The 281,581-nt window shown below is 42.9% G+C and overlaps 21 protein-coding genes and 5 non-coding genes across 54 annotated transcripts; 9 read left to right on the top strand and 17 right to left on the bottom strand.

Annotated features, from left to right (window-relative positions):
• Nucleotides 1–19,056: 19,056 nt before the first annotated feature.
• Nucleotides 19,057–23,007, top strand: LOC143329045 (glutamine synthetase). Its single transcript, XM_076744681.1, has 7 exons — nt 19,057–19,287; nt 19,954–20,142; nt 20,234–20,395; nt 21,227–21,373; nt 21,465–21,592; nt 21,677–21,876; nt 21,980–23,007. Exons 2-7 carry the CDS (start codon nt 19,977–19,979, stop codon nt 22,290–22,292), a joined length of 1,116 nt encoding a protein of 371 aa, XP_076600796.1. The 5' UTR covers nt 19,057–19,287; nt 19,954–19,976; the 3' UTR covers nt 22,293–23,007.
• Nucleotides 23,008–52,189: 29,182 nt separating this feature from the next.
• Nucleotides 52,190–56,418, bottom strand: tmem275a (transmembrane protein 275a). The gene is made up of 2 exons (XM_076744023.1): nt 55,891–56,418; nt 52,190–54,927 (listed from the first exon to the last, which is right to left on the bottom strand). Exon 2 carries the CDS (start codon nt 54,811–54,813, stop codon nt 54,193–54,195), a length of 621 nt encoding a protein of 206 aa, XP_076600138.1. The 5' UTR covers nt 54,814–54,927; nt 55,891–56,418; the 3' UTR covers nt 52,190–54,192.
• A 1,682-nt stretch (nt 56,419–58,100) lies between these two features.
• Nucleotides 58,101–62,903, bottom strand: kncn (kinocilin). Its single transcript, XM_076745068.1, has 5 exons — nt 62,756–62,903; nt 60,933–61,001; nt 60,756–60,827; nt 60,049–60,142; nt 58,101–58,192 (listed from the first exon to the last, which is right to left on the bottom strand). Exons 1-5 carry the CDS (start codon nt 62,901–62,903, stop codon nt 58,117–58,119), a joined length of 459 nt encoding a protein of 152 aa, XP_076601183.1. The 3' UTR covers nt 58,101–58,116.
• Nucleotides 62,904–64,547: 1,644 nt separating this feature from the next.
• Nucleotides 64,548–64,619, bottom strand: trnag-ucc (transfer RNA glycine (anticodon UCC)). Its single transcript has one exon. It is a non-coding gene; the product is annotated as a tRNA-Gly (tRNA).
• A 258-nt stretch (nt 64,620–64,877) lies between these two features.
• Nucleotides 64,878–64,951, bottom strand: trnai-aau (transfer RNA isoleucine (anticodon AAU)). The gene has a single exon. It is a non-coding gene; the product is annotated as a tRNA-Ile (tRNA).
• Nucleotides 64,952–65,161: 210 nt separating this feature from the next.
• On the top strand, nt 65,162–65,233 carry trnaw-cca (transfer RNA tryptophan (anticodon CCA)). The gene has a single exon. It is a non-coding gene; the product is annotated as a tRNA-Trp (tRNA).
• A 567-nt stretch (nt 65,234–65,800) lies between these two features.
• Nucleotides 65,801–65,872, bottom strand: trnap-agg (transfer RNA proline (anticodon AGG)). The gene has a single exon. It is a non-coding gene; the product is annotated as a tRNA-Pro (tRNA).
• Nucleotides 65,873–67,154: 1,282 nt separating this feature from the next.
• On the top strand, nt 67,155–82,837 carry gigyf2 (GRB10 interacting GYF protein 2). 8 transcript variants are annotated; one of them, XM_076745012.1, is made up of 29 exons: nt 67,155–67,255; nt 69,368–69,419; nt 69,609–69,765; nt 69,946–70,041; nt 70,295–70,403; nt 71,620–71,725; nt 71,868–71,908; nt 72,006–72,041; nt 72,209–72,385; nt 72,712–72,923; nt 73,053–73,200; nt 74,108–74,359; nt 74,461–74,633; nt 74,841–74,997; nt 75,117–75,283; nt 76,352–76,446; nt 76,756–76,884; nt 77,030–77,160; nt 77,247–77,350; nt 77,954–78,094; nt 78,208–78,366; nt 78,456–78,704; nt 78,797–78,919; nt 79,097–79,333; nt 79,728–79,930; nt 80,064–80,215; nt 80,322–80,530; nt 81,711–81,852; nt 81,950–82,837. In XM_076745012.1, the coding sequence occupies exons 2-29, from the start codon at nt 69,382–69,384 to the stop codon at nt 82,015–82,017; spliced, it is 4,011 nt and encodes a 1,336-aa protein (XP_076601127.1). In that variant the 5' UTR covers nt 67,155–67,255; nt 69,368–69,381; the 3' UTR covers nt 82,018–82,837. The 8 variants fall into 8 exon arrangements, with proteins under 8 accessions (XP_076601127.1, XP_076601122.1, XP_076601125.1 ...); XM_076745007.1 differs by having other exon boundaries at nt 80,322–80,545; XM_076745010.1 differs by having other exon boundaries at nt 78,453–78,704.
• Nucleotides 82,838–83,353: 516 nt separating this feature from the next.
• On the top strand, nt 83,354–90,257 carry snorc (secondary ossification center associated regulator of chondrocyte maturation). The gene is made up of 5 exons (XM_076745534.1): nt 83,354–83,418; nt 84,098–84,177; nt 84,602–85,032; nt 88,914–89,081; nt 89,219–90,257. Exons 3-5 carry the CDS (start codon nt 84,957–84,959, stop codon nt 89,326–89,328), a joined length of 354 nt encoding a protein of 117 aa, XP_076601649.1. The 5' UTR covers nt 83,354–83,418; nt 84,098–84,177; nt 84,602–84,956; the 3' UTR covers nt 89,329–90,257.
• A 2,377-nt stretch (nt 90,258–92,634) lies between these two features.
• On the top strand, nt 92,635–95,517 carry LOC143329210 (G-protein coupled receptor 55). The gene is made up of 3 exons (XM_076745015.1): nt 92,635–92,669; nt 93,584–94,349; nt 95,186–95,517. The coding sequence occupies exons 2-3, from the start codon at nt 93,621–93,623 to the stop codon at nt 95,390–95,392; spliced, it is 936 nt and encodes a 311-aa protein (XP_076601130.1). The 5' UTR covers nt 92,635–92,669; nt 93,584–93,620; the 3' UTR covers nt 95,393–95,517.
• A 2,037-nt stretch (nt 95,518–97,554) lies between these two features.
• itm2cb (integral membrane protein 2Cb) lies at nt 97,555–102,456 on the bottom strand. Of its 2 annotated transcripts, none has more exons than XM_076745835.1 (6): nt 102,249–102,456; nt 100,275–100,412; nt 99,957–100,148; nt 99,748–99,858; nt 99,433–99,583; nt 97,555–98,765 (listed from the first exon to the last, which is right to left on the bottom strand). In XM_076745835.1, the coding sequence occupies exons 1-6, from the start codon at nt 102,333–102,335 to the stop codon at nt 98,674–98,676; spliced, it is 771 nt and encodes a 256-aa protein (XP_076601950.1). In that variant the 5' UTR covers nt 102,336–102,456; the 3' UTR covers nt 97,555–98,673. The 2 variants fall into 2 exon arrangements, with proteins under 2 accessions (XP_076601950.1, XP_076601951.1); XM_076745836.1 differs by having other exon boundaries at nt 99,957–100,145; nt 102,249–102,452.
• A 1,685-nt stretch (nt 102,457–104,141) lies between these two features.
• hes6 (hes family bHLH transcription factor 6) lies at nt 104,142–106,140 on the top strand. Its single transcript, XM_076745834.1, has 4 exons — nt 104,142–104,473; nt 104,572–104,658; nt 104,800–104,881; nt 105,224–106,140. Exons 1-4 carry the CDS (start codon nt 104,399–104,401, stop codon nt 105,634–105,636), a joined length of 657 nt encoding a protein of 218 aa, XP_076601949.1. The 5' UTR covers nt 104,142–104,398; the 3' UTR covers nt 105,637–106,140.
• A 1,959-nt stretch (nt 106,141–108,099) lies between these two features.
• per2 (period circadian clock 2) lies at nt 108,100–133,611 on the bottom strand. Of its 5 annotated transcripts, none has more exons than XM_076745828.1 (24): nt 133,434–133,611; nt 126,410–126,942; nt 121,604–121,696; nt 121,297–121,451; nt 120,700–120,821; nt 120,365–120,566; nt 119,674–119,725; nt 119,000–119,142; nt 118,680–118,758; nt 118,464–118,570; nt 118,216–118,369; nt 117,966–118,080; nt 117,458–117,607; nt 117,138–117,228; nt 116,878–117,058; nt 116,467–116,591; nt 116,097–116,303; nt 115,159–115,425; nt 113,659–114,557; nt 113,139–113,255; nt 112,173–112,410; nt 111,612–111,819; nt 110,419–110,569; nt 108,100–110,102 (listed from the first exon to the last, which is right to left on the bottom strand). In XM_076745828.1, the coding sequence occupies exons 2-24, from the start codon at nt 126,823–126,825 to the stop codon at nt 109,890–109,892; spliced, it is 4,485 nt and encodes a 1,494-aa protein (XP_076601943.1). In that variant the 5' UTR covers nt 126,826–126,942; nt 133,434–133,611; the 3' UTR covers nt 108,100–109,889. The 5 variants fall into 5 exon arrangements, with proteins under 5 accessions (XP_076601943.1, XP_076601944.1, XP_076601947.1 ...); XM_076745829.1 differs by having other exon boundaries at nt 116,878–117,055; nt 133,434–133,573; XM_076745831.1 differs by having other exon boundaries at nt 108,110–110,102; nt 111,693–111,819.
• Nucleotides 133,612–142,655: 9,044 nt separating this feature from the next.
• Nucleotides 142,656–150,625, bottom strand: LOC143329520 (solute carrier family 12 member 9-like). Its single transcript, XM_076745441.1, has 14 exons — nt 150,427–150,625; nt 149,706–149,840; nt 149,293–149,430; nt 149,102–149,196; nt 148,368–148,563; nt 147,806–147,913; nt 147,403–147,514; nt 147,011–147,168; nt 146,369–146,451; nt 144,867–144,991; nt 144,574–144,766; nt 144,287–144,461; nt 143,731–143,877; nt 142,656–143,599 (listed from the first exon to the last, which is right to left on the bottom strand). Exons 1-14 carry the CDS (start codon nt 150,623–150,625, stop codon nt 142,656–142,658), a joined length of 2,808 nt encoding a protein of 935 aa, XP_076601556.1.
• A 1,147-nt stretch (nt 150,626–151,772) lies between these two features.
• On the bottom strand, nt 151,773–155,758 carry thpo (thrombopoietin). The gene is given in 6 exon segments (XM_076745067.1): nt 151,773–152,191; nt 153,135–153,299; nt 153,437–153,523; nt 153,687–153,811; nt 153,927–154,067; nt 155,410–155,758. Coding segments are annotated over 6 exon segments (1,014 nt in total). The 3' UTR covers nt 151,773–152,044.
• clcn2a (chloride channel, voltage-sensitive 2a) lies at nt 155,174–198,260 on the top strand. 9 transcript variants are annotated; one of them, XM_076745359.1, is made up of 25 exons: nt 155,811–155,933; nt 172,822–172,990; nt 178,453–178,584; nt 180,187–180,315; nt 180,709–180,842; nt 181,204–181,293; nt 182,703–182,726; nt 183,343–183,421; nt 185,032–185,157; nt 185,281–185,365; nt 185,811–185,912; nt 187,873–187,975; nt 188,986–189,141; nt 189,240–189,309; nt 189,407–189,517; nt 190,035–190,248; nt 190,382–190,515; nt 190,876–191,120; nt 191,560–191,671; nt 191,815–191,861; nt 193,145–193,213; nt 193,765–193,803; nt 193,896–194,000; nt 194,993–195,079; nt 195,233–198,260. In XM_076745359.1, the coding sequence occupies exons 2-25, from the start codon at nt 172,822–172,824 to the stop codon at nt 195,749–195,751; spliced, it is 3,081 nt and encodes a 1,026-aa protein (XP_076601474.1). In that variant the 5' UTR covers nt 155,811–155,933; the 3' UTR covers nt 195,752–198,260. The 9 variants fall into 9 exon arrangements, with proteins under 9 accessions (XP_076601476.1, XP_076601474.1, XP_076601473.1 ...); XM_076745358.1 differs by lacking the exon at nt 155,811–155,933 and adding an exon at nt 160,983–161,170 and having other exon boundaries at nt 181,204–181,284; nt 187,891–187,975; XM_076745355.1 differs by lacking the exon at nt 155,811–155,933 and adding an exon at nt 160,983–161,170 and having other exon boundaries at nt 181,204–181,284.
• On the bottom strand, nt 170,093–172,364 carry LOC143329220 (zona pellucida sperm-binding protein 4-like). The gene is made up of 8 exons (XM_076745027.1): nt 172,079–172,364; nt 171,780–171,967; nt 171,455–171,552; nt 171,211–171,368; nt 170,956–171,127; nt 170,713–170,860; nt 170,557–170,629; nt 170,093–170,214 (listed from the first exon to the last, which is right to left on the bottom strand). The coding sequence occupies exons 1-8, from the start codon at nt 172,362–172,364 to the stop codon at nt 170,093–170,095; spliced, it is 1,245 nt and encodes a 414-aa protein (XP_076601142.1).
• A 61-nt stretch (nt 198,261–198,321) lies between the features above and the next one.
• Nucleotides 198,322–204,479, bottom strand: fam131aa (family with sequence similarity 131 member Aa). 2 transcript variants are annotated; one of them, XM_076745364.1, is made up of 5 exons: nt 203,998–204,479; nt 200,806–200,917; nt 200,516–200,698; nt 199,460–199,597; nt 198,322–199,304 (listed from the first exon to the last, which is right to left on the bottom strand). In XM_076745364.1, the coding sequence occupies exons 2-5, from the start codon at nt 200,894–200,896 to the stop codon at nt 198,757–198,759; spliced, it is 960 nt and encodes a 319-aa protein (XP_076601479.1). In that variant the 5' UTR covers nt 200,897–200,917; nt 203,998–204,479; the 3' UTR covers nt 198,322–198,756. The 2 variants fall into 2 exon arrangements, with proteins under 2 accessions (XP_076601479.1, XP_076601478.1); XM_076745363.1 differs by lacking the exon at nt 203,998–204,479 and adding an exon at nt 201,239–201,409.
• A 1,101-nt stretch (nt 204,480–205,580) lies between these two features.
• On the bottom strand, nt 205,581–226,253 carry eif4g1a (eukaryotic translation initiation factor 4 gamma, 1a). Of its 6 annotated transcripts, none has more exons than XM_076745348.1 (33): nt 225,819–226,253; nt 223,822–223,948; nt 223,646–223,732; nt 223,308–223,340; nt 222,543–222,563; nt 222,015–222,194; nt 221,215–221,314; nt 220,151–220,261; nt 219,035–219,186; nt 218,697–218,789; nt 217,684–217,759; nt 216,677–217,585; nt 216,501–216,589; nt 216,139–216,328; nt 215,434–215,567; nt 215,070–215,189; nt 214,503–214,892; nt 214,107–214,253; nt 213,754–213,990; nt 212,798–212,902; nt 212,299–212,577; nt 211,915–212,032; nt 211,731–211,830; nt 211,288–211,625; nt 211,048–211,169; nt 210,009–210,181; nt 209,715–209,840; nt 209,263–209,344; nt 209,048–209,146; nt 208,594–208,737; nt 208,394–208,475; nt 207,978–208,118; nt 205,581–207,070 (listed from the first exon to the last, which is right to left on the bottom strand). In XM_076745348.1, exons 2-33 carry the CDS (start codon nt 223,894–223,896, stop codon nt 206,889–206,891), a joined length of 5,235 nt encoding a protein of 1,744 aa, XP_076601463.1. In that variant the 5' UTR covers nt 223,897–223,948; nt 225,819–226,253; the 3' UTR covers nt 205,581–206,888. The 6 variants fall into 6 exon arrangements, with proteins under 6 accessions (XP_076601463.1, XP_076601464.1, XP_076601467.1 ...); XM_076745349.1 differs by having other exon boundaries at nt 223,822–223,944; nt 225,819–225,952; XM_076745352.1 differs by lacking the exon at nt 220,151–220,261 and having other exon boundaries at nt 225,819–225,958.
• On the bottom strand, nt 214,382–214,458 carry LOC143329922 (small nucleolar RNA SNORD66). The gene has a single exon (XR_013077910.1). It is a non-coding gene; the product is annotated as a small nucleolar RNA SNORD66 (small nucleolar RNA).
• A 1,363-nt stretch (nt 226,254–227,616) lies between the features above and the next one.
• tfa (transferrin-a) lies at nt 227,617–234,083 on the bottom strand. The gene is made up of 17 exons (XM_076745336.1): nt 233,992–234,083; nt 233,767–233,915; nt 232,957–233,059; nt 232,660–232,851; nt 232,259–232,388; nt 232,106–232,161; nt 231,508–231,671; nt 231,196–231,349; nt 230,935–231,098; nt 230,740–230,836; nt 230,630–230,650; nt 229,952–230,116; nt 229,362–229,512; nt 228,768–228,835; nt 228,489–228,670; nt 228,138–228,327; nt 227,617–227,985 (listed from the first exon to the last, which is right to left on the bottom strand). Exons 1-17 carry the CDS (start codon nt 234,029–234,031, stop codon nt 227,939–227,941), a joined length of 2,073 nt encoding a protein of 690 aa, XP_076601451.1. The 5' UTR covers nt 234,032–234,083; the 3' UTR covers nt 227,617–227,938.
• Nucleotides 234,084–241,263: 7,180 nt separating this feature from the next.
• On the bottom strand, nt 241,264–249,895 carry ubxn7 (UBX domain protein 7). The gene is made up of 11 exons (XM_076745787.1): nt 249,781–249,895; nt 247,340–247,493; nt 247,032–247,096; nt 246,855–246,920; nt 246,453–246,565; nt 245,987–246,133; nt 245,514–245,604; nt 244,936–245,066; nt 244,114–244,618; nt 243,220–243,299; nt 241,264–242,330 (listed from the first exon to the last, which is right to left on the bottom strand). The coding sequence occupies exons 1-11, from the start codon at nt 249,884–249,886 to the stop codon at nt 242,169–242,171; spliced, it is 1,620 nt and encodes a 539-aa protein (XP_076601902.1). The 5' UTR covers nt 249,887–249,895; the 3' UTR covers nt 241,264–242,168.
• A 938-nt stretch (nt 249,896–250,833) lies between these two features.
• On the bottom strand, nt 250,834–258,824 carry ppp1r7 (protein phosphatase 1, regulatory (inhibitor) subunit 7). Its single transcript, XM_076745118.1, has 10 exons — nt 258,749–258,824; nt 257,918–258,013; nt 257,685–257,740; nt 257,215–257,280; nt 256,860–256,990; nt 256,530–256,692; nt 256,243–256,359; nt 256,036–256,140; nt 255,811–255,897; nt 250,834–254,976 (listed from the first exon to the last, which is right to left on the bottom strand). The coding sequence occupies exons 1-10, from the start codon at nt 258,786–258,788 to the stop codon at nt 254,800–254,802; spliced, it is 1,038 nt and encodes a 345-aa protein (XP_076601233.1). The 5' UTR covers nt 258,789–258,824; the 3' UTR covers nt 250,834–254,799.
• Nucleotides 258,825–262,234: 3,410 nt separating this feature from the next.
• Nucleotides 262,235–267,001, top strand: LOC143329486 (uncharacterized). Of its 2 annotated transcripts, XM_076745396.1 has the most exons (6): nt 262,247–262,545; nt 263,660–263,842; nt 263,926–264,183; nt 265,017–265,115; nt 265,345–265,362; nt 266,184–267,001. In XM_076745396.1, exons 1-6 carry the CDS (start codon nt 262,479–262,481, stop codon nt 266,267–266,269), a joined length of 711 nt encoding a protein of 236 aa, XP_076601511.1. In that variant the 5' UTR covers nt 262,247–262,478; the 3' UTR covers nt 266,270–267,001. The 2 variants fall into 2 exon arrangements, with proteins under 2 accessions (XP_076601512.1, XP_076601511.1); XM_076745397.1 differs by lacking the exon at nt 265,345–265,362 and having other exon boundaries at nt 262,235–262,545; nt 265,017–265,119.
• A 1,563-nt stretch (nt 267,002–268,564) lies between these two features.
• On the top strand, nt 268,565–272,180 carry cdc20 (cell division cycle 20 homolog). Of its 2 annotated transcripts, XM_076745493.1 has the most exons (11): nt 268,565–268,629; nt 269,069–269,271; nt 269,369–269,511; nt 269,604–269,700; nt 269,797–269,922; nt 270,104–270,300; nt 270,420–270,514; nt 270,611–270,848; nt 271,039–271,164; nt 271,455–271,572; nt 271,665–272,180. In XM_076745493.1, exons 2-11 carry the CDS (start codon nt 269,091–269,093, stop codon nt 271,841–271,843), a joined length of 1,500 nt encoding a protein of 499 aa, XP_076601608.1. In that variant the 5' UTR covers nt 268,565–268,629; nt 269,069–269,090; the 3' UTR covers nt 271,844–272,180. The 2 variants fall into 2 exon arrangements, with proteins under 2 accessions (XP_076601608.1, XP_076601607.1); XM_076745492.1 differs by having other exon boundaries at nt 270,420–270,848; nt 271,665–271,963.
• Nucleotides 272,181–273,586: 1,406 nt separating this feature from the next.
• Nucleotides 273,587–276,957, bottom strand: elovl1a (ELOVL fatty acid elongase 1a). Its single transcript, XM_076745184.1, has 8 exons — nt 276,652–276,957; nt 275,874–275,966; nt 275,456–275,646; nt 275,281–275,361; nt 275,082–275,138; nt 274,888–274,993; nt 274,525–274,664; nt 273,587–274,437 (listed from the first exon to the last, which is right to left on the bottom strand). Exons 2-8 carry the CDS (start codon nt 275,932–275,934, stop codon nt 274,129–274,131), a joined length of 945 nt encoding a protein of 314 aa, XP_076601299.1. The 5' UTR covers nt 275,935–275,966; nt 276,652–276,957; the 3' UTR covers nt 273,587–274,128.
• Between the last annotated feature and the right edge of the window lie 4,624 nt (nt 276,958–281,581).

The following is a 281,581-nucleotide window of genomic DNA, read 5'->3' as shown; positions in this document are numbered from 1 at the left end:
GGGTCACTCTGGGTCCACAGTCTGAGGAGTGGGGTATTTACTGCCTCGGCCAGCTCGCCGCGATGAAAAATAACTGCCACGCGGCAGAGAGAGAGGGATGGCTGGGGTGAGAAAGATGGCGAGAGAGACAGATAAGACAGACAGAAAGGAGGAGAGTGAGGCAGAGAGGTTGGAGGCGCATATACGAGCAGCTGAAGTCTTGTGAGAGTTTGCTGTGATTTGTGTGCGCTCCCTTCATGGGCTATGCGCAGTACAGGTATGATGTCAAGCAGAAGACTAATGCTTTTTTTTCCCCTTCACTCTCCCAAATGGGAAATGATTCATTAGCGTTTGGTTATTTAGAACGTGGCAGTGCTGGCCGATCAATATGCATGGGCCCATCTGTCAATACGTGATTTCTGCTGGTAATTAGCTGATGTGGGCCAGTGGTTGTGAATATTGCCTGGCAACTGACAGCCTGGTTGTTTCTGTCATCACTGGGGGGTGCACAGCTGGTAGTAGCTCACTGCCGATCGATAAAATACTGTGCTTCAAGGCCCAAACCAGGTTCATAAAGACATCCTGCATGATAAAATATGGAGTAAAGAGGCATGTCTAAATTTTCATTCATTTCGGTGCGAAGGAGGGTTTGGATTTATGCTCAAAAACCAAAGTCATTCGATCATAATATCATAAATTCTAACCATGGAAGTCAAAGTTTTACATAAACTTTGAACAGCCGCTTCTGTAAACATACATTTGCTCCAGAGGTGGAGGCTGCATCTCAGGCGCTGTTGAGAGAATGTGCCAGATCACTCAATTATAACAACTGGAGACAGCTGGCAGCGAGACAATTAGGAGTGTGAAAATGATAATGATAATTATGATGAACAAAATTTATAATTGCTTTGTTTTCAAAGCGAGCAGATATTTACAGGCTAGTGTGCAACTTGTCTGTCTGTGGCTAACGTGAATTTCGCTGTGGGTTCAGTTGTCGACCATCGACTGGAGTAACTTAATCAATGATCCAATCATCGCTGTCCAATGAAAAATTGTGTTTGATAGTTTTCATTTTTCAGATAAACTGAAAGATTAAGTGTTCCCTCACGAGTCGAAAAAAAATCCTCCACTCCCTAAGCAAACAAACCATCTAAAAGCCCATTGATGTCTCTGAAAAGTGTATTGTCACCATGGATGGATTACTAAGTGGGCTTACCGGAAATTGGTCCAGCTGTCCAAGGGGACAGGGGGCCTCTGGGCCAGAGCCTCTGTTTGAAATGACAATTAACATTTCTGGTTAAAAAGTCAATCAAACGAATACAAAGAGACCCAAAAAGACCACAGAGAGACACAGAATGACCCCATAAAGATACAAACGACCATGAAACGATCATTAGGAGATGCCAAACGACCACAAAGACACAAAGCGACGGTGTGACCAAAAGCAAATCAAAGACCACCAAAAAACCCCACATGTTTTTATTTCCGTGCAGAGACACCATCACTGTTATCCAGTCATTCCAGCAACCTTTTGAGCTCTTTGCATTTAATCAATTAAACCCAGATTGTACATTAGACGTATTGACTTTCTTTGGCTTCTATTTGCTTTCTTGTAGCAGCACTATAAATACTTGATTGAACTGCACAATCCTCCGTCAATAAAAACGATGCCATCCATCGAACTAAACGCTAAAGCTGCTGAAATTCGCCTCTCTCTTCAGCGCCACACCTGAGCTGCTACATGTGTCATATTCCTCAATTTTATCCTCACAATACGTGTCTAAGTTCATAAGAGAAAAGCCAACAAGCAGAGGTGCTGTAAGCCCCTGCAGAAGGATGCCTCTCTGTCTCTCATTGGCATTTGCATATTAGAGTGTTTTCTGGGGAAAATGAGCTGTAGAAATTAATTCAGGATTAATTGGTGCCTTTATCTCGTTAGGACAATCTAATTTAGGGGATGATGGAATTGTTTAGACTCCCTTTTGCATAATTGGATTGCAGTGAATGGCTGTCATTACCGTCTTTTTAGCATCGTCTGTGGGCCCCCTCTCTCTCTTGCAGGCCCCAGCCTCATAAAGAGTGATGATGTGTTACGCCAGTGTTTTGCTAACCCCTCAAACACACCAACCATGCTGCAAGAGCCAAGCATGTGGCTAACCACGCAGCAGTGATTAACTCTCTTTTCAGAGCCATTAGCATTACAGCGAGCAGCACGCTGTTGTGGAGATTTCTTATGAACACATAAGCATGTGGCTAACAACACGGCGATCATCGACTGTTAGAGACAGCGATTAGTTTTTCGTCTCAGCCGCTGTCACGCTTTGCGGTTTGTGGTTCTGACAGCATTACCTGACCCCGGAGGAGCTGGACATGACATCTCACAATCTCTCAATGCTGCTTGAGAGGCTTTTATTTTCTTTTCTCTTCTTGTCCAGCACATTTCCGACACATTTCGCCCTTTCATTACTTCCACAATATCTCCAAGACAGTTTGCAGTGGGTTGGGTTTTTTTTTTTTTTTCAACGTGGGATGAAAATCAATAGGAGAGAAGCAAAGCTCATGTAAAGGATCACTCACTGGAATACCTGATCTTCTCACTTCAACAACATTGATGTAACTATGGAAACAAGTTCCCAAGATGAGCAGGGATATGCCTATCTCCTGACAAAAAGCTTTCTTATATCTCTCCCAGCCAGTTACGCTATACTACGATACAGGAGAAGCTTATATCTGCCGCTCCCCGCTGTGATACCATCATCATTTTTCTGTATGCACAAATTGTATAGATATTATTCTGCGGGCTCTCTGGTAAACAACGCAGAGTGAAATCTAATCTATGGTGCTGATACTCAGGGTGTGCCAGGCTAATTGAGTTGATGCAGTCTGTCCCTGGAGGAGCTGGACGTACAGTAAAGACGAGTCATATAGCTCATGTACTGTATTTACTGGAAGTGACTTGCGTTCATATTGTCACAGTTGTCAATGGTCGGCGTGCACACAAAACTGCAGGTTTCTGCTGAAGTACGATCTGATCACTTGCATGCCGTTACAAGGAATAAACTGCAGAAAAGATGCAACACACTACTGTGTCTTTTCATACGTCTGCCGTCGTTATCCGTGCTCTCCCTCCCCGCGTTCATGATGCATACTGTGTCATGCTCTTGATGCATTTTGGCCCCCCTCTCCTCGTCTAGTGCCATTTCCATTCTTTGCATAAATGCAGTCTAACAGTATTAAGTATTCATGCGTGTTGGGGAAGGTGGTGCCTGTCCTTCAGGGTAAGTGTCAGGCCTGCGTGCGGCACAAGAAAAGCCCCGGGGAGAGGAGAACATTAGGATCCATCAGCCTGACAGACAAATCATTCTCTCATGTAAACATAAATATGAGGGTATGTTTCCACCGCCATCCCACTATCTGTTGCTAGGCTACCTTGCATTAAGCAGTGTAGCTGTCCCTGTTCATTTTGCTCCAGGGATTCCAGCAATACCATCATATAACCTGCTGAGTCTTAATGAGAAGGCCTGCTCATATGAGTGGATATGAACATGGTGAGATGTGAAATTTATTCAAAACACAGGAATTCAGCTGTCTGTCAGCGCAGAGTAGCGGCATGGAAATGTTTATGAATCTGAAGTGTTTTGGAAAAGAAGCTTTGAGGGAAATATTTCTCTGCCTCTGCACAAACACACCTGACACAAGAAAAGGTCACAATGGATCAACACACGCACACACACACACACACACACACACACACACACACACATGCATGCATGCATGCACTGATGCAACACACACAGGCTTGGACACACACACACACACACACACACACACACACACACACACACACACAATAAACAATATGTGACGCTGAGCTCCATAAAGGTCATTTGTTGTTGAGAAATCACTGATCCCCAAATGCATTAACAAAGTCAATTAACTATTCTCCGACAAAGAAGAAAGAAACCCATCTCCAATAAAAATAGAGCGCAGAGCGTCATCCAAGCACCCTCACAATTACAACAACTGTGCGTCCCCAGATAATTATGTGAGGCATAAATGGGGAGAGAAAGACAGTAGAAGGCAATGGTCACTGAGAAGAAAGAGCGGGGAGATGAGGGAAAGGAGCGCCAACAGCTGGTTTGAATAGATTGTGTGTGGGATGAATTAAAAAGTTGAACCTTTCCCTGGCCGTATTCAGATGTCTGCCTCCGGGTGATTAATCATGGCCGTCAGGACCTGTAATCCTTTTCAGTTGGAAACAAATGCAGCCACTGTCCTCTCTTCTCCAAAGCGCCCAGGGCCCAGGGCCACCAGTCCGCCTGCCTGGTCACAATACCTGAAGCACAGAGAAGGCACCCTGGGGAGCGGGGATGTGTGGACACACTGTAATCTGCTCCAAACATGATGGGACGAACAAAAACGCCAGATTTCAACAAAATTGTATGGCACCTTTTATTGGTTTTGTACATCCTTTTTGTATCTTGCAGTCAATAGTTGAGGCAGGTGGCACAACTGCAGGTCCAACTGGTGAAACGTAAATGAGAGCAGCTATAAAGAAAAAAAAAAAAAAGAAAAACACCTTTTGAGTGCAGGATCTTTTGGAGAAGAAGCGATTTAAAGGAGCCCGTGGATGGATGTCAGATGACAGAGGAGCTTTCTCTCCGCCTGATATCAGACCTTTTCTGCTTGCAGCTGTTGTAGTCAGTGAACTCCATGTCACGTTCCTACATGGTGGTAAACAGCTGATCTAGTTCAGAAAAGACAGCGAGAAAGTCAAGAGCCAGCAACACTGAGAGCCCGGGAGAAGAAAGTGTGTCATCAGCATAAAAATAGAAGCCCGCTAACGAATTCCTAATCATATCCCCCATTTCCTCGAGGGGCTATGCTAAAGCGGTTAAAACACCAGCCGGTGGATGAGAATATGTGGCACATTAGCTCTAGAGATTATTCCTTGGCATTCCAAAGGTTTTCACTGTTATTGATGGCTAAATTCACCATTATCTCCCCGAGAACTACAAAACACGACTATTCTCTGTGCAGCCATGTATCCTTTCTGCAAATGTTAAAAGCCCAATAATGGGGAGTAATTTTTCCTCAGCTTCTAACACTGGTGAGGATATCAGGGCTGCTTTGCGCCTACTTTGTCAATCAATCAAGTGAAAATAATATCTTAAAAGCAGAATGCACCACTTACACATCAAAGGCAGTGGAAAAGCATCAATCTTGACTTAAGCTCGAGTGAATCAAGTAATGCCTGTGTGGCTTTTACGAGTGAATAAATTGAATGCCCTTCAAAAGAGTGCCCCCATACTGATTCTAATGGTGTATATGGCCTCAGAGTAATCACCTAAAGAAAAAACTTAGTATTAAAAAATCCTTTGTATCCAACAAAAAGCAAATGTCAGTGTTCCCACTGGGTGAAAGAGTGCTTTTATATGTGTGAAAGGTTGTGAGGGTAGTAATTCAGCGCGGCTGCAGAAGGTGGTGCATGTTGGCAGCATGGCAGACTGTGGAGAATGGGCCACGGCCAGCCGTTTCCAGAGCCTTTGTGTGTCTCTGTTTGACCAGGCGTCTCCAGGTCCACAGGAGCACAGCTTCAACACATCTAGCAAAGGAACAAAGCAGCCATTATCAGCCCTATCTCATCCCCACCCTGCCTCGACTCACTGACACCCAGGGACAAACAGTGGCAGGGCTCAGCCGCTCGGCTTTGCTGGGGGACTCCGAAGCGGACACTGAAGCGGACTGGGAGGTCCATTAAACACACAGGCGACACCTTAGCTGTGGACAAACATCAACACAATAGCATGCGGAGCTGGTTGCCACGGAGATGGGAGAAAACAGAGTACAGCGCCAGCGGTGACAAAGAAAGGGAGGGGTCAGGCATCATGGGCCACTGGCAACTGAAAAGCCTCTGCAAACTGCCCTGTGAAACACAACACCCTTTTTATTCTGTGTCACACACACCGAATACTCAAAGCATTTAGTTACATGTAAAGAATGTCACTACCAACAAGCCGGCCGCACACAGGACCTCCGCTAAGAAATCATTCTGCAATAACGCAAACTGTTTGCTAATAGGAGTAGTAAAGAAGGCTGAGGCAACTCCACTCTTCAAACATTTATATTACATTTGAATCACATTGTTAGTACGTTTTCAGGAATATTGAAGGATTAAAAATGCTCTTATGGGTTTACAAAAGTACCAAATACCACCACCTATTTAGTTTCAAAACACTGTTTCGTGCTTGATACCATAAAATTTACAACTAACCAGTATTAGTTTAGTTCTTGCATTGTTTGTAGATTTCTTGCTCATTAAATTATTAGATTTTCTTGCTAGGGTGCTGCATTCAAGTGCTCTCTACCTAGAAATCATGATTTCCATAAAACACAAAGTATTTACAAATGAATGGAGTTGAGATTTTGCCTTGAGTGATGACTCCAAGTGTAAATCCAATTCAAAAGCTGTGCGGTTCAAATGAAACTGGAACTTGTCAGCTGAAGGGGCAAATATGCTGGAATTTCTGTGAAAGTTGGCCACGTATTCAACAATGTTTGCTGTCGTGATTCAGTTTTCATCCAGAACAAACTGCATGTGGTGATTTATGGTGCTTTTCCACATCACAAGCTTTTGCTGTTCGAGCCTGCTTTCCTTCTCTTTTTCACTTGTGACCTGCGAATAAAACCCGTCGATACAATCATCCCCTCTGACCTCTGAATCTGACAGCACGTCTGCTAAACACTTCAAGTGTACGACTCTGAGAGGCAAATCTCTCTCTATTTCTTTGCCTCTCCTCTCCTCCTGTACTGCTTGCAGACACGTCTCTTCCTTCTCTCCACCTGCCTGAGCTGCTGTGGCCTTGTCTGAATCCTCTGAATTCCCAGTCCACTGCAGTGTATCCGCCTGGAAACACCACAGATGCCAGCACTTGGTTAAGTTGCAGAAAAACAAGGAAAGCAATGGGATGAAGATGTCAGTTATGGCAAATAGAACTCTGTCACACTCCTATAACATCTCTGTCACTGATTATCAGACCGGAGACACGAACACACACACTCATACACACACAAACAATGTCGGCGCTGATAAACAGAAGCAGGAGAGGAGTGCTAATAACACTGAAGGAGCTGGATGACACGGATTTGGAAATTAAATAGGCTGTTTTGGTGCAGAGATGAACACAATAAAGAGCACTATAAGAGCATAGACGCTGAGAAAACTAAAAGAATAAAGCAGCCAGCTGCAAAATCTAGGGCCAGCTAGTTGTGTTAGGACACAGTCGGACTCACGATAGACTGCAACGCAACTCTTGACTGTTCCAGAGATTCAGGTGTGCCATGCTAGCTGCAGCTAATGTAGCCTCAAGCTGCTAGCCTCAATCAGAGACAATGAGTGGGGCAGAGGTTTGGTAAGCTCACTTCTCAAAGAGTTTCCCTTTAGGTTTTCCTGTTATGCTTCTATGCTGCAACAGACTGGACTAGCACCTCACAGTCAAAGCTTCACACGGTAATGACTGTATGTTGAGAGAAGAGAGCTGAAATATGCTGAGACTTTCTTAAATTACTCTTATAACCAAAACAACTTACTTGTTGATTCAGTTATTTGCACAGATATAATGGATAGATTAATAGGTGAAGGGCTGAGGCTGCATTTACAGGGCCCAGACTTTGTGAGGAGCAGAGTGCTCTGAAAAAACAACAACCTGAGGACCCAGCATTGATTTCATATCTAATTTATTTCAGTCCAGACAGGGGTTTGAGTGAAGGGAGGGTCTTAAGCACTTGGGTTGTTTTTCTTGAGTCCTTTGGGGTGGGAGGGAAGGATCATGGGGTGAGGAGTCAAGGGGAGGACAAGGTGACTGATTGAGCTGAGGCATTAGGTCAGCGTCAGGCAGCTGAATCAAACCCAACCAAGACCCTCCTCACAACTAACTATGATCAAATACATCATGCGGCTCTGTCAACACATGTGTCCAGCTGGACGCTATATCATTTCCACATGTGGGCTGAGCTACACGGCAACACACATTAGCAGGCTTATCAGCATGCAGCTCAAAGCAGAGCACTGACAAAGGCAGCGTTTCTGCGGAATAATGGATGCATGAAATCAATCTATGAGTTTCAAAAGGTCATCATGTGCAAAGAAACCACATCATCTCTAAAAGGGTCCACAAAAAGAAATCCAACAAGAGGACATTAATTGGAAACGGGTGAACACGAGTTGTTTTAAAATTCAAAACGTGTGTGCTTTATACATTAGGCAGATAATTAATGTGCTGCAATCATCACTACTCGCTATTGGGATGAGAATTAATCTACACCAATAGCTCCATTTCAAAGAAAATGTATCACAAAGTGCGTGATTCTTTTCAGCATTCGTCCAACATTCATCCACAGTATTTTCAATACAGAATTCAATTATGCGGAACACCTGAGCAAACAATATCTCACAGCCAATTATTCAGCGCCTTGGAAACCATTGGCAAACAAATTAGCAATGTTAATGTGAGAGAGTGTCTTGATATTTTTGGCTGTGTGTGTTTACAAAGGCAGCAGCAGCCCCCCCCCCCCCCCCCCACACACACACACACACACAATCACACACTCCCTAGCTTTTTGGGCTATTGTTGACTGATGAATTAAACAGATTGGACTTGATTTGAGAATAAAAAAAGGAGATTTCAGGTGTCAGTCTGCCCCCTCTTCCTCAGATGAGAGTCATCTTCCGACTGCAATCGCCGATTTCTGCGTTCATTATTGTCAGGAGCTTGTAGATCATAAAAAATGATGTTTTTGACTACAGACAGCCATATTTCAGCTTCAGTTTGAGCAGCGCTATTGTGGTTGACATTTCAGCTTCCAGACAGAACAATGAAAAGCTACCATGAGATATCTTGGCAAGGCTATTGCCCTGTGTATTGATTGGGCAGAGGCCCAACATCCTCTCACTAAAAAGAGATTAAAATATCAGACTTGTCTAAGACATTTATGGAGTCTGTGACCTCAGCCAATGCTAAAGTGGAGTACATACATCATAGTCCATCTCTGTGAGCTACACTTGAGTCTTGAGTAGCAGTGACAGAGAGAGGAAAGAGGCTGAACATTCAACTGCACCTTCATGGGCTGATGCAGAAGGGACTTAGCGTCAAGTCGTGGGTGTAAATCAACTTAGCTGCTGTTTCATTAAAAATTCACACCACGTCGTTGCATGTAAATGTTTGACACTGTGAGCTGTTCTCTGGGATGCTTCTCTTACACCTTCTTTTTTAGGATGAAATGGATGAGATAGATTCTGTGGGAAAGGCAGGGAGACAAAAGCGTGAAAGATGTGTGTATCCATTCACAGCTCCAGAGGACCTTCATTACAGAGCAAGCAGGTCCTGTCAACGTCTTTTCATTACATGGTCCCATATATCCACCCCTGGTGTCCAAACGGTCCGCTCTGTCGCCTGTCAAGAAAAGGCACTCTCGGGGAAAGTCCTCCTATCTCCCCGATCCCCCTCACCACGCCTGATTCCAGACTGCGAGGCGGGAGAGGCCAGGCAGAAAGGGAGGAATCGTGTTTGCCATCAACAGCTCAAGAGAGTAGCATGGCAGCAAGATTGATGACACCCTCCCTGAAAGTAACAAAAGAACTCCTGTGCACGAGGGCCCGCTTATGGGGCTTGATAGAGTTGTCATCCTCTTAATAAACAGCTCTGATATGTCAGCGGCAGTGGCAGCAGGGACTACACCATGCTCACCCACCAAGCCATGGGCAGGACCACCTACTGGCATCACAGCGCACACATCCGTGGGCAATCTCTCCATATGGAAGCCCCTGTGGGCGTTAGCAGAGCTATTACCAGAAGAGAATAAATAAATGACAGAGACATTCCTGACTCTTCGATGTTGCACAAGAGATACTGAGGGGAAATTATGCACTAATAAATGATAAGTATTCAGATCTGTTACTTGTGTAAAAGTACAAGTATGGTAATGTAAAAATACTCCATTACAAATGAAAGTCCCGCATGAAAAATCTTGCTTAAGTAAAGGTATATTCATATTAGCAGCAAAATGTAGTTGAAATAAAAGTCCTGGTCAACTGAACATTTATTGAAACCATGTGAGAAGCTGACAGGGAAAAAAATTACTATTTGGAGGAGCTCCTTACGCTTCATACTGACATCAGAAATGTGACCCCAATTACCCACTGCTTTCTGCAAGATGTAAGAAGCCAAAAAGTTTAGAAACCACTAGTTTAGTCTGTAATAATCTGTTGTATTTTAAAAGCTTTTATATTATCCATTGTGTAAAATTTTCATCTTAAAGGTAACAAATGACTAAAGCTGTCAAATAAATGTGGTGGAGAAAAAAGTCCAATACTTTCACCCTGAAAAGTAGTGAAGTGAAAGCATAAAGTAGCACAAAATGAAAAAAGTAGTACAGTACAAGTACCTCAAAATTGTACTAAAGTACAGTACTTTAGTAAATGTAATTAGTTACTTTCCACCACCTGCAATAGCAAAATATTAGAATTCATCTGGTTTTGTTGTGGTTGAGTTTATCTGTGTGACATGAACAGAATCAGCTCCAGAACAAATTAAACAGGCAGACAATGAACAGGCTTTCATTGAGGGGCTGATGTGTGCTCATAATATAAATAAAATCCACGATATTCTCAGTTTACAGCAGCCACACACAAGTGTACTGTTACTTTAAACATGACAAGAACAAACTGGACATCAGCCAACACAATACACATAACGTTCTATTGTGACACGCAGGTGAAAAGTCCAGAAAACCAATGACAAAAATTTGCAGAAGAAATTGACATTTTAGGAATTACACTTACTTGCTGCCTTGCAAAGGGTGAGATGAGAAGATTGACACCACTCTCATAGCTCTTCCTGTAATCTGGGAAATAACATGGCCAAACCACATAGAATCCTCTTAGCTTACAGGTATGGCTAATGTTAGCTAGCAATATTTTTCAGCTACGATACACTCTTTAAATGAAATATCAAAATAAAAGGCATACTTGTGGAGCTGTTTCTGCATTACTATACTAACACTGCTGGGTCACTCACAATTTATTCATAATACATTAAAGTTACGGCTTGAAATCTTATCGTTAAAGAAGTTTTATTGGCTAGCTAACAGTTAGCATTAACCTGCAATTAACTGACATCTGCTGTAACTGACTCTTCAGAGCATGATGCAAATCACACGTAGCCTATGTTTTTTTTTAAATGCCCATTTATAAAAAGAACTTTTTCGTTTTCTTGCCTTATGTAAAACTAAAGAGTTAAGCCACTCTCGTGCCTTTGTTTGCAGTACACAGTTAGTCTAGCTTAGCATAAAGGACACAGTACACAGTTAGCTTAGCTTAGTATAAGACTGCAAACAATAGGTAAAAAATATCCTAGAAGTCACAGCTTTACAGATGAAACAAGCAAGATGTACTGTAACATGGTGAGCTTTGCTGGTGCTGCTAGGCAGAGCCAGGCTTGCTCTTTCCACCTGTTTAAATCAAATAATAAAACTAACCATATTAACGCATTATATCATCCATTATAATAAAGCATAATACTGCCATTTCCATTCATAACTGTGGTTCACAGGAGCATGAATTCTGTGTTCACTTTCGTCTTTTTTTATACTAATCTTAATTTAAAAACCAAAACCAAAATAAGGGCAGCAAATTTTATCAGCTGTAAATATCCAATGTGAATTTGAGAGGCCGACATGACAAACACACAAATTCATGCCAAGAAAATGGAGCAAAAAAATCATTTTATATAGTCTGCCACTTACAATATTCACTTATTTTTCACCAGAAACGCTGTTGTCTCTGTCACGATTCAATCTGCAGCACACTCCCCACACGCTGTATAATACCTAGTTAAAGCCAGCAGGGTGTGAAATGGTATTTGGAAGTAAATGAAACTGACTATGAAACAGTGGAGTTGGGAGATATTGCCATGTCAAGATGACAGACAAGTCCTGGAATGGAGCAAAAAAGTTATTATCCCAAAGAAGAGCGAGGCTGGATTAAATATAACCCATGATGCCTCACGCTGCTCTGCCTTCATCCTCGCTGATACCGGAGAGAGAATACAGACAAAAATCACGCAAAGGCAACAATCCGAACAGCGGCTGTAATGCTCCTGCTGATTTTCATTTGAGCAATCGATAGTATTTCATGCTGCCGTGCCAATAATTGTTATTGCAAAGTGTTTGGTTATTGATGTTCCATATAAAGTGTTTTGAAGGAGCTTTAGAGGAACACAATCCCTCGAGGCTCCTCCTGGCCTGATTTACAGCTGAACCGATGAGTCACAGAGGACATGCTGGGCATTGAAATAGTGACAAGTATGTTGTCAGCCTTATTAATTTTTAAGGTAGAGTGTTGTCCTGCGGTTTGTAGAGGACATGGTGATATATGAAGGCCGAGACATCGCAGGGGTTAGTGCCTAATTGTTAAAGGGCTGAATGGGGTGAAGGTGTAAAATGTGTGCAGGGTTATTCATCAACCTCTGTGCTGCAAACCAGGAGGTGAGATCGAATGTCTGGAGAGAAAGTTTGTGGTGTACTTTACTCAAAATCCCTCTCTGAGAATATGCAATCATAAAATACGGCTTCACTGGAAGGGTCACATGGTCAAAAACATCCTTCATTTGTATCTCTGACTTCAAAAATCTCCCCTCAACACATTAAAATTGATATCATCACTAAAAATAGCACCACTGTGCCCTGGTCTGTCACTTGAGTTTCCTCTATAGAGGCCTTCAATTATGTTTTGACAAGTGAATAATAAATAACTGTAATCTTTAAAATCACAGAATTACTATAGATTGGATTTGTATGAGGTTTTTTATCTTTAACATTTCTGTGTTAAATGTACGTTGAGTGTAATAAACAAAAATCCTCATATGTTAAAGGAGAAAATGTCACTTTAGTTGCCGCACAGTTCAAAATAGAAAGCACAGGCCTTATTCTGCCGGATGAAATCCTGTGATTAGTAGCTGCTGCCCTCTGCTGGAATATCAAGTGATTCTCCAAAACAAGGAAATCTGTGTTGTATCCTATCACCCAGCATTCCTGTGCAGATACATACTCCAATCTTTGTCACGAGTTTGTCAGATTAATTATGAGACAGAAGCTAAAGAACTCTGAAGCTGTACGTTGCACTTTTTGCAGCAGGGGAGGGAAACTCAAAGAAGATGCTTGCTTGAGGAGGGAAGGAAGTTAGTGACCTAGCTAGCTTGCCACTCTGTTGTTTTCTATTGTTTGCATTGCCTACTTGTGATGAAGTATGATTATTCATTCTCATGGGCAATGATGGCTGTTCAACACTGAAGGCAACATCTCTTATGATCCCACGCTACTTCACGACATCATCAAACTGCATCTTTTGCTGCACACAGTTTAGTGATTAGCACACCGGCCAACAAATGCACCTGCTAAAACCGCTGTAACAATAAGCTACTACTCAGATTGAAGACACAAATTTGTATTTTTACTTTAGCTTTTACTTTATCTACAACTACTCTCTCAATACAGATTTGGGTTTCTGCCAATCTAATTCTCTTTATTCCCCAATGTAAAAACTGTACGGCTCACTACATGAGAGTGAATGAAGATCCCACCCACAGCGATGTAGCAGGAGCTTTTCCCTGTCCAGTCCTCCTTATAAAGATCCCTTCCAATGAAAATCAAGTTTTTAACCTTGTTAACGTGTCTATGTGGTGTCTTTTATATACTACAGACACATCATGGCCAAAACAAGCAGTTAACACTGTGACTGAGTCATTTTCACCTTGGAACTGCCAGGATCTCCTACGTCACACACCCAAGGAACCAATCCCGTCAACTTTCAGGGTGGAGCCACAGTGAAATGAGAGGTTTCAGAGAGGAGGCCACGTGGAGGCATGTATCAGTATTTTGCAAGCTACAGTTTCCCCATTTTCATAACAATGATGTTCGCAGTTGCAAAGTGAAGGAGAAATGGTGAGCCGACATGTATTACCAAAGGATTTGAAAATCCAAGAGCCAAACTTCCAGAAGGAAACTTTTGAGTTTTCTCTGGAAAAACTTCAAAGCCCGACGCTGTTCCATCCATTTATCCTGAGGACACAGTGAGGACGAGCCAGCATGTTGGTAAGCTTAGTTTTCTGGTGTTTTATCTGTTGAAACCAATCTGCAGTGTGCTGGATAACGTTAGCCGACGTCAGCCTGCCGTGTCACATGATGACTCATGTCAGATGCTGACAGGACATTTTATAGGACTTGTGGATGTTGACGAAGACAGTTACGGTAACCGTTCCTCAGAATGGTTTGTGACATAGCTAAGGATTAGATGACGGCTTTATTCAATATGATAATTCTGACACAAAACTTCACAGAGATAAGTTTTTAGGGTTTAATCAATGCCAGGAGAGGGACTACCAGTGCTGATGAAACTGACAAATACTGCATCGTCCTTGGCATCAAAGAGTCCACTGCGCTCTTCAGATAATCACTATGATAAGGTGAGACCGGGACAAATAGACATAAGATGTAAACTCCTTCAAGTCACTTCAGTTGTATTATGGAATGAGTGTCATCCTGATAAGACTTGTGCCGACAGTCGCATCAGATTCCCACAGTATCAGCAGCTCTCACACAGCACATTACCCTGAGCCTGAGAGGTCCATCATAACATCAGACTGAAAATATCTCAGCTTCATGATGAAGAATGGCCCACTTACATGCACAACAAATTAACTTGTTGTTGTCATTCTCATGCCAATAGCCACTCACACCACTTAGACATCAAATTGAGAAACAATGAGTTAAATTAGTCACAAGAAACAATACATTATAATACAATACCCCCCTCCTTTTCTCGCTACCCTCCCCTCATACTTATTTTCAAACAGCCCCTTTGTTTTCGATGCTTTTGTCTGCCAGGGACAATGATGGATATAAATCCAGGAATTTACCTTTTCTCAACTCTCACATCTTGTATTTTTTTTATCAAGTCTTATATATTTATTCCTTATTCAGATCCACATTAACTACCAGGGGTCCGTGCAGCGTATGCTACCTTATCACTAAAACAAGTGTGGTGTACCATTCCACATGCCAGCCTGCTGCATGAACAACAGAAGATAAATTTAGCTCCCACAGTTAGCCAAGGCAGTCTCTGGTGCATATCGCACACGTTAATAAAGGAAGAACAATGAAGGGCTGATGTGTTTGGTGCAATTTGAAGTACTTGAGATATTTTTCAGCAGCACTTGACCAGATGACTCGGCAAGACTCCAGGTGTGACGGAACAAGTGGCCTAACAAGTCAGTCAGAACAGAAGATGGCACATACGCAGAAGAACACACATGCATGTTTTTGTATGTAAGATGGAGAGCTACGTCCCTTTGGTGACTTCCTCTGTGTTAGTCCACAATTCACAAAAAAAAACTCATGACAGACTGGTGGAGCAGCTTGCGTGGTGCCTTCAGGCAAATGTGACAAAGATTAAGCTGTGAAAACTCAACATGTTTTGACTGAGAACGACAAGTCGCTTAACATGAGCTGTGATTTCATCATCCGTCGGGAACACGGCTTGCGACTTTAGACTTGTTTGTATGCATTTGACTCTGTGTGCTTTAGTTTCAAATAGAAGGTTAAACGAAGTTAAAACAATATTACGATGAGCTGGAGCCAGCTATAATGTCAGAATGATAATGTGCAATAATGTGAATTTTTCAACTTTTTCTGAAATCGTAAGGTGATGGTATGATTGTGTTTTTGCAAAAATGAATGTTTTTGAAGAGACTGTATCCAAAAAATATGTAAAATTTTTACTTTTGTGTCATATGTGTGAACAGGTTTGTCTGATGTAATGCAATCCAGTGTAAGACAATTTACCACATTAAATATTGACTTGATTTTAACATTATAATCTTGACTCAAAGTGTAGCTGCTGCTCTGTAGTACTGAAAGTACTATTTCCGAAGTTGAGAATAAACGCTCATCTTAATTAAATTTGTTTATTTTATATGTGTCGTTGCATTAATTTGCTCCGCTGTGATATTTACAGATATTGGAAAAACATTCTTATCATTATAATGATGTTGATTTCAAATATTTTGACCAGCTTTATGAAAAATAATTATCTTTAAAAAGGGAATATGAATACAACTGAAACTTTCCAATCAACTGTGCTTTGTCTTTTGGGCTTACTTGTATTTGTAAAGAGCAGGTAGGGGGAACTCTCCTTTCCAGAGGTAATAAACGTTGGGTCTCCAGTGTTAGCGCTGCCTCAGAAAGCCTGAAACAAAGCCTCCCTCCTCATCTTCATCTGCCATCTGGTGCTCTGGAGTTCTGAGTCCATCAGGTGGTGCTGAACATCCACTGAACTGCAAAACAAAACGATAACAGAAGGTTGCTCAGGAGGATCCTTTTACAATGTGCTGTAATGTTTTCAGTGGATCACAGACGCAGGTTTAATTACAGTTGGAGTACAGAGTTCATATATATATATATATATATATATATATATATATATATATACACACACACACACATACATACACACATACATAAAAACTGTACTTTCTATATATATAAAGGGGGAGCCAGAACCAACCAAAATCAAAGTTTTTTCACATGTGGGAGACTCTGTTAATATTAATATTTGTTCAACTGAATTCAGTCAGATGGCATATTCTGCTCACCACTGAATCCGGGGCCCAACATTGCCTGAGGGCTTCATGCTGATAAGATACATGTTTACTGTTGTGGATCATATCTGCCTCTAATGATTCACAACAACACCAAGATGCACTGCAACAACAGTCTAGGTCAGAGCCTGCTGCAGAGCTTTGGTGGGGACATCTTCTGTCTTTAGAGACAAGTTCAAAGACGTGTCTAGCTCCTGCCACCATCCCAGTAGGTGCAGCATGGTATTTTAGCCCGGAGCCCTGAAAAGGTTGTTGTAAGAACCCCAGCCTGTGAATCAGCAGACGATCCTGAGGACAAAGTCTGATATGGGAAGAAAAGGAAAAAGGGGAGTGGTAGTGATGGAGAGAGGATGGCACAACAGTGTCTGCATGTAAACATGAGAAGGATTTTTGGGTATAAAAGTGTGTGGGAGGGATGCTCCCAGGTGACATTCAACACCTCTGTAAGAGAAGTATGTTTTCATTAGTGTGCTGCATTGATTTCCTAACATCACTGACAAATATCTGTATTTTCCCTGAACCAATCTACTCCTGGTGTGCACTTTGTCTCCAGACCTCCTCCCATCCTAGTCTAGGGTAACCACAACAACAGACCTGTTCATTCATGCCTCCCTGCATCACCACCCTTACTTAAAGTTACCTAAAAGTTCAAAGCAAGCTTAAAGCCACAAGGCTGGTGGGTCTCTCAAGGAGGATAGCCTGAGGTGACGTCTTCATGGTTTTTGTTTTTTTGTTTTTTTTTGGCAGTGAGGTATTTTCAGGTTGCTTTGCAGCTCCAGTCTTGGAGCTTCAGACATCATCTGTCTCCTTACCAGATGATACCATCAAACTCATGGAAAGATGATCGATGCATACTGGCACAGTTATAAAATGATCCAGTACCAGAATATTTTCTGTGCATGTTGCACACAAGTCAAGTCTTTCAGTGACACTGAAATACTGATACATATCAAAATATTGTGTATTATATTAAGGCCTATATTAAGGCCTCCACAGTCACCAGATCTCAACCCACCTGAACACCTAAGAAGACTAGGAACCCTCGTGTTAGCCAAAACTCTCAAAGCACCCAATGAAGGTCTGTCGTGTGGAAAAGTGCTGTTCTTCCTTCCAGCTGAGTTCATAGACTTGGAGGATCCTTGCCAAGGAGCGTTGAAGCTGTTATGGAGGCCTGTGATGTCCCAACACCTCATTTAGACACTTTTCCTTTTGACACCTTGATGTACTTCTCTACAAAGCTAAACGGCAGTAGTGTTATGTACATATTCAGTCAAAATTAAGAAAAGAAAAAGCTGCAACAAACAAACAAACAAAGCTAAAACCAGTTAAAGATAAGCTAACTGGCTAGCTAATAGTTTGTTTTCCCGTAGGCCTAAACAGAAAAATCTATTGTTTGTCCAACATTTTCATAATTCAATTTTGTGATCCTGTATGAATGAGGTAGTGGCTAAATCCAACCATGACAAAAAGTAACAACAGCTAATCGACTGGTAGTCAGAGTAAAAGATTACTGGCCTATCTTTGCCCCTCAAGGTTTGAAGGTTTTTACCAACATCCTAAGGATTGTCTAGAGGCTCAAGGCTTTAACTTTATAATTTATCTACACATTTTTGGCTGTTTCACATCTTTGGCTAACAAGCTTTAAAATTCTAATTTGTTTTTCTCATCTTCATCCTTTCCTTTGTTACAGTGCTGCCCTCAGTCTCTCTAGGGCAGTGTAAGCACACACTGGACACACTAAGCAATTATATCAGACCATAAAGTGTGATGATTATGCTATTAATAAACCAAAACATATTTAACTTTCATGTACCAAACTTATCAATCAATAAATCACTCTAACTAATGGCAGAGAAGTCAAAGAGATAGAACATCTCTGCATTGTTACTAATTGTTTAAATGATAATTACTATGGACGCATGTTACGCATAATTTGCTCACATGGCCATTCAGGGCAACACCAACACCAGAAGATGTTCTTAGTGGGATTGCATAATCTCTCCCACTAAAACCAGTTTACTCTTGCAATGACGAATTTACACCACATGGTGGCGTCTTGGAATCTTGAACTACCTGGTGATTTTAAGTCGAGTCTGTCTCCTCCAACAATGCAGCGTGTTTTGGAATAGAAGTAGCCATCACCGCAGCCGCGATGACACTTTGTTTAGATTGAACTGTAATTCCTCAGGTCGCGTTTACATGAGAAGATGAGGATGCACACACGCACACGCACACACGCGCACATGCACACACACGCACGCACGCACACACACACACACACACACACACACACACACACGCACAAGTCGCGGGTCACGCACAGTAACACGCTGCCGAGCTGCTGTGGCGCTTGAAACTCCCTTTTACAGACCGTCCAATGATCGACCTGCGTGTGCCGTCAATCAACGTGGAGTAAACACGCAGCCGTCTTTTCAACCAATCAACGACTCGACACCCCAGTTCCTGCTCTTATAAATGTGCCCTGATCCGGACTATCGGTACCGGAGAATGAGAAAGACACTAGCGAGGCAACTAACGACAAGACACTGGACCTGTCCGTCCTTTAGTTTTTATTTCGATTTCCTCGTCTCTCCGGGTAATTATTTTGTCTTTTTCTCCGCTTTTGTTCCATGTGTTTAACTTGGCAGAGCAGGCGCTCAGTTTGTACTCAGTGTACCAGACTTTTCATTGTTTCAGACTTTAGGCAGTGACATTTGACTTCACGCGGGTTTTAATCTCGCTTCACTGGCTTCAGCTCGTGACGTTCGGCGCGTGTTTGAGTGAGTGTCGCGTTTAAAGAAGCCGTCTAGTTGTTGGTAGTAGGTGATGGATTGCAGAGAGGGAAGCCTATGATGTAACATTGCCACACTCTGGTAGTGTAACCATGACTACAACAGCAGGCGGAACGGTAACAGGATGTACAGAAGTGACGCGTCTTCTCGGCGCTGTTTGTAGGATTGCGGTTTTCCACGAGGCAATCTGCTGTGGGTGTCATATTTAATCTTGGTAGTCACGCACAGGCGGTGGCAAGTTTTCCCCTTTGTTTCCAATGTGGAGAGAGGGAAAAGACTGGAAATGTGCCTTCTTTTACATTCCTCCACGCGTTTTTTCTCCCCTTCTCCTTTCTGGAAGAAGAGACAATGGTGCTGTTTTTGTGTTGGTGTTTTTTTGCGCCCCCAACTCTCTGTTACGCAACATGTGATCCACAGCGCACGGTGGTCTCATACCTGCATCTCCTCTCCTCTCTTCTTCTTATCCTCAGGTGTGTTGTAGTAGGAAATAAAGATGGCGACGTCTGCCAGTGCCACGCTGAGTAAAACTATCAAGCAGCAGTACATGGATCTCCCTCAGGGGGATAAAGTCCAAGCCATGTACATTTGGATTGATGGAACCGGAGAGGGGCTCCGGTGCAAAACCAGGACACTGGATTTTGAGCCCAAAAGCATCGAAGGTAAGCAGCCTGCTGAATCTTCCCTGAAACGTTTCCTAATGATGCCCCAAGTCCTGCAGTGTTACATATATATGCCCCCCTTTTCTTAAAGATCTACCTGAGTGGAACTTTGATGGCTCCAGTACCTACCAGTCTGAGGGCTCCAACAGTGACATGTACCTGATTCCCGCTGCCATGTTCCGCGATCCATTCCGCAAAGACCCCAACAAACTGGTCCTGTGTGAAGTGCTGAAGTACAACGGCAAACCTGCAGGTGAGAGAGCAGCTCAGACTCAGTAGTTTTTAGGTGTAATGAATGGAACAGTCTGCAAGAATGGCAGAGAAATGGTTGTCATAGTAAACTCTGTTGCCCTCCTATAAAATGAAGTAATATGACAGCAAAACAGACTAATTTTAGAGACTGTAACTGTAGTAATGGAGTAGGACTAAATGTGAAGCAGACTTGATTGACCTGACTGTGCTATGTGGGTGGGCCATTACTTTATTGAGAGAGTGGTGAGGGGGGGGGGAAAAAGCCTTGGATCTAGAAATGTGTCATGCTCAAGAAGCATACATGATTTTCGAGTATCTTTAGTGCCTATATTTTGTTTATCTGAACGTCTGACCTGAAATGAACCACCCTCAAACGATGCAGATATTGAAAGATGGCTGTGTTTCTGTTGCATGCACACACACACTCGCAGGTGTGCACACATACACTTGCTCTGACAGAAATGCACTCATTCGCACATGCATGCACTCATTCATGCTCATGTGCTTGCACATTCATGCAGGCATTTAGCTGTAGAGGCACGTACATGAAGAAGTGGATGCATCGGAAAAGCCTTCACTCTAGCAAATTTATTGCAGATTACAACTGAATAATTCTTTTAGCTTCACTGGCCCATCTTGCATGATTTGTCTTTAGGGGACATCTCAGACTTGCATAGCTGAAGTAATTCTTAAGTTGTTGCATAACCTTCATGATGAAAAACAAAGTGAAATATTGGGAAGTTTTGCATAATTTGCCTTCCATAAACTGTCCCAGATAACTGGATTTGACTGTCCTGGTGTAAATCTTCTAATCCGAGTTTTATTTCTGCAGAAACCAACCTTCGCATCACGTGTAAAAAGGTGATGGAGATGGTGGAAGACCAGCATCCCTGGTTTGGCATGGAGCAGGAGTACACTATCCTGGGTACAGACGGACACCCTTTTGGCTGGCCATCTAATGGGTTTCCTGGACCACAAGGCAAGCAGCCAGGATAATTTGTAAATGTGTTTTCCTGCATGGAATCATGGCTCGATGTCTGGATGGTTTAACAGTTAAGATATTCATACAGGTCCGTACTACTGTGGCGTGGGAGCTGACAAGGCCTACGGCAGAGATATCGTGGAGGCCCACTACAGAGCTTGTCTGTATGCGGGAGTCCAGATTTGTGGCACAAATGCAGAAGTGATGCCTGCTCAGGTATGAACACTAAAAACCTTATCTGTGTTTGGATTTTTTTAGTTTTAACAGCCAGTTAAAGATGTTGAATTTTTGTGTTTTCAGTGGGAGTTTCAGGTTGGACCTAGTGAAGGGATCAACATGGGTGATCATCTCTGGGTGGCACGCTTCCTCCTGCACCGCGTGTGTGAAGATTTTGGCGTTGTTGCCTCATTTGACCCCAAACCCATCCCTGGTAACTGGAACGGTGCTGGCTGCCATACAAACTTTAGCACAAAGGAGATGAGGGAAGATGGTGGATTAAAGTGAGTGTCCAAAGCATCGCAGGGTTGACTTGACAGCCCTGCTAATGTCGTGTTTTGCGTGAACGATTTTCTGTTTCTGATGGGGGAATCTTTCTGTTTTCAGAGCCATTGAAGATTCCATCGAGAAGCTTGGGAAGAGGCACCGCTATCACATCCGTGCCTATGATCCCAAAGGGGGGCTCGACAACGCCCGCCGCCTCACCGGCCACCACGAAACCTCCAACATCAACGAATTCTCCGCCGGTGTGGCCAACCGTGGCGCCAGCATCCGCATTCCTCGCAGCGTTGGCCAGGAGAAGAAGGGATACTTCGAGGATCGCCGCCCGTCTGCCAACTGCGACCCGTACGCTGTGACCGAGGCCCTGATCCGCACCTGTTTGCTGAACGAGGAGGGGGATGAACCTGCGGATTACTAAATCCACAACTCATAGACTGACATTCACTGCCCTCCTGACTTTATCTTTTCTTTAAACTAGTACTGTATTTTTTTTTTTTTTCCCTCTCCCACTCAGATGATTTTAACCTGCATTTTATTAAAGTTGGCTGGTCAACTTAAAACATGACAAGGTAATGAAGCGATATCTTTGATAGTTATGAACTGGTAATGGCAGGGTACGTCTTTCCCCTCGTGTTTAGAAGGGATCGGCTTTTGTAACACTGTTTTGTAGCCCATGTCATATCTTTCCCTCTGTCTGTTGGTGACTAAAATGAACTAAAGCACAAGGACACTGAAGAGTAGAGCTGCTAAGGCTGGGCAGCATGTGTAACTTAATAAATCTGACTAGTTCATGTACTGTTAATATATGTTGACCCGCCTTTTCAACTATCCAGTCTTCAATGTTACTAATTCTTTGATCTTATGAAGTGTCTATTTTTTAAATGGCAATGTTTGATGTCTTCAGATTTTGACACACAGGGTCAACTTGTATGGTACACTTCGTAGATGTCTGTACCCAGACGTTTGTTGTTCAAATGTGGTTGATCTGTCCATAATGCCATTTGTAGATTTCCTCAAGGAGTTTTATCCTTTTGTTAACTGCGCTATTGTAATGCACCTGATTTGGTAAAACATGACGTTTACTGAACCTGGTGGTTTTTATTGAGACATTTAAAACTTTTATTTTTATCACATCATGGCTGTTTGACTCTTGACTTTTAAGACTTATAAAGAATAGTTTGACATGTTGGGAAATATGTTTGCTCTCTTTATTGCAGAGGGTTAGAGGAGGAGATCGATACCAGTCTGTCTGGAAAATATAAGGCTGCTGTTCATAGCATAGCTTAGCATGAAGACTGCAAACAGCTAGTCTGGCCCTGTCCACTGGTATCTCTAAGCTTACTGATTAACACGTTGGTATACAAATTGGTCCCTTCAGACTGAGCCAGACAAGCTTTTTCCACTTTTAATGCCAAGCTGACCAGCTGCTGGCTGTAGCTTTATATTTGCAGGACAGATGACACTGGTAATGCCCTTAGCTAACTCTGCAAGAAGGCAAATAGGTGGATTTCTGAAAAATGTCTCACTATTGCTTTAACATGGTAATAGAACGGGACAGCACTTTGCTTTTCCAGCTGCTGAGTGAAAGCATCATCTTGTCGTTGGTTTAGCCATGAGGAGACTGGATGATTCATAAGACTTGAGATCAGTGCTCAGGGGTCTGGAGCTCAGAGCCTTTTTGACACACGATTTGATAATGATGGAGCAGAAACCCCATAAAACTGGTGCTAATTCCTCACATCTTCGTCCGAATACTCGGTCATCTTGTGAACTACATAATTAATTCATAAACAGAAATTAGCAGTTTGTAGTTGGCTGCAGGGGTTGCGGCTGGTCTCCAGTCTGAAACAAAAACGCTCATATTTGTAAAAGCTGTTCAAACAGCTGGTGAAACAGCAGTTCGCTGTAAGCAGTAAACACTAAAAAAATTCACGCAGTAAATTGAAGTGCACTAAGAGGTAACTCTAGTAAAAGCTCTGTAGCTGTGCTTTCTCGTGCCAAATGTTCTGATGTTTCAGACATTTTGGCACAAGCTCAACGGCAGCTTTGTTCTGGCTGGTCTTTGGGACGCTGTGGGAAGTAACTGGAAACTGGTGTACTCACGAGATAGTTATTATGCTCCTTCACTGCAGTGGCCTGAGGCTAACCGTCTCAGAAGTGCTGTGTCATAAACGACACAGCACCTGTGATTGGTGTGGCTGAGAACCAGACGGACCTTGTCTCAATCCTGTTATTAACTGAAAACAGAGCAGACAAGCAGGTGACACATCAGAAAACATTATTTTTTGGGGTGCAGTTAAGTTACACCTGCATGGACGTTCTGGATTTACAGTCACTTTATCCCAAAACGAGCATATTCAGACAGAACATAATTTTTAGTTGTGTTTCTGACCTTTATCATCCAAAGACAGGCAAAGTGTAACTATAAAATGCTAATGTAAATATTTCCTAAATACCTCTGTCCTTTTTTGCGCCCACACATGATGACGTTGTGACCAAACTTTGCAGTTTGTTCAGAGCACATGTGTCAATTCAGCAGTATTTAATTCAAAGCTGACGTTAGGAAAGAGATGTGAGTCAGAACTTCACCAGTATAAATACCTTGAAAGAACTGGTTTATCCACTGACAGAACAGGGAGACATTTCATTCTCACTTCACAAGAAGCACAAAACATCCCCATTACAGGGGACACAAACATTTACTGGTGCACTCTCCCCACACAGGGGGGAAGGGCAAGAAAGCTTTCTTTGAGACCTTTCCCCTACATCCCAACCTCCCTCACAACAGAATATTAGCCAGCTCACTGATTGGCTTTGACAGGAACAAGTTAACCAATCAAAAAGTTGAGGGCAGGTTCAGTTCTGTTTCAGAAGAAGTTGACTGGCCTAAAGCCAACAGATGTACTCTAACGTTGTTTTGGTCATTTCCTCTGTCTAAATCTGCAACTCTCTGCCCTTTAAACTTTGCTTTGTGCACGTTTTTGCCACGTTCCTAGAGCGTGTGTTAGATTATCCAGTTGAAATCTGTTGTGCACAATGCCAAGTTTGAAAAACAACTTAAACTAGCATCATGAAAACAACAATGGGGCTTATCTAGCACAAAACATATTTGTATCCATACTAAAAAATGCTTCCCTCAGAACCAAAACTGAGATCTTAACAGGAAACTCCATCCACTAACTGCTACACACAATTACATGGGAATTAAACTGGCCCACATGCACTGCATTACAGCCCATTATTCCCAGTAAGACCTCCTACATTCCCAGAGGAAAACAGGGACATGCTGTTCCTTTCCCCAACCCACTCACTCATTCCACCTGTGCCAGTATTTTGTGATATTCCTTTTAACATGTGGATAGTCAAAACATTTCCAGAAGGCAAGCTTTTAATGGAAGTTCATGCCATTTACCACAGTTACTCCCTCTAACTGTGTTCCAGTTTATATGTTTCACAGAAAATGTAAAGATCCGTTGTATGCAACTCTTGATATGGCGTTCTTTTCCTCTTACTTAACAGAGTGTTTTGATGTCACAGCGAGATACGGGGAGTTAACCACCTCCCTACGAGCTGTGAAAAGCACCTAATGACATTCAGTCACCATTTCAAATCCCTTCCACTTCCTCGCTTCGAGGCTCAATTAGGGGGTTTCGATTTGCATGCAGAATCCAAACCACCTTCCGCCTGGGAAGCTCAAACGAAGGGGAGACACTGGACAAAGGATGGAGAGGGATGCTGCCCTGTTGCTATGACAACCACCGGAATGTACAGGCTGGATCATGGTGGTTCTTGTGTGGAGTGTGAGAAAAAAAAAAAAACACATGTTATGTAAGGAGGGGAAAAAAAAAAAACATCAAATAGGGTCTCATAAATGGAACTGCACAATAACCCCCCAGCCAAACACAACGTTAAGATGCTAGGCAGTTAGCATGCACTCACACTGTAGCATCAGGCAGCTCAAATGCCCTCCACCTCTGTGCAGTTTTTACATATTATTAAACTTAATGACAGACAGACATTTTGGTAACCCAACATAAAACAGTATGTGGAGCTGCAAGAAAAACAACACATGCGCCGAGCATCGATCATCTTAAAGGTTATGACTTTGCTGTCAGTGATCGTACAGCATGATCCCCCTCACTTGTGCTGTGTTGTTGTGTAACACATCATACTAGTTCAAACCAGTGCTGCCTCCTCTTTCTACAATGCGCAACATAACAAGGCAACTCTGCATTAAAGCCACGTCTTAGGAAGAATGAGGGAATGATGAAATGTGCATAACAGCTTATAAAGGAAGCTGTAGCTTGGTCTTTTATGCAGAATGCTGCTTAAAACAGCTGCAAGAGATGGATTGGAAATGTCACTTGAGGACAATGTTGTCTCATGTCTCATTTCTAGGGCAAGAAGCATGTATAATCCTATTAAAGAGAAAAAGAGACAATAGGATGAGTTTGTGCCTACCTGAAGCGGTTTTGAATTTCCTGTACATTACTAGAGACAAATATGTTTCTGTTTGTGCAAATGTGGTTTTATCACTAACCAAACCTTGTTCTCTGAGATCAACTTCTTGCAGCTCTCTCTCCCCACACATGTACAAAATGTGGAGTCTCACATGCATGTACCCACGTGCTCGGGTTAGCGCTCGAGTACACGTGCTAACACAGCCCTGTCTGCAGGGGCTGAGAATAACAAGCCGCTGCATGTTTACATCCACGCTCTCACATTCAGACAGTTTGGTATTTTCACACAGACAGATGTGGTGCCCTGAGCAGACACATCTTGATTGGCTGAGCGCTCTGGTATGATTGGACTAATGCTCAACCCCCCTGCAGTCACTCATGCTTACCTGCGCTGTGATTGGTCATGCCATTACACATGACACAGTGACACAGTTTTTTGACTGCGCTGCTGCAGTGCACAAAGAATGATCTGCCTGTGTTTTCGACAGCAGATATATTGTCAGAATAGGTGAAAGTGTGTTGTTTTTTTTCAGCGCAGCAGGGTGTCTAATGGTGAAATGAACAAAAAAGGACTAAAGGAGAAGGGAAGTTTCATAGAAAACAAGGATTCAGCATGTGAAGTGTGTTTACAGGCTGCTTGTGCAAAGAACACCTCTGTCAATATGGATTAAAGCACAGACATCTGCTCTGCTCAGATACTTGTAAACCAGAGTAATTTCCACATTACGGCATTAAGGATCATAACCACCAGGCAGAAAAAGGTAGAACCTCACATGTTCTTCTGCAGTCATACTTGACCTACTTGGATTTCTGGGCAGAATCTGTAGTAAAGTTCTCTGTGCTTCAATGAATATTTCTCTTTTTTTTAGCAACGCCAAGCAGTTTCTTTGAGGTAAGTCGTCACTCAAAGGATTGTTCGTCCTGTCTTGTACGAAACAAGTGGTGAATTTACAATTAACTAAGTGTAGCTTCTTCGCCTGCGTCACAGAGTGTTCCGGCCACAAACAGTCCTCCTCAGTTTCACCAAAGTTCAAACAGTCCACACTTCTATGAGTTGAATAGTTGGCAGGGTGGATGGCCAGATGCCAGTTCTCTTTCAACTCCAAATTCACAAGAAGTGCTTCCCTCCCCCGAAAGCATCCTGCTGATTTATCTGCAGGGGTTGCCCCTTCTTTAACACACAGAACAATGGCTGACCCACACACCCCCCATGTCTGCTTTCTGTGTAATTTTCCATAAGAAGTGCAAAGAAAAAAAAACACCCATGGAACAGAACTTTTAGCATGGTGACAAGAGCTTTTGCTTTCCTACTTTGTCCTCATGTTTGTGACGTGAAGCTGTGGCTGGTCAAATTAAAAAACTGGATCACTACAGCAGCACAAAGTATGAAAGAATGGGAAGTGGGACGCTTAGAATACTAAAACGCGCAAAATATGAAAATGCATTGAACGATTTATCAATTACATAAAGACAATTGCAAATATATCACTTATTCCTTTAGATATAGATGCACGGCAGATTCATTAGTGTTAATTTAACTCGCAGAGCGTCAAAATTAACTTTCACTGGCTCTGTGTTACAGTTACGCTTCTGACTCTTTAATAGTGTTACACTAACAGTGTTACTTTATGACACATTAAAGTGCACTTTTAACTGTGTTATTCCTTTATACCAGGAGAGTTACTACCAAACAATTAAGTTGTCATTTTACGACACATTTAAGTGTATTTTTAACTCCAAATTAACACTCACACAGCATCTAAAAGTGTATTTTTTTTATACTACATTGAGCAATCCTCTTCCAATAGTGTCATTTAAGACTTACTGTAAAATTTCAACACATTTGTAGTGTTTACTATTATTTTAATGCATCAGCATGAATGTTTTCGTCAAATCTGAAAATGCCTCTAAACTTATTAAGGCTACAGAAAACTAACATCACTATAAAACAAACTATAGTTTAGTTTAATAGATATTTTGAATGAAGTTACTGACTGATTGACAGAGGATCTGAGAGAAACCTGGTCACGTGATCAAAAAGGTGTAATTTCTAATAATATAAAACAAATTCAAAATCATCTTGCTAAACTTTGTAAAATCAAACTTCCTTGAATTTGTTTCTTAGTAAAAAGAAAAGGTGTATGTATGAATAAAGCAGGCTGTATAGATAATGCTAGAGCGTTCATATGTGAGCATGAAATGATGCATGTTGGTGTTTTCACGAGGCTGAAGAAGTCATGTTTATGCTGCGTGATGACAGCAGCTGCCTCTCACATGGTGGCCATTATACGGTCCCGGTTATATAAAAGATTGACCCACTAACAGGTCAACATTTTGGGTCAGCTTTAGCAATGAATGGACACTTCTGCCAAAGAACAACACAGCTGTCATATGAATCAGCCATAAATTCCTTTATATAAGAAGCACCTTCCCTCACACCCATGCTCAGCATTACTCACCGCTGCACACACCTCTTTCTTAATCAAAAGATGAATGACGTCCACCGCGACAGTTACGGATCACTTCTTGAAAAGTACTCGGCACTTCGTGAGTCATGTCTTCTAACCCTCACACCCACCAACAACCAGCGAACAGGACTAACTGGAGAATAACGGGGAATCTGATTCTGATCAGGGAAGGGCAGAGGTGGAGGAGGTGCTCATCTGCGGTTTACTGGAGTAGAAATACCATTACATTAATGTAGAAATATGACACATAAAAATCATAACAAGTAAAGCATTCAGAAGCCTACTTAAGTAAAAGAACTGAAGCATTGTCATCTAAATGCACCGTAAGTATGAAGAGCTGAAGTACTTCTTTCAGCCCTGACTGACTGATTTACTATAATATCCTAATTAATTGTTAATGCATAAGTGGAATTTTACAGCTGTAACTGGATGGAATGAATTACCTACTAAAACTACTGCACTGCATAGGAGGTTCCCTTCTTGTATGTACAGTTAGGTAGTTCAGTCCATTGGTTCCCATCTCAGAAGTAAAGATCAATCCATGCCTGGGTGGGAGGACACTTAAACAAAAGCAAACGTTAAGTTAGCTGGTCCTGGTGCCTGCGCAGAGAGCAGCTGCGCACATGGCCGTTGAATCAGGTTGTAACTTGTCGGGCTGCGATGACAGATGGGTTGAAATTGTATGAAGTTTGTCGATTGTGTTTCATACACAGCCTGGCATCTTGGGTGATGTCGGACAAACATACAAATCTTATGGATCCTTGTATGGAGATTATTCATAATAAAGTTTGAGGGCTGTGCAAATGATGGGAATGTCATGGGAGAAACGGAAAAACAGGAGGGTGCTGGGAAATGGCCTTGAAATACGGGAGAAACCTGGGAAAAACAGAGTGTTGGCAGGAGTGTAAATCTGAGGGGTTGTGATGAGGTCGGAAAGAAGAAAAAATAAAGTTCTGTAAGACAAATTTGTCCTTTTTTTTTAACTTTTCTCAAATGGTTATTTAAAGGGGAAACATCTCTTTGGTGTAACAACTCATTCACATCTGAACTGTGAGAAGGAGCACAACCACACGCAGCTAAAAATGTTGAGAACGACTAGTTTAATCTTCAACCATGTGCTGTAATTCAAGCTTGTTATATTTTTCATTTCAAGTCTTTATCTGAAAATTAAGCAGCAAGTGTAGCTGTCAGATAAATGTAGTGGAGTAAAAAGTACAATACTTCCCTCTGAAATGTAGCATAGAATGGTACTGAAGTAAGCAACTAAGAAATACAACAAAACTGTACTTAAATATAGTGATTGAGTAAATGTACCTAGTTACTTTACACAACTAACCACTGGTGGTGAGGAAATGTACTTGCACTATGGTATGACTTATACTGGCTGGGTGAGACAGTGAGAGAGATGAGGTGACTTTAGATGGAAAATGGAGTAAAACTAAAAGAAATGCAACGTCTTTATTTGTCATGAGACAGATTTCCACACTCTGGACCGTGTCGAGCAGCCTCTGGATTTTGTTAAACGGAATTGGATTCTGTTTTGACCTCTTTACACACAGCTGTCTGTTAACCGCTGTCAGTCGACATGGGAGTTATATCTCGTTTTAGTACAGAGTTCCTTTGTTACACAAATGTTAATTATCTGCATGCACTTTTTATGTGACCCTGCCATTTGTTTTGGCTGTCTTGTTTGGTCTTTGCTGGCTAGCACATCCTGGCTGTCAGTATGTGCAAATATCAAGTGATAGCAATTAGGTCCTGACTATATACTGAAAAAGAACATGCACCGTATGTCTCTAAACAGAGCGGGGGATCTGAGGGCTAGCTGTTAATCGTTGATTACACAGGAACGGCACATTTGAGCAAACAAAAGGTACTGTAAGTGGTGACAAATTTGACAGAAAAAACCATGGTTTGTATTTTAAGCCCTGTCCAGAAAAGTGTAAACTGGTTGTGTATGTCGCTAAAAATCAATGACAACTGACAACTTCCACCCCAAACATGTGGCTGCTCAGCCAGAGGTCCTTCCTGTCTTCTCCCACGTCATGTTTGAAGCTTGGCCTTGCTTCTATACAAGTGAGGTCCTGCTTTCTAATAGCTCAAATTTATCATCAGCTGTTCTACATGCACATGTTTATGGAGGTGATGTGTAATAATCTACTCATGGTCTTCTCATTTAGCGGAGTGAACATCTTAAAAAATATGTTAAAAGCTCCACAGTCACTCCCTCGTTAACTAGCTTCACCCTACATGTGAAACAGTTAATAGTTCACTCTGTAGGGAGTGGTGCTCTGCATTTGTTCGCAGGAAGTAGTACATGCCATGGGCGCTCCTTTTTTCCATTTCATTGTGGAAATTTGGAGGGCACTGTGCAGTTGTTAGAGTGGATAACTTTCACACGCACTGACATGAAACAACACAGTAAATATAGAGCATTACGTGGGAAAAAGGGAGGAATATGGTGTTTGTGATCACTGTAAAAGTGAGACATATGGTACAACTTTGGCTACAAAAAAGCTGGATTCCAAAAAACAAACTGTGTTTACTGAAAACAAAGTGTTCCTGAGCCCATGTAGTAACATCCTTTATATAATCATGTGTTCACAAAGTGGTGAACCTTGCTCCATCCTCGCCTGTGAACCTCTGAGCCTTTCCAGGATGCCCCTTTCAATCATGATACTATCACCTGTTACCAATCAACCTGTTTACCTGTTCCCAGACTTTTGCTGCTCCTGTCCCAACTTGTTTGAAATGTGTTCAAATTCAGAATAAGCATATATTTATAAAAAATTAATGAAGCCGATCAGGTAACACAATAAATATGTCATCTTTGTGCTGTTTCAACTGAGTATATGTCAGAAAGAATTAGCAAATTATCACATTCTGTTTTAATGATGTTTTATACAAAGTTCCAACTTTTTTGGAATCGGGTTGTATGATTGGCTCATACTTGTGTTACTTCATCAGTACTTCTGTATTTCTTCAAAGCCTTATGAGGAAATAAAACGAGTGAAAGCTGTCACTGAAGCAACAAGGAAACCAGGGAACCAACAATACGATATTTATGCCTAAAAAAACTTTTTAAGAAATTCGTGTTTCCACCAACGGTCAAAATTAATGACCCAGTCAATGAATTCAAAATCGCTGACTCTGGCACTGCGCCACACAAACAACACGCTGCACGTCCTGAGGATATTAAGGCAGGGCAGCCAAAGGCAAACAGCCTGGGTAAAGTCCATTGGTGGTTATGGTGAACAGGTACAGAGAATGGCAATGGGACACAGAGTTAAAACACAACTGCTTTGTCTTTCTTTGTTCATCCATCCATGTGCTTCTAGTCCTGACCAGCTAAGACAGGAGAAGCCCGGCTGTCGTTTTCCTATTGAACACCTCTCACTATTGTTTATGGGTCCGACAAAGGGAATGCTTATTCTTCCAGGATTCGTGTTGACTGCATTTTCACCTCCCTTTAAGCACACACACATAGGCACACACGGATGCGACAATGCACGCACATCTCTGGCAACTTGAAGCCATTTGGGGAGCGTTTATAAAAAAAAAAGCTCAAAACTGAAGGGACAACCCGCAAAGTCAAAGTGTTTCGTCATCATTAAACGACATCATAGAGTGTACCCAACCTCAGACCCTGATAAGATATGTGACAGATGGAAAGCAAGAGCAATTATTATATTAATTTAATCTTGACTCTGTTTGTTTTAGCACGAAGGCGCAGATATGGCATGTCAATGTTACATAAGATGACTGGGTGACTGGGTGAGGAAGGGAGGTAGATGGCCAGACTTTGTATGTAAATGGATTAAATGTTCAGCAAAGTAGCTGCCCCTTTGTGAAAAGGAGCCAATGAATACATGCATCTAGCTTTTCACAATGAATTCTTTTTTTGCAATTAAATTTTTTATTTACAGCGCAGAAACATAAACAGCACATCATGAAAGCTGCATATTAATGCTGCAGCTGATCAAACTGGAGTCTGGAGTTTGATATTTGTCTGTCCACCATTTTGGCCCAGATTGAAACAACCACCGGAAGGGTTATCATGAAATTTAGTACACACATTTACTGTCCCCAGAAGATGAAGCTGAATGAAATTTGTCACCCCCTGACTTTTTATCTAAAGCCACTAGTCAATTTCATCCAAGTCAGGTTTTTTATACATAGTCTGTACAGCACACATCATCTTCAGCCCTCCATTTAGATGAGCAAACAACCTCCATCCAAAAGACTACCTGCAAAACTAATGACACTCCCATCAGCTGATTTTGTGTTTGTGCTTAGTAGATGTTAACACGCTAACACGCTAGAGGGTGAACATGTTGACACTACACCTTCATAGGCATGCTGACATGAGCATGTAGCACACAGCACTGATGTGCAGCCTCATAGAGCTGCTGGCATTGCTAACTCTTGATTTAAAGTGATAAATGTTCTGTATAAGATATGAGAGTCTTAGAAAAATGTATTTGAGTGAATGTACTTGTGTTCCACCACTGGTTATTCACATGTAAGACAAGGCTTGTTCTGTGTGACAGAACAGCTAATATGGAGACAAATTTCTTTTAAGTTCCTCATTTTTTCTTTCATAATCATAGACCGCAGCAGTGAAGCAGTGGAGAAATAAAAGCCTTGACAGAGGACTTACAGGGCGCCTCCTAAGCTAGTCATACTGGCCTGAGGGCGGATGTTTCAGACCAAGACGCCAATCCTGGATGTCAAACAGCTCAACACAGCTGACAAACACGGCCGAACAGCCCACAGCGTGAACAGCTGAATGGCTGAGTGTCTAAACCTCAGATAACCCTGTGGTGTAAACAGGTGATAAGATGAAATCTGCAATGGTTTGATTAGTAATGATTACGAAAATAAACATATTGAATCATGTTCTGCATCTAGTCATGGCCTTCCACAGGTGATGCTGACCTACACCGGGGTTATGTAACGTCCAGGATGTATGGCCTCTGTGTGTCTGTGTGCTACAACATATGAGCAGATTTTGCACATGAGCCATGTAAAACACACTGAAACTCTGTGCAAAGTTGCTGGATTTTGTACCCATTCACATAATTAGCATGTCCCCCGCCATTCATGTTTACATAAGGCAAAGAACTCAACTGTTCTGTAATTACTCATGTGTAAGGCGGCATGAAAAGGCAAAGCTCACACGGCGGTTATAATTTGATGATTACATAATGATTACATTGTGAAGCGGGCATATTGTAGCAATTAGTTCCTCATTTACTGTCAGTGCATAGGTCTCATCCTGTCTGTGCTGTGGCGTCTGTCTACATATGTTGTCTATAAGTTAAATTCAACCCAGTGTTTTTCTATGTGCATCTTCAAATTTAAAGGGCCATCAATTTTACACATGAAAGGTCAGTTTACTTGTCATGGAGGAGGGTTACACAGCCTATGAAAACAGTTGTGTCATATTCTCTGTGGCTTGAGAAGGAAAGTCTGAGAAAAGAACTTCTAGGCTCCGAGACGGCACATTTTCAGCCACGCTACCTCTTGGAACGGCGATGCCAGTCAATCTGGTGATCATTTTGTCAGACCGCCGCTTTGGTCCAGACTTGTCTCATCAGCTATTGGATTTTCCCTGAAATTTTGCCATTCATAGTTCCAGAAAAAGAAGGCTAATGACTCTGGAGATCCTCTGATTATCAATGCAGCTCCATCATCAGGCCAACATGTTAATTTGTCCAATACTTTGGTTTATGACCAAGTTCCTGTAAAACCAACATTCCCATCAGCCTCAGCGGTAGTTTCTATTTAGTGCTTATTAACAAATGTTAGCATGCTAGCACACTAAACATTTCGTCAAACATAGTAAATGTTATTTCCTGTCACTGTGTCATTGTGAGTCAAAGCATGGCCATGCCTAGCGATGGAAAGCTGTTAGCATGACTGAGTCTGTCTCTTGTGAGTACACCAACATCATGGTGTACTGCTGGAACAACCTCTGAACAAATCTAAACAAGAGGCCTTCATTTTAATCAGACTTTAAATGATAGTTGCATCAAACTTCATTGTGAAAGTTGTGTAAGTGCATGTAAGGAATTGCAGCATGGTGGCTACAGGTGTCTTCTGCTCTGTGCATTTGCATACAGAGCCAAATTTGAGTATTTTTATGTGTATTTGCTGCTAACATGGTTTTCACTTCTCGTTTTTATTCTAACAGAAGGATAATTTGCATTGTCTTGAAAATAAACCAGGCTCAGTCTCTAATCTTTGTTCCCATCAAGTGCTGATTCAGATCACAGAAACAGACGGGTTGCCGTCGTTGCATAATTGCCAACAGTGTGTTCGGGTAAGCACACCATCTCAGACACACAAAAGCTGAGTCCATACACACACACACACACACACACACACACACACACACACACGTTGGCATGCCAATGCAGTCATACAACTTACTCCATCTTTTGTGAGATTCTTGCAATCTGCCTGCACAACAACAGTGGATAAATTGCTTGCTGAACACTTGAGGCCTCCGTCTAACCCAGAGATTTAAAAATGATTACACGAAAGCAGTGGCCTTTCCAACCCCCCACACCCCCTTGAGCTCCTGTAAGATTAAGGGCTGATCATGTATCTGATGGTGCCACAGCAAGTTTCCTTCTGCCTTTAGTCTGTTGCAAGGACCTAATCCCAGCAAATCCTTTATTTGCCTCAGTATATCCAACACACACACACACACACACTGCTGCCAGCCTTAACCGAGGCACAACAAGTAGGGTAAATGAGCGAAGTAGTAGCATAGAATGAAAACTGCTGTGTCGCTACTCAAAGGATTGTCATCTTGGTGAATCAGTTTTCTTCTAATCCACGGCCAGTAATCAAAATACAATGATGCACAGCAGACGGGAATGACGCATTTTCCCATAAGGCTGTGTTCTTGATGTCCGTCTGCAACCTGTTCAGTGTAATAGGATCACTGCAGTGAAGGGCAGAGGTTTTAGGGAGGTCAGGAAGCAGTGGGGGTGCAGCAGGCTGCTGAGAGACCAGTGATTGGACAGATGCATGTCTAGTCCTCTTTGAAGCTGAAAAACATGCATCAAAACGTGCGGAGAGTAGAAGCAATCATAATGTATACTTCACTTATGTAAGTGTTGTTGACAGCATCACAAATTACTTTAGGGTAAAATACAATTAACACAAATAGTACACAAATAACATAAGCACAGACACCACATGCAATGAATACAACAGATAAGGGAATAAAGAAACTTGTTCACTCTTTTGTCAAAATATATGCAGCATTCAGAAAGAAAATGCAGCAAATATTTAAAATAAAAGCAAATTTGACATCACATATGCGGCCTAAGAAAGCATATTTGCACACTTGCAGTGTGTTGAGATCTTTTGACTTTTGTACAATTGGGTAAAACAATTTGACACAAGTTTTCATCTGGAAAATATTTTATAATATCTGTTGTATCTGTGTGGCTAAATGTTATACAAACAACAGGAAGAATCATCTTTGTCATCTTTCCTGTCCTAATCCTCCTCTTCCTCATCATTATCACATAAAAGGAGGCTCCAGCTTTTTAAAAACAATGGCCTGCCTTCACACCACTCACTGTGTGTTGAGTAAAGCACTAACCTTGAGGGCTTCACTGAACGTACTGTACTGATTCAGGGTTAGACTTTCCAAAGTAAATAAAGCACATATCACATTGATAATCATTCTTGAAACCCAGGCAGAGCACCTGTCTCTGCAAGACAAACTACGTCAGCGGCAAGGTGAAAATACTGAGATTACAGAGTGGATAGACGGACCATAATCGTTCCCACATGTTTGACTTTTAGAAGCTCAAACAGTGCGCGAAAAAGACGGGGACATGCAACTCTACCCTACAGATAAAGACGTGTTATCAGATTCTTAATGCAAACGCTATGTTTCCACGTCTGATACCATTTGTAGTTTTTACTACATCTGATTCACAATAACATGTTCACACATACCGAACTTGTTCACATTTTTTCACTGGACCAAAAACCTCCCTCACTCTGAGATCAGAGGCTCTGCGCTGATCAGGAGGAAGAGCCAGGGCCTTGTTGACTCTTGTATTTCCTCCTCAGAGGCGCTTGTGTTTTTGCACCTGATAGTTGTTGATCTGTCACCAGGACATCTCAAAAAATTTCCATAACATTTGCTGGAGGTGATTTGCATTTTTGGCATCCTTTTTATCTCCACCATGCGTACGTGTGGAGGGGATCATTTGGTCATGTGTGTGCGTGTTTCTGTGTGTGTGTGTCTGTCCGCAGATAATCTCAGGCTCTACTGGACCCATCAGCCTGATATTATTTGTGCACATTTATGACTGTATGCTCTGGGACCTCTTGTGGTCGCAGTGATTCACACTTGAAAAAACTATTTTATTGACAATTGACTGCTGATTCGTCACTCCTCTCAAAGGGCAGCAAGCGATCAACAACTGCTTCAGTTTGCCTCCAGACCTGACGGAGATCTGCACTCTACTGTCTCTCTTCTACTTTTGATTTTCTTTTCAATGAATTACACTGCAGTGGGTGAAATTACACAAATAAAACGACAACAAATTAGTGCTGGCAAAGGATTTTACCTTACGATATCAGATCAGAATGTATAGATATTTTCAGTCAATACTAAAAAACTAAAAGGTGATACCACAGACAAACCAGCATGGCTGCAGTTGGGGTTTGTGTCTCAGATTGGTCCTTGAGGGTTTTGTGTGATCAGTATGGCTGGCTGTGCTCAGTCACCCCTGATGGTGGAAGATTTTGACGCCACGCCGCTCCATTTGCTGGAGAAGCCAGTACTCCATGAGGTCCGCCTGGCTCATGCTCACAACATCTACCTTGGACTGCAATTGTGATTACCAATGGAAATGAGATTCAGCTCTCCAGTGCTTTTAGTTGTCGACTCAGTGTTGAAGAAAGAGTCCATTACAGCGCAGGAGTGGTGAATTCTGACACACTTGCGAGCAGGGTACTGTAAATGGGAATCAGTCGCTTATCCTTGTACAAGTAGAACATCTGTGCAGGTTTCACCAGGGATCAGTGTACTGGGACATTTCTGAGCATTATCGTAACATAGTGGCCTGTCTCTGAGATGCCCGATATTACATCATCGTTCGATAAAGGCTGAGGAGAAATGGTTACTAATGTTTACAATCCACCAGCAGCCATCTGACAACCATGCCAGCCAAAGCAGAGGAGCAGCCAATTATGTACTCATGCTCGAGCCTCTGTAAATTTGTGCATTAAAGTCGTTCTTGTAAATATTAGAAAGCTAGGTTGAAGCACTAGTGTAACCCCTAAAATCCAGCGGGCGTGTAACATCTGCATTCCCTCTGCGTCTGATGGAGTTAATCACTGCCATCCTAGACAATGTGTGTAACTCCACCGGGTGCATTCAATCTCTATTTCAAAAGAGTCCCAAAAGTGACTCTCTGCTCCGCCGAGAATACCCATCAACTATATTTTGGATGAATGACACATTAATCTCAGAGCAGACACAGGAAGAGTTCCAAGAATGCAGTAAATTTTCAAAATAAAAGTCTCTGTACAGACACCCAATTGTACATCAACAATAAATGCAAGTACAAAAAAAACAATCACCTCCAGCAACAAACAAATTAAGTTTGACATTTCAAGCTTCCCAAGAAGGACAGGTAGCAGAGCATCCCTCTCTCCAGGCCTTAAACTGTTCATCCTGCTCGACTCCTTCCTCTGAGGTGCACAATCTGAAATCTCAAGACACAAAACCCTGTGAAACCGCTGAGAACTCTGAAGCTAGGGATTGCCCTCCAGTGGTCAGACGAGAGGGGGGTTTGCAGAGAGAGGAGATAACCTCAAGGAAGCCTTTCTCAGTAATATTACACATGTGTAACATTCCTGAGTAGTACTGTATAATGAGCCCAACAGCATTTGATGGAACATCAGAGCAGAAGCCATTATATCAAGGTTGCAAAGGTTTAGACACACCAAAATCTGGTTAAATTATGGTCACGGTTTATTTATCTATCAGTTTTCTTGATGAACTATTTAACATGTTCATCACTGCATTTAAACACCAGACATGCACAGTAGCTGAACTTTAATAAAAATCCACATTTATGTCAAGGCTGAAAAGCTTCAACAGCAAACATCCACTTGAATTGAAAACACCTGCTGCGTGGTACACCTGTACACATCTGGATCTTTTCTGTGGGACATTTTTATGTTTCATATGAAACAAAATGCCTCTTCAGCTTTCATGTAACTCCAATGGAAACTGACATGTGTGAATGCAGGTGAATGACCACGGCCTGCTGAGGCAAAATTCGTGTCAAAGTTCCCCAAAGTTGAGCCAAAGATCAGTTTCCTCACGTGTCCCTTTGATTTCACCCATGTGACGGTAACCTCAATCAAATTTCATGCATTCACAATTTTCTCAACTCTTGACAGAGTGAAATCTGTTCATGTTTGGTCTCACATAAACTTGAAGGGAGTGAATACCTCAAAGGATTTATGAATCCTGCCAATGGAAAGTTGCCTCAAGGGGAACTGTCCAAAACCCAAACAGCCTTGAAGCATATGTGTGGAAAAACACACACCTTGACCTAGATGCACTTTTTCTCTCTTTTTCCATGTCTGAGCCGACTTCCTCTGCTGCATTTTCACATCTTCTTTGTCATTTCGGGTTCCCAAAGAAGGTTTTCACAACAGCACGCCAAAGGGTCATTCATGTCTACGGATAAAAGCTTCACCCGCCCTTTGAACTCTGACAGTGGCATTTTTAAAAAGATGTTATTGTCTGCTTTTCATAAAGTTTCCTCATCCCTGTTCTCTGACCGTGATTTAATCGGTCCCCTTGCATGCTAGGCTGCTGAACAGACACAGGTAAGAACACACTGGTGCTCTCTTACACCATTAACCACACAGTGTGTCCCAGGTTGCCCACCGTACCGTGGGAAATGCATCTGTGAAGAGAAGTGCATTGTGGCACAGGAGCTGTCAAGAGGGACAGTGGGATAAAACAGGAATTGTCCTTCAGCATGGACCCAATTCATTTAGCTGGCACACAGCAGCCTGTTCGTGTAACATCACCCGACTCGACCTGAACCGAGTCAGTCTGGAGGCATCTGATTGTTCCTCTCTGGGGTGCAACATTGAGTGCACACTGAAGGCACTATTATTCCACTTTTCCCTGCTACAGTGCAGCACATGCACACACTGACAGAGACATTTAGCCGAGCCATCTTAATTAAAACTCAAACACAAAGACAACAAATGGCCTCTTTCTTTTTCCAGAGCCGTGAGTGGAAATCTGTTGAACAGGAGCCACCATCATGTCAAAGTATTCTGTGGCCTTTGCCAGTGTTTTAAATACAGATTAAATATTTTCTACAGAATAAAAGATTTTGTCACCAGAGTTGAAAACCAGCCTTCTTTCAATTTCTCTGTCATCATCACATCACCATTCTGAGCACGTTGTGATGATGATGATTAACTTTATGGAATTTAAACTGTGCAGTGAGTTACAAAATGTTGCATTGTAGACTCTTTATAGGGGAGGTATGTTTGTATTAGTGATTACAGGTCATATGGAGCGATAACAGCACTGGTCATAACATACAAATAGAGTTGAATCAAGCAGTCAAGTAATGGATTCATTAATGAATTAAGTTTGATAACTGATTTATTGCTCCAGTTGTTTAATCAGGCAAACGCTCTCTTGTTCAAGCTTCTCAAATGTGAGTGTTTGCTGCTTTCCTTGGTTTTTATTTCATTTTCAATTAACTATTTTTGGCTTTTGCGCTGTTGGTTGAACGAAATGAAACATACGAAGATTTCACCGCGGGCATTTTTCATGATCTCTTTTCAAAATTGTTGCAGATTAATTTTCAGTCAAGTCTATCAATCATTTCAGACCTAATTGCGCTTGAATGTTTTTGAAGAAAAATCAGTTTGTTTTCGATGAGCGAGCTTTTAAACTACTGGGTTAAATTTTTGTGTGAAGTAACACAGTCTTTTGCTGTAATCTCATTGTGGAGTTACTTTTGTTTTCAGCTGACTGCGTGCACCCTTGTTGACTTGTCAAGAGGTCAAGGAGAGGTGAACAGCATGAAAAAAGAGGCGATAGCTGTATAGGAAACCTAATCAATAACTCTGCTCTTGGACTTAGTATTACCTACAAGATGAATGACAACCACGTGGTGGTTTTACTCTACAAAGCATGCAGAGAGGTTCATGTATGTGCCTCAAAATCCCTTGAAATCGGAAATGCTTTGAAATCAGATTAAGACTTTTTAATCACATTGTTGCTTTTTAACGACAGTAAAGCATAAATATTTCCTTGCAGAGACGTATAATTTGCAGCAGTCACGCTGCGTTCAAAGGCAGGGTGATGTCACTAAATGTCCAAACCCATCATAAGGGGAAGTCTAAACCAATTCTGACAGCATAAAATTCAACTCGGAAACCCATTGTTAGTGGCTGTATGATAATTAGAGTTGGCCTTGCGAGCTGTTTATGTAAGAGGGGCTTGTTTATTCATAGTGAGTTCAGTTTGTGCGAAAGCCCCATCGGACCTCAATGGCTCCATTATTAAGCGTGTGGTTAAAGCCTCTTTCAAACTTCAAACATAAGAAGCCTCCTACTCAGGCACACTGGCCCGGTGATCTGCAACAACTGAAATGTAATCACTCTGCATATGCAGCAATGTGCAACAGAACGAGAAAATCTGAATACGCGGCGCCTGTTCTCTGCTATTGTGTCCCCAAATGTTACGCATGTTCTTTACCTTTGATGAACAGTCTGGGCAACACCTGAGTCCGCTGTGTTCCTGATGCAGTCTGCGCAATAAATAACATGCGGCCGTGTTTCATCTGCGGCCATTACACCACAGGAATACACAGACGAGCAGCCGAGGGGTGTTAGATTTCCACTGACCTGCTAACAGAGCTTTCCATATGTTCTATGATACCAGAGAGAAAAGGGCCACACACAGCTGGGTCATTGTTCTTGACGGGGGTCCTGGAGTGTGCAAAGCCTCATTAAGAGCGGATGGCTATAAGCCTCTTTGACTGTGCTCTCTGCACCGGCAGACACTGAACCAGGTAGAGCACAGTAAAACCTGAAAGTTGCGTGTTCAAATCCTGGTTTAAGGAAGAAATAGAAACGGATATAACCGAAATCTTTTGCACTAAACATTCCAACACCAGATCAATATATTAGCTTTAGGGGAGGGCAATACCTGCCCCCATTCATCATAGTGAAAGCTGGTAGAGGATTAGCTCATTGAGGAAACTTGAAAATAGAACAAGTCTTCTAGCAAACTCCCTGTGCACACTTCTTATCACTGGTTCCCACTGGTGGCCACTGGTCAACTAAAAACAGTGATCTGCTCAAGAAATTGTACGTCACAACAGCCTGATTTCCTTTCCACTGAGAGAGAGGATAAAGCTCTGATATAACAAATGTGTGAATCTCTTTCTCATCATTGCTGGTACATTGTATCAAATCAGATTTTATTATGTCATCCAGCTGTTTGACTTGTAATGTGGTATTAGTTGCCAGAGGAGCCCCAGATCTGAAGATGAAGTGACAGGAGCCATTCATCGCCCGGTTGTGTGAAACCAGTGTCTCTTTATGGCCTCTTGATTACGCTGATCTCACCATCAGGCTGGCTGTGTCACATGGCTTGCCATATGTCAGTCACTGGGTAAGCGACATTGACACCGGGTACACATCTCCTGGCATATCTCACAAAGCCTTTGGACTCAGCTGACAGGGAAATTGCTCTAAACTAAAAGAAACACTGCACAATCAGGCTTGCACAAGTTTTTGTTTTTTTGTGTGCATTTTCAATTTGCACATTAAAAAACCTGGGTGGAAACACCTCAAAGTAGGGAAAAAAAGCTGAAAATACTGCAAAAATGTGTTTACACATGGCTGAAGTGGGAAAGTTGGTGCATCAATACAAAATGTGAAAGTGCAATGTAAACAGACTCAGTGGAATAAACGTGATGTATGTGAAGAATCTCATGTAAACACTTCAATGATGAGCTCCATAAATTATCTTGCACTCTCTTCTTCTACAATGATTTAATGGCACAGGACTGGAGAATTACCTCCACCAGCTGTTTATCTAACATTTTTCGACCAGTTTTCTTGCAATTGCTTTAATTCTGCACTACATTCGCTCATCAAAACTTAACTAAAAGCTGGACCTTTATATGCAAACCAGGCAGCTGGGAGTGAGTTTGAAGCCTTGAAATGTTCATGTTTAGCCAGATTTCCAGACCTAAATATAGTTTTATACATTTGTCCCCAGGTCCCAAACTGTAAGCAGCACGCATCCAAGAGGAATCTGCAAAAATGGCGTTGACGAAAAGCAAATACAATGAGGTGAAACGGCAGGAGGACAAAGCTTGTCTCAAAATGAGAGAGTGTCTGGGGTTGACTTTCACAATTTTCCCTTTACAATTTCTGTGAAAGCATAAAATCTTTCAACACACAAGTGTCACAATCCTCCCTTCCCCTTTCTGAAGTCTACTCCTGTACAGTAATGACATCTACAAGCACATAAAAGAGACAACCACCACCTCCGATGTCTTCACACTGTCAGACTCCTAAGTATGCAGTATGTGAGCATGATGCAAGGGAGGTGACTTTGCTCTTCATGAGTCAGCTGTGTCAATGCCATGAGTCAGGGAAAGTCAAGGAAACACCTGCTTCCTTGCGTCGTCTGACTTTTATTTCCACTGTGAACCAGTATCCCTGTCAGGCTTTTAGAGGGGTTGTAAAGCTATATATTTGTAAATGCTCAAAGTCTTTCCAACACTTAGGAACATGGCCACCGACTCAGTTCAAATGCATCTAACTGTGTCTTTTTCGAGGCGAACAAATGCCCCAAAAAGAAAAAAGTATTTGGTTTGACCCCTGTTTAACACTCTCCAGGTGTGACGACAATAGTCTATCTAGATTTTCTATCTGAACTTTGACTTGTTTTCTTTTGCCATCTCGGTTACACATCCTAATGTACGGTTTCCAGTTTCATGCAGTTCTTTCTTTCCTTCTTTCTCTCAGTCTTTCTTCCGCTTGGACACCAATAGGTGAATACGTGTAATCAGATCAGAAAGAGAGGAGGAGCTGAGTTTTGTTCAGCCTATTCAAGACAGATTTGATCAGGAACAGCACAGTGACTGGTCCGGACGGGGCCTTGATTTTGCAGCCTGTTGTTCAGATATGAACTTATCACCTCTCTTGCTTTTTTCGGCTTTTGTTCTCCAGTGCTTGTGCTCCAGCCGATGAGAACTAGATAGCTGCGACTCTCTTATTAAAAACAACTTTGACCAAACTTCCGGCTATTAATGAAATCCAAATACGTGTGCTTTGAACACATCGCGCTCGGGACTCTGCGAGGCTGTACTGAGGCACAGCAGTGCTTCCAGCTAAATGCTGACATCAGCATGCTAATATGCTCACAATGACAATGCAAACAAGCAGATGTTTAGCCGGTATAATGTTTACCATATTCACTCTTTTAGTGTTAGCATGCTAAGATTTGCTGATTACAGCTAAACACAACCTACAGAAAAGTTGGAGATTAAATTGACATTTTGACTCGCTGATGTTGCCGGAGGAAGGGTTCGAGGGTTAGTTCAGATTCTTTGAAGTGGGTTTGTATGGGGTACTTATCCATAGTATTACCTGCAGTAGATGACAGTCAGCATGCCCCCAATTTGGAGAAGCAGACAGGAGTGCCAGCACTGAAGCCGAGCAATATGCCACTGTGGACGGGGGGCAACAGCAAAATGCATTTCAGCCACCAAAAAAAAGAATAGGTTTATATGGATGCTACATTTATAGTGTTTTCACCACGTCACCTTGCTGTCAGACAGCCCTTTCCAACAAGGAACTGAAGCTGTTGATATCACAAAGTCACCAGACTTTGAAGAGACAGAAACAGTAATTTCATCTTGCAGAGCACAGGAAATGCAGCAGGAAACCCAGTAAACTCTCATGTTCTGTGAGGTAAAATTATATGTCATTCCTCCTTCTTTGGGGTGAAAACAGACAGGAGTACAAGCACAGACACTAAGCAAAATGCTGCCGTGGACGGGGACTGCAGCAAAACTTTATTATTTTAGCCAAATAAAATAAGGCCCACCTAAAAAAAAACAATTTGACTTTAAATATTGTCATTCATTCTTATTTCCATTGCTTCTTAATCAGAGCATTTCCCAGCATGCATTAGGCAAATAACAGGACAATGTCCTGGACAGGTCACATGTCCGTCACACAGGTTTTTAGATAACAGATTTAGAACAACATCAAAGATTAAATGACCCACTTACTACACCAGCCGACATGAGGTTTATTTGTAAGTATTAAGTCAATATTACTGTACAGTACTGCATTTTGTACGACAGCAGTGTTCTTATGGAAAGGTTAGAAAGAATACATGCCTATCCTCATGACTGGTCATCATATACACAGACACACACTCACACTCAGTGAGGATTTACAAGCAGCAGAGATTATATTTTACTGCACGTCACCGCTGACTGGCTGTAATCCACTTTAACAGCATTTTGTTTGCTGACATCTTGCAGAAAGAACCTGCAAATGAAAGTGAGAATTATTCACCCAGACATGTCTGAAATTAGCATTGTTAACTTATGAAACTTTGACCCCCTCGTCGCTTATGACGACACATCGATGAGCATGTGGATTTTGATGCTGACTCACCACCTGTGCAGCTGTCATGTGTCAAACCAGGAGTCGATCAAGCCCGTCTCGCTCCTGAACTGTGGTGGAACTGCTTTTTGATTTGTTTTTTCTATTCAGAAGTTATTGCCTCAAATAACAATTCAGAATAAGGAAACATTTTTACACTTATGAATCAGTCAATTAATAATATTAAACATGAAAGTAGTTCTGGCTCTTGCTAACCCAGTGCTACATAGTGCTTTGCATAGTTTAGAGAAAATGTGAAATATATTGCTCTAAGAGCAAATACAGGCCCCAGAATCTAAAAATACCTACTCATGGAAACAACGTGGTAATCTATTTTCATTAAGTTCCAGAAGATTAAAGTTGGAGACAGAAACCATCTCTACTTCATACATAGCAGTGGTTACATAACTGGTTTTGAAATCAGCATCTATCTTGTTCAGCTGAGTTGTGTATACTGTGTTTAATGTTAGGTTTGGACTAACTCTTGTTAACATTGCTCTCCTGTTTCCATTTAGCAGAAATGTGTATATAAGTCCATGTGCACCGTTACACAGGCAGTCTCACACTTTAGGAATCATCCGTTTGTTCTTTTTGTCAACAGTCAACTCCAACAAAACAGATAATCCTTTGCAAAAGATTTTTTGGAAGGAGACAGTGGCCATGTGATCATCGTAAGCCACTTAAGTCACAGCTCTGCAGATCTGCTTTTATAAACCTGCCAACAGGAATTCTAAACAAGAACAAGTATCTGGAAAAAGGTTGTTGTTAAATGACATGCGAGACAGCACATGGCCTCAGCTGTTTGCTTTAAACTGGATGTCTACTGGCTGATGGGTCAGGGTTTGTTGGGGGAAGTGGATGCACAAACCCTGGTTTGGGATGTGGAGGTTTCGCAACGTGACCATGTGTTGGATCCAGAGGAACAATCAGACCAGGGTAAGGGAGGGTGCTGTGTGGACAATACCGAGGCTGTCCCCTGTAGGCCCCATGCCACATAAAGACCTGATTATTCCCCCCCTGTTGGCTGGCCTTGCAGAGTGGACAGACAGTGGACTCAGTATTTCCCCTCCTCTGTTGAGCGGTGGGGACTCTCCTCTCGTCTCAGCCAGGGCACAGCAATTTAAGGGGTGCTGTTGTTTTGGAGAGCCGCTGTGGGAAAGTCATTAAAGTGTAAAGCATCTCTCTTTTATTTATTTCTAAAGGACTCCTGGAAGAGGCAACCACTAAGGCGGTGGATGGTAATGAGCGCTGACACAGACCGGCCACCCCCACAGTGCCGGGTGTGCCGATAGTCGCTGCCATGGCAAACCGATTCTCTGCTATAAAACCGGCATGACGCACGGCAAGAAGGGTTTCCTCTCTTCCACAGGTGGCCAGTGTCTACCAGCAAACTACTAAATCAGACCTTTTCTTCCAAAACGCAAAAGGACTTCTAGGCCGTTGGTAGAGTTGTGTGGTGGGTATTCTGTCATGTGCCCCAAAGATCAGCCTGTGATTATTCATTTAAAGAAGACTTAGTGAATACCTGACACGCAACATGCGGCTCTCGAGGATACTGAGATGAGGCCTTTACTTTAATTAAAGGTCACTCCCCGACCGTCTCCTCCTACTGATCATATCATTATTATTCCGTGCAATATATATTTAAGTGGTGAACTGGACACTGCACAGGTAAGTACAAAACTACCTACCACCCTTTCACCCGTGAAATGACCCACATGGTAGGCTATTATCAAAGCATTATGAAACCACAAAAGGAGATGTAAGAGCATGTTGGGACAAAGGTACAATACGTAGCTATTAGCACGCCGATGTAATGACAGAATATTGCCTTTGCAGCAAAAGCACACGATGGGAGTTCCCTTCACGCATGTTCAAGGGTTGCATATAAAGCGATAAGACGTGATTCATTGACGTGATTTAACTGATAGATAATCAGTCAATGCAATAAAACAGTGGCACAGAATCCTGACAGCTGAGCCTATTGTTGAATTTCAGAGTATGACATCTTCTCTTAAATGTGGAGCACAGAAACCGGTCTGAAGCAGTCTGCTGTGGAGAAGTGTTATTCATTCACTGACCCTGTATTTCTATGAAAAACGGGGGCCTCTGCTGGAACTGAACGGTATCACATGTTGTTTACCAGCCCTTTCGCACCGCAGGACATCCTTATACAGTATTCAGTTGGCTCGTTTGCTCTGTGACCACGCAGCTGTCTCATCATACGTAAATGAATAAGTCGTAAAAACACTGTTCAGTGCATACAATCCTGACCGAACACCAGGGATGTAATACTCACAATGCTCTAGAAATCATGTGCAGCTCCTCTCAGTCAGGTCTGCTGCACAGCCTACTCAAAACAAAATGTTATTTTGGCTTGTTGGACTCACGAGTTGATTATTTGTCCAGTCGTCATTCTTAAATATTGACATACTAGTTTTCTATTTTCGGAGTGTCTATTGATTTGCTTGCTTAAACAGAGGGCCACATGCAAAAGGTTAGCATTCACAGAACAGGTCAAAGATACCCAGACGAGGTGAAGAGAAACAGGCCTAACTGTCCACACAGTGCGCACGGCGGCCGACCATTACTGAAGCAGCATTGACCGGCTTTGTTAATGGCTGCATATAGGAAACAGTGATTGATTTTACTGTCCTTGTATTAGTTCTATTCACATCAAGCCATGTCCTGGTGGTCACACTGTTGTTTTTTTTACTTGTGCTTTTATATTTTCCCAGAACTGCACTGGGATCCTCTGTCTGTACACTACTGTGTATGTTTCCTCCTCCCAGGGCCCACATATAGACTTGTGAAAAGGGAGGTTATGCAACAGCCAAGCCACTTGAATAAACTGCCGTTTACTGAGGGTGAATGGAGGAGTTAAGAATGGCGAGGGACCCATTGTCAGATGTCATTAGCATGCAGAGCACTGCAGCAATACTATTAGGACCCTCAATGGTTCTGATCAAAATCAGCTGCATCTTTACCCCCGAACTATGGGGAGCTTTCTTCTCCATGTCGCCTTTGAACTGATCCTGTCATGGAGATCAACAGAACAGCCCAGTCACAAGGCCTGAGGCCCGCCCATGCATGGCACATGGAGGACCAAAACATCCGCACCAACACCTAAAATCAAGCCAACTGGGATATGTTTTCTGATCAAGTCATGAGATCAAAGGTACTAAGAGACCAGTCTTGAGCAAACACTTGCAGGGCTGCCAGGAGAAATATGTTGTTGTACTCAGCAGTGCAATGAAGCAATAACCAAAGGTGGACACAAAGTCAATAACAACAAAATCATTAGCATTTTCCTGCACTAAGTACATCAATGTTTTTCTCCTGACAAAGCAATATGTAACCTCCTTTTTGACCCAGAGAAACAGAGTAAGAATTTGACACCCATTGTCACCTGAATTGATAAAGCGTGCAGATAACCAAGTGTCCTGGTTCATTTCAGTCTCAACATAAGGATTCACCCCAGTTCAGTACACCCTCCTTGTCGTCCCTCCCAGCCTGTCTTTGGAAGCGGAGTGAACTGGGTTAGGGTTATATAACCAGTGTCTGCTCTCATAGATCCTCAGCAGCTCGTCTTCCCCTAATCTTTTCAGCTTGATTACACCCTCCATCCCCCTCCTCTGCCGACTCATTCAACTGGGAATGTTCTCACACACAAGCACATCCACACAGGAGCGCATGAACAGAGCATCGGGATCCGCCACGCTCCGGTTTAGAGCGGATGGGATGCTTGAGTTTGCAGGTGTGTGTGTGGCTGCAGCAGTATTGTATCCGTGTGCAGCATCCCGTCATGACAAACCGAGAAGACACACGTCTGCTGCAGTGAAGACTCTCAGTCATCCTCAAGTCATGGTTATCCGAGGATGGTTTAATCTAGGGAAACTGGACTTGGTTGGAGATGCTTGAAAATGTGAGCTGAAATGTTTTCAAGTATTTACAACCAACCAACCAACCAGCTGCCCCAGATTCAAACGTCCTTGGTTTGCTTTGCATGTTGGACACCCTTAGTCCTCTAATTTCCAGACCTTTCCCGTTGTTTACACTGTATCTTAGCATCACGAACAATCTGCCTCAGTCATTAAAGCAGCTTGATATGAGTCTGGGCGATGTTACAATCAAAGATGTCAACAAGGAGAGACTTTACACTGATAATATTTGATGCACCAACAGCCGTGTCAGCGGTTTTGTAACACAGTGATGCTGAAAGAAGAGGGCTGATGATACAGAATGTGTTCCTACGGTTAATGTGGATGCAACATGCAAATATAGCAGAGACAAACATAGTGTCAGCAGTTACTACTGCTTGTTTTCAGCATGTTTTTGCTTCGATTTTCTCAGAAATTAAACATATTGCTGTGCTCTCTTTATTTACTGAACAGCAAAAGTCAACATTTGGCGGTCGACGGGTACATTTGTTAGCCGCTGTGATAAGATGGAAATCCAGGTCAAATGCTTTGATATGTCGACTTTCATCATCGTCATAACATTTGGCATGAATCAGTTGCGCCAAATAAGTTGCCCAAGAGCTATGACTTAATTTTAGCAATAAGGAAGTCTGCATTCTTGCACTATGGAACTGTAAAACAGCCACAACTGTGGAGGATGGAAAGGCTGAGGGAAAGTGATCTTTTGACAGTGGAAGTGCTTGTAAAATGGATTTTAAAAGAAGTCTGAGGACAAAGGGAGATATGGAGGTTCAAAGGGCAAAAGTGGCTTCCATTCTGTCCCTTTTTTTGTGACAAGTAAGCAAAGCTGCAGCGGGAAACCATGACCTGACCTTTGCTCACCAAGAGCGTGCACATGTAAATATTCTCCTCAGGCCACAGCTCACCGACTAACCTGTGCACCTCCAGAAGGCAGTAAATCTTCTAGCCTCCAGCTGGCTAAACATTTAATATGTTTTATGAGCCCTTCAGTGAAGGCCAACAAGCAGAAGATGCAGGAAGTAGGCATGCTTGACACTGGCCCCATGGGAAATGTTTTGTGTAATGCAACAGAAACCTGGAAGGTGGAGGGGTTTGAGTGGAAAAGTGGCTCAGTAGTTTTCATGTTTTCCCAAAATATAAAGTGTTCTGGTGCAGGCTTAATCACAGAAAACCCCATTATATGCTACCGATATGTGACAGCCTCAGTGTCTTGGCTGAGTTCCCCACCTGGCTCTTACACTACCCAGTCTCAGCTCACCATCTGCTGCTTCAAACTCTTACTGACAGCATTTTTACCTCATCGTTACTGTAAACTTATGTAAAAATGCATCAGGCAGCATTAGCAGCACAGGAAATAAATGGGTCACACACAGTCTTAATTTCATGTGCATGATAAAACCAAAGTAAACCAGATTTCTATATCATCACAACACCCTCTTATAAATCAGCGCCCTGCATCAAATCCCTGCAGCCTTTCATTTTTGTGCTGCCGACCAAGATTCAACTCACACACTGCAACTGTAAAATTTAACTTTCATCAAAAATTCAGCTGTGAAATTTAGCATCAGTATTTGGAGCCTCTCTGCTAGAAAAAAAATCCTGATTCCATTTTGTCATTTGTGAGCTGCCTTGGAAAGTAGGGCAGCCCAGATCTGTGCCTTCACCGTCTCATGAGCACAAGGGAGCTCGATCAGCACTGTGCATATTCAAAATGCTACTCTGGTTACTTTGATGTGCTTAATGCTATCAGCTGCAATTTCCAAACACGACCGACTCTCACTTTTTTCACACACATATAAGAAATCTTACAAGAAATATGATCTGGACGACCGGCCCGTTTGGCAGGTTTATCTTGCAAGCTTGAAAATGCAATGCCGTGTGAAAACAGCAAACAGTTTCTAGTGATTTTGCACGAAAATATTCAATGTGCACCTTACATTTTCACCAAATTCACTGAAATATAACTGCTACACCATCAGTTCTCTGATGGTTTTAACAATAGCCAACAGGGGCTTGTTATGATCTACTGACATCTATTGGCTTAATATAAAACGCCACATTTTATGTAACGTCTCTAGAACATATAGATGGAGCTCTGACGCCCTCCTGTGGCAGCTTTAAACACTCATGAGCATATTGAGTTCTTGACTCAAGGCCATCTTAGTGCGATGTGTTAAGGGATGGGAGAGCATTTCATGTGTGCTTCTTTAGACCAGATTTACAACCAGCCAGTCTTAGATCTTAGACCATTTTCAGAAATGATTGTTTAATTTGTTGGTCAAGCTAAAATACTAAAGATTCACTGGTTCTGGTTCACATGAGAGGATATCCTGCTTTTTCTAGTTTATTTTGCTGTCAGTCAATACTTAGTTGTATTAATAGATGCAGCCCTGGAAGGAACCTTGCCTCAGGAGTACAGGAGGCTGGTTTGGCTGTTCTTAGGTTAACACCTTCTTCCTGACACATCTGTGGGCAAAGATTTATGCTTCATTGCTGCAAAAGAGTCTCTGCAGACGCCCTCCAGGAATAAACAATGCTTGTTAAGATGATCACGTCCCAAGAAACAACTGTTATCCTACAAGATCACACAACTTATTTGACATTTTAATATGTGTCAAATCCAGCTGGCCATATTTATTCATTTCACTTCACAAAATGCAATCTAGCAAGAAGATGGTGTCACACCACACATACATAATGAACGAACTCAGCATCTACTGAAAGAGCCTTTTTATTTATATCTTTTGAAGGATTCACATTTGGATCAGTTACTTTTCAAATAAACAAATAATAATCTTCACAAAAATATTCTATCTTCTTCCTGTTTCAGATTTTCAAGTGCTACACAAATTAAAATACACAGATAACACCAACACTTCACAACAGGGTGTTTGCATTTCCATGAGTCACTTCTCTGAACATGCAAAAAGATTAGCTCAGCACTCTGATTTGGCACAAGAAAGAGAGAGAGAGCTTTGACAGAAAAACTGGTCCCTTTGAGGAGCTGTATCACAAATAATGAAGGTTAATACTGTATAAGGGAAATTCCTGCTCACTGGACTGTACCTGTGTGCAGGAGTTCACTCTCCTGCTGCAACTTAGAAACTTCTGAGATGAAACATTTAATCCATTTGCATGCATTTGTTACATCCACAAATAAACAAGGTCACACTTTGTATCGAGGTACAAATATTCACCATTAACTAGTAGCTTATATGCATGCATAATGGATCTTTATTAGTCATTACAATAAAGAGCCAATATGCTACTAATGTGCATGCAAATAAGCAACTAGTTGTGGTGAACATGTGCACTTTAATAAAGTGTTACAAAAAACTCGGTGAAGCTTTCCTAACAATATGGACCAGAAATCCAGAGCCAAACAAAGGCTTTCTGAAGAAAAATGCTATTGTGCAATTCTGTTATAGCCCTCATTAGTTTGATCCTGATATCTCAGTCTAAGGCAACTTTCCTTTCAAAGGAAATCGGGGTTTGAATGTCTCGTTTGACCAGTCAAGTTCGCAACTGACACGAAGACATCACAGTGATGGGGAACAGGTACCTTTTATGCAATCTGAATATCTAAACTCTGTCAGGCTTCTTGACTTGTCCTTGTTGTGTATGCTGGGTCCAGCGCGGGTTACGCTTTGTCATATCAGACGTTAAAAAACGAGAATTCAATACTGTGAAATTCACATGTTCACATTTGTAAAACGTTAACTCAAATTCAATAAATTCAGTTTCACGATGACAAAATCATCATTAGGACACATTTTTATGCCTTATAGTGAGGTAAGGCCTTACTCCACCTGGATCATGACCCAAACTGCATTACACTGTTTATAAATCACTGAAAACATCCACGTGACCTCAAAACTGTGACTTGAGTTGCAACTATTTTCAACAAATACGGTGGGAAACAGTATTCACAGTGTTAATGTTGGTGTGATGACAAAGGTTTGGCAAACTACACTGATAATGCTTGCACAATCAAACGTTGTACACAGGTGCATGTAAACGTCCTGTAACACACTGTTCTATGTGCACCATAGTTCATTACAAATGTATTGGCTGTAACTGTAATCACTTACCTGTGAAAAGAACTATAAATGCCAAGAATTGAATCTCAGGTGAGAGCATATTGCTTTGGGACCCCTGTGACCTATAATATTTTATGCCCCCAAAACAAGTTCAGCGCTGAGAACAGCACACAAAATGCCAAATGTCACTACAAATGTACCTGTACAGTTCACTAACGACCTTTCACATCTAATCTTTACGTTTTAAGAACAAATCAACGATCACATTCTTCAGGCGAGCCCTCTGGAATCACTGCTGACGGCTGAAGTTTCCATGAACCAGAGTAACAGTGAAGGATAAATCTGCATGGTTTGAGACACTTAGTTTGATTTCTACATGGAAACTCTTCATAATGCCCCACGTTAAGAACGAAGAACTGTAGAAAAACAGCACAAGAGAGGTAGGAATTTGAATTCCAAAACCTACGATCCACAAATACTTGGATGTTTCATTAACTTGGCATGCTAACTACCAGCTGGCTGCACAGCAAGAAAACCAAAAGCATACTGTCGACAACTTGTCACAACCAGAAATATGGCACCACGTAAACTAGAGGACACGATCACACTCAGCAAGCCCTCAGCCCAGAAGGATATTTACACTGCTTGCGCTCCAGCCTTGGAAGAGTTTCTGTGCTGCTAGGTGACCACCTCTTCACGTGGCAGGGTGAGCTTAACTTCCCCTCCTGCTGCTGTGGAGGCTGAGTAGACTGCAGTTGCGGAAACAGAAGAGGGTCCGTTGGGCTCCATGGTGAAGAGCTTGTAGGGCCCTGGCAGGGCCACATCTGGAGCCTCCTTCTCAGGGCTGGATGCCTGGGATGATCCAGGAGAGGATGTGGGGCTGAGCTGCACAGCTGTGGTATCTTGCAGCGTGTGCTCGCTGGTCTCTATCTCAAACGCTGCCCCACCGGCCAGACCGCCATGTCCCATCAGCCCCGTGCCCCTGCCGCCCACCTTAGACCTCCGTGAGCTGTGGGGAGGGGGGAGGCGGCTGCACACGCAACAGGCCCCGAAAAAGGAAAAGGCCACCAGCAGGAGGATAGGTCCAATGATGATCGGGGGATTGGCAGAAGGCACCAGTGTGCTGAAGGCGAACGCTCCCACCAGGGTGATGTTGAGTCCAGCCAGCATGATGCATAGGCCACAGGCGCAGCAGAGTGCCGGAGAGGGCAGGCCATGAGGGCGAGACTTCCTCCTCGTCTTCTTCTGCGGCTCCTTTTTAGGTACAGAGGTGCTGGTGTTTCTGTCAGAGATGACCATGTCTTCAACTCCAGGCTCGCTCTTCCGCTGTGGTATCAAATCCCCCCGTGTCTCAGCCCGAGCTCTTCCCCATGGCAATGTTTAAAGAAATTCACAGCCAGGAAACATCTTTGTCTGAAAATGACAATACATGAGAGCTGTAAAAGTTTGGATTAGAGATACAGACAATGGAAGGAAATAAACTCTGCCACTCTTAAGTGCACTCATTCATGGTGGGCAAAGTGAAGCGTCCCCCCCAGAGACAGCCTGTGTAATCCATCACTGAGCTCTGAACATTCATCACTCTGCCTTGCTACTCCGAGAAATTACAAATACCAGGAGACGTTGTGGACCGACATGTTATGATAAACGTCTGATAACCTACAAACAGAATACACTGAGCGACACTGTATCCAGACACAGCTGGCATCTAACTGTAGTCACCAGAAGCTTGTCTCACATAAGTGGAAGGACGAGAACACTGTCCTTTTTTATAATATATATATAGTGCTTGTTTTATTCAGAATTGAATTCAAGGTGTAACATGTGAAATACATGTGGAATAAGCAATAATAGTGCAACAGTTGAGAGGTATTCACTGCACCATCAATGGGGAATCTGACTATTCAATTACATGTTAACTAAGCCTCAGTATAAATGAGATGCGTGCACCCTGTGACTCTTGCATCGCCATTTTTAAAAAGGTCCTGAGCTGTTACTTTGACGTTTAACATGGTTAGTGGGGATCGTTGTTCATATTGTATTGTTTTGTGAAAGTCAAATCTGTGCAGTCGCACTGCAGCTGCTTCATCCTTGCCAGCTAGGCCACTGGGGAAAGCATTTCAGTGTTTAGTTGCAATCAAATCAGCCTTTTCTTCCCAGCATGGATGCACCCCCCCATTCAAGAGCACACAGTGCAAATGAAGAGAGGGGGAAATTATCTTTTTCATGTAAATGTGCACAAGAGGAAATCCATGAGCCTGAATATGCGCTGCAAACAGTACGTTTAAGTATGAACTAGGCTCCGCTAAGAGCGCGTTTAAATGCCTGCTCACTGCACTGATGTGTTGCATCCGTGTGAAATTAAAACAGTCTCACCCTTGATGCCGACACACTGAAGGTCTTTCCATTGTTTCATCAGTAGATTTTCACGGTGAGTCCCAGTCTAATAACCGGGTGCAGATACTGAGAGGCTGAAAGGACGCATCAACACCAAACGAGCGCTTTTCATCCAATTGTGGTAGCTTCACGTTCCTGAGGGCACAAGTCATGACAGTCGCTCAATCAGTGGGCGCAGAAACAGAGCAAAGGCGATCCGACCTGCTGAGGAGCAACAGATCCGAGGGCAGAGGGAAGATCACTTGAGGTGAGATGGCATTTCCTCCGTGTTGACACGCAGACGCAACACCGCGCGCTGCTCCTGATGTGGACCGAGACGCACGTAGAGCACCTGAGAGGTCGTCCTGCGGCGGAAATGGAGGGAACCCGCTAACATATGCGCTGCACCTCCCCGGCAGTCGCTGTGAAGTCGTCATATTTCATGCGCTGAGCCTCGCCTCCCCCCCGGACGCGACTGACCTACGTCCTCCTCACCGATCCATCCTTTCCCAGTGCTCAACCTGATGTGTGTGTGTGTGTGTGTGTGTGTGTGTGTGTGTGTGTGTGTGTGTGTGTGTTGTACCTTGCCTGTAGCTCACCAGCTCACCTTCACTTACTTGTTGCTCATTCTTCAAGAGGAACACGCAACATTTTTAATAATTTCAGTTTCTTTTGACATTAAATCTGATTTCGTCTATCAAATTTAAATCAAAGGTGTTTTATTCACAATCACTGACAGGCTGTTACCACATCAACCCTCTGATGGCTGTTTCCTCATCATCAGCTCTTAAATAATATGTATATAATAATACATAAGGAACTCTATAAAAGGTTCATAAGTTATAACTAATGGCTTAAAATCAATTAATAGTCATCAGTTTGAGGTTGTACAAACTCTCTCTGGTTGTTGAGCCATTAATAACTCATTAATTAAGGGTCATCATGAGTTTCTAACTGTTATAATCCAAGAGGTTTGCAGTCATAAATGTTGTCATGAATAAACAGTCAAGAATCGCCTCATGAGCCATCAAAGCAAGTTAGTAGGTCATCTGTAATTAAATGTTAATTTATCATTTATAGAGGGCTCAGAAAGTCAGAGGTCAAACAGTCCATTAGAGGGTCTTTCAGATGATTTAAATGGCTTAAAAAACAAAGTCAATGTCCTGCTGGAGGAGGAGAAACACCATCAGGCAACTCGACAGCTGATTAAGGGCTGATAGCTTGTTATCAAGCATCACTAAATGATGTGTTAGCCATTAATGAGCTGTAAGTTATAAAATTAGTTATAAATCCTTTAGATTTGCTCTATTATAAAATGGCACCAATATTACCTTCAAACCTGGGAGGAAAGAAACGGGGGGTGACTCTTTAAATGTTCCCAGCTGTGGTTTTAAGATGAGGTCCAGGGTTTTTTGTCAAATGCATGCTGGCATCATAGGTGACCAGGTCTGTATCTTTTCTGGGTATCCATTGTTGCACTCCCTACGGACACAGAGGGATTGTGGGATTGCGGCATTGTGATTTGAGGCCTGACAATCAAACTGCTGGTTGTCATCATGGCGCCGCAGACTGCTTGGGCTCCCGTTGCCTGCATTATTCAGCCTCACAGCACGTCACAGTTTTTGTCAGAGCACAGCGTTCTTCCCCATGCCATTTCCCATGTAGCAGCCATTCTGCCCATGCTGTCCTGAATATCAGTGTATTATGTTTCACTGCGGGGGTGCAGTTCACTGTATGCAGGCAAAGGAAGTAGTTATTTGTCTGTGTGTGTGTGTGTGTGTGTGTGCATGTGTGTTTCTGTGCACATGCATGTACTCCAATTTGTTTCGCTCCTGACAAATGCAAGCAGGAGAACTTGAGCTGAACAGTGTACGAGCCGCTTCATCACATAACGACCATAATAATTTCTTAATTGCCAGCTGAGAACATTGTGCGATGATGAGATGAGCTGCACACAAGTGGGACCGCTGGGTTTAATTTGCTTCACTCAGTGACAGGAAGTATGGAGGTATTGCACTTACAATCTCAAATGCATCTTTGGAGATGTTTATTAGACAACGAAAGTACAACATCACGACGTGATCTCAACAAACAAGAGCAGCAGGTACAACAATTACACCGAAAAAATAATGAATCAGAAAGATTCAAATTCAGCGTCTTTTGTCCCACTTTTGAAAGAAACCTAATGAAGATTGGTATATTGGTCAGTTAGGTCACGAGATGACATCATGGCAGGTCTTGATCGGAGGGCGGCTGCTTAAGTTTCCGTCGAGATAAAACATCCGGCATGTCTGAAGATGTCCTGCGACACACCACAGAATGACATGTTATATTGTGTCTGTCTGTTGGTCTGATAAAGCTGAACTGAAACATTTTAAGGAAAAAAAAAAAGAAAATTGTTTGGATCTAATCTGACATAGCTGAAACTGATCCAGTATCTGGGTTACCATAGCAAAAACATCAGAGTGACTCTGAAAAGGAGGCGATAAAGGTGGAAAAATGTTCTTACTTAAAGTGTTTTGTTGGCTATTCTTCTGACAGTTCTGCTGTGATAAAAAATGTCTATACCTTAAACTAGGGGTGGGTGATATTTCCACAGTCTTCTGTCACATTATGTGTCATTTCATATTATGGAAACGGTAAATTCAGCAAATTCATATGAACTTCTGTCTGCAGAATCGGGACATTGTTTAGAGGTGCTCTTCCACACATGTAGCACATGTCAGACGCGTTCTTATGTGTCAGACGCGTGCCTGCATGCAGGAGCAGGTGGAGGACTCATCTGTAATGATAACTGTTTTAGAGTTGATATCAATACTACATGTTTGCATACACTCCACCGGTGGACACATTTCTATCGTCGCACAGTTATAGACCGTCAAACCACCCAACGCTACCTTAACCCTGAATTTAAATAAGTTTTAAGCATCTCAAGATGTTTTATGTCACCAAATTATATTGTCTTTTAAACTATGGCATAAAAAATGGTTACTGGACAAAACCTCAAAAAGCAATTAATTAGCCACCAAATCACGTAGGTCGATCAATCAATCAATCAAATTCATGCCTGGCAGTGTTTGATTGCCTCACAGCCCAAAATGAGCTCCGTAGGTTGAATCATTGCTTTGAAGTGGAGGGCAGGGCGTCATATCCTTAGACCTGTGTCACCATAGTGAGTGACAGTGATTGTTCCATGAGATGAGGGTACTCCAACGTCAACAGGCAGTTTTATGGACTAGAAAATGTGCAATTAAAGGTCTCTTAAGTTTCAGTTAATTCATCTCTGGGCATTTACAGGAGAATGTGCGATGCGTTCAAAGACATTCCTGCAGTGTTTGTTGACATGTGACAAAGTCTGGTTGAAAGCAGTGTAAAAATAATAGAACATTACAAATTAAATGGAATTAAACAACAAATATGTTTTTTTCATCTGTCTCTCCAGTGATTCAAATGTGGTTCGGTAAGTGATGGAAAACGAGCAGCAGTCTCCTGACACATTACGTCTGCCTGTGCTCCTGACAGACAACGCTCACATTTCACACGGCCCCTTGAAGGTAAACATTAAACACAGTGAACAAACGTGTGACGCTGATGTGATCACACAACTCAAATAAATGCTTATTCTGCAAAAACTGGAAACTGATAATGTGAGTGAGTAATAGGTAGGTGGTATGTAAAATGAGAATAAAATTAGGCCATGTGCTGACCCCTGCTGGATCTCATAGAGCTCATAACCTGCCAGAGAGGCAGGACTTGAATTAATAATGACCTGATCTTCATACATTGCATGATTCTGAGCATGAACAAGCGCCTGTGTGTTCATCTCTTACACGCATGAGTATCTCATATTTTTCTACTAAGAATAATGTTCTCATGCAGTATTTTAGATTAGTTTTATATGCTTTGGAGGAAATGTATCGCTGCCCACATTACGCTTTTATCACTGTATTCAGAGAACATTCAGACTGAATAAATCTGCAAAATGTTCACTTTTTCATACATCCTGTGCATGACAAAAGCTGAGTTTGTGACTTCAAAAGTCTCAGGCATTTATGTCAGTTCCACATCCTGCTCATCCTTACACTCTTGTGTGTAAATCATTAATCCACATTCATTGCATATGAAGACAATACACAGGACATAATACTGGTCTCATACCCCTCCTCTGGGTTGGTGTCCGCCATTGGTCCGCCCTCCACAAAGGTTCCCATTCGACTCTTAGAACGTTCCAGGTTTAGTTGACTCTGAGTCCCTGCAAAGAGCACAAGAGAGCAGATGAACACACTGCACTGCACTGACATGTTTCACCAGTCTGTGGAAATCTGAGGGCTAAGTCGCACTATGACGTTTGGCAGGAGAGAGGAGACAAGATCCTAAGAAATAGGAAAAACGTGGTAAGATTGTTCATTAAGTAGCTCAACAAACAGTAATTACAGTGCATTGCTGTGTGATGCATTGATTGAACTAACATTTACAGTATATGAAAATGTTTCCAAGGTGTTACATGTTTATGCCACTTTGTCACATTCTCTCAGCACAGCGTCCCTTTTCTCTTGTACGGTTTTCCTTGATCTCATAATATTTTCCAGCTAGGTAAAAAAAAAAAGTGGTTATGAAAGTAGAAAGCTTCCCATTTTTTAATATTCAACTGCACCCCATGAGATGTTAGAGAGGCGGCAGATGCTCTGCAACAACCACCTAGACACAAGACCTCTCTCACAGGTGTTGATTATTAGCTCTGCAGGTGTCAGATTTGTTATTAACAAACAACATACATGGACCTGATGGCTCAATATCAAGTAGCAAAGCGAACACGTTACCTCTGAATGTTATATGATAGCTGCTTGGCTCACACACACACTCACCTTCTCTTCTTAGGGTCTCTACAGGTTGATCAGGGGCAGGATTGGCAGGTGTTGGGTGCACTCTGAAGTTTCCTGCAAAATGTTCATCACAGCATGATAGTGTGTGTTGAAACAATGATTTTAAGGTGTAGTTGAATTAAATTTTCTAATAATGAATGAAAATACTGAACAACTTACCGAAGGATGGAAGAATATGGTTGATGTTCAACCAGGCTTTTATGAAGGGGTAGATTGATATGAGCAGGCCTGGAAAGCAGATTGCATAATTAATTTGATGAATGGTATAAAAAAACTGCTTTAAATAGTGTCCTAGTAATGATTGGTTGAATGAATGAGATGTATTAATAGATTATTTGCACTGTCAGTGTGAATATTTGTCACAGGGTTCAAAAGAAATATCAATCAGATTCACTCTTCTCCTTGAATTTGCACAGACTGAAGGAAAGCCAGTAGAAGAGGAAAATACTGTGTACAGCAAGAAAAATCTCATAATGAAGGGATATCAAATTTCACTTTGGTGGAGAAGCATAAAACTAATCACTTGCATATTCTCATTTATTGCAATCTGCTAATTTCATTTGCTCAGTGTCACAGGTTGCCGGAGCCGCACCAGCAGGTAGAAAAACTCCTTTTCACAGAGGTTCACATACCTGCAGACACCACGACAAACAATGAGACTGTTTGATGAAATAGCCTTCAGATTATTTTTAGTATAGCAGATACAGTGTGATGATTTTCCCTTTTCAACTCAAAGTATAAAGTAATATCTGAACCGTGGGGCTTGTGTGCCTCTCAGTGGCACTCTGCTCCAATTCAACACAGTTATTGATTTCCCTTACAAGCCACAGGAGCTGGCATTAAACCCTGGCAGGTCCTGGGGGTGGCGGTGATGCATGTATGTGCTTAAAATGTCATGAAACTGCAGAGGGAGTGAAAGGAATCTGCCAAGAACACTCTGTTCATACTCATTAGTCAGCCAATGTGTTGGAGGAGGCATTAAGGCACATGAGCCCCAAAACACATAATTAGATGCTACTTAGCTGCACGAGTGCTGCCAGAGCGAGTGTCTCTGTCAGGATGCTGTACACAGTTTTGATTTACCAAATTCTTGTATACGTTCAAAAGGCAAATTAACTATTGAAAGCTGATCAAGTCGTCAGTGAGAATATGTTTCACATTAACAATGCACGCACATGTTGTCTTCCTCCGATCAAAAGCTCTGCCCTTTGCTCTTTCTCTCCAGGAAAGCAGTTTATCGTGGCAGGACAACTCGTCAGGCTGTCAGCTGGTTCCAGTTACACTGTTGTATCAAATGATCACATGGTGTGTTTTTCAAGAACGATGGGTGGAAAATGTCACAGGCCACAGATCTTTTAAGGTCCTCCTCCTTGTGTGCAGAGCCCTTACCAGGCTAGCAAGATACGTCGCTAAATCAAATTTCACTGTTTCCCTTTAAGAACACTGTGATCATCTGCTGGTGGTATATTGGAGGCTGTCGGCAACAGCCGGAAGGAAAGTGGGGATGCAGCCTTTGTCAATTACGCCCAAAAGCTCTGGAACGCCCAAAAGCTCTGGAACGCCCAAAAGCTCTGGAACACACCACCTATAGATGTCAGGGAAGCAACTCACTAAAGAAAGATAAAAACGTATCTTTTCACTCGCCTTTAACTAGCCACGACTTCCTGATACAGGTCTGAAACTTATGCATTGTCATTATTGTCAACAGGTTGAAATCTTAGGAAATATTAGGAAGTCATCAAGAATCAAGGCAATAAAACAATGCTATGTATGTTTTTTAAGACCTTAAAGAGGAACAGGACCTCCAGTCCTGTCAGAAAATTAAGGTAAATCCACAATTACACTGACTAATCTCCCATCAATAGCCAGTGACACTACAAAAATATATGGGTTTAGGGGCTCAACCAATGACTTTTGACAGGTACTAAAAATCTTTACCACAACTAAGTCAGTAGTTCCCAAAAAGTTTCACCCACACTCACCGAGGCCCCCTGCTCCCAGGAAGATACCTCCTACAGCATCAGCATCACACTCCCTGGACACCCCAATGATGATGCAGCCCGCCACAATGCTGAGCAGGGCTGAGCCCACCCGTAGCCCATGGTACTCCCCGACGCTGACGGGGTTCATTCAGCAGGTGGAGGCCCTCCACCTGCCCTTCACACACACACAGTGTCCCGACGCTGCACTCTGCTTCGACTTGGGCCCTCGCTGCCACTGGCCACTTCCCTGTCATCTGCATGAGCCTCACCCCTCCCATTCTTTCACTCTCTCTGACACAGAAACACTTTCTCTGGCAGAGCCTCCGTCTCTGTTCTCCACTGCTCAAGACGTCTCATGCATCTTTAAAGATGGAGCTCTGGTTTCCATTGCCACCGAAAATTAGAAAGCTTGGGGCGCTGACTCTTATGACAGCGATACGCACGGTACAAATCTGATCACTGTGCTCGTCCGAGCAGTACTGGCATCTTGTGTACACTGTGAGTATAATTTAGGAAAAATGTACACAAAGAGCTGTGTGGCTCTCTTGGACACGTGCCGTGCATCAAGGACTTAAAAGTGAGACGCAGCAGTATGACTACAGGGACAGCACAAAGAGAGGAAGGAGGGGGACAGAGAGACAAAGAAAGAGAGGGCGACAGTTAGAGAGACAGAGTTGGAGTATATGCTACTTGTGTGATTTGTCTGTGAGCTTGAAGGGAATGTGTAACGAAAGGTTCACAGAGTCCTCTACGGTGGGGACCCGAGGCCATCCATAAAGGCCTACAGTTGCCATAGGAATAGCATATCCATGGCAACAGAGGGAAAAAGAGGGTAAGTAGGATAAACACTGGTGAACAGGATAACAAATGAACCTACCGGGTCGCGGTGAAACAGTGACACATTTTCTGTTCAGCAGGTAAACTTCTTCTATCATCTTCTCGAGATGTCTACATCTATTATTAATCAGTGCTGGTGATATGGAGCGCATGTGTTTGTGTGTGTGAGTGTGTGTGTGTGTGTGTGTGACATATGCAACGCATACCTATTGAGTTATTGTAATTTTTGTGCTTTCAAAACAAAACAAAGTCTCTGGTGTTCACATAATGGTTGGTTTCTTTCAAGCACCGCACCATGAGCCGTCAGTACGTCAGTCCGTTACATGTGAAGCGATAAAAACAAATGTTAGTTAATGACACATACTCATCTATCCAACATCTCTGAGGTCATTAGCACTGTGTTCTCTCAATACATGTGGGTCTTGGGATATTTTCCATCGCTCAAAGACAAAAGGCCGAGATAATCAAATAACTTTTCAGCATAATTGCTCTTGTTACTATTTATTCTATTCTTATTTTCCACACTTTTAATTATTGTTTTTTTACGTTTCTCAATTTATCTTTACTTATTCTGTCCCTGTGCTGCTTCCTTCTGAGGGATCAATAAAGGATTATTTTATCTTATCTTATATACATTAAAAAACAAATGTGATAACATAATTTTATCCCTATTGTTGCAGTCTCTCTGTAATATTTTAAGTAAGTCATCAAGTGTCACATGTCTCTCCACATTTAATTACTCTGGTAAAAATGAAAAGACAGATTCATTTGAAAAAAAAAAAAAAAGAAAACCATTTAACCAATTAATTATAATATAGTATAATATAAAAAGTTGCATTATAACATTCCAAGCTACAGCCCTGTACATATCTAACAGTGATGTTCATGATGCACAGCCTAGTGGCAAATCACTGACATAACATGAAATAGAGAAAAGAGGAGAAAAAAGAGACACTGCGTTGGCCGGGAATCGAACCCGGGTCAACTGCTTGGAAGGCAGCTATGCTAACCACTATACCACCAACGCCACACTTCAATCCCTTGGAAGAACCGATATCGAGACAAATGCGTCACAGGTTTTTGGGTTGTTTTTCGGATAGCATGTTACTATGCATCCAGATATTTCCTTCTTCCTGCTGCAGCAGTAACTGGAGGGTAACGTTTATTCGTGCACGCTAATGGATAACTCACAGGCACAAAATCATTATATCAAATCATCCGTCACGTTTCATTTAATTTCATTTCAGCTGACTGTTAAAAGCAGATTTGCCATCACAAAAGCTATTGGCCCGTACGGGGATCGAACCCGCGACCTTGGCGTTATTAGCACCACGCTCTAACCAACTGAGCTAACCGGCCACAGACACCACGTGGCAAAAATGATAATATCACAGTCAATGAGACCGCGCCCGACATGACACCTTTCTTTTGTGAGGCCACATTTATAAAAACATCTCTAATATGACTCTACATTTTGGTCTACTTATATGTGTCCCTCTAAAATAACACGTTGGAAAATCACACACTCGATCCTGTTCAAATACTGTTCATTCTAAAATTGAGGTATGAGACCTCGTGGCGCAACGGTAGCGCGTCTGACTCCAGATCAGAAGGTTGCGTGTTCAAATCACGTCGGGGTCAATTATTTTACCCCGAAAGCCTTCTATGTGTGTTGTACCACTTCTCCATGCTTTTTGTTCCCTCTAAGGTACTCGGCCATCCCTCAAAATAATGAAAGCGTGATGCATTTCCTTAATGAATGCTTTTAATGAACTGTCATTCAGTGACAAAAGATTTTCTAGCTATATTATGCATACAGTGGGAACAGCGAAAATGTGTCATCAAAATACCACCTTGTAAAATCTATTTTATTTTACTCATTCATTTTCAGATTCAGATTCAGAAGAACGTGACTGATCAACTTTATTGATCCCCACAGAGAAATTGCTACAAAGGACCTGTATATCCTACGATACTATACTACTTCTTTGTGTCTTACCTTCTCTCCTGTGCCTGGTCGTGGTGCATAATCCATCCCCCTTGCCAAGACAGTTAGTATAGCACATCCTGGTTTTCTGTTACTTCTGTCTTGCTGATTGAAAGCACATTGCTTATCAGTCGTTGTTTCACTTGCTGACCAATAGATCATTATCTATAAGAAGGAGGAAACCATTGTTACTTTTTTTTTTTCTCTAAAAGTTAAAACCAGGGCTCGTCCGGGATTTGAACCCGGGACCTCTCGCACCCTAAGCGAGAATCATACCCCTAGACCAACGAGCCAACTTACAGCGCCTTTTTGTGGGGGAGTTCAGAAAGTCCCAGACGGCCTCGATTTGTGATTGTTTTTCTTTGTTTCCTTTATGTTTTATTATCAAACCTCCTGTTTCAAAGCACCCATGAACACAGATGGTTTGACTGTACACAATTATTACAAAAGTGAGGACAAGTTTTTGTTTTATTAACTTCACAGAAAAGCACCACCTAAAAACCATTTCTACAAAGGCTGTATTTCGTCTCTTTCCATGCTTACTAAACGCTTTAAAATATTTCTTAGTTTTTAGGTTTTACAATCAACAATTGATACCACAAAGTGACCCGCTATAGTATATATATTATATTGGTGACTGCTGTTGGTCAATGACTCTTATGAAAACTCACAGGAATAAAATTCAAATTTTGTTTTTTCGACATTTTCTTACTACACTGTAGCAATACAACATAAATAAACTCATAACAACTCATGTGAACCTTTGCATATTTAGCTGTTAGAAGTTTGTCAATATTGCTATTTATGTCGGTCAGCAAAAAATGGCTAGCATTAGCTGAATTTAACCGCTAAATTTGCAATACTGTTAGGTAATTATTAGCATGTTATGCTAGCTAGCTAGACTTGTAGTTGGTAGAAATAGCGTTATGTATTTATTGATAACTACGACACTGTTTGTAAAATGGCTATTCAGTATTAGCAAAATCACATACCTAAGTCCTTGACATTTGGCTAGTAGGATCCAGCTGCTTCAAGACCTGCAGCCACCTGCGGTGACTACAGGGTGAACCGGCTAAACTGGCTAACTTCAGCTGGCTGTGTTTCGACACAAGCTGCCACTGTATTAATAATAGTTAGCTAAACCAGTATATTGTGTAAAGACATTATGGGAGGCATTCATAGTCAAACGAGAAAAGAGGTAGAATTACTTGCTTGAGAGTCAACCATTGCTGCAAGTGAGGTTTAATTAATATTATTTTTTTTAATACCTATCTCACATTAAGGGAGTGTACTAAATATGAGAAGCTTACATTACGTGTACACGAGAGGTGGGGTAAGGTCCTGGCCATATCCCCTCCTTGATACTTCTGATGTGTAAACAAATAAATCCCGCTTTATTTAAATGTTTTGGTTTTTTTATGTGACATGATTAATATGCCTGAATGTACTGTGTACAGCGGGCGCATATAACATGGCAGTGATAATAAAGTGATAATATCCACCTCGTTGTTTGGAATACGTCCTAGTCAGCAAATCTTTGTACGGCATACGGGTTTTATCTGATGTCATGTGACCCATACTCAGCCATCTTGTGGAAAACGAAGAGAGAGAGAGAGAGAGCCCAGAGAGAGCCACACAACTCGCATACAAACCTTGTGCTGTCAGAACAAGCAGAGGTAAGACAGCCAAAGTTAAATACACTAGCAAAGGAAATCGTACATTTAAGTAAAGTGCCATGTCAGAGAGCCATATTCTGACGAGCTAGGGTGCTTCAGGCTGTTGTTAAACCACCATGTTTACTTGGCCTTGCAGCACCGGGCTGCAGTAGCTCTGTGTCCGCGTCCGGGCCGTGTGAAGTGCGGGACGCTTTAACAAGGAAATTTTGTTGTGTATGCTGCCTGCTTGAAGGCCGCGTGTAGCTCGTTAGCCAAACTGTTAGCGTGCTAGCTCAAAGTGCTGAGGATATGGATTAATTTATGTCAGAGCATCTGATATACAGAATATATGACAGTACGTTTTCTCCTTTCTCCTTCCTAAATCGGCGTCAATACGTAGGATCCTATGTCTTCAACGCATGACAGACATACATTGTGTAACGTTACGTTGGAATACAACGCTGCTAGCTAGCTAGCTAGCTAGCTAGTTGGCCAAATGCAGTTAGCTGCCGTGCTAACAGAACCACCGTTAGCTGTCGTGTAGCTAGCGAAAATACCCATGGCTGGGAACCAGCATGTAGCAAGTGGGGCTTTAACAAGCTACAACTCTGTTGGCACCTTTCAACATAATCATAACTCTTCTGTCAGCCTTTAAGCATTAGAAAGTGTCTTAACTAATGTCAAGTAGTAGTGTCCTGTGATTACTTCAATTATCCACGTTGGTTGTATGACTGATTAGCTCGCTACGTTAGCTAACGTCATGTTGGTAGCCGATGATGATTTCCACATAACCTTCCGGAGTGACCATCTCTGCTCATAGTGAACATTGCAAGTCAACACTTAACATTATTCAGTAAAGTGGCAAACGTTAGCTTCTATGTGAGCTATAGAAACGGAATGGGTTTGTCTGGCTAGCATCTGTAGCTGTGTATTCACTGCCATCCTGTTAGATTAGCGTCAGCGTTACACGGTGGACTCAACGCTTTACACAAGGTAACTGACAACTTTGCTAGAACATAATGGTCACTATTTTTTCAGCTGACTTTTCAAAACTCCCAAGTCTGACAAGACTGAACTGGTAGAAGTTGTGTTGTCGTGAATAGATCGGACAGTTACCAATCTTTGGCTCGTAAATCTTTTCAGACGAGTTATAACGTCATGTAAAACCAACCAGCCGTTCAGTTTTCACTTCTTGTAAAGATCGGCAATTGTGCGAAGCGATCGGGAGAATTGCCACCAATGTCGCTAACTTTGTTCAGTTGCTCAAGTTGTTGCGTTTACTACAAACTCACACGTGGCTTGTCCTCGCTCCCATATGGTCATTGGTATTGTCAGTCTACTGTCGACTTATTTGAGGAAGCCACGCTACCTTATATATCCTTGCTTTCCAGACTTGAGTTTAAGGGGAAGCGTTGGAAGTAGAGACACACGCACACATCTAGCTTTGTTAACAAAACATGATTATTTTTATTTACTGAAGTAAAAGCACCCTCCAAGTTGTCAATTACAGGTGTCTGACATACCCTCCTTGCAGCCTGGGAGACTTCTTAAAATAGCTTTAGCAGATTGAAATTGTACACTGCTTGTGAGCAAGTGGGATGGGCTATATATCCTCAGCAGTGGGAATACATTAAAGTGGGTGACAAAACTAAAGTAGTGTGGTGTTGATTAATGTGTTCATTATTTAGTTGATTAGTTGTCTGGCCTGTAAAATGTCAGTCATTGTTTCCCAAAGGCCAATATGACATCCTCAAATGTTTTGTTTTATCCACAACCTAATCAGAGATTTTTACCTTTTTTCCCCTCTATATTGCTAGTTGACAACTAATCAATTAATTGTTGCAGCTCTAATTGCAGACTACTAAACTAGTATTAACTGTTTCTTTTTTATTCTTGCTGTTGTAACAAGTGAATTTCCCGGGTGTAGCATCAATAAAGTCTTAGATAAAACAGGCTGCATAAGTATGTTGGATTTTTCTTTTCCTTGAAAGGTGCATGAAATACTACAACACGGCGGTGATGCACACTTTTTTTTGTTGCATTTAATTTGGTTTTCAACAGTAACACTGTTACAGTATAATAGTGTATTTACTGAATTGTAATAATCCTTTTTCTTCCTTTTTATATTCGTAGAACTTCAAGGAAGAATGGCCGAAACCCAGACACTTAACTTTGGACCAGAATGGTAAATGACCTGGCATGAATTCATGATTGGTCTGAAGGAAATGGTTTGTAGGTTGTGAAACTGGTTTTCTTTTAGGGCCCAGTGCAGCTTTTCCAGACATGTCAAGACATGCCAGTTGCCACCTCAGCTTTAATGTTGTCTCCCCTTCATCTGTCCCTTCTACTTTTACTGTCGTTTGTCTCTCTGCAGGCTCCGTGCCCTGTCTGGAGGCGGCAGCAGCGGTGGTGGGGGAAGCGGCTGCGCAGTTGCCTCTCCACCCCTGTCACCTGCATTGCCAAAGTATAAACTTGCAGACTATCGCTACGGGAGAGAAGAAATGTTAGCACTTTATGTAAAGGATAACAAGGTTGGTAGGCCTATAATGTCTGGATCTCAGCTGTTGATGCAGGCTTGCAGTTAGTATGATTTGCGTACTAATAGTTTTACTGCTGAGATTAGATTTACAACTTCCTTACTTTGTGTGATTCTTTCAAAGCTATATGCACCATAACAGTGAAGCTTGTGATTGTTTTTTTCTCTCCTTCAGATCCCTATAGACCTACATGATAAGGAGTTCCTGCCCATATTGCAAGAGGAGCCCTTGCCGCCTCTGGCACTCGTGTCTTTCACAGAGGAGGAACAGGTAGGAGCATTTAAAGTAAATAGTGTGTGATTTATCAACCCAACTAAAATAAATGTCACATTTGCTTCAAGACTGTGTGTGTGTGTGTGTGTGTGTGTGTGTGTGTGTGTGTGTGTGTGTGTGTGTGTGTAGTTTCTTGGATTATACTGTATTTTTGCCAATTAGGCTACCAAATACTGAGCAAGTGCAAAGAAGAAAGCTGAGAGCCTGCTGTTCATCCCTCTTTCTCCCCTCCCCCTGTTTGTATTTGCAGAGAAATTTTTCCATGTCTGTAAACAGTGCAGCTGTACTTCGGCTGACTGGGCGAGGAGGCGGGCCGATAGTAGGGGCACCAAGAGGCCGAAGTACCTCAAGGGGTAGAGGTAAGAACTGAATGAAGATCATACATGAATGTGTTGTGTTGCCTCTTATTTTTCCAGGCTAAGTAGCTGCAGGTGGAGTTTACGCCGTGGAAGCACTATAGAGGATTTCATTTTTTAAATGAGCCCTTGTTTAAGCTATTTAGCTCTTCTGTCAGTGCACTTTCAGAAGTCTTAACAACTGCAGACAGTTAAGATGCATTTGAAGAATCCCACTAATTTGGCCACAGCTTGAGAAAAGGGGTGTCGTATTAGCACTCTGTTGGTGTTGTGTTTACTCAGCATAGTCTTTCTCAGCTGCTTCAACTCAAAAGTGATGTGCCTCAAACAGGGAAAACCCTGTTTGAAATGGGATCACTCTTTACGTGCACACACTCAGACACTTGTACACATCCACTAGTCACTTCAGGCTGCATACTGTATTTCACTGTATCAGTTACTGTTGGTTAGCAAGTGCTTCAAATGAACTGTGTGTGAGTTTTTCTTCACAACCTAATTCACATAGAGCTTTTGATTATTAATAGGATGCAGTCATGGGTACAGAAATCAGACATTGGCAGTCATGCACAAATTGTTGTTTGTCATCTGAAAAATGCTCAGAAAGGAAGGGGAGGAGAGGAAAATAAAAAAGATAGACCAGATAAGATAAAAACTTCATTAATCCCACGCCGGGAAAATTAAATTGTTACAGCCAGCAAAGTATAAAAAGAGAAGCATACTTCAGGCAAACTACATTGTCACTGCTAGCGAATATTGTCTGTAAATTATGAAGATGCCAGATGAATTTCAAAACCACAAGAACTGGTTTGTTGTACATGTTGTGAATGAGAAATGAAAGGGAAAGTACAGAAACGTGATTCAGCAGATTATGCAATGGATGATGATAGTTCAGGTGTGTGTGTTTGTGTGTGTGTGTGTGTGTGTGTGTGTGTGTGTGTGTGTGTCTGGGTGAAAGTATATACTGCATGAACCCTTGAAAATTCATCCAATCTATTCACCCAAACACCCATTATTAATAGCTGCAGAAGGTGGGTATAGACTTCCTGATTATCTGCTGTGGAAAGTCTCAAATATTTTGTGTAACCCTTTGCTGATGTTTGAATCACATTTGGTCCTTTGATCACTCTGGTAAAGATCCTACCTGATGCTTAGCAAACAGTATTAGCAACTAGACCTCTTTAGGTCACATTAGGTAATGTCAACCTGTGATTGTTTTTAGGTCGGGGAAGAGGAGATGGAGGGTTTTACCAAAGAAGTTTTGATGATGTGGAAGGTTTTGGTCGTGGAGGGAGGGAGATGCATCGCTCCCAAAGCTGGGAAGAAAGGTATTAAAATACTTGTTTGTGGTGTACAAGTCTCCCCTTCTATAGACCATGGACAGATGTTCAGTATGAGTTTTTGTTAGACAGTAATTTAACATCTTTTTGCTATGACTGTACATAATGTGTGTTTCGGTTTCCTCAACAGGGGTGATAGAAGGTTTGAAAAGCCAGGTCGAAAAGACCCAGGTTGGTGTAAAAAAATTTTGTTGCTCAAGTAATGAATATGTTATGTACTCAATGGAAAATACTCAGACTTATCTACTTGTTGTCTCTGTCCACCTAGTTGATGCTGCTCCAGGACATTTTCAGATGAATCACAGTAAGTCACTTTTTGCCCAAGTGGAATAACTGATCTGTAAGAATTTCAGATTTCTTTAGTAGGTGTAAATGGCACAAATTACTTTGCTTGTCTGGCTTTAATGCTAACTATCGATGTAATGATGGTAGCTTCACCTTTAATCACCCCTCACCCACTACTGTTTGCAGTCCGAGGCAACTATGAGGACGGTGTAACAGGCCTACCGAGGAAGCACGACTTCACACGTGCAGAGAGTGAGAACTGGCGTTCTTCTCGTGACGACCAGAACGGTGAGGATGATGAGGGGGGCTGGCGCCTGGCAGGTTCTCGACGGGACGGTGACCGGTGGTGCCCCCCAAGCCCAGGTGGGCACTGCACTGAACAAATTTCCAATACATTTATCTTTGATAAATTATCTTTGATAAATGTGCTTGTGATGTCCTGCCAGGTTTGTTGTATGGCCTTTTTCAGAATAATGTACATTAGTGTGTTACAGCATGTAAATAAAATATTACTAAAATCGTAGTATGGCCAAGCATAATGTCCAAATCATAGATCAGCAAATTTTTGATAAAGGTAAAATGTGTTTCAGTGGTGTCCTTAAAGTTTGCTGTCCATCTTGATGAAGCTAAGATACATCCTGAGATCAAGATTGGTTGTACAAAGCTAACTGTTTTCCCATTTTCTCCAGATGGGCCTCGGTCAGCAGGGTGGCGGGAACACCCAGATCAGCGTCGTCGTTTCCCATTTGATGCAAGAGAAGATGAGCGTGGCTACAGGAGGCCACGGTCAGGCAGCGGCAGCCTGGAAGACGAGAGGGACAGCCTTCCAGAATGGTGTCTGGAAGACGCGGACGAGGAGGCGGGCACCTTCGACTCATCAGGGGCCTTTCTCTCACTCAAGGTAAGACAAGACCTGAGAAGAGTTCCCAATAATCAATTAATGACAAAGGGCTTTCAAATGAAGTATTATTATCTCATTTATTTATATAAATGTATGTTAGTGTAATTGCGTTCTTTGTTATGTATTCAGAAGGCCTCCAAGGAGCCAATCCTGGAGGAGGCGGAGCTCGACTTCAAACCCTTGGAAGAGTGCGAAGAGGGCCTGGAGGAAGAGGACAGTCAGCCCAAAGAGACCAAAGAAACGGAAACAGAGGCCAAGAGAGAGGCTGAACGAAATGGTCAGTCACTTTCATAGTTTTAGTGCTCTTTTTTTAATGCGTTTTTGTCTTTTAATGGTGTTTGGCACTCATGGATATAAAGTCTGATGAGCTTTGTGCTAGAATTGGAACTCTAAGTTCATTGTTTTTGTCTTAGAATTATTTCTACCTAAAAGTACAGTCCTGAAGCTGTTATGGTGTCTTGCTTGGAAACGCCTACGCTTACTTACATCGGTTTTTGAACCTGGGGCCTTTTGACCAAACATGCGAACTGTGACTTGCAACATGAGAAACTGTAAGCTGATAAAAAGAAACCCCACACTTGCAACGCATGCATGACCCTGCAAGAGGACTGTAGTATTCAGAGATGTATCCATTTGCAAGTCATTTGTGAAATGGGATGCTGACACCATTTGCTCACAAATAGCTTTTGTGAAACAGGCCCCTTGGGGCTTGAAGCTGAATGCTGTCCTCTTAGTGGACTGTGCTGTTCTGTTGCCTTAACACCAGAATTTTGCCTAAATTATATTGATGTATAGTGAGGTCTCATGAGTTAAGATTAAAAAACTCCCACAGCATTAAAATACAGTCCAAATTTTCTTGTTGTCACTTTTTGTGTTTTTGCTGTCAAGGACACAGAAAGACACAATAGATTACGTGGCAGGTGGTGGTTGCTTTGTTCACCAACCACCATGATAAAAAAGGAATTTACTGGTGGCAGTTTCAAAGCAATCAAAGTCACATGGTGAGAGTCGAACCAAAGAAAAGCAAAGTGATAGTGGTGTTGAAGAGGCGCTCTCATCTCTCATGTTCATTGGCAGTTACTGCATCATCAACCATAAGGAAAACGTTCTTTTTTAAATTGTGGATCATACTTATATTGGTGGTGAGCTTATCTCATGTTTTTCTTATTTTTTTCCCCTCAAAGAGTTGGCGAGAGCATCAGAAGAGGTGCCACCTGTTGCTTCACCTGTTGCTCCCCCAGTCTCAGAGCCCCAGGCTCCCACCCAGTCTCTGTCCCAGAGCCAGCCCAGTAGGACAGAAGAGTCTGAGAGGCCAGCTGAACGGCAGCCGCCCCTGGAGCTCCCACCAGAGCCCTGCAAAGTTCCCCTGCACATCCCCATGTCTAACAGCATGCTCGAGTCCATACCCAGGACCCACATTTCTACCACTCTTGCAGGTAGGATTAGGGTGTTCAGATTCATCGTAAATAGGACTTTTTAAACCAGTTGGTTCCTCCTGCCTGGAAAACCTCCTAATATCTGTTATTGTTCTATGCAGAAGTATCTGCTCCATCGCCTGCTGTCCAGCTACCACAGCAAAAGCCTGTGGAGGTTCCTGTGGCGATGAACAATCCTTTGCCCTTCCCGTCAAGTATATTGGCACCGATTGGCAGGCCCACCACTGTGCCACATGACACAGATGAAGACGAGGGACTGAAACACTTTGAGCAGGTGAGTTAGTGGGCTTTTAAAATAAGTCTGTTTCACGATAACAAGGCAGTCTGTAGGTTCATTAAAGAGGAAAGCATGTTGTGAATGTTATGATGCTAGAGATTTGACTGCCCTTCAAATTAGCCCTCAGTAAATGATTAATAGTTAATGGTATTGTGAGTAATGTAATATCTTTTTTTAAAACTTCTCGCCATCTTTGTTCTCCAGGAGGCAGAAAAGATGGTAGCATACCTACAGGATGGTGTGGTGGATGATGACAGACTTGCAGCAAAGACTTCAGAGAAGCCCAAACCTGCAGGTCTGCCGCTCACCCACGAGGCTGCTCTCAAATGGTTCTACAAAGACCCCCAAGGGGAGATACAGGGTGAGATTGGAAGAGGTTTTTTAATGCTCAAAATGTCACTTAAATAGTGCACACTTACTCTCAAAACTGCTCGAGCATTGCCCCTGAACTTCCTCTGCTCTCTTCTTGTGCTCTCTCAGGTCCATTCAGCAACCAGGAGATGACTGAATGGTTCCAGGCTGGTTACTTCACAATGTCTCTCCTAGTCAAAAGAGGATGTGACGAAGTATTTCAGCCACTTGGAGAAATCATGAAGATATGGGGGAGGGTACCGTTCACTCCAGGCCCTGCACCTCCACCTCTACAGGTATGTGTTTGCTAAATGTGGCATAATGTCCAGAGGTTTGCTTTGTAATCAGCACTCGTTGCCAGTACTAGCCATGACCTGTAGGTGGTGTGTTATTCCACTCTTTTTACCAGTAAGAGTCAGAAGAATCCCTCATGTTTTGGTGAGTGTACGAGGACACATTTTCTCTCTGACTTGATGGATTTTATGGAGATTTTTCATGAAGCAATTGAGCTTTGTATCTCTTTACTGCAAATCATCATCACAGTCATATGAAATTGTGTTATGCTTTCAATTTTGAAATGAAATTGCTGGACTTGGAGCATTTATAACCACATTTATACTTTGGCACTTCATGTGTCAGATGTTGAAAAGGTATAAATGCACGTATCTGTCCAAGACACATACGTAATCTACACCCTTCCACAGTGTGACCATGTCAGCAAGCAGTCAGAAGAAACAGCCACTCACTGTCTGATTTCCTTAAGCCATATATGGGCTTTTTTCTCTGTCCTTGTGATTACAGCAGCTAAAGTTACACTAAAATGACACTGAAATAATCTGTTTGTACATTTCTACACGTATGATCAAATACAAAGCTCACTGAGCTGCTCAAGCATTTATCTGTTTCCTGATCAGTTCAACCACTGAATGATATGGGTGAGGGAGTGTTATGTCTTAGAGCCTGTAGTTCATGAATACAGTCTCTTCCTGTATTATGGATATTTATTTGTTATCGCTAGTTAAATTGTTAATTCTGTAACTAACCTGCTGATGTGTAGAAGTTCTTCTGGAAATTTAGCAGTTTCCAAACCGCTTCAGGTGCACCTTGGGTTGCAGTCGCAGCCTCGTTTAATATGGAAAGGTCTGCATTAGCTTTTGCACAAGTGGATGCTGCTCAAACTTTGTCAAGTTGCTCAAAGATTGTGGCATATCAGCATTTCTGAGGTCCAGACTCTTCCAGTTTTTGCTAAGCCTCCATCAGGATTTCAGCCCAAAAGGCCTCTTTCCTCAGTGTCATGTTTGAAGCCACCTTTTGCTTGTTTGACTGCTGGGATTTATTTGATTGTGTCTTCTTATGTAATGCAGGGGGATGGTGACCAAGAGAGGTTGAAGAGGCAACAAGAGCTGACTGCTCTCAACCTTTACCAGTTACAGCAGCTCCAGTATCAATACCTCCTCAGGTACAACTGGCTCAGATCCGACACTTTTATGTATCTGTCATGATAAAAATATGCAAATATACACATTTATAAAATGCTTCACTAAATTGATATAATACAGGAAAAAGTAACAGCATTGATCTGTTCCTCACAATTAAAATTATCCTCAATCATACCAAATAAAATTGTAAAAATATGTGCAAACACGAGTACATACAGGAAGTAAACATACTCATTGTACATAATTCATCCACTGATATTCATTCAAATGTTAACTCCATTTTCCTTTTCTTCTCTCATCTCTCCATTTGTTTGTCTTCCCCTGTTCAGACAGCAGTATGCTCAGGCCCTGGCCCAGCAGAAGGCTGCAGCCCTCAGCTCAGCTCCTCTTCAGCAGCAGCAGCAACACCAACAGCAGATCAACCTGCTTCTACAGCAATACCAGGCTCTCAAGATAAGGTTGATAAAACGCTCACACGATATTGGACAGTCTTGTCTCTGTATCTCTAAATACCTTTGTACCCGTGCTTCAGGCTTTAGTGCTCTTGTCTTGCATTGACATCAAGGGACCTTTATTAATATGTTTATTTTCATGTTATTGCAGAGCATCTGAGAGCCTCCTACCTCCTGTTACAAGGTCCCTGTCTGTACCAGATTCTGGTTCTGTGTGGGAAATGCAGAACCCATCCTCTCAGGCTTCCTGCACACCAAACCTCCAACAAGCCCCTCCAAGCAGTGAGTTTCTCCTTTAAATCTTGTGCAGAGTTGGTTTCTATATCATGTTATCGTAGGTGTAATGCAGCATAATTTATCACTCTCAGCAGCGTGGGATGGCAGCAGCGTGTGGGATTTACCTATAGACTCCATGGCGCAGGCTCCAACCATTGAGCAGATGCAGCAGTTAGAGAAGTCAAAGTCTGCGAAGGTAAACAGTATTTCTGCTCACTTTTCTGTTTTTTTTGTGAGATTTTAATTGTCAGTCTCAGTAACTGTAAACAGTAGCATGCTAGCTAACATTTAGCCTCAAGGGTTTGAATGTTTAACATTGATTGGCACCAGCGTCCCCTTGTAGAATCGTCTCTCTCATTGACTTTGGTTGTCCCACTCGAAAAAGTACTGAAGTAATATCCATATTTGAACTTCTAAATATTGAACAAGTTTGAAATTATCAGGTTGGGTCTGATGAGTCTGTGAGTAGATCAGGAAGTTTAAGACTGGACCCTTGACCAAGGGCCCAGACCAGATTTCTCCTGTGATTGTCCAGAGAGGAGAATCAGCAGTAAATCAGCCTCAAACTCCTGTAGTGAGCCCAGTTTTAGTTAACGGTCATTTGGCCTGTCATTTGTCAATCTGGTTGAACTATTGCACAGCCTGTTGACTTTCTACAACCTTAAATACCATTCAAGTTTTTGTGGCAGGCGACAGTAGAACACGACACAGAGTAGTTTAAGATTAGTCAGAAATATGCTCCACTCTCGCAACACTGCAGATAATACCTTGAGTGTATTTTTATGTTCTCATCTGATAGTTGGAGCTGGAAAGGCGTGAGGCAGAATTGAGAGCCAAAAGGGAGGAAGAGGAGAGGAAACGGCTGGAGGAGGCCCTGAGGGCCCGGCAGGAGGAGGAATGCAAACGCTTGGAAGAAGAGGAGCTGGCACGCCAAAAACAGGTGGAGCATTTGAACAATATGGATCGGACGCACTTGAAGCGTTTGAGCTATTGTTTCATTGTGAGTCACTTTTCTCTAATGGCGTTGAGACTGACCCGGTGTGTAAATCTCAGGAGGAGGCATTAAGACGGCAGCGAGAGCAAGAAGAGGCACAGCGTAGGCAAAAAGAGGAAGAGGAGAGACTGGCACAAGAGGAAGCTCTCCGTAGATTAGAGGAGAGGCGGAGGGAAGAGGAGGAGAGAAAGAAACGGGAAGAGTTCCTTCGCAAACAGGTAAGCAAAGGAAAACACATCACAGACTTTACCTCATTTCTGGACTTGTGAAATGTCGCCCTAAACTGCAGTATTTTCTACCTCAGCAGGAAGAGGAGCGCCGAAAGCAAGAGGAACTTGAAGCATTGAGGAGGCGTGAGGAGGAGAAGCGGGCGGAGGAAGAGGCAGCAGCTGCTGCAGCGGCAGCTGCTCTGGCCCAACAACAGGAGGAGGAGCAGAAGAGAAGAGAGCAGGAGGCCCAAAGACAGCAGGAGCTGCAGAGACAGAGGCAGCAGCAACAGGAGGCCCTCAGGAGACTCCAACAACAGCAGCAGCAGCAGCAGCTCGCCCAAATGAAGGTAAGGTTACAGAAGATGAGTCAGCAAAAACAAACTGATAAATGGTACAAAATGTATCTAAAGTTCACAAAACACCTCATCCTGCTCTTCAGCTTCCATCCTCTTCAAAGTGGGGCCAGCAGTCAGCCAACGCTCTCAGCCAGACTCAGAACGCCCTGTCACTGGCTGAGATCCAGAAGCTGGAAGAGGAGAGAGAACGACAGGCACGGGAGGAGGTAAGGAGAGCGAGCAGAAGTCAGGCAGGTTGTGTTTGGACGCTCCATCACCAGCAATGTTTTCGTGTTTTTCTTGAGTTAAAAGTGAAGCTTTTTGGTTCATCCTTTCATTCACCAAATGCCATTTTTATGCACATGAACTTACGTTATCTCTTTTTTCCACCCCTGTCCCCACAGCATCGACGTCAGCAGCAGGAGCTCCTGAAGCTACAGCAGCAGCAGGCCTTGCAGCTGGCTCAGCAGCCCCAGGCCAAGCTGTCTGGTTGGGGTAGTGTGGCCAAACAGCCAGCGATTACCAAATCTTTGCTGGAGATTCAAAGGGAAGAAGCCCAGCAGATGAAACAGCGGAAGGATCAGCAGCCACCACAACAACATCCCATCGTCACCCAACAGATCCGCGCTCAAACCAGAACTGTACGTGACCTGTATGATAAACCAGAATGAAAACTACCTAGAGCCGCAGAGTTGGGTGTGGATCTTTAATGGATTCAGCACGACAGCAACATTTTTAACGTTAGAAGTTCAACGGTGATGTCCAGAATATTGTTCGAGGCAGTTTTTATTTAATTTGGATGTGAAAGGTCAGTCGCTCTGAGTCGTTTGTAAACCTCAGCAATGCCTGCTTGAAAATATGACCGGCTGTAAACAGTTTCACTTCACAAATCTGTCAGAAATTTAAAAGTCAATGAGGCCAGATTGTTGTTCATGTTACCTGTTTTATTCTGATAACCTCAAGTGATAGTTGAAATTGTGACTTCCAGCCACAGAAACAAGCGTTGTCAGTAACAGTGTCTCACTCTCGTCGCAGACGTCTCTGAGTAACTCAGTGTGGGGGTCTGTGAACACCAGCTCCTGCACTAGTTGGGGCTCAGACTCCAGCAGTATCTGGGGTGACACTCACAACTCCAACATGGGCTTCTGGGATGAAGCTGTGAAAGAGGCAGTCCAGCAACCTCCGCAACCCAGGAAAGGAAACACGCAGAAGAACAACAAAGGAAACGCCAACCTCAGGTATTAAGGGTGCCGAAATAGAAAAACATCTTAGTCACAACATTTGATGGTAAGCATGAAGGATATGACTAATACGCAGAGTTTAATGACTTCCTTTTGTCCTTTCCTCCTTCATTTGCATGTACTCATGAAGTAACTCTTTGAGTGGACGGGCCAATAAGAAGGTAGAAGAGGAGGAGAAGCTGCTAAAGTTGTTTCAGGGGGTTAGTAAGAGCCAGCAGGACACCTTCATGCAATGGTGTGAGCAAACCCTGCACACCCTCAACACAGCCAACAACCTGGATGGTAAGATTTGAAAATATGTTTTTGCAAACGCTCTCCACCCACAACTATTGATGGACCATTTCTGAAAGCCAAACTCACAAATGTTCTCCATCTGTCTCTCTGCCAGTTCCCACATTTGCATCCTTCCTGAAAGAAGTGGACTCTCCGTATGAGGTGCACGACTATGTCAGGGCCTATCTGGGGGACACTCCCGAGGCCAAGGACTTTGCCAAGCAGTTCCTGGAACGTCGTGCCAAACAGAACGCTAACCAACAGAAACAGGCACCGCAGAACCAACAGCAAGCCCTCAAGCAACAGCAGCAGCAGCAGCAGCAGGTGAGCAAGACTGAAGTGGTGCCAGTTAAAGGGTGCTTTCACACTTATAATGGGCTTATAGTCAGTTATTTCTTCATGAGCTCCAAAGATTGATTTTCCCATGTGTGTCCTGATGATGCAGGATGACAGTCCCCAAAATTGTGCGATCAACGAGTTACCTCTCTGTCTGTGTAACTTCCTGTATCCTCCTCTTTGATGTTTGTAAAAAGTCTGTGTGAACAGGAACTGGACCAGAGCTAAAATGCATCAAGGTATCATTTTTTTCCCCTGCAGGTGTGAGTGCACCCGAAGCCCAGCACATGGGTACAAAAGGTTTGGTTGTGGTTCGCTGTAGAGCTCATGTAAATATTGTAATGTCATCAAAGCGATTTCTATCCTTTTTGTGCCCCAAAAATAGTTTCCCCTCTGGGACATGTCTGCCATGTTCAGAGCAAGTCCCCTTCATAGCCAATGCTGTCATAATCCATGGCCACTACTGTTATTGACATTTCTGGTGTGAATCTCTGTTGCGTCACCCCTTTGGCTCACCCCCAAAAGACGTCATTCCTGTTCCTAAAGGGGATGAAGACCAAATCTGTCTGTGTTGACAAAGTATTCTGTGTTGTTAAAGCTACATGTCATATTTTCTTAAACTTGAAATCAAGTGTGTGTCAGGTTTGGGCGATATGATGAAGTGTATATATCATGAGAGAATATAAATTTGTCTGCTGTCAGAACTTTCTGTGCGGCTCTGCACTCTGTCTTCTTTAAATATTTCTGGGTGTGTAAGTCTGTTGGAGGCAGTCTTGAATATGCTTTATTCATCACATATTTTGATTCACTTTGCTGTGTCACACTGCATGTCGAGATTGCAATATGCATATTGCCCACACACAACTTCTGAAGGCAGCGTTGTCTTTATCTTCAATATTCTGACTGTCTTGATGCAGTTATTTTACTTCTCTTCTGCCATGAACGCTTTGTTTGGATTGAGATTCATTGAACTTGGAGCATTTTCTTCCTGCCGGAAAAGTGTTAAAGTTTGTAGTTTGGAGATTTTGTTTGCAAAAGCAGATGAATGACATTCTTCCCCGGAGTGAACAAAAAACAAGATTTTGGAAAATGAATCAAAAGTCAGCAGGAAAGCCGTTTCTCCAACAGTTGAATCGGTCTTTTAAAGCCACGTTTCTCTGTTGCCCAGGATTCTGTATGGGGTGGAACAGGATCTTCGTCGGTCTACCAGTCGAACCATACGAGCGGCCAGCAGCAGCGCTTTGAGACCGTCACCTCAGGGAAGAAGAAAAAGAAGCAGAAGATGGTCCGCGCAGACCCCAGCCTTCTAGGTGAGGGCGTCCAGCCGCGTGCTAAATCTGCATCGATGTGTCACTGCTTCATATGTCTCATCTGCTAATTGGATCTTTCTTTTTTTTAATCTTTCAGGTTTTTCTGTGAATGCGTCATCCGAGAGATTGAATATGGGAGAGATTGAGACTTTGGAGGACTTTTAAGGGACTGCAGCCAAGCAAACCCCACTGACTGTATCCAATTTGAACAGCAGCTGTTTTACCTGAACCCCTGCTGCGGCCCCTCGACTGCTTCCACCGCCATCACCTTTATTTTCAGTTCCCCGTTTATCAGACACACTCTGGTAATCCCTCCGAAATTCCTAATTGTGAACAAACGGCGATCTCTGAGGCAGGCTGTGTTTTCCTGTTGCGTACGGACCTATAACCCGCTAAAAACTCTCCATAGAAGTGGACTGCAGCAAACCGGCCAGAGAAACAACCGACTAGCCGAGAGGGCGACCGCCGAGTGAACTCAAGTTTCTGGAGAGAGTCTGCAGAGGCGTTGATGTGTGTTCGGCATCAGCTGCTCGGTCCCGAATCATGTAATGTAGAAATTCAACAACAAATTTCAAATTCGGCCTCCATTGTATGGGATTTTTATTAAATGTGGATATATGGGTGGGGTGGGCTATTATGGGAAAGGTTAGAGAGATTATATCCACTGTTTTTGTTTTATTTATTGAAAGTTTTCCCCCCTCACATTTAATCCCCCCCCTTCTCTTTCCCCTCCCTGTTTTCTGCTGGGTGTTCATGGATAATGACGGCAATGTAGAGCCCAAGGATTCGTGCCCACTTATGTCCTGTTTTAAGGACATGTTCAAAAGTTCCAAGTAGTTATCTATTTCTTGTAAAATACTAGGCTGTTTAAAGAATAAACTTTCAATTCTGCATCTGTATTATAATATATGAAAATGATCTGCTGGAGTCATACTTTTTTATTGCAGTATGAAATAATAAAACAGTCTGATGTGTGGGCTGTTCACACCTGTGTCTGAGCTATTCAGAAAACCCACGAAAATGTGCAGAATTCATTTGATTCACACGCATTCACCCTGTCACACTACCATAAATCACGTTTTACTGAATCCTATTGAGGGCTGGAGATGTTTAAGTGAAAATGAATCAGTGCCAGGTGTTTTGAGAGGCCTTGAATCAGCATTCAGTGTTAATGAACTAACCATTTTAAATCCCTCTGAGCTGAGACGTTAGATACGAGATTGAATATGAGTAATCACAGCTCGTGCCTTCCTCCCGGTAGTTTGGTGCTTGTGTTCTGCTGACTGTTAATTCCTTGTAGGAGGTGAGACTGATTCTCAAATGAGAAATTAACCTTTAAGTTTTAACGTTCGCTCTCTCAAAAAACGCAACTTTTCAGGAAGTAAAAACTCATCCTCTCTCATAAATCAACAAAGAGGAAATGAAACCCACAAATATCCTTCTCATGAAAAGCAGCAGCATGTGTCAAAGCACGCACACAGATGGACACCATACCGAGCTGCAAACCTTTATGAAAAGCCTTCAATGCCAATACAGGAAAGTGTGAAGACTGCCCAAAAGACATGGGTAAGGACAAAAATGACATTTGCTCTGCCAAAATACCCTTTAGCAATACAGCAAACCCTGATTTTCTCAAGCTAACTGCATCATAGCTGACACGACTTTCTGTACTGAAGTGCACTTCTGGGGTTCTTTATTTGACTACATTAATTTCGTTGCTTAATAGTTTTGTGCAGGCAAATGTGCTTTATACTCCTCTCCTTCGGCCTCAGGCCTTCTCTGATTTGACACAAGGGTCGGTTTACTAATGCTGAAGAGGACACTTCAAAACAATCATGCCTTCCGTTGCTCAGGAGGATCTTAGTCACTGGCAGTATAAACCTGATGATGTGGGTTTGAGGATGACGGTGGAATGGGGGGGAAAAAAACACTGGTTGCGTTATAGCCTGGTTCCAGATATCTGAGTCACCACCCACATCTCAGATTTTGTTCAGAGACTTATGTAGCTCTGACATCGTGCCCGTTTGCAGCTGTTTCTCTCGGTTAGAGAAACAATTGGCCAATTAGAGCTTAGCAGGCAGGATTAAGAATGAGGACAGCATCTTCCTACGTAGCTAAAGGTACTACATCCATTTAAAATAGGAACAGAAACATACCAACGAGTGTGGGTGAGATTGACACAGCACGTTGTAAGTCGCATTATAGAAACAGCAACTCATAAATTGACGCATTTCTTTGATCACAGTGAAAACCGTGAACTGCTCCAAGCAACTTCCTGGTCAGCCGAAAAGATGTCGGTGGGACGGATCCGTCACTCGGCTTTGGGTAAAACAAAAGGACTCCTAACAAGAAACATGAAAGCAATGTCAGGCTGAATGAATGAAGTGGAACATAATGCTAATCCAGTATGATTACTGGGCCAGCTGCATTATGGGAAATGTAGGACCCAACATTCTTCACCCACACAGGGGATTTAAATGAGGACACCTTTGATTGTGGCCATTCTCAATCTGTCTTTTGCGAGTCCTCCGTCTTTTTGAAAGTGCCGTACTAAATTGCCGCATTAGCCCTTTAAATTACTGTTTATGTCCTGATGTATCAGTAAAATTGATCAGTAATTGAGGGTAACAGGTCATTCTGTATAATGCTGCCAATAATTCTGTCCTTCGACATGAGGAGGCAGGATTTTTAGACTGTTTTCATTCGTACATTTAGATCTGAATCCTTCCTTCTCTTCTCCCATCTGTAGATTCAGACATTTCCTTCCAGAGTGAAGGCGTAAAAACGTCCAGCAGAGACCCTCGTGATGTGACCCGGCCAAGGTCAGTGGCTACCGAATGTTTACCCCTCACACCCAGCTATGTGGCCGGAGAAGCTTGGAGTGGGTGTGCCCTGCGATGATGTGCTCACAAAGTCCACACTGTCCAGACGGTCCTGTGCACACCTAGTCCCACCCCTGCTCTCACCCCTTTAGTTGCCTACCTCTCTCCCTCCTGTACTCTCCTCCTGCTCCTCTCCCGGGGTCAGTTACTCATTTGAAGTTGCCACTCGAGGAGTTTTGGAGACGCTCGGTTCTGTCTTGACGCTCATCCTGCACAGCCGCCATGGTCCACAGCAGCAGTATCTGCAGATTCCTCCTCCTGGTGCTCCTAGGCCTCATGGTCGCCTTTGCACACACAGGTAAACCTCGTCTTCAGTGTTATTGGTATTTTTATTCATTTCTGTGGCTGGATGACAAGGATGCGACCTCGCCGGTGTGTGCTACAACTCATTATGGTAGAAACAGAAGACAGTGTCTGATTTATACAGATAAACAACATCTGGCTGAAATGAAAGGTGTGATGTGAGGAAAAAGGTTCCAGCAAATTGTAAATCACTGCCTCTTTTTATAGAAAAAATGTGTAATTTTATATCATTGCAGATTTTTTTTGCACTTAATTACCCTCGTGGAACGTTTCAAAATGGGTGGGTTTAAGGTTTTCTATTCTTTGCACTTACAGTTGTTTGCATATCTGGATGTATGTGATTCATGGGCTAACGTTTGGTCCTCTGCAGGTATTAAATCAGAGATGTGTGCATACGTGTCATTTTACCCCTCTTTTCCACGCACACGCTCACAGGCCTGCATGTGTGAGTCTGCAGCCTGATGTAAATGATGCAGTTGTTGAGGCCCTGAGAGCTGTGAAAGCTGCTCTTTGACAAACAGGATGACTCGGTTGCTTTCATGATGCCCGATGCTGACATGAAACTGAATACCTACAGCCCTCGAGCCATGAAGCTGAAGTGATTCTGTGTAGTTTGAGGTAGTGAAACGTCCGCAGGTGTGAAGGTTGGTACATGCATTTGGGGAGATGTTGGAGGTAGAAAGAAGCAGGTACAGATGAAATGATTCTGTCTTCATCTGTGGACATTTTCTGGGACATAGGAAGCATTTACAGCACGAGTTCTGCTTAAAATTCGACAGCTTTGCACACTCACTGCTCTGTCTTTCACTTTCACTTAGCTCTGTGTTCTCTGTTCCTCTTTTGCTCTCAAGTCAACTTGAAAAAATCTGCTGGACACATAGCAGGGCAGCTCTCAGGCTCCGGGGTCACAGTAGAGGTCAAGGGGGGCAATAGGACGACAGGGACATAGCAAGTGGACAATGTCCTCCCTGTCCTGTGTAGAAAAAAAAAACCATGCGTCACCTTTTACATGGGACACAAAACCTACTGGGATAGAAGAAACAGTCAGGGTGTCTGCCACTGAACGACTTACCTACACCTCTCTCCTCCTCGTGCTTTGGACCGTCCAATTTTAAGGTGGAAACATAATTTTAACACCTCACAGCACTTAGGGATTCACTTTTTTCACATGTTTAACCATCTGGATGCACCTCAGAGGATGTTTAAAGACGAATGTTATCTTGGACAGCTGCCCCTTCTGCTCGGCTGTACGCTGCGTCTGCACTTCACAGCAGCTTCTTGTCAGCGATGTGGTTCTCATGAACAGTATGTGATGTTTTCAGCTCGGGCCACCAATCTTGACCACAGCGCCAACCGACCGAGTGACTGAAACAGCGTGACATGCAACCCCAACGGTTGACTCAGCATGGGAAAACAAACTGTGAAATAAGTTGAAGCAACACAGCGTGATAATTACTCACACAATCTCTCCTTGGTCTTCCTCAAAATGGCTGACTTTGCTAAAATGTGAGACGCAGCTGAGCCTTGTCCTACAGTACATAGAAGACTTCATCATTAGTTTTATACTTGGGCACGGAGCCCAGTTTTTGCAGCCTAACCCCATTCCTAATGTCGTTTCAGACTATGATCCAAAACAGGCTGTCAAATATTTAATTCTGGAAAATGTGGCCACCACCTGTTAAAGTTAAAGAGGGTGAAGCAAGGACACACGACACCACCGATGTCATGTTTGGGCTGCATCACTCGCAGTTTCAATGCTTGGCGCGGTTGCTTTTCACACACGCCCGTCTGCGCGCTTTGTCATCTCTCCGGCTGGTGTGAAATCCTGACCGAAGAGGCCTGAGGTAGCAACAAATGGCCCTCTGTGCTTTTAATGTCTGAAATCAGCCTGCCCTCCACTCTGCTGGGCTTTTATGAGTCTGGACTTGTGTAAAGAAAAGGAGGGCTCTTGATTGACATGTGGAGTCATGTCTTCTAAAAAAAACGGAAACTTAGTGCAACTCGGGGTACTTTTACTACTTCTGTAGTCAGCAGGTGATCCATGGAAAGCTTAAGAAATTAAAACTAATGAATTCAGATTTGCTGTCTAACTGCTTGAAAAGTAGTGAGAGAACGAGAAGCTGTAACAGTTTGTGCTAAAAGGAATGAAGAAATGATTGAAATAGAATAATGGATGAGCTTTTGAAATAGTTAGCTTTAAGTGGTGAATAAAAATGTGACACAGTTTGCCAAAGAGAAGAGAAAAACATTAGTAATTCATAGCTAATAGCTGAAATAGTTCACACGTCGGTCGGTGTCGATGCAGCAGTACTTGAGCTCATCTGAGCGGTTCGCTTCCATCAGACAACGAACGCTGGGAGCCTCCGCCTTCATGACTCGCTGTCAGCTGAGAAGATTGGTTTTTTTTTTCTTCTTCTTCAGTTATGTTAATTCCATCAAACAGAAACTTCTAGCTGGAGCAAACCCCTCCTTGTGGAAACAAACATCGACAGAAAACATCATGTTATTATTTTTTGCCTTCTTATTAAATCAAGCTGTCCAGAAGGCACAGCCTTTTACACACACGGACTATTTTATAAACAAGTTTGTTTGACATGCAGTACCCAGTCAGTGCCTGCTTTGGGCCTGGCCGGTTGTTACTGGTTGCAGCCCGCCGCCCTCCGTGACCGCACAAGCTGCCTTTTGTGCCCTCGGCTGAAGGCCTCATTGATGGCTAAGCTGGCCGGAGGCCCGGGCCTCCAAACCTCCAGCCGGCTACAGGACAGGAAGTTCCACACGACTCAGAGTCAACACAGCAGCATCAAAACACTTGCGTCAGAAGTGCATATCAGAATTTAGAAGACACCGCCGCTAACATGCTGACGTTGAAGACCTGGGATTAAATCATATGCATAAGTTTCTTAGTAATCATGTCATGTTTTCTGCTGTGTTAGAATAAGATGGCAGAGAAAAGATGTAAAACAGGGTGAAGGAGTTCACTGAGGGCGTCAGAGCCTACAAAGTAAATAAGTAGCGTTAAATAAGATGACTGTAATTATGTTTGGATTACGGTTTTGTTGGTATGTGTCGAGTTGAGGATAGGATAAGTGAATCAGTGAGTGGGTGGGCTTGTGTGTGAAGAGTTTGTTTTTTCAGGGGTGATGAAGATCAAATTTTCCTCCTTTTCCTTTGGATCTCAAAAGAAAAGCCGCCCAGTTACCATCAAGACGGCGGCGGCCACAAACGCAGAGTCATATTGGTGGTTTAGATTCAACTGGGCTTTTCCAGAAGCTCTAAAAAGTCGTGTCAGGAAACAGAAATGTGGGCTGGAGAGAGAGACTCTGACTTTCTGGCTACTGCAGAGGTGTGAAAAGTCTCAGGGCAACTTCATGCTCGGACGGGAGGAATGTCAGTGGACAATTTGGGATGGAAAGAGAACAGACCAGTGATTGGCAGAGGATAAGACGGCAGGGAGTCCATCACCGCCTCTCCCACGAGCTGTTTGTGCTAAAGCATCAAATATTCACTACTCCATCGAAATGACTAACCAAACCTTGGTTGAAGGAGAGTTTGTGACAATAGACGAGCTTGGTTGAACCCTCGGTCTAAAGAGAAACTCGTGGAGAGGCGACCTGCAGCTCGAACGGACAAAATGTTCATCCTCTACAAAGACATCCTTATGCCCCGGCCTGAGCCGTTTACCCAGGGAGACAGAGAGAGGCTGTTGGAGTCCTTACAGACGGGGGCCATGTTTGCAGCTCTGCGTCCCCGAGGCCTCGGCGTCCAGAGACAAGTCAAACAGAGCCATTAGCAAAGACGGTGAAATTGCTGCCATTAGAAAACATGCAGCGAGTCATTGGTCAGGGATTATGAGTGACTTTTTTTCTCCGTCTGCAGAGACAGTCGCAGACCCTGCCTCAACAACCAGGGACAACCAGGACACCATGTCTGGAGAGCCGCCCAGTGACGTCACCACCAAAGACCCTTTCCAGGACATGACGGAGCAGCCCTTCACCTTCGACTACGAGGATACCACACACTCCCAGGCCATGGATGAGGAGGAAGGTATAATCAATGTAACATTCAGAGCCTCCACATGTCTGTCAGTTGTATGTGTTCAAAGATTAACACTGCATCTTTTCCTCTGTGTGTGTGTGTGTGTGTGTGTGTGTGTGTGTGTGTGTGTGCGTGTGCGCGTGCAGGGGTGCTGGGGCCGGGCGCCATCACAGCCATCGTTATAGCAGTCTTCCTGGGAGCGTCCGTCCTCCTCGCCCTCATCGTCATCACACTCAGGAAGTTCACCGCCTCCTAGAGTGAATGCATCCCATCTTGCCTGTGTATGCATGCATGTGTGTGTCTGTGTGTGTGTGCGTGCGTGCGTGTGTTTTTGTTGTTTTTTTTTACGCCTTGAGTGTGTTCTCCTTTGCCTCTCTCAGTCTCTGAACTCGCCGCCCGTCCTCCTTTGAGTCCGTGCCTCCCGCTTCGCTGTAGACGCTGAGACATTGTGGCAGGTCCCTCGACAGACTCTCTGTCCTCCCGTAATCTCGCTAACTGTTGCTCATCACGTCCACGTGTGTTTAAAGGTGTGATGTTAGAAGCTGGCTGGCTCTTCCAGTGGAAATCATAGCATGTCCATGTCATTTTAACGCATCTTTCCTTCTGGTCTTCCATGCGTGCTCTGAAGGGTCCTTAATGTTTGTTTCCTGATCTTTGATGTGAAGCATCCTGCGTGTGTGCTTTTATTTGTACGTGAAGTCCAACTCTTGTTTGTCTGTCTCACTTTTTTCCTTCAATAAGAACGATGTGTGAACCCACATGTGAGCTTTTTTTTATTAGTCTCTCACTACGATTTTACCAAAATAGTTTCTAAAATATTCCCTCGGTGTCACCCGTGTACAAGTTTTGCAGTTTGCGTTGCACCATTCCCAAACATTTGTCGAGTCAAAATAAGAAGACAGCATTTTAAAAAGGCGTCTTCGATGAATGTAAACAGGGTCGCCGGGGTTGTTTGTTCTACCTGCAGAGTAAATATAGAGTGTGGATGAACGCGTGTTTGCACTCAAGTGAGTGTTTGTAGATTTTTTTTGTTGTTTTATTTGCAGGGGGGAGCGGGAGGTGGGGGGTTATTTTAGTATTTTGTCTTTTTCTATACGCCTCAGAGTCCTCAGCTGGATGATGTCACTGCCCAGTTATTTTGGTCCAGATTGAAGTTGAATAAATCCAAATAATAAATCACATGCCAAATGTCTGTGACTGCTGTGTGGTTTTTTAACACATGACCTCTGAGTCAACACCGACAACAGGATGATATTTATGGGGCTGTTTTACACTTTTTATGTTTTTTTTTGGTCAGTTAGCCTCGAGTTTATTGCATGAAACAGTTTAGGATGTCAGAGTCCTTTTGACTGTATGATTTGAATCCCTTTATTTCATTTCTATGTGTTCTGTTGAATTGACTTAATTAAATCAGTGTAAAAACATGCAGCAGCATGTGTTAATTCTACAAAGTTGTGTGTCTCAAATAACTACACAAACCAAACCCATGTGAGCCCCGACCCATGTGGTCGTAAAACCATAGAGGTGTGATTTAAAGGAGATTTGTGTTTGCCCACTTTGGGTTTCGCCAAAAATGAGAGCGACATTTAGCGCTAATGTGCCCAAAATCTGTCCGATTTTATCAAATTCAAAAACATTTCTCTGCTGTCTGATGAGGATTCGAGTTCAAACATCGTCACCAGGTCATTGTATTGGTGATAAAAGGGCCAAAAAACTTTCTCACACTTTAAATATACTTAAGTCATCTCAGCACCCGAAACCAGGAAACCCTCAATCATAATCACAGTCTAAATCTGCCTCTGCAGCTTCTCACAGACTTGAAAGAATGAACGTTCAGCTTTCAGTCTGTCTCATCACGATAAGACTGATAGGAGGACCCACTCAGACCAGTCTGAGAATGGAAATCACAGAATGGTACACATCAAAGTGACTAGAAACAAAGTTTTGACTTGAAAAATCACTATGTTCAACATTGTAAAGCCGCCTGGTGCAGACTACATACATGTCTCAACATGCGTGTCCATCACCACATTCAGTGGTTCATTTAGTAAGTGGCTCCATTCGCGAGATGCCATGAACAACCACAACCTGAGTAATTTCATTTCAATATGGAGTTTTTTCAGGTTTAATTCACAATTTGAATCTATTTTCTGTCTTACAGTCACACACACACACACACACACACACACGTAATAAGTCCAAACCAGGAGTTCATACTGGGTGCTCTGGTAGAATCCGGATTTTCAAAATAAAAGCCCCCAGATGGTAACAGGAGATAGCAGGAAGGCTGAAGGCTGAATTTTCAGAATAATACGGCACCCTGTGGTAACATCAGGGTGAAAATCCAGCCACAAAGAAGGCTGGATTTTCAAAATAAAAGCCCCCATATGGCAACAGGAACTTACTGAGGGCATAGCAGACAAGGTTGCAATTTCAAAATTAATACTTCATTTCAGATTTTCATATCAGTTTCCAGCAACAGTTGCAATTAATACATCTGCTGTATGTTTTTCAGTCGACTACAACTTCTGCATAGCGTGAACCACAGAAACCATCCGAACGCTAAACATGCCCTTTCAGGACATGAATGCTTCTATTGAACTTATTTCTAGATTGCGTATCTTGTGAAATATTAAGCCTATTTTCAACAATTTATCAGTGCAGTGAAAAACTTAGTTCAGCTTCCACCTTTTTTAGCTGTGCACTTCAGCTCATGGTCTCCTTTGGATAATGCAGATCAATTCCAGCATTTCATTTCACATTTCTGCATTGTTTTGCTCAGTAATGCTTTGTCACTCTCAGCTCTTTAGACCAATGTTTAGCAGTTCAGTTGATCTGTGTGATATTAATAGAAAGCATTTCTTCTTTCAATTCATTTCAGCTATTGAAGTTTAGCTTCCAGCTTTTCGAATAATGCTTTTCAACTCTTAGTTTCTTAAGGAAATGCAATTCAGCTTTCAATTCAACCAATTTTGCACTTCAGCTTCCAGTTTTTTCACCAGTGCAGTGCAATGCAGTGCAATGCATTTTCGCTTTGACATTTTTCAGGTAATTAATTTCACATTTTTGCATTTCCAGCAATACTTGAAATGTATTTTAGCTGTCAGCATTCACACTGCATGTTCTGCAAGAAATGCATTTTCTGGTTATTTTCATTATCAACTCATTTGCATATTTTTGATTAATCAATTTATCATTTAGTTGTATACGAGTACTATACTATACTACTAGTTGTTGTTTGTGTTGTGCTTTTTTAAGCACAACACAAACATAGTTATCACTATGAGTAATGCTTACATCCTGTTCATTTCCTCCAATACAAACGAAATCGTCTGCTCTAGCAGTTTGCAGTGACCATGCATGCTCGTATCTTTTCAAAGCTCATAAGAGCAAAACCTGCTGGACGAGTTATCCTACGCTTTGATTTTTAACGGCAATAATGCAGATCTGAACATACACGCATGATATGTGGCATGACTCAGGAAGTGGTGATGAAACAACAAAGACAGAGAAAGCAGAAGTGCGTCTGGCACATTGCAGAGAGTCAGACACACACACACACACACACACTGAACGTTTGAGGCTGGTATCTGTGAGGTAAGAGCACAGCTACATTTCATATTTTCCACTGTACAAGATATCTAATACGAAAACATTGTCAGGTCGGACTTTTTAACTGTTGCAGTTAAATGTTAGCAATGAAGGAAAGGTGTGTAGCACTTTGTTTTACGTGTTTTAATCACGAGCCAGATTTTCATTGCAAATCCTCTAAAATTAGAAGATATAAGCAAGGAATTAACATAAAAGAATGACAAAAATATTTTATACTATTAATTTAATTGTGTCTAATTGGAAAGAGCCTTGATCTTGATAAGTTGAGTCAGACAGCAATATACCGTACATATGTCTGCCAATCGTATCTACTCGTGTTTTAACATCTGGGAGGTCTGGTGGACGATTTGTGGTCTTCTTCTAGATAACAGAGCTCAGAGATATGATTTCGGTCTTTCTCTAAAAACACATTTTTCACTTCTTAAAGTACTAATAGCTTGAGCTTTCTCTGTCGCAAGCAAACATTTTCCTGTGGTGACGACGAGTTACTCCAGGTTCCACAAAAGACCTGATTCTTTGTGTTTTGTTGTGTTAAATTCACCACTCCCTCAGATTCTTATGGGACTCTTGAGTGGAGTTTAATTAAAAACAGGTGCACCGAAAAGGTCGAACAGCCAAGGGTGTGAAAACGTGCAGACAGTGAACACTGAGCATGTGATTTAAACTAATACGGTATAAATTCTCTCTTCTGTGTTTTTGGCCCTTACATCAGAAAGCTCATGCAAAAAACAAGTTCACAGCTTGTGCACCCACACAACTGAGAGGTTTCAAGTGGCTTGGCACAGTGGCATTCTCTTACAGATGTTTCTCTGTGGGAACAAAGAGTAATGACAGGAAAGACATTCATTTTGAAATTGTGCCAAAGCTGTTGAAATTAAGTCAAACTATTCTCCTCACAGCAGAGCCAGCAGCAGCAGCAGCAGCAGCAGTGCCACCATGACAAGCAACTGTTCGTTTGTTCATGTGGACAACCTGATGACATACTTGGAGCTGATCATCTACATCCCCATATTCCTCTTTGGTTTGATTCTCAATGCCGTTGCGCTGTTTGTGTTCTGTGTCTTTCTGCGAAAATGGACAGAGTCAACGATCTACATGTCCAGCCTGGCTCTGATGGACCTGCTCCTCCTCTTCCCTCTCCCCTTCAAAATGCACGCCACCAGTCACCGCTGGTCTGCCAACCTGCAACCTCTCTGCTCGGTCTTGGAAAGTCTGTATTTTGTTGGGATATATGGCAGCATCTACACCATCATGTGTATAGCCGTGGATCGATGGGTGGCTATCTGTCACCCGTTCAGAGCCAAGCAGCTGCGTTCACCCAAAGCGGCTCTGGGGACCTGCATGGGGGTCTGGGTGCTGGTGCTGGCAACGATCTTTCCGACCACCTGTAACTTCAGGGAGGCCGGGCAGAAGGACTTCCACTGCTTCCATGGGTTTTCAAAGAAAGGCTGGAGCCCTCCGGTGATCATCTGTCTGCAGGTGTTTGGGTTCCTGGTGCCTGCGCTGGTGGTGGTTTACTGTTCAGTTCAGACTATCTTGGCGCTTAAGCAGTCCGGCCAGCGCAGCGCGCAGAGCAGGGCCTGTGTGAAGATCATCTACAGCAGTCTGAGTGCCTTCCTGGTGCCGTTCACCCCGAGCCACCTGGGCATCCTCCTGCAGTTCCTGGTGAGATCAGCTGCAAGTTCAATTTCAATAAAATAAAATCTAAAGGGAACAGATTCTCAAATCATTTCACTGAGGCGGGAAAACAGTTTGCTTTCTCATGGGCTGTGTTTGCCGGTTCAAGCATCAGCCTGCCTCAGTCTGCCGCTGTCAGAAGATTGCCTTGATTTTTATAGTAAATCAAACAAACTTAGAGTAACCAGGATTTTAGGATAATAAGCATTTTTTGCCTGGTTTGGTGTGAAAACTGGCAAACCAGTAGGCGTACAGTTACACTATTTGATCATTTTCAAACACATTTCTCAAACGGTCTTATCTTTTCAATGTAAATGTTTGAAAAATATATACATTGAAGTGAAGAAAGCAGCCAGTTTAACCATCTGATGGTGAAGCATATTATGCACTGATTATCTTATTTTGAGGCGGCTGTGGGTCAGGAGGTAGAGCGGTCATCCACCGAGGTCAGTGGTTCGATCCCTGGACTTGGTAGTCCACATGCCGAAGTATCCGTGGGCAAGATACTGAACTCAAAAACTCTGATGCTGTGCCGTCGGTGTATGAATTCATATGTGCGTCGCTTTGGATAAAAGCGTCTGCCAAATTTGTAATTGTATTTTCATTTTCGTATCAAACAGGACATCTGTTTTTTGTTTTTTTTTCAGCCACAAAAAATGCGATAAAGATAAAAGATCATGATATCCTGGAGCTGAGACAAACATTTAAAAAAAATAGGGAACAGAAAGCCTGATAAGAACCTGCAAAAATAAGCCGAGTTCACGCTGCTGAGTTACCTCTTGTGCTTGGAAGGCAGACTAAGGTTTCTCTGTTCCCCATTGCAGGTGCACCAAGGGGTGATTCAGGACTGCGGCGCCAAGACCAGCATCAGCCTGTTCATACAGATATCTATGTGTCTGTCCAACGTCACCTGCTGTCTGGACGCTCTGTGCTACTACTTCATCGCTCATGAGGTGAGGAGCAGCAAAAACACCTTCAGGCTGTCGGTGATCAGCCAAAGAAGACCCACCTTCAGCACTTCGGAGGTCTGAACATGGGACATAGATAAGACAAATAATTTTAATTTGTCTTAATAGGACTGCTGGAGAGTTAAGGCAGAGAGGTGAAGCTGAAAAACAGCCAGCATTGCTTCCTGTAGCTGACATGCACTTAGAGTGAGGGGAACTGAAGTAGGTCAGAGTGCAATCTCAATTGACCACAGTGCTGAAAGTAAAGCTAAAACGCAGCATATGGAGAAGATCTGACGAGCACTGATTCACGATTTGGTCCGGTGGCAGGAAGCCAGTAGGCTCCTATGTAACCTAAAATGTAGCTTGCAAAATAGAAAATCTATCAGCAAGCCTCGGTGCGGCTTAGTTCCAGAATGATTTGAGGGCGAGCTTGTGAGATGTAGCACTCTCAGCTCATCCAGGCCAACGCAGAGACAGTGAGGGAGAAAAAGATGTGGGAGCACCAAACGTTTAAGGTGGGGGCCAGCACATTTCGGACTAGATAGTTAGTGTGAAAATTAGTGTGGAAAATTAGCTAAGTGTGAAAATTAGCTAATTAAAACTGAAGCTAATAACAATTACATATTTTTTCAAATCTTAATTTCCATATTTCATCTAGTATATGAATAAATCATGATGTGTACATCAAGACACCAACCAGTTGCGATCTTGAATCACATGAATGTAATTAATTATTCTTAATTAAAATGTATGTTTATTTATCTTAATGGCAGCATATTCTTTTATAATGTAATTTAAGTGACATTTCAGTATCTAAATTGCTGACATTTTCTTAGTTTGGTTCTTTGACACTTATTCACCTTGTAGAAATACTACTTACTTGTAATACAAGAAAAATATATTGATTAATAAGTACCTAGAAATATAGCATCAGAATCAATTTAACCCATAAATTCCGAGTATTCTGGTGTTTATTTTTTTACATTTATCTATCCATCCTGAGGCCTGAAGTTGAGTGGCATAGTTTTTCAACTTGTACAATTTCCGACCTTATCGATGCGCAGGGGGAATACACTTAACCCGTTTCTTATAATTGCCCTGTTATGACTCATGAGTAAGGTCGACAAAGTTTTATGAACACAAGCCATGTGTGTGTGTGTGTATATATATGACGTGTACAGATAATTTTATATAGAATTTTTATATTCATGTTGTATTTTATTCTTACAATGTAGCTTCAAACATGTGCAATACTATCATTAAAGTTGTTAGCCAGCTGTTAATAGCTGCCGGCCTGACCTGTGTACCATAAGACTGTTCTGATATTAGTTTGTTGTTTACAAGAGGACATTTGATTTATGTGAACGCAGCTAAAGCTCAACCCGCTGTACATTAAGCTGCTCTCTGTCGTATTTTGCTCATGTTGAAAAGTCATCCTGTCGTAAATGTGGAAGGTGTTCGTAAATCTGCAAAGTAGTCTGTTAGGGGATTTACTGTATATCAATACTGTTTTTAATATCTAAATTAATCAGTGTAAAGATCTATAAAACCAGTAGTAAGACTTGAAACCTCTCATGTTTAGGTTTACTTCTGTCTCGATACTTTCATTTTGCACCAGCCTCCTCTTCAGTGACTCTTTTTGGTTTGTGCTCACTTATTTTTATCTTCTGTTTCTGTCATTGTTCCTGAAATGAGATTTGTTTTTATGAAGCCATGGAGCTTCTTGATCTGACTGACCTAGTTTGCAGGTCTGGTCTTTTTTTCTATTCTTCTGTGCAATCTGTCCATAAAATAAGGTTAAGATAAAAAAAAACATAACAATGTTTGACATGTGTGGATAACGTCCAATGTGAAACGTAAAAACTTTTCTCGGCAATTTGCATGAAACCAAATTTCCTCCTTCCATTTAAAGTGAAATACAGCTAACCACAAGAGGTTCATCCTGTGACGTGTGTTCTGATCACCACAGTGAAGCTGCAGTTTTGTGTTTACACACACCTAAGCAACACGTTAAAAAAAAGGGCAACATGTCCCACAGACCCTGAACTGATCAGGGCTGCGCTGGCTGTGAGGAAGTTCACATAGAAAAAACTGAGTCTTTGTTTGCTTTCATACGGACTAGCTGCCGTTCTACAATGTTGACAAGTTATTATTAGTACAATCTCCAATTATCCTAACCCATAATTTGCAGATTTGTGCATACTTCACTGAAAGTGATACTGACAAACACTCAAAAGACAAGAAAAGTTTGATCATTTATTCTTAAAGCAGCAAGATATTACAAGAAAAATCGACTGTACCGCGAAATAAGGTGTCCCAGACAATGAAATATGAGCACATTTTACGGGTCTCTCTCCACAGAGACTTCTTAGCTGCAGGTTGTACATTAGAAAGACATCCCGGATCTTTTTTGTTGTTTTGTTTTGTTTTTGGTTGGGACAAATCAACGCTGTAGAGATAACAATGCCGAGATAGGAAGGTTTGGGAACTGGCAAGGGCTGAAGACGACAAGCAAATCCAAGTGACGAGGAGGAAGAGCAAGACAATATGAGTTTTAGCCTTCGATATCATCTACAGTAAAAAGCATTCTCTCTAAATATTCCACATATCCTGAACACTAAGCACAGCGTCGCTGACTGCAGACTTTGGTTCCTTCTGTCCCTCCGCAGCACTGCTACTAATTACAGTCTAAAGTCATTCTATCCAAGGAGTAGGAAAAGTGAGATACCAGAGGAAAGAAAGAGACAAACCAGAAAGAAATGATCGTTCAACAAAAACAAGTCGATTTCAGATAAAAATCTATGCATGTAACAATATGTTCAAAATCAATTTACAGTATATATTGCTTGGGAACAATCAAAGTTATGTACACCATTCATTAATGATATAAACCAGCAAAGAAACTACATGAGGTATGTTTTGCCATTTTCTGACATTCGAAACTAAATAAATTAACAACCGAGAAAACGACTGGAGTGCAAGCAGCTTCCAAGTATCCTTACCAGCAGCCACGGCGCACTGATTTACTAAATAACAGTAAGGACAAGTCTGAAATAAAATTAAGTCTTCTGATGAAACACACACAAACATCTTATGCACAACTCGACAAGCTACAGATATATCCAAACACATGTATAACATCGTCCAAATATACAGACTATCTGAATAAAAAAGACAAGAACAATAAAAGAGCATTTCCAACTTGAGACAAAAACCAAAACCAAAAAAAAAAAAAACAACATTCAAACTGAAAGTGTTGGACAAACACTTGCTCTTAAAGTGCAGTTAAAAGCCTAAAGGATTCCAGAGGTATGGTTTGAAATTGGCTTCAGAGTTGGATGGCTGTGATTTCCGCCTCAGATTTAGACCCTGTCGCAGATGACGGTCTCGACCACAAACGTGTTCTCGAAGTGACGAATGCTGTGGCACTTCTTTGTCTCGCGCCTCTCGATGCCTGGAAGAGGAAAGAAGACGCATTTAGAAAATGTGCTCGGTGCTGAAAGTGGAGCTCTGCGGTGCTCATAATACATCTACTGCTGCCCTTCCTGTTTTCAGTCAGCGGCGGTGATCCCCTTCAATCACATCCTTATATGTACTCGGGGGAAGTTTGTCGCATCACTCCTAAAGCTGTCACTCCAATTGAAGGCAGCGACGACAAAGATATCACTCGTGTGCATCACTACCTCCTCCATAGTGTGTGGATGTGTCCGCTGCACTACGAGTGACTCACATAGCAGGAAGTTCCCAGGCTGCGCCCACACACACACACACACACACACTGACACGATGATCAGGCTGTTAGAGGAGGATTTTACACTGCAGACACACTGTCCTAAGTGTTCACTAGGAAGCCCCTATTTGGTTCTGGTTGTATTTGTTTTCTGCATTGTAACTCGCTCTCTGTTGGATCCTACACGGCAAAACTGAACACCGGATTTCCCTGTGACTCACTGGAGGAACGCTGTCCTCCTTGAGTGCAGAGCGATCACGGTGACCCAGCGCACGTCACATGACTCAACATCTCACAAGAGTTGGTGTGAAAGGGGGTGATAAATCAGCGGAAGTGACCGAGCACTCATTATTTAGCATCTCATATCGAGTGGACTGAAGTGTGCACTCACGTCGGCGCTGGTTGCGGCGTCTGAGGCGGTAGGTTTCTTTGCCGTAGCAGAGCCTGTGGATGAATGGGCCCAGCTGTCTCATGTTCCTCACCCTCCCCGTCACCATCATCTCCTCCTGGATGATGTAAGTCTGAGGAAGGTATGTCCCTCTCTGTGACAAGGAGACACAAATGAATCACTCAGTCGATCTGTCCGTGGGAGGAACGCTGCAGACAGGAAGATGGGAACGTGCTGTCCTTCGCTCGCTCAGACAGCCATTCACCTCCAACAATGCTTTCACAGTGACATCAGCAGCGAATGGAGAGAGTGCCTCACCTTGACATTGACGAGCAGCTCCCACAGGTTCCTCGGAGGCATCACCAAGGTTGTGTTCAGCTCAGTGATGTAGCATTTGTCCAGAGCAATGTCATGATAAGCTGTGAGGCCCTGAACCGGGATAAAACGAAGGTTAAGCCATGATGAAGCACTTTAACAGGAAAATGAAATCAGAGCAAACCAGTGATCACACTGATGACTTGGCCTACCCTCTGAAAGTCGTGGATGATATCGGCGGGGTCGCTGCCTCCAAAGTGTGGCACAGGTACACTGATCTGCTCGTAGTTGTCATCCAGGTAGATGCCGACATTTTCCTCCAGTTCTTGCCGGCCCCTCAGAGGAGCGTACACAGAGTCCTCGTAGATAACCCGGCAGTGGAACAAGCTGTCTTCTGGGATCTGCTAATGGGACGCAACAGAGCTGAGTTAGCATGTGACTTCAGGTTGTATCGTTCTGAACATCTTTGTTCGTTATCCTGTTCCACTAGGCTCAAGATACAATGTAAAGGAGAGGAAGAGTGAACTGACCTGAGGTATAAAGTAGTAACGATAGATGTAGATGGAGGCCAGCACCAGTCCTGACATGAAGATGACGAGGCCAAAGGTGAGGCAGCAGAGGCCGGTTGGAAAAGGTTTCTTGGGCCTGACAGGAAGGACCAGCTGCTCCTGTGAAGAGAAAAGCGGTTTGGTTAGAGGACGAGTCAATCATATCAAGTTCCATGATGAGATGTCGGTGGAGGAAACTTTCTCACTGCCACGCTTCAAAGTACAAATTGTAATGGAGTTAATTCTGACGGCTGCCGAATCATTAGTCAGGGAAGGAGATCTGGTAGATGTTGGACTGGAATGAGACATGCCAGATGCCCACCCACAGTCTCTCAGTCAATCTGCTGCCTCTCTCTACTACTGTTGCCATGGAGAGCGGAAGCAGGGAGAACAGATTGTGCCAGGCTCTGACGAAGATGCTGGCACGTGGCCGTCTGGGTCTATTCTTGGAGGCCTACTTCCACGCTCCATATTTGCAGTTAGCGAGCGCCCTCGGTGGGAGTCAAAACGAGAACAGTTGCGTGGAGCAGGAGTCCCTCAGCAGAGGCGGACGTATTAATAGATCTACACACATTGGCTCTGACGCCTTGCCTACTGTCGCAGCCAATCTGAATCCACGCAGCCTTTGACATCATGTCTTATTCTTCCCTTGACGTAACAGGTGAAAGGTATTTGCAGGAGTGACGGATGCGTCATCAGGCGGTATTCATTGTGTACAATGTGCTGTGAGAAAAAGATGAGGCTTGGACAGACTATTGCGTCTATTGTGTGCCAGACATCTAATTCTCTCTAACTCCCGGGAGGTAGTCCAGAAGGAAGCGAAGAGCCGGACTAATGGGAAAAACCTGACTATCTGAACATTTGATTCAGGTTTAAGATATTCTACAATCCCAACTCAGGGACAACGTCATGCAATAAACTACTCTAAAGCACAGTTTCATTCTGGTCAAAATGCTTTCAGGTCTATGAGAGAACTGGAGCCTGACAATCTGCCATGTTTCACAATAGTTTTTCTTAACCCTCTGCTGCTTCACATGAACTCAAATTTACTCTGGATCTTACTCATAGGACGGAAGAGAAACTAAAACTGGACATGTCGACATTTTGCTGTCCTGACTTTTTTTACTGCCAATTGTGAGAGAGATTAAAAAGATTAACTGCCACAGTTTACATGTAACACACAGTAAATCCTGGATCACCACTCTCACTCACAGGCTCATGTTCTCTCCGGCGCTACCTGCAGGATTCACGTGACATAACATCTCGTGACGTCACTGACTGGTGCAGTGACCTGACATGTTTGGGTTTTTTTTCCCCCATTTCGACAAAAACGGGGGGAAAGACTGAGGTTATTTGCACGCCTGACACCTTTGCCGGTCTCTTTTATAAATGCAGACTTTACGAACCACTTTATGGGGTCATAGTCTGCTGAAGGCGCGCGCACTCACAGGGCGGCCATCTGCAGTCTGTCCTCGAGGTGGCCAAACAAGGTGACGTAATGTCAACATCCCCAGGCTGGGGTGGCCTGCAACGTTGAGTCTATACCCTTGTTATTACAAGATTATTGCACAGTAAGCTTTTTTTTTTTCTTCCAGAAATTGTAAAAGTGCACCAGAAAAAGTAATATAAAGTGCAGTAAGTGGTGTGAATTTGAATCATTCAGTTGCATTCAGATTATAGCAAAAAACAACATAGAAAGCAATATATTATTTTAAGCTTATACTGTTAAATATATAAAAAGGTTGTTTGCATAATGTAATAGATGACAGATTAGCATTATAAATCCCATCAGGTGACTTGATGATCAAACCCTACAGCTAAGAATAAACAGACCAAGGTGAACCTCTTCACCTACTGCATAGACAAAGGAGTGCATCATACTCATGCTGCAGTATACTGAGGCACGAGCTAAATGCCACAACACGACACAAAGAAAATCAAAGTGTGCAAACTCACGTGAGCCTGAGGTATAATGATCTTGTCTCCATCGCTCTCTTTTTCAGGCTTCTGCGCCGAAACTGGCTGGAAAGTGATCTTCACCATGTTTGATTGTTCAGTGTGTGTTTGCTTTTTCTCGTATCTGATTTCAGTGCGCTGGCTTCATCCACCGAGCAGGGGAGATTATATAGCGACGGACCACACTCGCCCCCGGGGCTCAGTGACATCAGAAGAGCGTCTTCTCTGACGAACAAGCACTGTGTGGGTCTCAAGGAAAAGCCGCCTCGCCGCCGTCAAAATAAGAGTCCAAATGCGGCTAAAACGTTTAAATTCAACAGGAAATGCACCGTATGCGCGTTCTTTGGTATGCATATGAATATACCTGAATATTCAAAGCTGTTCGGGATGAAACAACACAATTTTATCTCCTGTTTGTTGAAATGACACGACGTCGAGCCCTTATTCTGAAGGCATGTGCCCGATATGGTAATACTTTCCGTATTTTATTTAAAGCTGCATCTCCTCTTCTCAACCATGTTCCCAACACTATCATCCGGAAATTCAGGGATGTTTCAAACTCTGAGCCAGCTACTAGACTAATAACTGGTTTGATCTCATAATGATAATTATTATAATATTAATATTAATAATAAGTTGCATTGCATGTATGTATGGGCTCATGAAGGCTTGTAATACATACAGTAGTTCACTGTAAATGACTGTATGTGTGCCTTGGTTTGAGAATTTAATGTATGGTGTAATGTAATGCAATGTAATCTGAGCATGTAGTATAGTACACACCAGTAAATAGACTTTAAAGCAGTCCTTACATTTGTAAAATAGGTCACTGCATGTGGTTACAAACTATTAGTGCAAATGATTTTAATACTCAAGACTTGTTCTAGAAAATCCAATTGTCATTTCATGAATAAAACTTTGAAATGACCAACAATTAATTTTTTCTTTAACTAGACCTACCAATACTATACGGCCACCTTAATCCAGCAGCCAGAGCATCCGCTGTAACCAGCAAAGCAAATTACCAAATCTCCACCAAATGCAAATTACACAACACATGCAGATTTGCACAGACATGCACACAGCTCTCGTCACCATATGTGAACACTCATGGCAGTGTGTCTATATGACTCACCACAGACATAAGCAGCACAGTGTGTTCAGTTTGAACAACATGAGAACTTTGAGTTGATTTTAAATTAATGAAAGTTTATAAAAAGCTCTATTTCCAAATGATACTAGAATAGTCAATGAAACATGTCATTGAACCTTCCAAAACACAGGGATAAGTGCAATCGAGCCAGCTCTGTTTCAGGCTGCTTGATGACGAGGCTGAAGGACCCTTTGCACTCTTTACACATGAGAATAATGTACTTGACAAATGGCTCATATTTTCCAATTCACATTAGGGTTTTGTTTTTAAAGCAGGAGTGGACCACTACAGCCTAGTAAGTGGACTGATGGCTCACAATCAAGCATGAAACAGGCACAGCTGACTAATGATGCAATGTGAGAATTGGCAGATGCATTGCCTATAGTGGTGGCACACATTAAAACAGAGTGCTAAAGAAGACATTAAAAGGATGAATGTTAAAGTGTTATGTATTTTTTGCAACAGCTAGATATACTAAAATAAGAACTGACTACATTTTGTTTTTAGAGTCTAGTGTCATGCATTTCCCTCCAAGATTTTATTTCCACTGATTTCACTGGCTCTATATTATCTGGTTGTGACTACAGAATTATTTATTTATTTATTTATTTATTTATTTATTTATTGGGGGGGGGTCCAATTGTGGTATAATCTTATAATTCATGTTTTTGTTTTTTGTTTTTTTTTAATCTGTCTGAACGTTCAGACTAAAGTTAGGAACAAAAGCTAACATGATCACTAATTGTTGGCGGGTACGAGCGTTGCGCGCCCTCGATGCGTCTCAGTGAACCCATTCACATGTAAATGAGCCGTCATATATACCGAGTCCATGCCCCCTCGGAGCAGCACTGAGGAGCCCGGTCTCTCTGCAAGCTTTGTTGGCTGCTGGGATCTCCCGGCCATCTGTCCCATTGACGAGCTGTAACGGCTCTTTGGATTACACAGCGACCTCCAGCCCAGTGGGCTTCTGGCAGCGCCGGGGTTAAACTTCAACAACATGGCCCCCATCCGGAACAACACAAGCGGAATGGACAGAGGTGATAACTGCGGTGGAGTCAAATCTGACAGAAAGGTACCGGCCTGTGCGAGCACTTACTGCCAGTGTTTCTGTACGAAGTTGGCTGATAAATGACTAAGTAGCTAACTCTGTTGTTCTTGACGTTTTGGCAGATGAGGAAACCTCTGGTCGAGAAGAAAAGAAGGGCTCGCATCAATGAAAGTTTACAAGAACTCAGAGGTCTCATCGCGGATGCAGACGTAAGATAACACGGATATATTTGTGGCCCCTGCTTTATGAGCTGTTTTTTTTCTCAGGGTGAACTAAATTGATGTCTTGTTTTAGCTAGCTTGTGTTCACAATGCTTGTTGCTTACGCTTTTTTTTTGTCACCCGCTGCAGTTGCAATCAAAGATGGAGAATGCCGAAGTGCTGGAGATGACAGTGAAACGTGTGGAGAGCATCTTGCAAAACCGAGCTCAAGGTAAACCATGTATATTAACGTTAAGTTGAGAGGACGCCATTAAGCCACTGTTAATACTGTTAATTACATATTTTACTTTTCACCAAACATTATTTACCTAAACTAGCATACTACCTACGTGTCATTCCTCCGCTGAACAATATAGTTCTTTAACACTAACAAGAAGTTAATTTATAACGGTCAGCGCATTAATACTCTAATCAACTGTACTGCGGCCACAGGTGCTCGTGTACATATTCGTCCGCGGCTCAGCCAATTAGAGCAGAGAGTTTGTAAGCGTCCGTTAAAGTGAAGTTTTGCTAACCTCTGAGCTAACGGGTGTTTCATTTTATCTGTCCGTAGAAGTGGACGCCGTGAACCGGGAGGCCTGTGAGCGCTTTGCCGCGGGCTACATCCAGTGTATGCATGACGTGCACACTTTCGTGTCCAGCTGTCCGGGAATTGACCCAACAGTAGCCGCGGAGCTGTTGAACCACCTCCTGGAGAGCATGCCCCTGAGCGACGAAGACCGGCTCCGGGTGATGCTGCCGGACACGGTGTCGGAGTGCCCCGGCAGCAACAGCACTTGGTCCCTGTCTGAGAGCATGTACACGGCTCTGGTGTCCCCGGCCCCCTCCACCACCTCCTCCGATGACCTCTGCTCTGACCTGGATGAGACAGACTCAGAGCAAAGCCATGTGTCCTCTTCAGAGGAGGCTGACTGCCAGGATGTGTTGGGTTTGACTTACTCCAAGTCAGTGTGGAGACCATGGTAGATGATTTAAAAAAAGAAAGGAATAGGATGTTTTAAACTACAGTAGATGATTAAATGCTTTGTGTTAGGATGTTTTATGGGGTAGGCCTCGGTATATGACAGAAACACTGCTGAAATGACAACTTTGGAAAGTGTTGAAATGCATCAGAGAAGCTCTTTGTATAATTATTGGGGAAATACAATTAAACTAAAATGTATTTAATAAATAAAGTATGTAAGTAAATCTGTTGTTTGCAGAGGTCAGAGACCTGTAGGGTCTTCATTCGGAAGTGTATTGGCCTGAGAGGGGTCTGCTCTCAGTGTAGGGGTAAATGCATATGTAAATATTTACTTGTTGAATATGACTGGGCTCTATAGACAGTAGGTGTCCAACTAGAGATGCATTGTTAGCTGTGTGTAAATTATTTTTTATTTAGGATCTCTTTAATTTTGTATTTATAAGTGTCAAATGACTGTTGGTAGGCTACCTCACCTGATACTTTTCAATAAATCTCTTTTCGACAAATGGCTTGTTTAAAATTCTGTTTGAGCCGCAGCAGCAGCTTCCAAAAAGGCCACGTTTCACACAGAAGGATCCCACTATCCACCCACCCACGGCTGTTTCAAGATATTAGTTATTACTCTGCAATTGTGGACCATTTGTGTGCACTCTCTCTCCAAGATCCCTTAGCACATCGTAGGCATCGGTGAGGTGTGAAATGAGTAATCCACTCACTCCTTATATAGGCTTCGCTGAGCACTTGGCAAATGGGTTTTATAACTGCTTGACTTCAGCTTCTCTGATGTTGCAGTTTTAAAATAACACGGGAACAAATAACTTGCTCAGCCGTTGAATTGTACTCTTGACTAACAAAGCCACTGCTGTCGAGTACTCTTCCATCAGCCGATCAGTTTGTAAGTGTGTGTTTTTTCATCGTAATGTAATGTGTTACACTGCATGTGAGGCTTTCATGCATGGTTATACAAATGTGTGGGCTTTTGCCAAATAGTTCAGAGCAAATGATGAATAAAATAATAAAAATGTAGCTGTGCTAGCAGGAGAAGGGGGCTAAGAGTCCCATGCTAATTCACAGACAGCTTTTTGAACTCTGGTCCTGGTGGGAGCCACAGACACCGTTCTATCTCTGCACCATCAGCCCCAACAACGACAAATGAATAAGAAAAGACGGCAATCCTGAGCCCACTCTAAACCAGCTAGAGTCAGATGCCCCCCTCTGGTGTTCCTGTGATATCCACACCAAGTGTCACTTCTTACACTATCCGCAGTCTTAAAACACCCATTCTGAGAGGGATCTTTGGTGAGATGATGAGGAAAAGATTAACACAGATTGTAGCAGAGCATTTATGCAGTGACACATTACATCTGTCCAGTGTTGGAAAGTAACTAAGTACTCAAGTGCGATTACATGTGTATTTTCTGGCACGCCACTACATCTAAACAATGAACCTTTTCATTCACTGTATTTATCTGAAGGGACATCTTAAATATGATTAAACTGCAATAGTATATAAAGCAGTTCAAAATACCTACCTGGACCAGCTGCAACATACTTGTACTTTGAGTACTTCCATTCTGTGTTACTTAATACTTCCACTTCATTACATTTCAGAAGGACATCTCGTACTTTTTACTCGACTACACTCATGAAGAAGACTGAAGGTTTTGAAGATACAAAATGCCGTTTATGTCCATGCACCAGTGATAAAAATATATATAATTTCTGGTCATTTAAATTTTTTTGAAAGGGGAATTTTGGCATAATGCAGAACATTGTGGTACTACTACTACTTGTACTAACGTTTTACTACTTTATACAAGATGTCGAAATTGTCGGCCTGCATCCTTTTAGCCGTTTCACTTCTAAGAAAGAAAGAAGTAATCGCAGGATGACGAACTTGGTGCAGTCCCCTTAGATCTGTATGCGTCTGCGTACGGACTAGACCGGATTTACGGGTCTCCAGAGGTGCAAATGTCCGCTGCAGGAGGGCAGCTTGTGAATTTGGTGAAGGTGTGAAAGGTGGAGGGGCGGGGGTGGAGGGCGGAGGGTCGCTTTGATCAGGCCTGCTGAGACCTGGACCGGAGGACCTGACTGTCACCAGCCTGAATCTCAGCTATTGTTCGAGCGGTCGGAGCCAGACATCCGTTTGCATCGGGAAGGTGAATGTCATGACTTCGGGATAACGAGTAACTGATGAATTCTTTCATTTCTCAGAGTTCGAAGTTGAACTTTCTGAAGGTATAGTTTCATTGAGTTCATGCTGAAAATCAATCGCCTGCTCCTTAATTTGCCGAACACTGATTTCAGCAGACAGAGCCTCATTAATTGGCCCATTAACAGCTGCAATCTTCAACGAGTCCAGTATTTGTCCAATTTAACCTAATATGTGCTGCTTGTGCGCTGAATTGATCAACGCCAATTAAGGCCTGTGTGCGAGGAGGATGAAAACATTTCACAACACACTTAAAGGTAAATTAAGAATTATTTTAATTAGAGAAAAAATAACAAATATAACAGAATATCTGGCATTAAAAAAAAAGAAAGAAAGAAAGAAAACAAAAGAAGGTGCGTTGTTGTCAGTGTCTGTTCAAATAACAGAAAGACAAATGACAGATTCAGGAAACGTTCAAGAAGAGCACAGATTGAAGTTACAGCTCAGCTTCAAAGTGAAGGAAAGCTCCACACAGTCACTTGGCATCTGTCTGAGCTGCTTTATACCCGTGCAATAACCCTAAACCTTGACTTCTGAAGTGGCCACATGGTTGTTCTGAACAGTGATGAGCTTCAGTCACTTCCACAGGATGCTCTTTTCCATATTTATGAGGGCCAACATCAGTTCAAGTGTTATGTGGCACACTTTTAAACTGGGGAAAACATCAATATTCTCCTCACTTTTATTTTTATCACCCACCATAAACAACATACTGGTGCCACTCAGCTATCTTCCAGCTCACAGTGGGAATCGTCCCGATGTTGTTTTACACAACTCACATTTTTAAAATTGTATTTACAGTTAAATATAATAATCTTGGTCCTGCTTAAGCTGGCTTTTTGTTTATAACTTAAAAACACATATACATGATTTCTCTTTTGTACAGAAACACATATTGTATGTAAAAATATATATATGCTCAGAGTCGAAGACGAACATTCACACAAACACTGAGATGCCAAAGCTTTCTTTAAATGAGGGGCTTCTGTGAAGTCTGAGTCAGCGAAGGTTTCACAGAAAGAAATGTCACATTTACTTTGAAACGGATATACAGAAAGAATGAAATCTTCAAGCTGCATCACTGACACATGCAGCTCCAGATGACAGAGAAAATTTACTCTTTGAATTCATATTCTCAGTAATAATTTAACATGACGGGCTGCTGAAAATCTAGCTTACAGTACGCGTAGCACCCGAGTTTCTTTTTCTCAGTGCGCTCTCAAATGTTTTCACAACCACTCATCGAACCTGGGGAACAGTCATGTATTGATTTAAGATTTTCCATTTCCTGCTACTTTACGCCTCTACAAGTGTATTGTACTTCAGCCATTGCTGTTTAGTTTCAGAAACTAATTTGGGCAGATGTACAGGAGTCTCATGCATGTTGTTCTTCCAGTGCAGCCCACAAAGTGCACTTGTGCTTGTCGGCAGGAGAGGAGTGACTGAAACCACACGTTGACATTGTTGTTGTCGTTCCTAAGTTCTTTCAAATGAAGAAACTGCGTTGCAAAATATTAATTTATTCATTAACCGTAACAGAACACCTCTGAGCCACTGCGCAGTGTGTGAATAAAGTAGCTTCCAGTTGGTTCGTGTTTGTTTGACCTCTCCTGTGCTGCCTGCTGTATGAGCACGTATTGTATCTCCTGTTCTGCGTCTCCTAGTGCATAAAAGGCTTTCCTTAGGTGCTGCGCATTGTCAAGTGCTACACAGACATGAATGAATGAACATATGTAGCCACAGAGCCCAGCACTACCTGTTAGCACCAAATAAATGGTGCTGTTTATACAGTAAGCTTATCAAAATAAAATATAATTTAATGTTTACTACATATGTTCACATTCTACACAAGTTTAGTCTGTGCCAGTTTTCATCTGACATCAGAACTCAGAAAAACACAGCAAGGCGGAGACAGTAGAGAAGAGTTTTGTGTGAAGAGCAAAGCGCCTGTAAGGTGCTCCTTTCAAAGCAGGCTCCTCTTCACAGCCGTGCAGAACACAAGACTGACGGGCACTGAATGTCGCTCAGAGAGTCCTAAGCAGTTTATTGTCTTGCTTGTTGTGTCTGCGAGCTGGGGCCAGGTGAAGGGCTGTGGCAGGAAATGACAACAGTGTTTGTGGGCTCCTCTTGGGGCCTTTGCTGGCAGCCGACCTCCCCTGTATCTGTGTTACTGATTTCCAGATCTGGCTGAGCTGCTGCTGCTGCCGCCGCCGCCGCCGCTGCTGCCTCTGAGGCGCTGGCACAGCAGGAGCACGCCTGGACAGGACAGACAGAGTCAAATGAGACATGAAAATGAGAAGGTGAGAGGTGCGGCAGAAAGAAGTGTGTACTTAGGAAACAATGAGACAGATGGGAGTAGCATATACGAGTTTGATATAACTGTTATAGAGCAAAAAATATCAACCATAAAGCCTCTTTTCTAAAAAAAAATAAATGGTAGATAAACAAAGTGTAAAACCACCTCGACTAAAACCTCAATTTTCAGCAATACAAATAAAACAAAGTGCACATATTCCATCTCAAAGCCTAACTAAAACGAAATGAAGTGACCTTAAAGAAAATGTCCCTCTACCTTGATGTCTATGGCCTTGGGCAGACCTCCCCTCTTAATCCAGGGGTGGACCGCCATCAGCTCCTTCTTCTGCTCCTCTGAGAAGCGAGGCTGGCTTTTCTGGAGCAGTCTCAGCTTCTTTCTGTCCTCTTCGAGCACTCTCTGGATGTCACTGCAGATACAGCAAACACACAAACACAGCCACGTTCAGTACTCCACCCGACGGTCAGCTGTCACAAGACTTTATGAGGGCTGGGTCGGCAAAGAAGCAGGTTGGATGACATATTTTCAATGTTATGAAAACAACCAGCTTTGATTCTTTCTTTTTTTTTTAACTTTCTTAGCTATAAAACTACCTACAGTACTGATAACCTTCTACAGTCATCTGTTCAGTCTCATTCTAGGTCAGGCACCTCTTAGCTACTGACTGTAAGGCTGCCATCTAGTGGTCACTGCAAACAGTTTCAGTGTGAGGCATGCTCACTGATTCTTGTTTTAGAGACCACAATAGGAAAAAAGCACACCGTAGCTAACGCACAAATAAGGCAACGCAACCGCAAAGAAGTACAAATAGTACAAATCATGCAGTATGACAGTTAACCCTTTTCTGCTGCGCCAACAGGACAGCAATAGTGTGCAGGGGCGAGCGGCGGTCTTACGAAACACAAGTTAAGACTTCTTGAGTAAAGGGGCTTATTGCTATATTAAGCGTTGCTGCCTGAAGACAGTGAAACAGTACAAAGTGGAGTGCGAATGGAGTAACAGCACTGTCATCACACTTCTGCAGCCCACAGACAGGTTTCCTTGCTATGTGTGTGTGTGCAGCCAGGGGGCAGAAAACACACAACAGCACTGAGGAGAGCGACAGTGAGAGGAGTCGGGAAGGAGTCTTCAAAGACTGCTGAAAACTCAGCCCCCCACCCAGCGGATGAATCCTACATACTGCAGGATTTCACTGGCTCCAAAACTCTTTAACTGTGTTAGAATTAAATCAGATCAGGGATATTTTATCTAAATTAAATGAGCTATAATGACATCTGTCTGAGGCCACACACGCATCCTCCACTGTCTATACACAGGAAATCTCTCTCTTAATATGAATTGGGCAGTCTGCCTGGATGCGTGCTTACCCATAGCCTTCCATCACAAATAGAAGGTTGCTAAACTATCAGTCTACCTAGTCCTCACTGGCTCCGCCCTGCCCTCCAACTCACCGCGAGGGCAGCTGATAGGTCATCATGACCTTGTCATCAGTGTTGGCCGTGAGCAGCCACAGCGGGTCCTGCCGTACATACTTGATGAAGTGCTCGTTCTGCTCCATCTCCATCGGCCTTCCCTCGCTGCTGCTCAAGTGACCGTTGACCTTCTGGCTGTTCTGGGACGAGTCCACGCTGCCAAAGTAATTGCTACTGTTGTTGCTTCCTGAGAACACCCAAAGAGCACAGTATTATACATCTGAAAAGGTTTTTTTGTGCAAAAAGACAAAATATTATAGGATAAAAATACATGTGCCGGTGGATTCTGGGAAGCCTTTTCACACGGTGTTACAGCTCATAGACGGAAATTCTGAAAATACAGTATTTCTGGGTCTGATCTGGTAAATTTCTCAACACATTTCTGCACACTTCCATCTGTAAATTTTGTGATCTGAGCTGTATATCGGTAAACACACTTACACTCATCTTTAAAATTGATTGATTCTGTTCATTTTGGTGTTTTCTACTTTCCATACTTTACCCTTCATCTCAAAACATCCGTAAGATATTGAAACAGACCTGTTCCACTGCCGGAGGTCCCGCTGGCCGAGGCCCCACTGCCTGACGTCCTGCTCTTAGATGTCCCGCTGTTGGACGTCCCGCTGGCTGAAGTCCCACAGCCGTTGGACCCTGAGCCCATCGACCCTGAGGTGGCTGAGCCAGTGCCTGAGCAGGAGTCCTCGTGGAGAATAATGTCCAACATGTCGCTGGATGAAGAGTTGATGTCACTGTTGTTCCCATCGCCGCGTGAACTTGTCTGCAAAAACAAAAATATGAAAGGCGTTAACCTTTAAAGACGAGCTTGGCTTCATAGCTCTGGCCAACAAGCTGGAGTACTTCCTCCATCTCCTGCATCCTTACAACACAGGTGCAGTGTCATTGGCTGTACTGCCTCTGCACTTTCAGACTGAACTGGGAGAATGTGTCAGCAGTGAACTTGGAAAACTGTCCATCTCACCAATCATTTGGCACACAACACCATATGATTAGCATTGCCACACAGCAAGTTAGAAGAGGACAGTGATCCTGATCCTTCTGCATGTGATCTTTGAGGATAATGGAGCATGGAACATAAATGTATATGTAGCATTCATGTGTAATAGAAGATAGCTGCAGCTGTTCCTGGTAGCGTCAGTATAAGACAGAGAAACATTTTTCCACAGTTTTTTATGTTAAAATGAGCTTCCACTGCTAACACTGTGAATGCATGGCTTCAGCTTTGGTATGGTTCTTGCATGCAAAATCAAAGCGTGTATGTGCATACAATCATCCATCCAGTACAAGTGTAAACAATAATAGTTTTTCACGTCTCATTATAAAATTTCTTTGGCAATGCATTTTACTGGATAGACAAGAAAACTGCAAGATTACAAAATGCTATTCACAAAAGGAAAATAAGAGAGACTGTTACAGTTATAACTGACATATGGCATTGGGGAGGAATGGGATTGGACAAGTGTGGAGGTTTTCTGATGATTCGCCTACCTCTTTGCTGCAAGCCCTCAGCCTAGAGAACACTTTATCCCAAGACAAACGCTCACAGACACAGGACGTGCCCACGTAATACAAGGGTCCAGGTGGACCAAGGAGACTGAGAGATGGCTGAAGGGTGTAAGGGATAACATTATGTGTTAACACCCCGGGCCACATTTCATCCGAGGAATCTAGACTGACTTGACTTTACACATGGCATAGCAATACAATAGCAAAAAGTGCTGCACTTAAATACAGTGAATAGTGTGGAGGAATCGCTGTGACGATGACTTTAAATCCTGAAAGGCTGAGAGACATATGAATGGATGTCTCGGGGGAACGTGTCACAGCCTGTCCACAGTAGTTCAAACAACCCACAATGATTAAGTTCAGCGAGGCGCTGACATTTTTATCCCGCCAATTTAAGAATGTTACAGGTGAAGGAAGTCAGTCAAAGGCAGCGAGGAGGCTTACGGGAAAAGGAAAAGGAAAGACGAAATCAAACCAAAAGGGGTTAGCTCCTTGTTTTTACCTGCTTCAGCTCCCTCTCCTTGGCCTGGCTGCCACTTGCTCCTTTCTCCCTTTCAGCCGCATTGTTCCCTTGTCCTCCAGAGGAGAGCGCTGTGCTGTCCTGCCTGTCCACGGACAGCTCTAGCTCCAGCAGGTTGAGAGGTGAGCTGCAGCGAGACTGGAAAAGGGGTGGGGAAGCCGGGCCTCCGCCTCCTCCAGACTGTGGAGTAGAGGAGCGAGACTGGACCTCCATGGGGGCCTTTGGGGTTTCCGACGATGGGGGGAAGAAGAACGACGGAGTCACGTACGTTGCTTGAGGAGCGAAGTGGTTCTGGGCGTTGAACTGGGTCTGAACAGTGAAGGAAGGTGGAGCCGTGAAGGGCACTTGGCCTGGAAAGGCAGCCTGACAAAAAGGCTGCACTTGGGTGGGGAAGCCACCAGTCTCTGCGTGGTACACTGCCTGTTGGGGTGGCAGCCCAGTGGCCATTTGAGGGTACACATAGTTGGGCAGCACGAGAGCCACAATGGGGGTAACCATGGGGGCGGTGTAGGAAGCAGGATGGATGGATGACGGGCAGGGAGGCGCCTGGGTGCCCTGGCTGTCCCTACAGTTTTGTAGAGTGGCATCTGTGCGGGGAGCTTCGGAGCTGGCTCTGGGGTAAACCTGCAGGGGGTAGCCTGGCATCACGGAGGGGTAGGCCATGGGAAAGGCTGACTGCGAGGTCTCAGACGGAGACCAAGAGGTCGGGTTAAGGCCTTGGTTTAGACGAGGAGGCCTCAGATGTTGCTGTCTTTGATGGGACACCGTGCTGTCCGAGGACTCGATTTGCTTCGCTCGCTTTGACTTTGTCTTCTTAATGCGCGTGCCCCGCCGCGCGGTGGGCTCTGCGCCCGGCTTGCTGGATCGAGCAGGAGGTGCAGCTAAAGGTAAGAGAGGATAAAAAAGAATTGTTGGAGTAATTTGTGAATCAAGTATCCCTGCAAGTATGGGTTCAGAGAGTAAGAGGGAAAATTCCCACGTGGTTAACACTTCAGTCTTATTTTTGGCCATCGAATCAAAACTCTGTACACAACAAAGTAATGGCAGAGATCTGAGACCACAGTGACATATGTGCAACAAACCACAGTCAGGTAGAAACACAAGCCGGTTAGAAGATCACAGACAGGATGTGAACAAGCCAGTGGTCTGGCTAAATGATCTCAACCTCTTTATTTGAAGTCAAACTCAAAGTAGACACATGTGAAATGTTAGTAGTTATGTAAAATAATGTTGACAACTGACAGTCTGGGTAAGAATTGGACCATTTGCTTTCAGTTTCTCTTCCATTTGACTCTGGCTAACCTCTGGGTTTGTCTGGAACCTGTGTGATCATCTGACCTCTTGTGTTTCTTGATCTCAGCAATTAACTTGGTGCATAAAATCTTATCATCACAGATGAAAACTATAAAAAGAAATCCCCAGCTGTAATAAACTGGCATTGCACTTTGCGATGTGATGTGTCAGCGCGGCGGACAGACGTACCATCGCTGGTGATCTGCTCTTTTTGGCGCTCCAGGTACTGGGAGCAGTTTGCCTTGAGCGCTGTGAGCCCGCGAAGCTCCCTGAAGCGATACAGAAAGGCCTGCTCCTCCTTCTGCGTATGAGCTGCCAAAACCTGCTTAGTCAACCCCAGCTTCTTGTAGGACTCCCTCTCCTGACTGGGAGGTGAAACAGCAGAGGGAGGAGGCGGCCCGATGTTCTGACCGGTTTCTACTGTCTCTCCTGTTCCCGGGATGTCCTCTATGATCTCTGTACGGATGACAGTAGAGAAAGCATTTGAATACACGGAAGATCAGCAAGAGGTCCAGTTTTATGCACTACAACTTAGTTTCTTTTTCTTTACGTATAACATTTTTACTCTAAAGTTCTGTTTGCAATGCGTGCACCCTCCGTAGGTGGTGAGGGCTATTCTATCAGTAGGTGCATACGCGCATGGCGAAGAGGAGGCGGGTTACAACAGACACCGCCACTGACCTCAGCCTCCGCAGCCAGCACGTTTCTGTGTTTATGTTATTCTAAAATAAGGTCCGATCAAATTGTCAATTCTGTTCATCATCGAGAGCAGCTTCCCTGACGCTGCTCGCTGCATCATGTGAGCCGTTCAGTACTGTGGGCCTGTGGTGCTGGTGGTCCTGATTTCTTCTGTTCCTGCACATTTGACACTCTGAGCGCTTTAAGGACTTCCAAAAAAACATGTTACTGATGCTTGAAATCTACAACTATGTTTGAGCTGAAGAATTTCTGCCAACTTTAAAAATCATTTAACAAATAATGCAGTGGCTGCTGCTTTTAGTAACCTGTCATTATGTTTTAAGAGGCCAGCACCTTTTGACTGTCACTCATCTGACATCTTTGCACAAAAAATATGCAACAAAAGACAAAATTGGTCTGGAAGGAAATACTTCTTCACAATATTGTACCTGACTCTGGTTGAAGTTTCTTGTCTCCAACATGCACAATGGTGCTACTGTAGCTACACTGGCTGGTTATGGACACCACACTTTCTGGTTTGTTAGGTACGGGTAGGGGCAGCGAAGTGCCCACTACCGCTGTGGCCGTGTCACTGGACTTTTTGTCTTGAGCATCCAAAGCGGAGAGACCAGATTGATCCTTCAATAAGGCTGGTTCTGCCAAAGAGAACAGAGAACAAGAGATGCTGACAAAGAACTGGCAAATCTGAGAGAGATTATTAAAGGGCATAAGGCTTTTAGAGGCTGTAGCTTTGTATGACGAGGTGACAGTAAGTGTCTGAAAGCCTTTCATGGTAGGAAATGAAGTGGTGAAACATACCTTCAGACACCTGCATGCTCTTTGATCCTTTCTGTTTGCCGTCATCGGAGTTAGAGGAAGTGGTGTTAGAGGAAGACTGGCACTTCCTCTTGATGGTGACGGGAACATTGCAGGTCTCCAGGTACCTATAGGAGTCATCACAGCAGCAGTGATCAGTTTCTGAGTTTTCCCCCAGTAATTATTATGAACTAGTTATGTGGAAGAAACATCACAAAAAACAAGTGGAGAAGCATTTTAAGGCTGGGGTTTCCCATTTTCAAATATTTTTTATGGGTCATTTGATAGAAACTTCACTTTTGTAGCATCTCAGCTGGTTTCTATGGTGGATAACCTATAAAATTGAAGTGTATAAGGCTGAGTCCTACACAGGTTAACCCAGGATCAGGCTATCGTAAAATCACGTCTCTGTACCTGACAACACTGTCCAGACAGCTGATCTGTTGGTAGGAGTAGACAGTCTGATCATTGATGGTCATCTCCTCCTGGAAAGAGGACCTACTGTCCTCCATAGCGGCCCCAGTCTCCCTAAAGTTGAGAGGAGCTGCTGATTCTTTGGGCCGCACCACCACTGGGCTCTTCTGTACAGACCCTACTGGAGGGAGACCAGGAGTTAGACACACTTTCTCACCTATTACCACACAAATACTCAGGCACTTATCAGCTGGACTTACTGCCACTGCTTCTCTTGTTGTCTGGTTTGGTCATCTGCTGCTCCTGGCTCTTCTGGAGGTGAATCCCCTTACAGATTTCCTGAAAAGTTCGCTGTGAAATAGAGACACAAGACTCAAGAGCCAGAACAACATCTGTTAAAGAAATCAAGACTCCCCAGTCTGTCCTATGGGATTTCAAATATGATGGCAGCACGCTTCATTGAGGCATTTCAATCCAAAAGATGCAGTAATATACAATAATTTTGGACCAAGTTTAACTTGATTACATGAACATTACAACCCGCATGTGGGCTGAACTCTAAGTATTTGGGTTCACTCACAGGTCTGGCTTTGCTGCTCACTTCCTCCTTCGTTTGTCGCGTCTTGCTCTCGACGCCGTTGTCAAGGCTCTCGCTGGAGGAGGTGACCCCCAGAAGGTGGTCGTTTCTGCTCAGGCTGTCGTAGCCACTGGACCCACTGCTATGGACCGGCTGATCACAGACATAGAGAGGGATTAGAAAAGAAGTGTTGAAAAGGCAGAGGTGATGTAGCACTGCCTGAAATAATCCATGTGTTGCTCTACTTTTTTCGTTTTAGTTTCTTTTGGGTTCTTTTTAAAGTTTCCACCCTGTTGACTTCTTTTACTGAAATGTTTTTATTTGATTTTGTCCTTTTTTTTTTGAAGTAATATGTTGCTCTAATCTCTCTGCTATATATCTCAGCATTTTTATCTCATCTTTGATTCATTTCATTGCTGCTAGCTTCCATGATTTATCATGGTTTAGATAAACTAATTCTTCTTCAGTAATCAATACCACGTGTCCTTGATTTCTCCTCATCCTGTCTCACCTGCAGCAGGAGCCGATGGATCTGCTCAGTAACCTCCTGGATGTCAGAGTCCATGGACTTCGTCTCAGCTACAGAGGACATCGGGGGCACAAAGACATCTTCATTCACGGGGCCCCTGATAAACAAAAAACCACATCAGTTGATCAACTACTGGTTCATGTCTTTGTATGAAACACTGTGTAATTCCTTAGTGACAGCCACTATGACAGAGCGGATGTCAGCTTAGACATCACAGCACAGCAATACTCACATGCGCACTTTGTGTCTCCCGATAATGAAGGAGACCTTGCGGCTCCAGGGGTTGACGAAACTGGACCAGCTGGTGTCAAGAATGATGTATTCTCCATTTCGTGCACAGAAGCGGATGGATGAGTGGTCAAATGGTTGCCCTGCGTATTGAAGAACTGCAGAGAAAGGCAAAATAGGGCAGTCAGATCGTGATGTGGACAGATTTCCACAAGACAGTCTCCCGTCATCTACTTCATTCTGTGGACTCACTCTTTCTGTGAATGGTCAACATTATCTGCCGGTCACTGGGATGCAGGTGGAGGAGGACCGGCGTGCCAATCAGGTCTTGGGGGAGGTACCCGAGGAGAGGAACCGCCCTGATGCACCCAAAACACAAATGACTTGTTAATCATCCTCCAACAGTTGGGTGATTTACCTGCAAATTCTCCAAACTGCTAAAAATAAAAACATGTTGCCATGGCTTACCTCTCATCCACATCCTGAAACACACAGCTTGGAGTGTGTGTGGTGGTGAAGATGCGTTTGTCTGTTGGAATTCTGGGCGCTTTAAGACAGAGAGAAATGTTTAGTTATTTAAGGTTTGTGCTCTCTCAAATACAAGTGGGACATGGTTAGAAATCTTGGTCGGTTGGTTATCTGGGATATATAACTGGATTACATATTATCTACTTTAAAGTAAAAAAACAATATATACATTAAGTAATAAGCCATGAGACATTGAACGACACATGTTTTTTTTTTGGAGTCATTGAAACGGCCTCTGAAACCTGCAGTTGGGTTCTTACCATCATAACCAGAGTGAACTCTCTCAGCCAACAGGAGGCAGCAGAACTGGTCCTCAGCATGGACTGTGTCTTGGACCTTCATCCGGTAGGGTGTCATGCGGAAGGGATAGTACTGCAGATTGCCCTCACACTCCTTACCACCGCTGGAAATCGGCAAAAAGGAAAGTGAAATCAACCCAAATCAAACAAGGACTTTTTGTTCCATTTAGGTACAAGTTTTCACAAATAACCTCCGTCCAGGCTTGTGCATGTTAGAGTTCACGTTATTGAACACAAGGGGGCAGTGGTTAGCTATTTTCCATTATTATCAGTGTACAGTTAACGAGTGAGCAAATGTAGATATGTGTAATGATATTTCTGCAAAGCATGGTCATTTTTACTTCAAGTGATGTAAAATAAGGTCAGAATAGCAATTAGATTAAAGGTTTTAAAGGGGTTGGAAGTCAATGGAAACTCCTAACAGGATAGTACAGTAAGGTGTGGGTGTTTTAAATGTCTGTGTGTCTGCCAATATGTATAACACTGACCTGGAAAAAGCATCTCATTACAGTTTACAAGCATATGATGTCACAAACTGATTGAAAAACATCTAGAGTGGAACAGAAATATGAATAAAAACTACAAACAGGTACGAGCAGCAGATGGCCTGACACCATGTTTGAACCAACACCCACCTGATACGACAAAAGAAGGACTTCTCCTGCATGCAGTCAGATGGGGATGACTCTGAAACGGGGAAAAGAAATGTTTAAATGCAGGAGCAACACGATCCGGCCGAATGCCAGTCAGGGTCTCAGCCGCCGCAGGTGATCGAGCTTTGATTAATTCCATTTAAATGGAATGAATTTAAACAGAGTCGAATCTTATTTAGCCAAAATATTTCCAGGCACTGGGGAATAAATCACAACAGAGGAAGTGCAGATCAGGGTCTGATGTGTAGAGAGGATTTAAAGTAACAGACCGACAAGTCAATCTAGGCATTGCCAGATAAACTGCAGAGGACATAATGAGATCTCTGCATCGTTTATCTGGCTTTCCTACTTTGATTTAGCATCTGAGAGAGCTCAGTCTATTCTATCCAGCTGAATTAAAACAGGTAAACGTATTCAGTTTCATGGATGACTCAGGCCAGGTCAACTTCATCGTGCATATGTTGATGGCAGCCTGTCCTTCACTGATTTATTGGATCTCATTCACTGTCATTTCTTTCTTCAATACATTTTCTTATGTACGCAAAGTACTTTGAAGAATACTTCCAGAGAGTGTGAACGGTCTTCCCATATCACATCATCCTCCTTAATGATTACAACTAATGACTAAAGACTACTGTGTCTGCACAGAGCCATGAGGCTGTTACACATGTACCTGCTCCAGTGCACATGCTCCAGGAGGGGAGGCGGTAAGGCGTTGTGAAGCTGTAGAACACGCTAACATCCTGCGGTGTCAAGAACTCCACGAACTTGGTGTTCTTGAACACATCTCTTTTGCAGTTGAGGATGGAGGCGGCCTGATCAGAAATGTAGACTATCCTTCCTGTGTTGAGGGAAACTGCTACTGCAAAAATGTCCTGTTGAAGAGACAAAATCCGAATTGTGGGAGAAATGAGAAAATCAACTTCTCAAACTGTTTTTGTTCAAAGCACAGCGCCTGTATACGCAGCTAAAAACATCTGTTATTTTAAAGATAATTCGATGACTCACGTTGTTTTTGAGGGTGTATTCAGATGTAATGCTGTCTATCTCCTCTATCGTATAAGAGGACACATCCAGGCCTGAAGGTTGGCTGTCATTGGTCATCAGCAGCTGGTAATACTCCTCATTGGCTGCAAAACACGCAATGATTTTATCAAAAAGTCTGGTCACAACAGAACATATAAACTGATATTTTAAAGAAAACAACATGGATGAATCTGGGTAAAAAGTCCAACGAAAAGATGACGTCTTCAGACTGAAGTCACAGACATTTTCTCATGATGTCTCATGTCTCAGCGCTCCGCTAAAATGCGTCATATTCTGCAATAACCAGACTGTAATGTACAGCCCGTTTAACCTCCACCCGCCTATTTCCATCTGTAAGCATTTAGCCAGGGTACAATTAAACCTCTGCATTACCCATAAAACTGCCTACAAAATGTTCCCTGCTGCACAAATTCCTGTCTTCAATTCTTTTTTGGATCTCACCTAGTTTCTAAGTCTTATGATACAAATAACAGCTGCATTTATGAATTTTACTCATGAATGTAGCTAAACCAGGACCAAAACACAGGAAAGCAGTGTGTAGAGGAGAAAGGATTTTACCTTCAACTTGTTTGACACAACGCAGCGCGTACTTGAGGGTGTTCAACGTGGTGGATTTGTTATTGTGTCTCTTCTCAGCGGGCAGATGAAGCTTCAGCTCTTTCAGAGTTTTAATCACCTCCTTCTGGGTCTTGGCTTTGGCAGATTCCTGACTACTGCAAATTGCACAATAACACAAGTGCGCCACGGCAAGTGAGATGTTGCAACAAGAAAAACAGTCACCTCAAAAACAGAGGAAATAATGGAAATAACAGATGACTGCAGATGTGCGTGGAACGAGTGTCACAGTGGTGGTCGGCACACTAACCTGCAGCCGCTGGTTGATGGGTTGTCCTGCTCTGAGCTCAGCAGACTGAACGCATTTGAACTGCTGGGAGGAGACGGACTGTGGGAGTTCGAGCTGTGGAGGAGAGAAGGACAAATAAATCCAATTAAGTTAGAAATAAAGAATTACTATATTATCAAAGAGTCAGACTAAATGAAATCTCTAAATGAAAGTTTAATAACGACTCGAAGTCAGACAGTAGACTGGGAACAAAGTGTCGCCATAATTGTCTGATATTTCACAAATGCATCCCCCTCTCAGCCAGCTGAGACACCTGATGTTGCTAAGGTGATCAAGTTACCAAATAATAAAAAACACAAGTACACTCCATCTCACCGCATGGGTGTTGTTAATGTGAGCCTAAAAAAAGACCTGGTGATTTCTGCCTTTGTGGAAGTCAGTGGGGAACAGTGCGCACACAGCCTCACCTCTCATTTAGGAGCCAGGCTACAAAAGAAACCACTCTCTAAGCCTGAGGTCAGTCTCACCTCCTTGAGGACTCTGTAGCTGAAAGGGTGCATAGCAGGAAAGCACCAAAACAGCAAGAAGTAGGAGCCTAAATACAACTAGAAGCGAGGGCACAGCTAGACATTCTGGGGCTGCTGAAAACAGCACATAAAGCACACACACCTGCACAAACACACTGGCGACTGCAGTTTGCAGGGCTGAAGATGGCCGGTTGGAAAATTAAAACATATCAGAAATGTTTGTCACCTTCTGTATTAACTAGAACAAAGTAAACGACTGCGTCTCAGGAGGCAGAGCAGTCATGCACTTATCAGGAGGTCGTGGTTCGATCGCTGAGCCCCTGCAGTCTAGCTGTCAAAGTGTCCCAGGACAAGGCCCTGAACCCCAAATTACTACTACTACTGTGCTGTTGGTGTGTGTGTGTAAATGGTTATTGCTTGTGATGAGCAGGTGGCACTTTGCTGCAAAGGTGTGAGTGCTGGTGTGTTGTAAAGCGCTTTGAGTGGTCGGCAAGACTAGAAAAGCACTATATGAATGAAGTCCATTTAGTCGCTGCACAGAAGAACAAATTCAGAAGCTCTAGAGAATCAGTCACTAAAACGCAGAGAGCCACCTGTACTTTTAGCCAGTTTAATTAAAGTCCAGGACTCGTGCATCTGTGGCAGCAATATAACAGAGTTCGATTAAAACAGGATAGGTAGCCTGCATGAGTGTGTATGTAGTCCAAGGTATTAGCTCACATCCTAATCCTAAGACTATAAACAGCTGTGAGATACTGACTCACCAGAGCTATATCTCAGGTTACTATGTATAACCTGCTTACCTGGCTTAGAATAGAAAACACCTTTACAAATAGCTCCTCCAAGTACAAGACAGTCTGTAAGTCTATCAAATATAGCCTTCAGTGCTCAAGAATGCACCAGCTGTTCAGTAGGCCATTTTGGCACCACGATAGTCTGTGAGGAGTGGAAAGATGCTCCCAAAAGGGAGATCTCAAAGAGGCAGAGGAGTTTCTGCTTTGGCCTCTGTGCCGTGCAGGAAGCTTTTCTGGTCAAGGTGGCCCTGTTTAGAAATCTTCCATTAACTGGCCTCATCATCAGCAGAACCTGTCAGTATCTCATTACATTTTGAAGCGTTTTCCATTCTGGATGCTGATTAGAAACAAACTGAAGGACAACAAATGACAACTATAATTGCATGACAGATTGTTTGTTGTGGATGAGAGAGACAGTGTTTTAATTTCCTCAGTATTCAATACTCACAGTCAATTTCTGATTTGACTACAAACAAAACTGCTACGCTGAGCTGAGCTTAGCTCAGGTGTGTGTGTGCGCGCGCGTGTCAGTGTGTGGCCCACTGTCTTAGCCTACAAGCTTATCCAATACACTAACATCAGCAGCTCTCAAGAGACACTGACTCATCTTTCAGATACAACATGCTGCTATAAATAACAGGCTTAAATGACTTAGTATAGACACAACATCCACAAACACCCTCTCCAAGTACAACCAGAGACCTAATTCTACCAGGTAGCCATCGGTTTATAACGTACATGTGGATAACAGTCAGAGTTTTAATGGCTCAAGCTCTAGAAAGCTGTATGGAGACTGTAAGTGACTCTCATTTGGCCTCTCCAGGACATTGTTTGGAAGTCATGCCTGTATAGAATTAGCTTTGTCTTTGGGATCATTGTCTTACAGGACAATAAGTCATTTCTCTTGCATCCCCTCAGCGTGATGCCGCGGCCACCCCGCTCCATGGCGTGGATGTGGTGTTTCTGGCATCACGCAGAGTTTGGCGAACAGCGACTCCAGCCTCTAGAACGACAGCCGAACAGCTCGGTTCTGGTCTCATCAGAGCACAGAAACCTTCTTCTCTCCCACATGCCTTCTGTTCTGGCAAATGCCAGCCCAGATGTCAAGTCAGCAGTGGCTTTCTGTTTGTCACTCGCCATAAAGTGTTTTATATTTGCACTGAATTTGAATACATTAGCGGGTTATAACTTCTGCTGATCAGTGTCATAAACACCTTGCTGCATCCACTGTGATTGTAAAAGAATAACACATGAAGCAAAAAGTGTTTTCGGCGACATTTTCTCCTGCTTCCAGCCTTTGTGTGAAACATGTTGCGAGCGTTTCTCTGCACTGAACGCACAGAGAAAAAAATGACTGATATAAATCTTCTCATGTGACAGTAATCAACCACATTATTCACACTAATACGACCACAGACGGAAAGCAGAGGGCGGGAGTCGGAGAACAAGAAAAAAGTTAGAAAGTGACAGAGAGTTGGGAGCTGAGGGAGTGGTTTACAAAAAAAAAAAATGAGAACAAAAGGTTAGAAGTTCAACTGAAACGAGGGAGGGGTGAAAGACAAGAAATAAAGAGAGAACAGAATGGGAGAAGCAGTTAACGCCGTCCCACGAGAAGACGAAGGAGGGAGGCGACGGGTGTGAGATCGATGCACGATACTGGCAGGAAGAGGGAGTGGACTCAAAAACAGGCAATGTCGTGGATTGGTGAGGTAAGAGAGGCTGGGCTGAAAGTGAGAGAGAAACAACGTGAAAGCACGCAAATCTGCTTGTCCCGCCCACTGATAAACACACACAAACACTGTGCTGCCATGGCTACAACAAGGAGTTGGAGAGTGTGACCCAACCCGTCTGGCATTCAGAGCGAGCCAGCCTCCTGGATGACATCAATCCAGTCTTCCTACTGGGAGCGACAGTCATTTCATTTTTTCCACCCGCCCTGGCTGCCTCCTGGGCAGACTATATTGTGTCTGAGTTCGTCCCATCTGCCATCGCAGCCCCGAACAAAAGGCCTCACTGACACTGCTGTAAGCTGGGGTGGATGAATGTAGACATGAAGGTTGTCTCTATCTGTATGTTTCTGGGTAGTAGATGTAGACACGAGATGTATTGAGTTCCATACGCTGCCAGTCATTGAGGCAGAAGGGAGGGATTCAAAGAGTTAGTCTGGTACGTTACGCCGTTGAGAGCCACTGTGACTAAGAGGAAGGACGAGCTAAAAGTCAAGCTCATCAGGGTGGCAAGCTGGGTCTGACCACAGCTACCTTCACTTAATCAGTGCTGACTGGGAAGACAGAGGCAGAGTTTTGCGCTTAGCACTCTATAAACTGCCAACAACCGCCAACAACTGCATCTGCCTGAAGCAACACAGGAGTAACTGGTATGCAACATGACATCCGGTTCAGGGAGTGATAACATCATCGTGGTAAAACGAAATGATCAATTCATCTGGCCTGAGTCCAAGTCATGGTCAGAGAAAATTGACGGAGCGGGTTCACTTATGTTTCAGACTGGATGGCCATCACTGTGGCCTTGGCTCACTCATCCACTGACGTTTGTCGACAGTGATAAAAGCATCCAATGCTGATGGCTGAATCCATTATGACCAGACTGCGGTGGTGGAAGGCAAATCGGACATAATCTCTTATGCCTAGAGATGTCAGTATACATGAATATGTCAAAGCTACAAGGCCAAAAGAAAGAAAAGTGAAGTGCAGCAAACTTCATTTTGTCCGTAATCAGGGACATTTATCAGCTATGACCCATTTCTGTGAGCCATGACTGCTGTGATTTGGACTTATTTGTTGTATTTATCTTTTCTGCTGATCTGCTGGTGGATGCCTTCAGATATGGATTGGTGCTGGCACTGCGACGCAATCAGTGCAAATATCCCTGCATATTTAATGCTTTATACTCCTTGTGTGCTTAAGGTTGTTTTATGATGTCGCAGCTGAATCAGCAAACCTCATTTTATATGCAGCTTTTGACCACAACGAGGAGAGTACTAAGCTTATAAAACAGCTTCTCCATGTAAACTGTGTGAGCCTCTCCTGTTCGAAGGCCTAACCTTTGGTATTCACACCATTTGATCCTGCTGCTGACTGTCCTGATTGTCCCCCTCGTTGGAATTTTGGTATTGCTTAGCTCAGGAGAGTTTTAGTTTGAGCGCTGTGTAAAACATACACAAAACAGAAAGACAATTTGTTTGTAGTTTTACGCAGCGTCCCAACCTTTTTGGATCCAAAGAGGGTCAGAGAGTGCAGACCAGACCAAATGCCACGGCAATCTGCACGATACAACTACAGAAAATCAAATGGAATTTCTCCAAAGAGGCAGAAACACTTTGGAGTAAACAATCGTATCCATCTTAGTTTCGAAGCAGCAGAGTGTAGAGCAGCGGCTCCCCGCTCTCCTCCTCCTCTACACTCACAATCACAGTAAACATGCCAAACAAAAACAAAAAAAACAGGCTACCTAATGGCTCCATTGTTCCCACAGTCACCACTGACCTCTTGTTGCTTTCAGAAGACTCGAGCAGCGCCGAGTCTTTGCTGTTGCTGTTGGAGCTGCCCGTTGACTCGTGGCCGTGGCTCTCGTTGCCATGACTCTCATTGCCGTGGCTTTCGTTGCTGTGGGATTCGGTTCCGCTCCCGCTGGACCCGCTGCTCTTCATCTCCACGTCCTCCTCGTGGGGTCGGGAGCGGCCGCTCTTGCGATGGTTGTGCGGTGAGCCGGAAGGGTCCTGGCCGCTGCTGTCGCTGCCCTCCGATGGGAGGCCTAGGTCGGGCCCACCTTGGCTGTAGCCGCCCATCCGGTGCAGCTGTGCCATGGAGCTGCACGAGGTGGACACTCTGCACCCCGAGGCTTCGTCCTCATCCTCTAGGACCGGAAAGCGATAGGGCTTGGAGTCTGAATCTTCTGACATCAGGAGGAGTGCTGGCCTGGGCTTGTTCCAGGTTAATTAAATGGATGATGAAAGACCACAATTACCCCATTTTCACCAGGGCGTTGCCGCAGTGAATGAGAGAAGAAGCAGATTGATCTGTTGAGAGAAAGGGAGTATTGTTAGTAATGAAGTAATGCTTATCCATCGCAAGACATGCATATTTAGAAGACAGCATTCAGTAGTAGACAGTAGAAATGTGCTCACTCTGTTGGTTAAAAACATGTTCCTCAGTCCTCACAGTGCAGCAAGTACACATAAGCATGCACGCAGTTGAGATATCTTTCAGAGATATCAATCCATGCTTCACCAATCCTCCTTCAAAAAGGTGTCTTTTCGTCTTTTGCCTGGTGTGATATCAGATCTCATGGCAGGGTTTAACCCCTGGCCACTGCAGAGCTCTGCAGGTGCCTCTCTGATGTACAGTGAAAATGCTCTCTTGCACAGACAGTGTGGCCTTTGAGAGCAGTCGGTCTGACCCATCTGAACACTGCAACCCTTTCAAAGATCATCCACCCTGGGATGCATAAAACACTAAACCGCATTTATCTGAATGCCACCATAGGTTAGCAGCCATCAGAGTGGAACTTTGGCCCTATTTTCTGTGGCGCCAAGTGCAACAAGCCAGAGGTCAAACGTGTGATAAAACAGTGTCATCTTAGATAATGATGCTGAACAAATGCCAGATTTCAGCACAAGGAGAAGGAGGCATACGTGACACGTCTGTTCAAACCAACCATTGTTGGGTAGATCTTCCCAAGGATCTGGTTACAGGAAGAGACACGAATCACATTTTTGGGAGCATCAACAGTGGTACGTTCGGAACAAACACAAGGAAATCTGGGAAGTAACCGTGATCGGAGGTAGAAACTCAAATGTTTTCAACAGCTCTTCTGTGGAAAAAGACATTAGAGCCATGACAGAACTCTATGTGATCACAGGGAAACACTGTTCAAAAATAGGACTAACAACAACAGAACAAAGGAAACCAAGAGACAGAATTTGTTACGTTAGATCTATCTGGCAAGAACTATATTGGGAGTTATACGTACTTAAGAACAAACCCATCTCATTCAGATGAAAAAGTAAGAGGCCGTGCTTCAGCACATAATGATATAGAATTATGATAATTACACCAGTGTGCTGGAATGTAACCCGTGCTTCCTGTGATTGTATCTGCAGTGCTTTTTTATTCAGCCTCAACATATTCGCACTAAAGTCACCAAATTGAATTCTGCATTTCAGTTTGAACTTAACGATACAAATATTTGTCTGACTTTTTAATTATGGTCAAAGATGCCTTCTCTCACATAATCCTATGTCTAGGCAACATGAATACCACAAGCCCAGGTCTCTGTGGATCACCTCCAGCTTGGCTGTTTTCCAGGGATAACCTCACTAAGCGCTGACATGCCTTCTTCTCTGACCTGCAATGGAAAAATTCCTATTTTCTCCTCAGAAGACAAACAGCTCGATGCCCTCCTCGATTCAGCTGATCTCTGTGGGGACGTGTGTATTTTGTCTAACCAAGTTAGTCTAAAAGTCAAGCCCATACAAGCACAAGCATATATTTACGTAGGCTCCTCTTAGTGTGACGCTCACATTGTGCTGATCTGATAGGGGTCGGCTGAGAGCTCTGACTTTGTGCGTGCATCGTATGTGTGCATGTGATGTTGGAAAGCTTGTCATATGCATCCTCCCCTATGTTGAAAAAGATTATATATAAAAACCAAACAAGAACTGAGGATCACAGAAGCAAAAATGACTCAAACTGGCAATTGGCAAATAGTAGGTGAGGAATGGTAGTAGTAAAATGTTTCCATTAATAATTAATCAATCTGTTGGCCCTTTCAGAGACCACTGAGTTCACAATCACCAGTCTGCTTATCTGGGTCAACATACAGCGAAATGACAGAGTCAAGAAGAAACCAGGGTTCTATAGTGTGGAGACAGTGAGACAATAGGAGAAATGATTGTGTCATCGATTTGTCTTCAGCGCAAAGTGCTGCTGGTCACTGTGGTTAAGATATTTTCTGCAGAATAGGATAAAGAGCCACGCTAGAAATCTGCTATTACACATAATGGACCATCTCACTGAGAGATATTACTCAGCCAACATATCGTTAATGCTGAACAATCAGCATAAAGTTCGAGCCGGGGGGATTTTGGTGCACAGAGAAGTTTTTTTGGCAGCTTCAAAGTCTGGTCCAAAGTTGAGAGCTGACTGCCATGATATTCATAGAGTCCAAGAGTTCACGAGTTACCAACCGCAGTAACTGCCAGACATTCATCTCATTAGCTCGTTATCACGCTAAATCTGCTGGCTTGACACCAGCAGACAGGTCACACAGAGAGAGAGAGCGAGAGAGAGAGCGAGAGAGAGAGAGAGAGAGAGAGAGTACTTAAAACATGGATCCTACACTGATGCTGCAGTTCCACTCTACCTGGACCTTAAGAGGGAGCATCAGGTGAGGGTCTCCACGCTTCAGTAAAATTTAGCCCAGTCACAAACATTGATTGAGTGTAGGGTTTTCTTGGTGCCATTGAGAGAAAGAGTGCATTAAGGACAAAATGCTGACTGATGTAAAAGGAGCTGCAGGTGTGTGGTACAAAGCACATGATTCCAGTGATATCACTCCAGCACTCACACGGTGGACGATCAAATATTTACTTCAACAACACTGAAAAACTCAGAAGATTTAATGGACAGGCTCGCAAAGTTTCTCTTGGCTGAAAGGTACTGAACGATAAAATCCATTAACATTGTGTTTAATACAGAACATTTACTTTTTGACGCCCTGTGACGATTTCTGATCACAGTCTCTTTATGTCCAATCTACTCCTGCAGTGAGGGTGACTTCTCCTATGATTATTCTTTTATTCCTGTCATTAACTAAACCTTGTTCATCCGGCTGAGCCGCTGCAGGGTATGAAGGGGAAGACGAGAGCAACACGAATTTCCTGTGTCCCTACTAAGAAATCAATCATCATTTCAAAGTGAGCTATCTCACAGGAAGCTCGAGGTGGACTCTTCTCCAGCATGTGATTATGCTGCACTTTTTCAGTCATCCACTATCACTAGTTTTGCATGATCTATAAACATGGAGCAAAACACGTCCAAATCGAAGTTATGATGCTATTCTTGACCGCTCTATGAAGCAGTCACATCCGACACTGAGGTAAGTACAAGAAGCAACAGGTGGCTAACAAGGTAAGATTAGAAACATAACACAATTACAGGTTATACATTACTCCTCTTGTGCCCCTCCAGTCATTTTAATGCAATCAAAAAATCATTCTGGGGTTTCATGGGATTACACAGAATCTTAAACTGCTAGGGACATGTTGCTCACTTGGCCTTTCTGAATGTTGGAAACATTAAGAGATCATTTAAAATAAATCACTTTTCCAGTATAAAAGGGATGGAACACTCCACCAGACACGGCTTAAAACCATTAAGGTTGTAATTGCGGAGGGAAATTAAAATTCGATTATGTTTGGTCAATTTGTTTGGTCTAGCCACCACTGAAGTGATGAGCACAGTTGGTGGAAAGACGTCCTGTGAGAGATTTCTTAATGATCTTCTGTCTTGTTCTTATTTTCCAGCTTGTTTTCAATCAGTGCTGCCAGTGACCTTAACAAGACGCAGGCAGATGTGTGTGGACTGGTCGTATCATGTAAGAAACAGACAAACCAAACATCTATCAAGACGAGACACAAGATTATTTTTATGTTAAAAATAGCTGAAATCTTCTGTCTGTGCTCTAATGAATGTGCTACTTTTTGGTTTCAGCAGTACTTTGTCAGTATCAGCTGGCTTTCTGAGGCTTTCATTGCTGCTTGCGTGAATAAATCAATGATAATCAAAACAGATTGAGGTTAAACACATAAAAAGTTTGACTTGCGATATGCATCAGCGTCATAATAACATTCTTACTTATATCCACATAATAATTGAATAAAAGAAATTGGCGATAAAACACAGAGGCTCTGGATTCAAAAGGTCCACGTCTCAAAAGAAAAACTCCCTCTCTAACTGTAATTTCATTTCATAACACGTCCTATCCTGCTCGCTGTGTTTCCCCGGTTTGAGTTTTCTGTAATTAATCTTCTCCGGAGGAAATAATGGACAGATGACACAAATGCATTGAATGCCGGAAACTGCATGAAATTCCACATCATAAAATATTCCCAGTATCACATTCGCGTCACAGTGCTCTGATCATATTATCTAACGCGGCAGCTCAAACCATCTTATACAACCACATGGGAGTAACCGCAGCTTTATAACTGCGTATCACGATGGAGGCATTCATTCTATTAATTACCGTGTGCTGTCACCATCCTGTACAGTTTACTCAATCTGCATGAGGACTTACATAAATTTACTGCCAGTGTGTTTCTTTTGGGGATTGGGAACGAGAAGAAGACTCCTGCCAAAGAAACCTTTTACTAGATTACTATTGTTAAGTGTATTTGCACATCTGTTAAGTGACCATCAGCATGTTTCTGCTGGACCTTTGATATGTTCTTCTTTTCCCTACTTTAACGTGATTTCTCACAGAAGTCTGGGATTCTTGTACCTATGCAAACATCGTCAATATCCAAACTTAGGAGAAACACATTCTGTGAGCACCACATTCACCGACCTACATCTATCTTCAATAAAATGTTAAATATTTGTATTGGATGAGATGCGCACTACACACTGCGCTGCACCTTCCAAGACCACCCAAGGCTTTATCTATTTTCCCAGTGGCTAAAAAAAAAAAAGGACAGAGGGCGAGTAAGAACTGTTCCATTATAGTTTTTGACTTGAGTTCAGACAGTGAACGCCACACACTGTACAGCCATAACAGGAAAAGATATTTCCCTTAAACATCTGCTCTGAGATCATTCATCCAATCCCTGAATGTAGCCTGCCTGACAATATGTAGGAGAAAAAAAAAGAGTAATTGGCAAGCACCTACTCTGGTGCTGCAACGGTAGGCGGGGAAGTTTGTACTCGGCACGGTGCCAAACTTTCCACTGGTTGCAGCAGTAAGATAAACTGATATAAATGACTTCTCTCTCGCCAGCCTTACATGCGTCAGTCATGCTTTCTCCTCCCACTACAGCCACTGCTGCTGGCACACTGCATGGCAAGGGGCCACTTAATGGTTACTCACACAGAATTACTGTCAAAGCTTAATACTCAATCTGTTAACAAGAGGATTAAGAGTAAAATGATATATGACTGTCAGCTGGAACACATCCAAGCAACACTTGCGTCACCAATACCTTGTTTTTTGGCTTCTTCTTACTCTTTGCTTTACGCTCCTTTAGACAGTGGCCTGTAAATGTGGACAAATATGACTTTTTAATTCATCTGTGCATCCCCTCTATTCAGACTGGCTCCATTAATAAAATAACACCTGTTGAAGTGAAAATACAGTGAAAACATACTCCAACTCAACTCATCCACCCAAACTTTCATTTCAGGTAAAAGCAAACAAGTATGATCATTCAAGGTCAGACAGCAGTGGTGATTTGGTTTGGCCTAAACTGAAGCAACGCTTGACACTGGCTGTCAAGTAAAAACCTTGTATCTCCAGTTTTGAGGGGATTTTCATTCATTATTCATTATTCATTATAAGACCAACTGCACCGTTTGGGAAAATGTCCTAAACTCCATTTCTAAAAGTCTTTACATAATGTCAAAACTGCCTTGTGTCATGTGGCTAAAAATAGGCGGTTTTCACTCAGCTGACAGCAGGAGGAATGTAAGCATTCATCCTGTCAACTTTGCCTGTAGTTAATTATCTCTTCTATCATCAAATGTACACATTGTCAAAAAGGGAAGCTTAAGATCGAGCATAGCAAATCTTTACTGTGGTACTTACTTACCACCTCTGCCACAGACAGCTTAAACATAAGTTTCAAACCACATTATACCAAATGACTGCGTCGAGCAGGTGACGGGTCCTTTATGTAAGGAGCGATGCTAACCGCCTGGCTCCAGCTGCACAGCACGCTGACGGTCTCGGTGAAAACCTGAGCTCACATCTCGCCAGTGCTCTTGTCGGTGCTGCGTATGAACTTGTGCCATGTGCTGCTGCAGCGGACTTTATGTAAGGCGTTATGGCGAAGTTTTCATGTGACACCGACACAAGAAAGCACGTCTACGCTGCACCGTGTGTGACCCACCGCACTTACATGTGTCAACTTTACACTTGCAGTGCCGTCACATGACTTCAGTTTCACTACATTCGATCGATCTACTCTCCTTATGTAAATGCAGGTTCCCTTTAAGCGCAGCTCAGCGGTGGTATTTCAGCTGACAGCACGGATAGGTGACCGGTGGAGTCACGTCCCCGCTGTCATGTGGGCAGGGCCGGTGGCCTGCTGTAGTCTACTGACCGGGTTTGACCCTCCAACTGACACAGTTACGCAACTTTGCCGCTTCACGTTCACACAGTTACATATTCAGCGCACAGCTCCTCTACGGCGGTGTCTTCATCTGTCACGTTTAAAAACGTGTTTCACATAGCAACAGCGGAACAGCAACATGAACATAACAGCTCGCGCACAGAAGTAAAAACTCCACCAACCTCACAAAACGCGAATCCTCCTCTGCTGGCTCCGCTGTGAGAGAGAGCCTCGTAGTTTTTGGAGCTCTTTACGGTTGAATTCCAGCTACAGAATCCCGGGCTGGTTTAACACACTGCTCTCCTCTCCGCTCGGCTCTACAGACACACCGGCTCTGTGCCCTGAATCTGCAACTCCGGCAGTGACCTCATTTCGAGCTCGTTCCTAAACTCCTCCTCCAGCTATTCGCCTATTGGTTCAGAGAGCCGCCCATCACCGCCTCACTGCGCTCTGAACCAATAGACGCTGCCCGCCTCCACGGTGGCGATTGCAGTAAGTGCCGCATCGCGCTGCGATTGGCCTCTGGAGCTGTCAGTCCTTTTACATAAGGGAGTCATCGCTTTCACGTGGAAACCCACGGCTACCTCCGGCGTGAGAGACGCGAGAGCAAATCACTACAACGCAGCTGCCGGTGAATGAAGCCGTGCCGATGGTTGGCTCACAGCGGCTCAGTGAGCGCCACTGTTATCTAAACGGTTATACAAGTGTGTGTAAACCAATGTGGGTGAACGGTTTGGTGCGCAGTCATTTGCATACGCATAAAAGTTGCTTGACTGTGATACAAGGTGTCATTAATCGTGGCTGTTATCTAATTTGAAGTCATTCTTACATAAAATCCAGAGCAAGGTCGCGGTATCGTTTTTGCAGTTACGGTGCGACTAATTCGACAGAAACACTTATTATTATTTAGTTTGAGTCCCGAGCACAGGTTCAGTTTGATGCAGAGCTGTTTTATGTCTCATGCCAGAGCCGTACGCAATATATTATGGGTCCAATCTACAAACAGAAAAGACAAATACAGCATTTACCCACAAGCTCTCTTTTCCCATCTACGTTTGTCTGGTAGTTTATTATGGTATCATTATTATGGTTGGTTACAAAAAGCCTCTGGAAAATTAATATTTTATCGCATATTAATTGGACCAAAATCAAGAGATAATAAAAACTGCACATAAATACATAAGACGATCGTCCCATCACAACTATTTTCTAATCATATTCGTAACTGAATGTTTGGCATGTCTTGAATGCTGTTCTTCTGAGGACTGAGTCAAAGTCAAATTGTCCCCCTAGTGGCTGTCTTTGGGCTCGCGGCAGCTGCTGGTCAGACCGGTTGTCAGCGTTGAATTTATGACCTGGCTCTGGCACCAGAGGTTTGGTGACTGATGCCAACACTCACTGGCCCAATTATATAGTCTAATGAAACATAATGAAATATATCAGTCTGACATCCCCCCTTGTACTCTAGAAGTATTTCTTCCTGACCACCATTTGAGATAACATGCATCAAATGCTTCCTGAGGGACAGTGCCAGCATGTTGTAATGCAGAACCACAATATGTTTTTTGTTTCCTTTCTCAGTGCCCGCGTGTTCACTGAACTAAAGGTGGTGGAAAAAACCCATTCAGTGGCTTTTAACATTCTTCTTTTTGAGGCTTGCTGACCTACTGGGAGCCCTTTGGGCGATACTGAGAGCCCAGATCACAGCAGACTGTGTGTTTTATTGATTTTATCAGTGTTTTTATTTAGGCTTGGTCGTATTCCCCAACACTACTACAACAACAACACCATGCTGTGTGTCCTTATTTTGGCAATCTGCCTCAGTCGCTGCAATTACAGCATGTTAAAAATGTGAATTACAAGGTCAATATTTACCAGAAAACACAGTCATAAACAGACATTTTAAGCCTACAAGGGAGTGTCTGTCACTACAAAGTCAGGTTTTGGGTGGAATCTGATCTAATGAAGCACATCAGTGATCATTTCTTCAACTGGCAACTCTGTGTGATAACCCTAAACCAAAGAGACTCCATGCATTAAAACTGAGTCAGTAAATGCATCAGTATATCTAAACAGGTGGACAGTTTACTAAAGGGGTAACATGTCATACAAGTCATACAACAACATTTACACTCACACCTACAGGCAATTTGGAGTCTCCACTTACCCTACATTTCACGACTGTGAGGAAAGAGGAGCACCTGAAGGGAACCTACAGAGACACAAACCACCTTTCCACACAGAGAGGTCCATCTGGTTGGCTGGATTCAGATCCATGAGACATTTCTATTCACTGAGGCACCGCGCAGCCCTCGCCTCACAAGTAATATCTAATACAGGACTTTCCAAAGTAAACAGAAGATTCACTTCACTGCTGTAGGAGTGACCCAAAAATTAAAGTGTACTCTCCCTTTAACCAGCCGTACTTCCTTCCAGCCTGACACACTGGTGAGAAATTTACACATCTTTCACACTGCACTGACCTCCGTTCACACATTTAGAGAGCTGCTGTGACAAGGTCTCGCCATCTGCTCGAGGCAGAGACGCCTTGCATCCACCGAACGTCAAGACCAGACTGTGATTAACGGAATCGAATGAGCTGTAAGAAATTATCACAAAAAAACGCAAATTCTAGTTTCACTGGCATTGATCTGTGAATGTGACGATTTGTCGTTCTATTATAAGAGGAAAAACACCAGGGACAGTGTTATTTGTATGTGTGGGGAGAACAAAAATGTATGTAAATGTATACAAAAATATGTACTACAGATTTTTTTAATGCTCAAATTAAGCATTCTTAATTATGAGAACACTGTGATTCTCAACCACTGAAACAAAGCTGCATTCACAATAAATAAGGAAATAAAAAATACTAATAATCCAAATGGTTGTCACCTCGATTCCTTTACTGTTATCTGGGCCCACAGATGGAACACAGTCTGTCATGTGAGCTATACTTGCACAGAAAAACAAGTCTCCACATGAGGACCAGAGGCCCAGATGGTAGAAGGAACGAACTAGGCAGTCTTGACTGGTGCTGGCTGCCTTGAGCTCTGTGTCAGGCTGAGCCAGTGCAAAGAGAAAAGGTGGGAAAATGGGCGAGCACGCCAAGCATGCGAAGCCCCAAACACAAGTAGACTGCACATATGTTTAGACCCACGTACCCCCACATCCTCTGCTGCTCACATATTCATGAGATGAATAGATATGAGTATAGAGAGACGGGTGAGACAGGTGTATAGACACGTGGTTTTACAGCACATAGCATACAGCTGTCAAGCTGGGCTATGAACTGTGTGTTGTTGAGTGCTATTTAATACATCACTGCTGCAAAAAAAGAGATTATGTGCAGCGCCTCATTTGTATGTTTTTTATCAATTCAGCCAAGCGAATGTGCGTCAACAGCACAGAGAATGGAAATATGATTGGGAATGGTGTTTTCTGAGGTGTAGCTTACTTTTGAGTTTTATTCGATGACATTCATTAAAAGTGACAAGGTGATACTGAATTTGCAAAGCCTGAATTAAAACTGGTCCTAAGCATTTAAAAAAAAAACCATCAACTATGCATAAAATTGAATAAATCAGTCAAAAAAGTTTGGAGTGTCACTGAAAACAAGCCTCAGATCCCTGCAGCTACTCCACCGTTACGTAGTCAGTGACGCACATGTCCTCCTCTGTCACTGAACTAGGATTAATAATACCCATGATAACCACCGATGGCTCAAAAATATGAGACATGATGAGGCAACGCAAGTGTTTCCCTTGTTTGGTGCCTAAAAGTAAAAATATGAGAGTGACGCAAGTCAGCCCAGCCATCTTTAAAGGCCTCCATGAAAACAAGGGCATTCCCTGTGTGAGGAGGTGGAGAGAGACAGCTGCCATACAGTCTATGATCATCATCACCATCAGTATCAGTCAAACTGCCTGCTGAAGACAACAGTGAGTCGAGGAGGATCATCAAAAACTGATTTAAAAGGTGTAATAGTCTGGAAAACAATTTTACGCAGTGAGGCCAGGGAGGTTGGTGTTTGGCTGAGAGAGACTCGAGATCCAACAGGTAATCATGAGGTAAAAATATTTATGTGGTAGTCCATGTGTGAACAAATTAAAGCAATGTTATCTGGAGTGTCATAGTAAGATAAAAGCACAAGTTAACTAGAAAAACCCCAAAAGACAAAAATAAACCAATATTTTAAGTTTTAAGTGCTTAATAAAAGAGATTTCATTAAAATCTTTTTAAGATGTCCTGAAAAATAGGCCAAAACCATGACCTGCACGGAGGCAGCTCTGTTACTTTAGAGATATATCTGAAACATTTAAAACTGTCTCGGCCACAATCTCAATAAATGAAGAGGATGCGAGCAGAAGTTTCCTTTTCCAGGCAGAATACCATAAAACAGGCGTTCACGACAATATAAATTATAATTTTGGGCATCGAGATCTTGACGAAAAGGACCTGGTTAGTGGTAAAATCCGTGTTATCACTGGTCCACAAATAACTTGACGAATTGAGATTGTGCGCGCAGTAGGAGAAAGAAGCATACTCTCCCACAGGATAAAAAAGTCTGCGGTCTTCCTCCCACTCTGACATCAAGTGCTGCTATTTCCACAGTGACAGCAGTTTGAACTACGTCATGAGCAGAGATCCAGAGACTGCTGCCAGATGATGTGGGATACTTGCACATCAGGCTACAGGCCACAGATAATAGAAGCACTATGGAATGGGCTGCTGCCGGCGCCCACTCGTTCCATTTCACATCTCAGTACTTCTCATACTTGAGGAAAAACGTAGCTGACAGTTTATCAGAAACTGTAAATGTCTTTTTTCAGAGCCTTTATGACGACAAAACAAAACAAAAGGTTGTAACAGTAGTGATTCACAGTTGATACCAACAGACACATGAGGACAGCAAAGGCGAAAACACAAACCTTAATCCAGGTTTGACCGTTATGGAGACACTCAAACCAGTTTAAATAAGAGTTTGTGGCTACATAGCCTGACTAATTAGTTATTTTAGGGTATACCAGTATGAGTAACACAGACAGACTTTCAAAAGACCTCCAAAGTCTTGTCAGCACATTAATAACAGATGGCAAATTTAACATTTTGATTTTAAATTAGCGTTTTGTTCAGAGAAAAAAAGACCGTAATGGCACATGACCGAGTGCCTCAAACGCACCAGACAATTTTTTCTCCCCTAACAAATCTGAAAAACACCGTGATCATTATTACAGTGCTAGAGGCCAGTTATCCAGAAAGCTCACTTTGTTTTCGCTCGTGAATCATACAGAACATATAACACGGCCGTGGTACGTGACTTCTGGCTGTATAAGCAGAACAGAAAGCTTTTGAATGTAGAAAAGCTCAGCAAATTAAGCCAATGGGGAGATGAAGGGACTGACGAGCTCAAATCAAAGCCGACAGATTTTGAAAACGGATTTTAAATGTCAAAAGATGTTAGCTCAGCAATACACAAATGAACCTTCAGCTGTGATGACAGGTCACCGTACTGGTACTGAGGTACTCTTATTACTTCAGGAGGACAACAGGTTTTTAGCATTCTTGCTCTCATGTCTACAGTTTTGCTGTGATGTATCAGTGTTTCTGTAGTTCTTTAAGTCAGCGTACATTCACCTGTGCAGTTTTATTTGATAGTCAGTGAAAAAGAGCTACAGTGCTTCAGTTTGACATTTCATAGTCTATTTAATACAGTCCACCAGAGCAGCTGGTGTGTGTCAGTACAGCTGATTGAGACTTTTCACAGACATGTTGTCCATTTTATTGAAGATTAAACACTTGCATGGACACTAATGTATCACCCATTGAAGAAAAAATAACCATCAATACTGTTTTGTGCAACTCAGCACAAGCGCCAGCCTAAAAGAGGTCCACGGACTGTTCTCTAGTGACAGTTTCCTATGCTTTTCAGCAGCCATCCCACAGCCAATCAGTCGGAAGTGATTCAGTTCCCTCATCTCGTGCGCATGAGAGGGATCGCCCTCAAACGGGCACCCAGGGCTGGAGACAAAATATGGACAGACTTGTTTTAAGACAGCAACAAAATTGTGCTTCTTGTAGGAAGTGTGTAGGACTGCTTTCTGCCATATCCAGTCCTTTATATTCTAGCAAGAAGAGTCGAGCTGACTTGTCTGACTGTGAACGTGATATCCTTTAATAGAACTTGGTGCCCAGGCTGCCCCCACCTGTGAACACGCTCCCTCCCACGTGCACTTTTCTCAGTGACGTGTAGGTGGGTGTCAGTGCTCCTCTATTAATGTCGCTCACCACCACCAAACCCAACTGCCAAAGACAAACTGCATCAGCCAGATTATTTTTCATGCCAAACTAAACCAGCCGGTACATCAGACTGTAGAATGTGGACTGTGGAGGTATACAGCCTGGTATTAGGTTTACTGCTTGCCAATGTTGTTAGTCAAGGAGCCAGAAAAACCAAATCTGGGCAACGGTGTGGGGTCTTGGTGGCTGGACGGTGCTGAGATGGGACGTGCAAGAAGCAACCACCCGGGCCAGTCTGAGACGCAATATCTCCAAACTGGAACAGTAATATTCAGCATCAGCACAAATATTAAGTGTGTTAAATCAGCTACTGAGATCCCAGAAATTAATTTCGTCATTTTATGGGAAAGTATTAACTGTCATTTAGGAAAGGATTTTGGGATTTTCACCCCAATTCAAGGATAAAATCTAGCGGTGATTTGAGGAGCTTCATCTTAAGACGTCTCCATAGTTTGCTGTGGTGGTTGCTGGATTGTTTAGCCAAAGTGTCCAACATACTCAAAATTCTGCGGCTAAATTTGGAGAGATCTTATCGGCCACAGTGTGCTGAAGGTACTGAATTGTCCAACTCTGATAAATAAAATAGTTAAGATTCCAGAAAAAGTCAGCAGTTCAGAGTGGTGTCTCATTATTCCTCTAAATCAAAGTGACGTCAGCAGGGACCAATTAGGATGATCTTCACTGTTCACAATTCATTTTTCTCAACCACTGCTGAGTTATTACTTAAAATGCTACATTTTTCTCATAGGGACTCTACCCTTAATGCATTCTGGCATTCCAATCAGGTTACATGTCCTGTATGACCCCAATTCACAAGATCCTGGCGGTAGACAACATGGTGTCTATTCCCCTTTTATGGCTCAGTTCCTCCTTCTGATCAATGGATGTTTTATGATAAGATGCAGATCAGAATTATTTCCATTTCTAGTTTCTGTGAGGACCCCACTCCCAACATGGCGGTCGGAAATTAAAGAGATTACTCAGAAGGCTAGAAGCACCACTTCACACTTTAGGTGTGAAGTGGTGCTTCTAGCCTTCTGCACTCCTGTTCGGCTCCTCTTCCGTTAAAGAGGATGACGCATGCATACTATTTCAATGCGGCTTTTGAGGGAAACGGATATGGTGAATTAATGTCAACCATGGCGACAAACAAAAGCAAGGTTGGTTTTGAATTAAGTGCTTTTGATCATCTCAACAGCAGTTTGAAGGTTAGAAATACAAAGGGATAAACAGACAGTAGTTAATGTACATGGAGGGACAAACTGATGATGTATTCTCCATACACTTTTTCCATCTCCTCACAGCAAAACATCTCCATCAAAACAAATGCTCCATCTTTTTATATTCAGTATCTAATATTTTCCATTTAGACAAAAACACTTTCTGGCTTTTCTAAAGGGACACTAACACAACCTGCAGGTACCTGTAACTATGACTCCTCTTTACCAACCTAGCAGAGGGCCGCAGTGACTTTAATATTCATAGTTCATGACGCTTTTCCTACATCAGCATCTCTCTCCCTCAGCCCATCACCGGCCGGAAGTGATTCAGTCTCTCCCTCTTTGAATTTGTTGGCTTCGGCGGAAGAGATGGATAACCATCAGTCTGACAGCAGCACCTGCTCTGACTGTTTTGGTGCATCTCCAGCTGCACTATTGTTCCAAATAAAGTTTGTCTCATGCATAGAGGACAGAAGAGATTTGGTCCGTTACATCTACAATGCCTGTTTCTTGCTTGACTGTGAACATGGTATCCCTTAATAGTACTTGGAGCCCAATCTGCCTCCATCTGTGAACACAGTCCCACCCACATGCAGTTTGTCAGTGATGTGTAGGTGGGTGTCAATATCCCTCTGTACAAACTCATGGAATCTTCTCTAACCAAACGTGACATATGCCACAGATGGTGTTGTGTCTCCGTCAGTAGGTGTCCACCACACAGTTCCTGTGCCAAATTATATATTGCGTCATTCAGGTACTTTTCAATGCATTATAACGAATACTCTAATTCTCTCCAATAATGCAGCAGCGCAGATGAAATGTTGCTTTATTTGGTCAAATGACAAACCAGACTGTGTGGATGACGTAAATAACTTTAAGTGTACTTTAAGGTATTCACCTTGACAGACCCGAGAGGTAAAACTACCAGGGATGTCATTCAAGACATCCCACTCATGAGAATATTGAATTAGATGCATATCTTCCTTCTTTTGGAGGGTTCATGTGCACACCACATACTGGCCTAATCAGTGAAAAGGTCAAACAATTGTACTGGCTTTAAAATTCTTCACGAGGAATGAGAGTTTGGCTTATCCATAAAAACATGAGCTCTGCACTTTACTGAAGCTTGGCCAACCAGTACCGGTCTGTGCTGAGTCAGTGATGGTGAGGCTGCTAGTCTGAGATACACAAACCCTGTGACACATCAGATTAGCCTACATGTGCTCAAAGTACAGCTTCATATCTTGCATAAGCACCATCACTACAGTACACCAACAGCCTAGTAAAGCCAAGCTTAGTACAGCGACCATCAGCACTGCCATGTTACTGGGCATATATCGCCCTCTGCAGGCGTTCAACGAGCAAGACTCAGGTGGCCCTCACTGGTGCTCCAACTGCTTTGTAGACTACATGTGACTAATGCAGAGTTATTTACTAGCAGTGTGCATTCTACGCAACTCAAAACAAAATTGTAAGAAATACATCTGAGATAATACAACAATTCATTTAATTTATTTTTCTATAACACGTACAAAAAGTCACAGTTCACAGTGTTCAAGGGCAATCCCCATGTGGTAAGAGTATTTTAACAAATGCATGAAAACTTCGAACAGATGGCAACTAAGAAGGAACTGCAAGGACCTTTCCTCCTTTACACCCCACAAAACATGCAAATTAAACATTAGTATGTCACTATATTCATGGTGATGACTAAACAGTCTAAAACATAATCTCAACATATATTCAGAATTTTCAATATCTAAGGAAGCATTCAGATGTGACCTAAGAATAAAACTGGTTTGCTGTGGTGCCGGTGTCACAGTCCCACGAATGAACCACACCAGGTGGGGATGGTTGATGGGTTGATGAGTTGATTGTAAAATTTTAGAGGTCAGTTGTGACCACAGGAGTGACCCCGTGAATGAGTAATGTTGGGCCCAGGTCTCGAGTCAACAGGTCCACATGGTGCAGGTAGGCATGGTAACGGCTTGTGTCAGCTGGTGGGCGTGGCAAATACAGGAAACGCACTGCAGGCTGAGGGGCACCGTGTCTGCGAATCAGACTGTTGACGGCGCATATATATTCATCGGTCAGCTGAGCAGCATTATTAGGAAATTGTTGGACACCATCTTCCTTCTCAGCTTCCTCTTCCTCGTTTCTGTCCCTCCTGTCCTCATTCTGCGCAGCTTCTACCAGATTCTCTCTCTCCTTTCCTTCTTGCCTCTGCCAGTGCAGAGCAACCACCTGGTCCCATGTCACCGTTTGCACCTGAGCTGAGAGCCTGAGCTCCTTCAGCATCACCCGGAGCTTTGTTTCCTCCTCTACCTTCAGACTGCAGCCAGCCTCGACACACAGGAAGAGGCGGAGCCTTGCCTGGCTCCAGGCACGGGTCTCATGAAGCACGCCGGCCATCTGCAACAGGAACAGTGAGCAGATGTCCACATATCCACTGCTGTCTGGTCGAAGTAGATTCAGAGGCCACACGTCAACAAATGGCCCCGGCATGCTGCGGTGGCCCCTGATTTTTCCTCCTGACCCCAATACCTCCTCCCGGTTGAACTGATTAAAGTAACGAGCCAGTGTCACATTCTTGCCCATTTTTACAGCGTCAGCAATCACTGACACATATTCCTCCTCCTGAAGGTCTTTGGGTTCCTCTGCACCACGCACACTCGGGAAGCAGGGAGACCGCTGCTCTTGGGGGTCTATGGATGGACTCACTGTATCCAAGCCATAGCCTGTCGACAGGAGAATTTTACCTTGGAGGTGGTCTTGAGGGGTGCAGTCATCATAGAAACCCAAGACCAGGGTGTTTGGCCTCATTGCCCCTAAACGCAAACAAACATATCAAATGCACATTTTGGTTAAGAACTGTTAAGGTTTGTGAAGTAACACACAATCATAGTTCAACAATGGAGAAAATGACATCATCGTACGGAAATATGGTAAACTTGCCTACCAAAGCCTGTGATGAAAAGCAGGTTTTGAACTCCGTGTCGTACAGAGTCAGCCAGGGTAAGGTTGACAAACGCCTTGATGTTTAGATGGTCCACGAGAGACAGCCAGGAGTCATAACTGCTCTGCAGAGGATCAGAGGGCAACCCGTCTGCAGAATCACACACAAAATGTCAGATGCGTGGGAGAGAGAGACATGTCATTCCTTCAAGGGCTGGATGTGTTTGTTTGTTGTTTGTCACAGTGTATCTGGGTGTATTCTGATGAAAGTGGGACTGATTGGAGCATACAAAGCATACTGCTCGACAGCAAATATCTGGCTGACACTGCAGGGGGGGTTTAAGAACTGTATGAGTACATTTTGACACTTTTTCCCCTCACTGTGAAAACCTTAGATTTCATTGTAACTGATGAATGCAAAGGCTATGTCTACCAACCTATAAACAGCCAACTTTGAAGCCCTCAGTAGCTGAGTGTTTAATAATAAAAACTTCATTTTGGGTTAAGTATGATCAATAAAAAAAATATACATATCTGTCTCAGAACTACACAGTTCTTACCCAGTACACCCAGTTTTACATGTCCCAGGACATACAGGCCACTCTTCTTCAGGTCATTAATGAAAGTCATGAGACCAGTACAGCTGCGAGGGTTTGCTACCACCAGCAGTATCTGGGGCCTCCAGAACTTCACATGATCCTTACGCATATCCAACATCAACAGGTATTTGCGCACCTGAGTGAAGACAAATGGGATGAAAAACAGATGTGATGGTGTACTAATTCATGGCAACCTGCATCATATTATTGCGTCATGTAAGAAAGATGGCTTCTTTATGACTGTGCACCTGGTGGAAGATGAGAGCCTGGCTGATGTAGCCCCAGTTGCTGATTGGTCCAAGGTAGTGGATAAGCATTATGAGCAGCAGCATAAAGGCTATGCTGGCAAATGCATAAATGGCATTGATCAGGAACATCATGACCAGGCAACCAAGAATGCCCAGTGTGCAGGTATGCCACGTAAAACAACGAAATGAGGGCCTGAATTAAGAAACGATGACAGGATATGGAATGAAAGTCACGTCTTCAACCATGATTGAATGAAATTTAAAACAGAGGTTAACTTGACTCTTCACCGTACCTGAAGTTTGGTGCAGAGGCCCATTCAAGAGCCAAACAGGCCAGGCTCACAGCAGCATAGACCAACAAGAAGAAGATAGTCACAATACCAGCAATGGTGTTCAATTTACCAGCAAACAGCACCACCTAGTGGAAAAAAAACAAAAAAAACAATTTGGTTTACACTTGACAGTCAAAATAGGAATAGCTGCATAATAATGCAGATGGTCTTACTCACCACGAAATAGATTTGCCAAAATGACCACTTAATTGTAAGTCATTTTTTGTAATTAGTAGTTTTAGTACAAGAAAAGTGACACTTATCTAATCAATATTTTGTATTTTGCGCTGCTTAGATATCACTCAGGTTGGAGATACAAATTTTAAACATTGATAACAATTGTAATACTTCTAGCAATAAAGGCACACACATTACTTTAGTGTTACTGAGAGCAAAGTACACAAACGATGTAGGCCCCTATATGAAAACACCATGATAAACAGCTAAACTGGTTTAAATGACATATATACAACATGTCCATGACTTGGCAGGAGTTCACTTACTCGTGTGACAGGACAGAATCCTGCTCTGTCTCCCTGGCAAAACCTCCCTGACAAATGTTTAGCCAATCCAAAGCCAAGCATGATGATGCACAAACATTTCTGCACTGGTGACTGGTCAGATGAAGATCAACCCAAACCTGATACTTACACATTTAGATCTTTCGAGTTCTACCCTTCTACCCATCTGGAAAGAGGCAACGGCCTTTTTTCTGGGCAAAATTTTCAACTAAGTCACTAATCTACAAATCTTGCTTCACTAAAGTTTGGTGCTGTGTAAAGTGTAGACAGAATGCAATGATTTGCAAATCCTTTTCACAGTATAATATACAGTACAATAACAAGGTATTTAATGTTCACATTCAAACTTTGTTGCTTTTTGTAAAAATACATTGTTCTGAATTTGATGCCTGCAACACTTTCCAGAAAGTCGGGACACAGGCATGTTTACCACTGTGTTACATCATCTTGTCTTTTAACACCGCTCAGTAAGCATTTGGACACTGAGGACACTAATTGTTTAAGTTTTAGAAGTGAAAATCTTTTCCATTCTTGCTTGATATACCACTTCAGTTGCTCAATAGTCCTTGGTCTCAGTTCTTGAATTTTATGCCACACATTTATGTCACAATGGGAGACAAGTCTGGGCTGCAGGCGGGCCAGTCGAGTGCCCGCACTCTGTAACTACAAAGCCACGCTGCTGTAACACGTACAGAATGTTTCTTGGCATCTTCTTGCTGGCACAAGCAGGGATGCCTGTGAAAAAGACGTCATCTGGATTGCAGCGTATGTTGCTCCAAAACCTGTGTGTACTTTTCATACCACCATTAAACGGTGCCTTTACAGATTTTTTTTTGGACTCTGAGCTTTAGTAGAGCTCAAATAGAGACTCTAAACTTAACACACTGTGAAGTGAGTAAGTGGGAAAAACTGTAAGCACTACTAATCTGTGCACTGTCCAACCTGTACAAGCAACCAGGAGACAAGCACTGAGGCCCAGGGGTTCCCACTGCGAGATGTTTTCCTCACCAGAGCCAGGACGCCACCTGTAGAGATTTCAAAAACATAAACAAAAGTAAAGGCACCCTGTCTGTTATTGCTCATGGTCCTGAATCAGATAAACAACTGAGTCATCTTGCACTTGTCTTTAAGCCAAACACACAATGAGAGGATTTTTTTTTTCTTCTGAAAGTCAACACTGCCAGCCATCTGTTGTCAAACGATGCTTTCCAAATTAACATGCCTCCACGAGGAAAATGAGACATGATGAAATTAATAACAAGTGTCAATTCCTCACATTTGAGATGGAGGCCTCTTCCAACAGATGGCTGATTATTAAAAAGCTGACTCAGCTTCTTAGAAGTCCAGCTGGAGATGGAAATGCTTTCACATACTCTGGATCTACTACTTAGCCCTGATCATAACCTAAACAGGCAAGATCAGTAATTAAATCCTTCTCACTACAGAAACAGTCAGAGGCCGCGTGAGCTAAAACTCAACTCTGCCAGTTAATGAACAAAACGCTGCTCTTTGGTATGCAATTCCTAATGTTAGGGACAGCAGGGACACAAGCAAAAAGCAGAACACATTGTTAAAGAATCTCACCAAACAGGTTGTCTTTGGACAGGGCATACAGGATCCTGGAGGCTCCTATAAGGTTACTCATGGCAGCGGACACAGTGGAAGAATAAACCCCGACTGTCACCAGGGGCGGCCATATATTGATGTCTCCCAGGAAACTGTAGTCTCTTTGGAGTAGGTGACTAAGGATAATGGATAAAACTCCAAAACTTCAGAAGGCTAACTATGTTAATAAAATCACACATTTTAAACCACTTGACATGTGTACAAACAAATCAGTAAAATGTCCTTAACTACACTACAACTCTATGTATTCCATCTATGAACAAGTGACACAGTGTTTCTGTTTTATATTTTATCTTATTTGTACTAGCGCTGCTTCAGTGTGTTTGACTGTGTGTCTTCGTGTGTCTAACCGGTCACAGGAACACGCAGCCAGCAGACTAAGCACATTGTATGTGATGAAAGTTATGAGAACAGCAGTCAGTGTCCCTCTTGGGATGGAATAGCTGGGGTTTTTCAGGTCGCCTGGAAAACACATGACAAAGGTTCCCTGTTCAATAAATGCAAATCTATCCACATCTAATTGGAATTCTGTCAAAGTTTGGCCCCACATGTGTTCACATGTACCATGTCCTCAATTAGAGGCTGGATCCTCCAAAGACAGCATTTCTAGACCTGAGTGCACAGCTACTTTTGGACTATGAGGATGTCGTCCTGGACGTCGTGTTTTGTTACTATTGCAGGATCCAGCCCCTGAATTGGAACAAAGCCATGGGTTCCTTCAAGGTTAGTGAAGTTACTTTAACACCATCTTACCTGACATGTTGGAGCCCGCCATGATTCCAGTGCAGCCGTTGAACATGACAGCAAACACTGAGGCGAAACTCATCATGGCACCAGTGGTGTAGTCTACTGTGTAACTCGCTGGGAGGAGTGACAGAAGGCTTGATCATTCATGCTTATCAAGGATCACTTTGAATATGTTAGGTCAATTACTCATTTGCTGTTATCCCAGGGGTCTGACTTAAGAGCCTCCCGCCATCCCAGAGACAGGTATTGATGAGGGACGATAACGGTGACACTGCTGTCACACGCTGACGAGCGCACACACAGCAAGAAGATGAATCACTGCAGTAACCTCTCAAAGCAGTGTACCTGTCACTGTCAGGCAGGTACAACTGGTGTTCCTAAGCAGTGGTGGGATTTCAGGGAGGTTTGGGACAGTGGTGGAAAAAAAAAAAGTCCCACCTTCTTCTCTTTCAATGATCAAAGTTCAGAGCGAATCATACAGGCACAACATTGTTTAAATAGGTTTAGGATCATCGAATTCTACAAAATGCCAAGCCATGACACTTTAAACAACATATCCAATACTCACGCAATAGGTTGCCCTTCAGGGTGTGGAGCTGGAAGCCAGAATAATTGGCAGTGCTCAGGCTGGTACTGTTTAAAGAATCGGGCAAAATCACCACAGTGGGCCCCACAATGAAGAAACTGATGAAGATAGAAGCCAAGACTGTGGTGACTATGATGAAGATAATAAAGGTGGCTTTGGCATAGATGTGGGCTCCCACCTGTAATGAGATGCCGGTCAAATTCAGGAAGTACTGACATATATACCTAATATTTCCTCTTGATATTAGTCAGGATAACTCAGAAAACATGACCTTTTCTTTTGCACCATCACGATCTCTCTCTTGCGAATAGCAGATTGAAAAGAAGTTTACTGAGCAGAATTGTGCTCTGAAGAAGACAAACTTTGATTCATTTAAATATTTGTATCCAATCCTTTAGGGCTGCACTATGGACAACCTTCACATTTGTTCACATTCATAATCAGAGTTTATTTCGAGAAACAGCTCTATAAACGTCGCGCTGGTTCCATCCAGCTCTGTTGTTTACTGTGTTGTGTAATCAACAATACAGCCCTAACAGGCTGTCAGTGGGGATTCAGAATTAAGAGTCCTTTTATTCGAAATGCTTGTATATTTAGCAAAATGTCATTCTCAGAAGAATAAATCCCCAAACTCCCTCCATTTGTATAAGACAGATGAGCTGACAGAATGCAGCACAATTCAAGAATGAGGTCAAAGGAAAACAGCAATGTCTCACCAGACAGACAACGAAACACAGGAAGAGCAGGACAGTGCCGTACAGCAGAGACCACCAGTAACCTGAAGGCAACACCTGATGGAGACCTGGGACAGCTGAAGCGTCCTCTGATGGACAGTAAAACAGGGTTAATTGACATAGCAACACTTTGACATGACTGGATGTCCCACCATTGTCGCACTGGACCTTACCTTCAGGGATGCCGAAGGAAGACATGACAGCTTCGACCAGACCCAATACATAGAGAGCACTGCCGCATACGTTTGCAAAGAAAAACATGATCCCAATGCTACCGCCAAACTCTGGACCCAGGGCACGGCTGATCATGTCTGAGGGTCAAAGTTGAGGAATTTCTAACTTTAGAATCATAAATGTAAAACCAGCTGAGACTGGACGCACTACATCAGCTTAATAAAGATCAGCCACTGGTCAAATTTAGACCAAGATGGAAACTGTGCCCTTGGTGGATAAAGGAAATCGTGTGAGGGAGAAATTAAGAGCAAGGACATCTTTGGTCAATCCATTAGTCAAGCTTAATCACAGGCAGACACCCAAGAGAGACTTTTAAGCCACAGCACAAGTCTCTCTCTGCAGTAAAGGATACAGTAAGCACCTCCTGCGTCTAAGGCCCCATTGGTGGAGATGGCGCAGACAGAGAGCACAGTCATTGTGATGATAAAATAAGCCACCAAGAACATGGCAATGGCCTGGTACAGCCCCGCTTGACCCACAACAAATCCTGCAAAAGGTGGAGAGAAATATTATTTATAATGCAGCCTAATGTTTATTATGATTTGGTGTGTTTTTGCAAAGCTATGACCTTGACAAACAGAAGAGGAAAACTGAACCTTTCTGGTTAAATAAAGAATAAATGAGAATAAATAAAAGAGTTTGCCTCAGGTCTAAAGCATTGCTTGCGAAGTAACATTCAGGGCCATTTTTCTACCAATCTATTGCAATATTTACAAAAAAATCAATTACTCATTTTCCTCATGCGTTTAAAAAAGTGTCAAACATTGGCTGCATCCAGCTCCTTGAATGTGAGAACTTGCAGAACTTAACAAAAATACGATTATAAAAAAAAAAAAAAAAAAACAAAAAAAAAAACCTTACAGCCCTGAAAAAAGAATGCCTCCCAATAATTAAATAATGAATACTAATAATGTACACTTATTAGCGTTGACCTAATTGCGAACCTGGTGAAAACCGGACCGCAGGACTTTTTCATCAGATTTTTGTTTAATTTCAGTCTAATTTGTTCTTTTTAGGACGAAACTTTCAGATTTAGCTTAAAGGATTAAACATTTTCTCCCTCCCTGACTCACCAATTCGCAGGAACACAACGACGCTAAACATGGACAGTAAAGTTGGTATGACCACGCCAAACACCACTCCCAACTTCCGGGCGGTTTTGTCCTTACGCCGTTGGCCATCTCTGCCCGGCTTGGCCCCGTTGTGTGGGGAAACATCGCTCGGCTCCGTGGTGGTGAGCCGGTAATGTAGAAGAGGAGTCTTTTCTGACATGGCGGTGAAATTTAACTTGCGTCAGTTGGAAAGTTCAGTTTAAACCGCACGAGCTCAATTCGCTTGTAACGGCTTTTCAGTAACAGCTACAGTGAAACGTGCTAACAGCGCATTTCGCTAACTGAGTGGCCGCTATTTATCCCCACACTTTCACCACACAGACCCGCTTCACCATCCACGTCTTCTGCGGAGTTTTATGGCGACTGGCATCCATATGCCCACTTCACCTTCTGCAGGTAATGACCAATAATCCTTAGTTAATGGGGAAAGGTGACGTAGCTTCCTGTAAGGGGCTCATCCAATCAGTGGCTAATTTGTTTGACTATCCGTTGATAATATTTGCAACGCATAACTAGCCTAAAACATAATAGAAATAATAATATTGTTTATATAATATTTGTCCTAAATAATAAAAATCTACCTACCTACATAACTCACTAATGAAATAGATAAATGAGTAATTAGTTTATTGCATATAATATGACAGATCATAAACAGTATTTGTATCAGCGTGTCACAAAAATATCATCTTAAATGCGAAATCTGAGTATTTACACACACATTTTTACAAAGACACCTAAGAAACAGTTCTTGAATTGAAAAAAGCAAAACATAGAAGCATGCACACATCTACAGCAAAGCAACAACTTTTGAAATAAAAAATGTAAACAGAGATGAGATGAGAGTGCAATGAGAATAAAATCTACTAACTAAATTCATACCAGCAAGGTAGAGCAGCAGATAAAAATCTGATTTAACGTAAAACAATTTTGGGACTAGACATGGGCTGAGAGTTTCCATCCACTTTGTCAGACCTCTGTTCAACCAATTAAGGAGCAAGACAAAACATGAAAACATAAATCCAAACAAACAAGATGGCCGTTTCGTTCTGGCCATGTGATCAAGCTAAACAACCTCTGATTATGACAATTCTGCATTCTGTGGAGACTTGGAGAAGCTGCCTGTAGGCCACATACAAAAAAGACAAGATACTTGCCTTCTGGCAGACTGTAGGCTTGCGTTGGCTTAGGCCTACAACCAAATTTATTATATTATATACAAAAAACTGCCTGCCTATCATACATTCATTTGTCCATGATGCTCATCATTGCAGTCATATTGATGTCTTTCCTTGTCCTCCACCTCTCCAGCTGTAGTTCCTCTTCATGACCAGCAGAGAAGGGTGTATGTCTACGTTTCACTCTTAAAGAGCCGAGAGTCTGCACATCAAACTATATGAAAGTGGACTTTCCACTAATTAGAAATTTTACAAAGGCAACAAGGTGAGGAAAAAAGTCCAGATCCCTCCAGTGGTTTTGTTCAGGTGGATTGTCTTACTTCTTTTATTGACCTGAGGCTTCGCTTGAACTCATCCCCCTGTTAGTGAAGAACATTTGGTCCTCTGAAGTTGTCCTTGTGTCACTGAGAAGTGCATCTGTCTTCCAGGTCAACCACGAACCGCTCCAGTTTGCCTAAGATCAGTTGGTTGTAGTTCAGCAGGACTGTGCTCAGACTCTGGGTGCTTCGAGGAACACAAGACAGTGCTGGGGTCACCACTGGCCCCTGCTGGTCCAAATGGAAAATACAATAATGAAGACAAATTTAAAAATGCAGTAGAAGGACTCCCCTGCTTAGGCCTGTAGTTTTTCTGTAATCCTGCTGACACACAGACAAACCAAACTGAAAACAGGACTTCTTTGGTGGAGGTAATAACAGAAAGAACATGAACAAAAGCATGGTGACATAACACCCACATTGGGTTTCAACAAGTGACACTATTTACAAATAGAAACACTTATAAAAACTGATCCTTGACAAAAGAAATCCACAAATTAACTTCCTGGATTTTAGGATATTATGTAAAGCAAAGATCACAGGACATTCATCTTGCACTGTGCCTCACTGGGAAAGTATGCACTGCTATCTTCTTCTTGTCCTGAGGAAGGAAGACTTGGGGTCACACAACATAACATCATCACTCCCAGGGCAAAGACATTCTAGAAAGCCACGGATTTATGAGAAACCAGGATATTTCCACACCAGAGGAAACTGATAATGCCTCTGATTCAGATGCAAACCAGTGAGAGAGAAGCCCATCAACACGTTTTCACTGACTTCGTGTGAATCTTCGTCAGCACACTGATGAATTTTACTTGGCTCCGTTTGTGATGCGTTTGTGTGTGAGTGAAGAAGACAGACTGAGCCCAGTTAGCTTAGATTGGGTTATTTGCAGGTCAAAAGGCACCCACGTTAAAATCAATAGTGAATGTTCCTTGGATGCCACGGCTGTTTAAAGCACATTTCATTGTCTATATACTGAGACATATTTGGGGCCTTATCAATAGTTAAATATTGCTATTCAAATGGTTATATGTATCGAAGACATCCAAAACCTTTTGCAGCCAAATTTATAGTGATTTTAAACTTGACCAGACCCAATACTCGACGTGTACACTTCTTTTGAAGCGTGCTTGTTTGCATGTGGTTTGTCACTGTGGCTGCGTCTTACACTTAGCTGAAGGTGTGTGAGAATGAGCAGGTAGTTGTTCATGTTGTTCTCCAGTCTCTGCAGTAGCGAAGCGGCACATCCTGGCTGGCTTGGGGCCCTCACAGCCTTCACACTTTCAGCAAGAAGCCTCAAGGATGCGACTATGTCTCCTCTCTTCTCCTGGTGCTGCAGTAATGCACACACACACAGAAAACGAAAAGCAATATATCATAAAAGACAAGATGAACCAACAAAAGCAATAGTAAGCAAGTAAGAAATGTATTGTGGCGGAGGGTTTTGGACTCATACATGTGCCAACATACTGATTTGTTTTCCCAGGATGCTATGTGGAGCTCGGTGCAGGATAGCTGAACCGCTGTGGAGAGGGTCGTGGAGCCATTACAGTCACTCTGCAAGGGAGGAGACATGGAAGAGACAGGTGACAGAAGCCGGGCAAACTGGTGGACTATGAGAGACAGAGTGGTGGCAGACGACAGGTAACAACAGACAGACAGACAGGAGGATTAGACACAGCAGGCTAAAGAGAGAGAGAGAAAAGACACATATTCTCACCAGTGCACTCTTCATCTCTGCCACAATATTCATAGCCCTCCTGGCGCCTTTATTACACACAAATTCTAAGGGTTTGGTCTCAGCATCCCACACCTCAGAAGCTACCATACAGAGCAGCAGGAGTCCTGGACGAACACATAAACACACACTGAAGCTGTGGCGCCACAAGCCAGCCTGTTCAGCTTCTAACAAGTGCATTAAAGTCACCAATAAGTCAAGCCTTTTAGGCCCACTACTCACTGCTCAACGCCATGCCCTGCTTGGCCGCTCCTCATGAATCCACATTTGTTCCATTAAGAAATGTGCCAGGTGGAAAATGCCCTGTGCCCACTGTAGAGGAGCTGTGTGTCCTTTTTGTCTTCTCACCACTTGTTTTCCCACCTTCTCATTCAGTAGTGGGAAGTGCGAGTGTTATCTAGCCCCAGAGCAGGATGCGCTCCAGCTTCCCTGCTGCGCAGCATAACAAAATGTTATAGGCTGAAAATGGCATTTCATTGATGTTAGCGGGACTATTTTGCTTCTCGTTTGGCCTGGGTGGACTTTTTCGGAGCATTCAGGGGACAGCGTGCTAACAGACTAAGGTTAATGATTTATTATTGTGAAAGACTCCATTTACACAGCTGACATCAAATCCAGTCACCACTGCTGGAGGCTATTTACTTTTTGTGAAGGTTTGCTCTGGCCAATAGACGTAATAGCTTGGGTTCAGGATATTAACAAAATTGTTGTCAGAGGGAGCTACAGCCCACACACAGCATGTGGGTGTGTGTAAGCTACATGTGGGAGTGTAGCCTGTTTGTGGTGACTTAACCGTGTCTGACATAATGCATGACATGACTTGGAAATAGTGTTTTTTAAGATTTCAAACACCCACAATGCCAAAGAAGGTTGTTATTGTACCAGCAAGCCAGACTGTTTTCAGATGTAAGTTCACAAAAGAACATTCAAATTGTGCCAAAAGTTTTATTTTGTAACTTTTTTGTTTGTTTGTTGTTTGTTTGTTTGTTTGTTTGTTTTGTAATAAAGCTGCTTCTTCGGTCTCTGCAAGGAGGACAGGGTGAAATCACTGCCAACGTGATTACCCATCCGAGAATCGTTTAATAGCCTCACTCGCTGTATTTATCACCCAGAAGGAGAGGTGAACAAGCGGTCTTCGCAAGGATACATTGCAATCATCCATCGGGTTGTAATGCCTGCGGGGCGCAGCTGGGAAGACGCGGTGACGCTCCAATTCAATTGCCATGCGGGGGGCTGGGGGGGTATAATAGCTGTCAAAGGCATGGATAAGAGAATACATGGGGGAATGCACCATTCATTCTCATTTCAGACACACGTGCTTAACTCCATCACCCCAGCCTGGACACTGACGCCTTGTCCAATTTGTGCCCAAGCTGTTTATACGTGCCAGGATCAAGGCGCATGACGTCTAATATTAGACCCTAAGAGTGTGTGTGTGTGTGTGTGTGTGTGTGTGTGTGTGTGTTGTCACATGCAAGGAGAGAGAGAGAGAGAGTGGGATGCAGAGAGCGAGAGAGGGCGAGGGAGAGAGGGAGCATGAACACTAAACACATGTTTCTTTTTCTCCCTCCAAGCCTCCTCCTATCTCTGCAGACAATCCTGACTGCTGGTAATTAAGACGAATGTGCGCCGCGGATCCGCAGATAATGACCGGGGCGCCTGGATTTCTGCACACAAGGAGAAAACTGCGGGCCATGGCACTGACGGTACCCGCATTGCATCACGGACACGACACCCGGTACCCCGCTGTCTCCCTCCCACCTCAACTGGAGCCGATGAGGAGACTGTAGCATCTCATCATAGAGTTTCTTTGCCTCCCAATCCCATGCAGCCGCGCTCTCAGGCGGCTGGCTGTTGTCGCTCCTGGTCTCCAAAGCCAGCCAGCAGCTGCCTGCTCCGCTGTGCGCTACTCTGGAGGCGCAAAACCTGTAATTACGCGCCGTGTTGATAACTTTGGCGCGGTGCTGTATGGATTGCGCATCAGCAACAGGCCAGTCTTTGGGATCTACTGAGATTTTCCTCTGGTGGGGTGAAGTGTGATCCCGGGAAATCATCTTCTGCCCGATCGCATCATCTATTAAGCGTGCGCTGCAACCTGTAGCTGTGCTCCCTTTTATTTCAGCCATCGTTCCGCCAAGGCGCAATGGAGGGACACAGCTGACGGTTTTGAATCCGTCGTCCGAGGAGAAGAGAAGAAACAAGGGGCGGAAGGCAGACTCAGGGGAAACCGTAAGTATCCTGCGTCCTGACAACACCAGTCACTGTCTCTTTTCTCCCTCCAAAGTGTCAAATCCGTGTGTGTCTCCTGAACTTTGTCCATATCTGGCTCAAGGGCAAATGGTAATTGAAGGTCTGATTGGATTATGATGTATTTGCTGGTATTCTGGTCATTTTGTGGTTATTACTGAGGATTTTCTGGCAGCTGTAGTCAACAGGAATGACTGATAATTGAGAAACTTGTCACACCAAACAAAAAGGGGGCACAGGTGGTTCTACATTCTGTTGCACATCAAGGACTCACGGACCTTGTAATACTGTAGATGTATCCATATGTGTGAGAAAAAGCACACATTTATCCTGAGTTTTACATTTTTTTTTTACTGTTACTTTTAGGCCCATTATGTAAAAAATGAATAATGAAAGGTGAGAAATTGAGATTTTTCATCTGATTTCCTGCAATTAAAAGAACAACTTTCTCTACAATGGCACACAATTCATTTAGAATTCCACTAAACTAAATCACACCTTCACTTAGTTCGACTCGCTGGTCTGAATGCTTTAAACCGTTTTATGATGAGGTTTGGAAAATGCATGTGACCATTTTCTCATGCTTTCTCATTATCCGAACATAGAACCACTGATGCTTCTCTTCACTGTCATACAGGATGGGGGACATGTTGTTTTTCCTCTTGTAGTTTGGTACCAAACTGGCCTCCATGCAGAGGTGGGAGGTACATTTCTAAAGAATTCTGTTGAGATGGAGAGATGTGGGTCAGTGTGCTGGTGCTCGGGGCTGCAGAGCACCCAGTTCCTCTGCTGTCGGGGCCACTGTACCCCTGCCTGTCTGTGGCTGCCAGCTCCCTGATAAAATGAAGTCGGTGTTGCTCTTAAGTTACAACAGAGGGAGATGATAGGAGGTTGTAAAGGCCCACGGTGCAGATGAACCTGAAGTGCATGAATGATGAGATTTGTGAATGAAAACATGCATTTGTGAGACTGTGCTTTTGGGTGAAATCCATGTCCTCACTCAGTGGTCTCAGAGGCCCAGGCTCATTCTGGGGCCTGTGGTCAAGCGCTTTGAACTGGTTGCCTTGCCAACAACCAATCAGCTGCAGTCTTGTGCAGGACTGTTTTATCTGTCAGCCAGTCAAAGGCTTTGACTCCCAGTGGAATTAAGTCTTTTAACCTGTAAAGGATCAGAGAGTTTGATATTCAAATGCGTGCTGGCTCGTGACTGGTCAAATTGTTTAATGTAATGCCATCAATTTAAATATGGAAATCATTAGTGACTTACTGGTTTGGTGGTAATATGTCGAAACAATAAGGCAAGCATGTTTGCTTTGGCCTGAGAGAGTTCTAAAGTTTCTGAATTTTCCATTCAGCTGAAGACATAATGGCAAATGTGAAGGATGTTTGGCTCGTGACGGAGCAGCAGTGGATGCTTGGAACAGTGGTTATCTTTCAGGTGTGAGTCTCACTTGGCACCGCATCTTTCAGTGCAATAGATTTCGCTGCCAGTGAGTAGCACCTCCGAAAAGCCCTTTAGTGAAAGCCCAAAGAGATGAGCTCACAGTGTTATAATACATGCGTCATCTGAGGAAAGGGAATGATCTGAGAGAACCTTCGTGTATGAACTTTGAGTGCTGGATAAAATCTCTCCTGAGCAGTGCTTCTTTGAGCACAGACACACAAACACAAGGCAGTTTTATGAGCTTCAACAGTGATTGTTGTGGTGCCCATGAGCACAGCACTTCAGCATGAAATGCTTCCTTATAGGGCTGTTTGGCAGCCAACAGCACAAGACTGTGGTTCCCCAGTACACTCCGCTGCACCCGGGGTCCAAAATTAAGTATGAGGCAATACATAAATTCTGAGAAAATCTGGTGCGGTCATAGATATTTAAGTATAGGTCCAATCTGATATCACACCAAAGCCTGCAATCACCTCGCCGGTCCACTGTGTCAGTGTCACATTTAGCCTGGCCTAGCCATGAAAAGAACACGTTCTCATTTGGCCCATCCAACCACACCAACCTCCTTCATACACAGACTTTGTCACTCTTTATACTAAGTTCATCCTTTGCGCCCGTCATTATCACCTCCTGCTGGTTCTGCACTGTCATACAAGCATGCGCTTCACATGCTTAGGCGAAGCAAAACGTGACATTAACACGCTATCCTCTAGTGGATCTGCATGTCTGTTACATGCTTTGGTGTGATGCTGGGCTGATGGGTGACAATCAGGGAAAGACCAACATAAAGCGAAGGTGTTGGACCACTATGAACCTATAGAACAGCTTCAGTGCTCCTTTGCATACAGGTCTTTGAACTCTGCTCTTCCAGATGATATTCCCCTATTTGGTGTTTTGATGATGGTGGTGGAGAGAACTGCCTGAAACCCAGAATCTCCCATAGGTGTTCAGCTGGATTGCGATGTGGCGTCTGTGAAGACCAGTGCTTGTAATTCCTATCATTTCATACTCATTCATTGACCTTTTGTGCTTGGGGGTAAGAGACCACTGTCAGCGATGTGTGCTGTCAGAAAATTGCTTTTATCCCTCTTGTGAAAGCACTGAGTACTTATTGCCTCCATTCTTCAAAAAGAACAAAAATATATGAAGAGAGTTACTGTCATTCCAGGCCAGATTGCATCATCATGAGAATGTTGAAACATTTAAAGGGGCTTTCCGCTGATTTTTACACATGAAGTTCAGTCACAAGAAGTGCCCTGTGAAGGCAGATGTATGTCCTCTGTGACTCTAGAAGGAGCTTTTACAAAGTCAGAGAAAATAACCCCGATGATGTCATCAGGGTTCACTTGAGTTGTGTTGTTAGGCTTTTACATTTTTTTAAAAGACAGCCAGCACAAACTGGGGCCGAGTTTGAATGACATGGACATAAACCAGGCAGAGAGGGTGTTGATTAAACACATTGATTAGGGGAAAGTTTTTGGAGTTAAATCCAGTTTTTGGAGTTTAACCCATACTAGGACCTAAAAGACAGAGCATCTTGTCTTCTGCTGACAGAAATAACTCTTTGGGCTCTCTGCCAATGACTTGTAAGCTGAAAAATACATAGGCTAAAATGTTTTTCAGCCAGCCCTAAAACTGCATAAGATAGGATGTCATTAAAAACACAAACAACAAAGGAGCAGTTCTCAAATACCTGTGCTGGTGTTGCTGTCGTAAAAAAGCCTGTCTCTCCTCACCCTCTTCTCTGCGAAGTGCCACTTCATGGTACATTTTCTTTTAACTGCACTTGCACTGTGCTCTTCCTTGTTCCTTTCAGGTCTAAAGATTCTTGCACAGACTGAAGTGTGTTGATGCTTTTTTCATTCAGTTTGATCTGCTCCAGTAATGTCCCGACACATTTTTGCAGACTCTCTTTGCGGTTGCCATGAAATTCTCCACTGTAGTAGCCCGTTTGATTACCAGAACCACGGGTAGCTAATTTTGGCCCTGGCTGCACCAGTTCTTTTGTCTTTTGTATTTATGAAAGTGCAATTGCTGGAGTGCCCCTTTAAGAACACCTCGCCGAAAAGAACAATGAGTAAAAATAGTGGAATGAGATCTAGACAGATTATCTGACATCAAATCCACAAATGAGAAACTTATCATACAAAAAATTACTGAAGCCACTCCACTTGAAATGCCTTATCCTGTTAGGCTACATGACAGTGAAGCATGGTGATAAAAGAGCCATGATCAGACACTGACCTTTGCTAAAGCTGTAAGGTTCTTGAAGGAGGTAGATAAAGAAATACACATGGGTAAAGGAAGTGTTTTCACAGTTAAAACCAGGCAGTGATTTATCCATTTTTAACAGGACACACACACACACACACACACACACACACACACACACACACACACACACACACACACCATACATGCCCTTGTTCACCTCCCAAAGGACAGTGTTGCAGGATGCCTCACAGGCAGCAGTGTGTCTCTATGATCATCTTGCTCTTCTGGGCTACTTGTCACTTCAATCATGAAGGTGACACTTTCCTATAGAGTACTGTATATATATAATATAATTGAGTGTTTATAGCATATAGTGGAGAGAATATTATAGATCCAAAATGACACTGGCAGAAGGGCAGGACTGAGAGAAAACAGAGCACAATTATAAATCTGTCTACTTCAGCACCACGGACAGCACCATGGATTTATCAATACACAGCACAGTGAGGCTGCTGATATTTCAGAGCTATGGTCGGAGCCATAGATTCTCACTTCGACAAGCCTCCGTCAGATAAAGGATCAATGATGCAAGCAGGCTACACTAACACGTTCAACTAAACAACACCTCTGCTGTGCTCCTGCACTCTCTCTGCTACACGGGGGTGAGCTGGGGGATGGCAGGTTAACAAGGGGGATACATTTTGGTGAGGTGGGATAGCACTTCCCTTCAAATTGCAAATAACAGACAATATGACCTGGGCAGTGTAGTGCACTGTATCCATACATCAGCCAGTATTTATGTATAAGTACTAATGGCAGACGAAGATGCTCAGACACCGTTCTTTATTCATTCATTAAGGGATATCTTATTATAGGGCGAAAGATTTCTCTATGACATTGACAGACTCAAGCCTCACCCTTGTGAATTACTCATCACTCTCAATCAGTCCAGTGATGACTCAAATCAGGTGCAAAGGACACGCAAGAATGAAACAAAAAAAAAAAAAAACATACACTACACATCATAATTTGTCCAAACAACCACTTATTACACCTGCACCTGCGCACGCCTCCGCACACACACACACACACACACACACACACACACACACACACACACACACACACACAAATCCCCATCATCGTCAAGTCCAGTAACTCCAGAGAGAGACAGCAGCACAGTGCGAGTGGAGGAGGGAGGCGGTGTTTTGCAGTCAAACCGCACCAGCGCTGCTGCGAGGCGACAGCCAGCTACACTCTCATCTGGCACACACACACACACACACACACACATTCTCTCTCGCGCGCGCGCACGCATGCACACACACGCGGCGGCGGCGGCGGCGCTTTGCATCATGCAGGACGGCTCATGAAAAGAAACCTGTTACACACGCTGCACATGTGATGGCAGGCAGCCGCGCCGAGTCCACCTCCACCGCACAGTAATTAGCGGGCGACTGGCACTCCTGAGAGTCTCGGATCGGGTGTCTTTAATGAGGATATTGCGGCAATGGTGAAGGACAAGGCCGAAAACCGGACGCTTCAGTATCAGCAAACTTTGGTGAGTTTCGGATGAGGTAATAGATGGTGTTCTCCGTCATGTGTCGGTGCATGTCGAGCTTTCATGGATGCCTGTTCGGCCGGAGGATGGAGGCACAGCTGCTGGTTGCTCAGCTGTGTCCTGTGTGAACAGCAGGAGACTCTGTGTGGCTTTTATTCAATTTTCCTATGCAAAATTTCCAAATAACAGTCTTTATCCTCTGGTTTTAGCCTCTTTTGGTCCGCTTTCCTGCTAGTTGCTGCTCAGTATTCTTCCCTGCTCTCCATTCATTCACCTTGATCCACAGGTGTTGCATCACTCTCACCCTCTGCCCACTCCACCTTCATAATTAATTCTTATCTGTTTAGATTTCACCAAACCATGTCAGATTAATTTGCTATGCTTGAAAAAAATGTGTTTATGGCTATCTCTGATCACTTTATGTGTGGCCTAATGGGTAATTAGCCTATTAAGATGTTAATATCCTTGAAATATAAGATTAGAGCCTCCCTGTTCCCCCTGAGCTCTGATGTATTTTGCTCACGTCCTGTGTCTTCCTTATCTCCCCCTTATTCTCCTGCAGATCTTGTCCCTCCTCGTGCCCCCTCATCCATTCCTCTGTCATCTTCCCCTCAGCCCTTCCTGTTTGCTACAGCGGCCCCTTACTTGTGAATCAAAATTGGAGTGTTTCTGAATATTAATTGCCTCATGCACCAGTTTTCCCCACTCGTGTCATTTGCAGGACTGACAGCGATACCCTGGAGCACTTCACACAGAGATGTCTATATTCAGATAAAGGGACAGAAAGACAGACAGATGGGCAGGCAGTCAGGCAAACCAGTGGATTAAAGTGTCCTTCCACCCTGATTTGTATTCCCGTGACGGTGTTTGTCTTCCTTTTGTCTCTTCTCTTTGTGTCTGTGCATGCATGTGTTTGCACATGTGTTTGATCCATCTTCCTGCAGCTGCGTTGGGCCCAAGTGGTACAGAGGTGTGTCTCTGCTCTTGTTGGTGTGAAAATCGATGCCACGCTGTGTGTCTCAGTGTAAAGATCAATAGTAATGTAAAATGGCAGTCGGACTCTGTAAGGATTGGAACGTGCTGTCTGCCCCCTCCCCCTCCTTTGACAATAGCACTCAGATCAATGGCTTTATCATTTACTCCCAGCATACCAGTCCATTATCTAAAAATAGATGCATGAGTGTGTTTGTGCATATCTGTGTGTGTGCGGGCATTTGTGCAGCTTGTGTCCGGATACTTTCGAAGTACAAAGTGGCAGCACTACTCATCAAAAGCCTTAGGAAACTGAATGACATGTGGAGATAGATATTAACTACACGTTTACATCAGATAAGCGAAGAGTTTCTCGGTGCTGTAGCCGCAGTCTAAAATTGGATTCTAATGTTGACAAGTGGATCCTCTGTGTTTTATTGTTTGCCATCAGCAAGATTCAGAGGATTTTCAGTCATGTGGTCGCTTGAATTTTGGCAGCAGGGAACCACTGGTGCCGTAGCAGGGCTGAGCAGATGACACAGAGCAGATAGAGAAAAATAGAGATCTGTCTGATAACTTCTCCAGGAGGGAAGCGGCACAGAAATGTCATCTCATTCACAGCCGCTGTACTGAAAAAAAAGAAGCCATTTCCCTCCTGCATTTATACATTCATGGTGATAATCTTTTTATAGAATCAGCAGCTGATTGACTGTGTTTACCAAGATGGTGGAACAGAAATCACCCTTTAATTTATGGTTTCTGTTAGCGCTCAAGTTTTACAATCAGTGAGCATTTGCTGTGACAATCCATTAAGATAAAGTGTGGTGGGTATCATAAATGTATCACGTAAATGCACTAATGACTGAATAATTGATATAATTACATTGCAAGTGGACATGATTGCATTTCCCTCTGTGCAGAATCAACCATAAAGAAAACAATTATTTGATATGGAAATTAGATCCATTCGTATATCGTGTACAGCAGCACTGATACTGTATTTTCAGGCACTGCACCAAACAGATTTCCTAGAATGCACTAACCTCTCTGAACTCATTATCCAAAGGGAATAGTAAGGCAGAGAATAAACAAGCTATTTATATCCATCGAGATATCCAGGAAAAAGCAGAGTGTAGCGGCTCTGTAGTTTAGGCTGCAGCTGTTATTTTCTGGATCCTGTGTGGAGATGCAGGAGAGGTCCTATGAGCAGTGACTGACAGTTGGAAAGCAACCAGGGTCTGGTGCATGGGTCACTGGCTTCTACAACTGCTGTCAGGTGCAATGCATGCTGGGACAGCCGGCAGTGGCTGCGTGCCTCTTGTGGGATAGAGGGATGGAGCAGGTAAAGCGGAGAAGATGCACATCAGACACTGAGGAGGAAAGAGACGGGGACAGGTGACAGAAGCCTCCCATCTGAAGCTGGAGGAGGTCCGGATGTGTCACAGGGTTTTGCGTGTGTGCATGTGTTTTCTCTTTTCAGAGGCGTGGGCAAGTTTGCTCCATAGGTCTTGCATGTGCATTTAGTTTGTGAGTGTGCGTGTGTGTGTGTGTGTGTGTACCTGCCCACACATACGTGCTTAAATGAGCGTGTGGTAACTCTCTGTCAGAGCAGATGTTAGAGACAGCATGTCCGTGTCCTTCCAGCAGCAGGAGGCTTCAGGATTTGGCTGCTGCAGGGATCAAAGCCATCATCCACCTGAAGAGGAAAAGCCGCCACCGCACACCTCCCCTCACCCCACCCACCCCTCCAACCCTCGCCACAGGGCACTGCAGCACCGCGGAAGCGATATACACAGTACACAAGCTGCCGGTCTTTCTCAATGTATGCGTGTGTGTGTGTGTGTGTTGTGAGCAACCTGCTGCACCGACTATGAAGACACATCACGGAGAAGATCCAATTCTCACTCTTCCATATGTCTGTGGTTGATAAATATTTAAAGCAGCCCTACCGCAACAAAAAATTATGTAAAAATACGCAGGAGCAGAGAGAGGAGAGTCTTGTATTTCCACAGTGAGGATTGGCAGCCATGAAATTTAAAGGAAAAATACAAAATATCTTACTTATACATATAATAGTACATACATTTTTAGTATGTTGGGTAGATACAATTGCACGTACAATATTAAGACTGCACATACTTACATTTGCACACTGTTAGTTTGCACTATGCAGCATTCAGACACAGATTGTCTCAGTGTGAAAGCACTCAGTCTCACAAAAAACTGGACTGTGAGATCTGTTGCCTCTCTCTTCTCTTTTGTATTGTCTGGTGCAAAGTGTCACAGACCAGTTGGGTTGGTAAATATGGGCATGCTGTTTGCAGTTTGCTTCCATCACTTTGCAGGATTTTGAAATTACAGAGTGTTACCGTACATCTCATTGCCATTTGGTGCAGCGACAAGAAGTTTCCTTGTGCTTTATGAAGAAAACTCACATATTTGAGTGGAAGTCGACTATCAAATGTATATCTGTGTATCTCAGCATCTTTCTCTGCCTCTGTTGCTGTTGTACACGCACACACACACACATAAAAGCGCTGTCTCTTCAGGGGGGTCTAGTTCCTCATAGTCAGCATTCTGTCTGTTCTCCCACACAGAGGCTGGCGTGAGTCCATTTCAGGTCCTGTCACTTCCAAATAGTGCTGTTACTGTACCTGCACACCACTGAATGGGCCACTGCAGAGGCTGCACACAGAAAATAATCTGTCTCAATTCATTTGACTGCTAAGATAAACCACGCTCACGGGGGTTTTATAGTGTGTGTTCACGAACCGAAGAGCTACATTTTAAAAATGGCATCGCTGCCATTTAGACAATACATTGTACTTAGAGTATACACTCTGTTATAAAACCCCTCAGAGGATGTGGGGCCCAATAACTTCTACATTAGTTGACAACCCAAAAGGAATAAATAGAAGAAGAACTGAGATCCTTAATGTAAATAAACATATGGAAGTAGTATCAACAACATACACAATGGAAATATTCCTTATGAAGAATGGCGCTTTGTTATATTACTGACCTATTATTACCAACTATTAGTACAGTTATAGATGCATTAACACATAAGCAGTATTTCAGTGCTGTAGTGTGGAGAGGATGTAGAGACATTTTGAACTACTTTATATACCAAGGGGTAGTATATTCTATAGCAATGCATCATATTTAATAAAATGACCATGTTTTGTAGTGTATTTAAGTAACTAGTAGCTACCGCTGTCAGCTAGGGCTGCCACTATTATTGTCAGAATTGTTTAATCTGTGTATTATTTATTCTTAATTTATTGATTGATGCCCTCCACGGCTTGAAATTGCTTGTTTTGTCCAATTGACAGTCCAAAACCCAGAGATGTTTAGCTCACCATAAGACAAAGAAAAGGAGCAAAATATTCTGAAATTAATTTGATGTTTTTTATGTTAATCAAGTAGAGTTGATTACAATATTCTGAAATGAGGGCCGCCGGGGCTCGGGAGGCAGAGCAGGTCGTCCATTAATCGCAGAGTTGGTGGTTGGTGGGTGTGAGTGGCACTGTGGATGACAGCACTGTGTACTGGAATGAGAGGAGTGTAGCAGTATAGAAATATAAACAGTACCTCAAAATTGTGCTTGTTAGCTTTCAGCGTGTATTTTATCTCCCTGTTCTGACTCTAATACTCATTTCATACCTGTTGCAGACGTAATCTCTGTGGATGAGTGTCGAGATGTATGCAGAACAACCAGCCAAGCCCCCCCCCCCCCCCCAAGTCTTTCTCTGACAAGACGCTTGATCCTTAAGTCTCTCTGACACCGCCCTCCCCTCCCAACCCTCCCTCATCCTTTCCACTAACATGATCAGAGTGTGTGTTGGTGTATTTTCACTTATCTGGGGTTCACACATGTGCACAGGTCTGCCTCGACAGCATCAAGGTTTTTCATGTTTATTTCACCGTGTGTGTGTGTGTGTGTGTGTGTGTGTGTGTGTGTGTGTGTGAGCGAGCTGTGACTCAGAGGTAACTATTCTAAAAGCAACCTCCGCTACCTATATTAATGCAAATGCAGACAGCAGGATGAGTCAAATTTGTCACTTCCTCCTCTAATTCAATTTTCAATCTTGTCCCTGGAGGGTTCACGGCTCAGATTAGCCCGAGTGCTTTAGTCCTTCTGTTATTCCCCTGGTCTTGTCAATACACACTCAGCACGCGTTTAAGTCATCATGCTGCCACAACAGTATGTAGGAGTTTAAGGGTCTGAAACATCCATCTTTCTCTCTCTGCAGCGATGGGTCCCTTCACTCTCGCATGCTGCAGAAAAGAAAAGGCCGTCGGATGAATATGTATTAATAAAAAGCAGCGAGGGTGAAAGTTTTTAGATGCTCATTAGAGTGTCAAATATTTGTCCTTGCTTTCGCCTCACAATGAATAAATTATCCCGCAGTGCCTTGGGAATTGCTGAATAATAAAGAACTTTTTATCTCATCTGTTGTGCAAGGCTTGTACACGGTCTGACTTAGAAAGGTGGCAGAGGGTGTGATGTGGCAGTAAAGAGGGGGGTCTTACGCAGTAGAGAGTTGGTGGACGTGTGGTCATCTCTCCGTGTTGCTGGGAAGTTTTCAGGCTGGAATGTTATTGCTGTAGGATAGCTGGTCGGGGGGCATCCCTTGTTAGTATGTAGAAGTGGTGGACAATATACAGATAGCCTTCGTCATACTGCAGGCTTTGAGGCTGAGACTGATATTTGGGAACAGTAGTTGAAGTTGGCGCTACTAAAGTTCAGCCCCTCTGTACTGCAATGTCTTCTTTCATCAGCTGACATGCATAGCTGACAATAAGCTCTAGACTACTGCAGGTGAAACTTAAATGTCTCCTTTTGGAAGAAGGCCTCTGTTTTTACATTTAATATCCCTGGACCAACATGATATAGAACATTTTTTGAAAGCTAATTTGAGAAACTATTTATGCATAAAATGACTAGAAGAGAACATTAATATACATGTAATGTGGGAGAAATCTTATTTTGTGAGATGGTAGAAGGTGTATGCACTGCAGGCACTACTGACTGAATTCACACTATTAATGCATATTTTTCTGTTATCTCGGTGGAGATGGTCCATCGCCTCGTATTCCCAGAATATCTGGACTGAGCAAAGTGTGAAAGAGTCTCAGGCTGCAGTTTCTCACCAGATAAAAAGTCAGTATGTTTAAGTTTGGGTCTTGTTGGTTCATTTTACTGCTTCTAATTTGTTTCTAAGTGGCAAATATGAGAATGAGGAGATCTTCAGGAGGAGAGTTATGATGTGAGCCGTGTTTGATTGATTGAAAGGTGACTCAGCGTATCACAGTCAGCCATCATAGCTGCTGCTTGCTCATCGCCTCTCAAGTCCACTCAGGCTTCCTCTCCTTTTTGTCTGACTTTGGACTTTCTCCATTTTCAGTCTATGGTTGTCCAACTGAATTAGTTAGATGAACTGGAATTCGATTATGTTCCGGTTTTTGGCACCAATTTATTTGTGGTAAACACAGTTTCTTCCCTCATTAAACAATTTTGCACCAAACTGGAGCACTGCTCTCTGCAGGCCTTACTTTCTATGAAAAACCAGTCAATAGCAAGCTGTGGGAGGGAGGCAGGAGTTGAACTGGTGTAGAGGGTTGTGATGTGGGAGGTAAACTGACTAATGTAGATGCAGAAGTTGGTCATGTGGGAGGTAAACTGGTTACAGATAACAGCTCATTTAACCCACAGGGTCCCACCTGCTGCTCTCCCAGGGGGCCGTGCTCCAGATGGCCAGTGATTGCTTTCATACAGGCCAAAGTCAGAAACACTAACAGGCCCCGTTTATACTCGAAGTGGGTGTTTGTCTGGTGCTGGTGGTGGGTTTGTGTGCGTCTATACTGTATGTGTGGGTGCACGAGATTCAGTACGAAAGGTGAAATTCAGTGTAGCTGTGAATAGATTTTAATTTTACAATGTAGTGACGATAAAATGTAGATCAGTTACCAACCAGGAAAACCAACAGTGTCGCATTCAAGATCTTTAGAAGTTGACCCATGTCAGTCATTTAATTTAGGAAACTAATACTACTACTACTACTACTACTAATATAGCCATATTGATGAAGAGGTGGAGCTGCCCTCATCGTTTTCAGGTTTTTGAAGTCTGTGTGGATGTTTTCTTTCCATTCGTGCTGTTTCTGAGTCAAATTTGGCAATGCTGTTCTAAAAATGAAGAATTTGGGGTGTCACGTAGAGGTGTTCAGTGCATGTATGAAGAAATCTTTAACACTGAGTCTTCAACTGACTGCAGTGAATCATCACTGTCACCAAATCAGTAGCTTTTGGTAGTGGAGCTCCCCTCACTGGTGGCTGAATGCACCATTGACAGTGTGTTACTTGTTAAAGGCTTAAGAAGAAGACACAGGCGCCACACAAACAATCATGTGATGTTGCAAATAGCCGTCTGTTGGAACAGGCGACAGACTGAACTTACACCTGAGCTGATCTGAATCAGCGCAGAGGGTTGCAGCGGTATGACCGGTGATGCGTTCACTGACTGATGTGTGTGCATGTGAACAGTAATGCAGCAGCTTAGCTCAGAGAAGTGAACAAACTACACAGTCACCACCTTTTTTGCTCTTTCCCCATAAAAAAAAACAAAGAATGTATCACAAAGATCAAGAATACATAATAACTAGAAATGACAAAATGACATTGCTGCACATTTGAATGCCTTACTGAGTTTTAGAAATTATGCTGACCACCGTGGTGTGAAGGTTGCCTTGTCTTTGCATTAAAACGCCCCACAAAGCTGGAATACTAATATTCTTTTTTTTCACTGCAGCTTTAAGACAGAACAGAATCCACCTCAGAGATAGTAGGCAGAAGGCTTTAAAGCAAAAATAGTCATTGTTTGGAAGTTGTTTTATCTTCTTATCTGTATAAATAAGGATCTGGATTTAGGACAAAGTAACTTGGTCAACTTATTTCCTCAAATTTTTTAATTTCTCAATATTTTGCATGCTACATACACACACAAACTGTCTGCTCTGCATCCACCCATTTGCTTTGACAGCAATTTAACCAGTGGCAAAACTTGTTTACATTTCACTCCTCTGACATGTTTATGTCCACACAGCAGCTGGCACCTATTGGCTGATTCCTCTGGGATTTTGCTCTGCAGCTTATAGACGAGGCCACTGTCTGAATATGATTTATAGCTCACATATAGCTTAAATGCTTCGCAGTGGGTTGGAGGTTAAAGTGGAGGTAGATGAGCATCCTGACAGCATGCCCCCCCCCCCCCCCCCCCCCCCCCCCCCCCTCCCTTTGCTCATCAATCAGACTGAACCTATACGGCTGCTCTGCTTTCCTTTTGCACCTCCTGTTCATGCGAGCAGAAAGAGCGAGTCTGGAGGAGTCGTGATGCCCATCTCAATGAGAGGAGGGGGTGGAGGAGTGGGACGAGAAGGGAGGTGGTGCGCAGAGCAGTGGAGGAGAGATGTTGCAAGTTGTAGCATACAGAGAAGAGGGATGGTTATCAAAAAATAAAGAGTGAGAAGGGGAGAAGAGCAGCAAGCCTGGAGGAGTCGTGATGCTCATCTTAATGTGGCATGCCAGAAAGATTAGTTTCACCCTCCATAAACGCTGAACTGTTAAGCAAAACTCATTCACAGATAGCTTTAGTATGTATACATCTTCCTGTTCATGGTCACATCTTTCAGTTGAACATAAATTTACAGTAAAGTATCCATTTGTAATGCAACCCTGTGATTTGTCAGCACAAAAATCAGGAAGGGGGTATGAATTGCATGCTCGACTACACCACCTCTGCACAAACTACGTCAGCAAAATTATTTAAAAAAAAAAAAGTATAGTGTGACCTTTGAATAGCAATTCAGATGAGACCCAGTTGTAAGCATGAGCTTTTAACAAGCCTTTATTAAAAAGTCACGGCCAGATATGGCTGCCAGTGGATGGTCATCTCTTCGTCTTTGCGTTGGGATCAGATGGAGGCCTCTTCTCAGTCAGGATCACCTCTCTGCTTGAGACCAGAGCCCTCTGACTTAAGGAAGCTTTCCTCATGGCAGCCGCAGCTCTTCCTGGGAGGGGAGGGTGGAAAGTGCGGTCACCTTAGCTCTGACGGTTTTCAAATCAGACAGGTGCTACATTTTGATAAAAATGCCAAACATTCTCTGCTTCATGCGCCTCTAATGTGAGGAATGGCCTTTCATTTCTGCACTGGTCCAACTTCTGATATTAATTCAGGGTATCTGCAGATGCCTAATCCTCCAGAGTTAAAATTCATACATTAAACTGGAACTTATGTAAAGGTGACGCAGGATCACTGAATTTCATGACAGCAATGAAACTGGATTTTTGGCATTTATGGACTGAAGTAAAATCTGATTAGTTGCAACCACATTTACAGTTCAGCTACTCACGTTGCCGGCATGTCTGTTCACAGGAGTTTGTGCTGCTGGGGTAACACACTACTGTAGCACAATGGATGAACACCTGAAAAAAACCCAAAGTTGCTCATTTGGTCAAGGAAACTACATTAAAATTGTCACTTAAGGAACTAATATGAATAACTGTACCGAGTCCTTCTGGATAGAGAAGGTGTTTTGATCCACAAACGTGAACATTTTAACAATGAAGCGTTTGTAGTGTGTTGGGTAATGGAGCCCAGAGGAGCCGTCCACAGGCACAACTGTGGTTAAGTAACGGTCATCATGGTAGGAACACCTAAAGCCAACAAGAGCTCATGTTAAACATAGAATACAAAGTGAAATTTACACAAGTAAATCCACATTCTATACCCATCAACCAGAAGATCCCACTGTGGTAGGCTATGAGGATTGGGGGTGGAGGTGGCCCAGCAATGCTCCAGGTTCAGGATGAGGTTTGGATCAGACCTCTCTAGGATGTTCACCTCGACATAGATGGGTTCCCTCAGCACTTTAGTGATCGGGTAGTCTGCCGGAGTGTAGAAGGAGCTATATGCTGCCACTTCTGCAATGAAAGTAGTGCATTCTTAGTACAACACAAGGATTTTGCAGCAGCCAGCATCGTTATGAAGCTCCTGCGCCGCTCACCCTCCACACATCCCTTTGAGTGACACTGTCCGTTGGCCAGTCTCAGCTCCACTCTGAGGGGTCCTGCAGCAGCAACCGGCACAGGCGGAGGAATGGCGTTCACCTCCATGACCAGAGCCTCCACAGCTGTGCTGGAGTAGCGGCACTGGAACAATAACCTATTAGAGAGCAGAGGGCTTTACATCTCAGGAAAGCTCAGAGAGTCACAAAAGCAATCAGGGAGATCGATTTTACACAGGCTCACTCAAAATGGCTGTCCCTGGTGATTGATCCTCTGGGTCCGACTCCCACTTCATATGAGGAAGACATGTGGTTCTCGTACACCACAAAACCCTCTTCCTCCTGCAGGTGGAAACACATTTGAATGCTGAAAGTCAATCAAGAAAAGATCAATTTAGAATATATTCATTTGTCATTTATGAAGAAAAGAAAACATTCTGTGTCAAGCTGCTTATTTTTTCAGGTTTGCATCACTGTAAACTGACTCATCTTGGGTTGGGGGTTATTTATAACTACCCAGACTACCCACGTTCTCTCATACTAGTTGAAGGAAAGACTGCACCAACCACCTTGATTGTCGTACCACACGCAGGCACAGGGAACTGAAAGATGGCGAAAGCAGAGGTGAAGTCAACTGGGGTACAAGAGGGGTTGTTTGTCTCCAGCAGGCTGACTGAATCCACGTCTATCGGGGGAACCGTGGCATCTCGAGCCACAACAACCACAAACTGCCCATCCCTGGTACACTGCACAGTCACTGGGTGAGGAGAGAGTAGATGTATTTCTCTGGTAGAGTAGATATTTTACACTCACCGTGCAGCATTTTTGCATGAGAGGCTCTAAAAACTCTTTTGGAGAGCGTAGATACCTGCTTTCCCATAGTAGCACAGCTGCCCATCAAAGCAGCAGTTAATGTTTTCACACTGCTCAGCGGTGATATCCTGAGTCCCACACTGGATCTTCTCCCCCTCCATCACCTGGCATTTGTCAAAGGGAGCTGCAGGTGGAGGGACCCTCGTCTGTTGTTGAGGCAGCTGAGAAGGAAAATGAGGCTGGTGTTTTTGCAGAGGCGACATCCAGTGATGCTGGGCAGTAACATCACAAGCCAAACCAACAACCACCACCATGACAAACAGACACTTGAAAAGTTCCATTATGGTATTCGTAACTACACACTGGCATAAACTGCATCTATATGCAACAGCACCTATGGCTCAGCCACAGACTTTATACATGACTGATTATGTGTAGTTTGTTAAGAACTCCTCCTCTCATCGTTAGGAGTTAATAGTGTGGCAGCCCTGCAGAGTTAATCAGCTGGGAGCTGACAGGTGGAGCTTATTGTCTGCTCATCTGTCTGAAAAAAGTCATTACACGACTGTTGAGTCAAAGCTGAGTGGATTTTTTTTCCCCTAAAAGGCCTGAGCTGTGAACAGTGTGGAGCTGTGAGTTACAGGCAGGGAATTTTTCAGCATTTGGCCCTGTTGTGACCTGATACTGTACACATCTTTTAAATGAAAAAGCTGCTGCATCACACTGACATTTCTTTCCCTGCCTCCCACTTGCACCACCTGTATAAAAGCTGTCTTTTTCTGTCCTTCAAACACACAGATGTATGGGCGGTACACCCAGGAGCTGGGTGTGTATGCCAAGGAGGAAGCGGCCCGCCTACGGGATGGAGGAGTGCGGGATGGTGGAGGACTGCGGAGGAACACCAGCGTTCGGAGTCGTGCTGCAGATCTGCTGGAGTATGAGAAAGACCCCTGTGCAAAGTGCCACTGTAAGTGATGATCATGAAACAAGCCCTAAATCTGTCTTCAGAGTGTGCTTGCAGGGACAAAGTGTGCAGGTAGTGCAGTACGTGTTGTGAAGGTCAGACAAAAGCGGTGTTCAGTGCTCTTAAACAAAGTGGAGCTGGTGTTTGTGTGTATGTGTGTGTGCAGCACGTTGTGGTGCTCCACCAAGTGTGAAAGTTGTGTGAAAACATTGGCTTCTTAAAGCACAGCAGAGCAGCTACCTGACACAAGGGAGCAGGAGAGGATGTGAACACGATTAAATGTGACTGATCTGAGCAATGACCTCCAGCCAACAAGGGCTGTCTCAATGTCAGACAAAGACAGCCCCCTCTGCTGGCTGCCAGTGGCCCACTGTGTGTGTGTGTGTGTGTGTGTGTTTGTGTTTGTGTAAGCGGAACGTTGATCTGAACTGTCAGATTATTTTATGTCTAGTCTTCCCAGATGACTGCTGATAAGGGAGTGGCACCAGAAGAGAGCTCCACTTCAGACTGACGTACTCAACAATAACGTAGTGATAGATGTGTGTGTGTGTGTGTGTGTGTGTGTGTGTGTGTGTGTGTGTGTGTGTGTCCTCCAAATGTGCTTATTTTAATTTGTATTTTAACCTTCATTTATGCATGTTTCTGCATTCAAGGTTTTTTTTTTTTTGCAAGTCAACAGAGCAGCAATGCTTTTCTTAAAGGGTCAGTTCAGCCGAAATTGAAACATCAGAACTAATTTCTGCTGTCGAAGTAATCAAATAAGACCCAAATTATCAGTCTGATAAGATTAGAGTGAGTGAGAAGATATGTTGGGAGTGTGAGATTTTTGGTCAGAGCTGAAACGTGTAGCCAATGAGTCGATAAACAGGGAAAATATTTGAAATTAGACAAGACGATCATTTGACATGTGTTTAGCAAAAATTTAAAAATCTCACTGGTTTCAGCTTCATACATGTGAGGATGTGCTGGCTTTGTTAGTCCTCTATGATATTAAACAAAATATCTTTGGGTTGCCTGAGAATTGTCACATTTTTAATTTTTCTTCAGTATCAGAGTAATTCAGTGATAGTTGTGTGTACATCTGTGAAGACACTGCAAACAAGAACTGCTAATAGCTAATTCGGCATTCTTTTAATGGTGCCAATTTACCAAAATGTAAAGAAAAATAGGCTAAAAAGGGCTCAAGTGACATAGCACTTCCTACTATGGAACATGTCTCAGTTCTAATGGACAGAATGATTAACAGAATAACTGGGGAAATAACTAACAGTCCCACTGATGATGAAAGTAATTGTTAGCTGCACCCCCAGATTTGGTTTAATTGAGCCTTAAAGATACCAAAATCAATACGTAAAGTCTTAAAGCCTATTAGATAATCTCAGTAAAGTGAGAAGAGGAAAAAGCAGAGAAAGGCAGAGCATTTGTTTTCACATGTGCACAAGTGAGCCAATGTGGCCGTTTTCCAGGATCCGTCTCTGCCTCTTCGCCCTTGTGACTAGTGATCTGATTAAAGCTCGATAGATTGCACCATAGGTGAAAGCTACACTATATCAGCCCAGCCTCGCTCGCTCGCTGTAATGGAAGCCATTTAAAACAATCACTCTCAGATCAGGAGCCAGCCGGGGTGATTTGTGTGCCCGCTGTCTGTGTGCCGTGTGTGCTCACAGCTCAAGACGTGCTTGTATTTTTAGTCTTCAGATATAGATGCTCCAGCTGGACGGCTTCTGCTGTTGTCCCGTTAATGTGCAAGGAGAGAAGCTTCAGGTTCGGTGGGAGTTTTTAGTGTTTTCCTCTCATGTGTCGGTGTGGGAACATCATCTCTGTGGGTGATGGACTACGAGTGTGTGCCTCGGTTCAGATCAGTAGCTGGAGCCGCAGCTTTTGAACAAGACAGCCTACACATGCTGCCAAAGGCCCTGCTGCCGGTCGTGATGGAGAGCTAAAAACATACACTGCCTCACTGTGTTTATTTTGACTCACAGAGTGAATCCTTCTGTGGTTTTATAGCTGATGTTACTCAGATCTCTGTCTACCAATTACTCCAGGGATGAGCATTAATGCACTAAATCACATGTGTTTTGCTTTGCATTCAGCGGCTTTGAATCTGCTGTTTATAGGTGAAAGATCTACTGTGGCTTTAGTTTTCTTCCTGATTACAGCAAGTTGGCTTCAGGTGATGCAATGCAGGGCTAGCAGAGGTGAAGAAATATCTGGTGTTGGGTGTGATATTTTTATTTTTTTATTACGGGATCAGGAGAAGACATCTGTGAACGCCGCTGAGCCTGCGGATGTGAGTGCAAGCCAAGATGCACACGGAAGTATGTGGCTGTGCAGGTGCCAGAGGAGTTGTGTGTGTGTTTGCGTGTGTGTGTGGATGAGAGAGAGGAATAAAGATAGTGAAGCTGTGGGAATGGGAATTTTCCCAGCTTCTTCCACAATGTCCAGTGAACTGAAGTGAAAACTGCAGACCCAGTGAGGATCACGGCAGTTTAATCTGCACAGATAGACACGTTTCTCGTTTTTTTTTTTTTCGTTTTTTTTTTTAACTTGGTGCATGTCCAATGTGTGACACGTGTGTCTGCACATGAGGGCGTTTGTTTATGTTTCCCATGCACATATATATACGTACTCTGCTGGCAACTTGCCATCCAGCAGGTGGTCCTGCTGCAGGGCAGATTGCCCTGTCATGCACACAGTTACGCCACGCTTCCCCCCATGACCTGAATCCTGCAACAGAAAAGCTGCTGCAATTTATTATATTGTTTATTATGTCTGTACAATAGCAAGGTCATTCAAACAATTTGTGAACATGATCATGAAGTCAGAGTGTGACTTTTTTCCTATATTACAAATATATTGCACAAGGAGCAGAGTTGCAAATGTGGCAAATTGAAGAAGAAGAAAAGTACCGTCATTAGAGTTTAATCAAGTAAAGGAAAACAAAAATCTAAGCAAATCAGTGGTCACATCACGCTGCATTTCTTGAAGACATGACCACAGAAAGGAGGGATACCAAAGTATCTGAGATTTTTGTTGCACTCAACTCATCTTCAGTAATTAGAATCATTGTCAACAGATCCCATGTATTCACTCAAAATGTATTTCAGTGCTCATGTTCATTGTATCATGGGACATGTCACCAGAGTTGCAGCAGTTAGTCAAATAATCAATTAGATGATTGACAAAAAAAAATGATCAGATTAATTAAGTGTTTGAAGCCAGAGCGCCAAACATTTGACCGTTGCAGCTTCTCAAAAGTGAGATTCTGATGCTCTTGCATGTTTCTACGTGACAGAAAATGGAATATCTTTGGACATTTGATGGCGTTGCCTTTTCATTGTTTTCGGAAGATTTTCAGCTGAGAGCAGCTGATGCCAAAAATGGCGTTATGAGAGAAGTGAGACTGAACCGAAACAGTGGAGCTGTGAGCCAAACAGCTAAACAATGAGCTGAGACTTGTCGTAAAGCTGAGCTGCAGATTAATTCTCTGCGGGTTCATCACTACCTTTCACATCGATTTCGCTTTGTCATTTGTTACAATCTCATAAATATATCAATTAGAGCCGCTTTAAAGTCAAAGAGAAGATAAAGATTGCTATTTTTGAGTCTTACAATGTTGAATTTTGGTGGAAATGTGTCAGAGAATCTCTCCCCCTGCAGTTTGGGGACAAAAAAAAAAAATCATCTGGCAACACTGGATGGATTTTTGCACCCACTAGCCTCCAGACCAAAAATATCCCAAAATCATGTGCGGTCCAGAAACCGTGCTCACACACATTCACCAAGGCTTCACTTCCACTTTGTCCTGTGATGCACTGCAAAAGGGCACGTCTGTTTCAGAGCCACCGCGTCTCCTCGAAATATTTATTCACACCTACTTTGCAACAGCAAATACATTTTGAACTTGAGGAAATGTTGTCAGTAATTAACATATCTGGCAAGTTGCAAAGATGTTGATGCTGATCAGTAAAATGTTCCCTGACAATATTTAATTGCAGCAAAACAAACTGGCAGAGAACCGAGGGTGAAAATAATTGTGCAGGAGTAAAGGCAGAGTGCAGCGGAGTGAGTCATTGATGTGTTTTTTTGATAGTTTTTGAACAGTAATGGAGGTCTGCGAAACAGAGGAATTAGCTCTGGCTTTGTCTCTCACAGCATCAGCAGTAAGTCATTGTTGGTTTTGATCTTTTCATGGACAAAAAGAGGACCAAATAACACCAACGTGCTCTTCCAGTCTCCCTGTTTTACTGTCCTCCACACATCTGTTGCTCCCTTGGTTTCTCCTGAAATGCGGCGAGCGTCACTACGGTGTACGGGGGCATGTGACGACGGTAGCATCTTTGTGAAATATGGATCTGGTAAATGTGTTAGTAGCACATTTTTAGCTTCTCGAGGGACGGACACATCTATGAATGCTCTGGATGTTGCAGTGAATTCCAGGCTTTGGCAATGTCCGCAGACAAGAGAGAGGAAATGAGTCCAGTGATGCTTCTTTTAGCTGACCTAGCTCAGAGTTATAGATTATAATGTAATGGTAGAATTTATAACCATGACCTAGCTTTGTTTTTGTCTCTCATGTTTCGGATGGATGAAGTGACGCTTTTACTCACAACATATTCTTCGCATAATAAGCTCCTTTAGTTTGTTATTGTTCTTTTTGCTCATCGTGTTTATAATTCCCCTTTCTTCAGTTTTCCATGATTTGCCAGAGGATCGCCATCACAAACCCTTGTCAGTGCTTTTACTTCCTCCAGTTGAGACCAACGTGATGGATCTCGGGAAACTTCAGCTCATTCAGAATGATGTTACTAAAGTAGAGGAGAGCAGACATTAATTTTGTCTTCACTCTGACTCCATTTAAATCCAGCTTGAAAACATCTGCCTTTGAGTGAACCTTGAAGATCCTCTCAAGATGTAAAAATGCTCTACTTTAAATAGTAATTGTACCACAAAAATATCTATTAGCTTGTTCAAAATGTTCAAAATGATACCTGCTGCTCATATGAGAGACTCTTTCTCCCTCCATCAGATGAGTGTGAGAAGAGCCTCGTCATTTGTCCTAATTCAGATATAATTAACATTTTGAGTTCCACAACACAGGGACGAAAGCATCTTGCTGGTTATTCATTTATTTTCTTTCACATGAACTGTTGTTAAAAATGTACATCATACTGGTCTAATTCAACTGGAGATATTAAGTGAAGGGCAGTGACAGTAAGGTGAAACTAAATATCAAGCATACTGTATATTTTCTGTTTGATGTAGTTAACGCATTGCAGTATGTGAAGCGCTTTGACTTCCCTCCATTTGTTCCTGCCTCCGCTGTCGCCACATGTTTGCTTCTTTCTTTTCCTTCCTCCCTGACACAGCTGGTTCTTTTCAGTCTCACACAAAGAAAAAAAGTCTCTCCTCACACTGTGAACATTCATTTCAGAGATTTTCACTTTGTGCCTCTGTGTCCTCAGTGTGTGCGTCTCGCTGCCAGAAGTTCCTGATCTCGCGGGTCGGGGAGGACTGGATCTTCCTCATTCTGCTGGGGCTGGTCATGGCTCTGGTCAGCTGGGTCATGGACTACGCCATCGCCTTCTGCCAAGAAGGTAGGAATGAGACAGAGGGCAGGAAAGAGAGAGGGAAGAGTTGCAAAAGACAGATGGAGATGGACAGTGAATAATGGACCTGTTGTTGCAGAGGCTGCAAAGCTGCAGAAGCATTAGTCCATGAGGAGCCGTGCTTTATCATGAATTGTCAGGCCCAGTATGAAAGTCGACGGTACAATATTAATACAAATTGATCATCATTCCGCCAGCGAGTTATATTGATCTTGAACGGAAGCTAACAAAGTGGTTTCATTAATATTAAAGGATGAATAAATAGATTTTTTACTCCACAAAGAATCAAATGCACCAATCTTAACACTTTTCACCAGGTGCTGAAAACTAGTTTAACTATAAGGTTTATTTCTCTATAGTTGAATTTTATGAAAACAAAATCCTCTAAAATGATTAACTGTTAATAAAACAGGACATTCCTAGGCAGATAACTTAACAGATAACAATAAAACATCACTAAAGAATGAAAATAAAAGCACCACAGCTGTGAGTTTTTCGGGATTGAATGAATATATGTGGACAAAAGCTGGCTGCTGTTCACTGTGTGTAGTGTTTGTTGAGATGTGTGTTTACACATTCATCTGTTTTCGAACAACTGAATGAGCAGAAAATGCTCATTTGTTTGTGCCTCCGAAATGCTTCCAGTTAACCAGACGAACTGCATCAAAGTGCTGAGATATCGATAAAATCCCCGTCTTCATTTCACTGCGACACCAACACAGACCTGTTTTTCTTGTCCCAGTGGTGAAAATTATTAAGTACACCTACACAAATACGGTACAAATGTGATCTGCTTGTACTTTTGTACTTTTGTTCATGTTATGCAACTTTACACTTGTGCTCCACCGTACAATTCAGAGGGAAAAATCAGCTTTTTTACTCTTTCAACATGATAAGGTTGTCAAAAATGAGGAATTCTTACGGATTTAAGTAACAGTTTAAAGCCCAAAGGGCTAAAATTATCCAAAATTTCACATAAAAGCAAAACTAAAAGATACTCCATTAATCATCTGTTGACCTCTCAGATTTATGAAACCACCAGACCGAACTACCAAACTGTGTGTTGAATAGTTGAAACTGTCTCAACCAGCTTTTATTTATTTATGCATAAGCAATAATAATCTAAAATAAACTAAATGAAAATGCATAATATATCATTATTATACATTGAATTGTATTCTTGAGCTCTTGAAAAATACATTGTTAATACTTCTATCATTATTATTATTATGATGATAATTTTGCATTGTTGTACTGGTACTTTGTACATTTACTTCACATCAAGGTAGATATTTCCCTTATATCCAAGAAACATTCCTCTATTGTGTTATATGACGTGGTAATTTGATAGTGAGGAAGCTAAATAATGAATGAGGAGGGGGAGGAGGCCACTAAGCTGCTAAAAGATGAAGAAAAATGAATGAATAAGGCAGAAAATAGAGAGAAGGTCAAAGGGAGGTAATGAAGAGGAGAGAAATCGGGTGAATCTGTTCACAACAGATAAATCTTGATAGACGGGGAAACTTGAATGAATTATATTGTGGTGTATGTGTGTGTGTGTGTGTGTGTGTGGTATGTGTGTGTGTGCAGCACAGAAGTGGATGTATGGTGGACTGGACAGTAACCTGCTTCTGCAGTACATCGCCTGGGTCACCTACCCTGTAGTGCTCATCACTTTCTCTGCAGGATTCACACAGATCCTGGCACCTCAGGCTGTGGGTAAGACACACACACGCACACAAGCACGCACACACACACACACACACTAACTTGCACACATTGACGCAATTTATGCACAAACGTATGTGGCAATCACTTTTCAGTGTTTGAACAGTGCAATTAGCTCTGTAATGCACTCCAAGTCCTCCAAGGACATGCTCTGTGTGCCTCTCACTGGTCACATCTGCAGGAAATCCATAAGATACACCTGTGATGCAACGTGCATACAGAAAACTATATGAATATCAATCAGCCCTCTCCCCTCGCCCAACCTCCGCGCTCTTCATTTATTCTCCTCATCCCTCTCTCTCTCTCTGTAATTGCTTTCTTTCAACTCATCTTTTCTCTCCACTCCATCATCCCACCTCTCGTCTCTTTCTTTTCATTTCCCAGGTTCAGGTATTCCTGAGATGAAGACGATCCTGAGGGGGGTGGTCCTGAAGGAATACCTGACTTTTAAGACGTTCGTGGCCAAAGTCATCGGTCTGACCTGTGCTCTGGGCAGTGGGATGCCTCTGGGGAAGGAGGTAGAGGCTTTGTTTTTCCTTCATGTCTTCCCATCATGTCTGTCTTCTTGGCTGTTACGAATTACAGATTGTGACAGATTGCTTGGCAGATTTTGAAGTTTCCTTTTGGGGGGGATATAATAATCTTGCCTCATAAAAGTCACGGCTTGGAAAATAAAGAAGTGATTTAATGCTAATAACACTTACTTCTCCCATTTGTGGGGTTATGAAGTTGTTTGAATCTGAGCAGGGTTTAATCACGCAAGGTTTTTGAAATCATGCTCCTGAACTTGAGTGCATCAAGCTCCACTCAGTGATAGAATATGCTTTCAGTCATATCCTGCCTGCTAACATCCTCCTCGCTCTCCATCCTCTCTCTCAGGGGCCCTTCGTTCATGTTGCCAGCCTGTGCGCCGCTCTCCTGAGCAAAGTCATGGCGGCTCTTTTTGGCGGTATTTTCATGGTGAGAATGGTAACTACATTTAAGATGGATTACAGACTTCCAGACACACACTTGCACACACTCAAACTTGTTTTTGAGTAATTAAACCTTTGAGGTGCTTCGCAGATTGTGTTTCTAACCCTTTCTTAATTAATTTATCCTTATTTTACCCCTGTGTATGATGAAATGTGGTGTCACACTCACTCGCAGCAGTTGACGATGCTCTCTGTACTCTGCACACCAACAGCAAAGAGGTGAAACATCACATTATGGATTGCAGCTTTAAAGGAATAATTCACCATTTTAGGGATTTTTGCTTTATGTCTTACGGTGAGAAGATTGATATTCTCTTGTCTGTGCATTAAGGGATGAATCCAGTCCTCTCTTTAACCTTTTGTGCAGCCACTTAACAATAATCACAATAACCTGAACTTGGTCCCAGGGCGCCTAAATGCATCTTTTCCTTCACCTTTTGTTCATCAAGGGCAGATTCATTATGACCAATGTCTGTTTCAGGATTGCCCTGTTTACACACGTTCACACCAGGAAGCTGCCCAGTACTAACAGGGGGCAGCTGCCAGTGAGAGTGAAGAGAACCAGCGCATTTCAAGCCCACTCTCTAACCTTTAGCTCACCTCTGCTCTGCTGGATGCTTTATAAATGATGGTTAAAATTCATTTTCACAGTCAAAACGAGTTATGGCTGCACTGGAAATACTGTGAAAGAAACAGCAAACAACACAATATGCTCAGGAATTAGATAAACATTACAGATGGCGGCTTATTTTCCAGTGTTGTGGATCTATTTTACCTTCACTTTCACTCTGATTGTAATCCTGAGGCCTTAATAGAGGCTGAAAAGAAATGAAGATGTGTAACGTTTACCCACACGGGAGGATTCCCTCTGCTTCCTTTGGTCCTCGTAGGTGTGAAGCTGCAAGAAAAACACACACTCGCAGATCTTTGAAAAGTCTTTGATGTTTCCTTGACTTTCTGCCATTCCCCAGGCCGCGCTCTCACCTCCACTCATGTGAGACCACACCCCGGGCTTCTGTCTGTTTCTGCAGTGGACAGTGTGCTGTGCTTCTCCTGCATGTACCAACAGCACCAGCACCGCCATCAGTACGGAGGAAGATAGACCGCAGTGATGTGGAGGAAGAAACACTCCTGTCAGCACAGTTAGAAAGACTGAAATAGTCCAGGGGTCAGCTGCGCAGCCGTTAAACACGAGCACTCTGGGAAAATGTTAATTCAGTTCACTGTGGAATCAAGACTGTTTGCTGACGCTCATTCTCTGCTTGTTTGATTTTTGTGTGGTTTGGATAATAAGTTGGATGTCTTCCAGGAGCAGAAATGAGAGGTAACCTCTACACAATTGCACTCACACATATGTCTGTCTTTTTTCTTTTCTTTTTTTTTTTTCCTCATTCACTGCTAAAGGAAGAGCCCTTTGAGGGAAGCAAGGTACGACTGCACGAGTCCGACAGTTTCTTTATTGCCAATTCCATCAACATTAATAATCCATGCTGTCCATTTCAGAAGCTTGGATTGATGCCTTTCCATTTGTCTGTGCTGTTTGATTCTGTTCAGTGAACCGTCAGCGAGGCATCGATCTGTGCTGCCTTTGCTTCTATACAAACATCTCATTCCATGATTCCAACACTATCCTGGTTTTTCAATTACGGCCTCCCATATCCCGCCGCTCATATGTAATCTCATCGAATGTGAAAAGACACAGCAGCAGCTTGACAGCAAAACTGATGCATTTGTAAGAAGTTGATGACTTTGCTTTTTCATGCAAAGAAATGCATTTTTTGGGGCATTGTGTGTTTATGACATTTGCATGTACATGTGCTGTGCACCTGTTGGGATTTGTGTGTGTGTGTGTGTGTGTGTGTGTGTTTGCGTTTGCTTGAATGCATGGCTCTGTGTGTGTGTGTGTGTGTGTGTGTGTGTGTGTGTGTGTGTGTGTGTGTGCGCGTGTGTGTGTGTTTGCTTGAATGCATGGCTCTGTGTGTGTGTGTGTGTGTGTGTGTGTGTGTGTGTGTGTGTGTGTCTATATCTGATTCTTGTTGGACAGAACGAGCTGAGGAACACGGAGATGCTGTCGGCTGCCTGTGCTGTAGGTGTGGGCTGCTGCTTCGCTGCCCCTATTGGAGGTAAAACAACATGGCTGCAGCCTCTGACTGAATGGTATCTAATTATGGTTAGATAATTACAGGAGATAATTAGATGAGGAGGGAGTCTACCCCACTAGCAGCAGAGCAAATGCCAGTCTTGGTCAGTCCATCCGTCCATGATGCTCTTTGATTCAGAGCAACATGCTGTATCTCAGGTTAAATATTCATGTGAAAAAGATGTTTCACATTGTTTTCAGTGGTCCTGGCGTTTCCTCAAGTGCAGGCATGTCAAACCTATTCCACAAAGGGCCGTGTGGCTGCAGGTTTTTCCTCCAACCAGTCAAGAGCACGCAGTCTGACCAATCAGCTGTCTGAAGACTGAGATCAGCTAATGAAATGATTCAAGACTGGTGTGCTGCTGCTTGGTTGGAAAGAAAACCTTCAGCCACTTGGCCCTTTGTGGAATAGGTTTGACATATGTGCTCTAGTGCCACTGTCAGGTCAAAGTAAATTCACTTGATCAACACTTTTGTCTATCTATCATCAATCTTTAAAGGTCACTCAGTGATGAACCTACAGAGTATCGCCTGAATCTGCTTTACTGAGCTTCAAATGCATTTCAGCTGTTTGTGAAGCTGTCTGCCACCAAGTGTACTCCTTTGGTTCACTCTCACTGCTCTCATAGTGTCATTTTCAGCCACAGCAGGCAGCTGGTTTCAGCGAAAAAGCTCTTAAAACCCACTGTACGCTCCCTGCTCGGCAGCAAACAGCAGGCAGACACAGTTCGCAACTAGCTGCTGAACACAGAGCAACATAAAGCTAAAGAGCCAGATATTTCCCTCAGGAGCTGGTAGAGACGAAAAACAGAGCTAAAATACAGCGAACTTACTTCCATCAGGTGGACACATGTTGCTGCGTAACTGCTGGGTGTAGAAATAATCAACTATTTGCTAACAAGTTTGCCATATCGATGTAAAAGATGACGATGTGTTCACAGCTTGTTTCTGCTGCCAAGTGGCCAAGAAAATTAAAATAACTAATTACAGGTTTAACTGCTTAGCTGTGATATTCATGGTCCCCAGAGGATGAAGCTTTATGATTTTGGAGACCCCTTTCCTCTCGTGCCACTGTCACTGCCGTGTTCCTGGCAACATGAAGCCACTTTATGTTTTTTGGACAGGTCTCTCTTAATTTAAAAGGAACATTGAGGTGAAATTTGCAGAGCACATAATTGCTTTCTGTTGGATAAACAGTTTGGACTTTAATGACACGATGACTGAAGACTAATGAAAATATCAGTGTTTTATTTTTCAGAGTGTAATTCAGGTTTCAGGGGCCATGGGCAAGGATTTAGACTGTCAGCCTTTGTAATAAGTGTGCAGAGTAGAGTCATCATCGAGGTTTTAGAAGACGTTGTGTGAGCTCATTGCCACTTGTTCAAGGTGATTGCAGAGGAGTGCTTGTAAATGTGGAAACCTTTATGTGTTTAAGGTTTTTTCAAGGAGAAGCTAACGAAGCGGTCACTGGTATAATGACGCTCTCTATGGTATTTGACTGAGATTGGATTAAGAAATGGCTGTTTAAAGGGTTTCTTGAATGAAGTCCCTGAATGGGATTGTCTTCTAAGCGTGTTTGTTCGTGTGCTGCAGGGGTGCTGTTCAGCATCGAGGTCACTTCAACGTTTTTTGCGGTGAGGAACTACTGGAGGGGCTTCTTTGCTGCCACCTTCAGTGCCTTCATATTCAGAGTGTTGGCAGTGTGGAACCAAGAGGAAGGTAAAAGTCCTTATTTCGTTACATTCACTATGCACATTTATTTTATATTTCAGAAGTCAGTGTAATATTTGTGACGTATTGCTGCAGTCTAAACCAAGTGAGAATAATCCTCTGTTTCCTCAGAGACCATCACTGCTCTCTTTAAGACCCGTTTCCGACTGGACTTCCCTTTTGACCTTCAGGAGCTGCCAGCGTTCGCCATCCTTGGGTGAGTGGGCTTCTCTGGACTGACGCCACGTTAAACTGATCCCAGAGCAGTTTGGCGCCTGATTTACTGAAGAGATCTGAGGCCTCATTCAGCGTGACTCTCTCTCAACCCTCCTCCGAGTCACATGCCCGTTGAGAACCTCAAGGTTGATTTGTATTCGATGAACGGGGGCATGAAATTAACTTTTTACCCTGATGGTTAAAGGTATAAGCTGAATCCAGATCAGCACTTGCCAAATTTGATTTTTTTGATGCCAAAACGTTTTAAAAGAGCGAAACAATAAATTGAAATTGGTTGGCTTCCTGTCAAAGAGCCTCAGAAAAGCCACTGACTTAACCAGGCGCAGTGAAGGTGTTTTTCAGTGTCGCTGGTTTTGCTCTATCCCATGATGCTCCTCTGTTTCACCTTCAACAGACCAAACAGGTGTGTCTTTGTCTGCCTGTAGGATTGCCTGTGGTTTTGGCGGTGCTCTGTTTGTCTACCTGAACCGGCTGATTGTGGAGTGCATGAGGAAACAGAAGACTATTAACAAGTTCCTGCTGAGGAAGTGAGTATCTGATGCCTGATGCTACGCTGAACCTTTACACTCTGGGAATCGACAGTTTGGGAAATTAATTTTTGACTTTCTAGCTGAGTTAGATGAGAGAATTTATGCCAGACTGTGCAGCAGGGGTGGGAACCTTTGTCCTGTCAAGGGCCACTTCAATTTTATAACATCTTTCGAGGGCAATCCAAAATTATTGAACACATATATCACATCAACCTCTAACACGATGGCTGGAACTGCTTGTCTTTTGCGAGGCGTCTGACGTCAGATGCTAGTTATGAGGATGATACTCACAGCTGCGTTTCCAGGTGGGGGTCAGTCAGTCAGTGCGAGTCAGTTTTGAAAAGAACTGCTCACATTAGCAGGTTTTCCCAAACAGAGATGCAAACTTCTGTGCATGTTTCCTCAGGATGAACACACAGTTATAGAACCTGAGCAGAGGGAGGTTGTTGTTCCGAGCTTTGAGGTACAACAACCACGTTCAACAGTATGTTCAGTTCTTTTTGTTTTCTTCTCATGTGCTGAAACCTCTCACCAAATGCCTGAAGGAGTTTTCACACTCAGCAGCATTTTCAGATGTCGTAGCAGGCTTTTGTTCTTGAGGAGTAGGAAAATGTACAGTGTTTCCTCGTTCCAGTTACCCTCGCTCCAGCTTTAATTTCACTTCAAGTGTTTTCACGCTTAAGAAGAAGCTGTCTGGGGCTTGAGGTTCAGCTCTGAGAGGTTCTTGGTCATGTCCACCATGAAGGCCGAATCACACAGACACTTGCTATCACTGAGTTTCCACGACAGGTTTTCCTTCACCTCTATGAATTATTCCAGACAAACTGGCACTCTGGAACAATTTCACCTTGTCCGTTACTGGCAGCTCTGCAGCTGCAAGACAGAACAAATTCTCCCTCTGAATGAGGTTTCAGCTTCTTGGCTCGTTCACCAGAAAACTTGCCTGTATAACACTGTCTCTGTTACGATGTGGCCTTGTCAAAGCCGCTTGTTGGGCACCAAAACTGTGCAGAAGAACATTAACTTAATCCAAGCACGTTTGTCCTTGCAGCTCATCCAGTTTCACATGTGATGGTGCTTGAAACAGACTTAACTTGGGCACACTAACTTTGTCCATTTCTCTTGGAAATCGCTACACTCCACATCTAATTTACTTTGACTTTGACAGTTACCATGTCATGTAGCCACTATGTGCGTGTTGTGTTCAGGGACCAACCATACTGATGTGTTAATCTGCTTTATGTTCTTTTCTTTTACTGCAGAAAAAGCGTCTTTCTCGAGAATTGTTTGTGTCCGAGTTTCTTTTTTGTCTTTATGAATTGCCTCACAGGCCGCATCAAACAGTCTTGCGAGCCGCGTATGGCTAGGAGGCCGGACGTTTCCCACCCCTGCTGCATGACTGCAGCTACTTCCAGGAGACAGTTAACTTAGCTTCGCACAAAGGCTTGAAACGGGGGAAGCTGCGAGCCTTGCTCTATCTGAAGATGGAAAAAAATCAGCCTGCCAGTAAAATCAGACATGCACAATTTAGTTTTTGTACAAATAAAATGAACTAGACATAAGATGTTACTCTATGCTGTATATTTAACAGACAGATATGAGAGTGGTGTCAATCCTCTCAAAACTGAATAAACATACTTCCCAAAATGTTGAATAATTTCTTTAAAATGCTAAGAAATATCTAAGCTTCATCTAGAAAAGCCACATTTTAACCAGTTAAACTGTAAATAAATCAAAGACGGATCAAAATCCTGCTCATGTGCCCCCAAACTTGTGCTTAAAATTGGCTTTATGTCACAATGTTACTGTAGCGTTGGGAAATCTAGGTAAAGTGCTTGCATGAATTGGGTCAGTTTCACACATCACAAGGAGCTATTTATAGTTCCTCCATCCTCACCAGTGAGAAATCAAGTATGCACATACAGTGTGACAGGCGCACCCATTAATGACCCCGCAGTCCCTCTCTTCCTGTCAGGCGTCTGGTGTATCCCGCCCTCGTCACCCTGCTGGTCTCCACACTCACGTTCCCTCCGGGCTTCGGGCAGTTCATGGCTGGACAGGTGAGAAAATGCTTTCACACTCCTCTGACAGTATGAAAGCACGCCTTGACTGCTGCTGGATGATTGATGGTGATTGTAAATGAAGTGAGGGTTGATGTCAGGTTGTGGGTCAGTTTGTGCTCCTCTTTGTTGGTACAGTGCTCAATAGCAGACGTGTTTCCTGATGTGGATGAAGGCAATGATCTCTGCAGAGTCGCAGCCAAAGAGCATGTGTGTAGATGTTGGAGATGAGAATATGTTATCAAAAAATAAACATTTTCTGTTTTTCTTTTAACAAATGCAACCAACAGAAAGCTGGTGTTTCTTATCGTGATGTTATGGTTTTATATTCAGACTTTTCCACTCATGCTTCTCAGTGGTTGAATGTTAAGAGCTGCTAAATACACAGCTTGCTAGATGTGACATTCTGTGCATCAGTAAAACCAGGAAGTGAGCGTTTGGTTCAAATGAAGTGGATGCAGACACATCGTACTGCAAAAAGTTTAACAACTGACACAACAAAGTGAAATGTAATTTGAGCTCTTTTACACAGACATGCAGAGCACACAGTTTTTTGTCCTGCATAACAAGCTGTTTGGTTTCGTTTGGAGCCTTTCTGGCTCTCAAAACAAGAAAGAATTACCTGTGTTGGCCCTGTTTTCAGACAGTGACGCTCATTTGTGGAAAAATCTTGACACAGAGATTGACAGAATAAGACAAGTTGCTACATTGGCATCAAGAGAGTTACGCTTGTTTTCTGAAAGTCTTTGAAACAAGTGGAGTTGCATTGTAAAGCAGGATAACAGATTTTTTTTTCAACTTTAAATGGAGGCAGCATCTTTTCAATGCACACATTACAAAACAGGTTATATACTTTATATCATGAAACCATTAAAACATACAGACGCAGCATTTGCAGGGGATGTAGCCTTTGCTGCTCACCTCGTGTGACCATCAGGGCCTCCAAAGCTGCTCCTTCAGGTGTGACAGAAGCCTTCAGACAGCTGTTTTTTCTCATGTCGACCCGTCAGCTGACGCAGCACGAGTCTCTGGTGGCGCTGTTCGACAACCGCACATGGTGCCGTCAGGGCGTGGCAGAGGAGTTCGACTACATCAGCCACCACCATGCTTGGAAACACCCCCAGGTCAACGTCTTCATCACGCTCATCCTCTTCATCATCATGAAGGTAGGGTTCAGACGTATGTCTAGAACGTGTAGGATTTAATGACTTTTTATTAGATTTTGTAGTTATGATTTGTGACACAACATGTGTCTCTGTTTCAGTTCTGGATGTCCGCTGTGGCCACCACCATGCCTGTTCCATGTGGGGCCTTCATGCCCGTTTTTCTTATCGGTGAATAAAATTTGTTTTCTAAATGTTTTTCAAGTTTCTCCTGCAGTGGTAAGAAACCCATAAAATAACTCTGGCTTTGTCTGTGGGTGACGGACAGGCGCAGCATTTGGCAGACTTGTTGGAGAGATCATGGCAGCCATGTTTCCTGATGGCATACATGCTGATGGCAGCGTGTATCCCATAGTTCCTGGCGGTTACGCTGTAGTCGGTGAGTTGCTCAGAATTGTTTTTTTGTTTTTTTTTACCCACTGTACTTAAATTCACCATTTTACATCTAATTTGTCTTGGTATCAAATTTCCAGGCCACTTTTCACTTTTCCTCTCCCCTGTGTGATTGAAATTGACATCGCTGCAGAGCTGCAGCCATTTTTAACGCTTCGCAGGTTAAAGACCCTGACTGACGAAAACTGAAAGTGAAAAAAGAAAATCATTGAATACAAAACTGCCACGGTCGTGACTCACTGGTTAGCGTGACAGGAAGGCGTTAAATGTTATGAATTAGAATGACATCCTGCAGAAAAGCTTGTGTGGATTTGCTGTCTCGCAGTAAACTCTTTCATTAATAACACACAGATAGCTTGCTTCTGTTGAACAGCCTGATTTTTAGTCCTGTTGAAAACATGCCTGATCACACATTAAGTCCTCCTCTTTTAACTGTTTATGAATGGCTTGAAAGAGACTAGAAGGAACCAGATTTTTCTTTAATCCGCTTCCATCCTACACAGGTGCTGCAGCGTTGTCTGGAGCAGTCACCCACACTGTATCCACAGCAGTCATAGTGTTCGAGCTGACTGGACAGATCTCCCACATCCTGCCTGTGATGATCGCTGTGATCCTGGCCAACGCCGTGGCCCAGTCGCTCCAGCCATCGCTGTATGACTCCATCATCCGCATCAAGAAACTTCCTTATCTGCCTGAGCTGGGCATGGGCCATCACGAGTGAGTCTTCATGAATGCTCAGGACGGAGTTGTCCCTTGTTTCTTTAGTATTTTCTTCTCGTCTTATTTCCCCGTCTCCATATTTCTCATCAATTAACCTCTCTATCTTCCTCGTCCCCTCTTTATGCTTCAGGAAGTATAATATCCGTGTGGAGGACATCATGGTCAGGGATGTGCGCTTCATCACTCTTAACTCTTCCTATCGGGAGCTGCAAGAGATGCTGCTGACTGGTCAGCTCAAAACGCTGGCCCTGGTCGAATCCAGAGGTAAGAAAAAGGTTCATTGTGTACACCTACAGTAGCTAAGATTAATGCAGTCTAATACAACAATCCTGCAATAAATCCTACTTTCATGAAGGTTGATCCTATTATTCCACCGTGTTTATATCAGTGAGTGTAGGCTTAATACTGGAAACACCTGTTTTCTACTACAACCCAGTACAAGGACTGCATTAGTGTCAGCTAGGTGTACCTAATAAACTGGCAATCGTGTATATGCAGGTCTAAATGGTTGACTGAACCCCTCATAACAGCTATTTATGTTGCACTTTTATCACTGTGAGCTTTGTCTGCCTTCTTACCCTCATCTCACACGTTTCCTGTCTCCTCATTCTTGCCCTCCTTCAGACTCCATGATCCTGCTGGGCTCCATAGAGCGACTGCAGCTGCAGTCTCTGCTCTCTCTTCAGCTGGGCCTCCAGCGGAGGCTGGAGTACCTCCGCCAGCTGGCCCAGGACAACGGCACCCAGGATCACCTGCCTAGCCTGACCACCGACAGCACACCCAGCTCCCCCTGTGCCCACACCCACAGCAACGCCTCCACCAACACCAACGCTCGCCAAGCGGTCCGCTTCCTGGTGAGCACCCAACAGGTGTGAGGCGTCCGGGGGCGCCAGGGCTGGGCTGGGGCGAAGTCTGGCTTGGGTTGGGGTTGTAGAGGTAGACTAAAAGTGGCTCAGACACTGCATGTGTGAAGCATGTAGCAGTAGGTAAAGGCACAGATGAAGTTTTTGGACAGCTGTCGTGGTAAGTGTTTACAAAACTGTATAAATGTCATTTATTTCTATATTTACATTAACACATGTCTTCTGTGTCTCTGTCGTCTGTGCCCTTACCTGTGCTGTCCTGTTTGTTTATGTGCATGTGCTCGTATTTGTCCTCTCTGTGTTTTCTGCTGTGGACGTGTGTGTGTGTGTGTGTGTGTGTGTGTGTGTGTGTGTGTGTGTGTGTGTGTGTGCGTGTGTGCGTGTGCGTGTGCGTGTGCACGTACGCTTGTGTCTGGCTTCCTCTGTTAATATATTTTCCATGTAGATCTCCACAGAGGAGTCTTCCTCCTTCAGCCCAGTGGTTTCCAATGTTCAGCTTCCTCTGAAATCTGCCTTGAAAACTGTGTCTGCCATCAGCGACACAGAGACGCCAAATAGTATGTACTATACACCACTGCAAACACATACACACAGACACACAGAGGAACACTGACGTGGGTCACTGAGAACAGACCTGATTGAAAAAAGTCATATTTCAAACCGTAATTGAATAGAAATTGACTTTTTTTCCCTCCCCGAGGCTCTCAGACCCTCTCCTGTGCTGACCAAGACAAGGAGCTGCTGGAGGTGAGAAACAGAGACGGATGTAATAAATGTGTGGGTGCAAGTGTACAGTATGAATGCGATGCGTATCGTATGCGTGGGTGGGTGTGCTCTCTCTGAGTCCACGCATATGACGTCCACCTCTTGCTCCTCCTCCTCCTCCTGCTGACAGGCAGCATCCACCCACAGGCAGCAGGGTTTTCCTGTGTGATCTCATGCTGTGGTCGTGGATTTTTGTTTTAAGACGTCTGTGAGTCATTGCCCCCTCACTGCACATTCACTGCCAGTCAAAGGCTTTTTGAACATCCTACATTTTAGTGTTTTTGGTTACGCTTTATGCAATGCATGACGGCGTATGCCAAGACAATTTTAAACCTCCCTCATAAAGAAGGACTAAACAGAAATGTATTGCGATAACATCATCAGGAATAAGAGCTGTGTGTTTTTCAGTGTTTTTTGTTGTGTTAATTACACACATGGCAACACAGAGCCGTGCTAGCAGCTCTGTGATGCTGAACTTTGGCTCAGCGGTCCTTTTAGCTAAATGCTAATGGAGGCATGCTGAAATATGACAATGCTAACATGCTGATGTTTAGCAAGTACAGTGTTTACCATGTTCACCATAATTTAGCATGTTAGCATGCTAACATGCGCGAACTGGTACTAAACACAAGGTACAGCTGAGGCTAAGTATTGGAGAAATAAAAAATTTGAGCTGATCATGGCGTTGAAAGCAGTCCTAAAATATACTGCAAGTCATCCTTAGGGGGACATGAATTTTTGAACAAAATTTAATGGAAATCCATCCGATAGCATTTCACTAGAAACCAAAAATGATGGCTCTGTTGCAGAAACAGGTTGGGAACCACTGATATACAGCAGCTTCGATGAAGAGCTGGAACAAGCTGATATAATAGCATAATGATACTGTTAAACACTGTGGAATAAGTCAAGATTTTTTCAACCTTAAAGCTACTTTGAGGAGAAAATATAAGGGCTCCGATTGCTTCACAAAAAAGCTAAAATATAAGGCGTTCAAAAACCTTTTTTCCTGGCTGTGTACCTACCATCCAATGTTGTATTAACATTGGGTTTCTCGTGTAGATCGTGTGCCCTCACCTTCATCTGTGGTGTAGTAATTACAGCCTTTCAGCAACATTGTGCTCGCATCACAGAGACTTCTCCTGTAGGAGTCAGACTGGGATCCAATGTTGCCGTGACACCATGTGAGGTGTTAAAACTGTCCAGTTTCGCTGATGCTGTGTTAATGTTGTGCTGTGTTGATGCCTTCTCTCCCCGACTGGAAGAGCCCGGCTGGGCCGGCTCCTCCTGAAAAAAGAAAGCCCAAGTCCAAACGAGTGAGGATCTCCATGGCGGTAAGATTGTCTGCCGCCTAGAGACTGTTGCTTAGTAACCGTTGCCTTGCGACACGCACGTAGTGAGTGCTGGACCAAAATATTTGTGGTGCACCGACTGAAGCATTAGAGCGGCTTCGCAGAGAGAGCGAGAGAAAGTGTGTGAGAGAGGAAGTGATACAGCTTTACTTGTCTTTTAACAAACCAAATGTTTCATCGGTTTTCACTCTGCTGGTCACGTTCTGTGTGTGATTGTGTGTTTTTCAGAAATGGATTTGTGTTTTATCTTGAGGTCTTTGATTCTTAAAGTTAATGGTGGTCTAGGTGTTTTTTCTGGGTGCACTGTTTGACCCATAAACCCAACTCTTCCCTCACCTCTACCTCAGAAACTCTAGATAGAAGTGATTCTTTTGGTTACAGATCCCTGCATCTTGTGTATGTGTTGGTACACATATACCACAATCATATTTAATGCACATTATGAAGTTTAGGTGTACAGTCGTGCTTGTGTTATTAAACCTTTGGGTGTATATACAGGGACAATATCTGTCTAACTCAGTTTTGTCTTTCAGGAATCTACTGAAGTGGAAGATTGCATGACCCCATCAGAGGTGAGGCCTCCGCTGACAGAAAGTATATGACATATGAGTTTTACAATTCAAAGTTTAGAGGTTTTAGTGCCTTGTCGTCCTTCTCGTTGCAGATAGCAGAGTGGGAGGAGCAGCAGCTTGATGAGCCAGTGGATTTCAAGAACTGCAAGATTGATCCCGCTCCCTTCCAGCTGGTTGAGCAAACATCTCTGCATAAGGTTCAGTATGAAATAATTAGAAAAATAGAATTTACATTTTTACCAAAATAGCCTGTTTTCCTCATCCTCATACAGTGTGAAGCAAGTCTTAACTGTTGTTGTAATGCTCTGACTAATGCTGGGATCAGATTACACAGTCTCAGCTTGGATTTTGAAGCTGGTAAAGGTGGAGCTAACTCTTAATAATAATCATAATTAATTTTGTTGATGGCATTTTTATTATTAATCTGATTATGTAAAGTAACAAGTAGCTAAAGTTATCAAATAAATGTAGTGGAGTAAAGGATGACAATATTTCCCTCTGAATTGTTGTGGAGTAGAAGTATGAAGTAGCAGAAAATGGGAATACTCAACTAAAGTGCAAATACATCAAAATTGTACTTGAGTAAATGTACTTAGTTACATTCCACCACTGCCTGTGTGTCATAGTGGAAGACGACCGATGCAGCGTCTGGGCTGTCTCACAACGCCCTGCAAAGTGATGTGTATGAGGAATTGTGCTTCCCACACAGGGCACACTTTAAGTGAAGCACCTGTTATTATCGTATCATAATGTCATTATGCATGAGCTAACGTAAAATATAGGTTGTTGTTCAGCTTTAGAGGGTGAGCGAGTGAGCACTCGTCTGCGTAGCTGACTTTATGTGCTGTTAAAACGGCAAATTATTCATCTAGATGTAGAATAGCCTACACGCTGGTACAACAACACACTGGGACAAAAACAGACTCTCAGCCTCTTTCTGCCCACCCAGAAGGTAAAAGACCACCGTCAGAGCAGAGTGACCTAGAATGGTTTCACTTTCATTCATAAATCTGATTGCAACCATTGGTTGGTTGGTGTCCAAAGTGCTCCTAGTCTGACACAGTAAAAGGCAAAAATATCATGATGTCTGATCCCAGCGTAACAACTTCCATCACCCTGATCTGAAATGCAGATGAAATCCCTCCCTGAGTCTGTATCCAGGCCGTGACCCATCTCTCCTCCCCCACAGACCCACACTATTTTCTCTCTGCTGGGATTGGATCACGCCTATGTGACCAGCATGGGACGTCTGGTTGGAGTGGTCTCTCTCAAAGAGGTGAGCGTGTGTGTGTGTGTGTGTGTGTGCTCCCTCTCAGAATGTGCTCTGTCGATAGATCATTAATGCGTCTCTTTTCTCTGTCTTTACTTCTTTTTGACTTCCACTGGCTCTGCTCTCTTCTTCCTGCTGCCTGTGGCTCTACACCTCCAGCTGCGTAAGGCCATCGAGGGCTCAGTGACAGTGACTGGAGTAAAAGTGCGCCCTCCGTTGGCCAGTTTCCGTGACTGTGGGAACAGCACAAATGTATCTGAGGTAACAGAACTACACAAGCTGTGCATCCGCCACAGGGGTCTCTCGTTGCCACGGGAACCCAACCCTCCTGACGTGGAGGACCAGCCAGATCTCGCGTACAAAGAGATCCCTGTCAACTTCTCGGACCAGTCGAGTTTGCAGTTTGAAACCAGCCCAGGCGACGCCACAAACCCATCGTCGGACCTGGTGCTCCAGGAAAGCCCCTCGTTCACCGAGGACCAATCGGAGTTTACTTTTGACTGCAGCCCCTCCCACACTGAGGAGTCAGAGCTGGCCTGTGACTGTGACCCCACCACCCACACTCCCGAGCTGGACGAAACGGAGCAACAAGAACAGGGGAGTCCATCTCTGAACAAGGACCTATCAGAACCTGAGGGAGAGGGTAGCGCCGCCCACACTGAGGATCAATCGGAATGATCAGAGGGGATCCATACTGTCGCCTCATGAATGTTGACGTTTCTACATTTGTAGAGGTCACCCTCACCTCCAAGTCCAGCCTAGATACCCGTGTTTCTAACGTTGTTGTGCTGTGAGTGAGCGAGTGAGAGTGAGCGTGAGTAGATGTGACATTTAGTGTTGTGTTACTGTGCAAATGCCTAGATAAAGCGTGCAGTAATGGATCCAGCTGGTTTTGTTATGTATTTTTATTATCATCAATGAATCCCATGAAAAGACCAAAGCCCAGCAGTGGATTTGTCTTGCAACGCTCTATGAAATCTTTAAAGGGTAACTCACTTATTTTACACTTTCAAGTCTGTCTGCTACCAAATATATGAAAGAGTTTATATGAAGAGGGAGCCGTACAAAGGCTGATAAATTGCCTCAAGTGATGTCACTAGAGTCTGGATCAGGTGGGACTACGCTTTTGAAGATGAAAGAAATCTAGGAGTGTGGAGACCTCTGTAGCCCACTCCTCATCTCTGCTTGAGGCTAGCGGCTCAAGGCAACATTAGCCGTGACACATGACTCTGCGATCGAACTGTCAGAGGATATGTTGCATTGTGGGTAATGTAGGAGAGGTCATAGAATGAAAAATACCATATCTCTGGTCCCGCTGCATCAAATTTGATCCTTTTAAAGACAACAAATATGTGTAATATGTCACCTGGTGTAATGGCGTGACTCACTATTAATAAAAAGCAAATTTCCTAGAGCAGCTGACACTGTTGTTTTTACCAAACAACACTCAAACTGGGGAAAATAGTGATTTTCTGATGGATTATTTTACTATTAGGTGAACCACTGCAACAGTGTGGCTTATTTATGTGTTTTTGAGCGCTGTGGTACAGAGGAATAAACTATAGCAGGCTGTGGCTTCAAACGCAACACTAGTTTGGTCTTTTCATGGCATCTGTTGACAATAATAGAATATCACCAGCTTTATCTGAGAAATGTGTGTGTGCATGAGTGTGTGTGTATGTGTGTGTGTGTGTGTGATTGTGTGCGCAAGAGACACTTTTTGACACTTTCCTTGCCATGCTCAAATCCGGTCCAGACTCTTCAACTTAATTTGAGTCTTCATGCCAAAACAACATCCGGTAAACATGACTTAAAACATTAGACGGAGAGAAGTAAGTCACACACGAACAACGGGAGGGCAAAAGTCAGAGGAGCAAATAATAGAGAAGAAAGCACAGAAGAACAAAGAGGAGGAAAATTATTCTAATGAGCACATGGTGGTAGAAATTCAAAGAACTATCTACTCACTAGCACTGGAGTAAGACATCAAAGGGCCAGAAGTAATGGCTAATAATAAGATACAGTGGTTGTTGGTTACATGTTTGCTGATATGCAATAAATTTACAGTAATAATAGCAACGGCATCATCACTAGTTTGTCCAGACTTCACTGTTTACAACACTCTTGGCAGAGTTTCATGTACTCATCAGGTTTCTTTTTTTCATTTTACTATCAAATACTGGTGTCCACATCTGCCCCCCCCCCCCCCCTAATATCCCCAATCTGCTGGGATCTATTGTTCACACGATGACAAAGGCAGCTTCCAAAGGTCCACCAAGCTTAGCACAGGGCTCCAAATAAGGATGAAGCACATTGTAATTACCATGAGTATAATTTACTGCACACGTAGCCTTGTTTGGCGTTCCAGGGGCTGATTCAATAAGGGCAATGTAGACTTGTCGGTCTTGTCACTTGAACTGCCTCCACATTTTCTGCTATGTGAATTTACTGTGTTTTACGTGTTTCTAGCATGACCAAGGAACGACACGTGAGCTCTGAGTGAAAGGCAGATACCGGCTGTTGTACAGAGAACACAAAACACACACATACACACTTATACGCACACACGTATGCGGCCTGTAGATATTAACACCGTGATATGTTCCACGTATCTTAATCCAGCCTGGCCTCTAATGCAGTGTCGAGAAATGTAACTACTGTATGAAGCACAGTGATAACCCACAAGTTCAAAAACTGTTGTAGAGCAAAGTGTGTGTGTGTGTGAGTCCTTGTTACGACTTTCAAATGGATGTAAGTATTTTAGCTTCATGCAACAATTTTGAGCCATACTTCAATCTTACGTGATATCATCGCAGCACACCGACTCTGGCTCATTTTTGTCCGTGTAAACATTCGTGCAACAATTTATGAACGTCTTAACTTTTTGTTTGCATATAGAATGTGAAGTAGTGCTCGCCATATAAGATAACGTATAAGGAGTTAAATGTAGAGAGTGCATAAGCTAATTTGCAGCGTATCTAGTTAAGCAATAAGTCTGTAGTATCTCCCTTTATATGGCACTGGCCTGTATATGCTTTGTACATATGAAAATACACGGATGAGACGTACATGCTATTGTACATAGGAGAATTATGCATTTGAAATCCAACAGCCATTGTTATTTTTCAGAGAACATGAAATTGTTTTTGTACATGAGTGAATGATTAAATTGAAAATGAAAAACACCTTTAACAGCTGTGTTTGTTCCTTGTGTGCTCGGCTCGCGCGGGGTGAAAAAAGACCAAATCTCCATTCAAAAAAAACCTCATTTTTATATATGCAGGACATTCAGACATTCAGTATCAAACATAGCCCAACCCACATGACGCAGCATGACCCAGAAAAAACAGCACTACAAAATATCCATAGAAAACCAATGCAATAGCAACACATGACTCTTCACGGAAATGTACAAAACTCAGTTGGAACAACAGCTTTACATTCTGGTTTAACTCTCCAATGTACAATTATATATATATACTGTTTACAGCAGCCATAAACGGTGGATCAGTGCATGGAAGGCCTGGAGGAGGATGGGAGACTGAAGGCAGTGAGTGAAGAAGAGATGATCAGAGGGAGGAGGAGGAGGAGGAGGTGGACAGATGTTAACAGTGAAAGCAGAATAGACGATGTCATATCCAGAATCAACACGGACTCAAAGAGACATAAAGATGGACGACACATCACATCAAAAACTCTTTCTCCTCCTTCTTCTCCTCGACCTCATCTCTCTCCTCCTCTTCATCGAAGGACGCCACTCCAGAGGAGGCCCGGTCAGAGAAAAAGCTTCTCGGGCTGCAGTGCCACACTCGGACCTCATGAAACACGCTGCCCTCCTCGTCCTCCTCGTCCTCCTCTCCAGGAGACTCGGAGTGAGAGGTGGAGTAGCAGGAGTCGAACCTGCTGCTCCTGGCCCGAGGCCTCCACTCGGGCTTGTGGTAGATGCAGCCTTCGCCACGCTGGTCCTCTAAAGGAGCCAGCTGCTCCTCATGACCAGCCGGCCTCTCCGCCTCCTCCTCCTCCTCCTCCTCCAGGAAGGGACTCATGCAGTCGCTGGGTAAAGTAGGTGAATTGGTCTGAGATGAATGTGGGTCATTATGAGATGCAGGCCTACCACAGAGCAGGCTGCTGCTGCTGCTGGAGCCCAGGGGACTGTCGGAGGGCGGTGCCTCACCGCCATCCACCTCAGGCTGGCATGGCGGTCCTGTGATAGGATTGGACGTGCCGGCGTCTGAGGGAGGAGCAAAAAGTCAGAACACCTGGGGGATGGATAGATAAGTTGGGGAGGGGGTGGGAAGATGAGGCGTTTTGTCAGCGATGATGCAGAAATGAAGATGGTGAATGAAATGAGATGAAAATGAAGGAAACGGAGGCGACTGTGGATACCTGAGCTCTGGCTGGACAAGGTGTAAGTCTGTCCATTAGCGTGGGAGTCCTCGTCGTTGGAGTCTTCGTCCTCATCCTCGTCCACAGACGCCCAGGCACGCAGCTTTGCCTCCGCAATGGCAAACTGCTCAGCCACTCCTAACAGGATCACAGGTCCATTAAATTAATGCAGCAACTTCTGTGACGCTTTACAATGAATGGCTGAATGTTTATGCGTGTCTAAGAAAGTACAGATTACAGGAAAGACTGGAAAACAAAGGAATCCTGTATGTTTGTCATGTGACTGATTAAATTCGACTGACTGCAGATTTGTCTTTTAATGGACGAACCCCCCGCAGGGAGAACACAGAGGGCCCTTGGCGGGAATCAAACCCTGAACCACTGAGCCACTATGCTGGCATATTATCTGCTGTCTATAAAATATGAGAAAATTGAGAAAAACGCTCATCACTGTTTCCAAGAGCCTGAAGTTACATCTTCAAACTTCTCATTTTGTCTGACCCAAAGTCCAAAATGCTAAAATATTCAGCAAAGGTTTCATATTGTTGCTTGAAAAGGGACTCAAACAATTCATTTTCCAGCTCTTGTCTGTTTTTGCAATCAACAAAGGAGGAATTGATAAAGATGTGAATTCAAAAGACATACAGTAGATTTATAATGCACATGATGTACAGTCAGCATGCCCCCCCCCCCCCCACCCCCCCTTCTCTCTCTTGATCAAACCACACCGATGTCACCGGCGCCGGAGAGGATGAGTCACAGCAAAGCGACAGGAGCTGTTGTACTGTTGGTGGGCAGTGAAGTGTTCTGGGACAGTGTCTAATAGGCCACCATCTGCTGCCAAGACAAGGCACCACCCAAAAGAAAGCGCGGTGGGTGGAGCCAACAGCTGACATACAGCAGTTTTAGGGGATTAGGTGCATGACAGAAGGTGGGAGTTGGCCAGGAGATCATGCCGGAGCTAAACCCGGCTAAGTAAGAGGATGCCCAAACAAACATGCAGACACCAGTGAGTAAAAGCTGGATACAAAACATATCCTTGGCTAAAGGTCACACCTGCAGCAAAGCGAGCCTCCTTCTCTCCTTCAGTCAGGTGGCAGTAGGAGCTGAAGTGGGAGTGGGCAGCCGGCGGTGGGTCGGCAGGTTTGGGCCAACCTTTCCACTCGATGAGGTGGGCGACCCGGCCCTGAGCCAGGGAGGTGGGCTTTGTCACATGGTCCCTCACTGCCTGAGAGATGCCTGGAGACAGACAGACAGAGAGAGAGCACGAGGTCAAAGTCTCGTTCAAGAAATTAAAGACATTTAATCAGTGTAAAAGCAAAAAAGTAAGAAAAAAAAGTTAGTACCGTTTAAGGAGGATCTGGCAAGTGCTGCAAACTCATGGATGCCGACACTTTTCCTTGAGTCTGCTGGAGATTTTCCCGACTTTGGAATCATTTCAATCTCCTCAAGTTTCACCTGCCGAGATGAAGAGTTTAGATTTGAGCAAAATCTTCTTTTGGACCAACGCACGAAAGCAGCAAATAAGCTCCGTTTTGTCAACATCTGTGTGTCACATCCACCACTCTTCAGCTAATTCAATATCTCCCAAAACCAATAAATGTTTACTGTGCCAATATTGACACGGTGAGAAGATTTTGTGAAAACATTCTAATAGCATTGAAGTGAAAAGCTCAAATTCAAATATGAATCACACCGACAAACACGCGACTGTGGCCTCCACGCTAAAATAAATGCTTCATAAAAAAAAAAAAAAAAAGTAAAAAGGACTTTTCCTACCTCTTCCTCCCTTTGTCTCTCCCTTCTCTCTCTACTCCTGTTACTCAGCCTCATCGTGGACATGCAGAGATGGTGTCACAGCGCAGCAAACCAGCACAACTCACAAGTCACAGCTTGGGCTCACTGGTTTAAACCACCACACAGACAAGCAAACAGCTATGCCCTACATTTACTGCACAGATGCTAAAGCCACAATAAGCCGGTGAAACCGGTTAGAATGGTTGGGGTTGAGGGAGTTGAGGGCAGCGGTGACAGTCTCAATGCGACCGGGCAAACATATGGCGCGTGACCAGCTTCTGGTAAGCAGCTCCCGACAGGCCTGCTCACCTCAAAGCTGCTGATCCCTATTAAAAGTGATATTGCTACCTGACTGATGCAAAAAATCCACGTATGGCTGCACCTAGCAGATCTGGTGGGTCAGCCTACTGTGTGCCTGCAGAACATGGGAGCAGCTTGGAAAATGTCTTGTTTTTAGGGCAGGTGAGTGTTTCAACAAGCAGGAAACATGTTGCCTGACTTGACAGATATCCTTAAGCAGATTGGCTCTCAAAGCAGCTAAGAAAGAGGAGTCAGATGCTTATGTTACACTCAAAAGTGACAGTAAATGTGTGTCAGAGGCACACGGGCAGGAAAGGAAGCTGGCAGGCGGTGATATGAGGCTCTCGCAGCACCGGCTGACGTTCAACACTCCTCAGAGGTGAGCTTCATCTGCAAAACAAACCTGCGAGCACCGCGGACGTCACTCATGCTCAGCACTGATAAACGCGCCACATGTTCAGCGTGAGGAGCGCTGCACGGCTCACGGCTCTGATTTCAGCACCGTGGACGGCTCGCCTCTGAATGGGAGACGCTGCGGGTGAAGAGAGTAAAGGTTCAAATGGATGAAAGCTCCCCAGTTGACATAACGACACTTAGTTTTTTTGGATTCCAGGTTTTCTGAAAGTTTATTTGCATATAAGCACCAGATGCATTACCCAATTAAATGAACATTAAATTCATTTTTGTCTTGTTTATAGGACTAAGACGCTCTTTCATCAGGCTGTGGATAATATATATAAACAAACCCTTCTTTAAAAACCTTCAGAACACAGACAGGAATTAAACTGGAAAATTTTGTGCTACTGAAGGGAAGATTTCTGGCAGTACTGGAAATTTCCCCAGTTACATTCACACAATTATTTTTTGTATTAGAAATTTTCTGAAATTCTACTTGTTAAATATGCAAATAGGGAATTACATCTATTGGATATGTGCTCATTTGCATAAATATCCAGAGCAGTAATCTGAACTCAAGCAAAAACCTAAATGTGTGTTTTCGGACATTTCTCCTTCCTGATAGAAGACTTGAATTGACCAGCGTATGAAAAAACAGTGTTTCCACCTGGAGTGTGTCCCCTTACAGCATGCTGACAAAATAAGAGTCACCTAATGGACATCAGCTTTTACTTTGAAATAAACAACTGCAGCCTCTGTTAGAGCTCTGGATTAGATTAGGTCAAAAGCCAGTTAGCAGCATTTGTCACCACCTACACAGCAGTGGTTCCCTCCCCGGCCTCCTCAATACAAAGCAGCAGGTTTCAAACTTTGATTGATTGTCTGACTTGGATAATTTTTACAGACCAGACTAATAACGAGAAAAAAAAAGCCACACACAACATTTCCTCTTGTGGCCCAACAGAGGGGTCCCGACCCCCACTGCTCTGTGGACAGTATGTAGGTCACACGTGTCATGTGGTTTAAACTCTCCGTTCATCTGTTGACGCAGTGTTTGGTGCTGAAGATTAGTTCATTGATGAGTCAGCTGACTGATAAATGATTGATAGTTTAAGTCATTTCTCAAGCAAAAATGCCAAATCTGTCACTGTGAACGGAATATCTGTGTGTGTCTGACTGATGATTGTAAAAATAAAAAACATGAGAATAAATTGACATACATGATATTGAAACTTACAACTACAACAATATAGATAAATACTGCCATAGAGACTAAACCATTTATAGAAGAATAACTGAGGGATGAATTAACAATGAAAACAAACATTAGTTGAACTCTGAGACTGCTCCCTTTGATATTTCCAAACCTGTGCACGTGCACGTGACTTGGCTTCTCTGGAGCTCTTAATTGTGTGATGTTGCTTTTGAAAATTCACTTTAACGTACTGATTTCCTGCCACAGCTGACAAATGCTGCTAATTGGCATCCATCCTCAGCAGCGTTTACAGCTGTGATGAAGTTACTTGAAGTCCTTTTTCTCTAGGTGTTTCAGTTATTTTGTCCACTCCCTGCACAGGCAGACTGGTGTGTGTGTGCTGAGCTGAGCAGGATGGCACGCACAGAGCCAGTGATGTGACTTCATAAGACCAACAAGTGGGCTCGAGTGAAGCCAGTTCGCCTGCAGCCAGTCTGTATCTGTCATGAATGGTGGAGCTGCAGTGCTGCAGCTTCACCCCCCCCCCCCCTGGAAATGATTAAATTCAAGCAACAGAAGAACTGCTGGAGAACACATCACCCCGCCATTGATGGGTGCAGGCCTGCAGCCCGCAATTACGGGGAAAATAGCGCGTGAGAGGCGCGGATGCCGCAGCGGGTCTCCTGGCAACCTCTGAAGTCTCCATCTGCATACCAATAGCTTCATACCTGCATCGCACAAACAACCACGGACATGCCGAGAGCCCCCTGCCCTTCATGCGCACCTTCGCAGCTCGAGCGACGCTCGCGTGCTTGTTTCGTTTCCCCTCACGGCGACTCTCGGCACCTACCTGGAAGTCGGACCGCGGCGGCTCATGATAATGCGCTTAATTGTCTCCAATCCGATCAACAGATGACACCGCGCGGCTTGTCCTCCTGCTGCAGCTTCTGCAGTGGGTCATTAATGCCACGCAGTCGGCGGAAACATCTTCCCAACTCCAGCATCAGGTCTCCAGCACAGACGCACCATTTGTTGCTCGGTATATGGGTTACACAGGCTGTCCAAATGTCTCCCGATGGCGAGCGTCATCAACGCAAGGCGGTGTCACACCCCCCCCCCCCCCCCCCTCCTCGTCCTCATGCAGCCAAGATACAGTAACCTGCAGCTTTGGCCCTGGAGAGCACTGCAGCTGATTCTCACTTGTCCTTTTTAGTTTGCATTTTAGCTCAAACACCCGCAGTCATTTGGTAAACAGCTTCCACAGGGGCGCAGGGCGGACCTGGAGGCTCAGGTGTAGAGATGTACTGCAGTCTGATGTCAAGAAAACGCTGCAAGGATCCAAAGATCCTGCTGTGATTTAAAAAAAGGACCGCCATCATGCCAACTTGACCTTACTTGTCCGGTGATGTAACCTGCGTCATTACACACAAGAAAAGACTTACCTGGAAATAAAAACACATGCAGCACCAAGGTTCAGACTTGCAGTCACTGTTAGTTTGGGGTCATTTGTTGAGCTGCGAATAAGTTTAAGCTCCCTACTGTGCATTTATATGTGCTATATAAACATGTAATAAATGGTTGATTGTATTTAATACAGAAGCAGCCAGTAATGGTGCTTTACAGGCAGAGTTATAGATACAAATACAGTAACTGACTTATAACTGCTCACAGCTACATTAAAGTGTGTTAGAAATCATATATGAAATACTGCTTAGAAATGCTTAAAAAGGTGGGTTAAACTACAGCGTACGGTGACGTTTACCACGTGTCAGAATCTTGTTTTAAGACCCACATTTCATTTACATGGAGCATATTTCCACATAATTGTGTGTTTAATCAAAATACCACAAATTAATTTATCACACAGTTAAACTGAGGCCAGAGTAGGAGGACTGATTGGATCTGGGACATTAATGCTGAAATGATCAGCTGATTTCTAAATGGACCATTTTGATAATTAAGTCAATTATCAAGCAAAAAAAAAAATAATTCTGGTGTATACTGAATATTTTTGGTTTTTGGGCTGCTTTTGGACTAAATTTGAAGTCACTCTGGCAACTTGTGATGTGTGACTTTTGTTTCCTGATATTTTATATTTTTTATTCCAGCCAGGACACCACCTTTACAGAGGCACCAATCCAAGTTTGTCCCTCCCAGCGACACAAAGCTCTGATAGGACAGTGCTGCTCCATCTTCAAAGACTTCGCTGCCTGCAACAGAATTATCTTCCTGTAAAGCTCACGAGAGCAGGGGTTGAGAGGAGTCGACGGCCTGCTTTGTTTTATAACGACCTTGACAAACTTGTGTTTAATGGCGATATGATGACCGTCCCCTTAATAAGGTCAGGATCAGCGCAGATCCTCGCCCAGCTCTTCCACAACGATAAAAACGGTACAACCGACATGTTTCAGACAGACTTACGCAAAACTCTGCTCAGCAACTTAATAAGTCCTTTATTTGCAATGTTCCGTTACCTCATCTTTCCAGTTTCCGATGCAAAAGAAGCAATAATTTCTTAAATAAAGAAAGCAAAAAAAAAAAAAAATATTTACAAAATTCCAATACAACTAATAATAATCAATGGATTATCTAAAGCACCTCTCTGCATCCGGACAACTGCTGTTTCTGTTGGAAAAGGACACACTGCAATTACATCAGCGATTTAACGTTTGAAAAATAAAAATGAGGAAAAAAAAAAAGAAGAAAGTTTTTTGTAATTATCATATTATTATATATTTACAGAATGCTCCTGAAATAAGTTTCCACTTAAAGTAGAAAAGGCTTTCGGATCATTTCTGTGTGTGTTTTTTTTTTTTTCTTTTTTTTCTTTTTTTAAACTTATATATTTCATCAAGTCAATTTTCTGTAGATTTCAAGTTTTAACGGTGATTGGGTCATTAAGTGTCCTCTACGACAGTTTAAGTATAGAAGAGGTAAAGATGAAGAGTCAGTCAGTGTGGTTCACTACTGGGGATGGGAGAGGATGGCTTGAGGAAGCATTAAGACCACCCCCTAGTAGTCAAGGTCAAAGGTCACCATCAGTCCTGTTTCTGTCCTTTGTAAGTTCATGGTGGGAAACAGGAAGAGAAAATAGACGACATTTGCTTTAAAAACTCCATCCATCAAATTAATATTAGTTCATGTTCGTTCGTCTATCAACGTCCGCTGTATCATTTATAGAAACACACTTCAGTCATGCTGCACACTCCAGTAAGGGACAAAGACGTAAGAGCTGAGTCTGGATTGAACACACATGATGGCATGATGATACCCACGTATCAGGGAACCCACTACACCACACGCCCTGCTGTTTATTCTGGCAGATCAGATCGGATGTTAGGCATTACCATTATCTAGAACCATTTTAAAAAAGCAGCCTGTTGGTTTTGTATTATTGTGACCGAAAAAGAAAAAAAAAAAAAGTTTGTAGTGATGTGGGATACTTCACACCTCGTTAACAAGGAATCCTGCTGAATCAGTTTTCAAGTTTATTTGATGAGGACACTTGCCGTCACAAGCAGGTGGCAAAATAATGAGGAAGCGAGAGAGGGGAGGGTAGAGAGAAATGATTGTTTTTCTGAGTCCATCCCTCAAAGAAAAAGAAAACATAATAAAAATGTATCCTCATTGAGGATTGATTTCGAGTCTGCCTCTCTCTGGCAATATTGTCCACGACTCTCCGCAGCTGCCTGCAGAGCCCCCTCCTTGCCAAAGGGGGGCGGCAGCTTTCAGTCCAGTCTTTTACTCCTTGTCAGACTCCTCCTCGGCCTCGCGGAGCCAGGTGAAGAAGGCAGTGACCGACTTCAAAGCCACGCCTTTGCCCGTTTGCTCCGCGGGGTCTTTGCTGGATTCCCATTTGTAGAAGGCCTCCTCCTTAATAACGTCCTCATCGTACAAGGCGTCGAAGAACATCCGCAGCAGGTCTGCAGAGACAGACGGCAGAGGCCATTACTGATCGAGCACTGATAATGCAAAGACCGGTGGCTTTGTTGCACTCGGTTATACAACACCCACAGTTTGCTGCAGGAGGAGAAACAGGATGACACGAGCCTTCCAGCAGCCCTGCACTGAACAGCTCATCCTGTTCAGCTGCATGTTGAAGTTAACTACATTACTCCTGAGGCTGTTAAACAAATATCCCATTAAGTTTCCTTCAGTCAGTGCAAAGTGATTTATGTTGATGCACATGTCCTGAGTTTGGCTTTTCCTGGTCACCTCATATTATTTTGCATTTGAAATGGCTCCGCAGTCACAGAGGCAGCTCAACTCCTCAAACGCCAGTTAGCAGCAAGTGCGCTCAGGAAGGTCTTAAGACAATCTTCCGAAGATTACCTCGAAATTAAGCCGCTTAAATTCAAAAATGCATCTTTTTCTCTCTGACGCCGGCTTGGTGTTTTGGTGTGTGCGGGGGAAAACTTAAGCTGTTGCAAAACGATGACGCATGCCTACCTGCTCGCTGTCAGGGGACATGTAGCAATGAGACTAAGAAATTTCTGTCACTTCAAACTTTCCCCGTCTCATATTAAAGGTCACCATAACCATTTGCACAGCCGTTGTCCTTAACTTGTATTTACTGGCTGAGATGCAATCTGGGAACCCATGGGCAATTGGGTGATGATGATTTTGGCTTTTTATTAGCTTTCTTTAAATCTCTGTAAGCATATGAATGCAGATAAGTGTTTACAGAGATCAGCTGCAAAGTCGGCTGACTCCATTCTCGCATGTCAGGTTGCTAACTGAACTGCAAACAATGACTGGTGCAGGGCGACTGTATCAAATCCACCTGACACGTACTGCACCCTACAGGTAGATTAGTAGCATGACACTCACTTGCTGGCTGCTCCATGTGCACCATCAGAGCCTGTAGGGCATAAAGGGCCTGCAGCTCCTTCTGCTCATCACACAGGTACTTCTGCAGCAGACTGGCTCTCAGGCCGATCTGCGGTGCATCCACCCTGTACGGGTTGTCACCTGAAACGAAGAGCAACAAACACTCTTATTCAGACAAACCATGAATTGAGATTAAACTTCTTGCGTGCTATGAAAAAAAGTTCACTTTGCAGGGCTGCGAAATCAACCACGCATTGTTATTCCTGTAGAGTGAATCATGAGAAAACATCAGCATGTCTGCAGCACTGAAGCATTTTCCCCCATGGAGAATTCATGAGGGATGAAAAGACTAACAGGATGATTTTAGCCAAAGACAGAGAGCCCTTGCTTCTATATGCTGTATTAGTCATACTTACAAATGATGGCAGACTGACACACTGATGTCATCAATGCTCGTATAAACTGGTTGGAAGCAGTTTGTGGCTCGTCCAAGTTAGCCTGAAAAAAGACAGAAAAAAACAGGGAAACATAAATTACTCATGCAACCTTTATATGGAATATTTAAAAACCTGCTGACACACAGAACATGAACCACATCATGAGCGCGGTCACACACCTCCACCCAGTCTCTGATGCGCTGGTTGTTGGCCTTGTCCTGCAGGAGTCGGTCCAGCTGTTTGCTGAGCTCCTCTCCACTGAGGACCTTCTTCTTACCAATTTCCTTTGACTCTGTCTCCTCTCCTGTGGTGAACTCCATCTTCTACATCACGCAGCACAATGAGAAAATCTTGTAAGTGGTCAATGTGCATGTTTTCTTTAATGTAAGCAACCAAAACAACCCAAAACAGAAAAAAACACTATGAAAAGGAAAGAAAAAGTCCCATCTGTTATTTATTAGGGGTGTAGCAATTCTGAAAACAAGACCAAAGCCGTGAAGCAGATGGTCCACGGCCTCTAGTCACAGTTCTGTCTTTTGGAGGTGTAGGTGATTTAAAAAAACAGATTTTTTTCCCCGTTTTTTTTTCTTTTCTTTTTTTTTAGCTGTTTGTGTTTTACTGTAGCCCACAGACCTGATCAGTGACAAACTTGTTGACATCTACATCCTCAGGCAAGAAATCTCTCCAGTTCAGCCCAGCCTCTGTCCACATGGCCCCGACCTTCTTAGGGGTCTGATGGACAAACAAGCAAACATTCAATCAAAATGTTGAAGTGCACAAAGTTTGAGGATTTTGTTTATGTATAAAAGGACGCAATGGAAGCACTGTTCAATTCATGTTGGACTGACCATTCCTTTGCAGAGCAACTTGAGGATCTGTACCAGCAGCACACCGGCCTGCCCCAGAGGCACAAGAGGCTTCGAGATCTCCCTGAAGACACGATTACACTGAATTAGGCTTTCCGCTGTCTTATTATTCTGTCACTTCATTTATTACCACGGTCAACAAAACTATAGTTACACTCAAGGCAATTAAAGCAAGCTGATTGTTGGTGACACTAAAGCATCTTTTGGTTACTACAGTGAGTTCAGAGGATTGTCTAATCAGGCAGAGTGGAACCTGCCAAACACTCTGAAAATGGTGCTTTATGTCTCACCGGCTTGGTGGATGTTCCAAAGAGGATCCAATGCTTTTTATCAGAGCTATGGATCAAGGCTATCGGCTTCTGCCAAACCTCAGTCCAAAGGACCTTGGCTTGCATGGACTTGTTGGATTAAATTATTCTTGCATGTAAGCTCACCTGAAGAGCTGTCCCATAGGGATGCCTCCCTCATGGAGCATGGGGGTAATGAGCTCAGCCAGGTAGAGCCAGATGTGAGGTATATCTATGGCCGTGTCTTCTGCAGCCTCCAGGGTCTCCTCCAGCCTACAGTCACAAGAAACACAACACTCAGCCTCGCTTGAAAGCACACCTTCGTTAACCGAAATGTTCTCAAATCAATCTGTCAAAGGTAAATCCGGGTGCACCAGAGGTGAAAAACGTTTTGGACATTGGGAACACAGTGTGATGATGTTTTTCCTCTTCAACGCTCACCCTTTGTAGTACTGCTGTGTGGGCAATGTTCCTGCCTTTACAAGTTGGTGCAGCAACAGGCCCACGTGCTCTCTAGCGATGGTGCTGCGTTCAAGTGTCGACTCCACGCTGTTCCGCACAAACACGTAGAGCAGCGAGGTACTGTTGAGTTCTGTCACACACTGCAAAGCCTCCTACAGCACCAGAGGAAGAAGACGTAGAAGATGATGTGAATCAGAGCAGTTTCACATACCAAGCATTTGCTGTGAAGGCTGATAATATGAATGCATTTAAAGAGGAATTCAAGGATTTTTAAACTTGGGACTTATGTTTACATATTTTCAGGTTGGAATGACTAAAAGGTACAAAAAGATTTGGAATGGGCCCAGTGCCTCAGCCAGCAGCCATGTAATCCATGTGAGCAAATGTGCCCATCTTCTGTATGTCCACTAAAAGTGCTCATTTTTGCCAAAGACAGGCTCATACTGTTATCATAAGTGTCAACATGGTGGAAAGGATCTCCACAGAAATAGACCTTTTCAGACGGTCAATTCCAATGAGGAACTGAAGCCGTTATATATCATTCTGTTCAAAGTCACCAGACACCTTTGACAAAAACAGTTATTTTACCTTGCAGAACATGGGAGTTGCTTCTCTACCACTTCCTGATTGGTTAGTCTGATTGTTCTATTGTGTGACTTTGGTGATAACATGAAAAAGTCAACTAAAAATCTATGAATTTTCTTTGCCAGTGATGATACAATAACACAAACTAACCAATCGAGGCAGTGGTTGACCAACTCGTCACCTTGGGGTTCTTTCCATAAAAATTGCCAGATAACAATCTGAGCCTTTGAACGTACATTTGCCTCCAAGGATTACATGTTGCACCACTGCAGCCCATGTCACTGCTCCCAGTTGAGGCAATCTACTGGACCAATTCCAACACTTTTGTGCGCTTTTATTCATTTAGACCTCAAAATATGTAAAAATAGGACCCAGGTGTAAAAATACCAGAATTACCCTTAAAGTGCGAGTGAGCATGGTGTTGTATTTGTACCTTCAAGTCATTTATGTGGAGGTATTCCTCGATGATGGCATTCGACTTCTTCTCCACCTCTTCTTCAGTCATGGCAGGTTTTGGAAGAGAAGGAGGAGGAGTGGGGGCACTCTCTCGCTTAACTGCCGCAAAGGAAAAAAAAGGGACAAGTTAAACATCATTCTTCTTACATCTGGTGTCCAAATCTCAACTACCACCATTATATGTACGTCAAATCATTTTGCTCTAAAGATTTTTCACCTGTGAGATCTTTGCTTGGACCCCTATCCCGGCTTCCTCGGTCTCGGCTTCCTCGGTCTCTGCTTCCTCTATCCCGGCTTCCTCTGTCCCTGCTGCCCCTGTCCCTGTCGTCGGTCATGCTGGCCACGCGACGCACGGGCTCGGTCGAGGGCCGGCTGTCTCCTCCCCTCCCGCCGCGCTCCTGCGACTCTCTGCTGAAGCTTCTCTTGGTGATTTGGTTCTGGCTGCTCCTGTCGTCACGGCCTTCCCGTCCCTCACTGCGATCGAATCGGTCAAAGCGATCCCTGTCGCGATCGCCCCTGTCTCTGTCACCACCACGCTCACGGCTGGAGCTTGACCTTCAGGTTGTAAGTGAGACAACATGTTCATATTTACTGCACTGGGGTTTATATGACCAGAAAGACATTTCAATTAATGAGACAAGATCTGCAGCTGCTGAATACCTCTGAGGAACTCTACGATCAGAGTCTGTTGAAGACAACAATGAACCAGACTGCAGGGCTGAGAAGCGGTTGAGGGTGCTGGTGGTTGAACGACCAGAATCTGTAAAGAGGAGGAAAGATCAACACTCCACCCACATCAAACAACTCAATAACACACTTATGTTTGTGAAGAAGGTGTTTGTACCCTGCTCTCCACTTGCTGGTTTAGCTCCGGTTCCTCCACTGCTGCCTTTGCCCCAGCTCCCCCACATGCCTTTTCCCCCTGGAGCCAACAGTTGATTGTTGAAGTCCAGAGCACCAGGCTGAAGAGAAATGCAGAATTATAGGGTTAAACTTCAGACAGTTTTAAAAGCTCTTGACTGCTGGGGCGAGTTCTTAGTGTGCACAATGCAAAAATATGCAACAACATTTTCCACTGACATGTAATTATCTGTGTTGGAATCTAAAAAAAACTCTGTGCTTAAAGCCTTGTATAGATAACAGACTGAAAACCTGGAGCTGGAAGGTTCAGATACCAAGATTTTTACATTTTAGAAACGTAGTGAAAGCTTTCTTGTTTGGACCTTACCTTTGTGATCTTGCTAAGGCGGGTGGTGTCGATGGGTCTGTTCTTGGAGATGGGCACCGTGTTCCATCCCTCATCCTGGGGCTGGCTAGTCCTGCCGCCTCCTGGTGTGTGAGGGCCTCGGCCCCCCATGCTCCCTCCCATTCTGCCTCCTCCGTCTTTCTTGGACATGAGCTGCTGCTGGACTTTGATCTGTTCCCTGTGCTCCTCCATCTCTGCCTCCTTATGGATCTGGTCGATTGTTTTAGGACCCTGGTCCCCTCTACGAGGTACCCAGTTATTCTGTAGATCACAGATGGAAGATGGTTATACAACAGTCCGAGTCTGTCTTTTAATATCTCCCTTCAGGACTCTCATGTGACTCATAACACCTGTGGATTATTACACACAGTCTTAAACAATTCTGCTCATTCAGGAATACTTCTTAGCATTAGTCACTACCATAAATGTTCGTTATCAGCTCTTTATTGTAATATCTTGCAATGGATTATTTAATATTTACCTTTCTGAGGTCCAAGACATCTTGCAGCATGAAGCGAATCCTGGATGAGGTCTTTCTTTCTTTGATGATCTTGTCCATCTGGTTGAAATACTGATCCATACGGGGCTAATGGGGACACAGAAAAAAGCAGCTTTTATTAGTCACGGCTATAAAATGTTGAGTGTAAATTAATGTGAGACTGATTTATAGGTAGGGCACTGTGTCCTCAGCTGAACCCCATCACTAACTAGTTTGGCAGTTGGACCTGCGCCAAGGCCAATAGTCCACTTTTCTATGATATGTAAATCTGCAAACACAGCCACTATACATACATACATATATATATGTGTATATATATATGTATGTATGTTTGGATATAATGCAAAAACTATTTGAATTTCCCTTTTGGATGCAACTTAGTATAATTAGTTGCATGTTATGTGTGTATTTATGTTTTCCTAGGCACATCTTAGTTAAAATTGCATTGGTTCTCTCAAAGCACTCCATAATGATTGTTTCCTGTATGAAGTCTGAGTAGCTACATGTGTCGGCTATCCCCGAGGATCACTGGTATCTGTGAATGTGGACTGTGATATGGAGTCATCATATTTCTACTGTTTCGTCACTAATTAACTACCATCTACTGGACTTTCATGCATGCCATTTATTCTGCTAAAATCACACACCCTTTCTCGCAATGTCAACAAAAGTGAAAAATAATTCACGTATCCGCCACGTGACTCTGATCTAATGGGTTCTTCCTTAGCCCATGCTACACGCTTCAGCAAGTTTCGTGACAAACAGACCAGTAGTTTGTCCCGTAACACCGCTTACAAACTGAACAGAAAACAAGGCCTCTGTGGCAGAGGCAATAATCAGTAGCTCCGACACCTGGCACAGAGAAGATGGTTGAATGTGTAAATGTTTCATAAACCATCACTGACTTCTATCTGTTTGTGTGTTAATGTTTCACTTACCTTAGCCTTCTCAAAGTCCAGGTCTTTGCCAATCGTGGAGAGGAGCCTGCAGAGACACTCCAGAGACTCTTCATCATGATTCTTCAGTAGTTTCACTACACAGTCGTGCATGATGGCCTCCGTCAGCATCTTTAGCTTGAAGAGCTCGCCGATGAACTTTATGTTGCCTAGTGACCGGTGGCGGGCCTGGTCTCTGGCCTCCTCCAGCTCCACCCTCAAGCGCTCACGTTCCTCCTCCTGATGGCAGATACACATGGACGTTACTTAGTGGGTGGTGTAAAATGATCCATTTAGTCTAAATAAAGCAAAGCTGTGTTGTTGGGACAGTGACAGTAATAGATAACATTTCGTACATCTTTGGCGGCCTCCAACTCTTTTTGCTTTCTCTCAAAGTTTTCATCGTCATCCTGGTCCTTCTCAAACTCTTTCTGGCAGCGGTTGAGCAGCACTTTGCGGAAGTTAACAAAAATTCCTGGCTTGTCTGAGGTGGGGACTTTCAACTGAGGGAGGAAAAAAAACACTCGAATTACATTTTTTAAATGAATATACATTATTAATCTTGTAACTAATTATGTGACAAAACATGATAATGAAAATGTTAAATAGAAAATGAAATGAGTCACGCATGCTCCATCAGTTCCTCAATACCATCATGAACATTCAGTGGCCCAGACACGTGGCACAAAACAGAAGTCATCATTGGAGCAAACAACGAAAGCACAAGATTCAGACTCTATCACATGACTTACCCCCAAAAGGCAGCGGCACATGTTAGCGTAGGCCACAGAGAAGTTGGGCTCTAAGATGGCCTTCTCAAAGATGAGGTCAATGGCTCCCTTCAGCCTCTCCTCTGTGTCTATCGTCAGCTCTGTCACCTGCTTCATGAGTTCCTGAAACTTCTGAGGGGTCAGCTTGTTGAGGATACTACGCAGACGCTTGAACAGCTCTTGAGTCTTGGCCTGTTCGACATCATCGTCTGGGACTTCTTCCGCGGGGCGGCTGCGAGTGGACTTCTTTGTCGAGGGCTTCCAGGCATTCTCAGCCTTGTTGAGCTGCACGTCATCGCTGAGTGACATGCTGCTGATGATTTTCCTGGGCTCTTTCCTCTGGCCTTGCTGGGAACGACGTGGCCCAGGTGGCTAAAACGAAGGGATGGGACAGATTTTTCGACAAAGTTAGAAAAGGAGCCTCATTCTGCAAAAAAAAACACAATACACTGAATTATGATGATTACCATAATTATGATTCTGAAAAAGGGACAATAATTTCCTTTTGTAATAAAACACCCTGGAAAGGGAAGAGACAGATTCACTCACTGGGCCTCGTGGTCCTCCCACTGATCTGCTCCCAAGATTTCCCAAATACGACGGCGTAAAATCAGGACCAACATTCATCAGTCGAGCTGGGTCAGCAGGCCGCAGTGGAGTCTTGTTTACCTGAAGTTAAAATAACTCAGCTCAGTGCCAAATATGTAACTACCAAACACTGACAGGACAAGAGCCAACTCTCTGTCACAATCACATGTAGAAAGTAGTTATGATAATGAGGTTTATCAAAGTAAAATAAATGCTTCACTTCCATGCAGAATCCAGTTCGATATGCCCTTATTTGTCATTAGCGTCACACATGAATGACATTATCATCCCACTCCACAGCAAAATAACGTGAAACATCACCTACCTTGTCCAAGACCACATCACTGATGAGAGGCAGGCCCTCAGGTTTGTGCATACTGGCGCTGATAAACTGGCAGCCCAGGAGGAACTCCCTGTCGTACCTCTTCTTCTCTTCCGGGTCAATCGGCTTCCATTGCTCTGGGAGATGTAAGAAAGACGTGTGAATGCAGAGGATTAAACGTAAAAATGAAAGAGCTCAGCGTTACATGTACAGCTTTACAGCACTGAAGATGGCAGGGAAACAGAGTCTGGAACGGGACACGTTGAGAGGGTGGACGCTTGACCATCTTCATGCGGGAGGAACCCGCTTTTTAGCATGAATTATTTAAAATGTCAAACAACATGCACAATTTTGAACAGAAAGATATCTCAAACAACCTTCAATAAAATGTTTCATGAATTTAATCATGTGTCACTTTTGACAGCTAAGAGACAGACAGGAAATGTGGAGACAGAAAGAAGGGATGGGGCACACAACAAAGGTCCCTGGCTGGAATTTAACTGGTGACGTTGTGGTTATGAGTCATGCAAAGCCATTCGTCTGCCCGGGGTGCTCTATAGGCCTTGATTCTTTACTTAAGATGGCATGTGCACCTAAAAAAAAAAAAACACCTTCACAGCTAACAAGTGCCCACCAAAATAGGAACTGTTGCCATCAGCAACACATTTTTCACAGTGCCATTTCTGGACAATCTTAGTCTCAGCCTACCTTCTTTGTACTGGTATTTCTGCCCAGTTGGCTCAGGTGTGGCTTTCGGCCTGTCGGGTTCTGCATTCTGCTTGTCCTCTTTCTCCTCCCAGGTCTCATCTGCAACCTCAACGGGAGGTTCAGCTGGAGCAACAGGGACGGGGTCTGCCTGAGTGGACGAGGGTTCAGAAACAGGCTTGGTGCTCTGCTCCTGCAGCAAACAGAAGAGGAAGAGATGAGAGTTACAATAACCCAGTTACTCTTTCAGAGAATGTGAAATATCTTCAAAAACATTTTTGATACAGCTGAAACTGCTCAGAAGCTTAAACACCTCCACCACGTGTTAATTTAAATCTCCTGTTATCATCCAGACCTATACACACCTCTGTGAAGGCATCCAGGAGGTCTCCAATGGCCTCTTTCTTGTTGAACTCCTTCATGTTCTTCCTCTTCTTTGGCACAGACGTAGCAGCTTCAAGAAAAAGGACATTGACATTAAAATCTCATGGGACACATGTGACAAACATAAATGCAGGCAAGAACAAAAACTCCACCCTACCTTGCATAGTAGTAGATTCCTCTGTAGGGCAGCTAACAGCGGTGGGAGGGGCATCCTCACTTTTCTCGGTCTTCTTCTCTTCCTCTTTTTTCTCCTCCTCTTCTTCTTCTTCTTCTTCCTCCTCCTCCTGGGCTGGCACTGCCGTTTTAGCCACAGGTGTAGATTCCTGAGATTGAGAAGCGTCGGGCTTGTCAAGGGGTGTAGTGTCTGAAAATGCCGTTTCCTCAGAGAGTACCTCAGTGTCCTGAGGAAGGCCGTTGGGGAGAAGAGGCTCTGCCGTTTCAGCCGGTGTGGCTTCAGGTTCAGGGGAAGTGCTCGGGGCAGCGCTCTCGGTCTGTGGAGCAGCAGGTTCGTGTGCAGTGGGTGGAGGCGGAGAGACTTCAGTCGCCGTCTTTGTAGCCGTATCTTCTTTCGCCACACTAACAGGGGTAACTGTCGCTGCAACCTCAATTGCAGGCTCCAACTTAGTGCTGGCTTCCTGCTCCACTTTTTCCAATTTCTTCTCTTCCTCCATTTTCTTTTCCTCCTTCTCTGGTGTCTTCTCAGCTGGGGCTGGGGCATCCTGTGGTTCCTCCATTTTGACAGGTGTGTCTTGTGCTGATAATGATGCTGAAGGGCCGACAGGAGCGTCTACTGTGTCAGCAACTTTAGTATCAACTTTACTTATTGTCTCAGCAGGAGGTGTAGTGGATGCTGCTGTTGGAGGAAGGGAAGAGGAAGACTGCTGGTCCTTTATCAATGGAGATGGCACCTCAGTAGCAGCTACAGGGGCTACAGATTGCGCAGCTAACTCAGCAGGCAATGTCATCTGGTTGTCCATTTCCTGTTTGGCCTCCACCACAGGCTCTGTATTTGCTATGGCAAGAGGTGGTGGGGTTTCAGCGCTAGCAGGAGGCTCCATGTTTTCATCTGGGCAGTGAAACACATGAAATAATCACAATAAGAAAATGTGGAATACAGCCATCTTTCATTTTTCAGGTGAACCATAACTGAGAAAATGCACTCACCTCGTCTCACCACTGTAGTGACAGGCTGTGTAACCTCCCCATTAGTCTGTGCAGGACTTGCATCTGCTATGGAGGCCTAAAGTCACAAAACAGTATTCTTTTAAGCACGGAATGACAAGAAAACACACAGATTTCAACCATTTCCACCATCGTTATGCCAGACTTTTCACTTCATTTGAGACTACATCAAAAAGACACGTAGACTAAACTCTTGGGTCAGTCTGACGGCTGTAGTTCATCCTGTTGCTGAGCTGTATTGTATTTTGTTTACAACTGATTGCCAACTCACTGTACTTGCAAGTAATGGCAAACTAGCCTAAAAATATAACCACAGGTCAAACATCAGTGTAAATTTGTGCGTATTTGCTTTGGCTTTCTGTTGTTTGTTCAGTGAAACTCCATGCTAGGTTTGTGCTGATAATAAGATGTTAGCACAGAGATGTGAAAACATGCGATCACCTTTCTGAAAAATAAGTAAGTTGGGAGCTGGAGGGAAAGTATTCCTGAGCTGTGTTTTGTCTTCTCTGACAGTGATGCTCTGCTCAGGCTGTATGTTTATAAATCAGTTGTGTTTTTAAGTGTAATTCAATCCCAAGACACTTAACCGTAAATAATCCATTTTTATTCCACTTTTGGAAAAACTGCCACATTCTCAGACAAGCCATTTACCAATGTAGACAAAATAACGGTCAAACTGCAGACTGAAAATTTACTTTTACAACTCAAGTTTCACCAATAAGACCTCTGTCCTTTAAGGTTCATTCGCTTTATTTCCCGCATGTACAGCACCTGAAGTCAGTACAGAATATCTGATAGAAATTTTGATTTCTAAAATAAGAAAAACTATATCTTTATGCCAGAGTTACACAAACAGAGGTCACTGTTCGCTCTTAGGACCTGGAATCAGCAACTCGACCAACAATTTTGTCTTTCACTAAGTGCAAACCCATGCTTGCTTCAGCTCAGAGTTTAAATCAGCTAAGAGAAACCAGTCTTCCCAAAAGCTTTCTTACCTGTGGGGGAGTTGGTGTGGTGGTGGACCTTCCACCTGACATGATCTCCTCTGTGATATCGCGCCCGCCCTGATTAGGGTCTCGTATTCTTATCTATCAGGAGACGAGGTAAATATTGTTCAAGTTTCCACAAAACATGTAACCAATATTAAAATACAAACTGTATGCAACGATCCAGTCACTGCTGATCTATAGCTGCCGCCCAACATAATGCATACTATTGTTATTTTCAGGTAAAAGAGAAAGTTCCACATTGCACACACAATACACTTTCTGTCCATTCAATTCTTTTTGACCTCAGACAAGAGGCGCGCTGGCCTTTTGTTGTGACACACTACCGGTTTGCGTTCCCTCTTTGGTGGGCCTTGTGACTGTGCCGGTGGCTGCTGAGGAGGCGGGGCTTGTTGCTGTTGCTGGGCGGGGTTAATCATGACCGGTGCCGGCTGGACAGATGGAGAGTACTGCGGCTGGGCTGGATAGTATGCTCCTGCTGTAAAGACAAAAAAGGAGAGAAAGAATAGATGTAAAGAAAATGACATGAGTACAAGACACAGCTTCACACTGAAACAACTGGCCATTCAGGATTCACAAGACTTTTTTGTTTGAGCTGTGTTTTTCTGAGAACCCTGTAAGGCAGTAAGTGGGATTTGTGGGTGCAGGGTTGCTAACATTTTGACCCTAACACAAAAAAGTCTTGTAGGTGCACAAAAACCAAAATCCGCACCAAGTTGTGCAAATCAGGATTTCAACAAAGCACAAACTTTTACATATTTTCAACATATAGACTGATCTGCTGCCTTTTTTATGTGTTGTCCGCTTTAGTGACGCCACCATTAGTGTGGTGGCTGACCTGAACTGCAGGACAGAAACCGCAGGATTTGGGGTCAGGAAACATGTGCATGTTCAAGTTATCAGTGTCAAAAACACTGGTGTGAAATTGGTTAAGACACAGGCTTTCTCAGAAATGACTTTCACATCCAGATTGAGCGTCGGACAGACGCTGCATGTTAAAGTTTCGTGTATTAAACAAACACAGCTAACATTACTTGCCATTTTATGATTATAAAGAAACTTGTAATCTGTGATTACTTTCATTGTAACCATGTGAAATACATCATTTAATAAATGTGAAACATATGAAGTGTAAAAGTGGAATTTCAGCCAGGAACCACATGTAGACGCCCCAGCTAGCAAGAAATCTACAGGCTGGCAGCAGCACACAGCAGGCAGCCATTATTATCTTGGTAAGGCTTCACTATTTTATCAATAACATTTAGAATAGAATTAATGGTTGATTTATGCATGTGCACATAGAAGTACATAAATGTGTTACCAAAAGAAAAAAAAAGCATATTCTCTCTCACACACGCACACAGTATCAGAGAGAGGAAGTGCCACAGAGATTTTTGCCATTAAAGCCTGCTGATCAACACACAAGCACACACACTACTCACCAGGGTAGCGCTGGGAGGTGAGAGGAGCACCGTGGAGAGAGAGACGGCCGTTCTCTCGCCCGCCCCCTCTCCCCCCACCACCCCGCCTCTCCCTCGCAGCAAGAGAGGGCTCTGAACCAACGCAGCAAACGAGAGGAAGGGAGTGAGGGACGGGAGAGGGAGGAAAGAAGGAGAAAGGGCAGGAAGAGACAGATGCAGAATGAGTTAATGAGAGGATTCAGAGGAAGCAGGGTGTTAAAAAGGTCCCATGAAATGAGCCAACATCTTGACCTTGTTCTTGCCTTGTGTTATCGGCTGCATTTCATTCTTTTGTCAAGTTTGTTTTACATAATCTTCAAATAAAAAAGACATCTGTCTTCCTGGAAAACAAGGAGCTCCATTCACTGAGCCACCTTTCACTCAGGGGTGTGCATAAGTCAATAAAATTGGATATATTGGTTTCATTCATTGCCTCACATAGAAAAGGAAACGTGTAGAACAACATTCTTCCTTCAACAGATGAGCACTTGCAGCAGTAACACAGGTCAGAAGCATGTTTGAGGTGGAATTTAAAAAAAAAAAACTGTGACCATATAATGCAAACATACTCAACTGTTAGCCTTTTATTTTAAAATCTTTATTAATGTTCAAATTAGACCCCTCCTAACATTAAATCCCACCCCAACATGTTTTATATGGACATCATCCAGAAAAAGAACAAAATTCTTGTCTCAAAGCCATTTCATGGAACCTGTAAGGCAGCGTCAGGTGAGACTGCAGATAGAAAGAACACAGGCCAAAGCAGAATCAAGCCAGACCACATGCAACTGGCAGTTCATCACATTCAGCAGTGTTTTGACCCAGAAACACATAAAACATACCAATCAGCCAAGCAAAACCACAACACACCAAGCGATACTTTGTGTGTAAAGAGGTACGCAAATGGACTAAAACTAGATGCTTAAACTCAATTAAACTCGATTAAATTTAAGATTCTGAGTCTGAGATTTCTCCCATTGTAACTGATAATCCTCCATATGTATGGTTGTGCTTGGTTGTTGGGGGCTTTGGGCAACAACTCTTACCATAAGCAGGATATTCAGCAGGGCTAGTTCCTGGATAGAAGCCTGCTGTGCCACTGGTCACAGGATACTGCTGAGTAGGAGGCATATATGGGGCCCGGTACTGCAGAAACAAAAACAAAAAGTCAGAACCAACTACAATAGATGGAACAATTTAAGTTCTGAGAGCTTCAGGTCAAAGTCTTCCACCTCCACAGCGACATACAGCATTGGCCTGGATATGATGACCCCTTTTTCCAATACTTGTGTAACTTGTACAAGCCTCTTTTCAAATGCAGCAAACTCTTCATTATGTCAGTCAGTCAAATGCTCACAACTCTTGCCTGTCAGGCTTTTGCAAAGCAGTCAGAATAACTTCATCTGGCTGTTTGCACTTTTCATATGACAGATGTCACTTGAACTTCCGTTCATGACATTCTGTGACACTGGTTATTGCTTGACAGATGATTCTGTCCATGATCAGTTTCGTTGGGAAATGCTTTCAAGTCATTGTTGGTGGTTAAAAAAAAAGTAATTTCTCTAAGGCAGCAAAACAAGCTGCAAGAGCTGTCAGAAACTCTAGCAGGTTACACAGCTTATATCTAAAAGATGCAACACAAACATATGTTGAGAAAATTGCTAAACTAGCAACATCAAGGCTACAAACAACCCATGGTGCAACACACTATCTGAGAGATGTCTTAGTCCCTTCCAATGTAATTCCTTACAAAATATGATGAGCATGTAGTATTATGTGGGCAGGTTGTTGGGTAGAATGGTAATATGAGGCCAGTTTAAGAAACTGATTACTAATGTGAACCAACCTGTCCAGGGGGGATGAAGTAACCCTGAGGAGAGCCAGCAAAAGACAGCTGCTGCTGGGAAATCATCATCATCTGGGAGCTGGGCGGGTAGACGTGAGTGGGTCCGACAGGCCGTGGGCCACTACTTGTCTGTACCCTTGGAGCACTGGTGGCCATGGCTGGTCGGTTCTGATAGTAATTCTAGACAACAGATGAGGGAGAATGAAGGAAGAATGATGAAGAGTGAATCACAACACAAGCAAACCTGTTGCTCTCAGTGTACATTTAGCATTTAAACTGTGGCACTCCTTCCCCTTTTGTGTTAGAATACTGCAGCAGTTTTAGTTGGGTCTGTGTGTGTACCCAGTCACACACACCCCTAACCTCAGCTGAGAGCAATGCACTCACAGCAACTGCCAAAGTGTACATCAAGTTCAGTTCTTGGGTTACACTGAGACTAAACTGTACTGAGTGTCATGTCTCCCTGCAACACTGAGGTTAGCCAAAGTTAAGTGGGTTGGATACGGGGACGAAGAGAAAAGCGGTTACCTGTAATGCTCTGTATCCACCCTTCAGCGGCACAACACATGAGCAGAGAGCAAGAGAGGGAGTGAGATTAAGGTGAAAATGAAGACAAGCGACAATGTGGAAGGCTGAGATTACAAGGTGTAAGGAGGAAGAGTATGAGAAGCAGCAGCATAATATTTCTCAGCCATAAACAGTAAGCTCAAACAACCACAGCGGCACATGCAACTCTGTACAGGTGCGCATAGAAGCAGAATCCCCTGAAGTCCTCTGGGTCCCAGTTGTGAGTGGTTAAAAAATTATTTCCCTGGCTACAGGAGCATGCTGGCAGAGAAAAAAATTCAAGAATGCTGCAGGTACCAAAAATCAATTCCCTTTAATGTTAAACTGTATTCTTAACCTGGCAACAAAATCATTTTAAAAAAGTAAATGATTTTTTAATCAGTTTACTTTGCACAGTCAGACATTCTGTCATTACGACAGTGGGCTTGGGACAATGTCTTGCAGATGCAGAGAAGTATCGGGGACAAACTAGGTATGTGTAGGATGAATAAAACAGGCCTGGGTGAACGCTGCTTTGAAAACACTATGACCTGGCAAAGAAAAAAAAATATCTTCCTGTAGAGAAATACGCATTTCTAGAAATCAGATATTACTGGACCTCAGGAAGTTAACTCATCTCATTAACACTCCGGCGTTGTCATCTTATTCTCCACCATGTGGAACTGAAAGCATGCACTACACTAAGGAGACAGAGGGGATGTAAGGAACAGTGAGGGGTGTTAGTACCTGTTGGTGTAAAGTACGGGGCCCTGCAGCAAACTGGGAGGACAGCAGAAGAGAGGAAAGAAGTCAAGATTGACATTCAAGGAGAAAGATGGCAAACGGGTTATAACAAACAAACAAACACACACACAAACACACACACACACACACACACACACACACACACACACACACACACACACACACACACACAGATTTAGCCAAAGCCTTATAGCAGATGAAGCCATGTCAGAAATCTTGGGAAACAGTAGGACAGGGAGGGTTCTTATACAAGGCAAAACAAGTCACATACCTAACACTAAATGCTGGGGGGGAAAAAAAAAACATACTGTGAACAATACCTGTCTTGGCTGTGGTGCAGAGTTCATTTGTGGAGGTGGAGGGGTGGCAAAAACAAGAGATGGGGGCTGTCCAGGGCCGTAGGCCGCCTTGAGAGGAGAGAAAGGAGGTAAAATAGCTGTTACCAAAGTTTAATCTACCAAAACAGCATAGATTCGACACGGTCAGTTGCTCTCACCTGTGTCAATCCAGGGGATGGGGCAGGGTTTGGGACAGAAGTGGGTCCCGTTATAGGCTGTGGTGGTTTGTTCATTTCACGTTCTTTTATGGTTCTGCATTAGGGTGGCGTTGTGTTGCCAGCCTTTCTGATGAGGGGAGAGAAGCAAGGAATAAAAAAAAAAAATACAATTAAGCATAAGCCAACTGTTAACAACCAACTGTAAGTGCAACCATACGGGACATCAGACAACACTGTACGAACATATGACGCTTTAGTGAGGCAACATCTGAACAGGCAGTGAGGGTGTGTCCTGTGGTTTCGCCTATGATAACACTACCAACTCCCACAGTGTTGCTCACTTACATATTGCATGGCTAATGCATGTAGTGTTATGACCAATTAATGTTAATACCCTTAGCAGATTCTGTTCTCAAACCAAATGGCAATAGACTCATGTGTTTTAACCTCCACCCAAAACTGTCTGTTGTTTGAGTAGAAATAGTCATGGTGGCTATTACATCCCTACAAAAAGGGAACTTTAAGTGCTACAAAAAAAAAAAAACACATTAATAAATAATCGTGACTTGGCCAACTAACAAAAAGGATCCAAATACTAATAGAGATTACTTCTAATGGTTTGGAGGTCTATTTCCAATTCATACTTGACTGCTACCAAATCACTTGAACTGGTCCGGTTTTGAATGAATTTAAGAAAATGGATACCTCAGGTCAAAGTTCATTTACTGAGTTAACAGTGGCTTCAATGCCCCCTGGATGTGCTAGCTACATGTGCAAAGCAGCAATTCAAATAACATTAAGTCGAAATTCGTTTTAAAAACTGCGTGCAGTTTTCTCATATGTGCTGAAATTGCTAAGACAAGCTGGAATTAATAAAAACTGATGAATACTACTAATAGCAGACGTGTCATGAACCATCCACCTGCTGACACAGGAACTATCGTTAGCTGCTAGCTAATGCCATGCTTCTTTTAGACAGTGTATCAATGTACAAAGCTACCATATGGTTCTTCAAGCAGAGACAGCTAACAGTCTTGTGAATCGTCATTAAATATGACAGGTAATCTGAGAAAAGTTTCCCATTGTGTCTCAGCTAAGTCATAAAATGAAAGGCATTTTAATGGCCCGCTAGCAAGGCAGCATTCCCGGCCGAATCAGGTTAAATCGCTAGCCAACAGCCGGCTAACGTTACGTGTCCCACTCTCATAGACATTTTGCTAAGTTACGCTACGTGGCTGAACGTTGAGTCCACATTTAACCTTAACACACACAGACTTCAGTCTGATAACGTTAGTGTTTATCACTATGATTATGGCAGATACGTTTACTCATCAAAACTCGGCAAATAAGCCAGTTCTAGCAATAATGTTGCAACAAATGACACCGATTAGGTTACAGTTAAGCTATTGTTGGTTAATGTTAGCGGTTTAGCCCAGCCCTGACTTACGAGGTGTATTTAATTACAGGCCCAGCAACCTCCGCGAGCGAATGAAACCTTCAACATGACATTTAATATGAACCAATATTATGCTAACAAGGCAAATAATACCAGGAGTAAGTCAATCTGCTCTAAAATTACTACAGAAGCAGCTTTTAAACCACTAAATGTTAAGCGTTAAGGCTAACTAGCTTTACCTCACGAAGCCTACGGTGAAAACACTAAAATGAAGATTAGCCACGAGAACGAGGGATCCTGGCTGTCATTCCACCTAACGTTAGGTTAACTTCAGCTAAACAGCTCCAAAGACTGCCCCGAGATTAGTTACCTAAGCAACCACCATTAAACTAACGATTAAACATTCAAATTAATATGGTTTTATCCGTTTTCGTATTCTAAGCGAGATTAGCTGGCTAGCTATCTTAGGTTTGGACTGACAGCCGGCAGGGCCTTGTCAACGAGCTAACATTAGCTAGCCTGTATGCCTTTGACAAATATGTAGCCAAGCTCGGGTGAACTTCAAGCTAGCATTATCACCGTCAAGTGATTTTGTTCTTACCAGGAATCAGTAGTGAATATGTTGTAAAATGGGTACTCGGGGAATCAGCCTCTGTTCAGTCTTCTGTTAATGAAAGTAGTGGTGTTGCAGTTTCCTTGTCCTTTACTCCAAAAGAAAAGTGATGCCCTTCTTGGCTACTGACTTAGAGCTAGTTAGCTGACCGGCAGATGGGGTGAGTGCCACTACTGTCACTTCGGTTTAAATCCCCGGGCGTGCAAAAGTGACAGTGCTCAAAATCAAATAATATAGCACTTCTGGAGTACTATTGACAACTCCGATGGCCCCGAAAAAAGCCTCTGGACCGGAGGTCCATGTTCAAGGCGTCGATGGTGACGGATTGCCGGTTGAGTATGTACACAACTGTCGCATCAGGAGGCTCAGAGCGAGGCCATAATGCGATGTTTCTGGTCTATGGAGCCGGTGCGCCTCCAAGTCGCATGGGTAACTTCCGGGAAAATTAAAATTTGATGCCGTGGCCTTGGTCATGTGATGCAGGAGCTTACATCAATTCGTCAGCCTGTGCCCAAAGATGTAGGTATTAATACAGTAAAACTCCTGCATTCAAAACCGCACTGAAGTAAATGTTAAATTTATCAATAAAATCGACTGAAAATATCAAAACTAAAAATAGGCACTGATGTTTTTGGATTAATATTACTGCTGCATTAGTGTGTATATTGCACTTTACTGCTGTGGATGTTTAAGGTAGAGCTAATTTTAACTCTTAAATATACCGTTGTAGTTTAATCTACAGCAATACTATAATATATGTTTGTGAGAACGTGAAGAAAAACGGCCCTGTTTTCAGTTTTATGACAATGCATTTTCTGGTTAATCCAAGAGGGCTTTTAAATAGTTTAATGAAGCAGGACAATTTTCTCAACCCATAAAGGAACACTTTTCAGTTTATCAGAAAAATCACCAAATTTGGAGATGCATGGTTTTCACTGGACAGGAAGGGTATGAAAAATTGTAATCTAAAGTTCCATAAAATGGAAATACTCAAGTGAGATACAAGTACCTTGAATGTTTCTGATGTTTACTTGAAAATATGAATTCATTTTGAGATGTTTTTCAGAAAAATTGGTTTGAGAATATGTGCTCCTAAAAAAAAGAATATCAAATGAATGATAAAGGTCTGAAGGTGTGTCCTGCATTATTGCCTCAGCAGGCTACATAATTTGTAGAGGGGTCCCATGCCAAAAATGACATGGTGCATGTTTCTAAATAAATCTTAAATAACAGTTTGGAGCGTTTACCACAAAGAGTGGGTCAATAAGGGGCCAAGGTTAATTTTTACCCTGGAGCCTGATAGTGGGTTTGTTTGACTATGCCAACAGCTTCAGTCAATGAGAATGTGTTTATCTATTGCCTAATTTTTGACATCGCAATACACGATCCAGACTGAGACCATGAACTGTGAAAAGTCTTCCTGTAGTCTAGCAAACTCTGTCTGTTTATGGTCAGATACATGAGGATTTTGTGCAGATTTTGAATTGGGTGGAGCTTTTCTGGAGGCTTCTCAGAGTGCCCAAAGAGCCCAGTGTAGCATGTTATTTGTGACCGTGATGTTTATCCAATTATTTATTAAGAGTTTTGCGACAAAACCTTAAATTTATAATACAGACAATAAGATTGGGCGTTTCATACTGTTTTCTGCATTGGAAGCAAATTTGACAATATTGTCCCCAGATATTCTCTTTCAGTTACAATACTACTGTGTGCTTTTTAGTGACATTTAAGATAAAAGCCTGAACATCACATTATTACAAAAGCAAACCATACTGTCACCACAAAAGAGCATTAAAAAGGCTTTATTTGAGAAAAGTTAGGCACGTGTTAACAAAACATAACATTAGTCCAATAACACAGGTAATGTAACATTATGTTTTAACAGCATGAAAAAAGCTACAATAGGACATGATTGGCCGCAGAATAGTTGATCTGTAGGTTGTGGTAGTGATTTATATCTGTTTGTTGGTTGCACATCTAAAAATAGGTCTAAAACAAGAGCAGTAGGAAAATACACAAGGCAATTTTTGTGTTGAGTGTGGGAAGTTTGGGTAAGGTGCTCGAATCACTGACAGCCGAATGGGGCAGCACATTGTTTGTGGTCACCACTAGATTTTTTGCTGGCAGGAATGGAAAGTGCAGGATTTTTCCAGATCTGTTGGAAAAGAAAAAGTACAATTATTTGGGATTGCAGCACAGGCACATATTTTATTTATGGTGTGTGTGATGTATCGAGGCTACAATACAGTTTTAAGGTGAATCTGTTAAATTACTGTTAACCTTGATTTAACCAACAGTAGTACAAACCTGGGGTGCTTTCACTGCACTGCCTGAGTGAAGCCATGGCATTGATGTAATCTGTCCCCAAAAACTGCTCAAAGGATGTTCCAGCAGAAATCTCCTGAAGACACTGAGTGGAGTCCTTGAAGAGGAGGTTCTTGCCTGATTCAGACTGGAACATTCTGAATGAATCGCTGCCACTGGTGCCAAACTTGGTCTAAAAATGAAAAACAAGATTAAGATTTAAACGACACACAGAATGTGAATGAGTCAAAACTGTAGGCAATGCACGGCCAAACGAGGGAACCAAAAACAACAACCAAAAACTAAAAGCGACCTCAAAAAAAAAAAAAAAAAAAAAAAAAAAAAATCACCGACCTGCTGGTCCTGAAGAATGCGAACCACCTCACTGTGGCTCTCTGGACGAGTCACCACAGCGTGTGCAGGCACGAGAGCCAGGTGGCAAGAGGCGTAATCAGTGACTGGCACCGGGCTCTTATTCGGGCAGATCAGCTCGTAGTCAGCAGAATTCACACCACTTGCCCATGCTGGACCGTTGCCTTTGATGAGAAAAAGTGGCATCGACGAATGTTACAGTTTTGAAGGAAACAACACAGTGGTAGTTGAGATGAAAACAGGTCAAAGTCAGTCTCTTACCATCACTGTTTTCTCCAACGATTGTGTGTTTGATGAAGGCAACATCGCCGGCACCATCAACAAGACATCTGCAATCATATACAACATGTAAATATGATGAGTCCACCCTATGCTGGATGCTCTGGAAGAGTAATTCATGGAATAATTAGATGAGAAGATTGATACCACTCTCATGTTTCCTGTACAGCTGGAGTTGGGGGGCAGTTAGCTTAGCTTGGCATAACCAATGAGGCGGGGAGAACACGTAACGAGCAGTCTTTCTCAAAAAGTTCAAAAACACAGCTGCTAGCCCTAAGCTTACTAATTAATAAACTGTATCTCAGTTGTTTAAGCCATACACAAGCAGAGGTGTAAAAACTACCATTTTTATTTTAGGGGGAGTTAAGTGATATTACCATTTCTTGTTGGTTGCAACCAGCAGAGAGCTGCAAAAAAGTGCAAACAGACAGTCTTTGTGCTAATCAAGGCTAACAACCTCCTGGTTTAAGCTCCATCCAGACATGGGAGTGGTATCAGTCATCTTTACTCATTCTGTAGAAGAAGACAATGTCTGTATTTCCCAAAATGTTTCTGCAGAGAGTAATTGCATCCTACCTGAAGGCTCCAGCGTAGCCATAGTACTGCTCATCAGCACTGGCTTTGCACTTGGCCTTATCTCCTACAGCTTTGCCACTGCCGGCACACTGAGAACAGAATGGAGATTCAGGGTCTGCTCCAGGGGCACAGCCTCCGCTGAAGAACTTAGCTGAGTAAGAAGAAGGAAACAGTCAGTATGGTGTTTGCTCTCAGCGGTGTGCATAAGGCAATCACATCTCCTAAAAACTACATTTCTTCCAGTGCAGGACATGTGACAGTGTTCAACAGCACTGAATAATGGGGGTGGTGTTGGACATACAAAAGCACAGAACTACAAAAACACTTTGGTCAAGGTTCGTGAAAGAGTGTGGTTTTTGTTAAATATTTAACCAGGACCACAGTCAGTGCTTCAAGTTGTCAAAACATATTGAGACAAAGAAATTCAGTTTTAGTTTCCACAAGTGGACTTTGTAGGGAACAAATTAAATATGTGAGCATTTTGCAACTTTGCAGACAAGTTCAATGAAACGTTTCCACGTTGTGGCGCGTTATGCTTCTTCTTTAACATCCTTCAAATTATTGGTATATGAACAGAACGTTTAGCTTACTGAAGTCACAGTCGTTGGTCAGCTTGTGGATGTGGCCCATGGGGATGTTCCAGCCAGCAGTTCTGCCGATGCCTGTGTGGCAAGACTTCTTGCCCCTCAGGTTCTCCCAGGTCACCCCTGAACCCTTCTTTACCACAGCAACAGCATAGTAAGAGGAGGCTGAGGCTACAAGCACAGAAGGAGATGAATGAGAAAACTGTCTGGCAGATAATCATTAGTTATAGTTCATTTAATTTAATTTAAAAGTTCACCTCAGAGCTCAGAGATACACACATGTTGTAATATAAAACTAGATGGGTAACACTTTATTTTTCCACTCTGTAATTTACGAATAGTTTCCTTATAATTTCAGTGATACTTGAGGAAATACACAGTATCCAATTGGTACATTTCCAGTTAATTAATTCCAGTTAATTGCTAGCAGGACCTAGAAAGTCTTTGAGCTGAACATTGCAAAATAAGAACTGTGTCCATAGTAAATCATACATTTTAGTAGACTAGTAATGAATTCATGTTTAATTGGATTTAATTTGTCTTACAATTAGCATCAAATTACACAGTCCTTTCCAGGAAACTTCCCCAGAAACAAGCATGAATCTTATCTATTGTTATCACTCAATTTTATGTATATCACTCAAGCTAGAAGGAACAGAAATACTGCACAGGCAGGTTTATTACCTCCAGGGGTGCTGCACTTCACTGTGGAGAGACAGAGACATGCAAATATCATTCATGTAGAAAAGGTAAAACACAGGATCGTGTGTGATGCTTTCTGTGCTATCTCATACCTTGATCATACTGCTCCACCATAGCAGGAACCAGACCACACTTCCCGGCTGTGTACACCTGTCCTCCATCCACTGCCATTGCGTCAGCCTCTTTACGCTGCGGGATAATTGAGTCGACATATGATCAGAGACAAACGCCTCAAAATTCTCAAGCTAGCAATAGACTCCCGTATTTTCCATCCAAGAGTGTTTTACCATAATCTTTTTCAGGCAGTCCTCAACGGTGGGGGCATTCTGGCATTCAATGACGGTGTTGCTATCCTCCATACTGTTGATGCTCCATGTGTCGCATTTGCCTGTCTCAGCGTGGCCCACAGCACACCATCTAATGGCAGTGGTTGTAGTGGATGGGGTCTGCTCTGGAAAGCGAAGTAAAGCATTAGCATAAGCCAGCATCTGCCGTCTAATGGATTTGTCTGTCTGATGGTTTATGGGTGTTAAAGTGGGTGTTTGTACCTCTCCTAAGGGAATGGACAATGCTCATGTATTCAGCACCCAAGTACAGGAAGGAATCTATGTTTGAGGGCAGCCGCACCAGCTTCACTGCTGAGTCCTTGAACATCAGGTTTTTGGCTGGTGCATAGGCATCAGAAGAGAAGAGGTCAAAGCCCTGAAAAGGCAAAAAGTCAGCAAATGTTATTATGTAAGCACAAGTTAGATATCGAAAAGATTCCTTTTATCATGAGTCACTGCTCCGCTTTATCATCCCTATCAGGCAGTGAACTCCACTACTGGCTCTTTGTGTTGGATAAATATTTCGTATTATACCTCCACTGAGCTGAGACTTGTCCAGATGAAGTCGGCCAGCTGTGGGTCCTTACGGGTGACAACAGCATGAGCTGGTACTCTGGCCAGGTGGCAGGTTTTATAGCTGTCGATGGGCGCTCTGGTGTTATCCTTGCACAGCAGCTCGTAGCTGGCCTTGACGGCGTCTGAAAATGTGTCACAACAACAATTTAAAAGTTTTTCTCCTCTAATCTTCCACTTTAAATAAATCTCTTACCCTTTGTCTCACTATCACATTTTGTTAAGTCAAAGTTTACAGTTCAGCAAAGGAGCATCGTGTTCATATGGACATGTTGGGCATGTTTTCCTAATCTGGGTAATTTCATGCAAATTATGAAGAGTTACAGAAAAAGCTGCATAACATTGAGGTTGTGATATAGATTTGATGCGCTTGCAAAAGTGCTGCTATTTATTTTGATGTTATTGAGGAATATGAAAATATCAAATAATATTTAAAAGGAAGATCTTGGCATTTTAACTGAAATAAGACAAAAATGTACATATTTCATAGTCTCATAATACAGAAACAACAGGGAAAAAGTTCAGTACATATTAGAACCGATGATCATGTGATACTGACCGGGTACAGTGAGATGCTTCACAAAAGCCACATCTCCAGCATCTTCCACCAGACACCTTTAAAGCAAAGAAACCGACAGGTGCATCAGCATTACAGGTTTGGTTGTTACCAGCAGCATATTTGGAGGCTAAACGTGTAAAGGTTGATACTGACTGGAAGGCTCCGGCGTAGTCATAGTAAGGCTCCTGGTGGGACCTGGAGCAGTCTCCCTTGCACAGCTGACACAGTTTGCCGCCTGATGATGCCCCTGGAGCACAGCTGGCCGCGAAGTAGTTGCTCACCGCTGCAAAAGAAAAAGCAGGGCTGAAGCAAATATTTTAGAAATACTGAGGTTTTAAGTCCGTCCCAGCAATGTTGTAGAAAACCGAGGAGATGACCTCAGCAGCAGCTGCAGCTCTGACCACAAGTACACTGAGTCAAATAGAATTTTCGGTTGTCTAACCTTTGACACAGCCAATGCACATATTCATACTGCCATCAGTAGTAACATGTATAAGTAGTAACTTTCATTTGAGGGTTGTGTTGAACATTTTGTGTGCAGTGTTGAAACTCACCCTCTTCCACAGGGCTGTCCTCAACGCCTGACCACTGAATCAAATTCATGGACAACAGAGTTCCTATGGGAATGTTCCAGCCTGCAGATTTCCCCAGTCCAGTGTGGCAGGATTTCTTCCCTTGCAGATCCCTGATGCCAAACCCAGTGCCCTTCTTCACCACAGCAACAGCGTAGTAACAGGTGTCTGAAGCTGGAAGTATACAGAACAGCTGTGAGCAAAAAGGTTCAAACATGTAGCTCATGCAAAATGCTGGACATCCCCTTCCTGGTGCTAATTTCATCAGTAAAGACATACTGGGGCCGTAGTCCTCAGCAATAATGGGTTGCAAGTCGTAGTTGTTCAGTCCAGCAGTGTAGATGTCCCCTCCGTCCAAAGTGATGGCATCTGCTTCACCAGCCTGATTGAAAAACACACAACCAGCAGCATGACGTTATTATTCCGATACATAGATTCTGTTAATACTTATGAACAAGACTTCTAGTTGTTTTAGAGTATTTTCACATTGTGACAGAAAAAAAAGTACATTTACTCAATTACTGTTCAATTTTGAGGTGGTTTAGCTACTCAAGTATTTCCATTTTATATGTATTACATTTCAGAGGGAACTGTTGTAATTTTTACTTCCCTACATCCTTCTGCTAGCTGTAGCTACTTTGCAGATAAAGATTTTGCATATATACTAGCTTTTAATAAAAATTGATTCGACTACTAAACTGTATATAAGGTACTCAAAAATAACACTGCTTCACCTGCTGCAAGACTGAAATATACAGGTTATCATATCAATAATAAGAAGAATTAGATGATATTAAAATAGTTTTCATATTCTTTAATACTTTTTTTACTTTTACTTATCATGAAACAGTATTTGTAACGTAGTATTTCATTGTGGTATATATACTTTTAAAAAGGCAAAGTGAATCCTTTTCCCCACCACTGACCAGTAAATATAATCATTTTGACCATTACAATATCCACTGATCAGCCATTTTTCTAAGATAAAAGATGAAAATAACCACGAAGCCTGAAGCTATGGAGACATTTCTCTTATTTACTGTCCGCATGTGTTGAAGTGTGAGCTCTGGATGATGTTCCTTTCCTCACCTTGATTGCCACGATGCAGTCGATGGTGCTGTCTCTCTTCGTGCAGGAGAACACCGGAGCTTTGGCTGACAGGTCCATACATTTCCGGAGCTCTTGGTCCGACTTCAGGCACCATCTCACCTTCTCAGTGGGGGCCGCAAAGGTGGCGGCTGCAAATACAGGCGGGTAAATAACAAATGCGGACACATTGAGCGTTCAGTGAAGTGAAATGAGAAAAGTCTTTACCGAAGCATCCGAACAGAGCCACAAGGAGGAGAGCGTTCATGCTGGACGGTGGGGTCTCCAGGTCAGCAGAGCAGAGAGTCCGGGAGGCAGCGCAGGCTTTTATAGCCCAAAAGAAAAAAAAAAAAAAAAAAAAGTTTGCTCAGGTTTCCTAATGCGCGCGTGCGTTTGGTGCGCGTGCGCGTGTGTACTTTTGTGTGCTGGTACACGAGATGGCAGAGAAACAGAGATATTCCGACATGTCCACATTCTGGAAATTCACAGACTCTCCTTTGAGGCCATTGTTGGCACTGAACTCACCCATTTGATCAGAAAGGAGTTCTGTCACTGAGCCAAAATTCATTCAGCACGAGCACAAACATGCTTTCAGCATCGAAATTCTAAATATTTCACCATTTTTTATTTGCATGCGAAATTTTCCTTATTTTCAAATATTTTTAACCCTGTTTTTCCAACACATTTTTCCTTTATATCTGCAGTATATGCTGTGTTCAAGTGCTCTGTGTCTTCTGCTCTTTGGGAGCAAATTAAGTGACTGATTGATTGATTGATTGATTGATTGATTGAGTCACGTGCTCATCAGGCTTTATTGATTTTTGATCCGAGAAGAGCAAATACACGAGGAAGTCTATTGAAGTGAATTTCGGTTCAAAATATGATCTGTAATGATGTAAATCCAACCGATATCTCATTCTATGCAAGCAGTGGTGGAAGAAGTATTCGGATACTTAAGTAAAAGTAGCAACAGTGTAAAAATATTTGTCCCGCTTTTGAATTTTTTACTTCGATAAAAGTTCTGCAAATTTTACTTAAAATATCAAAAGTAAAGGTATGGGAGAGAATGGCGCCTGTCATTGTTAAAGTATTATATGTCATTTAATTGTATTTTTAGTATTATTTCATGAATGCAGAAGCAGCATTTTACTCTTGTAGTTGACAAGGTGGAGCTAATCTTAACTACTACAGACAGTTAAGGACAGTTAAATGGATATAGTGTAAGTACAATATTTCCCTCAGTGCCGGTGGAGTAAAAGTACTTAGTTACATTCAACAGCACGAAAAAACCTTTTTGCTGTGTGCTCTTCTTCTACTGCTTCATACATTTATCCTAAAATGACACTAGCGACAACGAGGCCTACTGTAACCAGGCATGACCTGAAAAATGTAATGCTGGGGGCAAGAAGTATTGCAAAACCTCAACTTATATACTGTGAGTAATTATGCAGTGACCCAGTTGCCTTAGCTACTTGGACGGTCTGAAGAAAAAGGCAAAAAGCTTGCAGTACAAATTAATACATGAAGGTATTTTATTGAGACAAGCTGCTGTCTGACCCACATGAGAGTCCTGTTTACAGAGTCAGTGTTACCCAACTCAAGAGCAAAGGTTCCTGTTGATTGGTAAATTGAACCAGCAACACCTCCTTCTTTGTTCCCAGGTGCCAAATTTTGAAACATCACCTGATGGCTTTCTTTATATAGATTTCATGTTTCACAATGGAAGATTCAAGACGAGGACAAGTGGATGGATTATATTCATCCTTAGAGGAAACTGGCACTATATTTTAGTCATCATGTAGCCTCACCTAGTCCTGTTATGCTTGTACTTACAGTAAGAAGACAGATTCTTGGAATGAAAGCCAAAGTGTGAATTACAGGTCAGGCTGAAATGTTACAAAAACATGATAAAATCTTTTTATTGGCCATAGCAGAACCCTGTCTGGTAACCAGAGGACCGCAGCACCCTGCACTCTAAGCCAAACTCTTTGTCAGTCATAACTAATAGAAGAGGCTTCCCATGTTTCTTTATTGTTCACCACTTCCTTGTCTGTCCATCCGTCTCTGTCACCCTGTTCAACACACTGCCGTGAACTCTATTGTTTGTTTTTCTTCTTTGTGTTTCTTTGTGTTGCAGTGTCAGCAGCTTTCTGTAGTGCCTTATAATACAGACTTTTTCAAATCAAGGGGATTTACCAGAGACAATAATAAAATAAAGAATAGAAATCGGCATTAAATAAAGGTTTGCAGATAAAGTTATCAGTGACTGTGAAATCTGTCTGGAATTACTGTATTACTGTTATCTATTTTGCCCTGTAAAGCAAATATTTGCATTTAAACCTTGAGTGGAGTTTCCTCTCCAATGAAAAGGGAACAAAATGGGCCATTTGAGCCAAAAGTCATGAAAACGAGATGATAAATAAGAAGCAAATAAATTGCGCCCTGCTTTCATTCCGGTGTCCAGTTTAAGAATGTAGCTGCGGTAAAGTTTAGAAATGTGAATACTTCACTGTCAGCTGGTTATTCTAAGGGTGAGGTTAAACACACAACATGCAGCAAACACATTTAGTTCCTGGTTAAAATGTGTCACACATATTATCAGGAGCATGTCATAGCACGGCAATATTCAGAGGATTTGCTAAACAGACAAGTAACGCATTATGACCTATGATAATCTTAAAAAAAAACAAAAAACGTTTCCGTCTCAAATGAACAAAGACATTTAGAAAGAGATGCTTTTTAATGAGGAAAACTGGAGCATCATAAGCCTTATGTTCATGCTTTTGTCAAGCTGCAGGTTGGAAGAGGGCATCGATAGATATTCAACATATTCAAGGAGAGGAAATGTGGGAAAATATGTCGTTTAAAAGTGTATCAGCGTATCAAAGCAGCTACATGAATCCTTGTTCAGCAGAATCAAAATGTTTAAAAAAGGAGAATCAACACATTATGCAACACTTTATTTGCATAGTTGGCTCATGATATTCCACAAAATGACCTTTTTGCTGAGTGAAACCCTGACCTTTGCCTCACCCTGCCATGACTAATTCTTTATTTTCACCCACGTCCACTGACCCTTCACTCTCTCCACACAAGTAATTTTAGTGACCAACGATGTCAGTAGGTGGAACAGACCATCAGAGGATCATGAAAAGAGTGACCTGACGTGATCAGGAATAGAGCGAAATATCTGCTGTTGGTTCTTGATTTCATGTTTTGTCAGCTCACAGGGATGAAAAAGCATTTCATTTTATGGTATGGGCTGAAAACAAATCCCGAATTTTGTTTACTGCTGACAGTAAAACAGATTAAAGCGTGACAGGGTGTTTGCTGTTTTCCACTTATTCCAGTGACCAGTTTCTCCTGTCATTCCTCACCTGTCCACCAGTTGTCCTCAGTGTGTTTCTGGCTGTAGTTCATCATGTGACCGTTCTCCTCTCTTGACACCTGTTTCCAATTACAGTCATCAGGCCCAGTATATATATATATATATATCTCTACTCCTCTTTATTAGACTGTCTATGTTGCTTTAAATTTCCAGTCTGGGTTTTGATTCATCTTCCTGTGTGTGTGTTGCTGCCTCAGCACACACACACAGTAATGACACCTCTTGGTCATGCAGCCTGCAAGCCAGTAACATCACTGTGCTTGCACAAGCTGATGTTCGCTGTGTGTATTGATTATAGGGAAATCAGGCACGGTGGTCATTACTCTACTCATGTGATGCTTCTGTTCATCAGACAAGAAACAGCGGCTGTATGAATGAATAGCTGAGCTTCAGCAAATCACATCTTCTGGTGATAAATGGACATTTTGGATTCATATCTGCAGTAGTAAACACAAAGATTTAACACTATTAAAAATGTCAGTGATTACAGTCCACAAGGCCTTCCTGACTGTGCTAAATCAGAGCGGAGAAGCTTATCATCAATGATTGTTCCCCTGAAGCGTGCTGAGCATGTTGGACATTACACACAAATGCACTTTCAGCCTTTGGCTCAGAGCTCTGTTGTGCAGTGTGGCGAGCCTCGTGTTTTGCGGTGCATCATATAAGATGTACATGAAATACTGTACAATGCAAATGTGCTACACATGAAGGGAAAGTAACGCCAAGAAAAAAAGATGTTTTTTGCTCTTGACTAAGATGTAAATGTGGAGTTAGAGTTGACATAAAGCCCAGCCGGTGGTGATTCATCTTGATCTCCAAACGTGATTATAACTCTTGATCGGGGCCTTTGAACACAGACTCTAGAGAAACAAACAAACAAATTTCTAATCTTTTTTGGATGATTCTCTAATTTTTGCTGTTTTATGAAAAACTTCTATCAGTTGTCATAATCAAACAATCTGAGACATTTATGTGGTTTCTCTGCCTTTGGTGGAATTGCTGCAAACTCATCAGAAACTGCTCTTCTGTAAAAGGAATCAGGATAAAAAGGTGGAGAACCACTAGTTTAATCTTAGTGTGTCGTATTTCATAAGATTACCAAATGTTTTTAATGTCAAATCTTAATCTGAAAACTGGAGTAAAAACATTATTTTCCTCTGAAATGCGCTGGAAGCATGAAGTGGCATAAAATGTAAATTCTCAAGTAACGGTAGTTCAAATTTGTACTTAAGTGCAGTACTTGAGTAAATGTACTGTTACTTTCCACCACTGCACCGATGCAGTTTGATGTCAACTCATTAAAAATATCTCAAAATTCTTTTGTTTGATAAGGTCTTTGACTTTTGTTTGAACACACCGCATTTGATTTAGAGTACCAAAGTAATCAATTTTTTCTTCGTAGTTACAGCTATCTGTTTTTTGCAGGATGGGAGAGACGACAAACAGATTCCACCGGCCAGTCTGGTGACTCAAATCCTCCACGTGCTTCTTTAAACTGCATGCTCCTGTCATCTGAGTACAATACAGGTACTCCAGTCATGTAGTATTGCTTTCATAAAGTTGGGAGACTCATGAGAGACAGATTAAAAAAAGGGATACGACATCCTGACTTTTAGCTCCAGAAACACTGGATCCTACATTTCCCATAATGCAACTTAACAGCATCTTTCATTAGACTTCCTTGCCTCTAAAATGCTCACTTCTTTCATACTGCACACTTCCAGTTTGTGATGCAGGCGTTCTGTGTCGTGCCTCAAACCCAAAAATAAGTAATAGAAATCATCAGGGTTATATTTTAGAAAACTCCCCCAGAGCCTCAGAAGACGTTACACAACTGTCCTCACAGGCTGAGCAGCACTCCTTGTGACAAATAAGCTGAACTTTGTGTGTAAAATCAGTGCAAGGGCCCCTTTAAACTCACTGATCACACATTAACTTTCATTGACTTCATTCTGAGAACTAGCTGAAAGGTCCGTGGATGACTGGGGTCAACATCCTTCTTATGCAACAGACAAAACATCAGGCAGGCCAGGTCTGATGTCCTGGTTACCTCATTAACTTTTAAGTGCTGATGAATGACTTAAGGCAGAATGCGGGATATCACTGTTCGTTAGAAACATTTAACCTCCTCAGCATCCTGCAGTCTTTACGATAGCCTGCTGCTTTAATTCCAGCTGGGTTTTAGAGGGTTTTTTTTTGTTGAACCTATGAGCTCAGAAACCAACAAAACATCAAAACAAGCCCAGCAGTGATGTAGATAGTCGACTGATTTAAAGGTGACCTGTGATTCTGTGAACTCCACATGCTCCCGTCCATAGAATACCTGGATATCTCTATCGCTGTCTTTGCCAGAATTGGCTGGCCTGTTGCTCTATTTGAGGCAGCAGATTAGGACAAACACAGCATGTCTGTTACTGGGGGGAAAGGGTTCAGCACTGTACTACTGCAGGCTGTTATCCTTATGCACAAGTTGCATTTGCACGCACACACTCGATCACACTGACAGCTCTCTGAAGTAGATCTGGTGGCTTGACTGTCACTTAACTGCCGTGTTTTTACGGATACTTTTGTCTGTATCGATGTATACTTATACTACTTTATTCAGCTTTTGGCCAGCACCCCCGCCCCCCCTTCCCCTTTGTCCATGACACTGAAAAAACAGGTGATGGAGGAATGCCCTTCACTTACTGTATCACCCAGCGTGATACATAGCGTGAAACAGTCAGTGTCCTCATCTGTTTGTACAGCTGCAAGTCCTTTTCTTTCAACTCTGACCGTTGCCCCGTACAGACACACTATCATCAGTTGGGGCCCTCATTCAAAGGGAGAATGTGAAAAAATGAACTAGACGCTGACCAATGGCACGTTTCCTTCCCTTCTTCCAAGATTTGACACTGAATGTACTTTGCAGACAAAACAGACATCATCCTATTTTCCTCATTGTGGATCATCAAGAGACAACAATACCCATTCTACCAGACCAGTATATTTCAAAGTGGATGAGAGAAAACTTATTACCCTATTTTTAAGAATATTACCAATAATAATTGGTCACAGGTGTGAGATTCAATCCCATATTCCTTATAAACATGTGTTTATCCAGTAACCAGATATGCTTTCCTGCTGTGATCCCCTTATTCGCGATGAACATGACAAAATTTAGAACATAATCATATCATATGATCCAAATTGCAACATTGACACATTCCTTTCAAAGGCCTGTGAACTTCTGTAATCAAAAAAGTATTTGACTAGCATGTGATGCTAGCTGACATTTTAGCACACAGCTTATTCTGGTAGTGGCAATCTGGCACAGCAGTGCACATCACCTCCCTTCAAACAGTGCTGGAGCGCTGGGTAACACACACACAAAAAATAAAAAATTAAATATAGAAACACTGAATAAAGGAGGAAATAGCTCCTCAGGACCAACTGCTACAACTGAAAATGTACACTGTGAGGTTATCTTGTAAGTTAAGTTCTTTTTTTTTTTTTTACACTGGTGGGTGGGCTTCTTCTTCTTCTTCACCTTATTTATCGAAGACTTGTTGCCATTCATGGCGCATTACTGCCACCACCTGTCCACACGGCATCTTATCTAAAAGCTCTGCGTGGTCGATACCTCGTCACACCAGTTCTCGTCTCACCTGTCTGGCTTGTTGAGGCACTGTTTGAACTCTGAGGTAGCTGATGCACATTCCCTCATCCTTATTCAGACATTGTCATCGGTTTCATTTGCCAAACCAGTCAGTGTTTGATGCAGGCCTAAATGCCAACACATCAATCTGATGTGCAAGCCTCAGTAGCAAGAAAACATTATAGGAAGTTGCCACATTAGCCTTATTAGCATAATTTGACTAAATAAAGCTGCATAATGAGACAAATCTTCATAACAGAATGCAGAGTAATAACTTCTTTGAAATGTACTCCAGCTACAGCTCATTACACATTGGTTGTTGCAGTTGATTCTCAGGCCTTTCTCTTCTTATAACATTTCCATATTTGTTCTCACGCTAGTTTGGGTTGCAGCCTATCGTGCCTGTGAAATTCCTTTACAGGTCAACCCAGTTAATTTAAACAAAATGCAACAAAAGGATCAAGCAGAATCTCCCTTGGTTTTGGTGGTTATATTTCAACATCAGCATATTTTCTTGGCAGCATATAAAAAAAAGAAAGGAAACAATGACTACAGCTAAATGTCAGTCTCTCTAAGCCATCTCTGTACAGTGTAGGTCCGACTGATGAGATGTACCACGCTTCGTTCATTCCCTTCTGTATCAAAAGTTGAAATCTACTAGTCTCTAAATAGCCAATAGAAACTTGAGTAAAAATGTGCAGCTCAACCCAAATCCGCTCAGATCTACACAAGCGTGCCGCAGACGTCTGACACATTTTCTTGACTTGTAATTGTTGCACATTTTCTCTTAGTGCCCCCTGCCTTCCAAATACTCCAAACAACGACTGTGTGAGAGATCAAATTTGGGTCGAAATGAACAAGGATGAGCCTCCCTTTACCTGTCCCAAGGTACAGAAAATAACAAGAGCTAGAAAATAAACTCTGACATTTAACATCCTTTCTGGGAGGTAAAAGTCTTATTGTACAAGTCCCTGGTAGCTCAATTACTGACCCATTAATTGTTTTTTGATTTGAATATGAGCTGTAACGTATATATTCTATCCTGATGTGTTCAGAACAAAATGGAGCCTGTATCACAAAAGAATAAATCACATTAAAAAAAAATAATTAAAGAGTGCTGGCATCCGTAACACCTTACTGGCCAACAGTTGAGCACTACAAAGGGATTGGGCTGTCAGTAGAGATCAGTATTCAGACTAGTGGAGTGGCAGGGAAAGTAGTCCATCCACTAAGAGTTGTCTTGGCAAAAAACCGGGGCCTAATTCCAGTAGAACAGAAGGTTATAGAATCAAGGCCAGTAACATCGTCCCAGATCATTGGTGAAAGTGTGAGGTCTATCAGAGAGATACAGACAAGCAAAAGTGAGTGTGTCTGACAAGGCTAGTTCCTCTCCTGCACAAATACAGTCTCCTGTGGACAAAGTCCCGCCTCCTGCAGCGTGATGTCATAGTCCAAGTGCGCGAGCTTCCTTCTGGGAAAGTTGGTGACGAGTTCGAAGCGTTCATTAGGGTAACCCTTGGATTGGACGTGTCTTACCAGGGCCTTGAAGTGAGAGGGAGGTGAGACAATTTAAATAACAAACACTATTCATGTGATAATATTCATTGCTGACAGGGCACGAAGAGTTATTCAAAACGATAGTTTGACATTTTGGGAAATCTTCATTTAATTGCTTTGTTGCTGAGCGTTGAGATGAGAAAATAGACACCGTGCTCACATGTATGTTAAATATGAAGCAACAGTCAGCACTCAGTTAGTGTAGCTTAGCACAAAAACTGTAAAAACTCAAGTGTAAAAATTATTATCTGCTGTTTTATGAGGGGTCTGGACTGGGCTACGTTTAGAAGCTTTGGAAGGTTTTTTGTTTTTTACCTTTCTGTTTGCTTCCAGTCTATGCTAAGCTAAGCTAATGGCCTCCTGGCTTCAGCTCCATACGTAGGTGAAGACACGACAGTGGCGTCAGTCTTCTAATCTGTTCTCTACAAACAGATATCTGCGTATGAACAGATAATCTGGGCAAAGATTTTGGTAACCGAAGTGTTCTGGTTTTCATTTGTGGGCCGAGTAGTGTTTAGTAGTCTTTTTTATTTGTCTGCCTTCACATGCAGATATCTGTTCATAGAGATAAGAAGAAATGTCGAGCTCTTGTCGAGTTTGAGAGTCAAGTTGTTAACCAGATTGTAAACAATGACTGCTGCACGGAAAAGGAAGTATTGGCCTGGACACGCATCATCAGTTACCCATATATCTGCTGGATGCAACGGAAACCTTGAAACAGTGGCTGCTGCCCCAGGGATTAAATCGTTCCAGATGATAGCCGGTGGATTCCAAGATTGCCTCTTATCTGACCCTCAGCCACACAGCAAGGAAGCTCATTTCCCAAAATGTTGAACTAGTCCTTTGAAATACAGTTACAGTGGTATGTTCTCACCAAAAGTTTTGCTTTAGAAGACAAGGAAATTTGCTCTCTCTGTCCATCTGGGTAACGAAGCATCAGCCTGGCTTTGGGACCTACGAGAAGGAAAAAAAAACAACGGTGTTAAATATCTTTATTTTGTATTTTGTCCCCCATTTGGCCAATCCATTTAACTCAGTAAAGAACGCAGAGATGAGTTTTATTAAATTAAAAATTTAGTGCAGCAGAAGTGACGTGTGGGACAAACAACACAGATTGATGATTCACTGAGCCATAGCCCTCATCCTTAAATGCTAAGAGAACCCGAGCGAAACAAAACACATATTCAGAGAATGAATTGTGTGTTCGGTAAATATGTGTTTACACTGATTCTTCACATTCCACATACTGAAGGTCACTCGCCACACTTAATGTCAGAGAGATACAGATCTTTACGAGCACGTATTCAGCGAATGCCTCGAAGGTTCGCAGTGGGAAAGCCTTTGCTTTTAGAAGTGTGTTACTGAAAACGGGAACACTACTGAGCCCTTCTCTCTACCTTGCTTAATGCTGAACTCACTATCCACAATCTCCACCAGCATCAGAAACCTGAAGAAAACACAGAGCAGCCTAAGCTGACCAATCAGTTCTTGAGATCTTGCAGTTATTTCTGTGGCAGCTGTAGCACAAACACGTTGTACCATTTTTGAATAGCTGCTCTGTAACCTCTCGTATCTCTAAATTTGCCTTTAAGCTCAAACGATGATATCGCAACAACATACGGGCACGCTCCTGCCCTCACAGAGCACTGCTGAATGCTTCTGCAGAGGTTGATCCGGACACAATGCAAGTGCTCATTAAGTGATTAACAATCATTTACAGTTCCCCTCATCATGAGTGTTTCAGGTTTAGGACTACACGTTAACATACCATTGTCATCGGGACAGTCCACGTCGCAGGCTTGGGTGGTGCTGGTCTTGGAAGGTCCAGCGCATTCGGCCGCTGGGGTACAGTGGTTCCCTCCAGAATCTGCTTCGGGCTGAGGATGACGGGGACCAGCAGCTGAGGGCTCCAGGTGGTTCTTTTTGCTCTCTTCTTTCTTGTGACTGTGGTTGTTTTCTTTGTACGGAGACTTTCTTTGGGAAAAAGTGGAGCTGTCGGGATGCAGGCGCTGCTGGGGCGCAGTAGCCGGAGGGAGCGGGGTGTGTTTGCTGCTGGAACTTTTCTCTTCGTGGGGTACTGGCATTTCGCTGTCTGAGCCATCAACAGAGATGGGACCCTCGCTGTCAGAGAAAGGCTCCGCATCTGATTCGTCGTCCGATCGGGGGGAATCTGGGGCTTCTGGGGCATTTGAGGACTCGTAGTGGGTCTCCTGTAGGGAGGCTCGGATCGCTGCCTCCAGCTGACTGTCTTCACTGGCATCAATCAGACTCTCCTAGAACAGACAACAGAGCATGCAGCTGTAGAAAACCAATCAGAGAGCTGGGAAAACAACACAAACGTGCTGAAGCTGTGTGATTCCAACAAAATCAAATATACAGTATGCTCAATATGTCAGCATTGATGATAATGTGACAATCGTCAGGGGGTGATTAATGATGCTTTCTGAGGACGTGCAACGTTGTATCACAATGCACAATAACCAGAATTTCAGATAATAATAGATAATTCTGAGTTGTGAAATTCCAACAGAGTCACACAGAGAGAGAAGAGAGCGAGAATTAGACGTGACACATGAGATGAGAGACCCACAGAACGAGCTCTTTTGGCAGGGGGTGCGTGGCAGGACGGCCCATCGAGCTGCCCATGCTCTGCCAGGAAGCCAGTCGCCTGCTCCAGGAACGATGCCACATCCAGCTGGTTCCACTCCACCATCTTCTGACCTGAAGCGAACATGTTTTGAACAGCGCAGGTCAACAAGAAAATCAGCAGCAGCAGACGCAGCCACTCAGAACTACTTTGCAGATGTGAACAGCTGGGGTGAGACGACTGCCCGACAACATCATCTGTTTACTGTTAATACGGTTACACAACTCACATTTATCTTGATTATTTATTTAGTGAAAAACCTATTGCTGGCCTGTATTGATCACATCACTCAATCATATAAAAGATCTATTACTCATTCACACACCATTAGTCAAGGCTCTTAAATTACTCAAATCATAACTCCCTGATGCTGTCGCCTTGTCCGTCTAAATGGTTTGCATGCAGGAGGGACGGTGTCCTTTCTCAAAAATAACTCCAGCCGAAGAAACAGCAGATATACGGTGTCACTGGAGATCAAGCATTAGAACCGTGGATAATGCTGTGACTAACCTCCCACTCACCTGTGCGGGGATCCAGGATGGAAATATAGGGGAACTTGTTGAGCTTATAGAACTGGATGTATCTTTGTCCCTCTTCACTATCATGATATACCTGTGATGAAAGACAATGCACAACACAGAAATTTAACTTACACCAGGTGTGCTTGAATTGCGTGATGTGTATGTGAATATCAGCTCTACCAGGCTTGGACTTGAGGACAAAGTGGGATTTCATGTGCTGATTGCAAGGCTTTTACTACAGTAGAGGAGGAAACGGGTGCAGAAACATCATTGCCTGACTGGAAAATCTTGCTTTGCATCATTATGCACTACTTTATAAACTATTTCCGTTGCTGCGCCGTCTATGGTTTCGGATTTTGCATCACTGTCAATTCCTCTTGACACTGCCATCAGATCACTTTAGCAGCTGGATCCATGCAAAGACGTGAAAGCACTGCAGACCACGTATGACTCTGGGATTTGAAACTGCATACCTGCCAGAAAATGAAGTGTTCTCTGATGATGGTCTTCACTGCGTCATTACTCCAAACATCCCTGTTCAGGCACTGGCAGGCAAAGTCCTGAACGTTCTGAATGTTGATCATTAGCCACTTGTTCTCCAGTTGTCCACAGTCTTTTGCCTATAAACACAATACAGGACATATAGGATGGGCTTAGTGAATTACTGAACAATGAGACTACATAGTATGAGGTTCAGCTACAGCTTGATGGAAGATAAATGACTGAATTCGCTTTGTACACAGGTGTCTCTTTATGGACAACAACCAAAACCATCTACATCAGGGGTATGTGATCACATGTCATGGTGGGTGTGCAGGCTTTCGACACACCTGGTTTCCCACCTGTGATCTTCACAGTCGCCATCTGAAATTTCACTAAAAGTTCACGCAAACAGAATAAAGACGTGAGGTGTAAAGTGTCCGGTGAGTGACTCCTCACCGTCTCAAAGCTGCCTTTGTGCATGAGCTCAATGGGAGGACGGAAAAGGTCTGCCAGGGTGCTCAGTTTCTTATCCACTGTTCCACCGTTACGCAGCTCCTGTTCCTGGCGAACTAGGAAAAGAACATTCGAAGTCATTATAGGAAGCGAAGACAGGGTGAAAAAGGTTCAAACAGAGAGAACAGTGACAGCATTAGGCCACATCACATCCCATTCTTTAAAGATCCCCTCCAGACATGTTATTCAGAGGTATGTCGACACTGCACTTTTTGCTTCTGACATGGTTCTGTACATACATCACTCTGTACGGCATAGCTTAAACATTCAACTCCAGCTACAACAAGGAAAACACAATTTTGAGCAGAGGGGCACTTTAAGCTCAGAGAGTTTAAATTTACTCACTCGTTTCTGTTTGGAAGTCTCGGAAACCATCAAATATGGATCGAGCAGGTCTTCTTCGCTTTGGCACTGTATAACAGACACAACCAGCAGATGACTGAAAGAGCACAGCTGGTAACAACAATTCAGTTTAAGATCCATTTTCCTGGAGGTTGAACAAGAAAAGAAGTGGTGTCTTACCTCCAAACAACGGTTCTGGTTCCACCAATATGTCCTGCTTCTGAGGAATGGGTGCTCGTACTTCACTGGGACATAAGGCAACATATCGAGTATTAATCAAAGATGCAAATCAATCTACAGCAGCCCAAATCACAGCAGTGCCATGAACCCCAGGCTTACCTCACAGCTCAATTAACAACAACTCTGAACTACGAGAGAGATTTAGGAGTGCAGGGTATCTTAAAAATACTAAAACCTGCCAGAAAAGGGCTAAAGACTAAGTTTTACTTTCGCCTGGCACATGTTCATGAAGAGGACTTTCGGCTTACTCTGAAGGGGGAGCTCTGCTGCTTGAAGCTGCTGAACTGGAGCTGGTGCTGGGCTCCTCCGCAATCCCGCCTCCGTCCAGAAACATGGTCACTGCCATCTCCAGGTTGTTGTTGCATGCTTCCAACATGTGTTTTCCTACACTCTCTGTGGCTCCTACAAGAGTGTTTGACATAGGCATACTGATGTTATGACAAGTAGTTCAGGAAAAAACTGTGGTGCACATGTGTGTGAAAACTCACACTATCCATGAAATAGATGATAGTAGATGGAAAAAGATGGAAAGCTGCTGATCATCAGTAACATAACAGAATCTGTATGTGTATATGATATTTCCCATTCAGGACACTTAACAGCTGAAAAGCTAACTTCAGTCAGCCAGTGCTCTCTGGGGGACAAACTATGTAATGGGGACGCTGTTTCAAAGGGACCACAAATACAGAATATCTGTCATTTCTGTGCTGCAATTCCTTGTTACTTATCTGCCAACATTTACAGCAATACTGATACTTCATACAGTAACATACTTCACTTCAACATAGTGATGTTTCCTGCTCCTCTGTTACATATCCAATTAATTCATGTGTCAATGCATACTTGCACACAGTTGAAACAGGCCTGCCAATCACCTCGTCAGTGTGAACATCCTGGTTTTTAATGTTTCATTTTGAGTAAGTGCAGAATGAAACTTTCCATCTTTGTGGTCCTATGAAGTGCAACAGCAATCTAATTTTATCATAAATATGGATTACCATGTCTCCGCAGAGCGTTTGCAAGTCAACTGCAACACTGTACACAAATGAATGAAAGCCAAGCAACTGGAGGTTAACAGAGAGCAAAGTGCATCCAGTCTAAGTTTAATACAAAGGTTATGGTGTGCTTTAAAAAATGCTGTTGTATGAGGAGAGCTGGCCCTGTCCTGGACTGCCCTCTGGACATCATCGAGGAGGTGGGTGAGAGGAGGATGTTAGCCAAGCTGACATCGATCAAACCATCACACCCCCTGCATGAGATGGACGGGGGCTTAAGCTGCTCCGTCCTCCATCCCAACAGCTGCCGGACTGTTTAACGCCAGCATCATGTAATGTTGCTCTGTGCTGTTTCTTTGCACTGCTGTTATCCATGCTAATATTTGCTCACATTATCCACTACATCTGGTGCAATACCATTACACCTTGTGCAATTTTTCATTTGTTGTATATTTTTTTCAGTTGTGCAATACTACAAACACTGTATTTATTATCCATTATTGGCAAAAGTATTTTTATAAACTGTGCATATTGCACATATAGACCTGAGCAATTCAATGTTCTTTTTATGCAACACCATTTCAACACATGGTATTGGTAGTTTTTCTCATATGAATACTGGCAATAGTATTTTTATGGGCAGTAAAATTTTTATAGCAATTAGTACTTTTATAATCTGTTCATAATACACATATACAGAGTTGATGTTTATTCTTTATCCTGTTTCCTCCTTATCTCGACCCATCTATGCCACTTTTTTGCCGTTTTGCTTTTTAATACTTCCTGGCTGTAACGACATAATTTCCCCGGCGTGGGATCAATAAAGTTTTATCTTAGCTTAGCTTATCTTATCTTAGCATTGTAGCTAAAGTACAGGCTACGCTATTTGTAATCGATTCGCTAAAACGTGCAAAAACAATAGACCACTCCTTAAATGTCTTAAAATCGTGAATATCGACAGCGTATGAAACTATGAGAATATTTTTACTGTGAGAAAAGACGAGATCTGAGGATTAACTTTGCTCTTTTTTCAGTGCTCAGCGCCGTTTGGCTACTATGATCGTTGCGTGCGTACTGCGCATGTCTGTTTCACTTTCCAAGTCCAGCAGCAGCCCCCGAACTGAGTCCCCTCTTTCCTTCGCTAAATAACTTACAGTTCAAACACTGTCCTTCGTGTCAAAGCGCTCATAAACTCTTGAGGACATCTGATCGAGTAGTCGGAGACAAACAGTGTGCTCGCCCAAGTGTTGTGAACATCACAGCCACAGTGAAGATGACAGTAACACAACACGAAGCCCGGCTGGTGATGAAGAAGGGAAATGTTGCACAGCCGACGTCCATTCCACATTATCAAACAACATGCAAAGCAAAAAGGGGCAGAAAACCAGCCCCAGGCTGGCGAGAGGGTGTCTTTCATGAGCACCACAGAGAAAATCTTACATTTCTGAATGGCTGAGACAGATAATATTCAAATCTGGAGGTTTTATGATCCCTTTTCTGAGTCTTTCACTTGAGTTTATCAGATAACTGGCTGTGGTTTTTCCCTCTGCAAAGCATTGACAGCGTAGGGGCCATAGCAAGGCTTAACGTCCGTTTTCTTGTCTGCGCTTTATTTCCTGGGCAACGGAGCTATTCCTGTTGGATAAACTAAACCTACTTAATAGAGCGAACCCCAAATAAAAGGCTATTTTTACCTGTTATTGCTGTGAATTGTTGTATTAACCCATTCACCCCCGGAGCTGAGGTGTCTCCGAGCGCCGCCATCTTACCGCCACAAACAACAACATAAATGTGGCGCATGCGCGACGCCGTCCCTTTCCCCCTGTCTGGCGCGGCGCGAGCACCATGCGTCACCAAAGGATAGTGGTGCATTCTGGGTCATGTAGTTCAGTAAATACAAACAGTGGGTTACTGCCATGTTCATAATAATTTCAAAACGTATTTCATAGTTTTTCTTGTAGGTTCCCTTTCAGTAGTTTTAAAATGATGGGGCATTAAAAATTATTTGCTCAAAAACATTTTATTGGAGATGCTGTTATTCAGATTGAACCATGCAGTAACAGGAGCATAATTATTTAGATTTTTTTCTGCATTTGGTGGTGTGCAGTGTTAAAAGCTTGCTTTATTCAACAAAAAAACTGCAACAGGAATAAAGTTAAAGAACTATCCTCCATGATTTTCCATGAAGGATATTTACAATTTTCCCCATGAAAGCAGTGGAAAATGTTTAGCTGAATACACACAATACTTGTGATTTTTGTAATATAGATTCATAAGATCAGATAGGAAAACACTTAATTTTTTTGTTTACATGCAGCATTTTATCAGTACAAAAATGGGTGGCATGTGTATATTGATGTGTTTGATGTGATGCTGAATCTTGTGAGTGAGATGAAGTGAGTTCCTACATGATTCAGTATCTGATGTTCATATCAACTAATCTACACAGACTGGCACCTTGATTAAGACAAGAAGAACAAAAGGGTGAGCAAAGTTTTCATACATTTTGATGAATTAGAGCTTAAAATGTATTATTTATTTAAATTACTAGACTTAATTTACTCCTCTGGCTTGTACCAAGTTTGTACCACATCTCTTCTTTATTCTGTTTTGGATCACTATTCTACATTTTTGTTGTAAATAAAGAAATATAAAATAAAAAGTTCTAAGTTTGAATATTCAATTTAAAATTTGTACTGGATCAGTCATGACAAATATCATACTGGATAAATTAAAACTACATAGACTTTCTCTTTCAGTAGTGTAATTTTATTGTTGTTTGCATAATACATTCAGTTTGAAACAACTTCAACCAAGTCCAGAACCTGAAGAGTCAGTTCCAACAACAACAAGCTACTAGCAATTTGACAGATTGCTCATTCGTGGACCAACCAAGGTCAAGTCAAGATCTTAATTATGGTATCTCACACAAATCTGTTGTACTGCCTGGCATAAAGAAAAAAAACAACAAAAAAAAAACAGGATTTCACTTTACAAAGGGAAGGTGGTGATGGCACTGACTTTCTACATCGTATGTCCAAACTGTATTTACAAATACATGAAGTGATACTTCTAATCCCACTGGCCAACTGTAAAGTAATTATAGTTAAAGCTCAATATAAAATAAGATTACATTCATATCAATAATGCACAGTGTCCTGCTGATAGTCTAATATGGGCTCATAAATGTTCTACAGTGGAGTTTTGGTCAAGATCACGAACCATGAAATTTTGGATTTAAAAGGTTTTAAGGTTTTAAGAATTTAAATTCCTTTGAAAAAGAGCAAATCTTTAAGACAAGATGCCTATAATGCAAACCAGCATATTAAGCTGATGTTTTCTTGCCTACAAAGGGAAATTCAATGTTAACTCAGACCACCTTAACAGTTATTATAGAACCAGGTGAAAGGAACTAGACGGTCAAAATCTTATGTTGCACCGAAAGCACTTGGCTTCATGTAAACCCTGTAACGCACTGAAATCTGATGTGTCTGTACTGCAACTTTTAGCCCTGAGGTGGGATATTATTTTCATATAAAAGATGCATCGCTTTTTAATTGTAACAGGGAGTAATTCAAGTGCACTCAAGCATTATATACAGGGGACCATGAGAATAGGTCCCTTAGCTTTTGTTGAAGGTGGTCATCTTTGATAAACATGAATATCTGCTTTTATGCAATACCGAAGGCCAAATGAGAAAATTGCAGAATGTGCCACTGTAGTGTCTTTACGCATCTGAAAATGTCAAACCTCAAAATGTGTTTTAAAAATTGTCTGAGCATGAAGTAATTTATCTTACATCAGTTAACAACACTTACATGAGACCAGTCCTGCCATTAGTAAGTTAATTCACCTCAAAAACAATCTACATTGTACTGTTACCAGTTCAGATAAACATCATGAAGCAAAGATTCCCAAAGTCATAAGACAACCAGAGGCTGTAATTTATGTTTACAAATTAAAAAAAATAAAAAAAAATAAGAAAAATTAAAAGGTGTAAGCAACATTGAACGGGCTTTCGCATCCATGCGCACCTCAGAACTGAGTGACAGGCTGGCTGATCTGACTCTGGCTATCGGACACTGCTTGAAGGAGTTAAATATCACTTCCTCTGTCCGCAGTGTGGCGCTAGAGAACACACACTTACTATACGTGATGTTGCCGGATATGAAGTCCAGACCACACAATGTAAAATTCAGGAAACTCAAACAATTGTCACATGTGGCTTGCTTCCTATTGCCAGCAGGTGGTGATATGACTAGGACTTGTGAATGTAACATAGGTGTGATCAGAAGGATCAGAAGGTATAAAGCTTGAGGCTGTTATTTGTGAGTTATTCACACTTCCTGTTTGAAATGATGTTATGTTTGCCGCGGCAACCCCGTTCGACCCAACAGACGCTGCTGTATCTCAAGCGTAGACCACATAATAAGTGTCCATGTCAAGTTTGCTGCATATTGGACAATGTGTTGTCAAGTTCCAACAGCTTCCTGTTTCACCGTGAAACATGCAAACTGTCCTCGTCACTACAGCAATGGCATTCCATCAAAAGCTTTGTAATTTAGAAACGTGAAACTCCAAAGCCCAAATCTGAGGTGGATTCTTTAAAAGCGCTAGGAGTCAGTACAAGCATGGCGCCTGTAAAAGACAAAGAATACACTGAAAGTGCATGCCAAATTCAAAATGGCCGCCCTCCAGTTGGGAGTAGAGCATGGCTCAAAGCCTTTCTGTGAGTCAGGAAATGTTACATGTGCTTACCAAATTTTGTTCATCTAGGTGAAACATGCAGTGTGAGCTACTTTGCTGAAATTTTGTTGGGGGGCGCTATAGAGCCATATGGCCATACCAAAGCCTAAGACCCATGTCGGATAAAGACTTTCACCACTTCTGATGCCAAATTTCATGAGCTTCAGGCCATCCTGAGCCCTCCAGAAAGAGCTTCCTGTTTCACTGCAAAACATGCTTTTGAATTTTCATGTTGCGTGGTGAGGCGGAATATTCCGCGCGATTTAGCATCATATGTCTCGAGGTTCTGTCTGTGGGTGACAGCTAACGGTGTTGATGCTGCATCGCTGCTACTGCCAGCCCTACATCTCTACAGTTTGCCTTTTACAATGGCCATCAATGATAGAATGTTTCTGTTCATTTCATACTAAATTTCATCTATATAACCCTCAAAACAGATACAGGAAGTGTTTCAAGTTAAAAACGATTTTCTTTTTCATGTCTGTGACACATTTTACAGATAACGACATTGAAGCTGGAGTGAAAGGTGTAATGCTGCAGGTACGATGTCAACATGACTATCAACAAATCATTTTGTCACTGTCTATCAATCTATCTTTGTTGGAAACTGCACGTCACATGGAAAAGACAGGCGACAAGGTGAATCTCTCCATGATGTGTTGATGTAGCCCCGGAGCTCACATGGGCTCTGTGGATGCTCTACATACTTTACAAAATTCAAAATGGCTGACTTCTGGTTAGGCAGAATTAATGACAGCCACTTTGGAATATGTACGAAATGGTAAGAACGTGTGTGCTAAATTTAGTGAATATCTTAACTTTACTATACTTTATACCGACTAAGGCCTGTCATGCACTGGGGGGGCGCTACAGAGCCCACTAAACATGCACAAACCCAATCACGATATAATGTCGCAGTGTTGACGGGGTGTCAAAAATGCATCCGAGGGCTAAAAGTAATCGGGGGTTTTGATGCGTGTGCCACTTTCCATGAGGGACCGTTGGTGATGACTACTTCCTGGACACATGAAATGATTTTACATTGTCATGAACTTTATTTTACTGCAGACGTCATTCTTACTTATCAGAAAATGGGCCTGTGAGCTGTAAAACACCTGGACAAGGAATAGACGAGGCTGCTGGACATCAGTTTTTCTTTGCCCTTCATCAATAATGTAACAATTCATTAAAACTATTCATCAGTTTTACTTAAAAAGACAGATTTAAGCAGGTGCCACTTCACTGAACTGATTTAACTCCGCATGGCGTCACTTTAGCATATGAAGCTTAAATTTTAGATTTTGGTACCTTGATTGAGACAGTTTCAAAATGTGTTGGAACCAAAGGAGAAGGTAAGAAGTGTTCTGAATATTAAGATATGTAAATCATATTCTATTATGGCCTTTCCCTTTAAAGCTGATGTTTAATTGATCTTTTACCAACTGTGCACCTTGTGACAACACTCTCATTCTGTCCAACGCAAAGGAAGAAACTCACAACAAAAAACTCCTCAAAAAGTCAGAATGCCAGCCTTTCCTCACATTCAACAGTGCAATAAATCATTTTCCTGATGGGCTCCGCATGATGGAGGAAAGAAGATGCCTCCAAACTGCATCCCACATGCAAAACAATAAAAGAAAAAACAAGCGCAGAGGAGAAATGAAAAAAATGGGGCGACGGGTACTTTTAGGGGAAATCAATTTCACAGTTCATATCCACCTTTGTTAATAAATAAGCTTCCATACAACAGCTTAGCTCAAGGTGTGAATGAGTGCATACATGCATACATGTATGTCGAGTGAGCCACGAGTGAGTTCAGTGTTGGAATGTGCTGTGTAGTTGTGTGTGGAGTGACGATACGATTCAGTGAAGCCGGTGTGTTTCAAAATGGAGTTGGTTTTGTAAGCAGGGCAGGCAGGGTGGTGAGGGCGAACACTGAAGTTGGCAGGTGAACTGTACACAGCGGTTTAGAAGCGGATGAAGGTGGCGTCGATCTGGCGAACGCTGGGAAGCGCCAGCATGATCTTTCGCCGGTACTGCGGGTCCTTCTGTAGAGGGTTTCTTTCAAGATAGACCGTCTCCAGAGACTTGGCATTCTTCAGCTCATCAAGATCTGACCAGTTATCTATCTGATTATCGTTCATCTGGGGAGAGGTTGAAAGACAAGAAAACCAATAAGAGAAAACAAACTTGCAACATAAAGCAGAGAGGATGTGGAGGCCATTAAAACAATAACTGAAGTTTAGAGGAAGAAGAAGAATTAACGCGAGCCTATGTAGCATTTACTGGCAGCATGTAAACATTTAATAAGAAGATTTTTAACACTCTGTAATATAGTTGTAAGCAGAGATGGTGCATGAACAGATAATGAATGACAATATTGTTAATTATAATTAATGTCCTTATGGCCACTTTACAACTGCATTAGAGGGTGTTATCAAACATTTAGTAATGTCTATAAAGTGCTTATAAATGCAGCATATGAGGACTAAAAGTAAAGTGTTTCTGCTGCTTATGTAAATCAACTTCACTTCCTTTTAAAATAGAAAATTAAATGGGGCTATATGATTTCAAAGTGCACTCTCTTCTACTTTTGCTTTGTCATTTTCTTTTCCATTTCTAAGCTGTCATTATGAGCTCTGCCTCCAGGGGTCTTGTGGCTAAACTTTGCTGATGCACTGTGGGAAGCAGCGAGAGCTCTCGATGGCTGTCTCCTGAAGCTGCATTTCACACGACAGCAGGAGAAGCACAGGTGTAATTAAAAGTCTAATGACAGCTGCTCTGAGTCGGTTCCAGAGCTCAGCTCGTGCACATGCATGCGACTTTAAATGGAACAGACGCTGCTGATGTTATCAGCTGCACCTGTACCTTTCTTGCTTGTCAACTCAGAATGTCTGCTGGTACAGCTCCAGGTGCTCTGTGACAACGCTGCATCATAAAACATGATAAAATCAAGTCTTGTTTAACGTCATCCGTACCCAGAACTCCTGCAGGTCTGTCAGATGGCTGATGTTTTCAATTCTCTTTACTCGATTGGCTGCAATGTCCAGAGTTGTAAGCTTTTTCTGTGATGGAAAACAAAACAGTGTTTCAGTGGGGAGAACGAACTTTGTTGTTGATGTTCGCACAGTTAGCAAAACAAACGACGGACAGTTTGACGTGCAGTCCTTTCAGAGACAGGCTGTGGAATTTCTGTAACTCACATTGTTTTCCAAGCCCTCAATGACCTCAATGCCGTTGTGGCTGAGATAGAGCTCTCTCAGGTTGACGAGGTTCTGTAGACCCTCGATTTTAGTAATCCGGTTACTCTGTAAACAGATATTCATGAAGTTATTACATGTATCCATTATACAGTAAAGACTTGATGCTATTCTTGCAACCACTCAGGTAGAAAATGTGTGTGAGAGTACCTGAATGCTTAAAACAGACAGGTTGTGTAAACCGTCCAGATTTTGGAGCTTAGTTATTTTATTGGTACCAAGAAATAAACTTTGCAAAGATGAAAGTGTGTCGAGGTTCTCAATGACCTGTGAACAAATCAAAGAAGAAGAGACACAAATAAGCGCAACACAACGACTTCAGAATTATTTCATTAATGTTTTATAACATCTCATTTTGCACCATCATTTTCTGTATGTGCAGTATTGATTTCCCAATTGGCACGACGATTTTGCCCAAGAGACCCTTTATGTCGTACCCGGATCCGATTGGAGCCCAGCTCCAGCATCTCCAGGCCCGTGAAGTGTTCCAGGTTGGAAATGCTGCTTATTTTGTTGTGAAGCAGAAAAAGTTTCTTCACCCGAGTCAACTGCTCCAAACCCTCCACCTTCCTCAGAATGTTGAAGGACACGTCGAGCTGCCTGTGGATCAGTCAAATAAAAAAGCTCATAGGAATGAATCGTATTGTTCGATGTCAGCGGCATGAAAACTGCAACTTTCTACACCCCAAAAGCCACATGTGAGTGTGTAGAACTCAGATCTGCCATTGATAACATAAGACAAAACCAACACTGTTATTCAGACTTACTCCAACTCCGTGAGGTGGTTCAGGTTCTCCAGTTTGCGGATCTGATTGTCATAGAGATCTAGTTCCCGCAGTGAGTTCAAACTGTCAAGGTTTTCTATCTTTTTAATGAGATTCTGCCGTAAGGAGAGTGTCTGTATAAAGAGATGAAAAGAAAGCAATCAACAGATACAATCAATAGCTGTATGCTACTATTGACCCTAAAAATCCTTGTTTTTTCAGATATGATTAACAAAGAAAATAAAAGTAATTTTTCTTGCAAGGAAAAATAAAGGAACATCCCCAGATTCTGCATGACATGCTGTGACCATTACTTCATCACTGACTGAAAGCTGCACTAAACGGTGAGGTCACTTACTTTAGCCTTCCGTAACACCTGCAACCCTTCAATCTTTCCAATACGGCAATGAACAAGATCAACATCCTAGAAAGAAAACAGGCATCTTAGGATGACATATGGTCTGTAAGTAACAGCAGTAGTTATTAGGGTTTATTGTGTCATGTACACGCAAGTGCCCAGGCCACACACGGTCTTCACAGACTCTAAAAATACAGCGGTGATGCAGTGAAGCGGTGAAACGTTTGTCAGAAAAGACAAAATAACTTTTCATGAGGCTGCATTGCAAACAAAGAACCTAATGTCCGAGCTCTACGAATAAAATCCACCAGCCCATGCACACACACATACACACACACACTTTCATAGTCAGGCAAACCAAACTGAGTCATAAGAGACGGACATGTTATTAAAAAAACACTAAAACATAAACTTTGTCACAACAGCTACAGTCAAACAACAGCAGCAGTGTGTTTAGGCCATTGTCTAACCTCTTCCTCTGGGTCCAAAGTTATGGTGTCCATGTCAACGGGGGATTCTTCTTTACCTTTAATAAGAGCAAGAGTAAATCAGATGAACTAATATAGCCTTTGTATCAAGGTATTAATTAACATGACATGAACAAGCTTAGTTGTTAATGCTATCACAAAGGTTGCTCTGTTCTTCATGCTGAAACCACATCACAACCGATGGCCTAACTGATGGCCTGATTGGGATGATTTACTTGTGTTAGTGGGCTGATTGGGATCCACATCGCCGTTGATACTCCTCCTCCTCGTCTCATCATCACCAGACTCCTCAGACTCACCCCTTCGGTCCACTGCAGTCAGCAGACAAAGAGAAGAGAAGCAGAGTTTCATCATGCAGATGCAGAGCTGCTGTCTGTATCAGTGACACATTTAGCTGATGTGTAATACGATTCAACGACGAGTCCACCTCGACCACGGAGTCAGAAAGTGTGCATGTGGAACTACGAGCCTCTGTCAGGGTTTACAGACCATGGTTATTAACTAGATCATATCTCCGCACCTAACATGTAACATGCCAAATCCATATTACATTCGCCAAAGAATTAAATGGGTTAGTTAAAGCTGCTGCTGATGTGATTCTCTTTGTATTTCCCGTCTTACCAGTTTAGAGCCAACTCGCAAGGAAGGGTTAGCATTCTTACATTAACACACAGGCTGAGCACTACTACCCCTGTTAGCTAGCAGGTTAGCTGATTGGACCACACTAGACACGTTTACAAGCTAGAATTAGTTAACGTTATATGGGCAGACAAGCTACATTAAACGTGAAGTCCAGTTTCAGACCTTTAAACCAAACAATGGCGAATGGCAGGACAGCATGAGTGGATGTTAATTGAACAGCGTCAGCTAACGAGGGTTGTTGTTAGCCTGTTAGCTAGCAAGCCAAGGATGAAGGTCTGCTGGTTAACAAGGAGAACAAATGGCCGAAAATGCTCATACAAAAAGAGACACGTTTCTATGGATGAATGTCGGTTCGTCCAGCTCTTATGATCATGGCTCGGCTGCATCTTCTCACATTTACTCACCTTCCATTTCTTGGAGCTCTCCAACAGACCGGGAAGCCATGTTTTCTGTAAACAGTCCTGACAACCCCTCAGCCAATCCGGTGGAGGCTCATACCGCAGGCAGCCACAAGGGGCGCTGGTACCACACATTAAAACTACAAGTCGTGTGTACACAGTGTACTATGTGCTGTCTATGACGACCGGGGATGGAGGAAGTATTCAGCTTCTTCACTTCAGCAAAAGTACTATTATCACACTTTAAACATGCTCTGTTACATTGAAATTATTACTTACGTATGTAAGTATAATCAGGAAACTTTACTATTAGAAGAAGGATTAAATGATTTATCACAAAGGGGATGTATGTTTTACACGTTCACATTGAAGTGTGAGATGTTAAAGATACAGGGCTGCCAAACAGCACACAACAGCACCCCACGTGCCTTGCTCAAAGGCACCTCAGTGGTGCCCAGGAGGTGAACTGGCACTCCTCCAGCTACCAGTCCACAGTCTATACTGTGAGCCATGCTGGACTTGAGCCAGCCACCCACCAGCTCCCAAGCCAAGTCCCCACAGACTTGGCAAAACAAAAAGTGAGCAGTTCAAGTGTCAAAAGTGAAAGTACTTCATGCAGGAAAATGTCCCCTGTGACTGTTTCTGTATATATTATATGCAATATTATTACATTATTTGTACTTATACATCAATGTAAAAGCAGTATTTTACTGCTGTAGTGGGTTGAAGTGGGGCTGAGTTCATTTTGAATTATTTTGGCTGCAACCAGTGATTGCTGTCACTATGGATTCATCTGTGGATTATTTTCTCCAAGAATCGACTAATTGTTTTGTAAAAAATTATAACCAGTGATGAATACCCTCACAATTACCCAGAGGCCAAAGTGAAGTGACCCTTAGGTTTTATGTGGTGTCATGCCGGACTGTGATTACAAGAGCTGCCTAAGGAAGATCCATGCACATTCAAGAAACACATGATTCAAAGTGAGCGGGATCACAAGTTTGTGAAGCCTGCAAAACTGTGGCGTAAGTAATTTTATTTGCGTATATATCACGGCAAAGTACGCCATGCCGGATTACAGGAAGCATAAAACAACCTGATTCTGAAACACCCCCCTCTCTCTGTGACGCCCCCTGCACTCTCACAGCAGACTGTTTATACAGCCACTTCCCATCTGACTTGCATACCTTCCTTTTTAAGAATACGCCTGCAAAAGATTGAGACACTTACTCTGAAGGTCTGATGACGACATCAGTACAAAAATAATTACCCTTTATCATAACATAGCATGTAACACATTACATGTGCATCACACACACACACATACAGAAGACAGACAGGCACTGTGTACGAGCTCAGAATATCTAATCATTAGTATGTCATTTGTTTCTGATTACATAAACATTTTACATGGAGCATCAGATATGATAAAAACAGGGGCATAGAATTCATATTTGACACGCAGACTGGGACACACAGATGGACAAAATGTTCCTCATTATCAGACTAATAAAACAACAGACTGTAAGCTGGGATAACAATAAGAAGTTTGCAAGCTTTACAGACTTAAATGATCAGTGACTGACACCATGCAGGATCACGCTGAAGCAGCATAGAGGCTACATGCTACTAGATCATTGACAAGGCAGACAAGAGTTAAATTTACTGATTAACTGTGTTAAAAGAATAACAGAAAAACAGAATGGTTTTTTGTCTGGATATTATAACAGAGGCACAGTAAAAAACAATATATAAACTATTGATAGGTTTAAAAATGGATGGAGGACAATGCAGTCTTTGTACAGACACCAAAACTGAGGACCATAGATAGACTTTAATGACGACAAGATGTATTATTTATAGAGTGATTTTCAGGTTACTCAGATACTTTACATAACACAACATAACATAAACACAGACTGAGTGATCACAGCGTGGCCATTAAGACTAGTTGACAAAGACAAACCTGACAAGCAAGGCTCTAGACAGAGAGCACCATTTCCTGCTGCCCTGCAGCCCGTGTAAACAGAAGAAGCCTGCTCTTTTAAACAAAAATCAAAATTTACTCTATGAGAAAAGTGACACTGCTGAGGAAGGAAGCAGCAAAATACATGAGAGCTTGTCACAGCTAGAGGGGAAAGTGGCAGAGGCGCAGAATCTGATTTGAATTTCACATGCAGATTTTTATTTGATTTATTTTTCTTCAGTGATTCTCAACATGAACTTTGCATTCAATTCTTAAACTATATCTCATCTTATATGTCATTTTGTGATGTAGTTGTCAGTGGTGGTGGAAATATTCAGATCATTTAGTAAAAGTAATAATACCACAAAAATACTCACTTACAAGTTAAAGCCCAGTAAAATACTTCTTTAAAAACATTAGAAATATTACTTTTTACACTCAGTTTGACACCATGGACTGCTCAGAGGATTGCAAGGCTTGGACCCGAACCAGTTCGCCTACAAGGCCAGACGGGGCACTGAGGATGTAGTAGAGTGTCTCCTCCATCCCCTCCTACAACACCTCAGTTGCAAGCTACCACGAAAGGAACTGTTCTTCAACTCCTCCAGCACACGAAGGTCAGTCTCTAACCCCACCCACACCCCCGTCAGCATCAACGGCAGAGTTGTTGAAATGGTGGAGAGCCACAAATATCTCGGTATCACCCTGGACAATAAACACAACTTTGAACAACACACAGCTGACATTCATAAACACTGCCATCACACACTCTCCCGCATGTTCACACACGTTCAAGCCCAAACCACGACTGATCCACCCCTGTGGTTGACAGTTGGAGAGGCGTTCTTTGCATGAAATTCTGCACTATTTTTTCTCCAAACACACCTTTGCTCAGAGCAGCCAAAAAGTTCTATTTCAACTTCATCAGTCCACAGGAGATGTTTCCAGAATGCATCAGGCTTGTTTAGTGACACTGAATTTTGTGGGGAGTGAAAACACCTGTTGAGTGCAAGGTAGTCCCTTTGAGGAGCCAATGGCTGCTGATTGTTGGGTTTGAGGAGTCAAGAGTATTTCCAAAGCTTTGAAATCCGGCACTGATGGCTGTGAACAGGCCATAGCATGATGAAGCTGGTCAAAGTTATAAATTGCCAAAACATTTTTAGGATGCTTTCCTTTTTTCCTCTCTAAAATTCATCCAAAAAATGATGCACAAGTCTTGTTAAAATGTTGAAGTGGATGTTTCCTGACTTTGGGAGTTCACCTTCCACTCACTGACTGCTCACAGTGCCCTCTGCGAGCCGCTGTAAGTGAAAGCTCTGGACTTCTCCTCCACTGAACACGACTAAAGCCACTGCAGGGGGGCCTCCTCAACGCTCGACATTGATTGGACTAACTCTTAACACCTGTTACAGGAAGTTAGGGAAACCGGTTAAGTTTTGGCATCGTTTGACTCCCGGGTGCTTGTCTGTAACGTCGCAGAGCGGAACCCTGATAGACAGGACACCATATTAGCCAATCAGAAGCCACTACTTCATCGAAGCGAAACCGAAGTGAGCCTCACAGGGAGCGGAGGAGAGCTGCGTCTCAGTGTGTGGCCGTGTCGTACAGGTTTTAAAGGTTTCGGCTGTTGTCGGGGATGTGTTCTTAGAGCAGCGGTTACGCTTAAATGGCTTAAAACAATCCCTGCTATCTTTAGCTCTGGAGAGTTTTGTCTTCCCCGGACGGTTGAACGGTGCTGCATTCAAAGTCGAGAACGGGAGACGCCAGAGAATGCAGTTTTTTGGCATTCTTGCGCTCATGTTGTGCGACTTGTCGCTGAGTTTGCCTGTTCCAGTCGGTAAGAAGCTTGTCTCGTTGCTTTGCATTGCTTTTCAGGAATAAACTAATAGATTACACAAAGAAAAAAGTTAACAAGCGCGTAACTTTACCCGTATTAACTTTTTACTGTGGACTTTAAATGATTCAGTTCGATAAGATTCGTGCTTTTGATTGCGGTGCTTTAACTCCTCCACAGTTCACAGGACAGCAGGTTATGGTTGCACGGACTGACAGAGGCATCATGTAGCTACACCTGCAGTGTCAACAGAAAAGCCCTGCAGTGAATCCTGCCTTTGAGAAATTTAGTGCTCACTTTTAGTGGACAGTCAGAGAGGCGCTGCTTCCTGTGAGCTTATTTAGTTAGTGTTTGCGTTAGACTGGGTTGCATTTCATTGACAGTTTAATGCATGAAACAGTCAGTAAATCAGTCCCTGTCTGACAGTGCCAGCAAAAACTGACAGTAATCATAGTAATGAAAAGATTTCTTGTAGGCCTCCTGTTTTGAATTGCATTAAATTGGACAGCTTTACCTCATAAAACTCAGTGCAAACTACTTTTATTGTGTTACAAATGCAATGACTGATTACTTAACAGATTAAAAATTCACCATGCACATTGCATTTAAAGTGCAACTTGAAGCGGGATTGCAACATTCAGGTGACGTCATGTGAGAGCCTTTGTCATTTAAAAAACAGTCAGCAGAGCGAGCACCTTTACTTTCAGTTTTACAATTAGAATTTACTCATCCAAGCAGGGTTGAATCAACGGCAAGTGGACTTGGTTGCAGAAACCTGAAAACGTTTCGCCTCTCAGCCTCTTTTATGAGTTTGTGCAACCAAGTCCAGTTGCCCTTGATTCAACCTTTCTTGGATAACCATGACCTGGACGACTGACAATCATCACAGATATCATTTGGTTATGTTTTGCAAAGTAAAATCTTAATGTAATCAAACATTTTGGCTGTTACTACTCTTACTTAAGGATTTTGAGTGTTTTCTGTTACATTTTTAGCTTCTTTTGCATCTCCTGTGACATTACATGAAAACATTTTAAAAAGGCGACTTTAACTGTGATATTTTAAGCCTACTTTCACTTTTGTTCTTTATGCATGTATTTTGGTTGCCTCCCATTAGATACCATCATCGTGCAGGTCCAGCAGCTGGGAGTGGTGGGTGCTCAGCGGGTTGTTGACCAGGTCCTTCTCAATGGAGTCTCTCTTGCAGGCATAAGCCAGGAAATTGACAGCATCGTCCAAACCATGTCAGCTGACACACTCCTTCCAACTCATATCAGTGTCAACCAGACTACAGTACTGAGTGAGCAATCATTCACGTGCCAGTAATGAACTATAAGGCCTGTGGAAAATGACAGTGTTAATGACCTTTATCTCAATCCCTAGGAAACCACACTGTCCTTCGTTCTCGCGAATGCATACTGGAGGGCTCTCAGCTGCGCTGGGCCGACCGTGTGTTCTGTGATGGGAAGGTCTATCTGACTCTGGACCACAATGACACGTGGACAGCCCACATACCGCAAGCACTGCCCCTCAAAGTGCTCTGGGACCAGGAGGCACAGCGCACAAGGATGGAGAGGATCCGCCTTCAGGAGGGATGCATCAAGCTAATGAGAGTACTGAAGCTCTCTGAGGAGCAGTCAGGTAGATGTTCTGTCAGGCTTTTGAGAACAAAACTTTTAACAGTCATCAAGCTTTTATGGTTGATATATTAAAAAAAACAAGGACAATTGTCCTGCAGCTCTTTAGTGAACATGCTTCTTTCTCCTCTCCTCTTTTATTTCCAGAGTAATGCTGATCATTTATTCACAGACATTTGGCAACAAATGCAGTGCATCCTGTGTTGTTGGTAGTTGCTGAGCTCTGAGGGAAACTGAAAGTAATCCAGTTGTCTTTGCAACAGAGGCACCAACAGTAACACCATTTGTTGTACTTTAGCAATAACTATAATGGTATATTGGAGCAAACAGCACAGTACAAAATCATCAATCACATCATGAAAAAGAACTTTACAGTAACTCCCTCCCTCATGGCATCTTGAGTTTAGCCTTCACATGTCTTTGCTCGCTGCTTGTCCTGACTTGTCTGCCTGTGATGTGAATGATCATGTGCCTTATCGTAAGACAGGACCATTCTACATTCTTCATTCACTGGTATTCTCACCACAATGTCAGTGATAGCAAATGAACATAATGGCAGCATTAGATGATACCTGTTCTGGGTCCATAGCAGCCTAGCAGAGGGAAAACAGGCCAGAATCCTGCTGGTGGCTGTGGCTTGTGGAGGCAGCTGATGGCATTTGACTGAGTCATGTGACGCAATGGCTGCGAAAAAGTGAAAGGGTTGTTCTAAATTAAAACATCAGCTTGCTCTTGCGATTGCAGCAATCCACATCCATATACAGTACCCACATGTTTGATAGTGACCAGTTTTATTGACATGCAGTCAGGTTACTCATTATTGGACTGTTTTCTTAGTTCCAGGGACTCCTTTGCCTCAGTTTCTGATCCCTGTCTTGGCCTTCATGGTGTTTACCGGACTAACCATGATCAGCTTCCTCCTCTCCAAAAAGCTGGGTGAGTATACAAGATTTTTACTTTCCATTTGGATAATGTTGTACAGCCTTTAATCACAGTTACGTAGTTAAAAGCAGCTTGAAAAGCAGAAAAATGATTTCTTTTACAGTGGAAAACAGCAGAAATTTTCAAAAGTGTCCTGTCACATGATCTTGGTATGGAGTCTCATACTCACGAGGAAATATAAAACATAGTCATGTGTTTTGTCTTTCTCACTCTCTCTGCTTAGGTTTGAGGCACCCTGGAGGTAAGACAACAACAATCTGCTTTTCTCTCAGGTCTCTGTAGACTGCAGATGCCTCAGTTAACGGTCACGGGTGAATAGTGCTAGAGAGTTAAATATTAAATGATCTGAAAATCCCTGCGTCATGGTTCACTCTGTGGTGCTGTATGTACAGGATGACCTCACTTTTATTATTCTGAATATGACTGCAATTGCCAGGTCAGGTCAGGTCAGATCAAAAATACAGTTTGATTCCAAAAACATTGGGATGCTGCGTAAAACATAAATAAAACAGAATATGATCATTTGCTAATCATTTTTGATGATACAGAGACAATATATTTAATGTTTTACCTCATCAGCTTCATTTATTTTTGTAAATATCTGCTTATTCTGAATTTGATGGCACCAAACAGGTTTGGACAGGAGCAACTAAAGCTAAGGAAAGTTGTGGAATGTTCCAAAAACACCTGTTTGGAACATTCCACAGGCAAACAGGTTCACTGGTAACAGGTGATCATGGCTGGGTATGACAGCAGCATCCTGGAAAGGCTCAGTCGTTCACAAGCGAGGATGGAGCGAGATTCACCACTGTGAAAACATGATTGGATCAAGGATGTTAGTACATGGGCTCAGGAACACTTTGGTAAACACAGTTTGTTTGCAAATGAAAGCACTCTTTTTCTGTACGTTCTACACAGCGTCCCAACTGTTCTGGAATCAGGGTTGTAACTCAGTTAATGCTCATAAGAATTCTATTCAAAGTGAGATGCAATAATCTTGAACCGTGAGTTTGTTTTTTTTCTGGCATGAATTTCAGCCCAATCTGTGCTCTTCCATTTCAGGTGTTATTGGCTCAGTTATACATTACCCTAACGACATGACTGAAATGACTCCAGAGATAAAAGACAGTGGTTACCGCACCTTGTAATGCAAAGCTCCAGCTGATCAACAGGCTCATGTTTGCGCTTTGCTCTCCATTTCTACTGCTGAATGTCCTCTTGATGATTTAGCATGTTTCCTTCTGTGAATGGAGAGCGTGCCCCATGAATGAAACCAAACCTTTGCTACAGAACCAACAGCCCACAGTATGAAACCTGTGTGTTCTGGATTTCAAACCATGCTATTTTATGCACTTTAATGCATCTATCACACTTTACACTGCTGTTCTTATTGCATATGCTTTTAAAACTTGTGCATTCATGCTCATACACAAAGAAATGTAAATATGTTCACTGCCTGCAGGAATGTACAAGCTTCTTTTTGCACAATTAATAACTGTGGAGCGGATTTTCACCAATCCTAAATTCTGGACTAAGCTATTCCTTTCAACAATTCATGTTCAAAAATGTTCTGTTCCAATCATGCACAGTATTTAAGTTCAAACAGACAATATCAAAAATGGCCTTATAGTCTGTAGATAAAGCCCTGCTGAAATCAAGTGTTTTGTTTTGCTACTGATAGTGAAACTCTGCCAAACACTGGATGGACTGAGCATGTTTATCCAAAGAGTCAGACGGTCAGGCTGTTGTTGGTTGGTTTGAGATACCGTCCTTATGGGTGAATATATTTCTTTGTGATGCTGTACATTTTTGTGTTTGTTTTTCCCTACTGTTCATGAAAAATTTGCAGAAAATGTTCAATTAAAGATACTTTTATGGCACATTTGTTCCATATTGTGCAATTCCTTTTTTTTTTTTTTTTTTTTTTTTTTCACTAAGCATCAGGTTACCAAAATCTGGTATTAGAACATCTGATTTAAGGAAAAATTCCCTTGGATTTCTGGACAGTTAACTGATGCTTTGGTATCTCACACATCTAATTAAAAGGAATATCTAAGGCAAAGCACTTGATCCAAACAGTTTCACTATTGTCTAAAGTAGTTTTTGTAAATACTGTTGTAGTCTGCCTCAGAATACTGATGATGGCTCATAACCTATGGAAGAAGTGTAGGACATTTACACCTCATCAGTGATAATTGAGTTTCAAATATGCTTTTATGATGGTTTAAAAGTTTTAACATTTGAAGCTCATTTCCATAATTATAACTGCAGAGGAAAAAAAGGGGAAAGAATACCAGTATGGTCATTTTCTCAATGGATACAAGCAGCAATTTATCTTGAATGCAAGCAACAAGAGCTGTATCAGCTGCAGCCTCAGATTATACTCTTGTTTTTTGAGCACATATAGTCCTTAAAGACACCAACACATTAAAATCCATGTGATGTTCTTGGATGAGCTTTAATCAGAGACAGAATGTTCCCACTGAGCTGCTGTGCGAGTCTGTGTAGAGCCAGTGTGCCGATGCTGCCTCTCCCAAGATAATTGTGTCAGATTAAACTTTTAAAGCCAAGATTAAGGAACAATGGAGTGCTCACTTAAGTTTAGTAAAAACCTGCTGAGAATGAATGGTGTCAGTCTAATTTATTTTCAGGAACTTGCTGCAAAGTGGATGTTTATTCACACAGACATCAGGTTATACATTGCATATCTCTTCAGTCTATTCAGTATATTAGTAAATCATTCTGATTATATTTATTAAAAATAATCTCCAAAATATAGCTCTAGTTATATCTTTTTGGGCTTTGATGATTTAGCATTTAAGTACACCATCTATATAATGTATGAGGTGAGATCTTCATCTAATTGATCAATAATTTAATCCCATTAATCTGATTAATACACATACAATTGATCAGGTAATTGCTTCTAATCAAAGAACAGAGACACAAATGCTTTCTTAGCCTTGATAATGTCTCTGATTTTAGCATAATTGTGGCAAGAACATTTAATTTCAATCAACTACATTCAAATTAGGGCGAGTAAAGGACAACAGAGAATCAAAGTCACTCTCCCTAATGTCTCAAAAAAAAAGAAAAGAAAAAGAAATAAAGGAAATGAAATAGGAGCATGATGTTTTTACCACTGATCAGCTGTGATTGCCTCAACCATTTACTGGTTATCTGTTGTTTTCCCTGTGTTTTATTTTTTCACATACGTAAATCGCAGCCCTATCGTCTTTTGGCCAATAGATGGCGATAGACTTTTGAAGACGAGGATTGTTTTCACGCGTTGATCTGTCCGGAAGTACCCTCCACCAATCACAGAGACGCATTCGTAAACGTTACCATAGAAATGCTGTGGCGAGAACGGCCGCTTCTTGAATGAACCAATCGCAGGAGCGCTTTCAGACATTTAAACCGTGTGGCGTCATTTCACCAAATTCAAAAAGAGAAAGAAGCAAGCGAGAGGCCAAAGGTGCTGCAGTGTGTTCCACGTTTTCTTGAAGAGGTGAGGTTATATTGTTTCTGTTGAAGCTGTAAAAACATTTCTGATTCAGCTTGTCAGCGGTGTTTTTTCTTTGTTTCTGACACAGTCGAAAATGTAGCAGTTATGCTAAGTTATGTGCGTTTAATTACGGTTAACACAAATGCTAACTTGAGCTCATTTACTTACGGTTAACACTAATGCTAACTTGTGCACGTTTACTTTTAGCGTCGTTACACCTAGCTATAGTAACAACGTAGCTGGGGTACTGCAAAATAGTTTTAACTTGTGTGAAACGGCTTTTCTAGCTCACATCAGGCGATTAAATAACGTTAACGTCAGTGATCCTAGAGTTAGCATTGGTCGCCTTGCTAACCGACCCTAAACGGTAATGTTAGCCAGTGAAGTTATTGTTGCACATCAGGTGGACGTTTATTTTGTTCTTCTTCGCCCTGATCTATAGGTCGTGTGAAAAACGGGACAACATGGCGCAGTTTGGTTTTGAGAACGACATCCACAGTATCTTGAAGCTGGATATGCCCATCATAAACGCTCCCATGGCGAGGTGGCAGAGGAAGGCCAGCTCAACAAACACATCCGGTTTGTCACCTGGCAAAGCTGCCAATGTGTCGCTGAGTTCATCAAAAACGCCCAACAAAACACCAGGTAATGTGTGCCCAATATATTCATGCATGGCTTAACACAGCTCTGTGGTTACCTCTGCAAATGCTCACCAGTGGGGTGTTTATTTATTGTATTATAGGGAAAAATAAAAAGCAAACACCCTCCAAGATGGGCGGCGACCGCTTCATTCCCATCAGAAACAGCAAACAAATGGATGTGGCGAGTTTCTTACTCACAAAAGAGAATGAGCCCGTGGACACAAACAAGATGGCAGTAACAACAGTAAGATATTTTGATACACATTCCCTCATGATCCTTTTTGTAAATTATGGATTTTATTGATTGACACTAGCATATCAATGTCTTTTTTAAAGGAAAACCAGAAAGCCTGGTCTATGTCACTAAATGGATACAACATTGAAGATGCAAAGATCCTGCACCTTGGAGGGAAGCCGCTGAATGCTCCAGAGGGTACGGATGTTTGTGTGCAGACGTAGTGCTTGGCAATGATATCACAAGAATCTAAAAATTGTGGATTTTTAACAAGTTATAATCTCAAATTTATAGGATATCAAAACAACTTGAAGGTCCTCTACAGTCAGGCTACAACTCCTGCCTCTGTCAAAAAGACAAGATACATATCTTCAGCTCCTGACAGAATCTTGGATGCTCCCGAGCTTCGAAATGATTTTTGTAAGTTTTGCGCTTAAGATCCTTTTCCTAATAATGACAACGTGTTACTATTATTCAGAACTTACCACATCTTGGGTTCACTGAGGGTGGATATTGATCAATATGAACCTGACATTAGTAACACAAAACATAAAGACTGTATTCATGGATGTATTTACGCAAACATTCCTCTTTTTTCCAGATTTGAATCTGCTTGACTGGAGCAGTCGAAATGTTATCGCTGTGGCTCTTCATAACAGTGTTTACTTGTGGGACGCCACTCAAGGAGACATCATTCTTCTGATGAAGTTGGAGCGTGAGGAGGACTACATCTGCTCACTGTCCTGGACCAAAGAGGGAAGCTACCTTGCTGTCGGCACCAGTGACTGCAAAGTTCAGGTCAGTGTGCTCATGAACACACCACCTCAGTTCTTAAGAACGCATGGCACTCAAAATACTGCTTTCTGTATATATAAATACTTTTTTTTTTTCTAAATGTTATGTTTTTGTTTTCTTAGTTGTGGGATGTTGAAATGCAGAAGCGTTTACGCAGCATGGCCAGCCATACATCTCGAGTTGGCAGCCTGAGCTGGAATGACCACGTTCTTTCCAGGTACAGCTGCTTTCTTGTCTCTGATGCAAAATACAAATCTTACAATTTCAGTGGTGTGGTTGTTGGACTCGCACGTAATATTTCTCCCTCTCATAGTGGCTCGCGATCAGGACATATCCACCATCACGATGTGAGGGTGGCAGACCATCACATCGCCACAATCAGTGGTCACTCACAGGAGGTGTGTGGGCTGAAGTGGTCCCCCGATGGGCGATACCTGGCCAGTGGAGGCAATGACAACTTGGTGTGTGTATGGCCCCGGGTGCAGGAGGGCAGTGCCAGCAACAGCAGCCAGGTGGTCCGCTGCTGGAGTGAACATCAAGGAGCTGTCAAGGTGAGTAGCATCATACTTGAACTAACAAGCAAAAACTTCCAAAAATCCAGGAAAAGATTTTTTTTTCTAATTATTACATATATTGAACATTTTTAAAATTGCCTGGATAATGTGTAAATGCTTCTCATTAAGCTTCTGCTATAAAATGTGTAAAGTTTGAAACTCACTTTTGGATGTGTTTTCATACTAGGCGTTGGCCTGGTGTCCATGGCAGACAAATATCCTTGCATCTGGAGGTGGCACTAGTGACCGTCACATCCGCATCTGGAATGTAAACAGTGGATCCTGTATCAGTTCTCTTGACACTCAGTCCCAGGTAAATACACACTTCTAGAACGTTATTCTCAATCAGAAATGTCCAAGCTAGAGTAGGTAAGTGGTTTTAGAAGCATTTTTTTTATTATACTTGTTGAAATTATCCTTATATCCCGACAAGAATCAATAAATCAAATGCTCTAACAAAAAAGAGAAATCCGGTTACTCTGGCTGTTGCAGGCCTGTGATAAGCCCATCCAATCAAAAACTTTCCCAACTCCAGCTCTAATTTATTTCATTTTGAGGTCACAGCATGGGTCTCTTCTCAAATCACACGTTTTTACTTTTCAGATCTCGTCACTGGTGTTTGCACCCAACTACAAGGAGCTGGTCTCTGGCCATGGATATGCCCACAACAATGTCGCTATCTGGAAGTACCCGTCTCTCACGAAGGTCTCAGAGCTCAACGGTAAGTACACTTTGCTTCGAATGAAACATCTGGTGAACTGGAAACCGCTGTACTTCATGCTGATCTAAACGCATTCATGCTTTTTATTTTAGGCCACGAGGACCGAGTTCTCAGTCTGATTCTGAGCCCAGACTGCTCTACCATTGCGACTGTTGCTGGAGACGAGACTATCCGTCTGTGGAACAGCTTCGAGCTGGATCCTGTTAAGAAGAAGGCCAAAGAAAGGATGGCCAAATCGACTAGCAGTGTCATTCATCAGTCAATCAGATAATTTGTCTTGACTTTTTAGGTTGTTTTTAATCTATGATAAAATGCATTATTTGTATTTGGAATGACCTGTTTTATTGAATGTACAATAAAGATTTACACACAGTGGTTTAGCCTAAACTGGCAACTGTACTCCTCCAGTTGGTGTAATGGTTTGTTAGTCTCAATTGTTTATACAGGTCTAATGCGGTTAAGTACAAGGGTTGAGTGTTAGCTTTTCAGCAATGCTTTTTTTTTTTTTTTTTTTTTTTTTTAAATAGTATTTATAACCTTACTTGGCTTTTATTGTATAATTGGGCTACATTGTATACTTTATACAATGAATAAATGGTTTATTTACCACATGCGGTTCTGTCAGTTAATTGGCATGTATTCGTTCTGCCATGTTGCGAGCCCTAGGGCGAAGACGTGTCATTTGATAAGATCAACTCGTAAGTGACGTGTAATGATGGCCATTTTAGTTTAATCTCCATTAGTGATTTAACACCTACCAAACCAACAGAAGAATAAAAATATCTGGGTCATGATCTCATTGCCGTGTCACAAGAAACTTCAGCTTAAACTCCACCTGTAGTTTAATCTTGAACCTGATTGCTGTGCCCTGTAGAAATCCTCCTGTAGAGGTCACTGTGTCTTTAGATCCACCAACGACCATGTCTCCTTTGGCATGCCACTATTCACTGAAACATTTTACAGCAGGTTATACTGGCTGAGACAGAACCTACAATATATGGTTTGACTGTTCCTACTTTGTCTGAGTGTGATGGCCTGGCAAAATGAAGATGAAGAAGATCCTGATTCATGCGCAGTCACACAGCAACCAGACCAGTTTGTCTGAATACAAACTATTTTAAGACAAAGGTGGAATATCACTGAACATTTGTCATCAGTAATGAATGCAGACAGTTAGCAGTGTATTCAAGACGGAGGGAGAGTCAGTCCTGGTTTTCACTCTCAGCTCACCATCAAACCATGAAACTATCATGATTATGATCATGAAAGCTTGGGAACCTCTGCTTTACAGGAATGACAGGAGCTAATTTACTTATATGTTACTGGCAGTAAGAGGATAAAGAAGTGCACAAGCCCGTTCCTGTTTGTGTCTTTATTTTCTTTATAGCTACAGGTGTATGTGTTCCTGTGTAAAAGAAACGTCAATCTGATTATTCATTCTTTAGGTAAGTTATTTGAAAACAAATTGACAAAACATTGAAAGAGTTTTTATTTCTGTTTAAGGCAGAAACAGGTTAATCTACTGAACATTGTGCAGGTTAATCAGAACATAAACAGCTCCTGGACACGCCTGAACATCTATTCTCATTTTTGTGGCAAATGTCAAATCATTTTTTTCTAAGGGTCGCAGTGCTTCAAAACTAGAATATCCCTCCTATGTCATCAGTGCACATGTGTAATCACCAACAGCAGTAAAAACACTGGTAGGTTTATCAACCAATATATACATTCTGCAGTGATATTCAGAAACAGCCATCCACAGCATACCTTTTATTCAGTTCGTAGAAAGCACTTTCTTTCGATTAACTTCATGCACAGTGTGCTGAGACAACAGATTATACAGTGTTTCAAAACTGGATTCATATGGATGAACATGCATAGCAGTGTATGTCACTACCTAAATTGCAAAAATGCAAAATGCATCAATACTGTAATATACAGTATAACTTTCCACAATTGTTGAAATTGAAAAATAGAGGTGTGGTATGTTTTTTTTGTTTAGTTTTTTTTTTTAACAAAGCGCACACCTTGAGTGCTTTCCAAATGACACAGACCTTTATCTAAAAATTATTTTATTTCAAAAGATAAATAAAAACAAAGAAAAAACTAAAAATTTGACATTTACAGTGAAATTTTGTCGCAGTTATTTTTACGTGCCAGCCCTTAGTGGAAACTGTGCGATACTCCCAAGCAACAAAGCCACGCCAGCTCTACAGTAGGCAGTGTAAGTCAAGCTTGTGTGAGTCAAGCCTGAGTTGACAAATACTATCAGTGAGCAAATGAGCACCAAATATATTCATACAGTGTTCATCACAGTTAATAGTTTCGCAACAATTAACAAAGAGTGTGGCAAGTAGCGATCATCGGCAAAACGAAACATGCCATTCATATCCCAACAAGTGTGCATAGGAAAATCCAAGCTTATACAGAAATTATGAAATTTAGAAGTAGCATATTGAAATCTGTGGCGTTCCAACATGCTTCTAGGTGTGAATGATGAATGACATGTTCTAAGTAGCTCTAAAGAGCATCCTTCTCCTTTCCGGAGTCCCCAAGTTAGATTTCTTTTACTTTGCCTGGGAGCACTTTGCCGTTGGTGTGGTGGTGTGAATTCCCATTCTCCAAGTGTTTCCCATTGGCCACCACGGTGATCGATGTACTGGTTGAGCCATTCAGTTTTGACTTGTCCTCTGTGGCAGGGAGCCGCTTGCCCTTTATGTAGGCCTGTATCCAAAAGTTGGAGAAGAGGAAGAAGAAGAAGACGCCGTACATCCAAATGAGGTGGATCCAAAGGGGAACCTGGTAGTCGCACTTTTCCATGAAGTAGTACTGGCTGATGTGGATGGACACCAGCACAAACTGCGTCTGTAATACAACATATTGTTATTAAAAATCTAGCCCAGGTCCACAGAAAAATCAAATATTCATTTCATTACAAAAAAAACAACGTACAAGCTGGATGGCAGTCATGTACTTCTTCCACCACAGGTATTTCTGGAAGCGAGGTCCTGCAGCAGAGAGTCCGTAGTAGGAGTACATGATAACGTGAACGGTTGCATTCACCATGGCATGGAAGGAGCCCATTCCTCCATCTTAAGAGGGGAAAAACACACAGGAAATGACACGTCTTTAGATATCTATATTCAACTGTACAGTGATCTCCTCAATTCATTGTTTTGGCCTGATGCTTTCATTTCTTCAGATGCAAAGTAGTTCAACGACTGTGAAGATTCAGTCGTCATGTCTAGAAACGCTTGGCGATGCACAATGTGCGTGTGACATATAGAGTGTTTTATCATGCTGAGTAAATCTCACCAGGGGTCATGTTGACGCCCCACCACCATGACCAGGGCATGACGGAGTGATGGAAGACGTGGAGAAAAGTGATCTGGCTTTGTTTCTTCCTCAGCACGAAGAATACCTCAAACAAAGCAGAGCAAGCTAAAGTGAACACGCACAGAAGACAGTTTAAACAGTCGCAATGATTTTAAAGCTGAAAACACCCTTACTGTGTCGAGGAGTTCAATGAATTTTGAAATATAAAACAACCAAGCCACTCGAACCATCTGGGGGAAGGAAGAGAAGAGAAGTGCTGTTAAGTCAAATGTCTGACTCTGGACAGTCATCTTTATCTATGTTTTTAACAACACGACAGAGAGTGAGAGCTCCTCTGCTCTGAGGCAAATGACGAACAATTTACAGGCTTACCCGGAGAGACCGTGGGCTATTTGAGGTGTCAATAAGGTCACATCTCCACGTGTAGGTGGTGGCCCATCCAGACATCATGAACTAGGTGTCAAAAACACATCAGCAACTGTTGTTAACATTGCACAAGCACTCTGGTTCACGGAGAAAGAGGGGTCAGCGAATGACTGGATACTACCTCATACACTATGTAGCCGTTTAGTAAAACCATGCTGAGGTTGTAGACGATCATGGCTGTGTTGAGATGGAAAGGCTTGCGGTTTGCCATCAGGCGAGGTCCAACGTACAGTGCAAAGAAGACATAGGCCAACAGGATGGAGGTCATCTGTAGCGGGCCCTGCATCAGCGGGTAGTCTTTGACTCGAGCATCTGGTGGAGAACAAAAACACACACTCCTCACTGTCTCAGCATGTTGGTAATTGACACACACACAGAGATATCTGGGAGGGTTGAAGGTTAATGCAGTTTATACCCACTTTTGGGCAGATTCATGCTGTAGGTTAAGCAAAACAAGAGCAAACTCTTACACAGCATTCAGCAGATACTTATTCAGAATTCAGATGTGTAAATACAGGGAAAGGGACAAAGACACTTACCAGTTCTGGACTGAAGAGAACTGTAGAAATTTAACAGGTTTGATATAGCTTCTCGCAGCATGGTGACTGCTTGCTTCCTGTCCGATCGAACCACTGAAAAAAAAATAGAAAAAGACAAAGCGTCCAGGAGATGAAGCCGAGCTGAAAGAGAGGTTGGTCGGGCAGGTGAGCTACAAAGCGACCTGTCCACCTACTTCCCCACCAACTGAACAAACAGGAGACAGCTGCACGGGCTCATCAAACACCCCTGAGCGCCCCTGTGTACAACCTTTGAAAAAGCACACAGAGAAATCTGCACTCAGGGCTCACCTTCACTGCCTACTCCAAAGTTTAGCCTGTGAGCTAAAAATGATTCAAATGCTTCTTTCAAAAAAGAGCTTTAATTTGTTTAGTGAGCCGCAAGAAAACAATGCTTCAGAATAAATATCTGAATGTTTTACAAAGGGCTGTGAAACATCTGAGTTCTGCTGTCAGTCTAAATACAATGAAATATTCTCTAGCTGACTAACAGAGCAAGTCAAACAGGTGAGGCAAAGAACTTGGCCCTTGCAGCCAGCCTAGCCTGAGCTACCATGATATGAGTTCATCAGGGATTTCCAGGGAGTGAAACTGCAGAACAGACAAAAGAACTTTTTTTTTTTTTTTTTTTTTAAACCACAGAAATCTTAGCGTACCATGACATGACAAAAGTCCCCAGTCAGTAAAGATTATCACATGAGCAGCCCAAATGCTACATGATCTCTGAAAGGGCTAAAATACTTGCTGCTAAGTGACTCACCCGCTGAGCGAAAGTCCTCAGCACTCACTCCTGTTTGTGAGGAAGGCAGCTGCACAGCCGGGGCAGGCAGCAGTCAATCCAGAGGATCCAACAGACCAGCAGCACCGGGGAGAGTGATCAGGTGAAAACCAGGTTCATTCAAAGCTGTTCCGTGGGTTTGTCCAGCTGTCCTCAAATGTCTATGATTTTTCCTGCAATTCCAACAAGAGCTGAAAGCCTCACTAACAAATGAGAGGGAGGTGAGTAAAAGTTAGAGGCCAGCTTTGTGGTAAATACAGGACTGGTATCATTCAACTCAATTTAAACCCCAAGGCACTACTACAGACCTTGCTGGTTTCAGGACCACACCCTGTTTCAACGCTTAGCTCCACCTTCCTATCCTCACTTAGCCTGTTTGTGATTGGACTGTCGCATCAATGGTGCTTAGGCCATATGGTCAGAGAGCTCAAGGTCCTTGTTAAAGAAAGCAACACCCAGGGGTGACTGACTCCACTGCAGGCTATGAAAACCGATTATTAAGCATGAGGATGATTTTTTTTTTTTAATGTGAGAGACTAAACCAATATGAGACAGTTATTTAGTAAAAAGGTAGAATTTAAAATTGAATATGTGAGTAGATTGAAAGTAAAGACGCTCCTTGTGCCTGTGAGCAAAGATGTGATCATGTTGCTTTTTTCAGTTTCTGAAACACAAATTAGGCTAAAGGTGAAATCAGATATCATACATTCACAAACTTATCGTCACATTTTGCCTTGCCCATCCCATTCCTAGGTTGACAGGGGCTGGGTTCCAGGCCAACCCTTGCAACTGTGACGAGTCCTCCTGTGCCTCTGGTTTTACCTGTTTCCCCAGCGATGCTGGGCGTGAGGTTTGGATGAACCTCGAGCAGTACGCCTCCACACGTACATTATGCTGAAACGTTGGCTGGAATGAAAGGAATCTGTGCACGAGAGACAGAAGGAGAGAAAGACGGAGGCAGAAATCACGACTGCCTGTTTACATATTGTTTAACAGTTTAGCACATGGTGGCTCTTTGGTGAAATGCAGGCATGAAAAGAATAAGCATTAAATCGTTCAAGGCTGTGATTTATGCACAAAAGTCTGAAGCATGATGAATTTTCAGTGAGAGCTAAAGGAAGGAAGAAGTGACGAGATCAATGCAGGGCCACATGTGAAGTTAAATATGAGTTAAATATTATCTTTGCATGAGACAGTTTGTCACAAATCTGAAGAAAAAGAAAACAGCAGCTGCTTTTGGTGTTTGTGTGTCATGCAATTAAGCCTTTCCTGCACCTTCTTGGGGGTGCATGTTTCAGAGAAGGCCTAAAACTTGACCAGTGGCTACAAAACCATTGGCCACTTAAAGGTGTGGCACTCAGTCTCCAAAAGTCACCAAAGACCTTAATGGAGGAGAAACTGAGCTCATTAACATATTCAACGGTTAAGTTTCACTCATTGATCTGTAAAGAGGGGGGATGCAGCTGTGCCATCAAATGCAGCCAAGATAGGAACAGTTAGCTCATCCATAGATAGATGCAAAATGATGAAGCCTTGATGTATCTGCCAAAAGTGTGCAGAAAGGAACAAAAGCTTGATTTAGTCAATTTTTTGCCCACTGACATGTTTTTAACCCAGACTGTGAGAGTTGCTGTCATTGTCACCACACAGTCAGCTGTTTTTCATAGGTGCCATAGTCCCACACAGCACAGCACCCTCCCTGTTCTTCTTGGTCTTGTGACAGCTCAGCATTGACTTCAGTCTAGGTTTTGCCCAGTAGCATAATTTCTCAGATAACTAACAAACAGCTAAACAGCACGATGTTGTCCGTGCACCATAGCTGTCTGCGTGACAGCATGAACAGAGGATAGACAGCAGCCTCGAGACACACCGGTCGTCCTCAATTATCCAATTGTGAAGAATGAGACAGGATGGATAACTCTGGATGTGAGAGGCAGAGCTCGGCTGCTCAAAATGAATAAATTGACTTAATGAGTACAAATGTGGAACATTCACAGACTGAGTAACACAAGAGTCACCAAAGCTCATAAATTCACTTATTGCTCTCTTACTGACACTCTCACAGACATTTTTGGAATCTGGGACTCTTTCATGCTTTGCTGAAATGAGACAGAACCAGATTCCATGTGTGAGTTAGCAATGGCTTTCATCATGGAAGTGTTGCGTTTCATAATTTTGAATTATGTTGAGTTTGTAACCTAGCTATGTTTCATCCATTTCTTGACAACCCAAACATGTTAAACAATAACTGTGCCTGCTATACACTCTGGATGAACAACTGAGAAACATGGTCAACTGTGTTCACAAATGGAGGTTCAGGTTTCTCATTTGGACGAACGCATACTGACTCAAAGGAGGGGCGAGGTTTTTTTTTTTACAGCCACACTTTCCTTTAGAAACTCTCCCACTGACATGCTAATTACTGAAGCACCAACATCCCCAAGATGACAAAGAAATGACTGTTTAGAGTTTTGTTTATTTACACACATGAAATTCATTCTGGACTTAAAAAAGCAGGGTCTAATGATCATGTCTATGTATCATTATTTTTCGTATAAGCCACCTGACTTTGTGTAAGTAGGCAAATTGAAATAAATTGATAATAATAATAGTAAAATAACAGATTATTAGTAATGGTGTGGTTTTAGCCATTTTAGCTTACTTAAGGTTAACTTGTCTCTCTGTTTTTGATAATGCAAATGATATTGTGTTGTATTCATATGCTGTTGTGGGGCTGAGTCTTTAAGAGAGAAACTCTCAGCTCAGCAGAAAGTGAGTAACAGTGACACTCAGAGGCCAAACAGCTTAACAGCTGCCCTATTTATGGGTGTAATAATAGGGCAATGTAATTATTATCAAAAGTAAAATCATTTCATCCAATAAACATAGTCAGTTTGGGACTTCTTCTTGTATTTGGATAAAAGTTTGAAAGGCTGCTGTGATAAAACGTACACACACATATCAGAATCAGGTTTTGCTCGTCACATTAATATGGTTAGTAACAAACACACTTGTGAGACAGACGGAAAGCACTTGGAATGAGTCCTTCAACAGGTGCATTATTTCTAACCCGTTTCCTGTCAATACAGTTGTGTTTGTCTGTGGCCGTTCTATTCAATACAACTTCATTAGGAATGTCCAGCATGTGAACATGATGCGACAGAAACAAAGCTCTTAAGAAAGCTCTTAAAACTAGTTTTAAATTCAGGGTCTCATGACATGTTTGCAAAGTCCAATACAGAATTTGTCTGAGAAACATGCACATGATCCTGGATGCCCAGGAGTCAAACACCACAAATAAATACTCAATTTACTGTCATAGTTAATGTAAAATATAAAGATACATGCATAGAGCTCTGAGGATGTTTGGCCAGTGACCTTAATCCTTTATGAGTCTTCAGTGTCCATATATGAACAACATCTGGGTCTGTCCCACAGTTTTTCTTCATGTCTTTGATGCATTTTTAGAAACAGAAAGCCAGACTTTGGGAATAAGTGATGTAATCATGACCATGGCTCTGCTGCTGAACAAGAAGCTGCTGCGCTGCCACCTCGCCACACATTCCACCCTCCTCATTGGCTCAGAGGCCCAGCAGCTCAGCCCAGACTGCACTCTGCTTACTGCCACCACCAGGGTCAAGGTCATAAATTCTTCTCTTCCAAACAGTACTGCTGGAACTTCTCTTCCATGGGTTCTCAGGGTAATGAATATCCAAGTTTTTTCTTTTTTGAAATATATTTTTGACATGAAAATGTCTCTATGTACAGTATGTTATCTCTAATCCCTCTTTGCGCTGCCAAGAGCCTGGAAGCTTTATTGCAGTTTACATACAGTAGGCCTCCAATATGTACAGATTCCATTCATGGATTCATGGATCTGCCAGACTTCATTCAACAATAGGCCAATTTTAAGTTCTCTCACCTACATATTTCCTATAACACTATTGTTGATCCTTAAGCAATTAAACAGTTTGTTAAATTGGCACCATATCACAGTTTGCACTATAACACTCACGAATGAAAAATATCATTTATGACCACATAAATCATTAGAATAACACGGATTAAATGCTACTGTCTATGCTTGTGCGAAGTTCAAAAATATGGCCCAGTGTTTTTTTAGCTATTCAGCTGGTGATCAACACCTGAGTGCCCACATGTTTGAAAAAAAAAAGAAAAAAAGAAAAAAGCAAACACAGCAAAACCACCTCTGTTGTGCCCTCCATACAGTGGCCCAATGTGCAAGTAGATGTGATAAAGTGCCCTCTGCTGCCCTTCCAGCGGAGAACATGTGATGTGATACAGTGACATATAGGCACATTTGAGAAAATTTGCTGGCCTCTACATATTACAGAGGTGTAGTATACATTGAATCTGAGTTACATAATAAAATATTTTAATCTTAACCAGAGTTTGAAACTGTTTCACCACAAATGCGTCGCAACTTTCTGTGCATCAGTGCCTTCTTCATTTCTTTGGCCCCTCAGACAACCTGAGTCCTCCACTGCTGATAGCACTCTTCCTCCTCACGCTTGTTCTCTTTGTTTAAAGTAAGATCTGTGCAGGTCCACTGGATGTACCTGTATTGTATTTTCATATCATAAAATGTGTAACAATACAATGACGAAACAGCTAAGCTGCTTAATGCAAAGAACAACATGCGACCCAGTAAACTCAGTGCAGAGTAGGACACCTATATTTATCTGCTCTGAATGGGATTAAAAGTGTGACACTTTTGGCCTCAACCAGGAACACTTACGTAAACACTGGCAGACAGGAGATCAGCGGTAGGGTGACACAGCTGCACACCTATGCTGGGAAACCCCATTTCAATTACTCACACGTGAAGTATGAAATGTTTGTAAAAGTGAATATTTTGCGCGCAGTAGTGGACAAAAAGTGTTTTTTAGAG

The sequence above is a fragment of the Chaetodon auriga genome, chromosome 12 (assembly GCF_051107435.1).
Source record: "Chaetodon auriga isolate fChaAug3 chromosome 12, fChaAug3.hap1, whole genome shotgun sequence".
Lineage (NCBI taxonomy): Eukaryota > Metazoa > Chordata > Actinopteri > Chaetodontiformes > Chaetodontidae > Chaetodon > Chaetodon auriga.
This window is presented reverse-complemented; position numbering and strand designations above follow the sequence as displayed.

Coding starts and splice junctions, on each gene's coding strand:
- per2 (XM_076745828.1), bottom strand. CDS start 126,825: ATGTCAGAAGATTCAGACTCCAAGCCCTATCGCTTTCCGGTCCTAGAG. Junction 113,256..113,658: donor AGGAGAGGGAGCTGAAGCAG/GTAAAAACAAGG, acceptor TACACCCTTCAG/CCATCTCTCAGTCTCCTTGG. Junction 110,103..110,418: donor CCAAGGCCATAGACATCAAG/GTAGAGGGACAT, acceptor TGTCCTGTCCAG/GCGTGCTCCTGCTGTGCCAG.
- ubxn7 (XM_076745787.1), bottom strand. CDS start 249,886: ATGCGCCACATTTATGTTGTTGTTTGTGGCGGTAAGATGGCGGCGCTC. Junction 246,134..246,452: donor ACAAAGGCAGCTTTGAGACG/GTGAGGAGTCAC, acceptor TTGTGTTTATAG/GCAAAAGACTGTGGACAACT. Junction 244,619..244,935: donor CTGCCAAAAGAGCTCGTTCT/GTGGGTCTCTCA, acceptor TGTCTGTTCTAG/GAGAGTCTGATTGATGCCAG.
- clcn2a (XM_076745354.1), top strand. CDS start 161,120: ATGGTGAAGGACAAGGCCGAAAACCGGACGCTTCAGTATCAGCAAACT. Junction 185,158..185,280: donor AGTGTGGAACCAAGAGGAAG/GTAAAAGTCCTT, acceptor CTGTTTCCTCAG/AGACCATCACTGCTCTCTTT. Junction 191,672..191,814: donor CGACACAGAGACGCCAAATA/GTATGTACTATA, acceptor TCCCTCCCCGAG/GCTCTCAGACCCTCTCCTGT.
- LOC143329045 (XM_076744681.1), top strand. CDS start 19,977: ATGGCGACGTCTGCCAGTGCCACGCTGAGTAAAACTATCAAGCAGCAG. Junction 21,374..21,464: donor TGGGTTTCCTGGACCACAAG/GCAAGCAGCCAG, acceptor ATATTCATACAG/GTCCGTACTACTGTGGCGTG. Junction 21,593..21,676: donor CAGAAGTGATGCCTGCTCAG/GTATGAACACTA, acceptor TTGTGTTTTCAG/TGGGAGTTTCAGGTTGGACC.
- hes6 (XM_076745834.1), top strand. CDS start 104,399: ATGGCCCCCATCCGGAACAACACAAGCGGAATGGACAGAGGTGATAAC. Junction 104,659..104,799: donor GTCTCATCGCGGATGCAGAC/GTAAGATAACAC, acceptor CACCCGCTGCAG/TTGCAATCAAAGATGGAGAA. Junction 104,882..105,223: donor CTTGCAAAACCGAGCTCAAG/GTAAACCATGTA, acceptor ATCTGTCCGTAG/AAGTGGACGCCGTGAACCGG.
- LOC143329210 (XM_076745015.1), top strand. CDS start 93,621: ATGACAAGCAACTGTTCGTTTGTTCATGTGGACAACCTGATGACATAC. Junction 94,350..95,185: donor GCATCCTCCTGCAGTTCCTG/GTGAGATCAGCT, acceptor TCCCCATTGCAG/GTGCACCAAGGGGTGATTCA.
- itm2cb (XM_076745835.1), bottom strand. CDS start 102,335: ATGGTGAAGATCACTTTCCAGCCAGTTTCGGCGCAGAAGCCTGAAAAA. Junction 100,149..100,274: donor GTTACTACTTTATACCTCAG/GTCAGTTCACTC, acceptor GCGTCCCATTAG/CAGATCCCAGAAGACAGCTT. Junction 99,859..99,956: donor TCATCCACGACTTTCAGAGG/GTAGGCCAAGTC, acceptor ATCCCGGTTCAG/GGCCTCACAGCTTATCATGA.
- cdc20 (XM_076745492.1), top strand. CDS start 269,091: ATGGCGCAGTTTGGTTTTGAGAACGACATCCACAGTATCTTGAAGCTG. Junction 269,512..269,603: donor ACAAGATGGCAGTAACAACA/GTAAGATATTTT, acceptor TCTTTTTTAAAG/GAAAACCAGAAAGCCTGGTC. Junction 271,165..271,454: donor CTCTTGACACTCAGTCCCAG/GTAAATACACAC, acceptor TTTACTTTTCAG/ATCTCGTCACTGGTGTTTGC.
- fam131aa (XM_076745363.1), bottom strand. CDS start 201,301: ATGTCCACGATGAGGCTGAGTAACAGGAGTAGAGAGAGAAGGGAGAGA. Junction 200,699..200,805: donor TGCCAGATCCTCCTTAAACG/GTACTAACTTTT, acceptor GTCTGTCTCCAG/GCATCTCTCAGGCAGTGAGG. Junction 199,598..200,515: donor GGAGGCTCGCTTTGCTGCAG/GTGTGACCTTTA, acceptor TGATCCTGTTAG/GAGTGGCTGAGCAGTTTGCC.
- tmem275a (XM_076744023.1), bottom strand. CDS start 54,813: ATGGTCATCTCTGACAGAAACACCAGCACCTCTGTACCTAAAAAGGAG.
- gigyf2 (XM_076745014.1), top strand. CDS start 69,382: ATGGCCGAAACCCAGACACTTAACTTTGGACCAGAATG. Junction 75,284..76,351: donor CTGCACCTCCACCTCTACAG/GTATGTGTTTGC, acceptor TATGTAATGCAG/GGGGATGGTGACCAAGAGAG. Junction 79,931..80,063: donor AAAGGAAACGCCAACCTCAG/GTATTAAGGGTG, acceptor GTACTCATGAAG/TAACTCTTTGAGTGGACGGG.
- eif4g1a (XM_076745348.1), bottom strand. CDS start 223,896: ATGAACAAACCACCACAGCCTATAACGGGACCCACTTCTGTCCCAAAC. Junction 216,590..216,676: donor GGAATCTACTACTATGCAAG/GTAGGGTGGAGT, acceptor TTTTTCTTGAAG/CTGCTACGTCTGTGCCAAAG. Junction 216,329..216,500: donor TCCTGGATGCCTTCACAGAG/GTGTGTATAGGT, acceptor TGTTTGCTGCAG/GAGCAGAGCACCAAGCCTGT.
- elovl1a (XM_076745184.1), bottom strand. CDS start 275,934: ATGCTGCGAGAAGCTATATCAAACCTGTTAAATTTCTACAGTTCTCTT. Junction 275,647..275,873: donor TTCTCTTCAGTCCAGAACTG/GTAAGTGTCTTT, acceptor GTTCTCCACCAG/ATGCTCGAGTCAAAGACTAC. Junction 274,994..275,081: donor TCATTGAACTCCTCGACACA/GTAAGGGTGTTT, acceptor GCTTTGTTTGAG/GTATTCTTCGTGCTGAGGAA.
- LOC143329220 (XM_076745027.1), bottom strand. CDS start 172,364: ATGGAACTTTTCAAGTGTCTGTTTGTCATGGTGGTGGTTGTTGGTTTG. Junction 171,553..171,779: donor CGTGTGGTACGACAATCAAG/GTGGTTGGTGCA, acceptor TTCCACCTGCAG/GAGGAAGAGGGTTTTGTGGT. Junction 170,215..170,556: donor TGAACAGACATGCCGGCAAC/GTGAGTAGCTGA, acceptor CTCCCCTCCCAG/GAAGAGCTGCGGCTGCCATG.
- tfa (XM_076745336.1), bottom strand. CDS start 234,031: ATGAACGCTCTCCTCCTTGTGGCTCTGTTCGGATGCTTCG. Junction 231,350..231,507: donor CAAGTCTCAGCTCAGTGGAG/GTATAATACGAA, acceptor TTGCCTTTTCAG/GGCTTTGACCTCTTCTCTTC. Junction 229,513..229,951: donor GACCAACGACTGTGACTTCA/GTAAGCTAAACG, acceptor CTTCTTACTCAG/CTAAGTTCTTCAGCGGAGGC.
- LOC143329486 (XM_076745396.1), top strand. CDS start 262,479: ATGCAGTTTTTTGGCATTCTTGCGCTCATGTTGTGCGACTTGTCGCTG. Junction 262,546..263,659: donor GAGTTTGCCTGTTCCAGTCG/GTAAGAAGCTTG, acceptor GCCTCCCATTAG/ATACCATCATCGTGCAGGTC. Junction 263,843..263,925: donor CAACCAGACTACAGTACTGA/GTGAGCAATCAT, acceptor CTCAATCCCTAG/GAAACCACACTGTCCTTCGT.
- LOC143329520 (XM_076745441.1), bottom strand. CDS start 150,625: ATGTCAGAAAAGACTCCTCTTCTACATTACCGGCTCACCACCACGGAG. Junction 149,197..149,292: donor TTCCTTCGGCATCCCTGAAG/GTAAGGTCCAGT, acceptor AGGACGCTTCAG/CTGTCCCAGGTCTCCATCAG. Junction 144,992..146,368: donor TCTCCTGGTTGCTTGTACAG/GTTGGACAGTGC, acceptor TTTTTCCACTAG/GTGGTGCTGTTTGCTGGTAA.
- snorc (XM_076745534.1), top strand. CDS start 84,957: ATGGTCCACAGCAGCAGTATCTGCAGATTCCTCCTCCTGGTGCTCCTA. Junction 85,033..88,913: donor GGTCGCCTTTGCACACACAG/GTAAACCTCGTC, acceptor CTCCGTCTGCAG/AGACAGTCGCAGACCCTGCC. Junction 89,082..89,218: donor GGCCATGGATGAGGAGGAAG/GTATAATCAATG, acceptor GTGCGCGTGCAG/GGGTGCTGGGGCCGGGCGCC.
- kncn (XM_076745068.1), bottom strand. CDS start 62,903: ATGAACCCCGTCAGCGTCGGGGAGTACCATGGGCTACGGGTGGGCTCA. Junction 61,002..62,755: donor CCTGGGAGCAGGGGGCCTCG/GTGAGTGTGGGT, acceptor TCTGCTTTCCAG/GCCTGCTCATATCAATCTAC. Junction 60,828..60,932: donor CCATATTCTTCCATCCTTCG/GTAAGTTGTTCA, acceptor AACATTTTGCAG/GAAACTTCAGAGTGCACCCA.
- ppp1r7 (XM_076745118.1), bottom strand. CDS start 258,788: ATGGCTTCCCGGTCTGTTGGAGAGCTCCAAGAAATGGAAG. Junction 257,741..257,917: donor CAATCAGCCCACTAACACAA/GTAAATCATCCC, acceptor CTCTTATTAAAG/GTAAAGAAGAATCCCCCGTT. Junction 256,141..256,242: donor TGTCTGTTTTAAGCATTCAG/GTACTCTCACAC, acceptor ATCTGTTTACAG/AGTAACCGGATTACTAAAAT.